This window comes from Coloeus monedula (genome assembly GCF_965178545.1).
Source record: "Coloeus monedula genome assembly, chromosome: 10".
NCBI lineage: Eukaryota > Metazoa > Chordata > Aves > Passeriformes > Corvidae > Coloeus > Coloeus monedula.
In genome coordinates this window covers 17,730,514-18,003,965 of record NC_138790.1, presented here as the reverse complement: position 1 = coordinate 18,003,965, position 273,452 = coordinate 17,730,514, and the positions used below count along the sequence as shown (strand labels likewise).

At 58.1% G+C, this 273,452-nt stretch overlaps 19 protein-coding genes across 32 annotated transcripts; 8 read left to right on the top strand and 11 right to left on the bottom strand.

Moving 5' to 3' along the window:
• Positions 1-23,369: 23,369 nt before the first annotated feature.
• Positions 23,370-49,901, top strand: EPHB3 (EPH receptor B3; the record flags this gene model as incomplete). The annotated part of the gene is made up of 16 exons (XM_082288247.1): positions 23,370-23,466; positions 36,732-36,796; positions 37,168-37,840; positions 44,952-45,107; positions 45,258-45,593; positions 46,379-46,503; positions 46,661-46,829; positions 46,918-47,023; positions 47,392-47,489; positions 47,654-47,776; positions 47,875-48,122; positions 48,366-48,581; positions 48,673-48,822; positions 48,917-49,110; positions 49,276-49,431; positions 49,736-49,901. The coding sequence occupies 16 exons, from the start codon at positions 23,370-23,372 to the stop codon at positions 49,842-49,844; spliced, it is 3,021 nt and encodes a 1,006-aa protein (XP_082144373.1). The 3' UTR covers positions 49,845-49,901.
• A 22,616-nt stretch (positions 49,902-72,517) lies between these two features.
• Positions 72,518-74,836, top strand: POLR2H (RNA polymerase II, I and III subunit H). The gene is made up of 5 exons (XM_082287980.1): positions 72,518-72,628; positions 73,002-73,085; positions 73,800-73,893; positions 74,261-74,344; positions 74,463-74,836. Exons 1-5 carry the CDS (start codon positions 72,556-72,558, stop codon positions 74,578-74,580), a joined length of 453 nt encoding a protein of 150 aa, XP_082144106.1. The 5' UTR covers positions 72,518-72,555; the 3' UTR covers positions 74,581-74,836.
• A 581-nt stretch (positions 74,837-75,417) lies between these two features.
• On the bottom strand, positions 75,418-77,233 carry THPO (thrombopoietin; the record flags this gene model as incomplete). The annotated part of the gene is made up of 5 exons (XM_082288039.1): positions 77,152-77,233; positions 76,240-76,367; positions 76,073-76,159; positions 75,704-75,868; positions 75,418-75,600 (listed from the first exon to the last, which is right to left on the bottom strand). Exons 1-5 carry the CDS (start codon positions 77,228-77,230, stop codon positions 75,418-75,420), a joined length of 642 nt encoding a protein of 213 aa, XP_082144165.1. The 5' UTR covers positions 77,231-77,233.
• A 7,495-nt stretch (positions 77,234-84,728) lies between these two features.
• CHRD (chordin) lies at positions 84,729-92,080 on the top strand (the record flags this gene model as incomplete). Its single annotated transcript, XM_082288081.1, has 23 exons — positions 84,729-84,858; positions 85,183-85,286; positions 85,784-85,910; positions 86,294-86,440; positions 86,517-86,634; positions 87,534-87,630; positions 87,734-87,875; positions 87,949-88,089; positions 88,569-88,651; positions 88,740-88,887; positions 88,985-89,091; positions 89,176-89,292; positions 89,380-89,536; positions 89,629-89,870; positions 89,957-90,070; positions 90,304-90,516; positions 90,599-90,692; positions 90,806-90,862; positions 90,953-91,056; positions 91,203-91,305; positions 91,424-91,578; positions 91,744-91,837; positions 91,989-92,080. 23 exons carry the CDS (start codon positions 84,729-84,731, stop codon positions 92,054-92,056), a joined length of 2,862 nt encoding a protein of 953 aa, XP_082144207.1. The 3' UTR covers positions 92,057-92,080.
• Positions 92,081-94,691: 2,611 nt separating this feature from the next.
• Positions 94,692-106,765, top strand: CLCN2 (chloride voltage-gated channel 2; the record flags this gene model as incomplete). The annotated part of the gene is made up of 23 exons (XM_082287691.1): positions 94,692-94,742; positions 99,193-99,337; positions 99,801-99,932; positions 100,047-100,175; positions 100,700-100,833; positions 100,920-100,997; positions 101,106-101,184; positions 101,787-101,912; positions 101,980-102,064; positions 102,173-102,274; positions 102,359-102,443; positions 102,521-102,676; positions 103,115-103,184; positions 103,369-103,479; positions 103,707-103,920; positions 104,018-104,151; positions 104,269-104,420; positions 104,499-104,604; positions 104,673-104,746; positions 105,965-106,003; positions 106,216-106,320; positions 106,393-106,479; positions 106,559-106,765. 23 exons carry the CDS (start codon positions 94,692-94,694, stop codon positions 106,763-106,765), a joined length of 2,601 nt encoding a protein of 866 aa, XP_082143817.1.
• Positions 106,766-107,382: 617 nt separating this feature from the next.
• LOC309576625 (heat shock protein beta-7-like) lies at positions 107,383-109,212 on the bottom strand (the record flags this gene model as incomplete). Its single annotated transcript, XM_082288038.1, has 3 exons — positions 107,383-107,571; positions 108,100-108,251; positions 109,071-109,212. 3 exons carry the CDS (start codon positions 109,210-109,212, stop codon positions 107,383-107,385), a joined length of 483 nt encoding a protein of 160 aa, XP_082144164.1.
• Positions 109,213-110,991: 1,779 nt separating this feature from the next.
• On the bottom strand, positions 110,992-113,506 carry FAM131A (family with sequence similarity 131 member A; the record flags this gene model as incomplete). The annotated part of the gene is made up of 5 exons (XM_082288349.1): positions 113,448-113,506; positions 112,582-112,675; positions 112,139-112,321; positions 111,812-111,940; positions 110,992-111,437 (listed from the first exon to the last, which is right to left on the bottom strand). The coding sequence occupies exons 2-5, from the start codon at positions 112,649-112,651 to the stop codon at positions 110,992-110,994; spliced, it is 828 nt and encodes a 275-aa protein (XP_082144475.1). The 5' UTR covers positions 112,652-112,675; positions 113,448-113,506.
• Positions 113,507-117,036: 3,530 nt separating this feature from the next.
• Positions 117,037-135,486, bottom strand: EIF4G1 (eukaryotic translation initiation factor 4 gamma 1). 6 transcript variants are annotated; one of them, XM_082288416.1, is made up of 34 exons: positions 135,409-135,486; positions 134,247-134,307; positions 132,867-132,975; positions 132,683-132,769; positions 131,731-131,751; positions 131,014-131,187; positions 130,573-130,672; positions 128,716-128,828; positions 127,553-127,645; positions 127,405-127,471; positions 126,161-127,042; positions 125,078-125,166; positions 124,688-124,874; positions 124,182-124,315; positions 123,793-123,930; positions 123,429-123,602; positions 123,152-123,349; positions 122,747-122,893; positions 122,416-122,652; positions 122,230-122,334; positions 121,666-121,819; positions 121,461-121,558; positions 121,261-121,363; positions 121,039-121,141; positions 120,115-120,371; positions 119,907-120,022; positions 119,560-119,732; positions 119,299-119,424; positions 119,126-119,207; positions 118,801-118,899; positions 118,552-118,686; positions 118,382-118,463; positions 118,165-118,305; positions 117,037-118,049 (listed from the first exon to the last, which is right to left on the bottom strand). In XM_082288416.1, exons 3-34 carry the CDS (start codon positions 132,939-132,941, stop codon positions 117,868-117,870), a joined length of 4,872 nt encoding a protein of 1,623 aa, XP_082144542.1. In that variant the 5' UTR covers positions 132,942-132,975; positions 134,247-134,307; positions 135,409-135,486; the 3' UTR covers positions 117,037-117,867. The 6 variants fall into 6 exon arrangements, with proteins under 6 accessions (XP_082144542.1, XP_082144543.1, XP_082144544.1 ...); XM_082288417.1 differs by having other exon boundaries at positions 121,039-121,129; XM_082288418.1 differs by having other exon boundaries at positions 123,793-123,912.
• A 1,372-nt stretch (positions 135,487-136,858) lies between these two features.
• Positions 136,859-144,038, bottom strand: PSMD2 (proteasome 26S subunit ubiquitin receptor, non-ATPase 2). Its single transcript, XM_082287686.1, has 21 exons — positions 143,865-144,038; positions 143,082-143,138; positions 142,555-142,719; positions 142,186-142,307; positions 141,587-141,811; positions 141,325-141,483; positions 140,907-141,051; positions 140,658-140,718; positions 140,248-140,394; positions 139,971-140,077; positions 139,453-139,580; positions 139,289-139,376; positions 138,854-139,016; positions 138,637-138,738; positions 138,405-138,550; positions 138,106-138,189; positions 137,805-137,973; positions 137,613-137,707; positions 137,343-137,469; positions 137,137-137,255; positions 136,859-137,055 (listed from the first exon to the last, which is right to left on the bottom strand). The coding sequence occupies exons 1-21, from the start codon at positions 143,997-143,999 to the stop codon at positions 136,873-136,875; spliced, it is 2,727 nt and encodes a 908-aa protein (XP_082143812.1). The 5' UTR covers positions 144,000-144,038; the 3' UTR covers positions 136,859-136,872.
• Positions 144,039-145,588: 1,550 nt separating this feature from the next.
• Positions 145,589-153,297, top strand: ECE2 (endothelin converting enzyme 2; the record flags this gene model as incomplete). Of its 2 annotated transcripts, none has more annotated exons than XM_082288255.1 (19): positions 145,589-145,630; positions 147,313-147,399; positions 147,772-147,916; positions 148,104-148,319; positions 148,394-148,518; positions 148,663-148,809; positions 148,886-148,951; positions 149,124-149,312; positions 149,726-149,868; positions 149,984-150,098; positions 150,351-150,461; positions 150,653-150,751; positions 150,839-150,916; positions 151,083-151,186; positions 151,494-151,604; positions 151,911-151,978; positions 152,629-152,819; positions 152,901-152,996; positions 153,121-153,297. In XM_082288255.1, 19 exons carry the CDS (start codon positions 145,589-145,591, stop codon positions 153,295-153,297), a joined length of 2,310 nt encoding a protein of 769 aa, XP_082144381.1. The 2 variants fall into 2 exon arrangements, with proteins under 2 accessions (XP_082144381.1, XP_082144380.1); XM_082288254.1 differs by having other exon boundaries at positions 147,310-147,399.
• Positions 153,298-154,392: 1,095 nt separating this feature from the next.
• LOC309576442 (mitochondrial ubiquitin ligase activator of nfkb 1-A-like) lies at positions 154,393-157,659 on the top strand (the record flags this gene model as incomplete). Of its 3 annotated transcripts, XM_082287742.1 has the most annotated exons (5): positions 154,393-154,444; positions 154,892-155,029; positions 155,252-155,339; positions 155,417-155,537; positions 156,290-157,659. In XM_082287742.1, 4 exons carry the CDS (start codon positions 154,916-154,918, stop codon positions 156,981-156,983), a joined length of 1,017 nt encoding a protein of 338 aa, XP_082143868.1. In that variant the 3' UTR covers positions 156,984-157,659. The 3 variants fall into 3 exon arrangements, with proteins under 3 accessions (XP_082143868.1, XP_082143867.1, XP_082143869.1); XM_082287741.1 differs by lacking the exon at positions 154,393-154,444 and having other exon boundaries at positions 154,877-155,029; XM_082287743.1 differs by lacking the exon at positions 154,393-154,444 and having other exon boundaries at positions 154,902-155,029; positions 155,464-155,537.
• Positions 157,660-162,811: 5,152 nt separating this feature from the next.
• Positions 162,812-167,093, top strand: CAMK2N2 (calcium/calmodulin dependent protein kinase II inhibitor 2). The gene is made up of 2 exons (XM_082287970.1): positions 162,812-163,037; positions 165,487-167,093. Exons 1-2 carry the CDS (start codon positions 162,869-162,871, stop codon positions 165,555-165,557), a joined length of 240 nt encoding a protein of 79 aa, XP_082144096.1. The 5' UTR covers positions 162,812-162,868; the 3' UTR covers positions 165,558-167,093.
• Positions 167,094-167,835: 742 nt separating this feature from the next.
• Positions 167,836-171,830, bottom strand: EEF1AKMT4 (EEF1A lysine methyltransferase 4; the record flags this gene model as incomplete). The annotated part of the gene is made up of 3 exons (XM_082288092.1): positions 167,836-168,138; positions 170,533-170,816; positions 171,659-171,830. The coding sequence occupies 3 exons, from the start codon at positions 171,828-171,830 to the stop codon at positions 167,836-167,838; spliced, it is 759 nt and encodes a 252-aa protein (XP_082144218.1).
• Positions 171,831-171,942: 112 nt separating this feature from the next.
• Positions 171,943-174,938, top strand: ALG3 (ALG3 alpha-1,3- mannosyltransferase). The gene is made up of 9 exons (XM_082288338.1): positions 171,943-172,096; positions 172,530-172,629; positions 172,717-172,864; positions 173,010-173,170; positions 173,308-173,428; positions 173,679-173,884; positions 174,112-174,188; positions 174,376-174,520; positions 174,622-174,938. The coding sequence occupies exons 1-9, from the start codon at positions 171,946-171,948 to the stop codon at positions 174,809-174,811; spliced, it is 1,299 nt and encodes a 432-aa protein (XP_082144464.1). The 5' UTR covers positions 171,943-171,945; the 3' UTR covers positions 174,812-174,938.
• A 491-nt stretch (positions 174,939-175,429) lies between these two features.
• Positions 175,430-183,815, bottom strand: VWA5B2 (von Willebrand factor A domain containing 5B2; the record flags this gene model as incomplete). Its single annotated transcript, XM_082287839.1, has 21 exons — positions 175,430-176,038; positions 176,335-176,443; positions 176,668-176,737; positions 176,937-177,014; positions 177,266-177,385; positions 177,462-177,599; positions 177,670-178,014; positions 178,100-178,325; positions 179,425-179,714; positions 179,791-179,950; positions 180,029-180,214; positions 180,289-180,403; positions 180,705-180,907; positions 181,032-181,142; positions 181,225-181,401; positions 181,535-181,659; positions 181,773-181,904; positions 182,309-182,463; positions 182,568-182,793; positions 183,118-183,279; positions 183,677-183,815. The coding sequence occupies 21 exons, from the start codon at positions 183,813-183,815 to the stop codon at positions 175,430-175,432; spliced, it is 3,876 nt and encodes a 1,291-aa protein (XP_082143965.1).
• Positions 183,816-193,460: 9,645 nt separating this feature from the next.
• On the bottom strand, positions 193,461-197,583 carry LOC309576654 (PHD finger protein 13-like). Its single transcript, XM_082288090.1, has 5 exons — positions 197,395-197,583; positions 195,720-195,812; positions 194,824-195,424; positions 194,468-194,506; positions 193,461-194,356 (listed from the first exon to the last, which is right to left on the bottom strand). Exons 1-5 carry the CDS (start codon positions 197,494-197,496, stop codon positions 194,130-194,132), a joined length of 1,062 nt encoding a protein of 353 aa, XP_082144216.1. The 5' UTR covers positions 197,497-197,583; the 3' UTR covers positions 193,461-194,129.
• A 2,193-nt stretch (positions 197,584-199,776) lies between these two features.
• ABCF3 (ATP binding cassette subfamily F member 3) lies at positions 199,777-210,584 on the bottom strand. Of its 2 annotated transcripts, none has more exons than XM_082287947.1 (21): positions 210,493-210,584; positions 210,149-210,296; positions 209,995-210,074; positions 209,611-209,666; positions 207,806-207,924; positions 207,568-207,690; positions 207,029-207,295; positions 206,744-206,824; positions 206,146-206,205; positions 205,768-205,824; positions 205,541-205,563; positions 204,910-204,965; positions 204,576-204,776; positions 204,347-204,423; positions 204,060-204,104; positions 203,597-203,729; positions 202,912-203,000; positions 202,620-202,711; positions 201,937-202,069; positions 201,497-201,584; positions 199,777-200,680 (listed from the first exon to the last, which is right to left on the bottom strand). In XM_082287947.1, the coding sequence occupies exons 1-21, from the start codon at positions 210,563-210,565 to the stop codon at positions 200,522-200,524; spliced, it is 2,160 nt and encodes a 719-aa protein (XP_082144073.1). In that variant the 5' UTR covers positions 210,566-210,584; the 3' UTR covers positions 199,777-200,521. The 2 variants fall into 2 exon arrangements, with proteins under 2 accessions (XP_082144073.1, XP_082144074.1); XM_082287948.1 differs by having other exon boundaries at positions 207,806-207,903.
• An 879-nt stretch (positions 210,585-211,463) lies between these two features.
• Positions 211,464-239,260, bottom strand: AP2M1 (adaptor related protein complex 2 subunit mu 1). Of its 2 annotated transcripts, none has more exons than XM_082288263.1 (11): positions 239,195-239,260; positions 228,687-228,799; positions 223,037-223,302; positions 221,552-221,634; positions 217,297-217,432; positions 217,059-217,200; positions 214,629-214,748; positions 213,974-214,109; positions 213,149-213,246; positions 212,891-213,002; positions 211,464-212,580 (listed from the first exon to the last, which is right to left on the bottom strand). In XM_082288263.1, the coding sequence occupies exons 2-11, from the start codon at positions 228,758-228,760 to the stop codon at positions 212,446-212,448; spliced, it is 1,302 nt and encodes a 433-aa protein (XP_082144389.1). In that variant the 5' UTR covers positions 228,761-228,799; positions 239,195-239,260; the 3' UTR covers positions 211,464-212,445. The 2 variants fall into 2 exon arrangements, with proteins under 2 accessions (XP_082144389.1, XP_082144390.1); XM_082288264.1 differs by lacking the exon at positions 239,195-239,260 and adding an exon at positions 238,239-238,260.
• Positions 239,261-240,872: 1,612 nt separating this feature from the next.
• Positions 240,873-273,242, bottom strand: DVL3 (dishevelled segment polarity protein 3). 4 transcript variants are annotated; one of them, XM_082287777.1, is made up of 17 exons: positions 273,051-273,242; positions 251,992-252,061; positions 248,448-248,569; positions 247,949-248,055; positions 247,236-247,371; positions 246,887-246,980; positions 246,438-246,507; positions 246,006-246,145; positions 245,732-245,808; positions 245,156-245,223; positions 244,746-244,796; positions 244,475-244,624; positions 243,586-243,717; positions 243,189-243,356; positions 242,367-242,579; positions 241,682-242,080; positions 240,873-241,225 (listed from the first exon to the last, which is right to left on the bottom strand). In XM_082287777.1, exons 1-17 carry the CDS (start codon positions 273,215-273,217, stop codon positions 241,194-241,196), a joined length of 2,196 nt encoding a protein of 731 aa, XP_082143903.1. In that variant the 5' UTR covers positions 273,218-273,242; the 3' UTR covers positions 240,873-241,193. The 4 variants fall into 4 exon arrangements, with proteins under 4 accessions (XP_082143903.1, XP_082143904.1, XP_082143906.1 ...); XM_082287778.1 differs by lacking the exon at positions 244,746-244,796; XM_082287780.1 differs by lacking the exons at positions 251,992-252,061; positions 273,051-273,242 and adding an exon at positions 251,576-251,667.
• Positions 273,243-273,452: the final 210 nt, after the last annotated feature.

Sequence of the window (273,452 nt, the reverse complement as noted above, 5' to 3'; positions counted from 1 at the left end):
ACGCGGCACTCTCCGTACGGCTGGGACGAGACAGAGTCTGGCGCGTTAATTTGCACTCGGCAGTTCCTGTGCTAATAAGGGCTTGATGAGCTGCCTCCTCATACCCTCATCACTGGCCCCTCTGAGCAATGCTTGACTGGGCCCTAGGGCACTTGGGGCACTTTGTCTATTCAAAATGCCTTTTTTGTTGTTGCCTTTCCGTTGCTTTTGAGCAGTGCCATGTCCGGAGCTGCCCTGGAGCCACTGGACCAAATCTCCAGAGGATTTCAGCAGGTCCCTGCTTCATCCCAGGGCAGCTGAGCCAGTACAGGCAGAAGCATGCTCCAAAATTCAGCTGCAAGGAGAAAAACCCACCCATGGCCACAAATTGCTGCCAGATATTTCTCCATGCCGGTGCAACAGCCGCCCTCGCTGCCGCGCCGCTCAGCATCACCCCACGATACTGCTGCCGCAACGGGGTCTCCGTGCTTGAAAGAGGTTTCCAAATATAACCAGGCCCTTGCCTCCCCCTGCAACTTTCTGGGAAAATCCCTTTCTGCCTAAAATTATCCAGATGTGCTTTACAGCTCGAGGGGAGTTTGTGGGAAAAATACGAGGTTCGCTGGATGAGATGTTTCCTGAAGTGTGGGGCTGGGAGCTGGTTCCACTTTGGAGCAGACCCGCGCCGCTCACGCGCCGCCGCTGCCAGAGCTTGGCTTAGTTAGTTAAACCAGATTGAGTTTATCTCTGAATAAGAACTAGGGAATGAAAGCGCTTTTTCTTTTTTCTAATCTTTTTTTAATTCATACTCCGTGTTGGGGAAAGGCAGAAGATTTACTAAGCAGATTGGTGCTTCCTAGCACTCTGGCTCTGGTGTCCTTCTGGTAGGTGTCCTTTGTGGTTTATCTAGTTTATCAGCACTGTGGGCTCCTACTGATATCCTGCACCCCAAAGGGCATCCCAAGGAGCTGACATCAGGGATCCATCCAGGGGCCAAATTGGGGGCCAAATTGTGCAAAGCAACCCAGGGGCTGTGTCCTTCAACTGATGAATGAATTTTCAGTGACGATGAAGCAGCGGTGGGTGCAGACCCTGGGGTAGGGGCTTCACATAAATCGTAGCAATTTGCTGGCTCTGCCACTCTAAATCCTGTCTAATTATACCAAGTGCAGCATCTGACATTAATTTGTTACAGTGTGTGCGTATAGAGCACCAGACATTTTGGGGACGGATTTAAGAGCAGCCCTCAGATCTTTGCCCTTGCAATCCACTGCCAGTCACAAACGACTGCATTTGGCCTCCTAGTTACCTGCCTACAGTGGAAAATTGATGATTTTGAAGTCTAAAATATTATTATTATTTACATCTACAATCATATTACAGATGCAAAACTCAAGGCTGTATTCAAGCATCTTTGGGGGAAATAAAATAAAAAATAAAAAGAATTATTGGCCCTCTTTGCTCCTAGCTGCCCTTTTCAGTCTCTGAGCTGCAAAATAAGATTGACAGTGACTTCGAGACACCAGCAGCAAAGCACAGCCCGGGTCACAAGCCTGCAGAGCACTCTGGAGGGGAGGATGCCTGGGAACCAGGCTGAGGAGTAGCTGGTGTGGACTGAGCCATGCGATGTCAGGTTTTTAACCAGCTTGCTGGAGCTCTTTGAGGATATTACTGCTTCGCTAGATAAGAGAAATTCAAGGGATGTGCTATACTTAGAGTTTCAAAACACTCTTGGCATCAGTGCAGATCAAAGCCGAATGGTACAGGCAGCATCCCGGAATAGAAGGTGAAAGAGGAAAAAGATTTGGAATTTACTGGGAGGAAAAAAAAAATACGCTGAAACCAACAGCACGAGGCTGCTGAGCTAAAAATAGCAAAGAAGGTATTAGCAGTGGCTCCACACTCCAACTGACACACAGCTCTGCTACCCAGCTTGGGGAGAAACCTTCCATCCAAGCAGGAGGTGCTCAAGGAAAGCACACCAGTCCCTGGAGAGCCCATTGCCCCAGTCTGGCTCCCAGCTGAACCCAGTGGGGACCAGTAAGGTTTGGGCAACCCCCAGGAGGGCGTGCTCTGTGTCAGCCTGTCCCCTCCAGCAGCCCATCATGTTCCTGCCATGTCAGGTTATCTGTGCCCCACCAGCAGCTCTTTCCAATCTCATAAACTGGAACAGTGCTGCTTTGTCAGCTCCCACGCTGGTGGCCAGCCACGGCCAGGGGCTTTTATACAATCCTGCTCTGCCCTGGGATGTGGTGCTGCCACCACCGCAGCAGGGCTGGGGTGTTCATGCCCTCCCCACGATGGCACACACCAAGTGCTTCTTCAGCCCTTCCTCTTCCTCACTGCCTCTTGGTGCTCGTGGAAGCAGTGACAAGTCTGCCGCCTGCCACCCAGGCTGGCTAGAGGAGCCCAGGGAGGGCAAGGTGACAATCACCACATCCTTGTGTGGTACCCCTGGTCAGGACTGTGCCTTTAGACAAGCTTTCACTACAATGTCCAGCCAGCAAGGAGGAATCGCGTTCTTCAAACCTGCTCTTGAAGCACCACAGTTGTATCACAAACCTGCAGCAGAGCCCGGAGTACGGGGGGAACCCCTCTAAAGCATCAGCTGCTGGGTGACAGGGTTCAGCTGAGGGAGATCACAGCCAGGGAAAGTCCCACGGAGGGACACCTGTGAGTGATAGTTGGGTGGAGCTCCTATAAAGAGCTCACATGCCCTTGGCTGTGTGATGGGGGTTCCTTGTGGAACAGCATGATTTGGACTTGAAATGAAGGAGGGGTTTCTCTCATGTGCGCTCTTCCTGTCCATCTTCTGCTTGTGGGTTCAAAGGTGAAAGTCATTCTTCCCTCCCTGGGAGGGAGGAGTATTTCTGAAGCACCTCAAGCCATGGAGCACCTCCTCTAGGTTAGCGCAACTGAGCTAATTGCAGCCCTGCAAGGGGCAGGCAGGCAGGCCCTGCCACACAGGACACCCCAACTCCAGCTGTGCTGAAAGGGACAAGTCTGCTAGAGCAGAGGCACCAGGGGCTGCTGCCACATTCCCCATGGATCCTGGCAGCCCCTTTGGTGGCTGGGAAAGGACTTAATCCTGTACCCCTGCAGCGATGCAAACACCTCCCCAAAAAGGGCTGGACCCCAGGGTGATGGTGTATACTATTTCTGAGAACAGGCATCCTTCCTCCCAGAGCACCCCTGAGCCAAACCTCATCCCAGGGGTGACAATTCACCCTGCCACATGCCTGGCACTGGGGCCTGGAGCACAGGGACTGCTCCCTGGGCTAGGGGTGGGTGCTGGAGCAGTGCTGGGAGCCAGCTGTCCTGGCCCCACCGCGCGCCGCCGGGTTTCCTCTCGGCCGTGCCAGGCTCCTGCCAGCTGAGTTTGAGGTGAGGCATTAACACTGGTATCTCTGTTAATATTGCTATAAAGCAATAAAGGTAACTTGATTGCGGAAAGGCAAGGAGACCAGTGGGTTTGGAGCCGTTCCACAGAGCTGCTATTAGAAAGCTCGAAATGAGAGTTATTAAATTACTGCCAGGTACTGCAGGTTTTTCCTAACAGGGAGACTTCGGCTTGGCTCGGAAACTTAAGCTCTGGCTTGTTCAGGTTAATTAAAAGAGAGCTGGACATCTTCCAGGGCCTTGCTTCTCATTTGTGATGGCCACCCCCTCCTCTCCAAGGCCTGGGCAGAGTGTGCCATGAGCACCCATGAGCATTACCCCACTGAGGGTGCTGAGGGGGAATTGGGCATCAGCACTGGGCAGGGCAGGGTTGACAGGCCAGGGAAGCCAGGCTGGATGTCCTGGAGGATGGTGACCTGAGTGTCACTTGCTGTCCCCCAGTGCCTTTGTGCCATCTGTCCTGGGATGCTGTTTCTGGACCCATGGAGCATGGCAGGTACTGGGGCTGTGATCCCTGCCCTTTTCCCCAGCTAGGGGCCTCAGGAACCAAACACGGGTAGCAGCCAGAGGTGTTTGTGATGTTCTGCATTTGCCCATTGCCCCTGGTCCCCAGCAAATTCCTGATTCCTTTATAGGGAAACAAGGGGCAAGTACAGTACAGCGAGAGAATGGCTGGTGGGAGGCAGGGGGCAGGCAGGCGAACAATGCCCACGCTGTCCCTCTTCCTACCCTTTTTATTGCGTTGCTCTTGGCATCTGACATGTTCTCACTGCTGCACAACTGGCACTTAGGGATTTATGTGGCCTCTCATCACAGAGAGCAGGAAACACAGTGCAAACAGGGAAGAGAGGGCAATTTGGGCTGGGTTTGGAGAGGATTGCCTTCTCTGACCGGGAGCAATTTTCCTTTCACCTATGTTTAGTCATCCCCACTGCTGCTTTGACTCCTGCCTCAGCCTCTGCAGGTATTTTCCTGCTCCCTCATGGGGTGATGGAAAGTTTTCGGCAGCCCCCTCTCCTTGCCCTGGAGCAGATCACCTGCAGAGTAGCCTTTGTGGGGCTGGGGGTGCAGGCAGGTGGCTGTTCTGCCTGGCCCCCTCTGGCTGGGAACTACAGACAGAGGGGCTGGGGACTCAGGGCTGCACTGACCCTCCCTCCTCCTGCCTGTCTTTGATCCCCTGGTGCCGGGAAGAGAGAAGAGGGTTTACCCAGCAGTAACCCCGGCCCAAAGAGCTCCCATTGTGCTCTTCCAGCATGGCTCTCTCCTGCTCTGCCTGACCTCCAAGCAGTGGAGGACAAAGCCTGTGGCACACCTGAATGGGTCTGAGGTGGGGCCCCCTGGTTTGTCCTGCTGTCCCTGGGGAAATGAAAAGCAGCCAGGGACGTGTGGTGCAAGGAAGGTGCATCCCACTGCCAATCAAGCACTCCAGGGAGGAGGTATGGAGGGGCTCCCAAGTCAGGCTGCCATGGTGGGGAAGGATCCTGTCTCCATCCCCTCCCCAAAGACAGCTTTGGGAGAGCAGGGGAGACTCCCAACCCTGTGACTCCTCCACCCACCCCAAAATTTCCAGGTGGCAGAGGGGTGCCTGACTTTGGGATCAATACCATGGAAGGGCTGGGGCCAGTTGCCCTGTGTCTGAGCACTCCCAAGTCCCCAGCAGGACAGTGCGAGGGGGCGGGTGACGAGGGGTGCTGTAACTGCCCGCTCTCCCCCGGCAACACCCGCCCCGCTCCTGCCCTGGCCAGGCTGCCGGAGGTGCGGATAAATGCCGCTCACAGCTCCCTTAGTGATTCAACCCCCCAAAACACTTTTTGGACTCATTTTCCCAGAGAGAGTTTAATGGGGTTTGTCGTGCCAAAACCCCAAGCTATGCCTCACTTTCATCCCCTAATGCAAGCCATATATCAAGAGACACTAACAGAGCAGGGAGGGTTTCTGACAAGGGGATCCTGGGAACAATCAGCCAATACCCCCCTCCCCAGCCTGCGCCCCCCTGTTTTGTGCATTCCTGGTAATGTAAATAGAGAGGCGAGCGCTCGCAGCCCTCCTCGGACCCGAGGAGCCCGTCTGGGGACGGCGCCAGCAGCTCTGCTGTCAGTCTGCTCTCGGGGGCTTTGGCTGGTACTGTTTGAAGTGTCTCAAGTATCAGCGTCAGCGTTGTGTCCCTGGGGAGAGCGTCCCCGGGGCCAGCAGTGCCCCCGCACTTCCCTGATGCATACACTCAGCAGTTAGGAGGCGGGAAGATCCAGCTCAGCCTAAATAGTCCCTTTTCTCCCCTGAAAAACTACCCCTCCTGCCAAAATATCCTTCCTCCTTGCAAACCATGAGATGAGGATAGAGGATGCAGCCCTGGCACTGACAGCATCCTGAGGGGCCCTTGGGGCCCTGAGCCCCGTTGGGATAGCAGCTGCTGGGTCTGCCTCCTTCCATGAGCACCCTGGGGTGCCTCCATCCCCTGGCTCTCATGAGGGGAGAGATGCAGCTTCCTTGCTTCAGCACAGTGGAGGTGGCTGATGCAGCAGGTCAGGGCTCTCACACCCTATTTAGCACAGCATTGGGTCCTGGGGAGCAGGTGGTGGTCTGACACTGGGCACCATCTCCAGGGTGCCCATTGTGGTGTTTTATGAGGCATGGGAAAATCCAGAAGACTAACTTTTCTGAATTTAAACACCCATGTGTTTGCTTGCTGTGCATGTCAACAGTGTGGGATTAAGCTCTCCTGAAGGACGTTGGTCGCATATGGCACTGTGTCACCTCAGAGGGGACCTGCATGCCAGCCTGGACATGCAGTTTTGTTTCCACAAACTTCACTCACCATCCCAGCAGAAACCCAAAGCTTCTTCAGGCAGGGCCAGGAAACCCAACCTGGGTTGAAGGCACACTTCATCCTTCTAAGGGAAAAAAAAATTCAAGCCAAAAAGCCTCCCCTGGGAGAGCTTCCAAAACAAATCTCAAGCCTTGGCTCACCACACAAAAGCAGGAAACCTCCTGAAGGTTTTCCTTCAGCTTGTCTGGATGAGATTCCCCAACAGCATTGCAGCCAGGGCAAGGGACATGGGACCCCAGATGCCACCAGTGCCAGTCCCTGACCCTCAGGGCAGGAGGAGGAGACACAGCTGGGACCATCAGGGTGCTGAGGAGGCTCATGTGCTGGGAGCAGGATGGGCTCTGGCTGTGATGTCCTCACAAAATCCCAGGCCATCAGGAGAAATCCCTGAGCTGAGCCCTTGGGACAGGCTATGAAGCTGAGGGCCTTGGTGAGCACAGGCAGCCCATGGGACCGTGTGTGCCTGGGAGAAGCTCTAAGGAGAGAAGGAGATGGGATGACGACAATAGAGTGGGCTCACAATGAGGAGGAGAGACTCCAGCAGGGATAGGGACCCCTCAGGGCCACCTTCCTGTTCCCCAGCCTGCCAGGCAATGGCAACAGAGACTCAATGGAATGGAGCTGCTCCTCTCCATTGTCCATGTGTCCCCAGCAAGGCTGCAAGGAGGTCTCCCAAAGCAGGGAAGGGGTGTGATACCTCTGAGCTCCCTCCTGACTCTGTTGGGTGTCAGCAATTCAGCTTCCTCCTGACTCTATTGGGTGTCAGCAATTCAACCAAAGCTGGGGAGAGCAGGAGGAGGGCTGCAAGGTCCTCATGCAGTAATTGCTTAGGAAACATAGGAGAGCTTGTGCCTGGCTGCAGTGGAAGCACTCGTGGGGCAGGAATGGCACTCTACCAACTCACGGCTGAACCAAAGCCATTCTGAGAAAATGCCACTCAGCTCCATGCCAGTGAGGGGTGTCTCCATATGGACACCTCATCTCTGTGGGAGCATTCTCCAGGGACCAGCCACCAGATCAGAGTGGCACTGATCTGACTGTCCCTGGCTTTGCCCTGTGCCATGCACCCGCAGGGAATCCTGTGATGGGACCGGCGATGCTGGGTGGCCCTGGGGGACCCCAGGGAGCGCACGGGGGGAGGGGATCTGCAAGGGGTTTATTTGCCAGGACCAGCCCTTGGCGGCCCTGAGCTTTACGAGGCAGCCGATGCGGCTGCTTCCTTGCGAGCTGCAGCAATAAAGCTTGCCGGGGGGTCAGAGGTGATACCGACTGCTCTTAAGTGGCCAAAACCGGTGGTCTGCGATGGAAACTGAACTTCTAGAGCCATAATCAGAACCAGAGGGGTTAAATTCCAATGGCTAAATACCAAGGACTTAGCCTAAACATCTCTCCCATCTTGCTCAGTCTGTCCCAAAAAGGATCCTGCAGTGTGTGGTTGGTTGGGCAAGGTCAGGCTGCTGGCGCTCGAGGTGTGTGTGCCACATCTCCCTGCTGCCTTGGGATCACACATTGCCAGGGCTGCCGAATTTCCTCCATCTTGGTGCGCTGTTGCACTGGGTAAACACCTCTGCAGCGCTTGGGAAATTCGGAGCGACCTGCAAATGGATGCAGAGTTAAGGATTTGCTGGTTTCAGAGCTCTCCAAAGCGCCAGGGTGAGGCTGATGCTGGAAACCTGAGCCCTGTAATTGTATTGTTCTGCCCGAGTGATATCTGAAGGGCTGGCTGGTTTGTTTGCGTGTTTGTTTGTAGTGCAACTATCAAAGGAGGTCTCGTCGATGATGAATGCTGCTTCTAAAAAAGGGCCTGCCCCGGAGCCAGCACCAGCCCTTCTCCGGGTCGAGCCACTACACGTCCCCATAAGCATAACCCGTCCTACCAGTGGCGGCTCCAGAGGCATACCAGCATTCCCGCAGTAGTGGGGGATTGCCTGCCATGCCTGAAAACAGGTTCCAACATCACTGAGCACTTCCAGGAGAACCCTGAGAAGGGCTCTCCGCAGGGGCCAAGCAACGGGTGAGAAAGGATATGACCAAAATGCGGCCATGAAGAGACAGAGGGAGTGGGGAAGTTGACAGAAGCAGGGCTGAGCGGATGCATCATTGTATTTCCTCAGTTGTGGAAAGCTGGCAGACACTTCCCTGCCCCCTAGAAAAAGACACCAAAGAAATGCAAACATGACCATACATCCCAAGGTCTGTGTGCCAGCTAGAGCACAGTCCTCGGAGGAGACCTGACTGGACCTCTCATGGGCTGATTTTCCTGTTGGCCAACCCAGTGGGGAGGAGGGAAAGCCCTCGGCAGCATCCACTGCACAAAGCCACCCCCCACCCCAGCACGTGTCCAGGAATCGAGGCACCTCCACCTCACCAGGTCCTGGTTTCTACCTCCAGGCTGTGTGAACAGCCACTACTCCCTGTGGCAGGAGGTTAGCAGAGGGCCAGGCAGGCTGCTGAGCGTTAGCATCAGTGTGGTTTATTACACTCATTAATGATGTGGAGAAGGCAGCGTGTTAAGCAAAAACGTGACATATTTAGGTTAGTTAAGGCTGAAGGACTTTGCTGCTGTGGGAAAGGATTGCACGAAGATATATGACATTCACCATGGGCCTGTGCGAGATGATGCATCTTGGATAGACTAATCAAGATAATTCACATATATTGTCCTAAATTAATTATAGCCACTAAGTACAAGCCCAACATGTCAATGCAGACAGCTCAATTAACAGCTCTTATTCAATATATGCTGATGGTCAAAAGAGCAAAGAAAAGATTACAATGGGCAGAGAGCATGGAGCAAAGCACTGGAAATATTGCAGTACCCCTGCCTAAATAAACGGCTTTGCCAGCACGTGAGGGAAGAGAGGGTGAGGGTGATGGGCACAGGGCAGTGTGGAGAGAGGCTAAAAGGGAACAAGGGACCTTCTTTAGCCCTCTCTTCCTGATAACCTCTTAAAAACAGAATAGATCAAGTATATGAAGCAGATTTTTAAATAGCAAGGGAGAGGGGTGGGAAGAAAAGAGCTATTTTAGAAAGCAAGTGGTGTTTGGGTGGAGCAGGAGCAGAGGTTCCCGTTCGTGCAGAGCAGTGACCCCAGGGCTCAGTGCCCGTGTGCTGGCCAGGGTGTGACTGTGCAAGGAGAAAAGGTGGAAAGAGGAGAAAGATGAGTCCAACTCTGTGTACAGTGGGTGAGACAAGGACTGAGTGCTGCATCCTGGCTTGATAAAGGATATGGAAAAGTTGGACAGGGCTCAGGAATATGGGAAACTGCCTTTGAGTGGGAGGTTCAGGCAGGCCCCCGCCTATTTTTCTATCACAGCGGAGGTTAGGATGTGACCCCACTGCAGCCAGCACATGCTGAAGGGAAGGGATTTCTTTCAGTCAAAACCATGGAATGAAACCCAGTGACCAGGACTGGAGCAGGCCTTGTGCCATGGCAGGAACTCGCCATGGCTGGGAGACCTCTCTGTCACCCATTCCATGCAGCTGAGGGGCTTCCGGCAGCCTCACTTCAGTCAGGCTCCCTTTCCCTGGATTCTCAAGAGGGAACACTGACACCAGGTGCCCTGTGCCCTGAGGCAAAAGGTTTCATGCCTGAGCTCAGCAGTGGCTGTGGGAAATCTTTGGGCTGATTTCCCTCCTGCGAGACTCCAGCCAGCATCATGCAATCTCTTTTCATTCCTATTTCATGAGATGTGAATAATTAATGAGAAACACAATGCGGGGAGGATAAGATGAATATATATATGTATACATATACTCACACACTTGCCTATATGGTGTTAGAAATAATCAAGGCTCAAATATATAAGGAATGTTGTGGTACAGCAGCCATGAAAATGTGGGGTAAAGAGCAGGAGCACAACAGAGAGTCATAAAAGGCAGACAGAGGGGGTTGAGGGGTGTATAGGATGGGATACAGGTGCTGTCTCCTGTGGCAGCAGGGACCTCCAGCCTTCCCAGCTGGCCCAGGAGCTCGTCACAGGCAGACGTGTCTCCCCCAGCTCTTCCCCAGAGTTGTGCAGGGATGAGTGATGCCAAAGGGAGGGCGATGCCAAGGGCTACTCCTGCATTGCCCTGGGGAAGGGGTGAGATCCTGGTGGGTGCCTGTGCTGCAGTGGGAGACAAAGCCCAAGGAAGGCTGAGAAGCAGCATCTCTGGGAGCTGGGGTTTTGCATCCCTGACCAAACCACCCTCCACAGCCTCTCAGCAGCCATCCAAGCTCATGCAGCCATTGCTGTGTCTGTGTGCAGTTGAGCCTCTCGCCATCCACGGCCACCAAACAGGCAACTGAATTCTATGTGTGAAACCCAGAGACTCTCCCTTCAACTGCACAGAAAATCCCATCACCTGCTGCATCTGGCTCCCAGCCGCCGGCCAGGTCTGACTGGTGCTAATTGGCAGTCATTAATTAGCCTCCCAGCAGGCTCTCACCCTGTGGACTTGCCGACAGAGCCCATTGCAACCTGCTGATGCAAGGAGAGAGCTGGTGTCCCCCTGTCCCATAGGGACTGCTGGAGCCTGCCCTGAGGAGGGGAGAATCCCCCAGCCTTGCCCCAGTCTGGGGGATGGGGACAGGGAAAGGAATGGCTCCTGCTGCCTGCCTGCAACCCCAGCTCTCTGGGGTTAGGCACCAGAGTCATGGAAAACCAGCTGCCTTCCATGAAGCTGTTCTGAGCTAACCTGGAATGATCCTGTGGTGCAGCCCCTTGGCTGCTATTCCAGCTCAGAGCTGAGCCATGGCAGAATGGAGGTGGGGCAAGGGGCAGACACAGGGGACGGGGAGAACTCAGAAGTTGGATGATGATGTAGCCGTGGGTGATGGTTCCTGAACTCAGTCATCAGCATGGTCACACCTTGAGTGGCTCAGGACATGGAGCGCTTGGGAGACCCCTAGAGCCCTGGCCCATGTTGCATGAAATAGATTTGTAGGGGTTCTGCATCCCAGGAGGAGTTGGCCCTCATGGCCCACCCTGACCCAAGGACTTGACCCCTTGTAACAGGAGGGTCTATGCTGGCAGGGTGTGTGGGGTCCCCACACGGGGACACACAGGGATGTATGGCCACACACTCACTGTCACCTGCACCCCAGCCAGGCCCTGTGTCCTGGTGGCACTTGGAACAATGAACATGGGGACTTCATAGCCCTCTCAACTGCATATTCCGCAGGCAAAGCATGTGGGGCCATGCCTCAGCCCCAGCCATGAGCTGGCTTCATGGTAGGACACAGACTGCGTTTGCTCCTCCTGACAGCCTGAGAGCTGGGTGTTTCACTCTTTGCCCCTGCCCTGGATTTCCAGCTTTTGAATTTGCTTCACCCCAAAAATACCCTATTATAAATAAACCCCCAGCAGTCCTCCTCTGCACAATGTCCTGCCCAGTGCCAGTTCCCTTTTCCACTTGCACGTGCTCCCACCACAGCAGGGACCACAGGTCATCATCAGCAGGACAAGGTTTGTCACCCCTTGGGTTTGCCCTGGCCTGGCTGTACCTGCACCGGGGTTGGGGACAGGCTGGGGCGCACGACAGCCAGTCCGGCCCATCCTGCCTTTTTTCCACAGTCGGTGGCTCCCATTTCCCAGGTCTAATTTATCACCTCACTTTTTATAAATGGGTCATTTCCCATCCCCAGCCCAAGAGACAATTGCGATGGGCTCTGGCACTGCGCCACGAGCTCCTTTCAACTTCATAGTGAGTTCATCAAAGGCCCGAGACACCATTTCCCCAAACAGTAAAAGTGTCAGGGAAAGAGGCGTGTTGGGAAGCCTCGGTGACAGCCAAGTGCTTAATTAGTGGTAATGCAGAGTTTACAGCCCCCCTTACCACCTCCCCCCGGCCCCTTGTTTCTGGGAAGGGTGTGAAGGGTTAGACAGGTCTCTCTGCTGCTCGGTGACCCGTGATGTCCTCCAGTGATGTGGCAGAGGGGATGGGGATGTCCCAGCCTGGCTGCTGGGACAAGGAGGAAGACAGGGAGAGATCTGCCCATGTGGCACTCACTCAAGAGCATCCCCATCCCCTAGGTCCCACTTGTCCCACCCATCCCAGCACCCATGGGTGCCCTGGCATCCACAGGCATTCTCTTCTCCATGGCTGCTGAGTGATTGGGGAATATGTGGGAAAGACCCACTGCAGGGTCAGCAGTGGAACTGCTGTTTCCCACCCATCCATCCTCATCCCAGTCACAATCTCCTGTGATGCCTTGCAGTCCCACGAGACCCAGTGGCAGACCACTGGGCTGGTGCAGGGGCTGCATACGACTGTCACATCCCTTTCATTCCTCTCTTTCCTTTCTTTCTTTTTTCCCAGAAACCACCTTCCTGCCTGTCACACTCCCTGCCTCTCTCTGGGCTGTTTTTAATGTATCCTTTTGGCAACAGAGCAGCCGGAGCTGAGCATGGTGACTTTGGCGCTCAGAGGCAGAGCATAAGTATTAACAGAGCTGATGGCATTACAATGTTGGCACTCACTCTCTCACAGCTTCCCTAATAAAGCCTAACATCAGCCAGGACTTTTAGCCACAATGGTGCATTTAGCAGGGACTTGTCTCTGACTCCCACAGCCACCAGATCCATCTGAGGGTCAGATTTTCCATCAGAAGTTGCCAAATACAGGTAAGGATCAGAAAGAAAATCAAGAGATTTGGTGATATGAGGCTTTATCCTTTCTGTACGCAGGTGGCCAAGGCTCCCAGGAGAGTGGGTCACCATGGGGAGTGGATCACCTGGGGCGTACTGTTGTCACTGCAAAGCCAGAGGTAGAGGGAGCAAGCAGAGAGGGCTCTATGGTCACTTGGTCAGCGAAGTACCATGTCCTGCACTAGGATGAAGCTGATCCCAGCCAAAGCAGCACCTCTGTGCCGTGGTTTCCCACCTGTGAAGGTGCCATATTACCCTCTGAGGACATGCATGTGGCCAACAGGAACAAACAAGGTGATGGGCTATACCACAGCACTGCTTGCTCTCCAGGTTCTTCGTTCCCTAAGGCTGGAGCAGTGCTGTGCTGATACAAAGCAGATATAAAGCTGATTCTCATTAGGGAAGAGCACCAGGTTTCATGGTGGGGCCCTGCTCACACCCAGCACAGCTGTGGTGCCAGCAGCTCTGCCCACTCCCCAGGCATGTTCCCCATGCTGGGTGACAGTGGCATCTTCCTGCCACCACCGCGCGGCACAGAGGCAGGGCTGGCCCAGACCCACGCTGGGATGTGATGAGATCTGTGATGGACCTCATCCCCACATGCAGGACTGTGCCACCCTCTGCACAGAACATTCCTGCCTGGATGAGCCCACAAAGGGACCTGACAGTTCCCTGGCACATCCCACCAGGCCACGGTTCCCTGCTTCGCCTCCCTGGCCTCGAGTTCCTGAGTGCAGGGCTCTCCCCCCGCCACCCTCCTCGGCACGGCTGGGGCCTTGCAGCTACAACCAGGAAACTATAAAACTTTACAGAGTGCGGCTGGAGAGAAACAGGAATTGCTGCAGTGACTGCCAGAAGGGCCAGCATTAGATTCACAAGATTTTCCAGGGCTTGGACTCGCCAGGAAGGGATTTATCCACCTAGGAGGAGCTGTAAAAACTAAAATTAAATTCTTCATCTTGGAAAGGGAGGGGGGAGAGAATGAAGAAACTGCTTGACCTCCCCCCAGATTCTCTGCTGGAGGCCAGGAACCTGGGGGAATGTGGGGCACCCATGGCTGCACCTGCACAGCCCCTGGCTGAGGGGGAACCTGGCACTTCGGGGGTCCCTGACCCAAACATTGCAAGTGGGTGCTGCTTGTCCCAGGGGCTATGCTCAGCACCCCTCCAGTCTGACCATCCTTTAGGGCATAATCTGGAGGTCTATGTGGGTGCCACGGGGGAGGGCTGAAGTCAGTGTCCTCTCCCTGGTCCTTGTCCCCATTCCCCATTAGTCCACCCCCCCGTGCTGCCATACCTGCTGCAGGTGAAGATGGTGCTGGGGATGATGTGGGGGCAGTTTGGGACTCCAGCAAGGAGTAAGCAGGGGTGTGCACCTGGCATCCCAGCAGCTTTATTGCAGTGGTTTTCCGTGGTGTTCTGGGGTTAGTAAGCAGTTAGAAGGAAAAAAAACATACTGCCCTGTGGATTATAGGGTTGTGCCACAGCATAGTGGGTAGCCATTGCAGCGGACAAAGCAGTACCTGGTTGGGTCAGAAACTGCTGCTTTCTGTTGTGGTGCAGCTGATTTGGGGACCACACCTGACCCCCAGCTCTGGGCCATCTGAATTGTGGCAACCTTCCCCAATCTGCACTGTGGCCAAGCAGTCCAGGTCTGACCCCCCCAAAGGACAGCAGATCCCCTCCTGTGCCAGGACCACCAGCTCTCAGCCTGGGGGCATTTTTGGACTCAGCATAGTCCCAGGTGCACCCTTTCTGCCCATCAGCTTTCACTGACTTCTCCTCCACGCTGGTGTGGGGTGGGCAGGTCCTCCCACACCACCCTTCTCCTCCCCATCCCACCAGGCTCACACAGAGATGGTGGGCAGGGGCACACCAGGGTCACCCAGCCACAGGCCTGCTGAACCAGCCCTGTCACCCACAGGCTGCTGGAGCAACACATCTCACATTCCTCTACACCTCCTCACCGGGTTTTCCCCAGTATAATGGTGCACGCTAATGTTTTTAGGAAAAGCCCACACTGCTGCAGGCTTTGGGGGTCATTTCCCATGTCAGGGGAACCAGGATGGCCAGTACAGCATCCTGGTCAGTGTGCTGTAGAGATGGCTGTGCTGTGACAGGCTCTTTTTAGGAATTTCGCACTCTTAGGGCAATAAATCTTATGTCACTGATCTCTTTACAACTAGCTGAATCCTTGGAGCCTCACTGCTGAGCAGCATGGGAAAGCATCCCAACACAGGGAGAAGTCAGGCTGCTCCTCCAGACATGTGGAGGCAAAGATCAAACAAGGCTCACTTGGAAACCTCAGCAGAATTGTGCCAGAGGACACAAAGGATGTCCGGGTCATGCCAAAGCTGCAGCTCTGCCATTGCTGGCTCCCAGGGTGAGCCAGGCTGTGCTGGGGCCCCAGCAGGTCCATCTGCCTGGCTGGTGGAGTGAAGCATGGCATGCCAGCAATTTGTTTTGTACTCAACCTTTCAGGCTGGAAAGCCAAGGGAAACCTGAAGACGTGAAGTTTATGTGCAAAATCCCATCAGCTGAGTGCCTGGCTGTTCACAGTGCCACGTCGCTGGCGTCCTGCCCCGCCGGGACACCCAGGTGCTGTTTCGCGAATGGGCTTTGAGGCAATTTTCCTTTTATTCTGATTTTTTTGCCTGCAATAGATTTTACACCAAAAGCATGGAAGCACTGCTGAGAAAGTATGTATCAGGGAATGCTCTTTTGTTGCTTATTCTGGTTTTCTTTCTATTTTCCGCTTGTCACTGCCAGTGCAGGCTCTTAAAATAACTGGCTACTTTAAACCATGCTCCTTTGTTCCCTGGCTGAGCACCGCTGGCTGCCAGCTGGAGAGGGAGGGAGGTGAAGTGTCAGGGCCCTGCAGAGAGTTTTAAAGGAGGTTTGCGGTGATGGCTCCAGTGTGTTACACCCCGAGTGCTCCAAGCTGCTCTCTCCCTTGCTACCAGCAGGGCCCTGTGTTGTGGGATTTCCCAGGGAAGCACTGAGTTTGCAGGTTCTCAGCTGGCCGCCTCTCTGCCATTACCCAAACTTCATCCAGGCTTCAAGAGAGCAGCTGTGGGTCTGCAACCCAGCTTTGCAGCCTGCAGGCATCCCCTGCGGACTCCTCACAGTCCCGCCCAGCTTCAGACCCCTGCCCTCAGGACTGCCCCTTTCCCACCCCCGCACCGTTTTCTTTGCAGCAAATTGTTTAAACCATGAAAGCTCCGAGCGCTGGAGGGAAGAGGTGGGATGGAGGCCACACAGCTCCCTTGACCCCAGTTAGTGTGGGAAAGGGCTACGGCAAAACTGGTTAGGAACTGGCAGCCAGCCCCAGGGGAAGCAACAGCTAAGCCTGGGCTTATCCCTCCCTAGCCAAGCGCCAGGGCAGCGGATGCAAATTCCGGGCAGGCCAGGAGTTGCCTGGCACCTCTCCCAGGGTGTTTGCACCTTCATCCTCGGGCACTCTAGGAATGTGGTGTGACGGGGAGAGGGGATTCCTGCAGCCGGGGGGGGGGAACTGGGGTGGGGGTGCGGCCAGCCAGGGCGCTGCCAGCAGGCCAGGCTTCACCACCTGCAGGCACCGGGCCTGGGCAGAGCCCGGCTTGGAAGTGCTACGTCGGAGGCTTGTGCCATGCCTGGGCATGTCCCCACTTTGTTTATTCCTTCAACTTGTTATTTTATTTGACTATTTATTCCTGGCTGCCTTTTTCTCACGGTGGCTGTGTTTATTTAGCACGCCAGGCCTGGAGCCCGCCAGGCTCGTGCTGCTGCCGAGCACAGCCATAACCCGGGCACAGCAAATGCCACGACAGCAACCCCGTGATGAGGTTTCTCCCAAGGGCCTGGTGGGGTGTTTGCAGTGGGTGGAACAGTGTTTCGAGGGGACAGTGGGCAGTGGACCAGAGGGTGGTCACGCGTGCTTGGTGCTGTTGTTGCTGTCGGCACGCAGCCACACCAAAGCGCTCCAGCACCTGCGTGCCTGCCCACCAACACAACCCCGTGGGGCTGTGGCAGCTGCGCCAAGCAGAGAAACTCTGGACTGGAAGGAGGCAGGTTTGGAAAGTGTAAGGGGCCTGGCCTGCAAAGTGATGCCATCCCCTTGCCATCAATGATGCTCCTTGGTGACCCTGTCCCCACCAGCCTCCCAAGGTCCCAGGTGGTCCCAGAGCCCAAATCCCAGTGTGATGCAGAGATGCTAGCAAGCCATTTTGCTCCTCCCTCCATTCCCAGCCCCTGTGTGGCATCTCCCATGGTGACAGCCCCCAAGGACCCAAATCACTGGGTCCTCTTGATGCTGAGGATGCGGCTGCGGCTGGGGGCCGGGGAGCCATGGCAACCCGGCAAGGATGGGGGTTGCCATGGCAATGAGAGGCGCAGCATCCGGAGCTGGCTTTGGGCAAGGGATGCTCCAGGTGGGATGGGAAACAGGACCAGGGTACTGCCCCAAGGCTGGGGAATGCCAAAGCCTCAGTTTAGAGTCCAGGAAAGCTGCCCTGCTCTGAGAGCTGCTTCTGGCCCACAGTGCCTGGTGGGGGTGGGCAGATGGAGGCTGCTGGGGTTCAGGCTCTGTGCTTGGCCCTGCTGTGGCCTCACTGTGACCACTGCCACCATCACCTCTGGCTGTTCCCAGGCAGCCCCAGCAGGACGTGGTGCTCGTTCCTGCACAGTCCAGAGGAGCAACCATCTCTGCAGGGCATGCAAGGACAGGAGAGGCCTCTTGGATTTTTGCAGCCAGGAGGTCTGCCAGCATCTCTTATTATGAGCGTGAACCCCAAATATCTTGTCACTCCATTTGGGGGTCACTACCCCTCACCTGGGAATGTCTCTATGCAGCCAGGCTGTGGCACAAAGCAGGTTACAGCCCCTAAATTTCTGGGTTTGGACATTATCTGTTTCCTGTGACTAAGGTGGACACCCAGCTGACCCCATCTCAGGGCTGAGCATGCAAAGGGCCTCTGCACTGGCATTTCAGCTGCAGCCCCCTAAAATGTCCCTAATTGCCTGGTCAGCAAAGGCGCCTGAGAGAGCAGTGGGCTGGGTGAGGGTGCTGCATCACCAATCCATGACCCTGCGTTGCCCCCCCAGTCCCATGGCCACCCGCTCACCAGCGTGTCCCCATCCTGCCGGCCCCATCCTGCCGCAGGGCTGGGAGGCAGCAAGGGGAAGGGGGCGATGGGAGGAGAAAATGGACCTCCCAGCTGGGAAGCATGCGGGAGAGTGACATTTGCCAGACACTGATGCTGCTTTTGATAAAGAGCAGGGGGCAGTTTGCTGCCCACAGGCACCCATGTTTCCCACACCTCCCAGCAGCTGGGGGACAAACCTCATCCCCCAGCCCTGGAGCCTTTGCCTCCCACAGAGCCAGAGCCATGCGAGGCTGGATACCTTCCTTTCCCTTTCAGCCCCAATGGACTGCAGAGCAAGGGGGGAAAGGCACAAATCCTGATTTTTATTCCTTTTTTGTGTGGCATTTGTCAGCACCTGATGACACAGGGCTGATGCAGAAGTGGACAGTGTCACCTGGACAGCATCGGCGTGGTTGCAACACGCACCCTGCAGCAGACGCACAGGGCCTGCTCTGCAAACACACAAGCTTCATCAGATTTTCCCAAGGGCACATCCCCAGTGCAGGAATGAGCCCAGAAGCCAGGATGACAGCCACTCTTCCTTCTCATGCTGCCTCCCAGGGCTCCAGCACCTGGCAGGCCCTTTACCCCTGCAGAAATAGAGGCTGAGCTCTGCTGCAAGTGCACGCCAGCAAAAGGGGCTGGCGGCCGCTGGCAGCCACTTCCAGTGATTCCACCCTGGAGCTTGTGGCTGGGCTTTAGATCTGCTAAGCCTGCTTCAAACTTTGCACTGGGAGAAGTGATTTGTCTGCAAATGTTATGTGGTTAAAATAAATGCAGAGAATTTTAATCCTGGGAATTTGGAAAGTAGGAGATTTAAAATAACAAAACCCTTTCATATGGCACTTAATCCGAAATTAGCTGGGTTTTAAGTTTTACGGCAGCAGCCGATCATTCCTCGGCCACCTCCCGCTCGGTGTGGGAAGGGGGGGCTCCCCAGATTCCGGAGCAGGGGGCAGTGGGGGGTGCAGGATGGGCTCTCCCGGCCCTGCCGTGCCTCGCCGTGCCAGGGCGGTGCCGGAGTAGTGACGGCACTCTTTTTTTGTTGACGTGGAATGGATCTCCCACAGCTACTTAAGGTTTTAATTGCCCTGTGATTAAAGTTTTCATTACTAAGCAATTAGCACCTGAAATTTTAAGTGCTGAAGTGTTTAACTGCATCCTGAAGCTGCCAGAGGTGAGGGGTGGTGGATGTGGGTGGGACGGGAGAAGGTTTTGAAGTGGGGACCATGAGCAGTGGGAGGTGGCTTCCTTGCTGGGGCCCAGCCGGGCTGGCACGGGTGCTGCCGGCCGCCCCGACCCGCTGGCAGCGCCAAACTCCTGGCAGCACAGGGAGGAGCTCCCGGAGGGGCAAGCGCCCAGGAAGCCTGAGAAGGAGACAGGCTGGAGCCGGCGCTGGTCTGGCGGGGAGCACACCGGCTGGGCGAGCTGGCACCCGGCAGCGCTCCCTGCCCTGGGAACGGGGCCCCACGGGGCTCCCCTTGCACTGGGGATGGCACAGGGGACCCCCCAGCAGCTGCATGGCTGACCCAGGTGCCTGCTCAGATGTCGCCCCTCCGAGTGCAGCCCTTTGGACAGAGGACTTGGAGATGTCACTTGATGCCGTGATAGCCCCACTACAATGGTATCCACCCCAGCAACAAGGGGAAATCCCCACACAGCTTCCCACATCCCCAGCACAGCTGCGCTCCAGGTGAGCAGACAACGGAGGCCTCTTGCAGGGCTTTTTCTTGCATCCATCCAGTTCCACCCTTCAAACACATGTCCCCATACCTACCTTGTGGCGATGCGCTCCTGGGACTGGCTGCCTGGTGAGGAATGTACTCCCTTCTTGTTTGTTTTTAGACTCTTGCTGGGTAATTTCATTTGATGCCCCTTAGATCTTCTGAGAAAATAGGAATAATTGTTCACTAATCACCTTTCCTTATGAAATTGCAGCTGAGGTTGCCGCATGCAGAGGAGGTGAGGGGCGGTGGCTGGCGCGGCGGGCAGGGTGCGTGGGTGCACCCGTGTGCGGGGCCGTGGCCTGACACACACCGTGCGTGTGCCTGTGTGACACGGACCCGTCACCGGAGCACATCAGGGCTGTCTTTGGAAATGGGGAGTGAAAGTCACACTTGCTCCAGCAGGATGGAGTCTCTGGGTGAGAAATTTCTTATGGAAAGAGGGCTGGGCTGGGAGGTTTGTCCTCTGAACCTTCCATGGCCGTTGCTGCTTTTCGAGGTTTTCCTTTCATCTCTGCCACTCCCTGTCTGCACGGGAATGCCTCCCAGGGACACCGTGGGCACCGCAGCTTTGCCGTGCAGGCTGGAGGCTGTTATAAGGCAGAGCATCACTAACTCAGGTCAGTGCCGCAGACAAGCTCCCCTGCCTATCCCACAGCCCCACGTTTCATCTCTCAGCCCATCCCTGTCCACGTCTTGCCAACACAGTGCTCGTCGCAGCCCTATTCGGCTCCAGCCGTCACCCCAAGGTGCCAGGGAGGGGATCAGGGCTGGGTGCATGTGCAGGGACATTGCGTGGCTGGGAGCAGTCCGTATTTATACAGACATGCATATCTCCCAGCCGCGCCGTCACCCCGTCCCTCGGGGGCCACAGCAGCGCCGTCCTCAGCACCGAGTCCGTGCCCAAGCAGGCGGGTTGGCACTAAAGATGCAGCCCCTGCCAGCAAATACCACGCAGTTACCACAGTTATTTGGTATTGTGCAGGCTTCGGAGCCCTGCCAGCGCTGCTCCCCAGGCTGCCCACCAGCTGCAACACACAGGCAGCGACCGGGGCTCCCTGCCCAGCGAGCTGCCCTGAAATCCTCAGCCCCCCAGCCGGGGCCGCGGCGCTGCAGCCGCCGGCACCAGGGAGCCTGAGGCTCCAGGGAGAGGCCGGCTGGCAGCACCAGCCCAGTGGGAGCGAGTGCGGGCTCATTAATTACAGCGCGAGGGGAGCGACGCGATTGTACGGAGCATCCTCCCCCGGCCCGCGCACCCCCGCTGCCTGCTCCAATTTCTCATCCTATTCTGAAATAAATTCCTTTCGGGCTGAAATTTGCCAGGCATGGCTTGGCTCCAAGGGGAATTCTTGGAGAAAGTTTAAGTAAAATTGGTTCAGCCATTTTTGAGTTATTCAAGTGTGAATAAGCAATTTCCCCATGTGCTCCGTTCAGAAATTTTGTGCTTGGGTAACTCAGACCTCTGGAATTGCAGAATAAACGAGGTTTCTGCATCTCGGTAAGCTGGCAGGGAGGGGATTTCCCGGGAGTGACTTCACAGGGAGACAGCAAATCTTCCCACCCTGAGCCTGGTCTTTGGTTAAGATTCTCAGCATCTCCATCAGCCCCCAGCCCTCTCCTTCCTCACTGATGCTGCACTGTACCCCCATGCCAGCTTTGTCACTCGCTTCTCTGCTGCTCCTCTCCTTGAGTGACAGCATGTCCAAACCAACACTTTCTGCTTCTTTGCTCAAACTTTGGCATTTTCCACGAGTGCAATTCCCTTACTGCTGCTTTGCTCCCCAACCACTTCCTTTTACCTGGAGAGTGAAATGCCCCACTTGCTGCATCTCCTGTCCCTCACAAGGATTTATCACAGCCATATGTCATATGTCCTGTCTTAAATTAGCACACTGGCTCTCTTGGGCATGACTTTTCCTTCAGGAACCATGCCCAGTGGTGCTGGGGCACCGTGGCAGCCCTCAGGGCACAGCATTCTGGCGAGACTCCTCACAGTTCCCGGAGGATGCCATCATTCCTGCAGTAGGAATCGGTCATCTCCAAATTTTCAGCTGCCCAGGCAGAGCTCAGGTCTATGGCAACCTCTCTGGCCAGGACTTGGGAAGCCAAATCCTTCCAGGACACGGAAGGAAAATGCCCGTCCACGGCCCTGGTGGGAGTGTACAGCAGAAGGCAGAGGAGATACAGATGTGCTCTGTGTCTGTCCTCACAGAGGAGAGGTCAACCATAGCGAGCCCTGATAACCTCCCAAATTCCTGCTCCTGCCAGCAGCCGTGGGGAAGGTGGCCAGGAATGTGGTCCTGTGGCCACCCCGCTGTGCCGGTGCAGGGCCAGGGCTGGGCCTGCATGGCAAGGGAGTTTCTGGGGCAGGTTTCTGGGCCAGGAGCGCTGTGGGGAGTTGCCGCTTGCAGATGGCAGGTGTCTGCAGGGACAGCCCAGATGGCTCTGCCAGGGGGACAAGGCTGCCCACGGTGAAGCAGCCAGCCATGCACACCACTGGCCCTGGACCTGCTGGAGTTCCAGCCACTCCCAGGGACCAGGGGCATCAACATTCCGCAACATCAGGGACTTGGGGGATTTTGCTAAGCCCAAGTGAAGCCTCCCCAGGCATCTGAGGGGCAGATGCAGCACAGAGGGCCAGGACAGGTCGCAGCATGTGTCCCACGGGTATGTGTCTGTCCTGAGGATGTGGAAGTGCCAGCTCCAACCACCAGGACAGTGTGTGTGGATACACCATCCCAAGGGAGCAGACTCTGTCCCAGAGAGGGTCCCAAGACCTTTCCATAGCAAAGTCAGGACAGAGGGGAAAGAAGACTGAGACACCCACAGGTTTGGAAGCTGTGGCTGCATGCACAGTAACCAACACCTTCTCCCACGAGGAATGTGGTGGGGAAGACACCTTGTGGGTAGAGGTGGGGGTCCTGGCAGAGGTGACTTCAAGTGCTCTCTGTATGGTTTCAGCTTGGCCAGGATCACAGAACTCATCCCTGTCACCGCGGTGGGAATCATGATGTGGTGGGGAGGCTTGTGGTACGATGAGATGGGATGGGTGAGGTAGGATGGGATGTACGGGATGGGCTGGGGAAGAATGGGGTGAGATGGGTTGGCAAAGGGTGGGATGCATAAGAGATGGAATGGGACTGTAGAGAACAGGACAGCAATGGGTGGCACGGGTAAACCAGGCTGCCAGTAGTGTGGAACAGAGGGCCCCACGGTCCCGTCATCACACACACTGCCAGGCTCCGCACTCACCCGCACCCGGCGGGGCGGGGGACAGGGCAGCGCGGGCCGGGGGTCTGCGGGGCAGGCCGGGCGCGCGGCCCCTTTAAGAGCCCAGTTCCGCCGGCGGCCGCTGGGTGGGGCGCGCTCCCCGCCCTGCGCCTCCCGCGCCAGGGGGCGGGGCCACGGGGGGCGCGCCGAGCAGCGCCCGCCCCCTCCGATTCATCTTTCCGCGGAGGCTCCGCCCCCCGCTCCGGCGCCGCCCAATCGGCGCCGCGCTCGCCGTCGCCAGGGGCGCCGGGTTGCCAGGGGCGGGGTGATTGGCGGGCGGGCCCCGCCCCGCTCGGCTCAGCAGCGGCGGCGGCGGCGGCGGCGCCAGAGCGCGAGCGTGGCGCGGCGGTGAGAGGAACCGCGCGTGGCGCCGAGCTCGGGACTGCCCGGCGGGGCCGCCCGCACCGCCCCCGCCATGGCCGCGGCTCGCCCGGGGGCCCCCCCGCCGCCGCCGCCGCTGCTCCCCCTCCTGCTGCTCCTGCTGCTCCCCGGTGGCCGCCGCGCTCTGGAGGGTGAGTACCGGGCGGGCGTGCCCGTCCGCCGCGCCGGGGCCCGGGCGACCGCGCACGGGTGCACGCCTCCTCCGGGATGTCCCAGGCCCGTTGTGGCTCAGCTCGACTCGTCGTCGCGCCGCGGATGCCCGGTTGTCCCTGCGGAGAGCTCGTCGCCGCAGCCCCGCTCCTAGCGCTTAGCCGCCCTCAGTAGGTTTCAGAGTCAACGCCCCGTGGAACGGAGCCCGGCGCGGCAGAGCCGCGGCATCCGCGGCCGGCGGCTGCTGGCAGGGAGCGGCGCCTCTTTGGATACTCGGTTCACGTTTCGAGGCTTTTCGCCACGACCGAGAGGGCTGGAAAATTAATATTTCTTTCAGTGGAAGCTCGCGGCGTGCCAGAACTGGTGGGGCCGCGGAAGGAGTGTCTGTGTGCCGTGTCCGGCTCCATCCCTTCCCCGGTAGGGCTCGCCGCGCCCGCTGCCTTAACCCCCGAGGCTCCAGCGTGGGACCTCCGGGGCGAGTGGCCACGCGTGCCGCATCTACCCCCGACCGGGTATGCGCTCCGCGGCTCTTCCACCTTCGAGTTCCGATGGAGTTGGGAATAGAATGGGGAGTAATTCTCTCCCCCTTGGAGAGTGGACGCAGGTCCGCGGGGCAGCGCCGTTGCACCCCCAGCTTTCAGCGAGGAAAGAGGCTTTTGGCCCCGCTGGGGTACCGGGGATTCCCGGGCGGGCAAGGCGGGTCGCACCGGAGAGAAGGAGGAGAAGAGGGCCCGGACGGGTTTTTGTCTCGGCACAGATTGTGCGGGGCTCCGGCCGGAGTGCCAGGGGCGGCGGCGTTCCGGTGTCCGGTAACCGAACCCGCTGCCGGAGCGGCGGGAGGGGGCTGGGAAGGGAGGGACGGAAGGGAAGGGAGATCCCCCGGTCGGAGAGGAGCTGTGGGTGCCCCCGCCCGGGGGCTGCTCGGAGAGGGTGTCGTGCTCGGGCTCCCGCTGCCGTCGCCCCGCGTTGCGAGGTTCGGGCCGCGGCGCCGGGGGTGGCCGTGGGCAGGAGCCCACCCCGCTGCGGTGGATGGGGGACGTCTTTCCTCCGGCTTTGGGCTTTGTAGAAAGTTTGGGGGGTGGTTGTTGTCCGCGTTCCTTTTCATTCTCCCTCCGTGCGATTTTTGTTTTTTCTTTAAAAGGGAAAAAAAATTAAAATTCCTCGTCCTTTGTACGCTGTAGGAAGCAGAGCTGTGGGCCTGCCGGGTCCGTGAGCTCCCGGCTAAGCGGGGACCCCGCGGCAGGAGGGGAAGGGAGAAGCGAGCAGCACTCAGCTCTCGCGGGATGGAGGTTCCCGAGCGCCCGCCCGGGGATCCCTGCCTTCTGGAGAGGTGCCGGAGGATGAAGTTGTAGGCAGGGAGCCCGGCGAGGCCCCACGCTTGCGGGTAGCCCCTCACAACCTGCTTCCCATCAGCGGTTTGGGAATTTGGGAAGGATAGCTGGCGTGGGGGCTGGCAGCACCGATGTGCATCACCTGGGGACGGTCCCCCCAGTCCCTGGGGAGACAGGGAGCCCCAGCCTCTCCCCCGCTGCCGTCCAGGGATGGAGCAGTGCAAAGAGTCTGATGGAGAGAAAATAAACAGCCCCTGCTGAGGAGTCACTGGGTTTTTTCAGCTTCCCGAATGTGTGGAGGGGTCAGTGGCTGAACACACCATCTGAGAGGTCAGGGCCCAGCTGGGTGCCAGCCCGATGGAACCACTTCGGGGCTGGCTGGCGGCTGCCCAGCAGTTTTTGGGCTGGCCCCGATTCCCCTGGGATTCTTTCTCTCTCTGTCTCTTCCTTTTTTTTTTTTTTTTTTTTAATTTCTTTTTTCCCCCTTTGCTCTTGTTCAAGCTGGATGGAAAGTTGCAGCTGGCCTGGAGAGGCTTCTGCCTTGCCCAGCTTAGGGAAGCCGCTGCTCGCATCAGGGTCAGCAAGCTCCCACTCTTCTGCTGCGTTGGGCATTTCTGTCCATGCTCAACGCTGCTTCCTGACGGGGACCAGCGCGTTCCAGTGGTTACTGTAAATCTCGTGTGCACGTTTGTTTGGATATTTTAGTGCTGATCATAAATCTGGCGTGGCCATAAATCTGTACGCACGTCCTGCAGACAACAGCAGTGAGCAGTCCCCAGACCCCGGCCACTTTACCGTCCCCTCCGAGGTGCACTGGGCTGGGCTTACAGCTGGTGCCGGGCTGGAAGGGCAGGGGGCTTTGGGGCTGGATGGCGCTCCCCGTTCCCAAGGGGATGGTGGGGAGTAGGGTTTCTTTACAAGGCCCCACGGGGGTGGAGGAGAAAAGCCGCGCTCGGCAGCAGCTCAGTGAGGGCTTTGTGCTGCCGAGGAGAAAATGGTTTCTCTCCAGATCCTGTAAGTGCGCTGGGTTTGTTTGAAGTCACAATGTGTTTTTCTTCTCCGGTTCAGCAGTCCCCGGGCCGGCTGCAGAAGGAATGCTCTATCCGGGGGCAACAGCGGATCCTTTCTCCAGCACAGGGGTTTGAGCCGAGGAGTTTGTCCCGGCGGGGCTGTGGGAGCAGAGGCCCTGTGGGGAGCGGACGTGGTGGAACAGCATGGGGAATGTGCTGCGTTCCAGGCCCTTGCCCACCATCCAGGGGTAAAACCCCAGGCTTCAAAACACCCTGGCTCAAGGGAGCATGGACAGCCACAGACTGGATCTGCCTGTCGCCCTGGGGGTGCGGGTGGACTGGGACAGGGACTTGCTCTCTCTAGGAGCCACTCTCCCAGGCCATTCCTGCCCTGAGCAGCCACTCTGGATTCAGGACTCCATTTAAACTTGGGGTTTCCCGCATGCTTCCCCATAAACTCCCATGAAGAAGCATTGCAGTTTGCTGCACGTAGTCCTGAGCAGACTTGGGCTCTAGTGAAATAGCCAAACCCCCCAACGCAGCAAGATTTCTAGGGGGGATTTTCTTCATCTGGTCTCTGCCCAGTGGCACCTTGCAGACCCCAGCAGGGTGTTACACAGATTGACCACGCTTCTCTCTGCACCGGCAAACCCCTGCTTAATTGACCCCTGTGCTGGAACTGCCAGGTATTTTCTTGGCAGAGAGATTTGCTTTCTGTTTAATTACTTTTCACAGAAATGGCATGTTTCTTGGCGGGGCAATGGGAGAAGTTGGCCCTGCTGTTTTATGGATGCTTGGGGTAGGGCTGTGAGGGAAAGGGGATCGTGGGGCTCCGCAACACTCACTGGATTCATTAAATCTCCCATTCCTCACTAAAAGCTGCACTTGAGGAAGCCTTCCCGTCCGTGCTCCCGAGGAGGGGAGAAGGGCTTTCCTTTGTGTGAAGTGAAGCATGCGGAGAGCCAAGGAGAGGGAAAACTTGGAGTGTCGGGGTCCATTTGCAGCCCCATGTTTCTGCCTCAGTGTACAGCGAGGCTGTGGCTGCCGGGCCATGCCTGCCCAGCCCTTGCGATTGGGAATAGCGGCCTCTGGTTTTTAAGGAATGAACCGAAACTCCTTGTTTTGTTATGATGACTTACTGCAAGAGATATTTGGGGAAACCAGTTTGTTGCATTTTCTTTCCGTGAGCCGTTTGCTGCTGCTGCTGGAGCAGGGGAGCTTGGTGTTTAATTAAAACAGCCCCAGCAATCTGAATCACAGACTTGCATGTTTTTAAAATTGTAGCTGTTCCTGTTGTGCTGAGTCAAACTGGTTTGTCGGGATTAAGCGTCTCTGCCTGGGAGCCGCGCTGGGGGAAGGGTGCTGGGGCGGCCCCGGGGTCGGAATCCCCACTCTCAGCTGGTGCAGACCACAGGGTGGGTGTCAGCCTCTCCCGGAGGAGAACCCTGGGAAAGGGGGACTATACCCAAGGGCTGCGGTGGAGCTGGTGGTTGCCATTGCCACAAGCTTCTCAGTGGTTGAAACCATAATGAGGTGCTGTTGTTTCTGTGTCCAGCATGTTCCCGTGAAGCGTTTGGGGGATGGTGGGGATGGGGGTGCCCCTCCAAGGCCAGGAATCTCCTTGCAGAGCCTCATGCCCCAGGGGATGAGCTGCCATCTTGAAGGCCAGGCAGCCTGTTGCAGTGACACTCCCACCAGCCTGGGACCGTCGCATTTGAAGTCATGTTTTGGTTTTTTTATTGCATTTTTGTTGTTGTTGTTGTTGCTCCAAACCCAGCCCTGTGCTCTGGCTGGGCGGTGCTGGCAGTGGGGCATGGGCCGTTCCCTCACAGAGCTGAGCCCCAAGTGGGAGCCATTTTGTAGGGAGGGCATGTGGGCATCCTGCCTGTGGAGGGACAGGCTTGGCACAGTTGGTGAAACCTCATCCTCCTATGCTTGGGGACCATTATCACCCGCCCTCAGCATGGCCATGGAGGAGTCATGGAGCCAAGCTTGGGAGTGGGGCAACGTCCCCTTTCTGCAGGGCTACGTCCCTTTCCCACAGTGCCGCCGTTCCCAGAGGGGCTGCGTCCCTCCCCTGGTGCCCACTTTCCCCTCGGCGCAGCCCAGTCCTCCAGCCTGTGCTCCCTGAGTCAGGAGGTAGCGAGCCCAATGCTGGCTTCGCATGGCCACCCCGCTGAAGAGGAACGGGAGCCATTTTGGGAAGAGGCTGGAGCACAGCAGCATGGCTGAGCACCGGGCCCATCGGCTGCTCTCCATGCATGTGCCAGCGTGTGTTGGCTGAGGGTCCCAGGCTGGGACAGGGGGGAGGATTTTGCTGGGGGGGTTCTCTTTATTTTATTTTTGCCCATTGCTAAGCCCTGCTGTGCTGCGGGGCCTGGCGTTTCTCATGCATGTGGCAGGAGCTGTTGACAAACACCTGTTTCCCAGCCCCCTCCCCAGGAATGCCCCGGGGGCCCTGCGGGGGCTGCAGTGCCGGAGGAGTGGGCGGCAGGGATGTCCCCTCCCAGGGGAGCCCTCCACCAGGACTCTCCTGCCCAGCAGCAGCTGCAGGGGGATTTGAGCCTCCCTATTCCTCTCTGAGGTGTGGCTGTTGCACAGGGCTGCCAAAATCCATCCCTGTCCCGGGGAAGGGACGCTGCTGTCCCCATGTCCCCTGCACCCACTCCTGCATCTCTTGGGTGCTCAGTGCCTGCCCAGCAAGGGCTGGGTCGCGGGGGGACCCCGCAGGGAGGGGGGGGCATGCACACACGGCGTGCTATCCAAGGCCTTTTTTTATTAATGAGAAAAATGTGCAGGGCTTGAACGATCGCCAGGAACAGATTTATTCTAGTTCCCCAGAAATTAAACCGAAATGAAGGAGCGAGTCAGCCCGGCCCGGCACCCCCTCCTGACTCTGTGCTTGTTTTAACTTTGGAAGAATCTGACTTTGGGGGTGGGGGAGGTGGAGGAGAGAGGGGGGGCAATATTTGGGTTTAAGCAGTTCCAGATGGGCTTGGTGCTCTTGGAGAGCTGTGGAAGAGAGCAGAGAGCAGCGCGGAGATTTGGGTAACTGCCCCAGGCAGTAGAGAGGAGGGAGATCTTGGCAGAAACTCCCACTCTGTGCTGCCGGGATGGGATGGAGCTTGGCAGCCAAGCTACCCGTCTGTGGGGCGAGCCTTTGGATGTGCACCGAGTAACCTTTTTTGGGGAAGGGGTGGGGCTTTTTTTTTTCTTTTAAATGTCATTACTCCTTCTCTGGGCACTTTCCAAAAGTACAACCTGGAAAAAAATGGAGCTGGAGGGGGAGAGGGGCCTTTTGGATCTCAGCCTGACGCAAACGGTTGCCCTGCGGAGGCAGGTCTGCAGTACCGACCGCCTTTTCTTCCTTCCCCTGGGGACTTTGGGGCTCTTCATCTGGCCCCACCAGCCCAGCTCAGCTTGGTGGCCCCGTGGGGACATCTGTCCCATGAAACCATGGCCACAGGGCAATGGGGTCACAGAGAGAGGTGGCAGGAGCATCCCCATCACAACATGTCCTGGAAACAAGGGTGTCTTTGCAGGCTGATTTGCTGCCTATGTCCTAGTCAATGGCATTTGTGGCTCGAACAGGTCTGGCATCTCCTGATCGGATGAGTTATTTCTGTGGCAGCAGAGGACGGCTGCGTGGCCATTCCTGCTGGGGACGGCGACCTATAAATCTGTCCTGCCTGCTGGCCATAGAGCTCCTGCCTGCCTGGCACAGCTGGTTGCATTGTCCCTTTGGCAGAGAGCTGAAGCGGGCAGCCCCTTCCCCTGGGCCAGGCAGGGACATTCCTGTCCCAAGTGGGCAGTCTGGTAGCAAGCAAGGATGAGAGGATGTCTGTGGGATCTGTCCATTCCCCTTTGCACACAGCCTGGCACAGCGAAAGCATCTTGTCCTCCTGGACAAGCTGAAGCAGCAAGTACCAGGGCACATCCACCATGTGGGCAGGGATGGCAGCTCTTCCTTGGCCAGGCTGACCCTGGAGTAGCACACTGGGCTCTGACATCCGAAATCCCTATGGTATTAATAGAACAGTAATTGCAGTGCAGGGCTGGGCTTGGGCAGCTGGCTCCCATCCTCTCCCAGCATTGGTACGGCCTTTCTGCAGGACCAGGGCCTGGCAGCAGGACCTGGCAGGCTTTGGGCAGTGGGCTGCACGTGTCCTTGGCATGCAGCTGGAAGGCAGAAGCTGCTGTCCCAGGCAATAGTCCCAGGCTCCCAGTGCTGTGCTTTGGAAGGGGGTGCTCACAGTGTGATGCTGGTGGGTGCTGGAGCCCAGCTTGGTGTGGCCCTGCTTGTAAAACAGCAGAAACCTGCCCTTCCCGCCTTGATCCAGTTTGTGACCAGGCGGAAAGGAGCACCCATCCCTCCCTGCATCCCAGCCGCTGCCACTTGAGCTGCCTTTTGCAGAGCTGGCACCTGTCCTCTCTCACATGCTTCAGTCTGTCTTGCAGCCATCAGGAAACAGCTCCTGGTGAGGAGCACGTGGCCGGAAAACCCTCTTCAGCTGGTTAGCGGATGGTGGGTCGGCAACAGGGCAGAGCTGGATGGAGGGAGCATTCCTGTCCCCCTCCGCCCCACATGCCAGGCAGCTCCCAGTCATCTGGGATCTGGACCTTGCCAATGCAGAAGGTGCAGGACATTGGGATCGGGTGGGGAAGACTATGAGAGAGATGCAGTAGGCCAGTGGCTCAGAGCCACAGGACTGTCTCCTGGCTTGAGGTTAATACCCCAGTGTAGGTGTGGGATTGGGAAATGAAGGATGCATCCTTGGAATTGGAGTTTTGGGCCCTGCTGTGAGCTTACCATGGTTCTGGCAGAGCCAGAACTGGCAGTGGTGAATGATGCTGGGACTGGCAGTGCTACCCACCCCTGGCTGGGCTCTCTGGGCAGGCACTGCCCGGCTTGGTGTGTGCATGCGCCCTGTGTGCGCAGAGGGGCCTTAATCTCAGTTGGGGCCTCTGGGCCCTGCCATAATGCAGAAATAATGAGTCTATTATTAAGTGCCCACAGTACTTCTCCACTCCGGTGGCTCGCCTCCAGCAGCAGGCAGAACCTGCCCCGCTTGAAGTGGATGTGTCATCATTTGCCTCAGCAAATCCGATCTCCTTTGATGATGGGCCAAACGCCCTTGGCATGAAGGGCCACAGCTGTGATACAGGCCCCTTTTTTTTCTTTCTTCCCCTCCTCTCTTCCCTTTGTTCCCAGTTCATTGACAAGTCACCGGCTTGCTTCGGACCTGGGACAGGTGGACATTGGTGGGCATGGGCAGTCAGAACCCCCGTGCTGCCCGGGCGAGGGATGGGGTGGGGGCCAGCTCCCACGGCAGCCTCGCGTCTCCCCCCTTGGCGCTGGGGAGCAGCAGGCGCCCTGCTCGGCATAAGGACAGGTTCCCAGCGTGGGCGGTGATAGGGAGTGCTCCAGCCCTTCCCTTGGGCTGAACCGCACTGCCTGGCCTGCCCAGCCTGACAGTCGGGGAGGGCAAGGGTGGAACCAGCACAGCCCCCTGGCCTTGCACTGGGTGCTAGGGTAGACCGGTGTGCAGGGGGTCCCCAGAAGAGATGGGATTCCTGGGGGAGGATGAGTGCATGTGAGCTGTGCAGCATGCTGGCAGTGCTGCCAGCCCCATCTCTGCAGAGGGAACTAGCAGACAGTGCCTGCCAGAACCTTCCCCAGGCTCCCAAACCCCATGCCTGGCACGTCCACCATGGGTACCCCCTGACCACCGAGGATGCCTTCTGGTGCCCTGCCTGCTGCCTCCCACCCTGGCTGCAGCCTTCCTCCCTGCTCTCCTGGCTCTTGACCGCATCAGCACGAGCCTCTCCTCCCTGCAGTGCAGCTCCGGCACAAGGGGCTGCCAAGTGCTGAAACCTCCCAGCACGCCACCTCCTGTGCTCCAAATCTGCTGTCTGTGGTGTGCTCCATCCACGGAGCACGTGGGCTGAGCGGGACGGGAGAGCTTTCTAAGTGCAGGCAGCATGTGGAGTCCCCTAGCCTTGGAGCAGGGACATCCCCTGCCGGGGAGGAGGATGGCTACAGGGTTTAGCTGGGGTCGGAGGGGAAGAACCCTCCTGGAGGAGGAGGAGGGATCTGGGTGAGCTGCATGCTTCAAGAAAACGTGTTGCGGGGTCTCCCAGACCTGACGAGCTCACAGGGTGCTCCCGTGGCTCAGCTTTTGTGTACGGAATGCTTGTCAGCGGGAAAAGTGCAACCTCAGGTTCTCTCCCACAGGCAGCTCTTTGTTCCCAGATAAAGGACCTTACACCAAAGGCCCTTTGTGCCGCTGCTCAGAACAGTGCTGGGATTAATTGTACCGATAGGTGCTTGAATGGAGAGCACGCAAGGCCACTCGCTCCTGGCGTAATTATCTTCAAAACCGAGAAGGAAATTAAAATATGCAGAGAGATGCCCCTTTTGGTGGCTTTTTGACTAGCAGGCAGTCTCCAAGATTTAAAGTGAATCTCTAAACAAGCTGGCATTCCTTCCAGAGAAGAAAAGCATGGCAGTGAGGGGAAGAGGCATCTGGCACTACCGTTAGCAGCCACCATGGTGGAAGCCAAGCCATGTCCTGGGGCAAATGGCCTGGCCATTGATGGCATCTGCAGGAGTTCAGCGTGGGGCAAGTGGCCACATAAGGCCAGTCTGGGCCACTTGTCCCACGCTGAGCTCCTGCAGACATGGTGCCATGGTGTGCATAGCTCCCAGAGAGCATGGGTACGTTGCAGAACAGGTTCCTCTGTTTGCAGTGAGGCTGCGTGGGTGTCTTTACTAACTTTTCTCCCTTGCCTTCTTCCAGGATGCTGTGGACTTGCATGAGCTGCCTTCTCCTCATCGGGGCAAAGAGCTGGCATTCTACATTGCTAGCGTATCCTGATAAAAGCCATCAGTCCACGTATTCAAAGGAGAGAGCGTTTAAAGTGGAGCTTATTGGTGGAGACGATTGAGTCTTCCCCAGTGGCTTCATCTTGAAAGAATTTTGATATTTCCCCCCCCTTTTCTGGCTCAGCCATCACTGCTGCGCGCGTCTGCCGCTCAACAGCGCGAGACGGGCTCTCTGGGCCTCTTAAGGGGGGAGTTCAAACGTTTTCGCTGGCCTCAGACCATGCATGCTGCATTCCTGAGCCTCAGCACCGGGAGAAAGAGGTCCCTGGCTCCAGATGGGTCCTTGCCAGGGCTTCAAACACCTAGTGAGCTGCTGGGGACTCTGTGGAGGTGATGGGAGGGCTGCTGGTAGGGGACCCCTCGTCTTTGCAGCTCGGGATGTGCTTGGGAGGGGACTTGCAGGGCAGGCAAGAGGCAGCCAGAATGATGCTCACAGCCCTGTCCAAGGAGTAAGAATCTTTCCCTGTCCCGGGATCCCACTCTGCCATGGAACTCCTGCTTCGATGTGGAGTCAACCATGGCCAGCTGCACTTGCTGAGCATAGCAAGGCTCCTGCTCCATCTCTTGCTTTTGCCCAGCTGAAGGTAAGGAGAGGACAACTCCCCTGCGCTGCAGAGAGTGATAAAGCAAGCCTTAGGGTGACTTCCCCAAGCTGGTGAAATTGGGAGCCAATTTCCCGTTGACTAATGGGACCAGGCTCTTGCTGTGGTGTGCGGGATTGAAGTGGCTTTGACTCACTGTTCAGCCAGCCCTGACGCCGTTCACGTCCCTCCACAGTACCTGCAAACCTGAACCGCGCCAGGAAATCACTGGTGACACCTCTCAGGCCACCTCTGGCACCATGGGCCGGAGGGAGAGAGCAGCTGGTTGGTCCTGAACCACTGAAGCCCAGTGTTTTTGGGAGAGAGGACCAGGTTCAGGGCCAGGCCACGGTGAGAGCTCTGTGGCACCTTTAAGAGCTGAGAGCAGTTTCTGCAGCTCAGCTCAGCATGTGCCACCAGACCCTGGATCACGCAGCACAGAAGCCCACAGGGCCTTCCACCCACCGCCTTCACAGTGGCAGGCCACAAGGGTCTGGGAGGCTCCACTGACCCCACCTGGGTCACTCCTATGGCTGCAGGAAACCCCCACTGCCCTCTGTGATCAGCCTGTTTCCTTTAGCTGAGTTGCTCAGTGATTTTTTTTTTGTTATTATTATTTCCCCTCCCCGCTCTCTCTGTGTGGTTTACGTGGCTCTCACGCCAGCAGCCAGCTTGGCTCTGTCAGTTTTTTCTCTCCTCTGCTGGTCAGATGGCAGATGCTGCCAAATTAGGATGCAGGCAGCGAGCCTCCTGTCCAAGCTGAGGTTCTGCCCACGGCTGACACTCGAGGGGAAGGATGCTGCCGGAGGGGACGACTGCTATGGCAAGCGCTTCCTACATGGGACCTGCTGCTGGGCAGGAGAGTTCCCGCATACCTTGGACAGGTTTGGGAAGCAAACACCCACCATGGTCTGGTCAGTCCAAGCTATTCTGTGGCTTGCCACAGCATCCTTATGTCGCTCTACTTGCGGGCACACCCTGCCACCTAGTTCCCCATCTCCCCAGCCTGACTCACCGCCACAGCCGCTCATCCATCAGCAGCCCCAGCCCTGAGCAAGCCGGGCATCCCTTCCCCGCTCGTCCTGCAGAAACAATCCCCAGCTGGCTGTGCCAGCAGCAGGGCCTTGCACTGGCTGGACCCACACAGAGTATCCACACCGGGGGCTGGCAGCCCCGCACTGTGAGCGCTGAGCACACACTTGGCTCTGCTCACCGCCAGCACGGCATGTCTGGGCCCTCACGGCACCGCTGTGCCCTTATTAGGGCAGCCAGTGCGGGGCCTGTCCCTCTGAGAGGTGTGGGCAGCCCCCTTCTGGAACCTGCTCCCCCATCATCTGGCACTGCCCACCCGCCCTGGCAGCCACCCCACGCAGGGGTCTGGGAAGCGCAGCAGCATCTCCAGTGGTCTTGTGGCCATGCAGAGCCATGCTTGGAATCCTGCTGGCATTCAGTAACTGATGGTGTGGGAAATGGGAAGGGAGACAGATGACGGCTTGGTATGTCCCCTGGGCACGTAGTGCCATGGGACCAAGCAGAGGCTGCCTTATGGGTGCACAGACTCATTCTGCCCATCCTGTGTCCCACCTTCCTGCATTACCTGCTTGGCAGAGGGCTTCTTCCTTCTGTCCCTCTGTTTTTGCCAGATGCCCCTAGTTTGTTTTCTTGAGAAACAGCAAATAACCACTGCCCAGTAACCATCTCTGCACTGGTGTCTGTTGTAGATGGTGCCGCTCTGCACCTCTCCCGATAGGGAGCTGGCACCATTAAAGGTCTTCCTCCTTCTATCCCCAGTGCCATGTCCACTGCTAGTGCCACCAGCCCGCAATGGGACTGTGTTTGTGTTTGCTCCAGGTGAACAGCCTGGGTGAGAAGCAGGCTCGCTGGCCCAGCTGGGAACCTGGCAAACCACGAGGCCGGTCAGCGAGCCCACGTGTCCCCGAACGTGCTTGTTTATCTGTGCTGCAGTGGCACCCACAGCCTGTGCTCCCAGCCTGTCTGTGGGTGCTGGCTTGGGAGCTGCTGGCAGGTCTCCCTGGGCTCAGACACGGGAAGAAGGTGTTTACCTCCGTTTGGGCTTCATCCGAAGCCCTGCCATGCGTGAATGCTTCCTTCCTCCTCCACACTTCCTCCCTGGCTGGGTCAGCCTGGGGTTTTTCTGGGGTGGGAGGAAAGAAGCTGAAACTGCCTCTTGCTGTGGGGCTGAGCCATGGTGCTGGTACAACTGAGCTGCCCTGGGATGTCCTTGTGCCCCAGCTGGCGTGAATGAGCTGTTCCCAGCCTGCTGCTGGGTCTAGGAGAGCCATGGCTCCCTGCCCTTCATCTCAAGCCTGGGTGGGCTGAGAAGTGGACGGATGGATGGGCAGCCCGTGGGGAGCTGCACGGGGTTTGGGATGAGGCCATACTTGCAGCTGGGGAGGGGGATGCCCTCATCCGGGAGGTGTTCTGGCGCTGGTCCTGCATCCTGCTCGGTGCAGGCAGCAAAACCCCCCTGAGCACGCCAGGGCCTCCAGGCATTTGCATCCCCCTTCCGCAAAACCCCCCCTAGGCAGAAGATCCAGAGGACCCCGGGGTGCCGGCTCCCCTCCAAACAGCCTAAGGGCGATCCCTGGAGTGGGGCTCACAGGGCCAGCAGCTCACAGAGGGGCCATTGGCCCCTGAGCATGTCAGTGTGTTCTCATCCTTGCGTTTCACTCCCGGTTTTTGCGCGTGGTGCTCGTGCGGAGCCACGCGGCTCTGCCCGGGATTAGCGACAGCTGCCTGCAATTGCAGCTCTTCCCAGACAAGCGTCTCGCTCCCCCAAGGCTGGGGCTGGGGCTGTTTGGGGAATGCTGCCGGGGTGGTTTGTCTTGTAGTCTGCTCCAGGAATGTTGGCCAGACGGTCAAATTCTTCTCCCCTCTTGTAAAATGAGTGATGTGGGGCGTCTCTGGGAGAGCAGCCTGCCAGTCCCTCCTCCTCTGGATAAACCTGCCTGGCCCGCACCGCCCTGTCATGGGAACGGGCCCTTTCAACCCCAGCCACAGTAAATACGCACCCTGCCAATGCAGAGGGGGAGGGTGCGGACAGGGGCGCCTGGTCTTCCTCCTTTGGCACCCCCTGCACTGGCTGGGGGGCACCTTTGGCCGTGCTAGTGGCTGGGGATGGCAGCCTGTCCCCATCTCCCCCTGGCCACCTGGCTGGCTCCTCGTCCTGCCGCTTGCCTGTTCCAGCACAGCTCTCTGGGGACGCCTCGCTCTTCCTGTTCTCTTGACAGGAGAAGAGAAATCTGGAGTCTGTCTGTGCCGCTCCCTCCTCCTCCCACCATGTCTCACCCCCCAAGTTGCTGTTTTCCACAGAAATGTCAGGCTCAGCTCTCCTCTCCCCCACTCCTCCTGGTTTTTTCCCCTCTAATCTTGGCCTTCATCTCCAATTACTTCTTTCTCTCCTTCCTTTCTCTCCAGAGACCCTGATGGACACGAAGTGGGTGACCTCTGAGTTGGCATGGACAACTCATCCAGAGACAGGGGTAAGTTTGGAACCAGAACAGGTCCTGACCTCCAAAGGGCAGAGCTGGCCCTGGCCCCATGGGAATCATGGTTTCTCACCAGTGCCTTTGTGAAGCTGGCTACATCTTTTCTCCTTCCCTCCTGTGCTTATCCTCACCTGATGAAACCATCTCCTCTTGACTCGGTGCCAGCAGAGCGGGAGTGCCATGGTCCCTGGCCTGGGTTGCTCTTAGTCACCTTGATGACCAGGAGGGTTGTGACGGGTGGAGGTGCAGCTGCTGCTCTTCCCTGTTGACTGTTGCCTGTTCCCCCCCACCCTATGCCATTCACGATGTGTCCATGGCACTGACGTCCCTGGCTGGGGATCTAACCCTTTCCTTCTCAATCTCAGTGGGAAGAAGTCAGTGGTTATGACGAGGCCATGAACCCCATCCGCACGTACCAGGTCTGCAACGTACGGGAGGCCAACCAGAACAACTGGCTTCGTACCAAATTCATCCAGCGCCAGGATGTCCAGCGCGTCTATGTGGAGCTGAAGTTCACTGTGCGGGACTGCAACAGCATCCCCAACATCCCTGGCTCTTGCAAAGAGACCTTCAACCTCTTCTATTATGAGTCAGATACGGATTCTGCCTCCGCAAACAGTCCTTTCTGGATGGAGAACCCCTATATCAAAGTGGATACAATTGCCCCAGACGAGAGCTTCTCCAAGCTTGAGTCTGGCCGCGTGAACACCAAGGTGCGCAGCTTTGGCCCTCTCTCCAAGAATGGTTTCTACCTCGCCTTCCAAGACCTGGGAGCCTGCATGTCCCTCATCTCCGTCCGGGCTTTCTACAAGAAATGTTCCAACACCATTGCTGGCTTTGCTATCTTCCCGGAGACTTTAACAGGGGCTGAGCCCACTTCCCTGGTCATCGCACCAGGCACCTGCATCCCCAATGCAGTGGAGGTGTCTGTGCCCCTAAAGCTGTACTGCAACGGTGACGGCGAGTGGATGGTACCCGTGGGAGCGTGTACGTGTGCTGCTGGATATGAGCCCACCATGAAGGATACCCAGTGCCAAGGTACGTGCATGGCAGAGTGATCATGGCTTTTGTCCCCATGGGTGCATTGCTGTGAAGGAGGTGGTTTTGTGTTGAGCTCGATCTGGTTTTGGAGGCTTTTCCCTGATGAGGGAGCAGGGTGATATCTTAGAGGACTGGTCTGCAGTTTGACTCCGAAGCCTTAAAGCCTTTGCTTTCTGGACTTGTGCAGTGTCTGCTGGGACACACTGGTGAGCAACCACCATTGCATCCTCTGCAGGATGCATCCCCTTGCACGGAACTGCAGCTGAAGGCATGGCCCTCAGCAGGGATCCAGCACATTTAAGCCCTAGAGCATTACCAAAATCTCTCTCTCACCGCTGCTGCCGTATCCAGCACATTCCCTCTCCCTCCTGCAGTGCGCATGGCTGGGGCAAGTGATTGTTCTTGGCAAGTGTGATTTCACGCTGCTTGTGCGGAGGCACTCGGAAGCACTGGTGGTGAGCAGGGCTCTGCTGTGGGAGAAGCCATGCTGATGCATGCTCCCCCTGCCAACACTGAAAGCTTGCAGCAGGGATGGTAGGGAGCAGCACGAAGGCAGGGGATCTGAAGCTCCCTGTTCTTGCTGGAAGGGAAGGAAACATATTCTGCGCATGGAGATATTGGGGATGGAGAGCCACCCTAGCAGCAGGATAGCTCTGTGTGAGTCCTGCAGCTCTCCCACGATAGCTTTGGTGTTGCTGTTTAACCCCAGTTCGGGTGTGCTGATAAGAAAAAATCTGTCTGGATGGATGTTGCGGTCCCTTGGGGTGATTTCTTGGGAGCTGGCTTGGAGCTTCTTGGGACCCTGCCCTGGGGTGGCTGGGGTTTAGGGCAGAAAGGTTGCTGTTCCCCTTGGCTGCAGGCATTGCACAGGGAGTGGGATGCTGGCTGGGCCCCCAGTGCTGGATGCCTTGTGCTCACCGATGACGGGATGCTTGGCGCCGGCCCTTTGCTCTTGGCAGGGGCCATGTGATTTGGGACGGGCTGTGACGGGGGCTTGGGCCAGGCTGGCCTCCCTGTTGGCTTTGGGAGTTGACAGCCATGCTGCTGTGGCTAATTAGGGAGAGCTCAGTCTCCACGGGGCCACAGCTCTGCCGGAGATCCAGAACCTCCAGCACCATCAGTGCCAGCACAGCCCTTACTTCAGTGCCACAGCCCCCTGCGTCAGTCTTGTAAGCAGCCAATCTGGCTCCCTCTGAGCAGATGGACACCAGTGCCAGGCATCCATCCACACTTCAAACTGCACTGAGGTCCGTGCTCCTGGGAAGCTGCTTTCCTTCTTGCTTGGACTGGGAGATCTTAGACCATACACAGTGTTGATTCTTTCCCAGCAGAGAGTGGGGTTTGGGCACAAGGTGATGCAGCTTCCAGCCAGCACTGGGGCTGTGCTCAGGGGGTAGCATCCCAAGGCAGGACTGAGAGCTCCTCAGATTACACTCAGGAACCTGGGGCAAGGTCCTGTCTCCACATCCGCCGAGCTGGACAGACCCCCATGTGGCAGCTTTCCCAGCGCCTTTGATTTCCCACCAAGCCCCAGCTTCTGCTGCAGCAGGCAGGGAAGCCATGCTGGGCCGTGGGCACGTCTCCATCCGGCAGCCTGCCTTCTCGCTGGGCAGAAGCGGCGGTGTCCTCACGTTTCTCTGGGAAAGTTGCGCTGCGCTTGTAGGATCAGATTTTCCGCCATATGATCGTGTGTTTTAAGTGGAAACAGCTGAAGAAGGGCTGGGAGAAGCTGGAGCTTCAGCTCCTTTTCTCCTCTCGGCTGGATGTTCCCTTACTCCATTTCGAGAGTCCAGCAGCACCGAGAAGTCTCCCAGCCCCTGTGTCATGGGCAGCAGTGTGGATGCAGCCCCCCAGAGCTGGGGTTTCATCACTCCTGCCCCAGGGAGCCCCCGGAGGCTTCACCGCGTGGGCGAGCAGCGCTCCAGAGTGCCAGATGGCATTTTAATAAATAACAATACCCAGTTACTGCTTAGATGGGATAAGCCCTGTTGTAAATCTCCCCCTTTCCCCAGACTTTCAGTGGCCTTTGAAGATCTCCTCCTCCTCTTTATCTCCATCCAGAGCCAAGATTAGAGCTCGCATTCAGACCTGTTACAATGCAGCTTGTATCCCGGTCCCTCGGGAGCGGAGGGCTCATCCTGCCCGACTGAAGACAGTTTCTTTGGCATGCTTTGTAAGGCGATACGCCAGGCTGGTACCTGGCGCTCTACTCCTGAGTTGCCACAGCATTGATTTGGCATCTCATTCTCAGCCTCATTATCTTTATTTAATTAGCACGCGGCCCTTCTGGGGGTTGTGCCGCTTCCCACACACTCCCTGCCATGCAGAGCTGCAGAGGCAGCTCTTGGAGGACAAGGAGAAGCTGCTGGCCAGGCAGGGGGGCAAAGGCTCCCACATGCCTCCACGGGCTGGGGTGCACTGCATTCCCACCCCAAGCCCTGCAGCCCCTGGGGTTCAGCCTTCCCCCCAGCCCCACCCCTTCTCCTTTTGCTTAGGAGGCACCCAAAGTGTTCAGGGGATTTGGTATCAAGGAGCTCCCCAGAAATGCTCTTGGGCATGTGCTCCATGATGGATTTGTTGGGATTTGCACCCCTTGTATTGCCAGCTTCACATAAAGACAGAGAGGCTGCTGTGCCAGGGTGAGCAGTGAGCCCCCTCCTTGCATGTCCTTCTGCATGGGGAAGCCCTGCAGGAGGGCTACAGTGCCCCCAGAGCCTGCACCCCACTTGGGAGGGGGGACTGAGTCTGTGTGGTGCAGTCCGTAGATACCCAAACCATAGGAGCAGCGGAGGTGACAGTGTCCAGCATGACACCACACCTTCCTGAGACCCATTTTTGAGTCTTTTTGGTCGTTCTTTTCTCATGGCCCCAGGCACTGAACATTTGGGCACAATCAGTAGGTGAGTGCAGGTCAGGCTGGGACCAAAATCAGAATTTTTGCAAAAATAAATTTCCCTTGCAATCAGTGACTAATGAAAACATCACCCTGAATTAAAGAAAAAAAAAATTGCCAAGCAAGCATTGCACTTGCCAACTGTTTGCAGCTTTGCATTGCAACATGGGCTTGCTGCATGAAACCCAGGAAGTGAAACTGCCTGGGATTAATTGCCCGGGCTTCCAGATCAAAGGCAGCAGCAGGGAAGGCAGGGAGAGCTGCCGGTTTACAGCCAGGCAGTTCCACAATGGGTTACTTGTAACACAGTCGAGGAAATCTGCCCCTGCTGTCCTGCCTGTGACCCGCTGTGGCTCAAGAGGCAGCTTTGCTTATTGAAATTTTTTTCTTCTTTTCTTAAAAAAAAAAGAAAAAAATTGTTTTCCTGACTGTTCCTTGGATGCCACTTCAAACCCCCAAGGGCTCTTTCCCTTCTCTCCCTTCAGATTTACTCCATTCACTTTTGGACTGCACTAGTGTGAAATATTTTCACCCAAAGGGTGATTATTTTACTTTTTTTAAAATAACTGCCTTTTAAGAGAGACTTAAAAACAGAGTTACCGCCTCAGCTGTAGCCAGGCTGTTGCTTCCACAGCTCTGCTCCATCTGTAGCCACTTACGACAGCGGGAAGGGAGCGAGCTGTGCAGGTTCATAAAGCACAGATCGTCCCGAGCAAACCTGACTCTTGCCTCTAAAGAAATTACAGGGTTGATGGGCAAAGGGATATGATCAGTTTAATTTATCTAGGCTCAGGCGAGGCGTTCTACTTCAGTCCTACAGGGAGAGAAATAGCTGGAAGGATGCTGGAATATTGTAGTGTGAATGGGAAAGCAGTCAAAACATGAAACGTGGTAGTTTGGAGCTGGTATTTCCCAATGTGTCACGGCTATCCCTGCCTTCCCCAAGGGAGGGGACCCCAAAGTTTTGGAGATGCACACGTGGTTTGTTGCTGCTTGCCTGCATCCCGTGCAATAATGGAGGCTGCCTACGGGATGAGTCACTGCTCTCTGCTGCTGCCAGAAGGGTTTTATTTCGGTGTTTTTTTCAGCTCCCTTCCTTGAACTTTATTCACCAGGGTGGGAATTGTATTTGGGAATAGTACCCTCCTCTTCCCCCAGCTCTGTGTTGCAGCTCTTCGACACAGGATCAGGCCCTGGAGGTGGGCAGCTGATGGAAATCCTGGAGGGGCTGCCAGAAGCAGCCGGATGGCCGGGTTTGCCACGCCGGGTGTGCAGTGCCCCATAGAGGGTGCAGGGGCAGCTTTACAGCAGGGCTCTTTTACTGTCCTCCTCCTTCCCACACCCCACACAAATCCCCTCTGTGGCTGATCCCTGCTGTCAGGCCAGGCTGCCTCTCCCTCCCATCAAACCAGCGGCTCCTCTTCAGACCGGGGAGCTCTGCTTCGGTTCCCTGACCTGTTATCCTGTGGCTGTCACTGACTGTCATGTTCTCCCCAGAGGTGACCGCAGCACAGCACCAGGAGATGTGATCTGTGTGCAGAGGTTCAGAGTTGTTATTTTATTTGAGGACACTTCAGCAGGAAAATTGCTTATGCAAAGCTCTCGGTAGGAAGAAGGAAGCCTGGCTTCCCAGCTCCGGCTGGATGGAGTCACGTTCCCACTCCAGAGCTCCCAGGCTCGTTCCGCAGCGTGCCGGCCAAGACAGTGGTTGTTGTACAGGCAGTTTCTTGCAGAGAAGAGATGACACAGCGGCTTATCCACCAGGGGCCTGGGATCAGCTTTCAGCTCGGTTACAGCCTTCAAATGTGGCGGCTGAGAGCTGTCACACTGCCACCAAGGTCTTTATGCTCTGATTTATTAAGCAGAGTTGGAAACTTAAAACACTGGAGTGCATGTGGGCCTCGGTCCCTCTGCTGCTCTTCCCCTTCTTAACAAGGCTGGTTCATGGCTCATCCCCCTCCTGCCAAGGTGGTATGAGGATGCAAAGAAATGGCCTTCATCCCTTTTGCCTGCACTGGGCACTACTTAGGGGTGGCAGGCAGCTGCCGAAGGACAGCTCTGCCTGTCCCTTCTTCCTTTGTCTGGGAGGCCACTATCACCTGTAACCCACTGGGCACCGGCTGGCCCTCTGTGTGCGGCAGGCCAAGTGCCCTCATCCCTCCTGCATCCTTTGCAAGCACCTGGCTGTCCTTGGCTGCCATGCCTTGCTTGGGCGGTCAGCTTAACACAAGCTTCACTCTCCCCCCAACAAGCCTGCTCAGGGGGTTTTGACCCTGATGGATCTGGGCTCCTCTCCATAACCAAAGCATGTTTGGCAGCTTTCTGAGCCCAGAGCATTCCTGTCCAAGAGGTTTCAGTCATCTCTCATTCCTCAACAATCTGGTTCCTTATGTGTGAATCTGCATCCACCCAGTTTGAACCGCCTGGGACTCCAGACGGGGTGGGTCTGCCTGTGCCGAGGCTGCTCTGTGACCTCTGGGCCTCTGCTGTCCACATAAAGACACATTTTCTGGTGGCCTGGGTGTCCCAGGCTGGGGAGACAGAAGCCCTCCTGCTGGCCTCCCAAGGAACAAATCTGCGCACTCCTTTGCCTTCCAGCCTGCACAGTTGGGACAGGCAAAGCTTTCATTTCCAAAGGGAAGGCCCAGAGGCTGGGTGAACTCAGGTCAAGGAGCTGGAGTCAGTTGAGCCACGTAGTTGGTCCTGTTTTGACCAAAGAAGAGCCTCCTTGCCGGAAGGCTTGCACCCTGGGAGCAGGAAGCAGCTCCTGACACCCGTCCGGGCAGTGGGGCTGGAGAGCAGGCAGTCATCTCTGTGAGGGGCTGCTCTCACATCCCCCTGGCCTGCACTGGAGCAGGGCTTCTCTCTTGGGGTTGTTGCTCCCCGGTGCCTGGACAAACCAGGGGCCCAGGACAGCACCTGGAGCTGTGTGTGGGTCCCTGCAGGGCTGGCCCTGCAGCATGTGACTCACAGCACTCCACACCCCGTGTGGAGCTGCAACCAGCCGGAAAACTTCCACAGAGAGTGTCGGGAGATGCCTCATAGCAGGAAACTTCCACTTGCCACAGCCTGGTGAAGCACCAGGAAACCTCCCCCTGTTTTCAGGATGATGTGTGACAGGCGTGGGAGGTGGGAGGGTTACGTGCCCTCGGAGCTTCCCTAACGCAGTGGAGCGAGGAGGACGTGCCCTCCTTCGGGGCCATCAGTGCTGATGCTGCCCCAGCTGTGGCAAACAGGGTGATGCTGAAGCAGAGCTGGCACCAGTGGGTCTCTCACCTCATCCAGCTGCAAACAGAGCACAGACTCCGCTTCCTTGGGCAGCACTGTGATAAACTGGGCTGTTCTGAGGTGTGGGTCAGGTTCCCGAGGCTGCTCTGCTCCTCAGCTCAAGTGCTGTTAATCCTTTCACGTGCCCCTCATTACAAATAAACACCTTGCGGTGCCAATTGGGCCATATCCCAGGACTTGTGGCTCCTTGAAGGACCCTGATCGGAAGCGGAGGAGGGAGGTGGCAGTGATGCTGAAGCAGCTCTTCAGCCAAGGACCTGCAGGAATGTTTTCATCTCTCTCAGCACTCCACTTGAGCCGACCTCGTGAGGTGCCGCTGCCCCGGGACTGAGAAGTGGCTGAAGTGCCTGAGGCGGAAGGTTTGGGGCTGAGTGGCTGATTTTGGGTGGTAGAGGCCTCTCGCAGGGGCTGCTGCGGACAGGGCTGAGGAATTCTTTCCTTCCCAGCCTTATTTCCCCAGAGGATGGACCCAGCACTGTGAAGGTTGCCAGGCCTGGAAAGCAGCTTGGCCTTCCTCCATGGAAGGGAGCATGGTAAAACCCTTGGAAAAGGCAGTGAAGAAACAAAACTGACAAATGGACCTCCTGGATGGACCTGCCCTGGCCTGCCATACTGCTGGTGGTGACCAACTCTTCCCACCTCCAGTTACCTTAGGCCTGCTGCTGGAGCACAGCATTTCCTGGCAGAGCTGTGCCTGGGCCGGCTGGTGCTTCCAGCTGCCCACTCTTCCCACCCTCCCCAGCCTGGAGCACTGCATCCCTGGGCACGGGTGATGGTGTTGGAAAGGCTCGTAGAAGGCCTGAGGTCTTCAAGTCACTGATGTAAGATTTGGCAGGGCAGCAAGGAAGGGTCTGCCCACCTGTGGTGGGAGCAGTGAGTGTTTCTTGGGTTCACTTTATAACTCAGGTCTGATTTTCTTTCCTCTAGCGTGCGGCCCGGGAACCTTCAAGTCTAAGCAGGGGGAAGGTCCCTGCTCTCCCTGCCCTCCCAATAGCCGGACTACCTCTGGAGCAGCAATGGTCTGCACTTGTCGAAACGGCTTCTTCCGGGCAGACACGGACCCCGCAGACAGCGCCTGCACCAGTGAGTCCTCCTCGGGGCAAGGAGGGGAGGCAAGGGAAGCTGTGGAGGTGATGGGGATGTGTGTCTGGGAGGGGGGTGTGTGCTGTGCCCATGCCAGCGGTGAGCTGGACATGAAGACACCCCATCGCTGCCCCTCGCATTTCCCTGCAGGTGTCCCCTCAGCCCCTCGCAATGTCATCTCCAACGTGAATGAGACGTCGCTGGTGCTGGAGTGGAGCGAGCCACAGGACACGGGCGGGCGGGATGACCTGCTCTACAACGTCATCTGCAAGAAGTGCAGCGTGGAGCGGCGTCTGTGCACCCGCTGCGACGACAACGTGGAGTTCGTGCCGCGCCAGCTCGGCCTCACCGAGCGACGCATCTACATCAGCAACCTGATGGCCCACACCCAGTACACCTTTGAGATCCAGGCCGTGAATGGCATCTCCAACAAGAGTCCCTACCCTCCCCATTTCGCCTCTGTCAACATCACCACCAACCAGGCAGGTCAGTGGAGCCACCAGGGAGCAGGGGCTGTGTCTCGTCCTCAGAGCAGAGTGGAGCAGAGATTTCCTTCTGACAGCCTGGGAGGCTGCAGTCCTTTGTGGTGCCGCCTAACCGGCTCTCTGGACCTGCATCTAATCCCCTGGGTAAACTGTCCTCTCTGTTTAAAGCATGTTCCTAGAGGAGATGAGATCAGAATGCTTGCAAGTGGAGAAGAGTAGGGCTGGCAAATGCTCCAGAGAGCTCTGGATCTCCTAGACCTACCCCAGAGATGCTGTGCCTGCTGCAAAGGGAGGAGGAAGGAAATGAGATTTCTCTCCTGTGTGCCTGGGAAGGCTCAGCACCAGCCCAAGCCTTCACAGGCAGCCAAATGCTCTGCTGTTCCCTCCTTCCTCCCGCTCTGGCCCCGCTCCAGCGTGCTGGTAATCTCCAGCCACTGCACTCTGATCTGATTTCACGGGTCTTGCTGCTGGGGTGGAGCACAGAGCTCCTGGCGAGTGGAGGAGGGGACAGAGCCCCAGTTTGGGCTGGCAGGGCCCTTCCCCAGACCAGTTTGCAGCTAGGCATGGGGTGAAGCATTACCTCAGTGCTATTTCTGAGGCTGCTCTTGGTGTTGAGATCACACCTCCTTATGGAGACTTGGGGGAGGCCAGTCTCAAAGCTTTTCCATGCCTTTCCACCAAGATTATCCAAGCATGTCCCAGGCAGAGAATCCCCTACAGTATGTGGGATGGTGGAGGGGGAAACGTGGCACAGGTGGCTCATTCCTCTCCTGCCCTCCTTCCTAGCCCCATCTGCCGTGCCGACGATGCACCTGCACAGCAGCACCGGGAACAGCATGACGCTGTCATGGACTCCCCCAGAGAGACCCAACGGCATCATTCTGGACTATGAGATCAAGTACTCAGAGAAGGTAAAACAGGAGCAGCCTTTTCCCTCCTCCAGCCCTTGTAGTTGGCCATCAGCACCATGGCAAAGGGGATCCCTGCAGACATGATGCCTGGGGGATGTGGGAGCCAGCAAATGGAGGGTGGCTTCACAGAGGTGACACCCACATGTCTCCCCTACAGCAAGGCCAGAGCGATGGCATTGCCAACACAGTCACCAGCCAGAAGAACTCAGTGCGGCTGGACGGGCTGAAGGCCAATGCTCGGTACATGGTGCAGGTCCGGGCACGCACCGTGGCGGGGTATGGCCGCTACAGCCTCCCCACGGAGTTTCAGACAACTGCGGAGGGCGGTAGGTACCGGCACCGGGCCACCTCCATCGCCCAGCCCTCCCATGCGTGCCCCATTCCCAGCCTGACTGCTGCTTGTCCCTCCATCAGGTTCCACCAGCAAGACTTTCCAGGAGCTGCCTCTGATTGTGGGTTCAGCCACTGCAGGGCTGGTGTTTGTCATCGTGGTGGTGGTGATTGCTATCGTCTGCTTCAGGTACTGGCTTCTCAGGGAAGAGGGTTTCAAAGCTGGGTTTGGGGGTTGCTCACGTCTGCCACAGAGCTTTCCCCCTCCCCAGAGTGGGCAGAGCTCTGCAGCTCCAGTCAGAGAGTGAAGGACTGGACTGGCCACACGTGGGTCCCAGAGCAGGGGTCCCGTGGGAGGATTGTGCCTCTGCTTCCCCAGGACGAGCTGGGCTCTGCCCAGGCTCCTGCCATGCGCTCAGCACAACTAGGCCATCTCCTCCCATCGCACCTCGGGTGGAGGGATGGCTCTGCACACAGGCTGCCAGAGGGAAGGCTCTCTGGCATAGGCTGGCCATGCTGGGATTTGGAAGTTGGCAGTGAATGTCTTTGCCCCATCAGGAAAGGGATGGTTACTGAACACCTCCTCTCGTCTCCTTTGGGCAGGAAGCAACGCAACAACACCGACCCCGAGTACACAGAGAAGCTGCAGCAATATGGTGAGTGTGAGCCCAGCAAATGGACTCTGCTTGTCCTCTCCAAACTCCTACCCTGTGCAAAGGGGCAGCCTTTGCTAACAAGGGGTGGGCTGACAGCCAGCCAAGTGGCTTGGCATCTGTCACCCATGGTGTGTCCCTACTGCTGATGACTTCTGCCCTTGCAGTTACCCCTGGGATGAAGGTGTACATTGACCCCTTCACTTACGAGGACCCCAACGAAGCTGTCCGGGAATTCGCCAAGGAGATTGACATCTCGTGTGTGAAAATAGAGGAGGTCATTGGAGCAGGCAAGTCCTGGGGTTGGGCACAGCAGGTGCTGAGACTGCTGCCTCTCACCCTGTCCTGTGGCTCACCACGCTGCTCCCCTCTCTCCTTCCCACCACAGGGGAGTTTGGTGAGGTGTGCCGTGGGCGCCTGAAGCTGCCTGGCCGCCGCGAGATCTTCGTGGCCATCAAGACACTGAAGGTGGGCTACACAGAGCGGCAGCGGCGGGACTTCCTGAGTGAAGCCAGCATCATGGGCCAGTTCGACCACCCCAACATCATCCACCTGGAGGGTGTGGTGACCAAGAGCCGCCCAGTCATGATCATCACAGAATTCATGGAGAACTGTGCGCTTGACTCCTTCCTCCGGGTGAGCATCCATCTCCTCCTGCCCTGGGTTGGGGGCTGCAGTGCATGGGGAGGCAGCAGCTCTGAGCCCTTCCCCATCCCTCTACATGGTCATGCTGGTGTCCCCAGGGTTAAGCTCTTCACAGACATAATGAGTGGAAGAAGAGGGGTGGCTCTAGGGAGGAGGAAGGTGATGGTAGCACGTTGGGATCCTTCCTCAATCTGTTCAGGGTGTTGCAAACCCCTCTGGTCTCTCCTCTGGTAGTTGAATGATGGGCAGTTCACAGTCATCCAGCTGGTGGGAATGATGCGAGGCATTGCCGCTGGCATGAAGTACCTTTCGGAGATGAACTATGTGCATCGGGATCTGGCTGCCCGCAACATCCTGGTCAACAGCAACTTGGTCTGCAAAGTGTCTGACTTCGGGCTCTCTCGCTTTCTGGAGGACGACCCGGCTGACCCCACCTACACCAGCTCCCTGGTATGGGACACTCAGGAGGGATCCACCAATTTGGGGCTGGGGGGAGACACCTCAAGTATGCATTAAATCATGGAGCTGTGTATCCTTGCAGGGGGGCAAGATCCCAATCAGATGGACGGCTCCTGAGGCCATTGCCTACCGCAAATTCACTTCAGCCAGCGACGTGTGGAGCTACGGCATCGTCATGTGGGAAGTGATGTCCTACGGGGAGCGACCTTACTGGGACATGTCCAACCAGGATGTAAGTGCTCTCTGGGAAGTAGGGAACTGGGAGCTGTAGGCTGCCTGTGGGAGCCCAGGTGGCTCACAACCTGCCTCTGCATATCTCTCTGCAGGTGATCAATGCTGTGGAGCAGGATTACCGCCTGCCACCCCCCATGGACTGCCCCACTGCACTGCACCAGCTGATGCTGGACTGCTGGGTGCGGGACCGCAACCTAAGGCCCAAATTTGCACAGATCGTCAACACGCTGGACAAGCTCATCCGCAATGCTGCCAGCCTGAAGGTCATCGCCAGCGTCCAGTCTGGGTCAGTGACATCCTTGTTTCCAGCCAGGATTTACCTCAATTCCAGGGAACACTGGAGTGGTTGGGAATAGAGCTGGGGGAGGGCAGGGATAAGAAATCTCCTCTGCTTCCAGTTACACCTCTCCATCCCCTGCTCCCTGTGACCTGTGGCTCTCTTGCCCTTTAGCATCTCCCAGCCTCTCCTGGACCGCACTGTCCCAGATTACACCACCTTCACCACCGTGGGAGACTGGCTGGATGCCATCAAAATGGGACGGTACAAGGAGAACTTTGTCAATGCTGGGTTTGCCTCCTTTGACCTGGTGGCACAGATGACTGCGGAGTAAGTCCCTGCTTGGAGGGGAGGAGGGAGCAGACTGGGACTGGGGCTGCTGTACACTGTCCCTTGCCTGTCTGACAGCCGCCTCCTCCCACCTGGGTGCATGGTGGTCTGAATTAAGGACTGAGATTCAGCATCCAGTCCCAAGGGAGTTCAGGTTTAGGATTCAGCATCCAGTCCCCTTTGGTGTTAGAGGGAGCACTGGAGCTTGGGAGAGGGCTGTAATGATGGATAGGTTCCTTGCCCCAGTGGGGCAGGGCCACTTGTTTATGTTGCTGAGGGCTGAGTCTTCACCTTTTCCTTGCAGGGACCTGCTGAGGATAGGGGTGACGCTAGCAGGGCACCAGAAGAAGATCCTGAGCAGCATTCAGGACATGAGGCTGCAGATGAACCAGACGCTCCCAGTGCAGGTTTGACCACAGGGGACTCTGCATTGGAACGGACCAAGGGAACCTGCCAACCAGGTTCAGTTTGCGGTGCAGCCCAGCTTCCTGTTTTCCCCTCCACATGGCGCTCCTCTGCCTCGGACGGTCGCCTGGGACGGGATGGGACGGGACGCCCTTCCCTGGATCGAAGGCACTCATGCTGAGAGGGAGCCCAGCTTTTTGTCCCGTGTCCTGGAACGGCGAGGCAGCAACACATCTTCATATTGAAGATGGATTATGGGACAGAGATGGCACATCCCACTTCTCACCCTGTCTTGGTGCTCATCGGTTTGAAGAGTTGTTCTGCTTCTTGGATTTCTTTTCACCCTGTTTTCTCCCCCGTCCTCACTTCCCTCACCTCCCCGAGGCCACAGACTGTTGACCCGTCCGCTGAGTCCGTCAGACACGTCCGAAGCCTTCCCTAACTCTTGTTCCCCACGTGGAAGCAGCCGGAGGAGGCCGAGCTGGCGACAGGGCTGGGGCCACCAGCCCCAGACAATCACTCCTCTTCTCCAGCCCTGGCAAGCCCTCCGCCCAAGGGTCTGCACTGGAACGTGTCCGAAGGGAAGGCTTCGCTCCCTTTCTTGGCTTTGCACGCCAGAACCCGAACCCAATTTACTATGCAGGGAGTTAGGCAAAAAAAAAAAAAAGAAAAAAGGAAAAAAAAAAGAGATATATTAAAAAAAAGATAAGAGGGAGCAGAAAGGGGAGGGAGGGGGACCAGGTGCCTGGCTCCTCATCTCTTACCCTCTTGGTTCTCCTGGCCGGCTCTGGACTGCAGAGCGAGGCCATCAGCACGTTTGCACAGGGACCCTCCGCCCCCGGACCGATGGCAGCCGCGCTCCCCCCGAGGGGCCGGAGAGCGGGGCTGGGGCGGGGGCTGCGCCGGGGGCCACGGCTCCCCCAGCCTCCTCTTTTATGCAGAAGGAGCAGGTGCCGCCGGCGCGGCTGCCCGCTCCTGACACACGCTGTGATTGCTGCCAAAAGACTCACTCACCTTTCCCTGAGGATTCACTGCAGCCCGGTTCCTCCGAGCCGAGGGAGAGACTCCCAGCGTGCCTGAGTGTGCGTGAGTGTGTGCATGCGTGCGTGGGTGTGTGCTGGCCGCAGGACTGTGGGAGGTAATGGGCAGAATAAAGGCAATAAGAATTTTACTCGAGTTTCCTTTGCTCGATCGCGCTCTCATTGGATGGGCCCGGCTGCCTGCAGCTTCGCTGCCCACCAGGGTCATCCTTCTTCTCCTCCTGGCTGACCCCAAACTGGCTGTGTGCCCCTTTCTGCTCCCCCCTTCTCTTGCTGTCACGTTTTCAGGTTGTCCCACAGGGACCAGGCAGTGATGTTTTACCAACCCTGTGGTGCTGGGAGACCCAGCACAATCCCCATGCAGCACTTAGCGTGGAGGTTCTGAGTCCCAGGTCAGAGCCAGTCAGGAAACTCTATCTAATGTACTATACTCAGCATTTTTTTCCCCCATACCCTCCTCAATTCAATCTGGAGCTGTGGGAACCAAACAAGGAGTATGAAAGCCACACAGGGAACAGCCATGCTCGCTGCCAATCCCAGTGCCAGAGGGTTCCCACAGCTACAGGGCTTCTCCATAGGGCGCTGCTTGCCCCCTGCTCCCTCTGGGCAGTCTGGCCCCCAGCAGGAGGGTTGCAGCAGCCCCTGGCACCCCTGAATTACTGACCTCACTCCTCTACAAAATGGTTCTTGAGCAGGGAGGAGCGCACCAGGGTGAGCAGACCAGCTGCAGGTGGCAAGGTAACCCCTGGGACAGCAGATCCAGGGGGCCCGTGCCCTCAGTCTAGGGAAGATTTGCCCACAGTAGCCAAGTGGAACTCCAGTTGCTCATCCTGGGTTTCTCAGGTGCCCCTCAGCTGCAGTACACCTTGCTAACTGCCTTTTGGGGTGCTTTGCTGACAGTCCAGAGGAGCAAGTGGAGTCTCCCCAGAATGATGGGGTGCACCCCTATGCTCCACAGTGCTTGGCCCCGATCCCCTCCCTCCCAGGCTGACAGGGCAGGTGCTGTTTTTCCCCTTTCCTTGGAACAGGCCTGCTCTTGGGTTTCTCATTAACCCCGTCCTCCCCCACAGGGTAAACAAGTCCAGGAGGGCAGGTGGCAGCAGGTCCTGCAGCAGGGAATGGTCTCCCCACATCCCACTGTCTCCTCTGCAAGATGTATCTGGGATGTTAACTGACAGGGACACCACAGCCCCGTTTTCCTGGGGTTTCCCATCCTGGCTTGCTCCCTACCCTGGCTGCTCCCCAGCCCTGCTGTGGTGGGACCCCAAACAGCAGCGCTGGGCAGAGCTCACCCCTCTCCCAGATCAGGAGAAACCTGGCATTGGGAGGCTTTTAAGAGCAAGTGGCTAAAGAGATGTCAGAGCCTATTTGGGGCTTGCTAACCCCCCCAGCCCCCCCATGCAGAAGCACAATGGGGCACAGGGGCTGTCACTGCCTCCCTTGCCCCCCAGCCCCTGCTGCATCCACCAGCTCTGGTGCATCTCAAACATCCCTATCTCAGCCCTCCATCCTGGCCTGGCTTTGCTTTGAGGAGGAGTTCCTCTCATTTTAAACAACAAACCCCGTCTCCCACCCTTCTCTATGCACACCCTGCTCCCATGGGGCAGGACACAGCATCCCTGCAGCCAGCCCTGGGTCTCACCCCAGCCTCAGGGGTGCACCCAGGGGTGCACCCAGCAGCTGTTCACATCCTGTACCTGCCTCCTCCCTTTCCATACAGATCTGGGGGAAAGCTGTGTTCCATGGTCAAAGAAAAGCAACAGTGAAAAACAGCAGCCAGGGAAATCAATGCGAGCGTGCGTTTGTAAAAATATTTTTTAACGGAAAGACTTTTTTTCAATTAAATTATTTAAGGAATTTTATGGAGGTCTGTGGTACCTGCGTGGTTCTTGGGGGGCTCTGGGTGGCAGGGAGCCCTGTGCTGGGCAGGTGAGGGTGTGTTTGGGCACTGTGTGTGTAAAAGTGGGTCCATGGCAGTGAGCAGGAGGCACTTGACCCCACTGGGTGCAAGCCCAGTCCAATTTCCCCCCAAAAGATGCTCCCTGCCTCCTCCTGGCACAGCCAGGGATGAGGACGTTTTGTGGAGCTGAGGGGACCAGATGATGTTCCCAGGGCTGCCAGCCCTCGGGTGCCACTGCAGGAAGATCCTGGGGCCATGGGGATGGGAGCAGCGTGGGGTGGCCAGGCTGGGTGGGGGAAGGCAAGCCCTGCCTGCACCCCTGCCTGTGCTCTGCCTGCGTCCTGCGCTTCCCCCCTCCCAGCCCGTGCAAAAGAGCCTTTTGTGCTGCTGGGTTTTTTCCCCCCTTTTAATTCCTAACCAGGAGATTAAGGGAAGACAAAGGCTACGATTGTTCCCGCTCTGCAGAGAGCTGGAAAGTTCGGGGAGGGGGGATCGTCCCTTTCCAGACAGACCCAGAGGAGGGGGACATGCGCCCCAGGTGGAGGGGCCGGGATGGGGGGAACACCCTGGGAGCGGTGGTGGGGGGTCCCAGGGGCACAGCTGGGGTTAGAGCACACTGGGTGCTAAGGGGGAATCCTGCTGGGGTGGCCCGAGGGCTCAGGGCTCCAGCGGGAGGCTGGGAGGCTCTCTGCAGCGGAGGAGGAGGAGGAAGGCTGAGGAGGATGGGTTGGCCGGCTCGCCGGCTGCTTGGCGTTTTCCCTGCTAACTCTTGGCTGACACCTCAACAACTTGGCAGGGAGAGGATCCCGCAGCCCTGTCAGCCGCCTGGGGCCGGCGCAGCTGGAAGGGATCACGGTTCGGCATGGCCCGGCACAGCTTGGCACAGCACGTCTGTGACCCGGCAGGCCAGCACGAGGCACGGGGCAGTGAGGGCACAAGTCTGCACAACCTCCACCGTGCCTTGTCCCCACTGCCACCCTGTGCCCGAGGAAATGGCCGAGCACAGCCGTGCTGGGGGCCACATCCTGAACCCACTCAGCCAAGGATGGGCCGGACGCCGGCCAGGCGGGTCATTGCCTCATGGCTGGAGCCAAGGACACACCATGGCCCGGGAAGGGGCTGTCCCCACAGCACAAGGGACAGGACCCAGCACATTTTCCCATGCTCACAAGAAGCCACGAAACACCCACGAACCCCCCAGTTCTGCTCCTTCTGTTTCCCGTTAAGATTATTTATTGGTAATTTTTAAGACCACTTACAGACTCTGTTCACGTGCCAGGACCCTACGCGGCTTTTTCCCAGGGCTTTTTTTTAATTTTTATTTTTAAAAAAAGGAATTGTTTTAATCATTTTCTTTCCATTCCTTCCTTCCAGTCTCCTTTGGTTGCTAGCAGAGGACTCGCACATGGTGCAGCATCCCATCCTCGTCTGCTGCTGCCGCAGCCTGTTCCTCCTGCCCACTGCTGCTGGGGCTGCAGCCTCATCCCCTCATCAGGGCTAAGTGTCCCCACAAGGGGGACATGGGGGGACACGACCCCCAGAAGCTGCCAGCCATCCTGGCATGTTCTGGAAAAGGGGACCTGAGGGCCGGGGGGCTGCCTTGGGGAGCAGGAGGCGTCTCTCTTGCAGATGCCTGGGAGCTGACATCGTCTTTGGCAGCACAGCCAGCGAGCAAATGAACCCCCATCAATCACCCACCGCCTGTCTGCCGTGTTTGGGGAGCAGAATCTGACCCAACACAGGACCAGGAGGCAAAAAGCAGCTTTGGGTTATTAAACAAGACTGGGGCAGTGCCTTGACCCAGTGCGGTCTGGGAAAGGTTGGCTGTTAGGGAGAAATCAGATGGAAAGCAATGGTGGCCATGCTGGTAAGGGCTGGGGCTGGTGCCAGCGGCTGCATTGCTCCCACCACGTGCTGCCCTGGCTGGAAATGTTGGCTCCTTTGGGAATGAGGGGAGCAAAGGACTGCTGTATGGCTGGAAGCGAGAGGTAGAGATGCCCCCGTCCCTGCTACCTTGCCTTGCCCTGGTTTTGCTGGCCAACACCCCTGCCCAGTCCTGGAGTATCACGGATACTGATGCCTGCACCCCACATGGCAGCATCACCCATGCCACTGCCCACCCCAGCCCTTCCTGCCACCTAAATCTGGCATCTTCAGATGAGCAGACCCCTTCGCCCTGTCCCACTCCCCCAACAGCCACAGCCCAGCTGCAGCTGAGCCCCCTTGCTGCCGCTCTCCCGCTTTGATCTCCCGTGGAGCCGGGACCGGTATCGCCGTCGGGGCCGGGGGCCGCCCCGGGTGTCAGACTGGTTCAGCCACACATTTCTGGCTAATGAGAAATTTCCTCTCCCCGGCGCTCGGCCAGGTTTTTTTTAGCTCCGGTATCGCTACCCCACCTCTGCCTCCGCCACGGCAGGCTGAGTCACGGGGGGCCCCGGGCCACCTCCCGCACGCTGGCTTCGCCCACCGGCACGGTGCTTGCCAGGCCCTAGCAGCACCCCCTCCCCGTGCCTTCCCCCGAGGATGGCATGACCGGGAGCCTGGCAAAACCGAAACTCCGATGACCCATCCTATTGCAAGAGCCAAACACTCCGGAGTGATGCCCTGAACCCGGGCGCTGCTCTGAAGCCGGGGTGGATGGGCTGAGCCGGGGGAGGGGGTCGGTGCAGCAGCGGGTGGGGAGTTGGGCTGCCACACCCTGCTGTGCCCCACCGTCCCAGCTGCCCTGGTCCGTGCTCGGGAGAACCACAGCTCGGGGCAGCTGGGGAAGTTCAAAGGGAAGAGGAAAAGCAGCGGCCCCCGCTGTGTGTGAGGGTTTGGGCTTGGATCCCCACTCCCCATGTCACAGCCTGAAGTCATTTCGTGCCATTAACGGGTTTTCTTGCTCTGAGCTCGCTAATGAGCCTGCGTGGGAAGAAGCAGGGACCGAGGGCCTCCAAACTGGGGCAGCAGAGGGAGCGAGTGGCTCCTAGCAGAGCATACTGGGGGGAGAGGCCACCGTCACCCACGCTTTACTCCCTGCATTGAGTCCTGCTGCTTTTGGTGCTCCCCAGCCAGCCCCACTGACCCCCAGCACATCCCTGCCACCCCAGCAGCCCCACACTGGTGCCTGGAAAGAAGAGTGTCTCATGCCACCACCTTACAGGGTGGCTCAGCTTCTGCCACCTCCCTGGTGTAGTTTCCCCCCATTCCGCTGTCCCCATCGTCACCCAGGCGGGGAACCAGGACTGCGCCCCGGGAGGATGAAGCTGAAACCATGACCCATCCCCAGGGCAGTGAGTCAGGCTGTGCCAGGTGATTTCTGCTGGAAAGCACCTTCCAGCACCAACCCCATTCTTCTCCCTATCCCTGTTCCTGTCCCTGTGCCTAACCCCATCCACATCCCACAACGGCACAGAAGGACCCCACAGGAGGCACTGACAGAGAGGAGGGAGGCAAAAAGCCCCATGGAGATGGTGGATGTTTATGTGCACAGCCCAGCATGCAGGGAGCGGAGCAGGAGGATGAGCCAAGCCTGGGCAGGGAGCATTGGAGCAGGAGTGCCGAGGTGTGTGAGCCAGCGTCATCAGACCTGTGCAAACAAACCCGCAGGACTGCAGGGATGGGGCAGAGCCACGCACAGGGATGGGGAGGGCACGGCCCGGCCCTGTCCCATGACACCCTCGGCTCTGGGGCTCATGGGGTCAAGGACCCAAGTGACGGAGCCGTGGCACAGCACACCTGGGGGCTGGTATGAGGCAGGAGCCAACCCTGACACGGCAATGGCAGCCGTGCTGTGGTCCCAGCCGTTGTCCTGCTGCCCCTTGGGCCCAGGTGGCAGGCAGGGGACAGGGTGCACTGGCACCAGGGGGGTGGGTTCCCATTCTCACGCTCCCAGCAGGTGGGCAGTGGGTGATGGACGAGGCATGTTCCGGCCTCCGCGCCGAGATAATCCTGTCCCTGCCGGCTCGCAGTCGGCATTTATCTCGCGCCAGGGCTGACGTCACCTTCCAAGACCCCGGCCAAGGAGGCCTCACTGCTCTTCCTGGCTTTTCCCAGGGACAAGGGGCTTTGGGCCCCTCGCCCCGGGCTGTGAGCAGGTGGATTTATGACCACAGCCATGCTCCGGCATCCAGGGGACAGGAGAGGCAACGAGACCTTTATAGCTTTAATACACCTTTCTGACAGTGAAGTTTAAATGGCCTCGTAAACCCCCTTGTCACCCACCCCCAGCAGAAGGCAGCAGTTTATTAGGGCTGTAATTCTTCTCCTGGCATTCCATCAGTGTCCTTTTAATCTGCACTTGGGGGTTTTTTATTTCTGCTTAATACCAGCAGCTGTAAATGCTGTTAGGGATCGTCTTGTGGAGGGACCCTCCGGGGGGAGACTGGGCACCAGGGCACAGAAGTGATGGAACAGGAGGAGCTGGAGACTGGGACAGCCCAGTTCCAGCTGAGGGATCAAAGTGGTGAAGAGGAGCCAAATTTTCCTGCTCCAAGCACATGCCTCCTCTGCAAAGCAGGCCCAGGCAGGATGCATCCATGATGCAAGGAAAGCCTTTCCCGGGAACTTTGGGATTTCAGCAGCAGAGCCGGCCGGGAGCTAATCCTTTGTGCCAGGCTTTCCATTTTCATCTCATTAACTCCCGCTCTCTGTGCCGCTGCCCTCTCGGTTTTTCTGGCAGAGAGATAAGTCTCCGTGCTCGGTGCGGTGAATCCTCCGCGCCTGCTCGCCCAACACTCCCAGTCGCGCTGACGCTGGCAGGCAGCTTCCATCCAATTACAGCGGGGTGAAGCTCATTTTAATTGCATAGAGCAACTGGGATTACGCAGACTTTATCTCCTAATTCCCTCTTTATCTCTTAACTTCACACTCACTGCTTGCATTGAAGGCAGGACAGCTTGCGCCAGGGTTTGCAATTTCTGAAGTACCCTTTCCCCTGCACCAACCCCTCACCCAGATGGGGTTGGCCCCAAAATGCCCCTAAATGCTGATGTTGGGGAACCCTCTGTGTCCTGTGGAGCTATAGCCTCCAGATATCTCCGCAGCACTTGGGGGGTCAAGCCCACCTGCTGGGGGATGGCACCCATTACACCCGCTGTTTGGGAGGAGGGCTCATCCTCGAGCTGGTGTCACACGTCACCTGGAGGCAGAGGCTCTCTAGGAGCAGCTGGGATGGGCACAGAATGAGTAAAGGGCTTTTCCTCTTTACAGCCCATGATAGAAGCACCACTGCTGAGGCTGCTGCAGGGCTCAGGGGGTCCCTGTGAGGGAGGGACAGGTGCATGCCACCAGAAATGCACACTGAGGACAGCAAGCATCTCAGCACAGCTCTAGGGACTCTTGAGGACCCTTTATCTGCTCTGTGCACTTAACCAGGATGAAAGCCCTGCTGCAGGGCTCTGGGGGCTTGTCAGTGGAGTCAAAAGGTGTTTTTTAATCTCTCCAGGTATGAATAGCACCCATGGGTGCCCAACTCCCCCTACAAAGGGCAGCTCCCGCTCTTCCTCTCTGCAGCAGGAGCAGACAGAACCATGGTACTCTGCTCTTCCCACCTCTATTTATTCACCCCCTGAGACATCCCTGGGTACCCCCAGCCACCCTGACTTGGGCATCCAGCAACACCCTCTTGGCGTGTGGACATGTCCACCCTGACCCAGAGCGAGCTCTTGAGATAGTGAGATAGCCAGAGGCTGCCCCGGATGGGGCACTTGGCAGGGCTGGCTCCGATAACAAGCCAGCAGCTGGTCCCCTCTCCCTGCAACATTTCCCTGTTGGTTTCATGTCCCTTGGCTTCACGGAGCACCAGGTGCCAGGCTCACCCTGCTGCAGGTGGGTAAACTGAGGCAGCAGGGCAGGGGTCAGGTGCCTGCCTGGCTTAGCAAGCTCTGCATCAGAACAGCCGGGTGTTAATTAGATACCATTAGCACACGCTAATTAACGTAATTCCAATGACCCACAATTCTGGAGCGTGAGAGCTGCTCCTCGCCCTGTGCCATTGCCGTGCAGAGCTGTGCCCCTGCCATGGCTAGTGGCAGCTCCAACCGGGCAGCCACTGATGCCAGTGCCAGTGTCACGCTACTGACACCCTCCCAGGGCTCCTTCCTGCAGGCTGGCACGCTCCTGGCACCCCCTCCCCAGGCACTGCCGACGCAAGCCAGACCCAGCAGATCAGGCATTTCGGCTGCTGGCAGAGCCACACTAAACCTGTCAGTTTTGACTGCAGGAGTGCCCCAAATAACCACCTCCTTGGCGTCCCGTTGGCTGCCCCCCTCATGGATGGGGGGCTGAGCATACTGGGGGGGCAGGGGCTTTGGCGCGGGGGCTGTGGCAGCGAAAGGGTGACTCTTAATCCGGCGGCAGCTGCGGGGCCCAGGCTTGCTTGTTCAAGGGATATGGCAGCTCGGTCAACAATCCCTGGCCCGTTTCGGGGGGATTAGCAGCCCCCCGGGGAGGGAAGGGGCCCACATGAATATTGGGCGGGTGGGAACACAGCCCAGTGGAAACAAAGCCAGACAAGAAGGCAGTGGGGAGCAGGCACCCGCCATCCCAAGGTGTCCCCAAGGTGGGGGACAGGGGTTTGGGGACTGTCCCTGTCCCCATCCTACTTTCACACCGCAGAGTGCTGACAGGAGGGAGCTCTGGTTATCATCCCACACCACCCCAGCATGATAACCCTGCGCCAGCATCCAGCCACCCCTCTGACCCCCCGTCCATCCTCATGTCCCACCATCCCAAACCCCAGAGGGAGGTGACATGGGAAGTGACCAAACACTGGCACTTGGGAGCTCCTGGCAAACAAGGGCAAGAGTGTAAACCAGTCCTTGTTTGCCACGGGCTGGCCAGCTGGGCATAATCCAGGCTGGAGGAAGCCATGGGGTATAAGGTCAGCCAGGAGGGGAGTTGGGCTGTTGGGGAACCACTAGGGGTGGTGGGAACCTCCCACACACCCAGGGGTAGTCTCAGCCCACTAAAACACCTGTGGATTCAAACTGGGAGGCTCCAGCTCCTGCCCAAGCAGCAGCTAGGACCCATGAGAGAGGAGGACAGTTTGCCTTGGTGACATCCAACCCTGTGTTTCCCACATGCTCAGCACCCCTCCATTCCCTCTGCGTCCTGCTGTGCCCCATGCTTGGTCCTGGAGTGGGGACCCTTTGCCCAGTGTTTGGGGTTACTGATCTGCAAGCTCTGTGGGAGCAGCCCTGCAGCCCTCAGTGTTTGCTGAGGTGAGCCCCAGGACCGTGTCTGCCCTGGGCTTACCTCCCTGGGGAGCAGAAGCCCTCTCCAGGGCAGCTCCCTTGGGGACTGAGAGTCCCCAGGGTGAGTGCAGGTCCCTTGGGGCTACAAAGGCAGGCGAGACTGGGGCGTGCCCCCAGGGAGAGGTCTCCTGGGGGGTGGTCCTTGGGGAATAAGCTCCCACCCATGGGGACATGTGCTGGGTGCACATATGGGTACAGGTACACATGTAGCTGGGTGCTCCCTGGGGGCCCCTCACCCCGTTCCCCACGGGTGCTGGGCAGGGGCCGCTTTTCTGCTCCGTTAGCCACGGCTGTGCCGGCACATAATGACATGGTAATTGTGAGCAGAGGCCCGGCCACACGCACTGCCCGGCTCGCTGGCCGGCCCTCCCAAACCTGGGGTAGCCACTGCCCGGGGGGTGTCCGCACCTGCCCATGGGACCCCATGTCCGGCTCCATCCGGGACTTGCCCCGGTGGCAATGTGGGGGGGAAACACCCCAGCAGGCTGTGGTCACCTCCTCGCCTGGAAGCTGGGAAACCTGTTCTTCCCCGTGGTGTTTACACGGGTAAGAGGGGTCCTCTGCCGCTGCACATCGCATTTTCTGCTTGGTCACTTCCATCTGTGTCCCCGCATAATGATTTTTTCTGCTACATTAATTTAACACACTGCAGCGAGCTGAGGCGCTGGGACCCCAGGCTGCTTAATTGTGTCAAAGGAAAGGCTCCTGCTCCCGCTTTCATTGGCAGCCAGGGCTGCTGCGGGGTGGGTGTCCCCGCGGGGGGGTGGGAAGGGGTCTCAGGGTGGTCGTGGGGACTGGAGGGAGGCGGCCGTGTCAGAGGGATTGGCGTGAACCCCCCAGTCCTGGGGCAGGCAGCAAGTCCTGGCTCAGGCTGTCTGTTGGAGGCTCTGAGGTGAGGGTGTGGGATCCTGGGGACCCTAAACTTCCAAAGAACCTGGCTCCATGGGGTATCTGACATCATCCCTTCGGATGCTGCGGCAGGATGGCAGCGGCACATCCCAGTGCCCAGTGCTCTGCTTGGGGCCGGCAGTCCCCGCCCGGGGCTGGCGGGAGCCAGAGGGTTAAGTGATGTTTGTGTTGGCTGAATGAGGCGGGAGCCGAACAAGCCCCCACAAATGGAGGTGAAGGGCTGCCCAGACGGGATGTGACAACCCGATTTCAGGGCTGTCAGCCCCAGCATGGTGGGCATTGAGCGGGGACATTCCTCCCCGGCACTCCCTGCTCCCCTGGCTCCAGCACCGAGACACCGACAAAGGCAACGGGCAGCCCCTGCCCACCTCGCCCCACCATCTGGGGTGCCACGGGGTATCCACGGGGCACTGCGGAGCTCGAGGAACCCCCAGCCAGAGGAGGATGCTGGGAGCCCCCCTCGCCCTCCCCGCTGGCGGCCCCGCCATAAGTGGCCTTTGGTATTTGCAAACATTGTGGCGAGGGGCTGGGAAGGTCTCGGCCCACCCCAGCGGGCGCCTTTGTGCTGTGCGGACCCCCGGGGGCTCATTTCCATCCCGCCCGGGCGCTCGCCTCGCTCCTTTCAGTGCCGACAGGCCTCGCTCCCTGCTCCACCAGCGTGCCCGAGCCTGCAGCTGCAGTGCCAAGCGCACAGCTGTGCCCCAGCCCCGCACTGTCCCCATCCCGGGGGTTCATGCCCCCATCCCGGTGTGCTGAGCTGTTGTGTGTGCCACTACCCCAGGCGGTAGCTGCTGAGCTGCTCTGTCCTTGTCCCACTGAGGGTCTGCGCGCACCCGCACAGGGGTGTGTCCACCTGTGCACGGGCTGCCACCATCAGGTGTGTGTGTGTGCTTCCCACCTGCACACCCGCACCCACCGGTGCACCCCTGCCCACCCACCTGTGGCCAGCTCCCAGCTATGTGTGCCCACTCTGCCGTTTTCAAACCCCCATGCACACCCCCTACCCGCAAGGTCCCCCAAATCCCCCCACCCCAGCTGAGCAGAGTGCCCGCAGCAGGCAGGCAGCTCCATCCAGCCCAGCAGAGCCAGACCCCACGGCACAGGGATACCACGAGAAGCTCTGGGCTCCCCACAGCTCCCAGCATCCTCCCTGCACACCCAGTTGAGGGGTCACCCCATCGCCACCACAGCCACAACCCCCAAGAGATGCCAGGGACCCAGCCCAGTGCAGCTGGTTCTCCGGCAGTGCCCGTTTGCTGGAACCGGTGTTTTATGGCCCTACTCAACACCTGCGGATCAATGCCAATCCGCATTTTATTTGGTTCTGGAGTCATAAAGGTGAATTGACCCAGCTGCGCCTCTGCAACTGCTCTCCCCTGCTGCCAGGTGCAGGGTGGAAGAGAAGGGCAGGGACAGGGGACCCCGGGACACAGTGCCCATCCCTCACCGTGCCCGGGAGTGCCCAAGGGAGATGGGGTTGCTCTTTTCTCGCGCTTTTTGTGGCCGGAAAATCTCCTCGGGGGCCCCCGGTGGTGACCTCTTCCTGGGCGCAGCTCTAAGCCCTTTGTAATGGGATTTTGTGGCAGAACCGGCAAATTAGGGGCGAAGTGAATGTGTTAAGCTGCTGGTTTCTTTCTGGCGGTTCCCCCTCCCCAGCCCACGCCGGCCGGAGTTCGAACAAAGGCGACGAGCTCTGCTTTTATCTTGTGTCCTTAGAAGTCAGAGCTGTACAGGGCTGTGCTTCCCCCTCCGGAACAGGCAGGCTGGGACAGAGATGGAGACATGGACGGCCAGAGCTCGGGACTCTGGCAAAGAAGCATGGGAGGAACATGCTGCAAGCGAGTTGTGCCAAAACATTGGCTACAGGGATAAATTTAGGGAAGGAGGACAAAAGAACTCATCTCCAGGTCAGGGAGATACGGCAGCAAGGGGTCCCTGTGGCATGGGACCCCTCAGCATCCAAGACAGGGAACAGCAGTGGGAGGGCAGCTAGGATGGGGAAATGTATGGGTCTGACCTGGCATGAAGACGGTCCCTGGGCCATGCTGGGGTTCTGCAGCCACAGGACCCACCTCTGCTTCAAAGTTAATATTGTTACCGAGCAAAGGCTTCATTAACTGACAAATACAAGCCATAAATACTTCTTAAAATCCCACATCACTGATGGGATTGGCAGCCAGCGTGTCCCCTTTTGCTTCTTGTCCCCCAACTATCCAGGGTCCCTTTGCCATCCCTGGAGAGGGCAGGGAGTTCTGGCTGCCTCTCGAAAGAGAAGAATGGGCACCTCCCAGCCTGGGGCATCTCCCCCAGGCACAGCCATCCCCACCAAGAGGTGTCCCTTCAAGGGTGCCCCACCATCTCTTCTACTTAGGGTGAGGGCTGATCCCGTGGGACCTGCCCCGCCGCCTTGGGTATCTCTCAGCACCCTGAGGCAGGAACAAAGTACCGCGGGGCTGGGTGGGAAAGATGTTGCTTTGGCACCCCTGAAGCCCCCAAATGCGGGCAGGGAGCAGGCAGGGGACAGTGTGCTGCCCCCAGGGCCCCCATAAGGGCCTGATTTATTGCTGTCTCCTGAAGGATGCCATTAAGACAGCGTCCGGAGCTGGGAGCACAGCTGCCGGAGCAGATCAGCGGCTGATTAATGTTGGGCAACTTGTTATATTGTCAGATAATTATCCCCAAACTGTATGACTTTTCTGCTAAGTGGCAGTGCTTAATTGCGTTTTTAATTACACTGCCATCACCGCAACCCCTCCGTGGGATGCAGGGATGCTGAGAGCCAGGCAGGAGCGGGGTAGGGGGCCTGGGACCCTTTGCAGAGGGCATGGCAGGGGCATTCCGCTCCCACAGAAGCCTCCTGGTGTGGGGGACACAGCTGTGGCATCCCCAAGCCATGTGTGCTCCAGACAGCAAGGTTTTGGAGTGATCCTTCTTGGCACTCCCCAAGGTGGGGGGCACACAGGGTGCAGAAAAATGGGGAGTAAGACAGGGTGCCCCCCTTGCCTTCCATGAGCTTGAGGGCTCACCATCCCCTGCAGCACCCCCATCCCCATCCGGCTGGGGGCAGCTCAGGGTCCGGCTTCCCCTCGCAGGCAGGGACGGGTCAGGGGTCAATACATTTAAAATTCCTCCTCGATCTCAGACTCCAGAGAGCGGCCAGCGGGCAGCGGCTGCATGGGGAGCACCCGCCGGCACCCCAGGCAGGCACAACACACACGGGCAGAAGCGAGTGGCTGTGTCTGTGTGTGTGAGCTTGTGTGTGCTTACAAGTGTGCATTTTTGGGGGGTGCATGTGCACAGGGACCACCTGTGTATGGGCATGGGTGTGGCTGTACAGCGTGTGCATGTGTGCATGTGGATTTGGGGGTGTGCATGCACGTGCACGAGTGCCCTTGCGTGCACACCCACACATCTCTGATGTGCATATCTGGATGTGCTGGTGTGCCTCGGTGTCCATGTGCTGCTGTGTGCACACGTGGAGGTCTGTGCACACCTGGGAGCTTGTCTGTGCGTGTCTGAGTGCTGGGAGGTGGAGGAGGTGCCTGTGTCTGTCTGTGCGTGGGACATCAGTGCTGTGTGTAGTCATGTGTGTGTCTGTGTGTGTCTGTGTCTGAGTGTCTTTGTGTGAGTGTCTGTGTGAGTGTCTGTGTGTGTGTGTCTGTGTCTGTCTGTGAGAGTGTGTCTGTGTGTGTCTGTGTGTGTCTCTGTGTGTGGGAGTGTGTGTGCAAAGGTCCACCTGTGGCTGCACACCTGGGTGTGCAATACCCCTGTGCCCCCATCCAGCCGGCTCTGCCAGTTGGGGTGGCTGCAGTGGTCCTAGCTCTGTCCCCCACCCCAGCCATGCTGGACCTCCCAGGGAGACTCCCCAGCTGACCCTGTGAGTGCCACAGGAACAGGACCCTCAGGGCTTCAGGTGCAGGAGGCACCTGCAGGTCACAGCAACTCCTCTCCCTCGCCCATCCTTCCCTGGGACAGTGATGCTCCCAGTGCTGCAAGGGGAGCAGCCTGGAGAGCGCCAGACCCCTCTGCTCTGTCCCCCAGGGCCAAGGGCCAGCTGGGGCTGTTCCTGCTGGGGTACAAGGTGCTGCTGCTGGGCAGCCCCCACTCCACATCCCTCCTCACCAGCCGGACACTGGACAGTGCCGGGAGGAAATCCAGGGGTTATCAGGCAGCCGGCTGCAGCCCTTGCTGTGGCCTCTGGCCTGAAATTTCCTGGCATGGCCATCACAACAGCATTTATCCTGGGCTGTGCCTTCCTCACCAAGGTGGGGCCCAGCCAAGCTTCCCCCTTGACACCTTGGGAGTGAGGGGATGTGGTGGATCAGACCCCCCAGATCCCTGTCATACCAGTGGAGAGGAAGAAAAATGGATTTTGATGGGGAAGGAGCCAGTCCTGAGCCCTGCCTTGGTGCTCTTCTGTGCCCCCCACTCACACAGGGTAGACAGACTGGGGCACGAATTGGGCTTGGGGGGGTAATAAACCCCCTGAAAGGCATCCTGGCCCCAGCAGCCCCCCTGCAAGCCCCTCTTATCTTCATGGCAGCCAGATGGGGTCTCACCAGAGAGAGGCTGAAATTTCTAAGAAAAAAATGTAAATAAAGGTCCCTGTCCCGCCTGTCCCCCTTATCTCAGGAATCCTGAGCGCGCTGGGCCCTTCTCCCAGCCATATTTCATCCCAGCCATCCCTGCTGGCCGTGAACCAAAGCGGCAATGATGGGGATGTGTAAGAGACTTAAAGATCACAACTGCCTTAAACATTGTCAAGGCTGCAGAATGGAGGAAAGCTGTGTCTCAGGGCCCACCAGGACCCCAGGACCATGGAAGCCACAAAACACGCTGGGCAGGGGTCACTTCCCCACCCCACAGGGCTGGGGGTTCATAGGATGGTCAGGAAGGTTTGGTACTTCAGACCTCAACACATACTGCCCAGCCATGGGGGTTCCAGGATGGGAAAGCTTTTGGGTCCCCACTGCCCACCTGGTGTCCCCAAGCAGCAGGGTCGGGGCTCGGCCGCTTCCCCTCCCTGCTCCCAGATCAGCTGCTAATGATGTCTCCTGACTCTGCTCGAAAAGAACGTAAATTATTCAGCTTCTCATCAGGGCAATTAAATTAGCTCGTCATTGCAGGCCATGAATATTTCAGGGGGGCAGGGACTGGGGAGCTGGGGAGGCCGGGGGTGACAGGGCTGGGGCTGAGCCCCATTCCTTGGCCAGGAGATGCAGTGAGTGTGTCCATTCTCAGACCATGGGGGACAGAGAGGGCGTGGAGTAGAGGTCGGGGGTCTCCGGGCAGGAGGCTTGGCGTCTGGTGCCCAGATGTCTGGGTCCCAGGTGGGCAGTCTGTCCTGTTGCCCTGTCTGTCTGGGTTACTTTCCCTCTGCTGACAGAGGCCAGGTGCCAGCAGCAACCCCTGCCCCACTCCCAGAGCACCTCCTGCATCCCACATTGCCCCCCTTTTTTGGGAGGACACCTGGGGGTTGGTGGCACTGCAAGGGGCTGCCTCCACCCTAGAGATCCCAAATCCCCCCTGCCTTCCGCTTGCCCCAGGCTGTGCCAACTCCTGCCCGCTACCCTCCCCAGAGCCTGCGGGTTCTCCGTCAGGATTTCTCTTTCCTTTCTTCCTCGCACTGAACAATTAATAATTTATCCCATAATAAAAGAGGAAACAGTTAATGAGATGAAAACAAGCCAGAAACATCTGCTGGGGCTGCTTTCATCGCCTCCCCGGGCCGCCTGCGCAGGAAGCGGGGGCGGGAGGGGGACGGGGCCGCCGGGGGGGCCACGGCAGCAGGAGGCTGTCCCCGCACCCAGCCTTCCTTGCCACGGCCCCCTCCTCCTCAGGGACCCCCAGGCCAGGCACTCTCTCCCCACTGCACCATCAAAACCTGGCTGAGAGCTGCCAGGCTCGGGTCACGAACAGCACTGGGGGTCCTGCCATGGCGGTGTCACCCTAAAAAGGGCAGTGAAGCCTGTTGGTCTGATGCTGCCCAGTGACCCAGAGATGTGCCTGGCTGCTGAAGGGGACAGGGTTGTCCCCTCCATTCCCTCTGTCCCCAGCCCCCATGCCCAGATGTTGTTCATTACCGGTGATCTGATCTCCAGTGAGTGGGGCTGCCCCCAGGACCTGATACTATCGGGGTAGCAATGCAACCCCAAACCCTCCTGGGGTGCCAGGGGGAACACATGGGGATGGGGCAGGGCACCCTGCCAGCAAAGGGGACTGCAGGAATGACCCCATGACTCAGTGCTTTGCTGAGATTTATGGAGTCCAAGGAGGAAGCTTATTTTGGGACCACTTATTTCGGAACTGTGGCTTCATGGCATGTGAGGAGAGGTGTGAGGGGACATGGCTGGGATGCATGGGGATGCGGGGGAAAGGGAAGGCAGGGAGAGGGGACTCTCAGAGCCGGAAGGGGACAGGCAGGGAAAGGGAAGGGGAAGGTAGCAGTGCCCAGAGGCTGCTGATGTGCGGCCAAGACCCAGACTGGAAGAAAGAGCCAGCCCCAACCAGCCCTACCATCAGCTTGGTCGTGGGAGGGGACTGTGAGGACCCCATGGAGGCACCCTGGGCTGCAGGGATGAGGCTGGGGTGTGGGTTTGGGCAGGAGCAGTGGGCCTTGGGCAGGATGCTGCCGCCCGCCTCTGTTTCCAATTTAGCTGATCCTCACCCCGATCCCTGCATCTCCCTAATCTGTTTGTCTTCCAAAGCCGTTAAGTTAATTCCAAGCCCAGCGAAATCCCACAGCTTTTATCCCAGCCCACCCTCCAGCTCGGTGGGTCTGGCAGGGGCATGGCAGGCAGCTGCCAGACACTGCCAGTGTCCAGCATGGAGCCCCTTCCATCATGAAGGAACAGGAACTCGCTCCTGCAGGCTCCCAGACGAGGCTCCAGCAGCCCCCAGGTCCCTCCTGGGGCTGGGTGCCGCTAAGGGCCATCACGGGGACAGGCGGGTGTGATGACAGCTGGGGAGATGGCCTGTCCCTCTGCCAGCCTGGACAGGCACCCGGCCCTGCTCTGAGAGGTGCCGCGGAAAAACTGACATCAGCATCAGCTCGGAGGAATTCGGCCTCCCTGGCCCATCCCAGCTGGGACAGGGACGGAGACAGGGGCCTCTGCCATGCTCCACAGCAGACTTGAGCAGGGTGAAGTAGGAGGGGGGTGGTATAAGTCCCCTTCTTTGTTGTACCCCTTCCCGGGGGCCAGGAGCAGCCAGAGGGTCTGTGAGTATCCCTGGGGTACCGTCACTGGCTCTGCTTCCTGTAAGCATGGCCCCCTTTAAGCTCTGACTGCAGAGAACAGCCAGCTCATGACACTGGTGTCACCCCCTGCACCAGTCAGGGGCAGTGGTTGGGGTTGAATTCCTCAGAAGCCCTTTTTTCACTCAGGACCTCAGTGAGGAGAAAGAAAGTTCTAATCTCTTCCCAGATCCGTTGGGGCTTCTGGTATGGTTGTAGCCTGGTCACCCCCTGGTCCCTTCTGTCCCCCACCCCGCAGGATGTGCCTGATGGTGATTAGGAAGTTGTGGAGAGATGGTGACACCCCCCAGTTGCCTCCATGCTGGAGACCCCGACATCCTGCTCCCCTCCCCCAGTCACGCTCCATCATCTCCTCATTCCCAGCCCGGGTAATTGGTGGCCTGGTGACAGACAGGCTCATTAACAGCTTAATTTCGGCTTCATCTCTTCCTGCCCGACCCCCAGCCCAGGTGGGGACTGGCCCAGCAGGGTGCAGGGATAGGCACCCGGAGGCCACATTGCTGCACCCCATGGGGGCACCCGCCGAGCTGGTGGGAGAGCACGGGAGTGCACAACACGGGCTGGCAGCACTGCTCTGGGCAGCCCACATGGCCTTGGCTCCCTGACACCAGGGTGCATTCCTGGGCGTGGGGACAGTGCCACCCTGCTCCTTGCCCCACTGGGATGGGCAGGGATGCCACCATGGCAGGTGCCAGCAGGTGCCGGCCGTTGCCCACCTTCCCGGCCTCACCCTGCCCTTGTTTGCTTCCGTAACGGTGGCGGCCTTTCGGTTCCTTTGTGCCAGTGGATAACAGGGATCGCCGCTGCCTCTGAAGTACCGGCCACCAGCCCCACACCCCAAACTGGGCAGCCGGATATGGGCATGGGAGCAAGGGGTCCAGGCCAGGGCACAGGCAGGTGTGAAAGCAGACTGCAAGCAGCAGTATGGGCACAGGGTGCAGGCAGGTTTTTCCTAACCCCACTGCTCTTCTGCCTTGCCTTCAGGTCCATATTGCAGCCCAGGAGCCCATCCCCAGCACCCCGACACCAGGGCAGTGCCCAAAACCCTGTTCCTGTCCCCCTCCCAGCAAAAGCAGCTGGCGGCAGCCCACGATGGCTGATGTGGGGCCCCCAAAGGCCGCCCCACCGGATGGAGGCCTGGCTGCCTTTCAAAGGCGCTTGTGTTGTATAATTTATCAGCAGGAGATAACAGACAAGCGGCTAACGAAGGAGGGGGGCTGTACCCTTGCTTTGGGGAGCCTGGCACCACAGGCACTGGTGCTGCCAGGATCCATCACACTGGGGCACGGACAGCTCCCTGACTGGGGTGTAGGTTCCATTTTGGTTTGGGGGTGCCCCAAGCAGGGGCAGAGATGGTCCCACTCTGTGCCCTGCTTTGGAGCTGCTGCCTGCCCTGTGCAGAGACCCCAGGGGCTCCTGCACAACCAGAGCAAGGGGAGCTTGGGTCCAGTATTTGAGGAGTTCTTCACCCCAGGGACACATGGACTTCCCAGCATGGGGGAAGGGCAGCAGGCATGGGGGGCACGGGGTAGGGAAGGGCTAGTCCCACGGGCACAGGGGCAGCAGCTGGCACCGGATCTGAGGAGAGTTTGTTTAATCCCAGATAAGGAGGCGACGCCAGGCACCTGGCTGGCAAACGGGCACTCCCTGGGCAACGGCAGCGAAGGCAGTGCTGCCCCCCCAGCACCCACCAGCACCTGCGCCAGGACCGTCTGTTCAGCCCCGGCTGCACAGGGCTGGCGTTAGCCGAGTGCAAGTCCCTCTGGCCACCCACACTTCTGTGGCACAGCATGGCATGGCATGGCACAGCACATGGCACAGGGTCAGCAAAGCAGCCGGCACACGGCACAGCCAGGGCAGATGGGCATGGAGCGCAGGGAAAAGCAGGGTACCCCATCCTCTGCCAACCCTGGCCAGATTTACACCAGGGCCAGCAACCCCCCCGGCCAATCCTGCCCCAAGGGTTGCGTGGGCAAGGGGCCAAGTGGGCTTAGGGACAAGGACGGGTCTTGGCACCATGGTCCTGCTACACAGCCAGTGCCCAGGAGGTTCAGGACTGCGCCAGTCTCCTGCTGCCACCCTGATCCTGTGGCATCTGTGGGGCATCTGGAAATCCACCCTGCCTTCCCCATCTGGCCCTGCAGGTGGCTGCATGCCCATGACCCTGCCCAGGGTCGGGGCACAGGTGTGCCCTGTCCCGCAAGGGCAGGGAGGCAGATGGCAGTGCCGGCTGGCAGGGTCGCTGGGCAGCAGCACTCCTGGGGGCTGCCTTGCCGGCTGGTGAGCACAGCCCCAGCTGCCTGGTGGCCTGTACCGAGTGTGCCAGGTCTCAGCAGGGGCAGACAAGGACAGCCAGGTGGGATTAGCCCTTTGTGTCACCCCGCAGTGGCCCTGAGAGCATCCAAGAAGGAGGCACAGCTGTGCCACGGCCCTCCAGCCTCAATCACATCAGGATCCCAAGGGGTACCTCTGAGTACAGGGGGGCTGGCACATGGACCCCTCCCCGAAAAACAGCCCTGGCCCCCACACTACCCTACCCTGACCGGCTGGTCCCCGCCAGGCAGGTCACGTCCCTCCAGGACGGCGCCCTGAGGATTCTGGAAAGGGCAACTGGTCATACTGGTGAGCCTGGCTGTGGTAGGACTCCCTCCGCTCCGGCACACCCTGGGGGTGTCCTGCCATGTTCGGTGTGTTGCTGCCACCCCCTGGCAAACTGCACAGCCCCGGTTGTCCCCCACAGCCCCTCACGCAGGGGTGTCCAGGTCCCCAACAGCCCAGTCCTGCACCCCAAACAAGCGGGCAGCGGCACGCGGTGTGCAGGATGCCAGGAGGGCACAGCAGCTCTGAGGAGGGGTCTACACCCCGCACCTTGCGCCTCAGGGGTGCCTGTCTATGGCCACATTCTTGCAGGGAGGAGGTTTCTGGCCCTCCCCGAGCCAGGGTGGACAGAGTGGGGAGGGGGCTGCAGGGCTTGGGGGCGTCACCCCTCCATGCGATGATTAGAAGGAGCCGAGGTTCCGTCCCAGCGCATTAAGACTGTCCCCGCTGAGTGCCACCGCCGCGGGGTGACCCTGCCGTGAACCGCCCACGCCCCCCCGACGGGCCACCAGCCCCCTCGCACCAGCACCCCCCTTCATATGCCAGTGTCCCCGCTGCGTGTCACCACACTGCTCCGTTCCGCTGCCTGCGCCTCAGGCATGCGTGAGGATGCGCTGGCACCGCGCCACGGAGGGGATGTGCCATGGAGAGGTCACACCTGTGTGGGTCTGGGTACCACAGCATCTTGTGACAGGCCTCCCGGTGCGGATGCTGGGACACCTCGGGTCTGGCTACCATCCCGGACCACGACCTGGAGATGTCTGGCTCCCGGGGACATGGGCTATGTCCCCACGCAGCCACCTCGTTGCAGGCGTAAGGGCCACGCACGGGGAGCCATATCCCACAGATGTCCGCGCTCACGACCTCGTGGTCCCCAGGGAGATGGTGGCATGTCACGCACACACAGCGCCGTGCCACCCGCGGCCCCCAGTCCCCATCACCCCGGGACACCTGCCCGCTCCACCAGCTCTCTCTGTGCCACGCTGCCCAAAGGAGGTGCAGGATCCCCACTGCCAAGTCTCTCCTGAGGCAGGGATGAATTGGTTCAGGCAGGCTGGTGGTGGCATTTGGGGAACGGCGGGAACAGGGCTGAACTCTTGAACCCGCACCGGCAGCTCCCCACCAAATGCCAGGCATGGAGCACCCCGCGGCGCCCAACGCGCGAGCAGCTCCCGGCCGTGCCAGACCGCCCTGCTCCCCTCACGGTTCATCGGCAGGACACGGGGGACGGTGTCACACGTCCCTCCCCGCCATGGCTGGTGAGCGAGGAGGAAGAAGCCGGTGGGGGCTGCAGCCCCGTGCTCCATCGCTGTCTGAGTCCGCCCAGCTCATCACACCGATGTCCAGCTGCGATCGGGGGGTTCGGGTGAAGCCCCTCTGTCCCATGCGGCGAGGGTGGGACGCGGGCTGCGAGAGCCCCGCGGGACATGCCGGGCCCCTCCCGGGACATCCCGGACCCCTCCCGGGACATCCCGGGCCCCTCCCGGGACATCCCGGGCCCCTCCCGGGCCAGCCTGTTCCTGCCGCGTGGGGGCGCTGCCGTGCCCGCTCCGTGCCGGGGGCGGGGCCGCGGCGCGCGGGTCCATCCGCGGCCTCGCAGCGCCCCCTGCCGGCCCCGCGCGGGGGGCACGAGGGCCGCGCGCGCTCCCGCCCGCCCCGGCGGTCCCGGCGGGGAATGGCCCCGCCCGCTCCGGAGCCGCTCGCGCCGCGCCGGTGCGGTTACGTCATCAGTGTGCGCCGGGTGGGAGCGGCGCCGGGAGCGGGAGTGGAGCTGCCGCCATGGCTGGGATCCTTTTCGAGGATATCTTCGACGTGAAGGACATCGACCCAGAAGGCAAGAAGTTCGACCGCGGTGAGTTGGGCCCCGGCCCGCTTCTCCCAGTCCCCCGTCCGCCTCTGCCGCCGGCGCTGGCCCCTGTGCCCCATCACCGCGCTGGCCTCTCCGCGTGTTGCCAGCCCCCGGAGCGCCCTGTTTCCACGGGGCTTCCCCAGCTCGGCTGCTGGTCCCCCCACGCCCCCGCGGGCCCGGTGCGTTGCATTCCCCGCCCCACCGTGTTCTCCTCCCTGCCTGTGCGCACCTCCGTCAGTTGTCAGGCTCTGGCATCCATTTCCAAACCCATCCGAAAACGGCTCGGGTGCCAGCCTGGGCTGTGAAGGGGACCCTGTTCCCACCCAGCCCTTGGGGATCTTATCTGTCCTGGTCCCTGACTCTGCTGCTCTCCCAGTGTCGCGCCTGCACTGCGAGAGCGAGTCCTTCAAGATGGATCTCATCCTGGACGTGAACATCCAGATCTACCCCGTGGACCTCGGTGAGCTATTGGGCTGCTAGCATAGGGCGGGTCAGCCGCTGTCAGCTGGGGTGGGCAAAGTCCGAGAGCATGGAGCCAGGAATTGCTGTGATCAAGGAATAAGCTGCCTCAGGCTTCCCTGGGCCCCTGTGCTGTCCCCAGGTCACAGTAAGTTCAGGGCACTCTCAGTGTACTGAGGCTGAGGTGCGTTCTGCTTCATCTCCCTGTGTGTATGTGGGCTCACCTCTGTTCCTTTCCCCACAGATGATGTCTGGGGAAGCTGCCTCAGCTGGTGGTAACCAGGCTTTAAGAGAGTTCTCATGAAATTAACTTCTGCAGCTAAATACACTAAATGTGTGGAAAAGAGAATATTTCCCTTGATGAAACACAGAAGGGCTGAAACGGATACTGCAGGGGCTCATGTACCTGCCTGGGGTCCAGCCAAGTCCTCTGGGACTCACCCAGTGACTATCTTGTTATGTCCCCTGAAAACACCAACAGTGGTGTCCTCGTGGTTCTGGTTTCCTCCATGACATGGGGAACAAGGAGACACAGGATCCAGCGTGACCTTTCACACGTTCCCCACAGTCCTGCTGGAGGACTGGCAGCAGGGACAGAGCTTGTTCAGCACCCCCTGCCAGGGTGGCCCTTTGCCACCACCCTGAGTTCTAGCTGTGTCTGCTGCTGCTCTGGTTGTGCTCTCACCTTCTCACTGCTCCTCTGGCCTCCTCACAGGGGACAAATTCCGCCTGGTCATTGCCAGCACCTTGTATGAGGACGGCACCCTAGATGATGGCGAGTACAACCCCACAGACGACCGGCCATCCAGGTACGGGGCCCAGCTGGGACCCACGGGGGCGTGGACAAGGGAAAAGGTGAAGTGCTGAGGTTAAATGTCTCAGGTTGGACACTAAGAGGAATCTTCACAGAGAGGGTGATTAAATATTGGAATGGGCTGCCCAGGGAGATGGTGGAGTCACTATCCCTGGAATTGTTTAAGGAAGGACTGGATGTGGCACTTGTGCCATGGTCTAGTTGACAAGGTGATATTCAGTCATAGGTTGGACTCGATGATCTAAGAGGTCTTTTCCAATCTAATTGACTCTGTGACTGTGAGGTGCCTTCTCCCAGAGGACACTGAGCTGGGGGAATGGCCAGGTTTGATTCCTTGCTGACCTCAGACTGTGCTGTTGCAGGGCAGACCAGTTTGAGTACGTGATGTATGGCAAGGTGTACCGGATCGAGGGGGACGAGACCTCCACGGAGGCGGCCACACGCCTGTGAGTGCCTGTCGAGAGTGGGGGAACACAGTGCCCTGGGGTGGGGGGGGCACTGGGATCTCGGCTTGGGTCTCCCATGGGATTCCCTGCTTTCACTGCTCCTCTCCTCCCACCTCAGGTCTGCCTACGTGTCCTACGGGGGCCTGCTCATGCGGCTGCAGGGAGACGCAAACAACCTGCACGGCTTTGAGGTGGACTCTCGCGTTTACCTGCTGATGAAGAAGTTGGCCTTCTAGCATACCTCCATGGGCTGCCCAGCCTCTTCAGAGCTGGGGAGGAGGGAGCAGTCCCCCTCCTCATCCCAGTGTCTTCTGACTCCTGCTGGGATCCGCATCTCTGTTTGCAAGGAGAGAGGTGCCTGACATTTGAGTGGACGCCATGCTGGGTGCTCTGGTCTCGCCTGATGGCATCTCCTCACCTCCGCCTGCCTGTGCTCAACAGCCCTGGCTCTGTCCAGGAGCAACCGGACTGGGACAGCTGCCTGCCTGCCTCTGGGGACTGTTCCCTCAGGAACCATCCTGAGGCAGGCTGCCTTGGTTTTGATTAAACTGGGATGTTTTCTACACCTGGCTCTGCTTGCTGAGAGACGAGGCTGGCAGGGAGTGGATACACCTGCGCAGGGAGAAAGGGGGGACCCTGCCACTTCCCAAAGGATGGGGAGTCCAAGCCTGCGGCAGGTGGGTACAGAGAGGAGGAGCGGCGGGGCCGTGCCAGGCAATCCTGCAGCACTGGCAGCTGCCGCAGGAGGGAGCGGGCACCGGGCAGAACTGGGAGCATGTCCCAGAGGAGCCGGCTCCTGGCCCGGGCACAAGGACACACACAACCGTTTAGAAAAATAGCTCTTTAATCGAAAAGCATTCACAGTAGAGGTTCCTGCCTGGGTGGGAGCAGGGCCTGTGCCCACTGGCACGTGAGTGTCACTGTTTCCCTCCATGGGCTGCGCAGTCGACGGAGAATTGAGGAATCGGTGCTGACCCTTTCCCTGTGGGCATCTTCCTGGGCACCCAGAGCATGGCTTAGTGTCCTGCAGGATTGCTCCAGCATCGCATTGGGGTTGAACCCTGTGTGCAGCCTCACCGGGCCTCGTATGGAGGGTCTTTGCTGTCCCCCTGTCCTTGCTTGCACAAGACCTTGGCCAGGTCTTCGAAGAAGAAGAGCAGCTTGCCCTGTACCAGCTGCCGGTAGGTGAGGAAGATGCTGGTGACGTGGGTCTGCTCCATGGAGTGTGGGGAGCAGCTCGGCTCCCAGTGTCCTCCCTGAGGGGTGAGAGTGGGACAGAGGGGTGACAAACTGTTGCACCCAACCCAGCCCAGCTGGCACCTGTGCCAGGGTGGCCTGGCTCATCTGGGGACGTCTTACCTCCCAGCTGAAGGTCTGCAGGAGCAGGAAGAAGGAGTTGGCATGTCGGTAAAGCTGGCTCAGCTGCTTGGCCCCGCACTCCTCGCTCACCTGGCCCTGGGCCCCCGCCACAGCACCCACCAGCAGGGCCAGATCACACAGGATCTCCCGCCGCTTGGTCTCATTCTGGGGGAGCAGACAGTGATCCCCAGGGCCTCGTTGCTTCCTTTGCCCACCTTGGGGCTGGATGGGGTCCTCTACCCTCCCTGTGCCACCAGATTTGCCCACAAGCATCTTGTTCAGCATTTCTGGTGCTTGTGCCAACCCAAGGTTCCTTCTCCAGTCCTGCTGGCACACCAGTGCCAGCACCCTCCTCCCAGCCCCTCTCACCAATTTGGATTTCCACTGCTGGAAAGTGAAGTCCACCAAGGGCAGCACTGCAGGACAGCTAAGCACAGGCAGGGCCTGGCACTGGCCCTAGTGAGGAGATGTCAAGGTGAGGTGCCAGGAACTGTGCATGTCCCTGGCCTTGGGTTTTGTGGGGACTGTATCCTCACCACTCTGGTTTCCATGTCCTTGGCCTCCATGATGTACTTCTGGATAAGCCTGTTGTCACAGACCAGCCGTGTTGGGCTGGCACGGTCCTCTTTGACGTGCAGGAGGAAAGATGTGAGGAGGAGCAGTCCTGGAGGAGATGGGGTTGCCTTATGCACTGTGCCACCCTCCCTGGGCAGTGCCAGCCCAGAGCCATGCCTCCAGTGGCAAGTCCCCTCCCCAGCCCGTGGTGGGGGTGCAGGGGGAGGTGTGAGTGGCTGAGGAGGGCCTGGTACTGCTCTCCATTCAGCCAGCGGGGGGTGCCCGGTGCTCACGGGGGAGAGCCGGGGTTTCCGTGCCAGCGGTGTATGCCAAGGGGCTGCACGGCCACGTCTGCCAGGTTTTTCGGCCACACTTCAGGCAAGGAAGCAGGGCTGTACTCCCTGTGCAGACCAGGGCCAGCCCTCTGGATCCCTTCCAAGAGCAGCTCCAGGCGTCATGTGCACTTCGGGGAATCCCGGCCTGCAGTGTCCCACAGGGAACATCTGCTCCTTGCTGCTGCCCTGGCTGAGTGCTCCCCTGCTGGCACTGCCTTCCCCAGTGCGGCTGGCACATCGCTCTGCCCAGCAACTGCCCATCCTGCCAGCTTCTCTAAAGGCCCTCTTTGCATCCTCCCGCCTGCCTCGCTGCCTGCCCTGGCACTACACCTGTCCCCAAAAGCCCTCTGCACAGCCTGTTTCCCTAGGATGGGCATGGAGAGGTGCTTGGTTGCCCTGGCATGCTGGCAGTGGCCAGGTCCAACCACCCCAGAGCCACCCTTGGGGTTTGATGCCCATCTGTGGGATTCATCGTGCAGGGGACGCTCTGGCTGTGGGGCCACGGTATCCACTGTCCCTTCCTGCGCACCCAGTCTCCCCTTGTAGCCACACACTCACTGTTCAGCTCCATGCTCGGCTGGGGGCTTCGGCCCTGCATCTTCCATCTTGGGGCCAGCGGCTGCTCCCTGGCTCCCATCCCCCTTCCATGGAGGGCAGCGGTGGCGCGGGCTCCCCGCGAGCCGCCCAGGCGGGCCGGAGGCCGGAGTGGCCCCGGCACAGCACGGCGCAGCTCTGCGGCTCCGGCCTGGCCGCCCAGCCGAGGCAGCACGATTTCCTGTTGTGTCGCCGCTGACCTTCAAGCAAAATCGCAGTGGGGGCCCCGGGCCCGGGGGACGGCTTCCTGCCTCCGGCCGCTTCCTCCCTTGGCTCGGCGCACGGGAAGGGCGTCCCTGGGCTCACCTGCCCCCAGGCCTGAGCACTCAGCAGCCAGCGCCGCGGTGTTCAGTGACTCAGCCGTGCCTGCCCAGGGGGAGAGGGTAGCCCTGCAGAAAGGATGGCATCAGTGACCCTGCACTGGACAGCCCCGGCAACGTGAGCCCTAATGGGGTCGTGTGGCAGCCAGGTATGAAAGCCACCAAAAACCCTCTCACAGAGGTGGGCCATAATCCTGGTGACCCTCTCCCAGAGTTTAACTTCATCCCTGGTGACTTTTACCCAGTTAGACCCCATCCCTGGTGACCCTCACCCAGAGGCATCCGTCACCCAGAGGTGACTTGGGGTGCTGGAGATCCCCGGGATGGCTGTGGTGCATGGGATCCCTCTGAGCTGGGGAGGGTGATGGATCACAGGGGTCACGGCTGGTGCATGGTTCCAGGGCGGTGTCTCCGGGGTATTGGTTGGGGGTGGGGTGGGTGAGGCACCCCCAGATGCCCCCTCGCTGGGTAGGATAAGCCCCGGGGACCTGTTCAGCACCATGCCCTGGCACGGCTATTGCATTCCCTGGCAAAGTCAGGCCTCGCTGGGCACTCTGGCGGGGGGTGCACACCCCCAAACCCATGTGTATGTGTGCGTGTTCCCATATTGCACACGTGTACACACCCACCACGTGCACCCTCAGACCTCCGTGTACACATGTGCACTTCCCTGGCACGCCTCGGGGCATGTGCTCAGAGAACCCCCCCACCCCGGCAGCCCCCCACAGCTTCCCTTTGGGGACACCCCCCTCCCAGCCCACATCCTCTCGGCTCCCGGTCTCCCTGCAGCCCGTGCGTTTCCTTCTCACACCCCGGCTCTCGCACACTCTCGCACGTTCCCACCCCCGTCCCTGTGGACAGCAGTTCCCGGCAGCGCCTGGCCGGGTGACAACAGCTAAAGTAAACACCCCAGCCCCGCTCCACCTGCCCCATGCCCTGCTCAGCCCACAACAGCCCACCTTGCAGGGTGCCTGGATGGGGCGTCTAGAGGGTACCACGACTCCAGGGATGAGACTGGCAGCCCGGCTCGCCTGGGCACGGCTGGCAGCAACGGGACCCGTGAGCACCGGGGTCAAACACCTCCAGGCTTCCCACACACGGCCGTGGTCCGTCTGCGGACGTGACAAGCTGCAGTCATGCCCGCAATCACGCCCATCAGCACCCTCAGCCCGTCTGCCAGCGCTGGCCTCGGGCCCTCCACCGTGCCCATGTCAGTCCCTGCCATGCCCCCGCCATGTCCATTCCCTGTCCCTCCCTGGGTGCAAAGTCATTGACAGTGCCAGGCTGGAGAGATGCGGTGCCCTGCATTCCTTCTTGATTAGGCAAACAAACCCATCAGGGGAAACTGGAGAACAACTGGAAACTGGAGGTCTAATGGACCCCCATGGGCATCCTAAGGTGCCCACAATAGTCACTTTACTGTAAAATATTCCTTTTCAGCAACGCCAGAAGCTGGCAGGCAGCATGAGCCTGTGTCCGTGGGCAGACTGGTATTCCTCTGCTGGAAAGAGCAATGCCAGCATTTGCTGCCGTGCCAGAGGGGCAGAGGAGGATGTGGGGGAGAGCCCCTGCTGCTGGCCCCAGCCCGATCCCACGGATGTTGTGTGCTGTAGCGGGAGAGAATGTGGGGGCAGTGAGTGAGGCACAGGGACCACAGAGGGACACGGGGGCTCCGGCCAGGCAGCCAGGGCTCTGGCAGGGGACAGGAAGCCAGGCGGGGGCCGCGGGGCTGCACAGCTGGCCGGATCCCGGTGCCAAGATTCCCACCTCTCCTTACAGGGTGCAAAGTGCTGGGAATCCTGCTGCAGGGACAGCCGTTCGCACCCACTTTGCCAAGGTGCTGAAGACAGCAGGAGGTGCCAGGAGTCAGGGAAGGGGGGGAAGAGGAGGAAGACGCAGGGGTGGGAGGGAGACTGTGGTTCGGTGGCACAGCTGCTGTCGCCGAAGGCCACCCAGATGTGCTCGCTGGGCACCCCCAGGATATCAGTGATAGCATGGGAAGCAAACCTGGCCTTCCAGGGGCAGGGAGGGGGGTCTCAGCCCTCTTTGAAGCCCCCATAAAAGAGTCCGGCATAAAGGAAAGAGAAAGTCAAAGGAACAAAGAGAGCGGCTAATCCCGGCGTGAGCAAACAGCCCCGTTTGCTCAGGGCACAGCTGGCTCCGGGGCCAGGGAAAGGAGCACAGCGGGGCTCTGCGAGTGCCAGGCAGCGGGGGACCCTCTACCCGGGCTGCCCTTCCCCGAGCACGGGCAGTCCCCGGGAGCAGGGTCCCTCCTGGACCCTCCGGGCTTTTTTGCTACATATGCAAATTGCCAATAAACATCCGTGGGCAAATCCTACTCGCCGCGCAACCTGGTCCTTGCACTGCTCCCAGACAGCCGTCCCAGGAGAACACCCACGCTGCCGGGTAAACGGACTTGCAAGGGGCACCTTGGTCGGAGTGCAGCAGCTTGGGAGTGAAGGATGCCAGGGTTTTACCTTTCCCAATTTTCAGCAAGCCACATGCTGCCCAGCACCCCAGCACAAAGCCCTCGGTGCTGCCCAGAGGATGTCCATGGGCAAGCCCTCCTTGCCTTGGGCAAGGGCGCCTTATGCCAGTGGCTCTGCTGGCATCTGGGGCGATTCCACCTCCTCTCCCATCCCGCTTCTCAGCCAAGCTTCCCGCTCCAGTGGGGGGCACGGAGTGCGCTGGGAGGGCACCTCGTCCCTCCGCCTCCATCCCACAGAGAGGCGAAGGGGTTAATGCCAGGCAGCCGAGCCGCAGGTGGGCGCAAGAATGAAATTCCTTCTCGCTGTCCTGCGAAGTCTGGGCACAAATATTTGCCTGCATGTCCGGTGGGGAGGGGGGAGACCACCATCGCTTCTGGGAGCTTGCTAATCCCCATGCCAAACAAGGCCCCCACATGCCCCACGTGCCCCCCCCCCCCCCCCCCCCCCGCCTTTCTCCTGCTGGGATCACCCTGCAAAGCCTTTGAGGAGGGAACATTTGGGGTCAGGGGATACCAGCACCTCTGGGTGCTCCTATGAGCAGGGAGCTCTATGGGGTTGACAGGCCACTGGGAACAGGCATCTTGTTCAGGGACACTGCCAGGATCAGCTTGGCATGGCAGATGAGACTGTTTTGGGGTCTCCATTCCGCTCCCCAAACCATGGCCACCACAGCGGGATGGGATGAAGGCGAGAGTCCCAGCCATCCCCGCCATGTCAGCAATGCACCCTCCATAATAAATTCCATGTGTTCACAGACAGAAAAGAGACTTTCCCCTGCTCCATTCCCCCCCCCAAACTGTATCCCCCATCTGTACCTGCCACCCCCAAAACTCCCTCCATCTCCAGACCCCCCTGGCCTTCGTCTGGGATGGCCCAGCCCTGCAAGTCACCTACCAGTTGTGCAAATATTGCCGGAACGGCTGTAATCCCTGTGTCCAACATGAATTATGAGATATTTCCACCCATTACGACAGCCCCCCCCCCCCGCCCCGCCGCGTGTGTGTGAGGCCGGGGGGATTAGACACGGCACAAGCCACACTCGGCACAAAGCTTTGGGGAGGCTGACGGCTCTCTGTGTCCCACAACAGGGCGGGGAAGTCGAGGGGGGCTCTTTTTGGAGAGGGGGGGTACCCCACATGCCTTCCCGTCTCCAGGCTCATGCCTGGAGGGTGTGTTGGGATGCCCAGGAGGCAGTGGGAGGCTGTGGGAAGGGGGGCCCAGGGCACGTAGTTGCACCACGACCCCATCCCGGGAGAGCAGAGGCTCCTTCCTGTCGCCCTGAGCCCGGCTCATGTTCAAAGCCGCAAGCAGGCAGCAGCTAATGAGGGCAGACAATGGGAGCTGCGTGGGGCAGAGCTCGGGTGAGGGCCTGCTGAGACACCCCCACGCCAGGCATGGCACAGCCCTGGCACCACGCTCCTCTGGAATCCTCCATGGGACCCTCACCGCTGGGCAGGGCACATGCCCACAAAGCCCCTGCAGAACTACACGCTGTTCAGTAGGGCACCTTTGGAGCATCCCACCTGCACTTTGCTGGGACAGGAGACATCCCATGGGACCACCACCTCCCCACCGGGGACAAGCCAGTGCCCACCCTGGGAAGAGGTGGTGGAGGGGTGAAGATGCAGGCTTGAGGCTGCCCATGGCCAGCGGTCTCCATCGCGGTGCAGCTCCAGCTGCCCACAGCTGGCAGCCCCGTTGGGGACGTGCCGGCGCCAGGCCCAGCTCTGGAGCCTCAGAGGTGCCTCTGTGCAGGGCGCTGCTCCTCACACATATATATGTGCGGGCGCTGGGAAGCAGCTGGCGGGACCGGGACCCTTTCCCAGCACCACCCTTGGCCGGCACCATCCCCTCTCCAAAGGCACAGGGACCCCCGAGGCTCTGTCAAGCCACGTATGCCTTTTGATGAGGGCACTCCTCGGCATTTCCAGGGGCAGCCCAGGCTGTGGATGAGGGAAGCCCAGGCACGGCCGGGGCATCAATTTCCTCCTTGCCCACTGCAGTGGCTATGCCCGCCTCCGCGGGCAGGGATGCTCAGCACCCTCCTGACATGATAGCGCACGCCAGCATACCACCCCGGTCCCAGCCTGGCAGTGCCGGGACGCCCCTGCAGCCCCCCTCTCCCTCACGCTGCCGCCCAGTGCCTCGGATTCCCTCGTGCCGAGGGCTGCAGCCAGGCGGGTTCCCCGTCTGTCTTTCCTTTCCCCGGGAAAGGGGAGGGAGCTTCCCTCATCGCTTCCCCGTGTCCCGCAGACGAGCCAGGAGACTGTGACGAGTTCTGGGTGCACAGAGCCAGCACCGGATTCCTGGCATCGGCGGGACAGCTGGGAGCCATCGCCCGCCTCCTCCCTGCTCAGCCCCGCTCACGTCCCGCCGTCCCCAGGGCCGCTGCTGTGCTGCAGCGGGCACCGTGCAGCGACGCTGGCACAGCCACAAAGACCCCAACCCTTCCCTGCCCTCCACGTCGCTGGATCCCCGGCCAGCGAGGACGTCGGGAGACAGGAGAGGGGACAGGTCAGTGACACCGCTGGGGACAACGGGGAGGGCACAGGACCAAGGGGTGCCGTGCTGTCAGGCATGGTCGCTGCTTGCAGAACGCACTCGCAGGCAGCAGGGTGTCCGGGACAGCCGTGCCCGGGGGGATGCCCGAGGTCCTGGCAGTGTCCCAGCCCTGGCCATGCCAGCGGGCTGTCCTACCGGGGTAAGCCCGGCTGCTCCTCCCTGCCTTTTGCCAGCTCCTGCCACGGACCAGGTCCCTTGCAAGGCCAAGCCCCCCTGCAGCACTGCCCGCCCCGGGAGAGGTGTCGCTCTGCGCGGAGATGTGTCCCAAACTAGGGCAGGGAATGGGATGGGGCAGCCATGGACAAGCCGGGGATGGGCAACCCCATGCTGGCACTGGGGCAAGGGGCGGTGGGCTGCAGCCCCCCCAGCTGCTCGCTGGGCTGCGGGGAGGCCCAGGAGGAGCCTTCTGGGGAGGCAGGGGCCTGTTGTGCTCCAGCTGTGCCGTGTTTCCCTAGCTACACCGCGCAGCTGGCCGGGTGTTTGCACCGCCCGGAGTTGATTTTGGCAGCCCCACGCTTCCCCCTCCTCCCCTCCCCACCCGCCTTCCCCCTGCCGGGCGCCCGCCTGCCACGCACCCACCACCCGCAGCCTCTCCCTGCCACCCTCGGCGGGGATGGCAACAGGGACGTGGGTGACACAAGCTGCCCCTACTCCTCATAGGCTTCCCCTCCCCTGAGTTCATGCCTCAGTTTCCCCAGATGGATGATGCTTTCCCCAAAGTTTTCCATGGTGCTTACTCACTGCCAACCTCTGCCACCCTTACCAGCCCAGGTGTGGGTGAAGAGTGGGACTGGTGCTGGGTGCTGCTCTCGAAGAACCCCCCCCCCCCCCCCAGATGCCCCTTCCCTCCCTGGGCAAGGGAACCCAGGCACCCGGGCTCATGTTCCCCTGCAGCCACTGTCACTGGTGGGCAGGACCCAGGGTCCCACTCTGGAGCCTTGCTCTGCCCAGGGTGGGCAGCAGCTGGAGAAATCTAGGAATGTGGAAGGCATGAGCTGGAGGGGGTTGGTTGTGCCTTTGCAGTGTGGATTGGGGGAGGGGGCTGGCTGTTTTGGGAGCCCATGCTCAGGGGTGCTGAGTGGAAGGAGGAAGGGCTGGCTGCAGGGGAACAGTGGATGGCCAGTGCATTGCAGTGTCCTGTGTCCTGGGGTGCCAAGTGGCCTGGGAGTGGACTGAGTGGATGGAGTAGTCCCCAGGATGTCTCATGCCTGGGGAGTGGAGGACAATGAGCCCTGAAAGGGCTCATGACTGAAGGTGGACTGTGTGGATGTGGAGATGCCAGGATGCTCTGTGCCCAGGAGGTGCCCCATGCCGGGAAGAGTACACGGACTGAGGAGACCGGCGTTTGAACGGGTGTGCCCTGCAAACGCCGTATTCCCGAGGGGGGTTATGTGGATGAGAGACTCCGATGGGGCTCATGGCCTTGAAGAGGGGCATGTGAATGGTGGCATGCCTGGGATGTCCAGTGCTCAGGAACACCCCGAGCTCTGTGGAAGGGGTGTGGATGGTGGTGGTGGTATCTCCATATAGCGCCCTATATCTCAGAGGATGTTGTGTGAATTGGGAGGGGATGACCCCAGGATGCCCAAAACCTGAGAGTGCCGGATGCCCTGAGGGAGGGTTATATCCTAGAATCATATAATAGACTGGGCTGGGTTGGAAAGGACCTTAAAGATCATCTGGTTCCAACCACCATCCCTCAGGTTCCCCTGGGGCTGGCATGTGAGTAGGGATGCTCTGTACTCGGGGGTACCACATGCCCGGGGAGAGGGGGAGCAACGAATGGGGGGGGGGGGGATCCCCAGGACATCCCGAGGGCGGGGGTACCCCCTGCCTGGCGGGGCAGCCGCGTCCCCCGGGTGCCGCAGGACGGGACAGGACAGGACGGCCCGTGCCAGGCGGGGGCGGCGGGGCCGGGGCCCGGGGGGATGTGGGGGGGTCGGAGCGCGGCGGGGGGCGCATACCCCCCCGGCTGGCCGCTGCCTGCGCCTCATTAGCGGGGCCTTTGTTTGCACAGGGCTCGCAGCTCCCGCTTGCCCATGCCGCCGCCTATAAAGCGGAGCCGGAGCCGGCAGCCGGGCAGAGGCGGCGGCAGCGCCCGGCAGCGCCCGGCCCCCCCTCCCCGCCGCCGCCTCCGGTCCCGGTCCGCCCGCCCCGGCCGGCCGGCACCATGCGCGCCGCTGCGCTGTTGCTGCTCGCCCTGCTCCCGCTCCGGCCCCTGCCCGGCCGCGCCGCCCGCCCCAAGCTCGCCCTGCCCATCCGGCCCGACACGGATCCGCTGCCCCCCGGCGGGGCGGCAGGTAGGAGCCCCCTGCCCTACACCCCTCCTTCCCCCTCTCCGCGCACCCCCGGTCCTGTACAAGCCGCTGCCGCACCCCCCCGTCACGCATCCCGCGTCGGGCACCCCCTCCCTGCCACCCGCACCCCCGTCGTGCATCGCATGCCTGCACCCCCCCGTTCTCTGGCACCCCGCGTTCCGCCCCGGGCCCCCCGGCTGGCCCGAACCGGCACCGGCAGCGCAGCGGGCGGCGGGGCGGTGCCGGCCGGTCCGGGGCTGCGGCAGGGGGGTGCCCGCGGCCCGGAGATGACCGGGACGGCGGTGAGTGGTAGTGGGGTCTCCGCAGGCTGCGCCTTCGGGGGGCATTTCTATGCCCTGGAGGAGACGTGGCACCCGGACCTGGGGGAGCCCTTCGGGGTGATGCGCTGCGTTATCTGTCACTGTGAGCCGGTGAGTGCCCCCACACACCCCTTTCCCTGGGAGACCCCCCGGGACCCGGCTCTGCTGGGGAGGGGGCTGGCAGGGAGGGAGTTCGACCCCTCTGTTCAGTGCACTCCTCTCCTTCCCATGGAAGAGGGAAGCGGGATCCCTTCAGCCAGCCGGACACCTGGATGTCCTCCCCCGCGGCAGGGGGAAGGGAAGGGGGGTTTAAAGGATCAGGCTTCATTCTTCCTCCCCCTCCTCGGGGATGGCCTCCGGCCCCCTCCCTCCTTCCCTCCGAGCAGTTCCCTGAGGCCGGGGCTGGCGGGGCCACGCACAGCTGGTCAGGAGCCTGGGGGCCGTGGGGAGGGGGCCCGGGTTTGGCTGCCGTACAGGCATCTGGGGACTGTGCAAGGTGCCCAGGGGCTCCAGATGGAAAAAGATGGGGGAAGCCAGGCTGTGCCGGGAGGGCGTGACTGGAAACACCTTGGCACGGCTCTCCTGGGGTCTTCTTGGCCCCTCCACAGCAGAGGAACCACCGGGGGAAGCCCGTGGGGAAAGTGAACTGCAAGAACATGAAGCAGGACTGCCCCGTGCCTGCCTGTCCCCGGGCCACGCTGCTGCCTGGGCACTGCTGCCACACCTGCCCCAAAGGTGAGGAGAGTGGGTGCTTCCTTGCAGGGAGCCCCCCCAGCCCCCCAGCATCCCCCACTGGCCTGGGAAAGGGGGCATTGCACACCCCTTTGAGAAGGGTTAGTCAATGTGTTATGAAACTCACCAGTGCCCAAAATCTGATGGGCAGGGGGAAGCCCTGATGGGAACAGCCTGGCAGGAATGCAGGGAAGGCGCACAGGGCTAAATGCCCTGCCTGTCCATGTGCCTGTGCACAGCTCACCCCAGCTAAGAGCCCCATAGTGATTCACAGGGCACATCTCAGTCTGTCTCAAGAGGGGGGATTTACTATTTTCCCCCATTCCGAGCTCTTGGGCACAAGCAGCCTGGTGTGATGGTGTCCTCCTGTGTCCACCCCATGCCACCCTTACCAGGCCCCCCAGAGAAGAGCCCTGCACCCCGCTTTGACACCTTCGAGTACTTCCAGGACAAGGAGGATGACTTAGACAAGCCCTACAATGACCGCTCCTACCTCAGCTCTGAGGGCCTGGCTCGCGATGATGCCCGCACAGGTGAGCCACCTGCCCAGGCAGCAGCAGTGTGGGGCACCCCCCATGCTCCCCCTCATCAGCAGCATCCTCTCCCCAGAGTTTGTGGCCTTGCTGACGAGTGGCCCAGAGCCATGGCGCCCCACGTCCAGCGCAGTGGCCAAGGCTCGCTTCACCCTGCTGCGCTCTTCCCTGCTCTTCTCCATCAGCTACGAGCGGTGAGTCCTGCCTGCTGCTGCCTGTCCAGCCTGGCACAGCAGGCAGCTCTCTGGAAAAAAGGGGGGAATTTAACAGTGTTTGTGCCCTTCTGTTCCCTTCTGACATCCCCCCCAAGGTGCCAGAGCCTTGCACTGACAGAGTGAGAGATTTGGGGAAGGGGGGGCAATGTGCTGGGCTCCAGCCTAGGTCAGCAGCCAGAATTTCGGCACACCCACGGTGTCGGCTCAGCCTCACCCATTTGCCTCCAGGTCTGGACTGGGAACAAACGGGAACGGTTCCAGGGCTCCCGTGGGTGCAGCTGGCAGAACTACTGTGCCACCCTGCAGGCTCTGCCGGTGGGCAGTGCCTTGGCACTGCTGCCAGGGTTCCCCATCCTTGCCGTGCCCTTCCCGGATGCCCGCCAGCAGCAGAGCCTCTCCTCTCCCTCCCTCCTTCCCGCTCCAGTTTCTTCTGCTCTTCCTCGCTTCCAGGCCCCTTTGCATAGTAAAGTGGTGACTAATTTCCAGCTCTGACAGGGGGAGCCAAGCGGAGCCGAAAATGCTCCTTATTTACAGCCTGAACAGTCAGCTCCCAGCGGGTCCTGCCATGGTGCCTTTCCCGGCAGAGACCCCCATCCTGCTTTGTGCCGGTTAGACACCGCTCCAGGACAGGGGAGCCCAGAGAACCCGTGCCAAGCTGGCATTTGGCAGGACAGCAGTGTTGGGCTAGTCCTGGAATGGGTGGGCAGAGTCTGGCGCTTGGCACCCCAGGGGAACGTCATCCTTCTCCTGCCCACCCCAAACCCCCGGTGACTCCCCTGTGCCCTCCCCGACACACCCCTGTGCCTGATGCTGAGGGTGGTGCCGGGGGAGGGGGAGGGCAGGCACGTGGCCCTTGCTCACCCCGCGGATGCCCGCAGGCTGGGGCGGCCGAGCCGGGTGCGTTTCAGTGACCCCGAGGGTAACGTGCTGTTTGAACACCCCGTGCAGAAGAGCGCTGCCCCTGAGGACGGCATGGTGAGAGGGGCTGGGAGGGCAGGGGGCACGGTGCTCCTTCCCACCCTGCCGGGTGTGCGGTGCCCCCCAGCCACCGCCCAGCCCTTCCATCCATCAACCACAGCTCTGCGGGATGTGGAGGACGGTGTCCAAAGCCAATGTCCAGCTCCTGCGGGGGGAACAACTCCGTGTATCCCTCATCACCCGGGCACAGCCGTCTGGAGAGGTCCACGGGCACATCCTCAAGCACCGGGCACTCTTCGCAGGTAAGTCCAGCTCTGGCAGGCACACCCAGTGGGTGCCCACCAGAATGTCCCTCATGCCCCTGTCCCTGCACAGAGACGTTCGGTGCCATCCTGACCTCGTTGGACCCCTTGCACTTGGGTGCTGGGGGCATGGCCATGCTGACACTGAGCGACACGGAGAACAACCTGCACTTCATCCTCATGGCCCGGGGACTGCTGGAGCCTGGAGCAAGGGGTGAGAGCAGGCAGGGAAGGGGAGGGAGGCACTGCCCAGATGGGGCTACATAGAGCTGAGGGGGTGCATGGGTCAGCATCTGTGGGGTCAGGATGGGTGCCTGGGCTGGGTGTGAGGCTCAGGGTGAGTATAGGGGGTGGGGGTGGGGTGGGGTGAAGGGTGAGGTGTGCATACGTTGTATGTTGGGTGATTTGGGGTGCGCATGGTGGGGAGCAGACGGTGTGCACCTGTGTGGGGTGACTGGGGGTGCTGCAGAGCATATGGGATGTGAGGGTTGTTGTGCAAGAAGGACAGGTTTGTGATGTGGGTGTGCACGAATTCAGGGGGTGCTGGAGGGAATGGTGAGGGTCTAGGCAAACAGGGGCAGGCAGCTGGCAAAAAAGTGCCAGGGGGTTGGAGACAGTAGGCATAGAGGGGTGGGTTTCACAGTGGTTGCAGACCCCTGGTCCAGTGGGTCTACTCCCCTCTGTCATGTCCAGAATCCCCCTGGGTCCCACTGAGGGTCCGCATCCTGCACCAGGGCCAGACATTACGGGAGGTCCACGCCAACATCACTGTGGAGGTAAAGCCTTCTGTTCCCCCACGTGCCCCAGCAGCCACGGTGCCCAGAGCACCAAGGTTGATCCATGGCACTCTACCCCCGCTGTCAGGACCCCGACTTCGCAGAGGTGCTGAGTGACCTGTCTGCTCAGGAGCTGCAGTTGCTGGTGCAGGGGCAGCTCCGCATTGCGGCTGAGACGGAGGGCCGGCACGCACGGCAGCTGGCTGGCACCATCACCACCCGCCGCAGCTGTGACAGTGAGCGCAGGGCAGGCACCCTGGGGTGCAGGGGGGTTGCTGTGCTCACCTCCATGCCAATCTCACCCACCCCTGTGCCTCTCTCCTCGGGCTGAAGCCATCCAAAGTGTGCTGTGCGGAGCGGATGCTTTGCTGCCGACCAAAACTGGGGCTGTGGGCTCAGCCAAACTGGCACTGCATGAGAATGGCACCCTGGAGTACCAGGTAAGTGGTGGACACCCATTTCCCTCTTGCGGGTCCCAGGGGTATCTGCCACCCTGGCACTGCCCCTTGGCACTCTACCCACAGGTGCAGGTAGTGGGCACTGCCAGCGAGGTTGTGGGCATCACACTGGAGACCAAGCCCCGGCGGAAAAGCAAGAGGAACATCCTGTTTGACATAACACCCAGCTACAAGGATGGGCTGGTGAGCACTAACCGATGCTGGGAGGGGTGGCATAGGGACTTTGGGTGAGTCCCTGTCCCAACCTGCATGATGTCCCACCAGTGGCAGGCCTGGGGTGCCTGGCAGAGCCCCAGTGCCCGCGATGCCCACATGCTTCTACAAAATGAGCTCTTCCTCAATGTGGCCACCAAGGATTGGGCGGAGGGTGAGCTGCGGGGCCAAATCATCTCCCTGCCCTACAGTGGGCTGCTCGCCCGCTACACAGGTACCAGGGACTTGTGGGGTGGTAATGGGGGGCAGTGGGGCAGCCCTCCCACACACCACCCACCCCCTCCCATGGTCCCTGTCTGTGTGCAGAGATGCCCGTGGCGTTGGCAGGGCAGCTGGTGTCCCCCCCAGTGCACAGTGGCGCTGGTGGGCACGCCTGGCTCTCGCTGGATGAGCACTGCCACCTGCACTATGAGATCTCGGTGGCGGGGCTGGGACGGCCGAGCGACGGCACTGTCAGTGCCCACATCCATGGGGTGGCCGAGCTGGGGGAGATGGGCACCCGCCCCCACCAGCACAAGCGCCTGCTCAAGGGTTTCTACAGCACTGAGGTAAGGTGGGCACCTGGTCAGGGCACACCGCAGTAGGGGCTGGGCCAGACCTTATCCCCACCCTGGTGCCCCTCTTGCCACGACAGGCTCAGGGGGTGGTGAAGGACCTGGACGCCGACCTGCTGCAGCACCTGGCCCAGGGCACTGCTTTCCTGCAAGTCAGCACCAAAGCACACCCCAATGGGGAGATGCGGGGACGGGTAGGTCCTCATCGGGGCAGGACACCCCTACCCATCCCCACTGCTGCCTGGGACTGGGTGGCACTGCCTGGAGCAGGGTGGAAGGGTGCAGGATCACTCTGTTACAAGGTCCCAGCAGTACAGCAGTACACATCAGTGTTCTGTGGTCATGGGAGGTCCCTTCACCAGCCCTGACCATGGAGGCCAGCGAGGCACCAGCATGGGAAGTGACCTCCTGCTCACTGCCCCTCCAGGTGCACATTCCCAACCAGTGCCATGCAGGAGGGACCCGCCTGGCCCCGGGGGAATCCCTGGGGCAGGCTGAGGTCTCCGAGAGCACCAAGACCAGGGACCTGGAGCAGCTGAAGAAAGACCCCAACTCCTGCTTCTTTGAGGGTCAGCACCGGGCACATGGCACCCGCTGGGCACCTGACTACGACAAGAAATGCTCCATCTGCAGCTGCCAGGTACGAGCCGGGGATTGTGCTGGAGGGGCAGCACCCATCAGTAATGCTCCTCCGCAATGAACCCCATCCCTGCTGTCCCCAGAAGCGCACAGTGATCTGCGACCCCATCTTGTGCCAGCCCCTCAACTGTACCCACCAGGTGCACCCAGAAGAGCTGTGCTGCCCCATCTGTGAAGGTACCTGGGGGATGGCCTGGGGGGTTCCTTGTGAAAACAAGGTGGGGGTCCCTCTCGGAGACTTGGCTGCTGGCACCATGTGCATCCCCTCATGGCCTTCCTCTTCCTTGTAGAGAAGAAGACAGAGCAGGAAGAGCTGAAGCTGGAGCGGGCACGGGACAGTAGCGAGGGTAAAGTCCTTGTGGGCATGGGCTGAGGGGGCAGCTCTGCAAAGGCTGACTCACAAGGGCTGTGACTTCCTCTTCTTCTTCCTCTCCTAGGCTGCTACTTTGATGGCGACAAGACATGGCGAGGCTCCGGCACTCGCTGGCACCCTGTCGTGCCCCCCTTTGGCCTCATCAAATGTGCCATTTGTACCTGCAAGGTGGGTGCAGGTTCCCGACTTGCCCCCCAACCTGGTCTGGCACCTGTGGGTGATCTCAGTTACCAGGCACCGTGCCTGAGGCTCAAACCAGGGCATAGGGCGCTGACTGCCCTGTGCCTCCCATGAGCCCTGTGCCCTTCCTGCAGGGCACCACAGGTGAAGTGCATTGTGAGAAGGTGCAGTGCCCGCGGCTCACCTGTGCCAACCCTGTGCGCGCCAGCCCCTCTGACTGCTGCAAGCAGTGCCCAGGTACCTGCACCCCTCTCCTGCCCTCCATTCTCCCTGTGTAGCTCCCGTGTGCCCTCACTGGCAAGGCCACAGGCTGCCCTGCCACAGGCGGGCATCCTTCCAGTGTCCTTTCCTGCAGCCCCAGAGAAGAGCGCCCTGGAGCTGGCTGACTCCATGCAGGCGGATGCGCCGCGGGCGTGCCGCTTCGGGCGCCGCTGGTACCTCAACAACGAGAGCTGGCACCCCTCTGTGCCGCCCTTTGGAGAAATGAAGTGTATCCTGTGCTGGTGTGTGGTGAGTGTGCCAGACTGGGGCGGCACCAGGGGAAGGGAAGGTGCCCCTATGCCAGTCCCCAGGGCTTTGAGAATGGGTGGGAGAGCAGCACCCCAGACACCCACTGCACCCTGAGGAGCTGCTGCACCCCAGCCCTGGTGCTCAGCCCCTCTCTCTGCTCTCCAGTCGGGGGAGACGCACTGCCAGCGCCAGGAGTGCCCCCCATCTGCCTGCGCTAGCCCTGCCACGAGGGACAACCCCTGCTGTGCCAAGTGCCGTGGTGAGTGCAGTGCTCACACATTGGCACCACTGCCCAAACACTCTGTGGCAGCCCCCACACCTCCCAGTCTCCTTGGTGCTGAGCACAACCACCCCAAGTGCCCTCCTGGCACCCACTGTGCCCATCTCTCAGCCCTGCTTTCTCCCCCCAGCCCTGGATGCCCCCTCAGATGCACGGGAGAAGGTCCATGATGCCAAGGTGGAGTCACGGAGCCACTGAGCAGTCACTGCTGCCCGGAGCAGGGCAAGCACTCAGCGCTGCATGGAGGGGCCCCACTACCTATTGCCCCTGCCCGTGCAGGGCGGGGGGCACAGAGGAGCACAGTGGGGTGCACATGGCCAGGCCCCCAGCCTGGGCACCCCATCTCAGCACAACTGCAATGCCAGGACTGCCCTACCCGCTCATGCCAGTGGGCAGTGGCCGGGCGCATGGAGGTTGGGGCACCTGCTGCCCTGCCCCTCAAGCCCTCCTGGCCAGCGGGCATCATGCCCATGTTGTACATAGTGTAAAGTCCCTCTGTCCCCTGTTTGCTGCACCCACGCTGTCTCGGCCAGGTTTCTCACATAATTTATGGTGGCAGTGGATGGGGGTCAAGATGTATTTATTAAAACCAGAGCTATTGCCCACCCGGCTCCTGTCTCTTCCTAGCAGCAGCAGGCACAGGGCCGTGCCCCTGCATCCCATGCTGGGCGCCAGGGGAACTTGCAGGCCCTGGCATTGCTGTGGTTGGGGATGTATATTAGGGGATATGGGGTATGGAAGCCAATGCCAGCATGAGGATATCCCTATGGGCTGTGGGGTGGCACTGGAGAGGACCAGAGCAGTGTACAGTGCCCACAGCTGGAGCCATGATGCCAACCTCTGCCCACGGTGGAGGTTGCCAACACAGTTGTAGATGGTGCCCGCTGGCACAAGGACACAAGGATTCTGTTCCCCACACCTCCATGGTGGCATGAAGAGCCCAGCCTGGGGCCCCAAGCCAGCTGCCACCCTTGGAGGCCCTGTCCTGCAGCATCCACAGCCAGCCGCGTGCCCAGGGCTGGGCACAGACACCCCAGCAACCCCAGTCATCCCAGTACAGCTGCACTGGACTAAGGCCTTGTGGGGCCCATGGGAGACCCAATGTTGCCACCTGCCCTTCAGTCCCTAATGTGGAGGACTGAGGGATCTCTGGGGCCACTCATACTGTGCTGGTATACACTGGGATGACTGGGACAGTCAGAGCTATACTGGCTTGTATTGGAACAGTGCCTGAGCTGTAGGGAAATTAACACTAGGCTCTACTGGGACAGCAGTAAGGCATAGTGGCAAAACCTCAACACTCTAGGGGGACAATGTTAGCCTACTGGGGCCACACCCAAGGTGACACTAGGCTAGACTGGAGTAGTGGTAGAGCAATAGAAGAATGACACTGGGGCACACTGGGCTGGGACAAAGCCCTGTGCGCTAGGCTGGGTGTCCTGCCCTGAGTACACCCACAGGCACACAGGCGCCTGTGCCAGGAGGGTGGCATCACCTGTGGTGGCCTTGCAGTGTGCTGGTGGCCCACAGCCAGGCACGCTGGTGGCAGTGGGCAGAGCATGTGTCCTGGCACAGGGCTTCCCCGCCGGATGAACATCCCTGCTGCCACGGGGCAGTGCCAGGAGCTGACGAGCAAGGAGGGAGCTCCGTGCCTGGGGATACAATGAGCGGGCAACCCATTTTGTCACCTCCCTGCCTCAAACCGGTTCATGTCGGGCAATGAACCCTCCCAGACTGGCACAGGACATAACCCAGCCCCCAGCCCAGCAATTGTCACCCACCCTTGGGGGTGCCGACGTCAAACCAGAGGGTGGCACCTGGGCAGTGAGAACTAGCCCATTCCCGATCCCGCAGCACCAGTCCAGCAGTGCCACAGCTCTGCCTTTCCCTGCATCCAGTTCTTGCCACAAAGGTGCCATCCTGTGCCCCGGGAAGGAGGGTGAGAGTGGCCCTGCCAGCTGCCCCGGTTGCCCCTGAGCCCGTGGCGGCGGTGAGACAGAGGTCCCGGCAGCCAGCCTGCCATGCCGGAGCACCTTGCCCAAGGATTGCCACGCTCTTCCCGTGTGCCTCTCTGGAGAGGACTGAGCCTCTCCTGTCCAGCGAGCTCAGCAACGAAGAGTGGAGCCCATCTCTCTCCCTGGGGGCTGACAATCCTGGGACACTGAGCAGCATCACGGTAAGGATGAGCTCCCCGTCAGCTTTGGGGTGGTGAGTCCCCAGAGTGCCAAGGTGCCCTGCCCCCCTTGGGCATTGACAGGTGCCCTCGTGCCCTTCATGGCAACACAGACCGCAGGCACTCTGCCCCCACCGATCTGTCACCCAGCCAGGCATGGCCATTAGCCTGGGGATGATCGTCTGGAGAGCCTCAGCCCAGTCCTCCCACATCTCACCGGGGAGAACCCACGGGGAAGCAGCGCCCAGCCCCACGCCAGCCCCTTGTACCTGTGGGAAGAGGGAGCAACGTGTCCCAGGGGAAAGTTGGCCCGTGGTCACCCTATGCCAGCTTTTACCCTCACCTGCACCCACTGGTTGCCCACGGGTGCCATCCTGGGCAAAAGCCACTGTGGACGGAGTACAGCCATGGGACAGAGTTCCCGGCCGGACTCCCCTCGACCCAGCCGGGCGCTGGGTGCCCGGCGCTGCCGGTGCCGGTACCGGGAGCCGCCGGTGCCGGGCGCTGCCGGCGGAGGCGGAGCGCGGCCGATCCCTCCCCCGGGCAGTGCCCCGGGCCCGCCCCGCGCGGTCCGGGAGGAGCTGCGGCCGCCGCGGGCACCGGCAGCGGCACCGGCACCGGGACGGCGCGGAGCGGAGCGGCGGCAGCAGCGGCGGCACCATGGCCTCCGAGAGCGAGGCGCAGCGGGCGCTGCAGTATGAGCAGACCTTGGTGAGTACCGGGGGCACCGGGCGGACACCGGGGTAGCCCAGGATGCGACAGGGCGCGATGGAGCACCCGGGGGTTTTGGGGGTCTGGAGGTGCTGCCCTGCTGAGGGCGGCAGAACTCCGCGGTGCCCTGTTTGGGGTGCTGTATCCTGTTTGGGGTGTCACTCCCAGTCCCCCCGGCTGTGGAGGAGCCCAGCTGAGCCCACACTCCCAGGGCAGGACTTCTGCACACACCTCACCGCCCCCTGCCAAAAACCCTCCTCACTGGGAAGGGATGCCCACCCTGTGGGGGTCCCAGAGGCGCCAGCCGGGCACGCTCCTCTCCCCCGCACGGCATGTCCCCGGCCCTCTGCCCCCGAGATAACGTATCTCCCCCACCCGCAACCTTAGCCCCATGTTTACAACTCCTTTTCCTCCGAGGCCTCCCCACTGGCACCAGTGTGTCCCGTTGTCCTGGGGTGTCCTCCTTCCCCGCTGTGTCCCCAGTGACTCCACTGCTCTCCACTGCCCACGGCCCCCAGACATCACGGGCAAAGGTGCTTTTCCCTGGCCTCTACTTGGGACGGTGCCCAAGGCGGACGGTACTTTGCCCTGGCAAAGGCATGCGGACAGACAGGGCCAGGGAGGTGTGCAGGGAAGCAGGGACTGTGTGGCCACAGAGCTGTCGTGCCCACGGCTGCCCAAGAGAGTCTGAGCAGGTTGCTGTGTGCGGGGCGGGCCCTGCTGAGCCTTACCCACCCAGCATGGACGCACGGGGTAGCGTCGGGGCACTGCTGCTCTGTATACCCTCTGCATTGCCTTCCCCAGCACCCAAACCCTTCTTCTGGCGGTACCCCTCAGTGCTCACCCCAAGCTGCCCCTACCCCGCCGCTGTCAGGTGGCTGCAGGACACCAGCTGGCCATGGGAACCGCGGCTGTGCCGTCATCTCCACGACCTTATTGACCCCACGGTTCTTCCCGGCAGGGCTGAGTCAGGGAGCAGTCGGGGGCAGGAACAGGGGCGAGCTGTGGCGGTGCCTCTCCCCGCCGCCGGCTCTGGACGGCCCCCCTGGGCAGCCTGGTCACGGTGGCTGAGCAGAGAGGCCACCCCAGCCGGGCACCACGGGGCGGAGGAGCCTGCGGGCAGCGCGTGAGGGGAGAGGCACGCTGGGCTGGCATCAGGACAGCCGTGCTCGGCATCAGCAGACTTTGCCCTCCTTTTCTTTGGGCAGGGTAGCACCCATGGCCTGAGTGCTCCATGGTGCCCATCCCCATGGCCTCTGGGCTCAGTGAGGCTCATGAAAGCACCTGGGGCTCGTGGGTGAGGCTGGGTGCGGGCTCCCGTCCCATAGCCTCACACCTGAGTTGTGGGAGCTGCCTGGGCACGTGCTGGGCAGGAGGAGTGCCCAGCCCTCCCCAGTGCATCTGAGCCACCACCTGCTCCTGCCAGCACCTGCCAGGAGGGTCAGGATCCAGCTGGAGCCTGGCATGGGCTGGTCTGAGCTGGACAGCCTGGAGACAGCTCCTGCCTGTGCCCACAGCCAAGCCATCACAGCCAGGCTGCAGGGTTGTGCCCAGCCATGCCCAAAGGTCTCTGTCCCTACCACATGCCCTTCCCCTCCCCATATTTCACCAGCCCTGGGATGCCATGGGTCTTAGGGCCCCAGACCTAAAGGTCTCCCCAGGCATCCCACCCTGGGGTCCCCATGCTGGGCAGGTGTCTGTGGGAACCCCTGGCATGCTGAGGGTGCCAGGGTGCACATCAGCCCCAATGTCCCCCACATGCCAGGCTGTCATGGCAGGGAGCAAAAGGCCCCGTGGGGGGGATTAAGCTTGACAAACTGCCCTTGTTCATTGCAGAGCCTCTCAGGGTGATTAGAGCCCGGCTAAGACGGGTAGCGTGACACACACCCCCTGGCCTCTGCCTGCCCACTGCCAGCCCAGAGGACCCCCCACTCCCTTGCCTTTAAATATCTCCCCTAGGGGAAATTTGGGGAGAAAGGTTGGCCGGCATCAGCCATGAGGAGGTGGGCACCACTGCCAAGCAAGCTCAGTGCTATGGGACAGGCTGGCACGGGGACACGGCAGCACCAGATGCCAGTGCCCGCCCCAGGCGCAGCATCGCCCGGGCACAGCAGGCACCATGGGCTGGCAGTGCCCAAGGGGCTGTGGCACAGCCGGTGCCTGCAGTGCAGGAGCCCAGGACCAACACAGCGGCCTTGGCCCGTGCCCGTGTCCCCGAGTGCCCCCCGCCAGCCCCCCCTGTGCCCGCTCCCTGCCCGCCCGGCACTGTGATTGTTCAGCTGCTTCACGGCAGAGGCCGGAGTCCCGGGGCTGTTTGTGTTTCAAAAGGCCTTTGTGGAAAAATAACCGAAGCGGAGGAGGAGGAGGAGGAGGAAGGAGAGAGCCCACCACTGGCCCTCACAGCCATGCCAGGGCTGTGGGCACAGTAGCTGTGGCTGCTCAGCATTGGGCACCCATGGGGGTCCCACGTCCTTCCTGTGGGGCTGTGGCATGGGGTGGGCATGGGGTGGCAGGTGGCAGTGGGGTGGCACAGCCCCTTTGCTCGTACCCCTGTTGTTGCAAGTGGGGTCAGCTGCAAAGTGAAGCAGAGGGGGGGCAAATCCCACCACCCCCAACCAGGCTGGAACCTCTGGCACTGGGCATCCCACCGTGTGCCCCAACACCTGGCGGGGCAGTGTGGCAGCCCCTGGCACAGCCCCAAGAGGTAGACACAGAGGTGGTTTGGGGAGCACTCAGCCTGGGGCTGCTCTTATCTTGGTTTGGGCTGGCCATGGGTCAGCAGTGGGGCCAGGCAGGCAAGTGCTTGGCAGGGTGACAGCACTCCTGGGGTGACGGCTCATTTCATCTTCCAGAGCAAACAAGCTTTTTTCAAAGGGAGCCTTTGAAAGCAAGACCCCGTGCGGGGCCGGGGTCCTCCTCTGTCAGCCAATGCTGGATTTGGCCCCTCAAGGTGGTCATGCCCTTCCCCCCAGCTCTTTTCCACAGGGCAAGGAGCCACTGAGCCCATGCTGAGCAGGAGTTTGGGGGAAAATCCGTGCCAGGATAGGGTCAGCAGTGGAAATTAGTTCACCCTCCTCTCCCTGCTTACATCCCCATCCTCCCTCCCGCTGCTGGGCACAACCTGGGTATTAGACAGCAGAGAATCCACCCGGCGCCGCTCTGGCTGCTTTCTGCTCTCTACCAAAGGGACCTGGGCAGGAGCGCTGCCCCGTGAGAAGTGCACCTTCACGCCGTCCCCACGGGGAGTTGTCATGTGCCAGCAGGCCAGGGGGCTGCGAACAGGACCCAGGCATCCAGGGTGGGCACTGCTGCCAGCAGCCAGGGCTGGGCTGCCCACGTGCCCAGCGCGGTGCCCACCCGTGGCGTTGCCCCTCGGCCGGGTGCCGGCACGGGCCGTGCTGGAGAGGAGGGCGGCTGCGCCCCGGCTGGGCAGCCACGCGCTGCGCTGGCACGGCACGGCGGGTGGGCACGGCATCAGCATGGGGCTCACGTTGTCCCGACGTGGGAGCCTGGCAGGGCCCCCACGGCCCTGAAGCCTCCCTTTGTGCCGGGCCAACCTCTGGCGCTTGGCATTCAGGTCGTGCGGGGGGAGTGAGACGGAAACCAAGCAACCGAATCCTTGGCAGTGCCCGCCAGCGCGGGACAAATGCCCCCGGCTCAGTGGGGAAGACAGGCACAAAGAGCTCCTGGCCAGCACAAGGGGCACTGCCAGGGCCACCCCCTGCCAGGGCCAGGCCACGTGCCGCAGCCAGGCAGGAGGCACCCGAGGAAAGGGGGTGATTCCTATGTGGGCACAGAGCCACTCGCACCCCTTTGATCCCTAACCCCCTCGTCACAGCCCAGGGACCGCCCTGTGCCTGATGTTGTGCCCCCTCCTCCTGGAACTGGGGGTACATCCTGTCCCTCTCTGTCCTCCTGCCTCTCTGCTGCCAGCTGAGACCAGCCAGCTCGTGTCACCTGTGGCCTGCCAAGGCGGCTTTTGGGGGGGTATCCCAGCCCTCATTGCTCTTAGCAATGTCGGGGTGTGGTGCCTGCAGAGTGCCGGCACAACCCCAATACCAGCCCTCAGAGAGTCTCCTGGCCAAGCTGGCCACGGTCCTATCACTGGAGGCCCTTCCCCACCCTCCACCAGCACAGTCCGGTGCCTGGGGCACCTGGGCAGGGCCGGAGACTGGTACTGACGTTTCAGCTGCCTGCTTTGGGCACGTGAGCAAAACAATCACTATCGATCCACACTCACCTTATCTGCCTGGCTCCTTCCCACGCCCCGAGGGCAGCCGGGCACTCCCACAGGCACCTCCACCCGTTTGCTTTGGGATCCCATGCCTGTTCCCTCACCTGGCAGGCCATGCCAGCATGCCCACTGCTCCCCTGACTCAGTTTCCCCACTCGGGTGCAGGAGCTGGGGTACCAGCTGCCCTAACACCCCTGCCTACTCCTTTTCCCCCAGATGTATGGGCGTTACACGCAGGACTTGGGCACCTTTGCCAAGGATGAGGCGGCCCGGCTGCGGCTGCAGGAGGGGGACACCCCCCGACCCCGCCGCCCCTCCGAGCTGCTGGAGTACACCCAGGGCCGCTGTGCCCCCTGTCGTGGTAAGGGTCACCGGGATATGGACATGGGTGGGCACAGCCCCACGGTGGCACAGTCTGGACACGGCTGCCCACCCCACCACGGCGGTGTGGGTAGAGTTTCTCTGGCTGTCATGGGACACTGGCGCCGAGGACAATGCCACCTGCCCGCCGGGCAGCAGGGACACAATGGCCCGAAATAGCCAGGCACGCTGCAGGGCCTGGGGGCCCCCAGCCCCTCTAGCTGGGGCCATGCCAGGGAGGCTGTGCTGGTGGGAGGTGCATGCCCGGCAGTGCCGTGTGCGACTGTGCACAGTCAGCTGGCTGTGACAGCTGGACACAGAGGTGCTCCTGCACCAGACGGTACCAGCGGTGCTGGGTCAGTGCTGCTGGTTGTGAGCATTTATGTTGCTGTCAGCCTGGCTCTGCCACCTCAGTGTGCCCATCCCTGGGGCACCCAGCCCTGAACCCGCCCTTGTGTCCACAGTCTGCGCCTTGCAGTGCCAGAGGTTCCTCATCTCCAAGGTGGGTGAGGACTGGGTCTTCCTCATACTGCTGGGGCTGGTCATGGCACTGGTCAGCTGGGCCATGGATTTCGCCATTGCCACGTGTCTTCAAGGTAAGCAGGTACCAGTGGGTTCCTGGGACCGTGGCAGGGCTGGGAGTGGCCATGCCATAGGGCCACGCCATGTGCCTTGCCACCCACTGCCCATCTGACCGGCTCTTCCCACAGCTCAGAAGTGGATGTACGGCGGCCTGGACACCAACGTGCTGCTGCAGTACATGGCTTGGGTCACCTACCCCACTGTGCTCATCACCTTCTCAGCTGGCTTCACCCAGATCCTTGCCCCCCAGGCCGTGGGTAGGGCATCAGGGGGGTGCCTGCACCCTAAACAGGGTGTCCACTCCCTGGGGCTGTGCCTTGGGAGCTGCCTGGGTGTCTTCCTGGAGGTCCTGGGGGTCTTTCTAGGGACATGGGCTGGTCTTCAGAGGATCTCCTGGGGACTAGGATTTGGATGTCATCCTGAGCTGTGGGGTTGGGGGTCTTCTAAGGCCTATGAGAGAGGTCTTCAGAGAGTATCCTGTGAGTTAAGGGGTGGATGTCCTCCCGGGCTATGAGGCTAGCAGGCTTGGGGGTCTTCCTAGGGCTAAGAGCTGATCTTCAGAGGGTCTCCTGGGGGCTATGAGATTGGAGTCCCTGTGGGGCTATGGCTTGAGCTGTGCCTACATAATCATGGGGCTGTTCCTGATTACTGTGGGAAGTGGTGTCTCTGGGATCTCCCTGTGGCAGTGGGGTGTGGCAGAGCATCAAGGATTACCCCCCAGAACCATGGGGCAGTGTCCCCCCTTCATGACTGTTGGTCAAGGCCGTCCCCATGTCACCAGGCTCAGGGATCCCCGAGATGAAGACCATCCTGCGGGGTGTCGTGCTGAAGGAGTACCTCACCCTCAAGACCTTTGTGGCCAAGGTGATCGGACTGACATGTGCCCTGGGCAGCGGCATGCCCCTGGGCAAGGAGGTGAGGGCAGTGCCTGGGGCAGGGTGAGCAGGGGCCAGGGAGTGAGGCTGAGGGCAATATCCTCAGTCCCCCTGTTGTCCTCTCAGGGTCCCTTCGTCCACATTGCCAGCATGTGTGCAGCCCTGCTCAGCCGCTTCCTCTCCCTCTTTGGGGGCTTCTATGAGGTGAGCAAGGCAGGCTGGCCCCAGGAGGATCAACCTGTGCCCACCAGCAGGTTTGGCAGTGCCTGGGATTGGGGGGACAGTGTCCACTCACTCCTGTCTTCCTCACAGAATGAGGCAAGAAACATTGAAATGCTGGCAGCTGCCTGCGCCGTCGGTGTTGGCTGCTGCTTCGCCGCCCCCATCGGAGGTAGGGTCACCCGGGCCCCCCCCCACACCCCCTGCACCTCCCACTCAGGCAGCAGGGTCCACCTGGCGAGGCAAGCAGGACCCCCAGGACAGCTGGCCTGGGAGAGGGCAGTGCTGCTCAGCAGGGAGGAGTAAGGGAGGAGCGGGCACCATCATCCCAGATGCGTAACATCTGCTCTTGTCCTCTCCCCTGCCGCCCTGCGCTCCAGGGAGCTCCCCACTCCAGTCCCGCTGAGCCCTGCCCGTAGGTTGGTGATGTGTCTGACTCTTTCCTTGCCCTTTGCCTGCTGCCCCATTTGTCTGTCTGTCCATCTGTGTGCACCTCACTCCATCCCAGTGCCACCCTTCATGTCGCTGCCCACATGCCTGTGCTACCCTCTCGCTCATGCAGACTTGTGCTTGGCCCACTGTGCCGTGTCCACTGCGCCCAGCTGGGACCAGCCACGTGCTTTGCCAGGGAAGCCCTCGAACTGCCCCATAGTGTGTCCATGGGGCCCCCCCATGGGCTGTGCACGAGTGTGGACTCAGGGTGGGAAGCATGCTAGGCACCGGGGCCCTGCCTAGGTTTCTCCACCTCCCTTGTGCACTTCCCCCCAATGCCAGGCGTCCTCTTCAGCATCGAGGTCACCTCCACTTTCTTTGCCGTCCGCAACTACTGGCGTGGCTTCTTCGCTGCCACCTTCAGCGCCTTCATCTTCCGTGTCCTTGCCGTCTGGAACAAGGATGAAGGTACCTCAGGCAGGGTGAGGGCACAGGGGTCGCCTGCCCAGCCCTACTGACCCCCACCATCCCCCAGAGACAATCACGGCACTGTTCAAAACCCGCTTCCGCCTCGACTTCCCCTTCGACCTGCAGGAGCTGCCTGCCTTTGCCGTCATCGGGTGAGTGCGGCCATCCCAGCACCCATCCTATGGCCCCAGGGGTGGCAGCGGCAGCGCTGGTGGTGCTGGTGGTGGCAGCAGGACACCTCTCCCCTTGGCTCTGCCCAGGATCGCCAGCGGCTTCGGGGGTGCACTCTTCGTCTACCTCAACCGCAAGATCGTGCAGTTCATGCGCCGCCAGAAGACCATCAACCGCTTCCTCATGAAGAAGTAGGTGCCCAGCAGTCCCCAGCAGCAGGATGGTGGAGCTGGGGCTACACCAAAATCACCCCCTGCCCTGTGCCACCCTGCCAGGCGCCTGCTCTTCCCTGCCCTGGTGACGCTGATCATCTCCACGCTGACCTTCCCGCCCGGCTTTGGACAGTTCATGGCTGGCCAGGTACCTGCCATGGGGTGACACACAGGTCCCCACCCCAGGGCCACCACAAGCCCCAGCTGACCCCTGCCCATCACCAGCTCACCCAGAAGGACACCCTGGTGACACTCTTTGACAACCAGACGTGGGCCAAGCAGGGGCTCAGTGATGAATTCGAATACTTGGGCATTCTGGAGGCCTGGCACCATCCCCGCTCCAACATCTTCATCACACTTGTTGTCTTCATCCTCATGAAGGTGGGTGCCTACTGTCCCTGTCATCCCCAAGGTACCACCAGGAGCTTATGGAGAGGATTTCCTGGATGCCACCAGGGAGATGCCAGATTGTTGCCAGAAAGGTGGCACCAGAAGGCATTGGGTGGCTGCTTCGAGAGTCCACCAAGGTGTTTGCTGGGTGGTGCTGGCATGCCATCAAAGAGATCTTGGCTAGGAGCCACCAAGGTGCCACCAGGGAGGTGCTGGCTGCTTGCTCCTAGGTGCCACCAGGGAGGTGCTGGCCAGATGCCACCAAGTACCACCATGGAGGAGCTGGCAGGGTGCCCCTGGGAGGAGCCCATGCCCCATGGCAGGGTGTGGTGCCCACGTGCTGCTCTACAGCACCTAGATGAGGGTCACAGCAGGGACAGGAGGCAGGGCTGGGTCTGGGGGGGCAACTAATGGGTGTCTGCCCTGCAGTTCTGGATGTCAGCCTTGGCCACTACCATCCCAGTGCCATGTGGAGCCTTCATGCCCGTCTTCGTCATTGGTGAGTCCCTGTACCCTGTGTGGGCACAGTGGGAGGAGGAAGCCACCTTGCAGCCCACACTGGGCACCTGTGGGTGCCTCCAGGTGTCCCTTTCCCTGGCAGCATCAGGCAGAGGAGAGGGCGTGAGGCTGGGCTGGGTGCCAGGAGAGCCCTGTGCCCGATCCCAGCCCGTCTCTTTGGGCAGGGGCAGCCTTTGGGCGCCTGGTGGGGGAGAGCATGGCAGCCTGGTTCCCTGACGGCATCCACACAGATAACAACATCTATCGCATCGTGCCGGGGGGCTACGCCGTGGTGGGTAAGCACTGAGCTGGAATGAGGACACCGTGGTGGGCATGATTTGGAGATACTGCCCCACAGCTGAGGTGATGATCCCCAGAACTGGGAGTGATGCTACCACTGGGGATGGTCCCAAGGGCTCCGGATGTGGTGGATGCCTTAGATGGGGGAACCCAGGGTGGGGACATAGCCTGGTGGGCAATAGCTGACAGCCCCCCTCCCTGTGTCTCCTGGGGGTGGCCGCAGGGGCGGCCGCACTGTCGGGTGCTGTCACCCACACGGTGTCCACGGCCGTCATCGTCTTCGAGCTGACGGGGCAGATCTCACACATCCTGCCTGTCATGATCGCTGTCATCCTGGCCAATGCTGTGGCCCAGAGCCTCCAGCCCTCCCTCTACGACAGCATCATCCGCATCAAGAAGCTTCCCTATCTCCCTGAGCTGGGCTGGGGCCACCACGAGTGAGTTTGTGTCCCTTGCCCCAACCCAAAACCCCTCACTAAGCACAAGGGGAGGGGATGGCATCACTCTGAGGCCACTGCTCCCCTTCCTGGGCAGGAAGTACAACGTGCGGGTGGAGGACATCATGGTGCGGGATATCCGCTATGTCACCCTCAGCTGCAAGTACCGGGACCTGCAGCAGGTCCTGCACAGCACCAAGATGAAGAACCTGCCACTGGTGGAGTCAGCTGGTGAGACACAGAAGGGGCTCTGCCGGCATCCACAGCAGCCGTGGAGTGTGCCAGGATGGGGGGTGGGTGGCAGAGGGAATATCAGGAGCCAATGTGGCCCCTTGCTGTGTCTGGCAGAGTCCATGATCCTACTGGGTTCCATCGAGCGGACTCAGGTGGGGGCCCTGCTCAGCAACCAGCTCAGTCCCCACCGCCGACTCCTGACCTTGCGGCAGAAGGTGCTGTCCGAGGATGGGCACCGGCTCTCCGATTCCAGCATCCGCTTCCAGGTGAGGGATGCAGCTATCCTGGGGGATGCCCGGTCAAGGTGCCCCCCACCATCACCCTACCACCCTATACCCCCACAGATCAACACAGAGACCTCCTCGGGCTCCCCTGCCCGCCCCGCACTCCGCAAGCCCCTGAAGCCGGCGCTGAAGCGGGTGCCAAGCAGCCCGGCTGACAGCCCCCCAGGTGAGTCTGCATGTGGCCCTCCTGGCCCCCCTCTGTCCCCCACACTGACACCGCCTCTCCACCCGCAGCTGGCACCACTGACCACACTGGCATCGCCCTCAAGAGCCTCTTCTGTGCCAACACCTCTGCAGAGCCCACTGAGGTGAGAGCCTGGCCCTGCACATCCCTTCCCATCCCTGCCTGGCCTTGCCTGGCCCTGCCCAGCCCTGCCTTGCCTTGCCTGGTCCCTCCCAGCCCTGCCCAGCTCTGCCCTTTCTTATCACATCCCTTTCCATCCCTTTCCATCATTTTCTATCCCATCCCACCCCATCCCGTTCCTACCCATGCCATGCCATGCCATGCCATCCAATCCCATCCCATCCCATCAGATCCCGTCCCATCCCATCCCATCCCATCCCATCCCATCCCATCCCACCCCATCCCATCCTATCCCATCCCACCCCATCCCATCCTATCCCATCCCATCCCATCCCATCCCATCCCATCCCATCCCATCCCATCCCATCCCATCCCATCCCATCCCATCCCATCCCCTAACCTCCGTCTCTCCCATGGGCCAGGCCCAGGCCGCAGCCTATCCCAAGGCCAAACGCGTCCGCCTTTCCATTGTGGTAAGCTGCAGCCAATCGCAGCCTGGGCACAGCTCCTCCCAGCCAATCAGAGCCTGGCAGGAGTTCTCTCAACCAATCAGAGGCCTGGCAAGATTGTGCTTGGCCAATCACGTTGGGCCTATGTCCGTGCAGTTCATTTTGGATGATTACGATTCCATCCAGCCGATCCTGGTGTGCACCGCCCCTGTCCCAAACCTTCCCAGGAACTGGGACACGGAGCCTCCCAGCAATCACAGCCACGGGATCTGCCCCACTTTGCTCAGCCAATCATGGCACACCTTGCATTCTCTCCACCAATCACAAGCTTGGCTTGTCCAACTTTGGCCAATCAGGGTGTGACCAATGTCCTGTCAACCAATCATGTTACTTGACCTGCCCATGTGCTGCCTGTACCCTGCCTGCACCCCGCCCATGTCCTGCCTGCACGTGCTGCCTACACCCTTGCCATTCCCTGCCTGTACCCTGCCCGCACCCTGCCTGCATGTGCTGCCTACACCCTTGCCATTCCCTGCCCGCACCCTGCCTGCATGTGCTGCCTACACCCTTGCCATTCCCTGCCCGCACCCTGCCTGCACCCTGCCTGCATGTGCTGCCTACACCCTTGCCATTCCCTGCCTGTACCCTGCCTGCATGTGCTGCCTATGCCCTTGCCGTTCCCTGCCTGTACCCTGCCTGTGTCCTGCGTGCAGCCGGCGTGCGGATGCACCGCCTGCCTCCCTCAGGGCTGCTCCAACACACCTCTCTTGCAGGAGGAGATGGTTCTGGGTGACAAGATGACCCCAGCAGAGGTGAGGGGTTGGGCAGAGACAGGCAGGACCCTCCTTCTCAGAGGGATCCCAGACATCCCAAAGGGGTGCCAGAGCATGAGGTGGGCATGGGGAGGTAGAGGGGGGATAACACAGATTTCTCCATAAGACTGGGTGTAGGGAGGATGGGGGGGCTCTTGCTGGCACCTGTGGGGAGGCCATACCCCTCACCCTGCCCAATGGTACCTCCCCAGATACTGGAGTGGGAAGAACAGCAGCTGGACCAGTTGGTGGACTTCAGCAGTGCCAAGATTGACCCCGCACCCTTCCAGCTGGTGGAGCACACCTCGCTGCACAAGGTGCGCCCACACCCCACCCCAGACCCCCACCTGCAACCCTCAGACCCCCAACTCAGCCCCCTCTTCCTGCAGACCCACACCATCTTCTCTCTGTTGGGCCTGGACCACGCATTCGTCACCAGCATTGGGCGGCTGGTGGGCATGGTGTCCCTCAAGGAGGTGAGCAGGGGGCGGGGAGCCTGGAGGGGCACAGAGTGGCACCTGGAGCTGTTTGCCCATGGGTTTGGGGTCCCTGCAGCTGCGCAAGGCCATCGAGGGCTCACTGACAGGCAAGGGGGTGAAGGTGCGCCCGCCGCTCGCCAGCTTCCGTGACAGCACTGCCAGCACCACCGAGGCCGACACCACCGCCCTGCACCAGCTCTGGGACCGCCACCAGCACCACCACATGCCCCGCGAGGCTGGTCCTGGGGGCGACGATGATGATGACACCCCCAAGGGCCAGTGAGACCCTTGAGATCCACTCCCCCATGTCCCCAGAAGCCACAAGGGCCCCCTGGCAGGTGCCGGGGGATGCCCACCCTGAGCCCACTGATGCCAGGCTCAGCACAGGAATGGGCACCCTCAATCCAGTGCCGCTGCCCCCTCCCTGTTCCAGGGACCAACCGAATGCCCTCCAGCCAGCCCCTGCTCCCCAACTACCTGCCAGCTCTTGGGGCTTCCCACTTCACTACCTCTGTACCCCCCCAGTCCCTGGTGCCCCCCAGAATGGCCACTGCCCTCTCACCCTCCATGGGCACCACAATGTCCCTGCTCAGGGTGGCATAGGGGGAGAGAGGGGCATCAGGTTGGGGTGTCCACGGGGACATGGGTGGGCACTGCCCCCTGTGCTCAGCACCTCATGGCTGGGAACAGGGGGTCCTGCTGCCTCTCTGCCGTGCACATCTCCCCATGTAAATACAGAGATTTTTATATTAATTTAATAAAAGGACTTTATAAACAGAGCTGGAGCACTGAGGGGCTGGAGGTGGAGAGGGACACAGGCTGTGGGCACCATCTGAGCTTCACCGCAGTGCTGGGGTTGGCATCACTCAGGGCAAGGAGCCTTTTGTCACCCAGTGTCACTCACAGCGTGGCCTCACTGCGGTACAGCAGCTGTGGGGGCTGCCCAGGGCCGGCACTGGCGCGGCGCCGGGCAGTGATGACCAACGTGCCAGTCTCGGTGAGGGTGCAGCTCACCGACAGTGGGTCTGTATCCTCAGGCAGCTGGCACTTGTGGGTGAAGGTGTCACAGACGGTGCCATCCTCAGCCACCTGCGGGGAGGCAGCACCGGTGCAGTGGGACACAATGGGGCATGGTGGGTACACAGCACATTCCCAGTTACCCCAGTGCTTCTAATGGGGCAACTCCCAGTCACCCTGGCTCCAGCAGGGAGTTCAACAGGGAAGATCCCAGTGACTCAGGGGCAATTCCTAGTTACCCCATTGCCAGCAGGAAGCAGGCCCCAGCTGCCTAAGTCTTGTCTTGTGGGGTAAATTCCAGCTACTCCAGTGCCAGCAGGGACCGTTCCCAATTGCCACCTCCAGCAGAGAATGCAATGGAGCAGGAATTCCCAGTTGTCGCATTCTCAGTGAGGACAGTTCCCAGTTACCCCAGTACAGGAGAGGTGCAGTAGGGCAGGAGTTACCTGTTGTCCCATCGCTGGGGCACAGCTCCCATTTACCCCAGTGTCAGCAACAGCTGTTCCCAGTTACCACCCCGTCCCCGCCACCCACAGGAGGGGGTGTCATGGGACAGGACCCCCATGGCCGGGGGGAATGCTGCCCCCTCAGGTGCCTCACCTTTTCTGCCTGGATGGCGACATGGCAGTTGGAGGTGGTCACCACAATGTCAGGGGGCTCAAACTGGCTGACGTCGGCCACCACTTGGTAGGTGTCACCCTGGGCACGCACCCAGGTGCCCAGGCTGCAGGGGTACATGGCACCTGGGGACTCTGTGGGCATTGGAGGGCTGCTGGGCATGGGGCCACAATGCCCAGGGTCTGGGGCACTGCAGGGTGTGGGAGAGTCTGGTGACACTGGGGGAGGGAGGGCTGGGGGTAGCAGGTGGCAGTGGGAGTTTGGGGATATTGAAGGTGCTGGGGGATTGCAGGGGGAACTGGGGGTCCCAGGCGTATGGGGGTACTGGAGGCCTGGAGGGGTACTGCGTGGTCTGGAGGCACCTGAGGGCACTGGGAGATTCCAGGGGCACTGGACAACGTGAGGACAGCAGGGGAATTGAACAGGAGGGTGAAGACACTGGGGATGACCAGGAAAGCCTGGGGGAGTGGGCTGGGGGAGATGGGGACACTGGAGTTACTGGGGGTGTACAAGAAAGGGGGGGTCTAGCAGGTGACATCAAAGGGTGTGGGGCACAGGGGAGCTGAGGACATAAGGGCAGCCTGGATGGCCTGGGTTGGGGAGGAAAAGCTGTGGGGGGGTTCTGAGGACAAAAGGAGGATCAAAAAGGTCTGGAGAAGGGGGAGGAGGCAGCACAGTGGTCCTGGGGACAGCAGGGTCACTGGGGTTATTGGGGACTTACAGGGGGAACACAAAAGCACTTGGGGAGTAAGAGCTGCAAGACAGTCCAAAGAGCCATAGGGCACCTGGGGGGCAGTCAGGGTTTCCCCCGAACCCCCCCAACCTGTGCTGAGAGGAGGGTCCCAGGCTGTCGCCAGGCACAGGTCTGCTAGTAAACCCTTGGGGAGACCATCCCCAGGGTAGCAGGGCTCCCCGAGGGTAGCAGAGCCCCCCCCACCCTCCATGCCCTGTACCTGGGTACCCAAACGCCTCATGTGCCCGTGCCCCAAAGGGTCCATGCCGCCGGTCGCCCTCGAAGCGGGGTTTGCCGTGCCCCTGCCCGTAGGCGCTGAGGAGCTCAGCACGGTACGTGGAGGCTGAGCTGCGCGCTGCCATGGCGCCTGCTGCCCGCGCCCCCCGGGGCCCTGCCGTGGGGAGGGTCCAGCCGCCCGCCAGCCACCACCGCCAGATGCCCATAATTAGGCACCCTGTCCGTAGGAATGCGAGATAAGGGACGAGGCCTCCGTCACCCCGTGGGGCCGCGGAGGGGGATGCATCCCTGCCACCGCTGGCCTGCCACCTCCTTGCCCCCCACCTGCAAGAAGAGGCGGCCGGCGCAGCGCTCGCACAATTTACTTTATTCAAGACCTGGCAGGACGGAGGAGGGGGTGCCACGGTGTGGGCACCCCACGGATACTCCATAGGTACCGCCACAGCGGGGCGGGGGGCTCAGGCAGCTCCCACAGATATGCACATGCGTGCACATGCCCATGCGCTCCCAGGTGTGCACATGCACACACACACAGAGCAAAGCCCCCACCCATCCACGGGCACCCCGCATCCCCAGCCCAGCCCAGTACCGTGGGGAGCATCCGCTGCCCCCGGGAGGGAGGGAGCCATCAGCATGGTGTCGGGCCTGCTGGCCCCGGCAGCCCCTCGGTGATGCAGGGACAGGAGGGGCCAGCCCCACACCGGGCACCCCGTGGCAGGGAGGGAGAACAGGAGCTGTGCCCGGCGGGGGGTTGATGGGGGTGCTGGGGGTGCAGGGGAGCAGGGGTGCAGAGGGTGCTAGGGGGCACCCCGGGGTGCGGGGACAGGGGACAGTGGCTGGGCTGGGTGAGGAGCAGCATGCAGGGGGAGAGTGGCCCCACGAGAACACGTGCCATGCAGGAAGGGGCGTACAAGCATTGGCAAAAACTGGCATTCCTCCCCCAAACGACGTGCCTGGAACCCCTCACATGGGCTTGGGGGGTCCCCGAGGGGGGGTGCCACCCCCAGCCAGGACAGGGGGGGCTGGTCGCCCTTCATGTAGGCACTTGGTTCCCTGCTAGGGGTGAGTGACTTGTCGACAGGGACATCAGTCCTGCTTCCTACCCCCTCTCTCCACCCTGCATTGCCTCATAGCAGACTTGGAGCCCCTGGCTGGGCTGAGCCCCATGCTGCAGGGCTGGCTTGGGGCTGCTCTCTTGGTGGCCCAAAGCCCCCAGCCTGGCGGCCTGTGCCCACCTGGCCCTGCAGTCTTCCCGTGCCAGCCCCATGCATGTACAAAAGGGTAGGAAGTCCCAGCACCACAGCACACCCACAGCACCCCTGGCACCCCCACAGCTCCCCTCCAGCAGCTCCATGCTCCAAGGCAGCAGTTCACAGTTTTAAACACGGTCCAATAAAAGTTGGCCAGGGAGAGAGGAGAAAAGCCCTTCCCACACCCAAAACCCCCACCACCACCCTGGCTCGGGGTGGTAGAGGCACCACGGGATACTTGGAGAGTTTCAGCCATGCCATTGTGGGGGAGGGAACTGTGCCCAAAAGGGGAGCCCAGGGTGGTTTGGGGGAGAACATGCGAACAACCAGCCCCACTTATTTAGTCTTGTCAGTTTTTGGGGGCACATCTGGGCATCAGGGCAGGGGACAGACCCCCCCCAAGCCCTTCCCTGCACCCCTTCCCTGCTCTCATGCAAAAATCCAGGAGGGCAACGATGTGGCCAAGCAGGGCCAGGGCATGGTGGGGGCACACTGGCTGGGGGGGCTGCAGTGGCCCCCTGAACCCCTCCTGCGCCCGGATAGCGAGGGGGAGCAGTGGCAGGGCCTGTCCCTCACCCAGCGTGGGGTCTGGCCAGAGGGCTTCGGCAGGGGACCTGGACCCCCACCAGGAGAGGCAGGGCACTCCAGGAGGCATCAGGGCTCTTCAGCCTCCTCCTCCTCCTCCAGCGATGCCACCCCGGAGGAGGCGACGTCAGAGATTTTCCGGCGGAGTGGGAAGTCCTTGCTCAGCACCACCTCGTCCTCCGTGGGCGAGAGACAGGCTTCGGCGTAGGACACGGAGTAGAGGGAGTCCTGGCACCGGAGCCGTGTCAGGCCCCGCAAGGCACTTTGGCTGGCTGGGGGCGGCAGCTTGGGCAGCAGCAGGTCCTCACCCCCCAAGGAGCCCAGCAGTTTGGCAGTGAGTTCGGAGGGCGACACCATCTCCAGGCTGCAGAGGCTGGAGCAGAGAGTCTCAGGGGAGAGGGTGTGCGAGGAGTCGCTCTCGGGCTCGCAGGAGCCGTGCCGCACGCCCAGCTGGCACAGGTGGCCCTGCAGCAGGTCTCGCAGCAGCGCGCTGGCGGGCATCGTGCCTGTCAGCTCTGTGGGAAACCAGGATGTCTGGGTCAGTCCAGGGCTGAGGGCACCAGGGATGTCAGCTGCCCCCTGCCCTGTGCCCTGCAGGTTGGGAGCAGTCCCATGCCTGCTTTGCACACAAATTGCTGCATGCAGGGCACTGGTAACCATCAAAGGAAAAGCAAAACACTCTCTGGCACCACAGAGGTGTTGCATTTAAGGGTTTCCCCATCCCTGGCTCGGGCACTGTTTGCCACGGTGCCAGGCAGGGCCACTGCCTGTATGGGGCTGGCCAGGCTGGGCAATGTGCTGGCCAACGGGCATCCCATTCCTTTACCCCTCAGTAGTGGGACACCCACACCAGCAGTGGCACAACTTGCCCACTCCCCACAGCACCTACCGGTGGGCTGGGAGCTCTCTGTGGAGGGCATGAAGTCCTCATCGTAGGACTCGTCATTGGAGTCGTCCCCATCCACTGAGGACCAGGCTCGCAGCTTGGCCTCAGCGATGGCAAACTGCTCCGCCACACCTGGCACAGGACAGGCACGGGTCAAACGCATGCAGGGAGGTGCCCCCAAAATCCCACTGCCCTGGCACCTCTCTGCCCATAGTGCCATGGTATGGATGGATGAATGGACAGATGGATGCATGGGGACAGCCCATCCCACCACCACTGCCCTGAGCCGCAGTGGGGACCATGCCCACCAGTTGTGCCCATGGTGCCTACCAGCAGCGAATCGCGCCTCCTGCTCGCCCTCGCTCAGGTGGCAGTAGGAGCTGAAGGCGCTCTCCAGGGCAGAAGGTGACTCCACTGGCTTACACCAGCCCTTCCACTCGATGAGGTGGGCAACACGGCCCTGTGCCATGGCCGTCGGCTTCGTCACGTGCTCCTTCACCACCTGCGAGATGCCTATGGGATGTGCCCCAACGTCAGCATGTGCCAGGGCACCCCAAGTCCCCAACACAGGGCCCATAACCCTGAGATCCAGCACTCCCTGCCTCCAGTCCACAGGACCTGGCACCCCCATGCCCTCCTCTTGGATGCCACCAGTGACCCCTTGGGCTCCCCCCCAACTCCAGACAGGTGACCTCCAGGCCCGCCCCAGAGGCCCAGACTCCTCAGCTCAGGAGAGCCCCCTTTCCCAGATGAGCCCCTGGGTGAGCAGTTACCGTGCAGCGAGGAGCGGGCCAGGGCAGCGATCTCCTGGATGGTCAGCGCGCGCCGTGACTTGGGCAGCATCTCGACAGTGTCCTCAACATTGACCTGCCAGAGTGGGCAGTGTGGTCACAGCCTGGGTACCATTCCCCTTCTGGGAGCCCCATGCTCCAGGAGGGGGCTTGTCCTGCTTGGTGCCCACCCCGGGGACCATTACAGGCATCCGTGTGTGCAGAGGGATGGTCACAGCAGGGCACCTGTGCCTGTGTGCACACTCCCACAGTGTCAGCACACCCGTACGCTGACACCGTGCACACACCTGCACATGCCTCCTCAGGTAACCACATCTACACACACACAGGCACTCAGACACGCAAACTGACCATAAGCACACACCTGCACACTCACACCTGAACTCACTGTACATACACGTGCACCTGCACGCTTGTGTGCACTCACGTGTGTACGGGCCCCGTGCTACTTGGTGTCGCACACACGTGTGTGCCCTCCCCAGCTCGGGCACGCACACATGCACGTGCAAGACCACCACAGCCTGGCTCCCCAGCACCCACTCCCTGGCAGCACACACCATGCCAGGACACCCTGTTGTATGTCCCCATTGCTATCCCAGCCATGCCAGGCCCAGAGCCCATGGCCACGGGGGAAGCAATGTGGGATTTGGAGGCGCGCAACAAATTGCATTGCCATGGCAACAAGGCACCGTGGACTGATTTCTCCCAGGATACAGCCCGGCTCATGGCTGACGTCAGAGCAGCCCTGAGCCACTGCGAGCTGGCAGGGCCATGGCCAGAACGGGTGCCCCGCCATGGGGTACCGGCACACGGACACCTCAGCCGGGCACGGCCAGGCTCAGTGGTACCTGGAGGAAGTCCTGGCTGTCGAAGGAGGCCTGGCGCACCAGCCGGGGCAGCGGGCGGGCAACACTCAGGGGTGACAGTGCCTTCACCTCCTTCCACTCCACACACAGCGTTGTGTCCACGGCCACTGCAGGAAGAGCCGAGGCCAACCTCAGCACCTCCGCTTCTCCAGCAGCCCTCTCAGTCCCCCAGCCACTGACCCCATGGTAGCGGCTTCTTGTCCAGTCTGAGACCAGACACAACTCGTTGCTGCAGCACTGGTGACTCACGCCCGGGCAACTCTTCTGCCTGTGTCAGCGGTAACGCACGTCCCCCAGCCTGGCACTGGGGACCAGGCGCCCATCCCAGCTTGGCAGCTGCTGTGGGAGGGGTGGGGGCAGCTGGACCAGGCCAGACTGGGCCAGGTGCTGGGTGTGTGGAGGGAGGCAGCACTGGGCCATGCTTGCAGGGGGCTGCTGCTCCTCCGCTATGTCCAAAATCCCCCTCTCCGAGGAGGAGGTCAGGAGGGAAAGGAGCAAGAAGGGATAGGGTCAATAAAAGCACCTACACCCATCCTTCACCACAACAGCTTGACCTCCTGGCACTGACACTTCAAACAGATGGATGCCCACACCCTCAGGCACTGACTCCCAAGCACTGGGGATCTCCTATCAATGCAGTTCCCAGGAAAGGTCAGTCCCAAAGGGGCCAAGACAGGGGATCCCTCAGGAGCCTCATTTCCCCTGCACCAAGGTGGGCACGGCTGATGTAAACCAGCTGTGAGGTGGGATACAGGGGAGCTCATAAGTGCTGCCTCCCACCCATATCTAAGGGTACACCCTGCCTCCTTGGGAAATTGCAGAGAGGATCGCCCCCACTCCCAGCTGTGGGCAGGGGCACCCTGTGGTGACATCCTAGCAACAACACCCCCAGGGCCCCTCCGGCACGTCTGCAACACTCTCAACACTGTCCTAGCCCCCACCAACCCAGCCTCCAGAACACCTTCGGATCACAGCCCCCATCCCTCCTGCAGCACCCCCAGGACATCTGCAGCACCCCCGCTGCACCCCACACACTGCAGCAAACCCCTACCTCCTATAGTCCCCTGAACAACTCCACCTCTCTCATAGCTAACCCATAACCTCTCGACTCTGACCGGCACAACACTCCCTTCCCAGCCCCCTTGCACCCCCATCCCCCAGCTGCCCCCGAGCTGCAGGCCAACTGCTCCAATCCCCCCAGCCTCTACACGTCCGCACCCCCCCCATATTTCCCTGCACTCCCTGGGCCACCCAGCTGCTCCAGAGCAGCACCCCCAGCTCCCAAACGCCCACCCATCTATAGCCCCCATTACCCTACACGTAGCCAAGTCCTCCAGAGCCCTCAAGCTCTCTGTATACACAACACACTTAGATACCCCAATTCTCTCTGAGTACCCCCCCACCTCCGTGACTCCCTACACCCCGCAGCCCTCACAGCCTCCCAAATCCCCATACACCACCAGTCCATCCCCCGGATCCCCCTCAGCTCCCTGCTCTCCACCTTCCCCTATCCCCCAGCGTCCATAGCCCCCCACACCCCTATCGTATCACCTCCAACCCCTCGGCCGCCCCCAGCAGCCCCTGCACGGTCCCCTCCCCATACTTAAGTTCCCCTAACACCCTCCGTACCCTAGGACCCCCTATTCCCCCAAGCCCCCGGTCCCATGCCGGTGTCGCTCACCCACCGATGGTGGTTTTGGAGCCGATGCAGCCCATGCTCCCGGGGGGGCCCCGGTGCGGGCACTACCGCCGGCTCCGCGCCGCCCACATCGCCCCCCGGCCGCATGGGCGGCCCCGGACAGCGCCCGCGCCCCGCCGGAGCCGCTGCCGAGCCGGGCCGGGCCGCGGTACCGAAGCCCCGAGCGGAACCGGAGCCCCGAGCGGTGCCTGCGCCGGGCCGGGAGCAGCACGTCCAGAGACGTCACTGCTGGGGGAGGAAGAGGAGGGAGAGGGGGAGGCGGGAAGAAGAGGAGGAAGAAAAGGAGGAGAATGTGCGGGAGGAAGGCTGAGAAAGAGGAGGCAGAGGGGATGAAGGATGAGGGAGAGGGAGGAAGGGGAGAACGGGGGAAAGGGAGGCCGGGAGGAAGAGGAGGAAGGGGAGGTGAGGAGAGAGGTGAAGGGGGGATGAAGGCAGCCGGGGAGGATGAAGGAAGAGGGGGGCTGAAGGAAGAGGAAGAGGGGGACGGAGGAAGAGGAGGGGGCGCGGAGAGGAGGAGGATGGACGGAGGAAGAGGAGGGGGCTGAGGAGGAGGGGAAGAAGGCCGGGCACCGCGGAGAGCGCCGTGCCAGCACCGCGGACAGCGCCGCCCCGCCCGGCCCCGGTGCACCCCCGGGGGGGGGGGGGGGGCGAACAAGGGCTGGGACCCTGCAGAAACAGGGCACCCCTCAGCCCCAGGCGTGCCTGCACCTACCCTCCCCCGAGGGTGTGGTGGTGCAGCACACAGCCACTGGCACAGCCTCCCACCGCCGTGGAACTGGGCTGGGGACAAGTGGGTGCAGGCTTTGGCACATCACGTCTGACAGCAAGGGCCCTTGCAGGAGTTGCAGGCCAGCGCTGACGGGTCAGCCTGTGTTCATTCTGAAACCTACTGATGGTAATTAATGCTGTGGTACCTTTTCCCTGGCACAGGAGGGCACTGCTGGGGTGCCACCCTCTCTCTCCCATGGCAAGCAGGTTACCCAAACAGCTCAAAGGGCCTCCCTCTCTCGTTACTCACTCATTCCCAGTCATGGAGGGAGTTCCTGCTCAGTCCCCAGCCCCAGGCCTTTCCCTGCCAACTGCTTCCCAGCATTAGTGATGCCAGGGCTGCAGCTCAGACAGATCAGCCTCTAATCTGGGGAACAGCCTCTGGTTAATTATTCTGTACCCTCTGGGCCATGGCCAGGGTGACTCAGCAAGAGGCAGCCCAAGGCATCAAAGACTGGCCTCCAGCCCCACGGGGGACCAGCCTCTGTTGCCAACAGGGATACCCCACAAGGGAACCCCAGCAGCGACCAGCTGTGCCCCATCTCCACTCCAACTGCAAGACAAGGCAGGAGGGGGCTGATAGAAAAATGCCCTCCCACACTGAAAGGCGTAGAGGGAACCTGGCACACATCTCCCATCTCCTGCCCCGAGGAGACCATGCAGGTTCCACCACTCGTGCCTGTGGGAAAAGGGGCATATGGGGACATCAGGGCTCTCCTCCACAGCCAGGCTGCTGGCAGGGCTGTCTTGTCCACCACCAGAGACCCTGTGCCAGGCAGTGCCAGCCAGAGGAGTCCAGGGGGCCTGGCTCCAGGCACATCCAACCCCCTTGCCACCCTTCCAGCCCTGGAGTTGGGGTACGTACCTGCCTTGCAGTGACAGGGGAGGCTGGTCCTTGCCCATGCTCAAGGCTGGCACCCCCACACCAGCCCAGGCACAAAGGACATGGAGGGAGGGGGCGGCAACAGCGGCACACGGGGCATTATTTAGCAATGTTCTTTTATTTCCAGTTTTAAGGTGAAAAGATGCCTTTAAATCTTCAATTAAATACTCCATAAAGAAAAAAAAAAAAAGGCAAAAAAAAAAATTATTTACAAATTCACGTGACCAGTAATTGAATCCTTGTTTTAATAATTACACATGCGGCTCGTCACATCCGGCGCTCTATAAATACAGGGGACGCGGATGAGGGGGCCGCCCTGTCGCTTGCCCAATTGTGGCCTTAAACGTTTGGGAGGAGGATGGGGGCTTTTGGGGTGTTGGAGGGGACTCAGCCTGGCCCAGAGAGAAGGGGCCACCCCCCCCCTCCTCCCCGGCACCCTCCCCAGGTGTCAGAGCAGGAGCTGGGGGGGGAATGATTTATATTTAAAATTTAAAAACCATAGAGGGGAGGGGGTCCAGGCAGTGATGGAGGAATAGAGAGAGGACAGGGGAGGGGGAGAAATCACGCTCCTGTCCCCAAACCAAATTTAATAAGTTTATATATATATAATCTCTCTATATTTCATCAAGAAGGGGGGAGGAGAAAGAGGAGGAGGGAGAGGAGGGGAGAGCTATGTCCCCATCCCATCCCCCCCTCTCCATGACATGAATCCGGGGGTGCTCAGCCCCACTCCCAGAGACCTGGTGTGCCTGCGCTGGGAGGGGGGCGAGGAAGGTCCCCAAGGGGACCCATGGCAGCCACCGCCTCAGTCAGCATCTGTTTATTATCATCATGACAAACTCATACAGGCCTTACAAACAGAACCAGGACAGAGGAAGAAGAGAGAGGAGAGCTGAAAAAAAGAGAGAGGGGGGCTGCAATGGGCACAGCAGGTCACTCAGCCCTGGCATTAGCAAGTCCATGGGGGCCAGGGGTGGGAAGGGTTGGAGTCACTCCCCAGGGTGCCCCACTCTCTCTCCCCCCTTCCTCTGCCTCCTCCTCCTCACAGCTGCTCAGTTGTTGTCAGACTCGTCCTCAGCTTCCCGGAGCCAGGTGAAAAAGGCTGTCACTGATTTGAGCGCCACCCCTTTGCCCTGCTGCTCGGCTGGGTCCTTGCTGGACTCCCACTTGTAGAAAGCCTCCTCCTTGATGACATCCTCATCGTAGAGGGCATCAAAGAACATCCGCAGCAGGTCTGGGGTGGGGGGACAAAGGGGAACCTCTGCAATTCTCCAGCCACCAGCCACCCTGCTGGGGTGGGGACACACTTGCCACCCCCTCCTCAACCCACCCGCACCCATGATACTCACTGGGAGGCTGCTCCAACTTCACCACCAAGGCTTGCAGAGCGTAGAGTGCCTGGAGCTCCTTCTGCTCATCCCGCAGGTACTTCTGGAGCAGCTTGGCTTGGTTGCGGATGACCATGGCGTCCACGCGGTACGGGTTCTCAACTGCAGGGGACGGGGCGTGAGAGGGGCAGCGTGGGCAGGGGAACCCCCACTGCTCCCACCTCACCCTGGTACTCACAGACAATGGCCAAGTGGCACACAGACGTCATCAGGGCCCTGATAAATGTGTTGGATGAGACCTGCTGCTCGCTCAGGTTGGCCTGGAGGGGGGAGGGCAAAGGACTGTGAGGTGGAGAGGAAGCCAGGAGGGAGCCTCCAGACATTCAGGTGCTGTGTCCCCACCCTCACCTCAATCCAGTCATATATTCTTTGGTTGTTCGGGTTCTCCTTCAGCAGTTTGTCCATTTGCTTGTACAGCTCCTCTGAGGTCAGCTCCTTGCGGCTTGGCATGTCAGAGCTGTCCCCCATCGTGTACTCCAATTTCTGGGGAAGCAGGCAGAGAGAGCTGTTCAAGGCAGCACAGGGGAGCACCACTCTCACATTGCCCAAGGTCCACCCATGGCCCACCTCTGCCCCTCGCTGCCACCAAGCCCCCACCTGCTCTGTGACAAATTTGTTGACATCCTGGTCCTCAGGCAAGAATTCCTTCCAGCTCAGGCCTCCATCCCGCCACAGCTTTCCTGCTGTCTTCTGGCCCTGTGGGACAGACAGTAGTCATCAGCACACCATGCCCTCCATCTCCAGGGAGCAAGATACTGTGGCTTGGCCATGTCACCCCCATGACCCAGACAATGAAAGGGATGTCCCTCACCAGCCTCTCTGGTGGCAGGGGGGTTCAATCCCCACATGGCCACCTGGCCCCCAAGCAGGATGCCAGTCCTTGAGAGAGTAGCCAGTAGCCACACAAGCCCCATGCACTTACCATGCCCTTGCACAACAAGCCCAGCACCTCAACCAGCAGCGTGGTGGCCTTCCCAATGGGCACCAGGGGCTTCGTGATCTCCCTGTGGGGCACAAGAGACCTGGGTGAGCTACCTGCCCCCATGAAGGGGGCAGGTAGCATGTGCCAGCCCTGCTGAGGAGCACAGCCCTCACCTGAACAGCTCCTCCATGGGGATGCCTTCCTCTTGCAGGATGGGGGTGATGAGCTCAGCCAGGTACAGCCAGATGTGTGGGATGTCAATCTCCATGTCCTCTGCACTCTCCAAGATCTCCCGCAGCCTGAAGAGCAGAGGGAGCTGTTGGGATCCAGCAGGCCCCAGGCACTTGGCTAGGAGGGACCTCAGGACACATCTCAGTGCTGAGTCCTACTCAAGGCAGGGCTAAATTCAAAGCCAGGCTGCCCTGGCCCCTCACCCTTTGTAGTACTGCTCCTTGGAGAGCGTGCCTGCCTTCACCAGCTGGCAGAGCAGGGCTCCCATGTGCTCGCGGGAGATGGTGCTCCTCTCCAGCGTGGACTCAATGCCATTTTGCACAAAAATGTAGAGCAAGGAGGGGCTGCCCAGCTCCTGCACACACTGCAGGGCCTCCTGCAGGGAAAAGGGGGGTCAGTATTGCCCTACAGCCAGCTCTGGCTCCCCCTTCCACATCCAGGCACCACCAGAACCCTGCCCAACAGTGCTACCACACAGTGAGGGAAGCATATGGCATGTTAGGGGAACACGTATGGTGTGTTAGGGTGCTTGGCCACCCCCTCCTCTCACCTTCATGTCATTGATGTGCAAGTATTCCTCTATGATTGCCTTGGATTTCTTCTCCAGTTCCTCTTCTGACAGCGTGGGCTTGGTGGATGTTGCAGGAGGTGTTGGCTCTTGTTTAACTGCAAGAAAAGAGCAAGGATCAGGCACCACCTGGGACAGGCAGAGCCGCAGGCGCAGCCACATCCTGGGATATTGCTCCTCCCCAGCTCACTGGTCTCTCGGCTCCGGTCCCGCTCCTCCGTCATGCTTGCAGCCTTGCGCACGGCCTCGGGGCCGCCCTGCTTCTCCCGTTCTCGGCTCCTGTCCTCTGTCTCTTTGCTGAAGCTCCTCTTGGTGAGGGCAGACCTGTTCCTGTCTGCCCGCTCCCCCTGGTCGGGACGCTCCAGACGGTCGCTGCCCTTCTCCGAACGCAACTCCCGGTCCCCTCTGTCCCCAGCCTTCTCTGACCTGTCACGGCTGGAGCTGCTCCTGGGTGGGAGAAAGATACACACAGCGTGAAGAGCCCATCACCACCCTCCCTGACCCCAGACTGCAGAGCTCTGGAAGGTAAGGCTGTGCCACTCCAATCCCCACCTCTTTTAGGACTTGACCATTCTTGGGGAAAAATTTTCTCCCTATTTCTCCCCAGTTCCAACTCACACCCTTTTCCTTTCACTCTGCTGCTTGGCATGGCTGAGCAGTACCTGCCTTTGTCCTGCTCACACCTTTCTTCTGATGCAGTGTGGCAAAGCTGCCCTTTGTTTTCTGTGGCGTACTGGCACGCAAAGCACGGTCCCCAGACAGTGCTCACCCCACAGTTTTCTCCTGAACAAATCCAAACTCCAGCTCTCTTTGGGGACCTCACACTCCAGCCTCTAAGGGACTCCCTTTGGCCCATCAATGTCCATCCAAGGACCCCCAGTCCAGAGCACCCAGGGGTGGTCACCCAAGTGCCAAACAGTAGGGAGGACACCCAGGGTGAGGTCAACCTTCCTTGCCACAAGGACTCACCACTGACTCCCTCAAGACCCCATCTTGCCACAGGGCAAGCCGAGATACCATAACTTGCCTACACACTTATCAACCACAAGCCTGAATCGGGGGTTCTCCCCCATCCCCAACACACCCATCCAGCAAGGCAGGGCTGGCCCCTCACCTCTGCACCACACGGCGGGACTCTGGGCTCTCGGCAGGCATTGACTGCTGGAGCGCTGAGAAGCGGTTCAAGGTGCTCGTGGCTGGTCGCCCTGAATCAGATGCTGGGCGTGAAAAGAGGGAAGTCTCAGAGTTCGGCACCTTCCTGGTACAGGAACTGCCGGGGGAAGGATCACCCCTCCCACTCTGTCCCACAGCACCCAGCCAGTCCCACACGGCCTACCTGAATCTGCGGGCTTTGCGCCAGACCCCCCACTGCTGCCCTTGCCCCAGCTCAGCCGCCCACCCGGTGCAAAGAGCTGGTTATTGGAGTCGATGGATCCGGGCTGCAGGTGGAGAGAGACAGTCAGACCTGACCCCACATCGAGCCAGGATCTAGGCCAGGCAGCTGGCTCGGCTGCCACACCACACCCCCAGCCTCACCTTGGTGATCTTCGTTAGCCGGCTGGTGTCGATGGGCCGGTTGCCCTTGCTGATGGGCACTGTGTTCCAGCCATCATCTGCGACCAGGCTACTGCGCCCTGAGCACAAGAGGGACAGTCATAAGGTGCAGACCAGCCTTGAGCGGCGTCCAGCAGGAGCAACCCACCCCAGGCAAACTCAAGTGCCCCCAAGCCCAGGCACTCACCACTGGAGGATGGCCCAGGGGGTCCTCTCCTCTTGTCCTTTGACATGAGCTGCTGCACTTTGATGTGTTCCCGATGCTCCTCCATCTCTGCTTCCTTGTGGATCTGATCTATGGTTTTGGGGCCCTGGTCTCCTCGCCGCGGCACCCAGCTATTCTGCAGAGGGCAAAGAAGGCGGGAAGAGGGCACTGAGATGGCTGGAAGATGGAGGAAAAGGCATTTCCCCTTCCCAGCCATCCCACTCTCAGAGTCTCAGGTTGATCTCCTGCCTCAGCCATCATCACTTTCCATGTGGTGTGGCAGCTTTTGGCACAAAAAGGCTCAGTTTCTGGAGCCTCCCTGCATTAAATAGCCGCCAATTACTGTGTGCCCACTACCACTACCATGATAACCAATGGCTGGGGCTAGCATGGTGTCTCTGGGGCTGGCCACAGCTCACGTACCCATCTCTCCCCTAGATGGGACACATGGATTGCTGGCACTCAGAGGACACAGGCCAGCAGCTCCAAGGGACCAAGCAGGGGATGGAGGACAGCCCCCACACAATTGCATTCCATGAACTTTACCCGTCTTAGATCAATAACATCCTGCAGCATGAAACGGATTCGGGATGATGTCTTTTTCTCTTTGATGATCTTCTCCATCTGATTGAAGTACTGGTCCATCCTAGGCTATAGAGGGACAGAGCCATGATCATATTCCTTCCAAAGGCAAGGCAAGGGAAGGGCAAGGCAGGACAGGGCAAGGAGTACCTTGGCTTTCTCAAAGTCCAAGTCCTTGCCAATAGTCGTAAGCAGGCGGCAAAGGCACTCAAGAGACTCCTCATCGTGGTTTTTGAGCAGCTTCACCACACAGTCATGCATGATGGCCTCCGTCAACATCTTCAGTTTGAAGAGCTCTCCAATGAACTTGATGTTGCCCAGGGATCGTCGTCGAGCCTTGTCCCGCGCCTCCTCCAGCTCATCCTTCATACGCGCCTTCTCCTCGGGCTGCAGGAAAAGCCCAGCAAGCCAGTTCAGTGTCCAGAGCCAGCCCAAGGACACCCATGCCAGCCCTCAGGCACAGACTCCCAGCCCAACTCACGGCACTGGCATCATCCATCTCCTTCTGCCGCTTCTCAAAGATCTCATCGTCGTCCTTGTCCTTCTCAAACTCCTTCTGGCAGCGGTTGAGCAGCAGCTTGCGGAAGTTCACAGTCACTGTGGGCTTGTCTGTTGTGGGCACTTTAAGCTGCAGGGAGAGGTACAAGCCACAGAAGAAGCATGAGTTGTGTCTCCCCCAAGAGTAGGGCAACTAAGTTGGCACTACTCAAATCAGGGAAAAACCACCCTACAACTTTGCGATGCCCTGCTGAGACCCTGAACTCGGTCCTCCATCCACACACCTGTTTCCCCATTCCACATGGAAGGGCCTGCACACTACTAAGCTCAGCTGAGATGGCCAAAAACCCTTGCCCACTCAGTAGGAGACCGCCCAGCTTCTGCTCACCCCCATAAGGCAACGGCACATGTTAGCATAGGCAACAGAGAAGTTTGGCTCCGAGATGGCCTTCTCGAAGACGAGGTCGATGACACCCTTGAGCCGCTCCTCCGTGTCGATGGACAACTCCATCACCTGCTTCATCAGTTGCTGGAACATCTGGGGCGTCAGCTTGTTGAGGATGCTGCGGACGCGGCGGAGCAGTTCCTGCAACGGCAGTGGGGTCAGCAAGAGCTGGGCGTCTTTCCCCCAGGCCCTCCAACCGCCTGCCCACCCCAGCGCCCACCTGTGTCTTGATATTCTCAGGATCCTCCTCCTCGGAAGCACGTTTGCTGCTGGGTTTCCAGGCCTTCTCGGCCTTGTTCAGCTTGACATCCTCATTGAGGGACACAGTAGCAATGATTTTGCGGGGCTCCTTCCTCTGACTCTGCTGGGAGCGGCGGGGACCCAACCCTGAGGGCTGACACATGGAGAAGAAACTCAGCTCTCTGCTCTGGGATCACCTGGGCTGGCTCCCAGAAGTCTCCAGTCTGCCTACTCAGATCCTCAACTCCATCACGGACATCAGTGGCCCAGACACAGCGGCTCGAAAGCTTGATCATCACGGAGAGGCAGAGCAGGATGGCAGCAGTGAAGCGAGGGATACTCACCAGGCCCCGGTTGCCCATGACAGGCCGGCCAAGGTTGGCGAAGGAAGGGGTGAAGTCAGGGCTGCAGTTCATGCCACTGAAACGGATGGGGTCAAGTGCCCGCAGTGGGGTCTTGTTGGCCTGCGAAGGTACACACGGCTGAGGATGCCCGGGGGCAGAGGAGCGGGATGGATCCATCCCCCAGCCTCAACGCCGGGACAAAGAACTGGAAAAAAGGCCCCAGAGGTGCCCCCACACCCACCAAACTGAGGCTCGGGGTCATTGCAGATGCTGCAACAGGACCCTGAGCACAAAAGTAAGTCCCTGCCCTGCTTTGACAAGGCACAAAGAAGAGCCAGACCCCCACCTGACCACCACCCAAATTCCCCAATTTCCAGGGCCGCACCGACCTTGTCCAGCACCACATCTGTGATCTGGGGCAGCCCCTCAGGTTTCTGCATGCTGGCAAAGATGAACTGGAAGCCCAGCAGGAACTCCCGATCATATCGCTTCTTCTCCTCAGGGTTCAGCGGTTTCCATTGCTCTGCAGTGGAGGGCAAGAGGGAGACTCTGATATGGCCTGTCCCACATCCTCCACCACCCTGAGCTGTGGTAGGTCTGAGTCCACACAGAGACCAGCGACGTGGGATATAGACAACCACAGAACTGCCCCCGCCTGGTACACCATGAGCACAATAATCCTGCATGCTTAGAAAGCCTGATGCCACCAGCTCCCTGCCTCCTTCCAGGACCCTCGTGCTAGGAACTCTGTTCCCCACCCCATGCCAAGCTTGAGGACAAGATGGGAGAAGAATGTGAAATTTAGGACAGCAGGACCATGCCACCCACACGTTCCCCACTGCTGGGTCCAGAGGTGGTGGCTGCCAGCAGAGGACTGTGCCAAGGCACAGCTCACCTTCCTTGTAGCCATATTTCTGGCCAGCAGCCTTGCCCTTCTCCGGGGCCAACTTGTCCTCCTTCTCCTCCCACGTCTCTTCTGACTCTTCCTGTGGACGGGCAGGAGCCGCGTCCTCTGCTTCACTGGCAGGGGCAGACATGGGGGGCTTGTTCTCCACCTCCGAGGCACTATCACCGGTCTGAGACTGCATTGGGAGGGACAGGGACAGCAGTCATCCACAAGAATCTGGTTCTGTCCCCTCCACCCCACTCCTCAGTGTCCACCCCACCTCAGATCCTCATTACCATCACAGAGCATCAGTGGCCCAGACACGATGGCACAAAGCAGAGTTCATCACAGCAGGAGGTGGGACACAGGGTGATCCCCAGACACCCCTGGGACACTCACCTCTTTAAAGGCATCCAGCAAATCCCCTACTGCCTCCTTCTTGTTCAGCTCCTTCATCCTTCGCTTCTTCTTTGGCACCGACATGGCGACTAGGAGGAGAGGCAGGGAGGTGAAAGACAGGAACCCTCCCAGTCCCCCAGGTACTCTGACACCAGCTACAGGGTCACCAGTGAGGCCCCAGTAACACCAGGCGAGCTTCAAGATGGAGCCACAGGGATGTGGTCCTGCCACCCCATCACAGCCCCCATCCCCAAACACACCCCGATTTACCCTGTGCTTCATCAAAGCCTCCCATCCACACCACTGCCCTAGTGCAGTGCTCCCCATCCTCCTCAGAGGATCCCTGCAGACACACACACTGCTCTGCAGGACAGCCCTTACAGGGACACTCCCATACAAACCTCTGTCCCTATACACTCTCCCCTCCCTGGCACCCCTATACACCAGCACAAACAGATGTGCTTCCCAGAAGCGTATCTGCCCTCAGGTTCCCCTCCTATAGCACCCCTGTATCCCTGCCCAAGGCACTCCACACAAACATATCCTGTGAACCCATCTTCCCCATCACTCCTATGTAACCCCAACACTCCTGTGTAAGGTGCTTAAAGAAAAAACGAGAAACCCCAGCACATCCCCAGAGCACCCCACTTTCCTCAAGCACCCCCATGTACTTGCATAGCCCTACACAGCATGCCCCACAGCTTCCCTGCCAATCCTCCACCTCCCAGTGTCCTCAGTGACTGGTGACAATCCTCAGACACAACCCTGATACACCCACCCTGCAGCTCTGCATAAGGCACCACAGAAAACATACTTCCATTCCCCAGGACACACCCCACACACCCCACTCTATACCCACCCCATACACCTCCACATAGAGGTACTCCCCAGATATCTCCCTCATCCCACCATCCACAGGCACCTTGTGCCTCTCAGCATCCCATACCCACGCATCCTATTGTCCCTAACTCCGTCCCCCTCTCCAGCACATTCCCTGTACCTCATGCCTAGCACCACACCCATGTGATGTCCCCCATTACCCAACACCCACCCTGGGGCACCCTGAAGCCCAGCATGCCCAACCTTGTGCGGTCGCCTCCGAGGTCTGCGAAGGGGCAGGGGCTGGGCTCAAGCTTCTCTCCTGGGTCTCACCAGGGCCTTCACTCTCTTCCTCCTCCTCCTCTGCAGGCGGGGAGGCAGGGGTGCCAGGCTGGGCTGGCTCCTCAGGCTCTGAGATGGGGCTGACATCTGACTCGGGCTGCTCGTCGCTCGGCTCCACTTTGCTGGTGCCCTCCACCCCATTGGGTAGGGGCAGCTCTTCAGGCTGGGCAATGGGGGAGTCCAGGGCGGGTGCAGGCACCGGCTCAGAGGCCAGCACTGGCTGGCACAGGGGCACCTCAGGGACCGGCTCAGGCATCTCCTCCAAGACCCCGTTGGCCTCAGCAGTGGGCTCGGGGCAGGGCTCTTCCCGGGGCGGTGTGGGGCTGGGGGAGGCGGGTTTGGCAGGCGCTTCAGGGGCCTGTGGTACAACGGGCGGTGGCAACGGCGCGGCCGGCACCAGGGGCACGGCTGGCATCGGGGGAACAACGGGCACCGGCAGCACCTCAGGGGGCACAGACTCCTGTGGGGTGGGCTCTGGGAGGGGAATAGCAACCTCCTCCTCCTCTTCCTCCTCCTCCTCCGCAGCCACCGTGTCCATGCCAGGCGCGGGCACAAGGGGCAGCTCCACAGCCCCTGGCACTGTAGTGATGGCGCTTAACGTCTTTTGCGGGTCAGGTGGCGCCTCGCCCTGCTCCGCTTTCATGTCCGTGTCCACGGGAGGCTCCATTGGCACCAGCGTCACAGGCGAGAGCACCACAGGCTCCACCTCAGGGATCAGGGGAGGGGGAGGCGACGGGGATGCCGACTTGCTAGGCTCCAGGGAGACGGGCTTGCTCACCACCAGCGCGGGCTTCGGGCGGTCATCTGCAAGGTGGACGGCATTAACAAATGATCCCCTGCTCATCCCACATTCCTCCCCAGATCCCTCTATCTTCAGAAGAGATAGGGACAGATGTGCCAAGCCACATCACAAATGGCTGATGAGGACAACAGGGGTCCTCCAGTGCCCAAGAGACAGCTGAGGTGAGTACACAGCCCACATAAACTCTCCTGGATCCAACAGGGGACACAGGTTCCCAGGTATGCAGGGATGGCCTCTGATCCCACAAGCCTCAGGAGAACCAAGGAACAGTGGGGCTGGCATTTCACACCCAGCAGTGCCAACACCAGGGATCCTTCCTGCAGCCATGCCAGCTGGCACACCCAGCCCTGGCATGGGCACTTACCAGGCCGGACAATAACTGCTACATGGGGGGTCTCTCCGTTGGCCTGGGGCTCCAAACCGCTTCCAGCCTGAGGGGGGCAAAGAGGGAGTTGAACATGGCCACATGCACTTCTCTCTGCCCCAGCTAGGGAGCCAGAGGGTCCACTTACCTGTGGAGGGGTGGGGGTGGATGAGGTCCTTGCTCCAGACATAATTTCTTCTGTAATGTCTTTGCCACCTTGGTTGGGGTCTCGTATTCGGATCTGCCCAAGAATCAGAGCAGAGTGGGGAAGCTGTTGGCAGGGCGTTGGACACAGCACATGGGCCACCCCCTTTTCCTCAGCCCAACATCCCCAGGGCACCCTTCCCCGAAGAGAAAAGGGAGGTTCATTCACTGCAGTGACCGTCCTGGCCACACAGTCTGGGGACCAGTGGGTGCCACATCCCCTCACCACAGGGCACAGTGTCCCACAGACACTGGCCTGTTCCAGTGCCTTTCAAGCCATCGCAACAGGCAGCTGGAGCCAGCAGGTCTCCAGGCCAACATCCATCTTCAGAAGTCAGGGGATCCCAAGGCACCACTGTGCTGGCACAGCGGCTGCAGGGACCCCCCTCTCATTCAGGGGACAGTACAGGGAACTAGCCTCAGCACACAGAAACCACAGTGAGCTCTGTGCCACCCCCGGCACAATCCATACACCCACAGCCTCACTGGCCCCATGCCTGCCATGGGTGCAGCACAAGCTACAGCGTACAGGGCACCGTGCTGTGGGGTGACTGGGGGGTACATGTGAGTCTGGCTAGGACTACAGTGCAGTGCACAGTGCAGCCAGGAGTCTTGCTCTCTTCACCTTCTGAACACAACCTGCCCCCAGAACACCAAGTGCAGAGCTCAACCCATTTCTGATGAGGAAATCCCACCACCCCAATTCCCAGTCACAACCCCTGCCCCCCAGCATGGGGCCATGCTAGCAGCCACCCGGCTCCCAGCTATAAATAGGCCCCATGCGAGGCCTCCGAGCACCGGCATCTCCGGGAGCAGACAGCAGTTGGCAGCCGCGGCACCCCCGCCCTCCCAAGAGCCGTGACTCAGCACAACGCTGCCCGCCGGGACGGCCAAGGTCGCCAGCACCCACCGTGCTCCCCAGTTCCCTTGCTAAGCTCCTCAGCCTATGGGGACACAGTCTTGTGCCACCCCTTTTCCCTGGCATGCAGCACCGCATCCCATCCCACACACCACCGGCACCTGGGGCTGACACCATTCCCCTCCTGCACATGAACACGCCCTCCTGCATACGAGTACCCCCATGCCTGGAGGCAGATGGCTCCTTACCGTCTTCCGTTCTCGTTTTGTGGGGATCGGTGGCTGCTGGCTCACAATGACCTGGGCAGTGGGGACCCCCGCTGAGAACTGCTGCACCCCCTGCGCCGGGTAATACGCACCCGCTGAAGGAGAGGAGAGAGAGTCAGACCAGCCAACCCAGATCCTCCAAGCCCGTCCTGAAGGCTCCCTGATCTCCCAAACACAGGGGTCTGTCAGGAGCCTGAAGAGCCCTTGCTGCTCTGCAGCGAACCCCCATCGCATCCGGCCTGGATTGTCCTAACCCGCCTGACAGGCCTGACCGAATTCCTTCCCTGTGAAGCAGAGAGCGTCCCCGCGCCACCCCCACGCCCAGCCAGGCCCCCGCAGGCATCCACCATGCCCACCGGCTCCACGCCACCAAGAGCCCTGCCTGGACACTCGGCCATGTCAGGCACAGGCATCCTGGCTCTGCAGGTGGCCGCCTTCCTGCCTGCACCCTTATCTCCCCAGGGCCAGCACCAGCCCGAGGGCGGCACCAGGCAGCCTCCATTCACACCCAGGCTGAGGGGCTTGGGCTCCCCGTGCAGCCTGAGCCCCTGGCAAGCCCAGCCCAGAGGAAGGAGCTGTGCTGAGGGCCAGAGGCAGAGCTGGACCCCATCCAGGGCTGGCCCAGCCCTCAAGAGGTGCTCCACTCCTCCCAGGGCACCCGTGAGCATCACCCCAGAGCAGTGCCACAGGGAAATGGGTGTGTGGGGACAGGCACAGCTGGGTCCTGGCCCCCTCTGGCTCCAGCACCTTCCCCGCTGCACTGACACTGGAAGTCAACCAAGAGGCTCTGGTGACTGCCTCATCCCTGAGTCAGGGACCCTCCCTCTGCTCAGGGGACACACAGGGACGCTGAATGGGCATCACACGCTGGGATGGGCCATGCATGGGGGGAAGGAAGGAGACCGTGAGCTGCCTAGCCCTGGGGACCAAACAGGAGACACAATCTGATTCATTTGTCACGGGGCACACCATGCCAGCTCACCCACCCAGTCCTGTGGGCAAGAGGCAAGCTGCTGCCAGCTTCCCTGGGGAGAGCCACAGCAGCCCCAAAGCAGAGGTGGGGGCACACCCATGCTGGAACCTCAAAAAGATACCCAGAGCATGTCCCAAGACTCTGCACGAAGGTGCAGCAGTGTCCTGGCCCAAGCACAGGAGACAGCCACTGCCAGGGGCCACCTCCCTCCTCTGAGGGGCTGGCTGGGCCCCGAGACAAGAGGGAGGGAGGCCGGGCACGTACCTGGCTCAGGAGAAGCCCATCTCTGCCCTGGTTATGCTTTGCTGCTGTGCCGGGGCCAGGCCGGAGGCCTCGGCTCACATTTCTGTGTCTGCCGGGCCTCCCGGGACCAATCAAGCCTAAATATAGTCACAGCCCGGGTGGCCACATGCGAGCAGGGGGAAGGAGGAGGGGCTGCTCACACCACGCTCCCCAAACACCAGGAGGGGGCAGGCATGGAGCACCCCCACTCAGCTCCTGGGGAGCAGGAGCTGAGGGGGGTCAGCAAGCACTGAACTGCTCACCACCCTGACAGCAAGTGAGGGGAAGCAGGGGATAAAGTCTGCCCCAGCCCTCCGCCAGGAGAGTTAAATATTAAACGGCCCGAATTTGGAAAAGGACGGGGGTGAATGGACCGGTGCAAATGGACCAGTGGGACACGATGTGCTGCTGGGCAACAGGCAACTGTCCCCCAAAATAACCTGCAATGGAGTCATAGAGTCAGCCACAGTGAGCTGTGCTCAGCTTGGTGGGATGCACAGAGGCCAGAAGCAGGGGAGCAAAAAAATGGGGAAGTGCTGGGACTGAAAGAGCACCGGGGATCAGAGCAACTCCTCTGTCTGTACCGTAAGTCCCGAATTCTGTGGGGCTGGCTCCAGGGTAAAAACTAGGGGCGCCAGGTTGGACCGGGTACTGTTGGGTCGGGACAACGTAGGTGGAGCGACCCTGCAATAGCAGAGAAGAAGAAAAGTCAGTTATGTCCCCTGCAGGGCACAGACATACCCCCAAAACGCTGATGTAACCCTAGGCCTGCCTGTGAATTAGCTGTACACTAGGGTAGGGAGCAGGACACCAGGTGCCTCAGGAAACTGCTGGGGAGGGGAGGGGACCAGTACCTCTTGCTGCCTCTCTACAGAACCAGCAGCACCCTGCTCAAATCAGTGGGTGCTCAGAGAGTCTCAGGACCCCTTCTGCACTCCCAAAACAGACCTGGGCTTCAAGCCCAGACAATACCTCCCACCGGTGCCCATCCCAACCCCCTCTCACAGAAGCCAAAGTTCCCTCACCTGTCCGGGAATGTAATAGGCTCCTTGGGAAGGTGTGTAGGATATCTGGGAGGGTATCATCATCACCTGGGAAGCAGCCGGATACACATGGGCAGGAGGGCCGGGCCGAGCCGTCGTGTTACTCTGCACACGGGATGCACTCGCGGGAGGCTGTGCCCTGTTCTGGTAGAAATGCTTGGGGAGAGATAGGGCACAGCGTCAGCAGCAGCTCCAGCACCTTCATCCGCCACCACCCCACGGGGGGGAGACACCACCCCCACCCCCCCACCCCCCCCGCACGATGCAGCCCCACCTCGGCAGCTCCCAAGGCCACCCCCCACCCTGGCATCTTCCTGTCCCCACGCACCTGCGGGGCCGCCTGGGTCCACCCGACCCAGCTCATGCCCGGCGCGGCCCCGTCCCAGCCCTCCCAGGGCCGGCAGCTCCAGCGCCTGGGGCCGGCCGCGGCCGCTCGCAGCTCGGCGGCGGCGGGTCCCGGCGTGCTTCGCACCGGCTCCCGGCACTCGCGGTGGATGCTGGGACCTGTAGTCCCGCCATGCCGGAGCCGGACAGCATGCGGAGCTCCCTATTCCCACCCCGGCCAATGCCATTCATCCCAACCCAGACCTAGCTCGTTTGCTGGGCAAGAGCATCCCCGGGAGCAGCAGCTCCAGCCCACGAACGAGTGGGCAAAGAAGGGTCCGCGCACGCGCCCCCAGGGCAAGGAGAAAGTGTTACCTGAAGAGACCTGAATCCTCCCTGTTAGCAAGCGCACGCATACAGAGGGAAAAGGGGAAAGAGAGAGACAGGAGTTACTGGCACTGGGACAGGGATAGCAGAGAAAGGGACAAGAGGCCAGGGAGCCCTTTGCCCTGTGCCCACATCCCAGATCCACTGAGGTCCCCTGCAGGGACCTCCCAAGGGGCAGGGATGGGTCTGATGAGCTCCCAGACAGCACAGCCAAGGATGTCACCAGATCTGTCCCCAGCAGCTCCTCTACACAAGAGGGCTGATGGAGGTCCAGAGCCTTGCACGCCACTGCAGGGCCTTAGAAGACCAAGCAAAGTAGGGAGGAAGAGGAAGATGAGGAAGGGCACAGGCAGAAGCAACAGCCTGGGCCAAAGTTAGCACAGGCACAGCCACATGCTACAGGCTTCATGCAAGGAGGGAACCGGGGAGACACTGCAGAGAAACCTACCCAAAGTCGAGCAGGCATCCCACATTTTCCCCAGACCAGCCTGTCCCCAAGCTCTGGGGTCCCCACATGCTCCCCAGCCCCTTCATGCCCAAGGTGGGTGTTTCTGTGCAGTGTCAGGGCAGGGTGTTCAGCATGCGGGGCAGGGAAAGCGGGTTAGTACCTGCTGGTGAATAGCCCGAGGCCCTGCTGGAAACTGAGAGAGGAGGAGAGGGAGGTTTGGGGCAGGGGAGGAAGGAGAGAAGAGCAGTCACTCGGTGGGCATCCTCGCTGGAGGCGCCTGCCCCCCCACCCCAGGGCCAGGAGGTCCTCAGGTGGCAGTCGTGGTCTGGATCACGGGCTCATTCCCCCTTCACAGGCACACGTCAGCTCTGAGGGGCACCACATTGCTCCTCACACCCCTGAGCTCCATGGTGGTGTGGGCTACTTGGCTAGGAGGCAGAAAGTTGCTGGATACCCCTTATCACCCTCCCCAGCTCTAGGCAAAATCCTTACCTGGCGCGGCTGAGAAGGCGTATTCATTTGTGAGGTCGGTGCCGGGTTAAAAACCACAGGTGCCGTCTGACCAGGTGGGAACGTCGGCTGAAAGACAGCAGGGAGGGAGAGAGATGGCAATGCTGCCCCTGGCACCAGCTGGGGAAGCAAAGCTGGGTCCCCCAACCCGGCAGAGGACGGTTACCTGCGGCAGTCCGGGAGAAGGGGCAGGGTGCGGGGCAGTCGGGGCTCCTCCTGTGGGCTGTGGAGCTTTGTTCATTTCATGGGGTTGTGCATAAGGATCCCCTTGCTATCTGCAGGAACAGGGACAGTGGGCATAAGCTGGAGATAGCAGCACCCCAGGCATCTGTCCCCTGTCCACGTCAGCCCTGAAATCTGCAAATCTCCAGCCCTATAGCCCACCAGTGTAAAGCCAGGCATCAGCCATGCCCCACAGACAACATCCCACCAAGGCATGGACCCCCAAGCCACCCCTTCCTGCCCCACTGGGTCACGAGAAAGATGGGGTAGGCAATGCCAAGTCACCCAGCCTGGGCATGTCCTCACACCCTTCAGAGCAGAGCCCCACATCATGCCTCAAACCCAGTCATGCCCACCAGCAAGACTGACCCACCCAAGATGACCCCACAAAGCCCGTCTGGGCTCTACGCAAAAGTGGACACCAGTGCCCGTGATCTGCCGCCAGCACCTAGGCCATCACTAATTCCGGGGGGCTGGGTGGGCCGGCGGCACCCCGGCGTCAGCCATGCCCAGCTCCACCCCGGCTGACCTACTAAGCGCTTCCCCCGGCCGGCCAAACCTGTTCCTGCCGGTGGTGCCGGGTCCCCAGCATACACCACAAACGCCTACCAGGGAAGGCAGGGAGCAGCTCCCACGTAGCCCCACTCTGCCGACATTCCTGCCCACGGGAGCCCACAGCCCCCTGCTACCACCAGCACCCAGGTAGTCCGGATACCCTCCCAGCTGTCCCAGGAAGGACTTGGCAGCCAGTGCCGCTCTCTCCGCCCCAGTGCAAAGGCCACCGGGGCAGGAAGGAGAGGCGGTACCCCGTACCCTGCCGGGGGTCCCCTGCACCCCATGGTACCCAGCGAGCCCTTTCCCGGCCAGACACCGGAGGGACCAGCCCTGGTGCCTCCTGTAATCTGATGCCCGGACGCGTCAGCACTGTCGGCCCCCGGCCCCGCTGCGGGCACTGCCAGGCACGTCCCACCAACACTGGGAAATGAGGCACCCCAATCCCCCCAGGACTGCACCTTGGTATGGGGCTGCCACCCCATCACAGGGATCCCCCGAGCCACAACCCCAGTGGACATGGGCCCTGCCAAGGTTCCAGGAGGTGGCAGGGGCCAGTCTGCACCCCTCAGTGCTCCCCCCGGGCTCCTTCTCACGGGAGACCCGAGCGCCTGGCACAGACAGCCCGTACCTGAGCCAGCTTAGCTAGGCCTTGAGGCCAGCCACCCCAAAACAGAGGGGGAGGATTGTCTCACAGGGGACAGGGACACCCGGGGACAGCCAGACGTGGTCTCCTCCACCAGACACAACCGGGAGCGAGCAGGATACTCACCCCCCCGCGGGAAAAACCTGGGCCGGCTGAGCGGGCCTGCAGAGACCGTTCATCCGACTGACTGGGAGAGAGAAGGGAGGGGGTTGAGAGAGAGAGAGAGAGAGAGAGATCAGGCCGGGCCCCGCGGGGGGAGCCCGGCCCGGCCCCGGCTCGCACTGACCCGGCTAGCCCAGCAGTGCCGGGGAATGCGGGTTCCGTCCCGGGGGGACAACGGGGAACCACCGTGGCTGTTTGTAATCAGTGTCGCTGCCGCCTCCCCTGCGCCGGGAGCGGCCGGGCCGCGGCCTGTGCTGGGCCCGCCGACGGGGCGGGGGGTCCTTGCCCGGGAGGGGTGGGTCCGGGAAGGCCCAGCTCGGTCCGAATGAGGGGCCGGGGGAGAGGAGCAGCAGTTCGGGGCGGCGGGAACGCACGGAGGAGTGAGGGACAAGACGAGGATCAGCGGCGGCGGGGCTGGGACAGGCCGCGGCGGTGGCCCAAGAGCGGCCGGCCCCGCCAGGCCCAAGCGCGGCCTCGCCCCCAGGCCGAGGCGGCGGCCCAACCGGCGGCTGCGGCCGGCTCCGTCCCGGGGCGGCGGCACCACCATCGCGGCGGCGGGAGGGCGCGGTGCGGTGCCCGGTGCGGCATCCGGCGGCCCCGCTCCCCCCCGCGGCGGCTGCGGCCTCTGCCAAGGACACGTGTCACTGCCGGCCGCAGCCACGGCCCCGCGGGCACCGGCGGCGGCACGGGAGGACGGGGGCGACGGGGCGGGGGCGGCAGGGCTCGCAACACATGCGGCGGCGGCGCCGGGCCTAGGCGGGCGCGGCGCCGGGAGCACGTGTGCGGCGGTGGTGGCGGCGGCCGGTGGTGGCGACGGCGGCGGGGCGCACCGGCCGGCACGTGGGCGCGGACCGACGCCACCGCCGCGGGATCACCGGGACGTGGGGACCATCGGCACGAGCGGGGCCCGGCGCAGCAGCGAAGCGAAGCACGGGACAGGGCGTGGGAAGGGGGTGGCGGCGGCGGCGGGGCGGCACCCACGTGGTGGCGGCGGCGGCGGCGCGACAGGGCCCGACGGAGCGAAGCCCCGGGAAGGGGGGCGAATAGGGCGGCACGCGCGGCCCCGGTACCGGCGCCCCCCCCCACCCCCCGCGGGGCGCGCGCCCGCCCCGCCCCCGCCCGTTACCTTCAGTCTCCTTCAGCGCGCGCGGCCCGACGCAGCCGCAGCGCAGCGCAGCACGACCATTTCCGGAGCCGCGCCGCGCGCAGGGGGCGGGGCCGCGGGGCCGCGCGCCAGCCGCCGCCGCGGGGGAGGGGCGCACGGGGGCGGGGCCGCCACGCCCGGAGCCGCGCCGGGCCCCGCCCCCGCCCCGCGCGTTGTGCCGACGCCGCGCCCGCCCCTCCGCTGCGGTCACGTGGTGGGGCGGGGCGAGCCCCGCGCGTCCCGGAGGAGGCCGGGGTCCGCATGGCTGCGCCTTCTCCCGACGGCCGCGCCCGCCGTCTCGTCCCTCCGCCGCGCACCCCGTGCACGGTCATGTGGCGACTGGGCGCACCTGGCACCGGCACCGTTGGGGACACGCAGTCGCCACGCGCCTGACACCACCCGGGACCCACAGCCACCCAGGGATCGGTACCCGCGGTACTCGCACCCATTCGGTGCTTGGCATCACCAGGACCCGGCCTCACCCAGGACCTCCCCCCACCCAGAACTTGACATTGCCCCGGCCTGCATCCACTCGTGCTCCATCCAGCCTCGGCCACATCCGTGGCCGCACCCCCGTGTACCAGCACCTTTCTCGGGACCAGCATCCACCCGGGGTCTGCTCTCACGCGGGACTTGCACCCATCCAGCACCCACCCCTCTCCCACGGCCAGGAGCTGCACCTGCCCAGAACCCACCCAGCACCTCCCACCCACAGGGGACATGGTCCTCACCTTGTACCCTGCAGGATGCAGCACCTTATCCCTACCCTGCACGCATCCCACTCCCCTTGGGACTCAGCACCACACACTCACTCCACTGTCCATCCAGCACCGCACTCCCACTCAGACACAGCCTCCCCCTGCCCGCCCAGCTCGGGCACAGCAGGGTCCAGACATGGTCAAGTTTGGAAACAGGACAGGGCTTTCCTCTTTGCTAAAAATACTTCCCATGTGGCTTCCATCTCCCCCTCCCCAGCTGCTTTTAACCCCAGTGCCCGCTCTGGAGCAGCACCAAATGATGGCAGAGCCCAGTGCATCTGGAAGGGCAGTTGAAAGCTCAGAGTTGCCAGCCAAGACCCCCCACAAGGGCAGTCCCAGTCAGGTACAGGCCCTCCAGGCTAAAGGGGAGTTGCACACTCCAGGCACATGTGGCTGTGCCAGGCACACACACACAGGGCACAGTTAGATGCTGAAGTTTACGAGTACCCATGGCACTGCACGACTCTTATGTTCACGCCCTGCATCTTGGGGTCTGCACTGTGCCCAGCTTCCATGGGCCACAGGCACACCCAAAGGGATGAGAGCCCAGCCCACACTTCCAGCACAAGGAGAGCAGCATTAGAGTCTCCACATAGTTTATTTCCTTGACTCTCAGTAACAAAAACAAACTAGGTTTTTTCCCTCCCCTCCCAAACCACCTACCCAACCCCCCCAGCTTCCCCTTGGCTCAAACATCATAGTTGGGGTTCTTGCGTAGGATAACAAACCCCTCTAGGATGGGTGTCACAGGCACGTGCTCCTCTGTGGCCAGCTCTGCCCGCTCTCCATGTGCCAGCAGCACCGGTGTTGTGTGAGTCTGGAAGCCAGTGATGGTTTTGGGCTTGCCTGCCTGGCCCACCACATCCACAGCCTGTGAGAGAAGAGCAAGGTCAATGCCAGGGTCACACAGGGACACGAGAGCACCCCCTCTCCAGCCCTGGCTGCCCCTTACCTGTCCTACCCGAACCGACACAGGCAGAGGCCGCAGCTCCTCGTCGAAGGTGACCAGCATGCGGGGCTGCATGGCAGCAACAAGGCCGTAGAGAACGTAGTGGGACTTGCCCAGGATAACTGGAGGGGAGACAGAAGTAAAGAGGCTGAGCTATGCCCACCCTGTGGGGCAGAGAGGACTGGGGGGACAGAGCCCACACAACTCACTGTTGCGCACATCCAGGAAGGACACGAGGACAGTCAGCAGCCCAGCCACAGCCACCTGGCTCATGAGCTGGCGATCACTGTGGTATGGGCATAGGGTAAGTGTCCCCTTGCCCAGATGAGTCAAGCCCTAGTGTGGCAGAGAAAGCACATGAAAGAATGATGGAGTAACTCCTGGGACTCCCAGCCCTGCCCTCAGGAGGGTGACATCCCCAGGACAGGGACCCCAAGCTTCCCCTTCCACACACAAGCAGTGAGCATGGTAATCATCACCTGGGCCAACCGCACCATGAAGAGGTTGTTGGGGTCCTTGGCGTGGTACTGGGCCAGCTGCCGCAGCATCGCTGCCAGCCGGGCGTTGTTGGTACCTGGGGACAAGGAGGTGCAGGCAAGAGTAGTGCACAAGGCACGGGTCTCCCACCTTCTCCCCCAACAAACCCCAAACCAAGCTGTCCCCAGGCTTACCACTGCCCACCATGCCCATGGCAAAGATGGAGTTGTAGGAGACCTCGGGGTCAGCGTCGTGGGAGAACTTGCTGAGGGTATCAAGGATGTTGAGCCGGGGATTGGAGACTGAGATAAGAGCCAGGGCCAGGGGCACAGCACGGCGGAGGGTGGGCTCCCCATACCGCAGCTGCACAGAGGGGAGGTGGGTGTTAGACCCAGATCACCAAGCGCAGCAAGCTCTACTGAGATGTGAGGCAATAAACAGTTTCTGCTCCGAGGTCCCTTCCCAGCTCTGTGCTGTCCCCCTGGTGACACTCACCAGGTGGCCGAACGTGCGCAGGCCCATCTCCGCGCCAATCTCCTCACCCATGGCAATGAGCGCGATCCCCAACACCGCTACGCCCTGCAGGAACACAGGCACTGAGCATTAGGCAGGGAGCACCCAGCCCAATTACCAAGTTCTTAAATCTCTGTGCCCACCCCAAGCCTAGGGGGACAGGGTGAGCAGGGGATCCTGCGGAGAGCTGTTTTCCTTCAGCTCTGACACCACAATGACCTTAGGGAGCCCTCCAAAGCAAGTTCCTGCTCCAGGAACACACATCCTAGCCATTTCCCCACCTGATGAGCCCCCATGTCAGCTGAGCTCTCCTTCTTCTCCTTCTCTTTCTTGTCCTTTTTGTCCTTGTCCTCCTCTTTCTCCTTGGAGTCAAAATGCTCACTGCAGATGTGCAGGAGCTGTTGCACCTTCAAGACATTCCCTGAGCCTGGAGGGAAAGTGGAGGACTAGGATCAGCAGGCAGAGAGCCCTGGACCTGCTCCTGCCTCCCCCGACCCCAACCAGCCAACTCACCTGCGTAGGCACAGATATCCACCAGTGTGTTGGCAAAGCTGCGGAATGGCTCTGACACCACCTCCAGCGCTGCCAAGATGGCCTCAATTGCCTCTCCCTTCCCTGTCAAGGAAAGCACGGTGGTTATGGTGGTGTCATGGTGGTTAAAGGACAGTGGTAGAGGGGTGCTCCCACCCTATCCCCCAACCCATGAGCCACTGGCACTGCCCAGCCTTACCCAAGTGGTTCAAGCCCAGGCCAAGTGGCAGCCACCGGGCGTACGTGTCCTTCAGTTCCGTCTCTGATTTCTCCATGATGGTCTGGAGGATGGTTGAGGTGACATCCCCATTGCAGGAGCCCACTGATATCATCCCACAGGCCAGGGCGGTCACACCAGCCACCTGGTGAAGGGGGAAGGAGCCGTGTCATACACAGGGACAGCTCAGAGTAAGCTGGCCAACAGCACTAGGTACCCTTGGTCTCCACTTCCTGTGCAAATCTGGGCTACTGGGAGACCTGATGGTTTCCTACACTCCTAAATCAGCTGCAATCCCATTGTGGCAGCAGCTCACATAAGGAAAATAGGGTCATGCTCTTCTGGCACAGCATCTGTATTCCAGGGGCACTGGATGGGGAAGCAGGAATCACAGGCAAACCCTGCCTCACCGCCTACCTCCATGCTGGACTTGGAGTCTCCCATCACAGGTAGCAACAAAGTCAGGACATCCTCACGGTTGGAGCCTGCATATGCCAGTCCCAGCCTGCAGAGAGTCCAGAGGGGTGTGAGGGAGGAGCTGCACCCCATGCAGCACAGGCAGGCTGAGGCCAGGCCCTTACCCAAAAATGGCTCCAATCCTCATGGTGTTGCTGTTGTGGAGGACATAGTCAGACAGGAGGGCCAGGGCAGGATCACACTCATTTTTCACCCCTGAGTTGACGATGCCACAGGCCAGGAGGGCTCCAGACTGCAAGACAGAAGCACCATCACACACTAGCCACCAACACACAAAGCTCCCTGCCAGCCAATGACTGATGTCACCTCACGCATCACACCCACTCCCCAAGATGAGCAAGTTGGTACAAGGTGGGCAACACCACTCTGGATCCAGCTGAGCAGTCCAAAGCTCGTAGCTCTGTGACAACAGGAGCCCCCAAGGTGCTTCAGGCAGTCCCCAAGAGATCCACACCTTGCTGTGAGATGCTCAAAAGCCTGGAGCATAGAGCATCCAACCCTCCTCTGTGCAGGAGCTGAGCTGCACAGGGGACCAAAGCAAAGACCAATCTCTAGCCAGCTGCACACCCAGCTCACAGCAGGACTGCCCCACACAGACACAGAGCCAGGATCTGTCACTGACCTTGATGTAATCCTCAGAAGAGTACAGGTACTTGTCAATCTGCGTGAGCCCCCCGTCCACGTCCCACAGCAGGATCGTGCCCAGCGAGGCTGCAGCACTCAGCATCCCTGTGGTCCCAAGGGAGAAAGGCCCACATCAGGCCTGAACTGATGTGCCCTGCCTGGGGCTTGTGGTAGCCAGGGACATGGGCCAGCTCAGCCACCCTCACCACAAAAGGGACAGGGTGGTAACCCCAAGACCAGAGGCACCTCCAGCCCTGCCCAGCCAGCTTACTCACCATGGTCCTTGTTCTTGTACAACCATTTATTGCCATCATCTGTCAGCAGCTTGTCCTGTCCAAAGGCAGCGTTCACAAAACCATTCACAAAGGAGGAGGCCAAATTCATCCGGGCTGAGTCCACTTGGGAACCACTTCCCCCAAACCCTGTGGAAAAACATCATAGTGAGGAAAGCAGCAACAGAAGCCCTGCCAGCCCTCCACTATGCAGCCATCCCACACCACAGGGGAACAAGGACCTGTCCCACCACCAACAGAAAGGAGAAGCCCAAATTCACAGGTCAGAGACCATGAACAGGCCATCTGCCCACCTCAGGATACACATCTGACCACACAGGCTCAGAGGTGCTTGGCAGCCTCAGGAACTCCCCACAGGCAGGGACGATAAAAGCCACAACACAAGCCCTTACGGTTATTTTCCAGGTGGGTTTTGTAAATATCGTCCGGCACTTTGGGCTCCATGATGTCCAGCTGCAAAACAAGAGAGGAGGGGGTTACCTCCTGGCCAGCACATCCTACAATGGCAATCTCTCCAGGAGGTGTCTGGCCCAGATCATAGGGATGAAGGATTTCTTCTCAAATCTTGCCACAGAGCCTGGCAGACAGGGCAGCCACAGCTGGAGATAGCCCAGGGTGCTTTTCCCAGCTGGGACACTCACCTCTCTGGCTAGGGCCAGGAAATTGCTGTTGAGCTGGACATTGGACATGATCTCTGTTAGGTCCTCATACTCCTCCACATCCTCATTCAGCTCCAGGAAGACCCCATGGCGGCCCAGCATAAAGGCCATCTGCTTCTGGACAACCCTGTGCAGAGGGGGGAGGGGCTTCCTGAGTGCCTAGAACCCAGCAAGCCCCACCACGAACACAGGCTCACCAAGCAGTGTGCCGACCTGCCCTGCCCAAGGCATATAGAGATGACCCACTCCTGCCCATCCTCATTTCAGGGACAAGAGTCTCAATCCAAACCCCCAGACATCTCCAGCAGTGACAGATCCAACCCGTTTCTGCCCAGATGGGGAAACCTTGCCCCAACAGGATGAGCAAAGGCTCCAGAGGGCAGGGAACATCTCTGCTTACACATCTTTGCAGGAAGTGAAGATGTCCTCCACCAGCTCCACATCATTGAGCATCAGAGCCAGGCGCAGGGCTTCAGGGTAGCGATTGAATTTGCGGAAGATGCCCAGGGCACAGCGCAAGAGAGCCGAGTTCTCGGGCTCCGGGACATAGCTTACACAGCTTTAAGGAGGAGACAGACATGAGGGTGAAATCCACATCAGGCAACCCTGGCCCAACAGGGATCAGGTCCTGTCCAACACCTCAACCTGCCAAGCCCCCTCACCTGGTCAGGTAGAGGCACACTTTGGAGTAGGCATTGTCATCGATGTACTTCTCCAGCATATCCATCTGCTCTATCTCCATGAGCAGGTCACAGGCCTCATGCTCTGCGTTGTGGGCCATGTTGTAGGGGACGATCTCCTTGACCAGAGTGAGAAGTGTGTCCCTCTGAGCCTTGTCAGCTTCATCGATCTCCTGCCACTCCTTGGCCACCTCTCCTGCCAAGTGCCTGCAGGAACAAAGGGGCATCACTGCTACAAAAACCAGTTTCACTGAGCCATGAGAACGCGGAGCAGCTGCTCCCAGTTAGCCAGGGTTGTGCTGTTTATGGAAGCTCTACATTCTGCAGAGCTTATGAGGGACAAGCCCAGAGGAGGAACAGGGTTAAGAGCAGAGATTTCAGAGGCCATGGCAGCAAGACCTCTGCAGCTAGAAACCACTGCGAATAGAGCATGAAGTGACACATGTGCAGGTGTGACAGGGGCAGCTGAACACCTGACCAGCTAGTCAAGACACATTCCAGACTGGCCAGAGCCAAAGCGCTCCAGGAAAATTCCCCTGACCCCTTATCCTTCCCCAAGCTCTGGTCCCACTCAGGCTTACCTGACATATTCATGCCCCCAAGATGCCAGCTCCTCTTGGGAGCCCACCAGTCGGTACTTCAGACACTCACGCTCCCCACTCATGGTCATGGCCAGGACAGAAATGATGTCTGCTGCAAAGCGCTGCAGGAAGAGTGCAGAGCTCCAGACACAGGCCAGGAACAGGGAAGCAGGGGCAACCAGGGACACAACACCCTCCCTGTGCCCACAAACCACCACAGGTGGCAAAGGTACCATCCTGGCAAGTTACAATCCTCTGGAGCAAGTCACAGAGACTGCTGTTAGATCCCAGGGTCCAGAGGGCTCTGGGATCGCCTGCCCCAGCACTGTCCCCTCAGTCATATGGGATGGTAGGGCCAAGAGTTTCTACCTTGTTCTCTCCTGGAGCCATGTTCTCATAGATCTCTTTCAGCTTGCCATAATGGGGCCGTAGGAACTTGAGGGGTTTGGGAACGGAGGTCATGGAGGTGGTGGAAGAGCGGATCTGCCTCCGCAGCTCCTCCAGGGCTGGGCGGTAAAGTGACGTGTCTTTCTCCTGCAGAGGGAAGCTGGCTGTCAGGGGCTGGTTCCTGAGCCACCACCTCATCAGCTCTACCCAAACACAGCCACGGCTCTTAGCAGAGCAGCCCCCCACCCTGGGCTGCCTCCTTCAGCCCAAAACCTGGAGAAGGAGGGCACAGCAGGGCAGAAAGCCTCTTACACACCAGGGACACAGAGGTCTCTTGGGCACAAGTCAGACTGGCAGCAAGGTTGGGGGACAGATCACAACAGACAAGGAGGGGCCCCACACCACTCAAGGTAAAATCCCCCCATCTCCACTGCACTAGGAACAAGTGCAGCCAGAGAGAGTCAAATCCTGGCCAGGACTCCTTGCTGAGGGGCACAGCACAGACTTACCCCCAGGCGCTCCACCAGCATCTCCAGCTCATCCTGCAGCTGCTTGTCCTCCTCGGACTGCCAAAATGCACAGGAGAAAGCAGAGTTAAGGGTGCAGAGCACAGTGAATCTCAGTGTGACAGAGGCAGGGATGTCACCCCAAGCCGCAGGGGTACCAGGACAGTGACACACTCATTGCTCAGGGCATCATCCTGTCCCAGTGCTGCCAGGGTGGAGCAGTGCTCATGTTACTGGGGATACCCTCCCAAAGAAACCATCCATTCCTGGGGTGTGAGATGCACCTCCCCCATTACACTGTGTTGTATGAAAACAACCCATTAGAGAGCAGCACGTCAGATCATGGCCCAGCGAAGGGACACCCCAGTGACAGCAGCCCCTTCACCCACAGGCTGTGTCCCCCAGCCCATGGGGAGCCCAGAGCCAAGGTCACCCCCATGCTGGGCAAAGCGGGGACCCCTCCATAGTGCCCACCGTCACACGCACACCCTGGTTACATCACAGCTTCCCTCACCAACACTCCTCTGAGACCCCCAGGCCCCCGCCCAGAAATGGGAACCCTCAATTGCGTCACGCGGGCACCCCATGACGTCCCGGCGCCGTCACGCGTCCCCGTTGGAGGGAGTCCCCGGAGGAACGCTGGCCGCCCCCGCGACGTGGGATGACGTCCCGTTCCCGGAGGGATGCCGGCCAACCCCGTGACGCGGGATGACGTCCTGCCCCGCCGGTGACGCGGGCCCGAATGGGCCGTGACTCAGCTGCGGCCCGCGGCGCGGCGGCACTCACCAGCTCCTGCTCCTTTTCGGGCCCGGCGGGCGGGTCCCGGCGGTCCCGGCCCCAAGGCGGCGTGGGCTTCTCGTCGCCGCCTGCCCCGGGGCCGCCCTGCACCCGGCTCTGCCCGCCGCCACCGCCCGCGTCCATGTCCGCCCGGCCGCGCTTCCGCCGCACCGCGCCTGCGCAACGCCGTGACGGCACCGCCGCGCGCCGGGGGCGGGGCCAGGGGCGGGGCGGCCGCACGTGCGGGGGCATCGGCACCGGCACCGACTGTGACAGTGACACCGGCACCGGCACGGGCACCAGCACCGACACGGGCACCGACACTGACACCGGCACCTACACTGACGCCGGCATCGGCACTGGCACCAGCACTGACACTGACACCGACACCGACACCGACACCGGTACCGGCACTGACACTGACGCACCAGTATTGACAGCGGCACCGGCACTGACGCTGATACCGGCAACGGCACTGGCAGCTGGAGAGCCGGGGCTCCGCCGCCCTGGCATGGGCCACGCTGCCACCCGACCTGGGCAAGTGAAGTAGTATTGCTGGCAGGCTTGCCGTGGCCCCCATATGTCACAGACACCCGTGGGCACCCTGGTGCCCCACTACCTGTGTGCACACACACCCCTCCTGCTCACACGTGCCATGCTGTGTGCCTGGCTCCACAGCTTGGGCAGGTGGCGCTGCCTCACCCAGTCCCGCCAGGCACCCCGGGGGGCACTTTCACCCCCTGTGCAGCAGCACCCCGGGCACCGAGCGGGTGACCTGCAGTGACGGCCTGTCCCGGACAGGTGGTCACACAGGGTTGGGAACTGTCAAGGCAAGGTGTGAGGTTGTGCACAGCCACGGCTTTCCCCTCGCTCACCACCAAGGCTCTGACCATGGCTGTGCACCCCTGTGTGCGTGTGCTGTGGCATGGGCCTGAGGGTGACATCGGGGTGCCATCCTCTAGGTACCGGGGATGGGGTGTCAGTGTGCGTGTGTGCATCCACCTGTGCGGGTGCCGGTGCACTGGGATGTGTGCCCGGGTACCGGAGCAGGGGGTGCCGCTGCGGCTGTGCACCATTACTACCCGCTGCCGGTGCCAGTGACCAGTACTGTGCGGCGCTGGGGTGCCCCTCTGAGTGCTGAAGACAGGAGCCGGTCCTTGTGTCCCTGTGTCCGTGTGCCGGTGCCCGTTGCGGGCAGCCGCGTGTGAGCCCGAGTTCTGCTGCCCGTGCTGGTGTGGGCGCCGGTCCGAGTGCCAGTGTCGTGAGGGCGGCTGCGGGTGCCTTTGCGGCTCACCGCCCCGGTGCTTTTGCGGCTCTCTGGGGGTGCGAGTGGCGGTGCCGGTGCAGATACCAGTGCGGGTGCCGGTGCGAAGCTCCTCCCGTGCGCACGGCGATCACCTTGGTGGCGGGGCCAGGCCGAGTGGAGCGGAGCGGGGCGACCGGGCTGGGCACCGGGGTCTCCGCTCCAGCCCCTCCCGGGCCGCCGGCCTCCGTCGCCCCCGCCCGGTGCTTGCGGTCCGCGCGCCGCCGATCTCAGCTCCTGCGGCTCCATCCCTCCGGCGCGGCCCCATCTCTGCCCGGCCCCATCCCTGCCCGGCCCCGGTGCCGGTCTTGGCGGCAGCGCGGCGCCCGGTGCGGGCCATGGCGGCGGCGGAGGCAGGCGGCGCTGCGGCGGCGGCGGGGGCCCGGCGCGGCCCGGGCGGGGAGCGGAGCTAGGCGGGAGGCGGCCCGGGATGGCCAGGATGAACGTGGCCCTACAGGAGCTTGGACACGCCGTGAGTGCCCGGGGCAGCGGCGCGGCAGGGAGGGGGGCAAGAGGAGGGGAGGACGGAGGGCACCAGCGAGGGGCTTGGCGAGGGGGACAGGAGGGGGTCGGAGCACAGGAGAGCCCGGGGGCTGGAGAGCTCAAGGAGATGGAAGGGCTGCGGGGGCTTCGGAAACCAGAGGGAGGGAGGGCGGGGGGGACTGGTGGATTACAGGGGGCGGCGAGAGCCTATGGGATTCAAGGGCTGTGTGGTGCCGGGGCTGAGGGAACTGAGTGGCTAGAGGGTCGTTCTCCCCCATGGTGGAGGAAGAAGGACGACCCCCCCCCCCCGCAAATCCCTGCCTAGGATCGGACAGAGGGAACTGGGGTGGTTCAGCACGGCCCCACAAACCCCGCTCCACCGAGGCATGAAGCGTACCCAGGGTACAGTAATGCAGCTCATAGGGTGACCCTCAAGACAGCACCTCTGGAAGGGGCAGGGGGCTCTGTCCCCACAGATCTCAGCTCTACAGAGGAGGTAGGAAGAGCCCCAGAAACAGGCTCCCGCCTTGAGGATGCGCAGAGAAGATGCTGGAGAGGGGGTGCTGGCTACTGCCAGGATGAGGACCACCCAAAAGGGGAAAGGAGGATGTTGAGGGGAGCTGGGGTGGTGGGGGGGCCTGGCTGGCCAAGCTCCTACAGGATGCTGAGCAATCCCTCCTAATGCCAGCATCCTCCAGGAGCCCAACTCGGTGGGGGGCTCCTGCCAACTGTCAATCCCACCCTCCTGCTGCAGCCCTTGGCGATGCCCCCTCCCCATCCCAGCAGTGTGGCAGAGCTGGGCATGAGGCACTCTCTCTGCTTTCCCCCCTGCCCATCATCCGTCTCGCCCCATCTCCTTCCTGGTCCACGACAGCAGCCCTGCAGGCAGCCCTGGGCATTCACTTTAGTCTGCAGCACGGACTGGAGGGTGAGCTGCAACCCACCCAGGCGTTAACTCTGAAGCCTAAGGATAGCTCACAACCGGCAGCATTGCTGATTCTCTTCCACCAAAACCTCTAGCATTTTCTTCTAGCTTATCCCCCCCCCTCCAATGCTGCTGGCTCAACTCCACCACCTCCCTCTTGGCTGAATCCTCAGCAGCCCTCACGGCTGGATCTGTGCAAGCTGCCTTGCGAGGCCAGGAGTAAGGGGGACCCTGCCCTGATGGCTGGTACGCACTGTAGTGCCCCTTCTCCCCTCGCACACTCTGTCCTGCGTCCTGGTCACCCGCGGAGCCAGGATGGGGCTGGAAGCACTTCCAGATGTTTCAGACCTGTGCACATCTGCATGGAAAGTTCCAGTCAGGAGAGGAGGGGTGAGACAGCAGTACTAGGAAACGGTTGCTTGGTGACGGGGACCATGTCTCCGTGGCGATGTGTCACCTGTCGGCAGGGCTGATCCCACAGCTGCCATGGCTACGCAGAGAGATGCTCCGGTGACAGCCCCTGAGACCCTCATTAGCAGCTCTCCCTGTGCTCCCCAGGGCCACACAGGGCTGGGGACAACCTCTGGGGGAAGCCCAAGCACACTGAGAGGGGTCAGGGGCTGCCTCAGCCCCACTGTGTACTCACTGAGCAGGCACCGGTCCCTGCCATAAGAGCCAGAGGGTGTGGCAGGGCGGGGAACAGCTACCCCCACGCCCCTGTTCCAGCCCGCTCCCTCCCGTAGCAGATGCCCAACTACAAGCGCGCCACGCTGCAGGACGAGGAGGGGCCGGAGCCAGCGGGAGATGGCAGCGCCTCTCCCGACAGCGTGGAGGTGAGGTCTGCCCCGGCTCCTCCATCCTTCCCCTCTCCATCCTCCCTAGCCCCCCTCCTCACCCTCTGGGGCCTGCCTGCAACCAGGTAGGCAGTGGGAGCAGGGTTGGGAGCCAAGCCAGACCTGGCTGTCCCCAGGGATGTACTGGGAGTCAGCCAAAATGCGGCACAGCGTGTGCCTGGACGATCGTCCTTGTGGCTCGGGCGGGGATGCCAGCACCCACCACCGGCTTGCCAGGGCTGGTGGGGAGAGAGGCCCTGGTCCCCATCTCCTCATGCAGCCACGCGTGCACTGGGCGGCGGCGGGGAGGGAAGGGGGGGGCAGTGATGTTCGCCCCCCCATGGTGCGATGGCAGGTCCTGCTCCTGCCCAGGTGGGGTTTCGGAAGGGGCCGGGGACGCTGCTGAGCCGCCTGGCCTCGCGCAGCCAGCTGGAGCTGGTGCTCTGCGCCGTCGCCGTCTCCCTGGCCCTGCTGCTCAGCGTCGCCGTCGTCACTCTGGCCATTCAGTACCGCAGAGGTAGGGAGCCTTGGCAGTGGTGTCCCCACACCCTGGAGGACACGGGAGGATGAGGAGTGCTGGGTCAGCCCAGGGTGCCTGCTCCAGGTGCTCTGCCCATCCTGGGGTACAGACAGGGCTTGGCCCCGCTCCGTGCCTCAGTTTCCCCAGTACACTCGCCCAGCCCCAGGCATGCCTTCCCTGCCAGATCCCTCTCACAGCACGTGCCTGACGGATGCCTGTGTCCGGGTGGCCAGCAAGATCCTGGAGGCCCTGGATACAGAGATGGACCCATGCCAGGACTTCTACCAGTACTCGTGCGGGGGCTGGATTAAGAGGAACCCGCTGCCCAACGGGCGCTCCAAGTGGAGCACCTTCAACAGCATCTGGGACCAGAATCAGGCCATCATGAAGCATCTCCTAGGTGGGCACCAAGGGGTCACAAACACGGAGGGGGTGACCCCTGTGTCACTGGGGCTGACCCACAGCCTCTCGCAGAAAACGCCACCTTCAACTCCAGCAGCGAGGCAGAGCGGAAGACCCAGCGGTACTACCTGTCCTGCCTCAAGGAGCAGAGGATAGAGGAGCTGGGCTCCCAGCCCCTTATGGAGCTCATCGACAAGGTGGGCAGACATCCACACGTGAGCCAAACTGTCAGGGCTCAGCCCAGCACACCTCCTGCTCAGCTCTTCATGTAACCGGGGAGGGAACAGCCCTCGGGGTTGCATCCCATCCCTCCTTGAGGTGCCGGCTCTGTCTGCTGGCAGATTGGGGGATGGAACATCACTGGCTCCTGGAACCAAACCAGCTTCATGGAGGTGCTCAAGAGCGTGTCAGGCACATACCGGGCAACCCCCTTCTTCACGGTGTACGTGGGTGCAGACTCCAAGAGCTCCAACAGCAACATCATCCAGGTTGGCACCTGGGCACCCAGGGGTGGCAGACACCGGGGGACACCGGAATATCTATGCTGCCTCTCTCTCCCCTCAGGTGGACCAGTCGGGGCTTTTCCTCCCATCCCGGGATTACTATCTGAACAAGACTGCAAACGAGAAGGTGAGGCTGGGTGCTGGGCATGCTGCCAACAGTAATCAGGGGAAATCCACTGGGATGGGATTCGAGCAGCACTGGGACGAACCTGGCATCTCCATCCTGCCTATTGGGTGCCCACCCCAGGGAGGTGGGATGAGCTGTGGTCAGCACTGAGGCAAGGCTTGGGGTCCCACAGGTTCTGGCAGCATACCTGGACTACATGGTGGAGCTGGGCACGCTGCTGGGGGGCACCCCGGAGCCCACCCGCCTCCAGATGCAGCAGGTGCTGGACTTCGAAACCCAGCTGGCCAACATCACCGTGCCCCAGGCTGAGCGGCGGGATGACGAGAAGATCTACCACAAGATGAGCATCGCCGAGCTGCAGGTGGGCATGGCCCAGAGCAGCCTGGGGACACCCTTCTGGGATATATGGGGAGATGTCCAGAGGGCACCGAGAGGTCTGTGCCTATTGCTGTCCCCACTCTGGGACACTCTGGGCAGCCCCATCTGCTGCGGGACATGCACTGGGTGTTGAAGAGTAGTGCCCATCCCCCCAGTTGTTACCATTTGGGGGAACCTGCCGCCTCGCATTGTGGGGTCCAGGGGTCCCCTCCTTGTCCTGCAGCATTAAGAGCAGCAGGAGGGGTGCTTGGGTGCAGAGAAGGATCTGGAGTGGTGAGGGACTTTGGGTCCTTCCCAGAAAACACAGTTCCTGCCCCAGGAGATCCCCTCCATGCTGAGCAGGATGCAGCAGAGCCATGCCAAGCCCCTGGTGCCACATCCCTGTGTCTCCTCCAGCTGCTGGCCCCTGCCATTGACTGGCTGGATTACCTGTCCTACGCCCTGGCCCCACTGGAGCTGGCAGACACGGAGCCTGTGGTGGTGTATGGGGACACTTACCTCCAGCAGGTCTCTGACCTCATCAATGACACTGACAGGAGGTGAGGCTCCTTCATATCCCTGGCAGTGGCCCCCATGGCAGGGGTACCTTTTGGGCTCATCAGTGTCTTGGAGTCATAGACCATGGTGAGCTGCAGCATCTCTCTGCCCCCGCAGCATCCTGAACAACTACCTGATCTGGAACCTGGTGCAGAAGACGGCCTCCAGCCTGGACCAGCGCTTCGAAACAGCCCAGGAGAGGCTGCTGGAGACACTCTATGGCACCAGGAAGGTAATGGAGGGCCCTGGGATCAGAATCCTTTGCCCTCAGCCTGGAAGCAGCCAGGACCTCTTCTGTCCTTCAGATGCCCTTGGGATGCTAAAACCTGGATGCTTCGGCGGGAACCCAGGGATCATCTTTTGGGATGGGGGTTTTGCTGCTGCGCATGTCCCCTCTGATGAGGAGGCAGAGCCAGGCTGGGTGAAGGCAGGGGAGCAGGGGAGTGGGCTGGGGGTCTCACTGACCCTCATCTCACTCCCACAGTCCTGCACGCCCCGCTGGCAAACCTGCATCTCCAACACGGATGACACACTGGGCTTTGCACTGGGCTCCCTCTTCGTCAAAGCCACCTTTGACCGGGACAGCAAGGCCATCGTGAGACTGCTTCTGTCCCCATCCCCTCCCCATCACCATCCGCGGGAATCCCGTTCCACCCAAGCCCCAGGGCTGGAAGGCGGGGAGCTGGGAAATGGGACCCCCAGCCCTGGGGAGGTTATATCCTGTCCACCCTGTCCCCACCAAGGCATTGTTGGGGGTAGGGCATCTTCATTCCCTCCCCTCCCCAGGCTGAGGAGATGATCAGCGAGATCCGTGCAGCCTTTGAGGTGTCCCTGGACCAGCTGGACTGGATGGACGAGAAGACCAGGCAGGCTGCAAAGGAGAAGGTGACCCCAGGGAGGGAAGTGAATGGGAAACCTCACCCTATCCAGATAAGCCTCCCCATCTCACTGCTGGGGCCTCTCCCCATGCAGGCGGATGCCATCTACGACATGATTGGCTTCCCTGACTTCATTCTGGACAACAAGGAGCTGGACGATGTCTACGATGGGGTAGGGGGCACCTGGCTTTTGGGGAGAGGCTTGGTCATGCCAAGCTCTGGGGGGGCCCCATGGTAGAGCAATGTCCCTATTTGGGACATTATGCAAAGCCACCCCAGTACTGAGTTCATCCTGGCCAGGGTGTGGACCTGTCCTCATCCTTCCTCTTCCTCACCAGTACGAGGTCTCTGAGGACTCCTTCTTCCAAAATATGCTCAACTTCTACAACTTCTCTGCCAAAGTGATGGCTGACCAGCTCCGGAAACCCCCCAACCGCGACCAGTAAGGGGTGGGCTCGGGGCAGGGAGAAGGATGTGGTCCTGGGTGCCTGGATGGCACTGGTTCAGTGGGGAGGAGGTCACCCTTGTGGGGTAGCACAGCACTGTAGGTCACCTGTAGTAGCACAGGTCACCTGTGGTAGCTGTAGCTTGTCCCCAGGACAGGGTCCCTTGGTAACAGGATGGGGGCAAAAGTGTCAGCCCTGGGCAGGGCCCTGTGGTGGGCAATGGCACAGGAAGGTGCTGGGGTTGGGGTGAGAGGGGACGCATCCCTGCCTGTCCCCTCTCCCTGTCCCATCTCCCTGCCCCAGGTGGAGCATGACCCCACAGACTGTCAATGCCTATTACCTGCCCACCAAGAACGGGATCGTCTTTCCTGCTGGGATCCTCCAGGCTCCCTTCTATGCCCGCAACCACCCCAAGTGAGTCTGGCATGGGGGGCACCTCCTGGAGGCATGGGTTGGATCAGGGCCAGCATGCCACAGAGCCTCCCACAGTCACAAAGAAAAGCCCTGGAGAGCTTGAGTGTCCCTCAAGGCTTTACATCCTGCAGTCAACACCACCTGCAAAGTCCTCTTAGGGCCACCAATGTCCCCAACAGGACTGACTCCCAGCTGGGTCCCAGCTGGAGCAGAGTTTCATTGGGTGCCCACACACAGATGGGGTGGGCTGCAACAGTATCATTAACACATCCTGTACTTACCTGGTTCTTTCCCATGGCCCCACAGAGCCCTTAATTTTGGTGGCATCGGCGTGGTGATGGGGCATGAGCTGACGCATGCATTTGATGACCAAGGTGAGAGCCTACAAGCAGCGTCAGCCCCGACCCCTGTCACCTTCCTGTCCCCCCCCAGTCCCTGCCCTTGGCGTGGGGAAGGGGTGCCCTGGGTGCACAGGGGTCCCGCTTTGCCATCCATTGCATCATGTGTGCTCGTGCCCCCCTGGCCACCCCCCTTCTATTGTCCTGTCTCCCCAGGTGGCACCTGCCGATACCTCCCCCCGGCTTCTCTGTGCAGCTTTCGCTCCATCCGCTTGGTGAGGACACAGTGTCTGCAGCCCCAGCCCCCTTCTCATCCTCCTCCCTCCAGGGCATGGGATGGGTCCCTCTCACATCCACTCTGCTTTGCGCCTTCACCACAGCCCTGGAGCCAACATGGGGTCAATGAGTGAATTGGGGGTCAGAGATCTGGGTTGGGATAGTGGGAATGCAGTGGGGGATGGCTGGGGACCCAAGTACATGGCAGAGCCCCAGGCAGAGCCTGCCCACAGCAGGGGCTGGGGGACACCTTTCCCCCTGGGCGTGGACCCAAGGTGCCAGGTCCCCCGGCATCCCCCGGTGCCATTCCCCCACCACACCCCACTCTGCTTCGGGAACCCCTGCAGCAGAGGGGCTGCAGGGGGACGGCTTCCCCTGGTCCCACCCCAACCCACAGCTCGGTCCTGCAGGACGGGAGTACGACAAAGAGGGAAACCTGCGGCCATGGTGGCAGAACTCCTCCCTGGAGGCCTTCAAGAACCGGACGGCGTGCATGACAGAGCAGTACGGCCACTACACCGTCCACAGCGAGAAGGTCAACGGGCGGCAGACACTGGGCGAGAACATCGCCGACAACGGCGGGCTCAAGGCAGCCTACAACGTGAGTGCCGCCATCCGGAGGGGACACGGACCCCCGTGCCTGTCTGTCCCCCCCCGGCGCTTCAGGCCAGCTCTCCCACAGGCTTACAAGTCCTGGCTGCAGAAGAACGGGGAGGAGAAGCGCCTGCCAGCCCTGGGGCTCACCAACCACCAGCTCTTCTTCGTGGGCTTTGCGCAGGTAGGGCGGAGGGAGAATATGGGCTTCCCGTCCCTCCCTGGCTCCTCGGAGCCACCCCACAGCTCCCCATCCTGCACCGGGGGGTGCTCTGTCCCCATCCCTGAGGCTGCTCCCGCTCCGTCAGGTGTGGTGCTCCGTCCGGACGCCCGAGAGCTCACACGAAGGGCTGGTGACCGACCCCCACAGCCCCGACAAGTACCGTGTCATCGGCACCCTCAGCAACTCCCGGGACTTTGTCGAACACTTCGGCTGCCCCCTGGGCTCCCCCATGAACCCCGGCAAGCACTGTGAAGTGTGGTAGGAAGGGGGAGGGTGCTGGGGACAGAGGGGATGATGCTCTGCTGTGCCCCCCCTCCTCAGACCTCAGTGGCTGCCGGAGCTGGCCACGGGCAGAGAGAAGTCCCGCTCCTGTGCTCACTCTGCACACCCCACTTCTGCACCCTCCCCGGCACACACGGCCCCACACCAGGCACCCACCGCAGCCCCATCCACAGCCTGGGGCTGAACACGGCCGGCAGAGAGGCTGTAGCACCCCCAAAACGCAGCTCTGCCCCCCAACCCTGATGTGCTTGAGTCGGGCACAGCTCAGTGTCCCCTGCGCTGCGCCCCCCGCCTCAGGCGGGCAGGTCAAAGGGGCCCCAGGGAAAGCACCAGAGCCAAGATCCCCCTGCTCCTGCCCCCCAACCTGCCGGAGATGGAGGCTGGGGGCCACCCGGCTCCGCTCTTCCCTTGTCCTCTCCCAGTCCAGCTTGGCTTCCCCATCCACTTCTGCTGGGACCAGCGGGCGGCAGCGGGGACTCTGGTGCCTTCAGCTGTGGGTGGCTGTCGCCGAGTTTATTTAACGATTAAAAGCAGTTTCCACTTACTCCAGCAGCTCCGGGTCCTTCGCGGTGTCGGGGCGGGGGGAGAGGTGGGATCTGGAGCGGTGGGGGGGTGACTCCAAGGCTGGGGACGCGGGGGAGGTGAGACATCCCGAGGGAGGGGAGCGGGGGATGATATGTCTGGATGGACATTCCCTGAATGAGGGAAGCAGAGGTGTGGCGAGGAACCGCAAGGCTGGTGGGGACGAGCCAGAGCCGCGGGAGTCCCCGGTAAAGCCCAGCCCGGCAACCTGCCCCAAGCCTCCACTCCGAGCCCCCGGGACCCGCCCCGGCCGGTCCCGCCCCGCACAGCGCGGCCCCAGCCCTACCCCGGGGTCTCCCGAACTCCCCGGTACCGGGACCCCGCGGGACTCCGCAGCATCGGACCGGGGCGCTTGCAAGGGCTGCTGGGAGTTGTGGTCCTACCCGTGAGCGGCGGAAGACATGACGGGAGCTGTAGTTCGGCGTGAGGGATGCTGGGAGGGGTAGTTCGGTCACGGAAGGCCCGCCGCCCCGCCACGAGGGCTGGACTACATTTCCCAGCAGGAAGCGCGGCAGGGCGAGGGTCCGGGCCTGGGCGCCTCGGGGGTACGGGGGCAGCGGGGCCGGGCGCGGCGGCGGGGCCGGGCCGGGATCGAGCCGGAGGCTGGGCCGGGAGAGATCGGTGGGCCGGACCTGGGTGGGAGCCTGGGCCAGGCCCCGGGCTGGGTCACGGGTGCTGGGCCTCGGCCCGATCCCGGATGCGGGACTGGGCCCCTGCTGGGCAGGGGGTGCGGGGTCGAGCCGGGTACCGCGCACCTGGGGTGCTGGAGGTGAACTACCCCCGCCGGTGCCGTGGGCAGGCTTGGCCCTGGGGCAGCAGAGCCTGGGGACAGGGCCGGAGGAACATCCCTGCCTTGGGGTCCGGGGCAATGAGACAGCCCCACCTTGGGGACAGGGATGCAGGGACACCCCTCTTTTCGGAACAAGGGCAGTGGGATGTCCCCATCATGTGTGACACGGCCCCATTCCCCACACAACATGCTCACTTTGCAGGCATTGCCGCCCAAACCTGGCACCATGGATAAACCCATCACTCCGGGGGAGCTGCTGTGTCTGGGCTCCAGCCTTGCCTTCTCTGGCCTCTTCTACTACTTGTACAGGAGGAAAGCCAGAGTCGTGGCACGCATACAGGTAGCCCTGTCTCTCTTTCCTGCCCACTGTACCTTCCCCACTGCCCTCCCCACTTTGCTTTGGGTGCACACACTGATGCCTGCAGCCTGCTCCATCCTCTGGTGACTTCATGACATGCAGGACTGAGCAGGCCACATCCTGCCAGAGATCTCCACAGAGCCATTCTTGGCCCACTTGCTACCTGTCCCTGTCCGTGCTCACAATCAGTCCATGCTCTTCCAGGAGGCCCCAAAGCTCCAGGTCGATGACGATTTGCCAGCCCTCGTGTCTGCAGCTGAGGGGAGGTGCCTGCCTTATGTTGCCCTGGAAGGTAAGGACACCCTGTGGCCTTGCACGAGGGACAAGGGTCAGGATCTCTTTTGGCCATGCCACATCCCTTGTCCTTAGGCATAGTGCTGCCAGCCCAGGCTGCACTGACCAGCCACTACCATGAGGGGCTGCAGGGCGTGATCCAGAAACTGCTGCTGAAGGAGCATCGGCTGATCTGGAACAGCTTGGCCCAAAGCTGGTGAGTGATGGGAAGGGACCACAGGAGTGGGCTTGCAGCAGTGAGTCCAGACCCCCATCCTCTGGGGCCATGTGAGAGGCAGAAAATAACTTGGTTAAAGACTTTAGTCCCTATGCTTAGCTCAGCGATGAGAGCTCAGAGCTTCTCTGCGTTGTGGCCAGCAGGAACAGGGCAGCGATCATGCCCCTGTACTTGGCACTGGTGAGGCCACACCTTGAGTCCTGTGTCCAGTTCTGGGCCCTCAGCTCAGGTAGGACGTTGAGCAAGTCCAGAGAAGGGCAACAGAGGTGGTGGAGGGGTGGAGCACATGTCTGATGAGGAGCAGCTGAGGGAGCTGGGGATGTTTAGCCTGGAGGAGATGCTGGGGCGGCCTTACTGCTCTCTGCAACCCCCTGAGAGGAGGTTGTAGCCAGGTGGTGATCGACCTCTTCTCCAAGGCAACCAGTGACAGGACAAGAGGAAATGGCCTCAAGCTGTTCCAGAGAGGTTTAGGTTAGGGATTAGGAAGAACTTCTTCACAGAAAGGACAATTAGACATTGGAATGAGCTGTCCAGAGAGTGGGAGGCTCCACCACCAGGGAATTGGTGGAGATTACATCCTTGGAGGTGTTTAAGGAAAGACTGGACATGGCATTTAAGTGCCATAGTTTAGTTGCTAAGCTGGTATTCAGCTGTAGGTTGGACGTGATGATCTTAGAGGTCAACCTAACTGATTTTGTGATTCTCCACACCCCAACCCTCTCCACTTGCAGGAGCGAGAGCGAGCGGGTGCTCTCAGAGCAGATCTACACCGTCCCCTTCCTGCTGGCCTCACCAGGCCCTGAGGCAGTGACACAGGTGAGTGTGGAGAGCCCACTCCAAGCCGTCTGCCTGCCCCTGGAGATGGTGTACGAGCGGTTTCAGCAGCCAACCCACGGCTTCCGTGACCTGCTGGGCCAGTACCTGCTCGGGGAGAAGCCCAAGGGCATCCTGGAGACGGAGGAGATGCTGCGTGTCGGGGCTGGGCTGACGGGCATCGGGGAGCTGTCCCTGCACCCCGACGGCTCCCTGCACCTCCAGCCACCGGCCCGGGGAGGCGAGTTTTTCCTGTGCCTGGGGGACTGGCAGACGGTGCTGTCGGAGCTGGAGTCGGCGGGCGGGCTCTGGAAGGGGGCAGCGTTGCTGTGCGCGGCCGCGGGGCTGGCCGTCCTCCTGCACGCCCTGTGCCGCGCCTACCGCCGCTCCCGCCCCAGGCGGCAGCAGGACAAGGAGCTGGATGGGGAGGAGGCCGGGGACCGGGCACCCGAGGACTCCTGCGTGGTCTGCCTGTCACGGCCCCGCGAGTGCGTCCTCCTGGGCTGCGGCCACATCTGCTGCTGCTTCCGCTGCTTCCAGGCCTTGCCTACCCGCCTCTGCCCCATCTGCCGGGGGCCCATTGACCGCGTGGTGCCCCTCTACCAGGCCTAAGAGCACCTGGGGGTGCCCAGGGAGGGGCAGCACGAACTCAGCCGAGCCTGGAGCCTGCAGAAATCTCAGCTGTCTCCTCATGTGCAGCTGTGCAATTGCTATTGGGAGGGAGGGGTCTTGGTGTGCCCTTCAGTCTGTTTTAGGGAGGGGGGGAGTTACAGCCTCCTCATCCTCCCTTTGTCTGCCAGGAAAATCTACACAATGCCTGAGCTAAGGAGCTGAGACCCCAACCCCACACTGGGGCACTACTTTGGCTGCCAGCTGTTGGACTGGTGTCCCTTTTTGAGCCATGACTTCCCAAAAGCCACGCAGGACTTCTCCCTTGTGGTTTTTTTTCCAGTGTGTGGTTTTATGGGGAGGATTATGAGGGCAAGGCCAGGGCTGGTGGGACACAGCAGGCACAGTGAAATGGCAGAGACCCAAACCTCAGTGGCATACCTTGGTGCCACCGTTTGTCCTGCCACCCCAATCCATGTTCCTACAGCCACTGCCCAGGCCACACTGGGGACACCCAGGGGCTGGCAGTGAGGAATCCCTTTGCCAGCTGCTCTATCACCAAGAGGGATTTACGTCCCTCTGTCACTCTCTGCAAGGAGAACAGCTTTAGGGTGCCCCAGAGCCTGCCCTCGTGTCCAGCCCCACTGCACAGCTTTCCTGCTCACCTCCCGGACAGGATCAGGTGTGGGAATGACTTGCAGTGATGTGGAGTGATAAAGCCAAGGAGCCGAGCTCGGCCTCGCCTCTTCCTTCGCGCCGTTAAGCTGGGGGCTGGGTAGGTGCTGGGAGCCAAGGCTCTCCCCTTGGAGGGGTGGGCACCACTGCCTCCCCTCCTTCCTCATCCAGGGAGCTGGCCCAGGTTCACAATGGAGCCCAGGTGCATCTCCTCCAGATGCAGCCCTGGATGGGGGGTGGCAGGACACACAGGACCGTTGCCAAGGTGATTGTGCTCCTCGGGTCTCCATGGTAACTCTCCCCTGGACTGCTCCCCATCACTGCCTGGCTGCAGTTGCCCAGGCAACCCACGGGCTCTCCTGGCTCCTGCAGCTTTGGGGCACCCAGGGTTTGGGGGTGGGGGACAGTGCTGGCAGGCCACTGTCAGCCAGGCAAGCAGTGTTGGGATTGGAGGGAGATGATGTGCCCCCTCCCCAGGTCAGTGGCCACCATTGCTGCCAGGCTGGGGGCTTGCTTGGGCCAAGGGTACCTTTGCAGGGTTGCCCCCAGGACTCACAGCCAGACATGAGGCCCCAGAGGACCCAATAAGGCCTCCTGTGACCCACATGCATTTTTGGGGTGGGGATGTGTGGGGGGAGTTCTCTGCCTCCAGCCCAGTTTTTCTCAGCCCAGCCTCTTCCCTGGGCTGCAGAGTGAGCAGTGGGGGCCAGATCCCCCCCCCACCCCCCCGGCACCGGGCATCCCCCCCGCAGCAGGAGGGATTTCGGGAAGGAGATAAATACCAGATGGGAGAGGGCCGGGCTGCCAGGAACACACTCCCTGCATGCCAAGAGCTGCTGGCGCGAGTGGGCGCGTGGGCTGGGGAGGGCGGGGGGTGCCCCTGCTCCCGGAGACTGCTCACCTCATTCCCCAGGGCCCACCAGCCAGCCAAGGATGGGACAATTAGAGAGGGGCCTGCACCCCCCCACTCCCCTTTGCCCCCAAAGGTGCCCAGGGCAGGGAGCACATCCCTTGTGCTGATGGCACAGAGGGAGGCTGCCACCCTCCCGTGCCGGGGCATAGCCTTGCCCGGGTCCCTGCCGCTCCCAGGAGGCCACCAGCCCGGCAGCGGCCTGGGTGCAGACCCTGCTGCCAGTCCTGCCTGGCACGGCTCCGGGCAGCAGCATGACTCACCCACTCAGCTCATCACCGGCTAGAGCTTGCCGTGCCAAACCCGCGGCACGGGCTGGCACAGGGGCTGCCCGGCGGTGCTGCAGTGCCCGCATCCCCAGACAAACCCGCTGTGTGCCTCCCGTGGGTATTTGGTCGGGAGCAGGACAGTGGGGAGCTCACAGTGCCTGGGCTGAGTGCTGCCCAGCCTCTCTCCCCATCACACAGGCCATGCATCCTGGCAGCTTCCCCCTCTCACCCACAGGGTGCCCGTGTGCCAGCCCGTGCCCATGGCCTCCGCCTGCTCCCCCCAGGGCTGCCAGCCCGCTCCGCCTGCCTCCCTGTCTGTTGTCATGGTGACCAGATATGTGGTGACAGGCGAGGATGGAGCCTCACACCCCAGCAGGGCTGTTTGCCCAGCAGGGTTGGCTACCCCCACCCTCCTGCTCTTCCCCTGTCACCCTCGGGTCTCGGCAGGGGACCCTCAGTGAAGCCCCTGCCCCAGGCAGTGTGCTGGGGGTGTTCCATCTGCTCAGATGCCAGGATCGCAGCTGTATCCCAGGCAGCTCATGTGAGGAATGGGGACAGTGCCATCCTCCTTCCACCTCCCCTGACAGGGCACCCCCTTCTCAAAGCCAGGCTGTGCACAGACTCATCTCAGTAATGACAACCTGTCTTTCTTCCCTGGGAAAGGCTCCATCCCTCCAGGGATAGACTCATCTTCCCACAGCAACAGCTGCAGGAACAGCAGAAGATGAGGAGCATGCCACTCTTGCACACTTGCCCTGGGCTCACCCACAGGACAGCTGCCAAGCAGGATGCCTGTCCCCCAATATCTCTGCACTACGGTGACAATGTTCACCACAACCATCGTCTCACAAGGCCATCCCCATTGCCTGGACCCAGCCCAGTGCATGTCTCTGCTCCCAAAAACATCTGGACCGTGGCACAGGCAGCACACAAAGCGGCATCCCCACCTGGGCTTTGGCTGCTGGGAGCCAGCAGCAACAGCCAGGGATGGGCACATCCCCAGCCTTACCAGTGACATAGTCCCTGGGATGGGGACTCGGGGAGAGCATCAGTGCCAACAGCAGGCGCTCAGTGAGGCCCCCCCAGGCTGTGGCTGCCACTGCTGTGAAACAGAAGTGCCATTTCACGTTTCTTGGCAGGGCTGGAAGCAACACAGATGGAGGTACCCGCACTGGCCTCCTGGCATGCCTTGGCAGCCCCCAGCCCTGTGGCACCAGCCCCAGATGATAGCACCGCCTCCCAGACCTGCAACAGAGAAAGCCCTGCATCCTGTGGCTGATGCCTCCTGCCTCCTTTCAGCTCCCTGACGTCGTCACTGTCTGCCAGGCTACTGACCCCATTCCTGCCAGGCGTTGGAGTGGATGGGAGCACCTGCTGGTCCCCAGCTCCAGCTGCCCGGTGTCTCTGCAGAGCATGGGCAGGACGTGCCCCACCACAAGCCGTTTGCACATGCACAGGGTGATTCTCCACCATAAAACCACTTAAACCATCAGTGAGTGCAGGAAAACCCCTCACCTCCATCACAGCACCTGGACTAAGCATCCGAATTCCCACCAAGGGTACAGGGCTCAGGAGCAGTATCCAGGTGTGGAGCTAGGGCGTGACAGGTACTGATGAGGTCCCAGAGCATCAGCACAACCTCTACTGCCAGCCCCACTGCAGCTGGGAGTCTGATGCTGTGCCTCCTACCCAGCCCCATATCCACCGGGGGGTGGGGCACACCTGACCCCCAGCCCTTTCATCATCCCCAAGGTGTCCCAGCTCAGGGGCTGCTGCCCAGGTTTAAGTAGCTAGGGCAGGAAGAACCACCTGCTTCCCACTCCCACAGCCCTTTCTTTCCAGTGGAGTTGGCTTTGTGTTGGACAAAAGGCTGCAAAGGAAGCAAGAAAGGAGATTACGTGGCTGCTAAAAGACGGATAAGGAAGGTGGGCTGAGAGCCAGGGGAAGGAGGATACTTGTCTGGCTCACCAGGGGAGATGCTACATGAAATGGCCGGGGGGGGTCTCTTATGCACCCCACTGCCGACCCACTCATATTCAGGTCCTTGGTACCTTCCCCTGCTACTCAGGGATGTGTGACAAGCAGCACCCTTGGGGAGCCAGAGACTAGAGCTGTCCCAAGGAGATGCAGAGCCCAGAGACACAGCGTTGCCCTGTCCCATCCACAGCCCAGCTGTGCTGGCGCAAATCCAGCCCACCTCCTGCCCGGAATGGGCAGATGGTAATTCCCACACCCCAAATCCCAGGCAGCCCCACAGAGCTCCCCCCACCCCATATCCAAGTCAAGTAGCTCCCCTGGGTGTGAGTCACTGTACAGATACAGGTGTGGGATAAGCAGGGCCATTCCCAGGGTGACCCCTTTCCAGCCTCTCCCCAGCAGCCTGCCAGGCTGGGAACCCTCCTGGAGTGCTGCACCGGTGCCACTCACATCCCACACAGCCCATCTGCTGCTCTTCCCGCTCACCCCCGGCCCCGCGCGTGCCACGGTCTGCCTGTCCCTGCCCACGGGCAGTGGCACGTGGGCTCAGCAACGGGAAAAGCAGGCCACATCTCAGCGTGGGCCTCTTGCCTATTTTCCCAGGCACCTTTCACAGGAGCAGAAGCTTTCACATGAAAAAGTTCAAGCTGGTTCCCCAGCAAAGGCATGAATAAAGGCATTGCCTTGCTAGGAGAGCAGGCACCACTGTCCCGACCTGGCTCTGGCAGGGGACAGCAGTGACCAATACTCTGCAGATCCAGAGGTACACAAAGGTAAAACCATGGCTGAGCCTTCCCAAAATAGAAGAACCTGCCTGCCCTCATGGGCCAGCCCAGCTGATGCTCTTCTGCAGCACATTTCAGCAGGATGTCTGACTATGGAGATGCTGGAATAGCAAGATGGACCACAGAGCTGTCTGTAAAACCCCACTCTCACTCCCTTAAGATATTCTCATAGGGCTGAGGGCTGTGATCTGACACTGCAACCTGAGCTTAAATAGCCCCCAGCCGCCCGGAATGGGGGAGGTCCAGGGTGAAGCTGCTCAGAACCACCAATGCGAATTAATGCAATCACTGCCCCGGCAGTGAACAATGTAGGAGGAAAGATTCAGCGTGGGTCTGGGGTAGAGGTGTGTAGATACAAATGTGGCTCTGGAGGTCACCCCTTGCTGCCCCATAGCAGGTCCCCACAGGGGATAGCCCTTCCCCTTTGCCACAGACAGTCCCCAGAGAAGGGTCAGTGGAACAAGGGGCGTCCCAGGGCACAGCCCCCACGTGGCCATACTTACAGACACCTGCAGGATCACACCTGTGCAGCCCTGCATTCCTGCAAAGATATGGAATGGGAGGATACGTACAAACACGTGCACATATGGGGGCAAGAGGACTGGCAGGGATTGAGGCAGGACTGGTGTGGCTCCAAGGGGGAATCCCAACACTGAGGGGGGCTGCAATAGTGGGTGCCTGGATGGGTGTTGGGCAAGAGACACAAGCGAGGGGCTGAGGAAGACCCAGGGTGGGAGCTGGCCTGGAATTCTGAGGGGTTGAGCTTTCTAGGCTCTGGCGTGCTTGGGGACGGGAGCAGGGTGTTGGGGGTCTGTTTGGCATCATCTTTGCATGCCAGGGGAGGGCCCAGCTGTGTCCGGTGGTCCTCAGCTGTCTGACCCGGGGGCGCCCACCTGTGACAAGGATTCCCCTTTGCATAGGGGCACCCCGTGGTTGGGGGCACCCCCGAGTCGAGGCGACCGCCTCGGCAAGGCTGTGCCGGGGGGAGCACGCTGCTCTGGGGCCGGGGCAGGGGCTGGGGCGGCGGTGTGGTAGGGTCCCCATCCCAAGCGGGCGGTCACCGGGCACCGGCTGTGGGGGTCCCCCGTCTCTGTCCTGTCCGGGCCGGGCCGGGCCGCGGCGCTCCGGAGCCGCCCCCCGCCGGGGGGGTCCCCGCTCCCCCCGGATGCATGACTTCATCCTTCCGCCCGGGTTTCCTCCCCGCCGCCGCCGCCGCCGCCGCAGACCGGCTCCCGGCTCGGCGCGGCGCGGCTCGGCCCGCTCGGCCCCGCCATGTCGCAGGTGCTGCCCTACGGCGAGGACAAGGTGGGCCGCTACGGCGCCGAGCCCGAGGCGGGGGAGCTGCCCTTCAGCTGCCGCCTGCAGGACACCAACGCCTTCTTCGGGGGCAACCAGGGCAAGCGGCCCCCCAAGCTGGGACAGATCGGCCGCGCCAAGAGAGGTACCGCCGACCCCCGCCTCTGCCCCCCACCCCCGCACCAGCCCCGCGGCATGCCCGGGATCCCCGCATCTGCCCTTCAGCATCCCCGCGTTTGTCCCGGGACCCTCGGATCTGCCCTGCAGCATCCCCGGCATCCCTGACACTGGCTCCTGCATCCCCGGCGCTGTCCCACGGCATCCTCGGAACCCCCACATCTGTCCTGAAACATCCCCGGCACTGCCTCCTGCATCCCTGATGCTGCCCCACGGCACCCCCGGGACCCCCGCATCTGTCCTTGCATTCCCGGCTCTGCCCTGGAATCCCCGGCTCTGCCCTGGAATTCCCGGCTCTGCCCTGCAGTATCCCTTGCTCTGCCCTGCAGCGTCCCCGGATCTACCCTGCAGCATCTCTGGCACTGCCCCCGGCACCCCCGGCACTGGCCCTTGCATCCCCAGCGCCATCCCATAGCATCCCCAGGACCCACGACTCTGCCCTTGCTTCCCCGGCATTCCCGGCACTGGGCAATGCATCCCTGGCACCCTCAACATCGCCCCACGACATCCCCAGGCTCCCGATTCTGCCTTTGTATTCCCAGTTCTGCCCCATGGCAACCCCTGTCTCTGTCCCACAGCATTCCTGTGACTCCCGGCTCTGCCTTGCATCCCCACCACTGTCCCCTGCCACCCCTGGCACTGCCCCACAGCATCTCCAGCGTTACTACCCCATTATCCCCAGCACTGCCCCCAGCGTCCCCAGAATCTCCATCTCTGCCCTACATCAGCTCCAGCACTGTCCCCCGGCAACCCCGAGCCTCCCCAGCTCTGTGACTGACACCCGCCCCCAAAACCACACGCGCCCCCATCCCCTGCTCCAGACACAGCACTGTTCCCCCCGTGCTGCCCTGCAACAGCCCCCCCTCATCCCGGGACTACCCCTGGGATTACCCTGCAGTATCCCTGGGGCTGCCCTTGGAACTATCCCCCAGCAGCTCCGTGAGTGCCCCTGGGACCCCTCGGAACTGCTCCTCAGCACCCCTGGGACTGCCCCCTCTCATTCTGTATAAACAAGCCTTTATCCCAGGATCCCCAGGAACAGCCCCCCTGGCTCCCTAAACCTCTCCTTTCACATTTCTGCCTGCCGCAGAGACCCCCAGCAGCCTGTGGCCATGCTGATCAGCAAATCCCCCTGCACCACTTAACTGTCCCCCCAGGACTCCATGAACCTGTGTCCTGCCCCCCCCCCCCTTACTTTACAGCCTGCCGCAGAGACCCCAGTCAGCATCTCCCCTGCTTCCATCAGGACCCAAATAACTGCCCCCCTCTCCTGCCTGCACCCTGATCTGTCACCAGTGATCCTCCCCAATGCCTTGGGGACCCTCAAAAATGGCCTCTGCTTTTCCTGCAGCCCCCATCCCACCTGCTTGGGGGTCCTCTATAGGCAAACACCCCTCCTTGAGCTGCAGGGACAAGGGTGGGGGGGAAGAGCTCCCCCCCAGCACAAATACACCCCAGCTCCTCAGGGGGTGAGCTGCTGCCTGCTCCACTGCCCCCTTTTGCAGTGGTGGAGGCTGGGTCTAGCAGCACCCCCCGGGGTGATGGGGGGGTGGTTCTCCCTCGGTGCTGTTGGGGGGTCCATCTGCTCCCCCAGTGATTCTGGTGATGGGGGGATGTGTGTGTGTGTGGGTGGTTAATACACCCCCAGAGCATTGATGGGGGATTACTGACCACCCCGGTAGTGATATTGGGGTGGGGGTCTGCCCTCCACCCCCCAGAGTGATGTCGATGGGGGGTACCTGCCCAGCCGGTCATGGCGTGGCGTGGGGGGAAGATGTGTGTGCAGCTCCCTGGCGATGCTAATGGGGGTCTGTCCAGCCTCCCACCGCTGCTGCTGCTGGTGGGGAGGGGGCTCCCCGGTGGGTGATGCTGAGGGGGGTCTCTCTGGAAGGTGACAGTGACGGGGGGCTGTCCAGCCCCCCACGGTGATGCTGACGGGGGTTCGTGCAGCCCGCCATGTTGGTGGGGGGCTGTCCGGCTCCCCCAGCGGTGATGCCGATGGTGAGGGTGGGTGTCCTGCGCAGCGGGTGATGCTGATGGGGGTCTGGCTGCCACCCCCGCCGAGCAGGCGGTGCCCCCCCCCCGCTGGGTCATTACCCATTCCAGTCCTGTTGCTCTCATCAGCGCCTGCCGCAGAGAGGAGGGGGGGGTCCTTCCTGGTCTATTCCTGCCCCCCCCTTCCCTAATCACCCATCCAGAGGCAGCCGGCTGGCTGCGGAGGGGATGCTGCCCCTACCCAAGCCGGGCAGGGGGGCGATCCCCCACCCTTCATCCCGATTACACCCACCTGAACCCCCTTTGCCCCTCTGCCCAGCACCTGGGGGGCACACCTGGAGCCCGAACGGGGTGAGAGCCGGGGTAGAGGGGCAGAGGCTGTCGCGTCCCCTCGCCCACGCGCCCCCCGCCTGTCCCCGCAGTGGTGATCGAGGATGACCGGATAGACGAGGTGCTCAAGGGCATGACGGAGAAGTCGCCGCCGGGGGTGTAAGCCGGGACCCGCCGCCAGGACCCGCCGGCCGAGCCCCGCTCCAGCCCGCCGCCCCGCATGCTGGCTGGACCGCCGACGAGGAGGGGGAGGCCATGCCCGCTGCCCCCCTCCCCGGCCCGGGGGGGGGCTCTGCAGCCACCACCACCCCCCCCCGAGCCATGCACTTTACCCCTCCGCCTCCCCCGGGGCCGGGACAACCCGCCGAGCCCCCCACCCTGGGCGAAGACCCCCCTCCCCGGGGAAGGGGTCCAGCCCCCTGCTCCGCGGCGCGTCCCCCCCATCCTCCTTGGCGGAGGGTCCCCGAATTCCGGGGCGACCCGGCCCCATGAGCAGGGGGGGAGCGCTGCTGTCCAGAGACATTTTTTGCTCCATCGTTTTTTGCATGAGCTTGGTGGCCCGGGCGGCCGGCCCGGGGGCCGAGGGTCAGCCCCACCACTCCGGCACGCTTCTTTTTAAACAGAAACTCCTCATATTTGTATTTTTATATCCGAATCTTTGTTAAAAACGATCTGCTGACGTTGAGATGTCGAAGTAACTGCATCGAGAAAACAAACGAAAACAACCAACCAACCAACAAAAAAAGGTTCATATTTTTTCCATAAGAAAAAAAAGACAAAAAAAGAAGAAAAAAACGAGGGGAAAAATTAAAGGGGGGGCGAAAGTTATGGAGGGAGCATGAAGAAAGCCACAGGAGGAGGGAGGGGAGCAGGGACCCCTGGCCCGACCCCCCGCTGGCAGGCAGCAGGAGCACCGGAGGGTTTGGCAGCATCACCGGCCGCTGCAGTTCCCTCCCGGCAGCACCGGGGCAGAGCCCACCGGGGCCAGCTGCGGGTGCCAGGGGGCCACTTCCCCTCACTTGAGGGTGGTGGGGCCGGGGGAGAGTGGGGAGGGCAGGGACCGGCCTGAGTCGTTGTTTTTAATTTTGTACTTTAATTTAATTTTATTTTTTAAGAAGCTTCTCGGGGGGTTCTGATGTGCATGAGAAACTTGTCATCTTTTTCAATAACCTACGAGTGGCATTTATGGAGACAACGACGCAAAAAAAAAAAAAAAAAAAAAAAAAACACAACAAAAAAAACCAAACAAAAAATTGAGAAAAAAAAAGAAAAAAAAAGATACTTGTGTCATGATGTTCTACGAATGATCCATTGTAAATTTAAATGCCATTTTTCACTGTACTGGTGAACAAAATGCAATGAATAAAATACATTCATGTACCCAGGTGAAGCCAGCAGCCGCCTGCTCCTTTCTGTCCCTTCCTCGTGCCAGCTGGTTTTTGGGGTGCCTGTGGGATGGGGTGGCTTGGCCAGGGTGGGGCTGAACCCAGAGCCCTTCGCTGGCTACTGGTGCAGGGGGAGCCTGCTGGCTGACCCACTTACGCCTTTCGCCTGAAATAGCAGCCCAGCAGCTCGTGCCTCTGTGGTGTCACCGCCATCCCACCCGGGAGGGTCCCCTTTGCCCACCCCAGGGGGAGTTGGTGCCCAAAGAGCCCCTGCGGACACTGCCAGTGGCACCCATGCACCTGCCACACCAGCACACACGCAGCCAGTCCCGCCCGCACACGGTGGCCCACCCGTCACCCACCCTGGCACACGTGTGTCACTACACTGCTGGCCGCAGGCACAGGGGGACACGGGCCAGGCGTGTGCAGCACACCGGGATTGTCACCACAGGCAGGAGTGGGGATGGATGGAGACAGAGGCAGATGTGCTGCCCTTCCTGCCCTGTAGCCCCCCCTGCCCCATGCTGGCACATCCCAGCCCGAATCCCTCACTACCTGGGTGGGGGTGACAAGGACACGGTGCCCTTGCACACCCCCATGGCCGGGGAGGCTGGGGCAGGGGTCCTGGTACAGGATGGGGTTGGGGGGGGGGTGGAGCAATGGGCACTCCCAGTCCTGCCCACCGTAGCCAGTGCCAGCACCCCCATTCTGCCCTCAGCCTGGCTGCCTGTGCCAACGGGAAGGGATGGGGGGCAGGGAGCCACTCCCCGCAAGATGGATGGGTGAAATTAAACCCGATTTGGTTTCATTACTGGCTGCAAAGCCTGGCGTCCTGGGTGCTCTCCAGCTTAGCAAGGAAAGGCCAGGGAGGGGGCACAGAATCACCGGAGCATCCCGCTGCCTCCCGGAGGAGGCCAAGTGTCCCCCTCTTTCCTCCCATTACTCACATCACTGGGCAGCTCACAGGGGGATGCACTGGTTCCCTGTCTGCCACCTGTGAGGATGGTGCATCTTAAGGCTTTATTGGGTGGGGGGAGGTCGGGAAAGCCCCCTGGGTCACAGCTGGATGGCAAGGAGATAGTCCTCATCGTCGTCGGGGGGGGCGGGGGGCAGTGGCGGGGCGGGGGGCGGGGGGGGCTGGTGCAGCCGGCGCCCCAAGGCCACGTCACAGGGGTCCAGGGGCTGCCCCTTGCGCATGACGTAGAGGAAGTAGTGGAAGGCACCGGCGCCCCCGTCCCCACAGGCAGCGTGGCGCAGGGACCAGCCGAAGGCCTCCTGGGCATAGTGGGGCTTGCGGAAGTGGGGCTGGGCGAAGGTGATGGAGATGAAGCAGCCCCCTGGGCGCAGCACCCGGCTCACCTGTGTCGGGAGAACCCCCAGGATGGGGTGGGAGAACACAGTGAGGTTCACTACTTTGGCTCCGTTCCCAGGGACCCCATCACCATCTGCCAAAGACGCCTCCCAGCCTTTCCCATCACACCCCCAAATCTCTTGTCCTAACCTTGACCCCCTAAGAGACACCCCCGTTCTGACCTGTCCCCAGGCCACCCACAGCCCGGGGCAATCAGGAACAGGGGTCTCCCTGCACCCCAAAACTCTTCACTCCCACCCACAGCAGACAGCATGGAAATCCAACCCTGGCATGGGGAAATGCTTTACCCTTCTGAGCACAGACCCCCCCCCAAGCACAGCATGGGACACCCATCCTACCCACCCTTCCCCAGACCACCCAGGAGTACCCCCCCACCAACACCCAGAATCAGAGGGGGAAGCGGGGGGTGTTTGATGGGAAAGGATTCAACCCTTTTAATCACCATTTTCTCCCTGCTGGAATTAAGCCCCGCTAACAGGATGGAAAAGAACATCAATTTTCTTGCTTGGCTTTATCCAATGTCAAAAGGCTTTTACGGCCAGTGCCCGCGTGCTCAGCATGCAAAGGCAGTGCCCAGGGTGGGCGGGCGTCCAGCCCCCTCCCCGGCACCCTGCCCCAGGCGGGGACACCCCCAGACCCCCCCGGGCAAGGGCAGAGAGTCACCGCTGCAGGGGACAGGGCTGGGGGCCAAGTGGGGGGGTTTCCCAAGCTCTGGTTTAATCCTGCTGGGAAGCTCCAGCTGGGGAGCTCTGGCTGGGGCCAGTGGAGGGGACAGGCAGCCTGTGTGTCCTCCCGTGCTGCGGCGGAGGCTTTTGAACCAAACCTTACTGGTTGTGGCCAGGAAAAGGGGAAGGCAGGTCCCTGCATCCCTCTCTGGGCACCTAGATCAGTATCCCTCCTGCTAAGCACTTGAAAATCTGCCCTGCGAAGACCCCACAGCTTCTCAACCTATGGGCGGGGAGGGGGGTCCCCGGAGCTGGGGGCAGGCAGGGATCTCCGGCTGGAACTGAGCAAGGCATCCCGCATGTCCGCATCCCATCCCTCGTTAATAGAGCGATAATGGCCGTTGCTTAGAGACAAGCGCAGGAAACCTTCCCATCCGTCAGCTGGAGCAGGGGGGGCCAAGGGGGGCCGCTTCCCGCTCCAGCACCCGCCACACCCGCTGTCCCCAGTTCGCTGGGACAGGGTGTCCCTGGGGTGTCCCCACAGGCAGGGTGGACTTTCAGGTCCTTACATCCCCCCAGGGAGAGCAGGACAGAGACTGTGAACCTCCCCATGAAGGGGGATGGGGGTGGGAAGGGAAGTACCACGGCCAGACCCCTCTGAAGGGACCCCCAAAGCAGTGAGCAAGTGGGAACACCCAGCGAGTCCCCCTGGGGATGAGGACAGCAGGGACAGGCTGCGGGTGGAAGCTGGTACCCAGAGATGCTGGGGGAGGGCAGGGACTGAGCAGAGGATTAAAAAGGGAAAAAAAAAAAAAGGGAAAATTAAATCCCTGCCGTTTGGCAAAATGACAAGGACAGGCAGCAGCGCTGGCAAGGAGGGCAGGGCACAGATAGCGAGCACAGCCCCACTGCCCTGCCAGGGGTTGCACTCCCTCACAGGCTCAGCGAGGCAAGAGAGGATTGGGAGGGCTGTCAACAGCCACGAGCACCCTTCCAGCACCCCGTGCCTGCACCCCAGGGTGCCAGGGAGGTGCAGCAATTAATTATCCTGGCAGTTATTCCCGCGGGGTGGGAGAGGCTGCCAGGACCCGCACCCCTGCGCCGGGACAGGTTCAATCCGGTCCCGACACCGCCAATTAACGGGGGCCCCGAGGCATTGCCCGTCCCCGTGGCAACGCCATGGCCCTGTCGATGCTGATGGAGTTGCCATGGCAACACCGGACCAGATGATGGGGACCCCAGCTAAGGCGATCGAAGCTGGGGCGGGGGGTGGAGGGGGGCAAGAGCTCTCACAGCCCCATGGTCATCACCTTGCCCTGGGCAGACAGGGCCACCTCAGTGTGCCCCCCTAGGTCCCCTACAGCCACCCACACTAGGATGGGGCCCATTTTTCCTGCCAACGCTTCATATTTAGGATGCAAATAAAGAGAGGGGTCCCCAGCAGGACCCAGGGACACATCCTGCTCCATCCACCTCCCCGGGAAGGAAATGATGGGGTGTAAGAGGGGGCAGTCTCCCACCCCCAGGAGTGCTGGGAGCCCCCCAGGTGCCCTCCTGCAGCACAGCTGAGGGGGTAGCACTAGCTGGGAGGACAGAAGAAACGGCTGGGGCACCCAGGGAAGCAAGCTGGTGAGGAGGCACTCTGCACCTTCCCCCACCCCAAATGGGGATGGGATCCACCCTCTGCACCCCTACTCAGGTCCCCCCACCCCGTACCTCTGCCAGCACCCGACGCATTGCAGTGGCTGCCTGGGGCGAGACGTCCCAGGGGTCGGTTTCCTCCACCATGAGCACATCGAGGGTGCCCTTCTCCAGCACCACGTCAAAGGAGGCGTCGGGGAAGGCGAGGGCGCGGATGTCCATGACAGCCCAGCGCAGGCCAGGGCAGCCGGCGTAGCGGGCACGCATGGCCGCGATGCAGGCGGGGGAGAAGTCGATGCTGGTGACGTCGGTGTAGCCCAGCTCGTGCAGGTCGTGGCTCAGGGCGCTGTTGCCACAGCCTGTGTGGGGCACAGCTCACACAGGGCTCGGGGTGCCTGTGGGGGTGCTGGCACCCCAGTTCTGTTCCTCTGGACCAGGGGAGGGTGGGGGTGGGTTGGGGCTGCTGGAGAGGGGCAGGTGATTGCTTTGATGCCAGTTAGTGAGTCTTGGGGTAGTTATTAATTACCCCTGTCCTGCAAGGTGAGTGCTTTGGGCTCCTATCCTGGGGCAGCCCAGCACACCTGATCCCCTCACCTTGGGGGGGGATGTGTGGGGAGGCTGGAGGCAGGAAAGAGTCAGGGGACGTCCCCAGTCCTCTCTCCCGCAGTGCTGTGGGACAGGAGCCAGCCGTGGTTCCCAAGAGCCTGCTGGATAATTCCAGTGGGAAATTACGGAACTTCGGTGGGGGGCTTAACCGGGAGTGATGGAGAGAGGGATAGAAGAACTGGTGTCTCAGCAAGACATGGGGAGAGCCCCCCTCCCATGCCCACCCCATGGAGCCACACCGCTGGGGCTCGGCCGCTCACTGGCGGGGCCCAGTGGGATCCCGGGGAGGGGGGCGGATTTGGGGGCTATTAAGCACAGCTGGCAGCGGCTGATCCGCTAACAAGATCGGTGATTACACCCGCTTAATCCCGCGGGCCCGGCGGCGGATCAGACCGCAGGTGGGATTACGGGGCGGTTACACCCGCCCCGCCGGCACTGGGGCCACCCCGCCGGGCCGGGCCATGCCGGGCGCAGCTCCCGGTACCGGCCCGGTGCCACACCGCCCCCTGGCGGCTAGCGCCAGCGCATCCACCGGCGGGACCCCGAGCCCCGCCCGCCCGCCCTCCACCGGGCACGCCCGGCACGGGGCACGTACCGAGGACGAGGATGCGGTCACCGGGGCGTAGCTCGGGTTCCAGCTGCGGGAGAAACCGGGAGAGCCCCCCCAGCCACTCGCGGGTCTGGGCGCCCTCCCGCCGGTACAGCGCGTCCCAGAACCGGCGCCGCCCGTACCGGGGGGGGGCGGCGGGCGCGCGCCGCCGCTCCATGCGCGGGAGCGGGGCGGGAGCACCGGGCGCCACGTGCCACCCGCGCCCCCACGTGCAGCTTCCGGCCCGGGCGGGTGCGCCGCGCTAAGCGCTCCGGGCGGAAACACGGAGCGGAATGGCGGCCGGGCGGGGGGCGGCGGCGCTGCGGCGGGCATGGCGGGAGCGGCGGGCGGCGCTGCTGGAGCCCCGCTACACCCCGCTGGTGGCCGCCTGCCTCTGCCTGGCCGAGGGCGGCGTCAACCTCTGGGTCATCCGCAGGGTCCCCTGTGAGTGGCGGGGCCCGGCCCGGCCCGGCCCGGCGCTGCCCCCGGGGATGGCGGGGCCGGTCCGGGACAGCGCGGGGCGGTCCGGGGGCAGGGACAGCTCGGCCCCGGGGTGGGCGGTGATGGCGGGGCTCGTCCTAGGGCAGCGCGGGGAGCCGGGATGACGCGGGCAGGGGGACAGACCTGCCCCGGCCCCTCGGTGACAGCATCCCCCGGGCAGGGAGATAGGGGCGGGCGGGGGCGCCTGGATGGGGCCAGGGAGGGACACAAGGCTGGGCTGGGGGTCCTGGATGTGGCAGGCGGGGCAGAGCCCGGGCTGACAGCATGGCAGGGTAACACAGGGTCAGGCTGGCGGGTTTGGAGCTGGGGAAGCCCCCACAGCCCCTGCAGCGCCCTCCGGGTCGCACTCGCCCCAGCTGACCCCGCCGTCCCGCAGACACCGAGATCGACTGGAAGGCCTACATGCAGGAGGTGGAGGGTTTCGCCAACGGCACCCTCGACTACACCCAGCTGAAGGGTGACACCGGGCCACTGGTGTGAGTGACAGGGACACCCAGCTCTCCGTGACCAGCGGCTCCCGGAGGGGCCGCAGGGCCCCGGCCCTCACTCCGGTCTCCCCACAGCTACCCCGCCGGCTTCGTTTACATCTTCCTGGGGCTGTACTATGCCACGGGCCGCGGCTCCGACATCCGCCTGGCACAGTACCTTTTCGCTGGCCTCTACCTCCTCAACCTGCTCCTCGTCTTCCGCATCTACTGCCGAACCAACAAGGTACCCTGAGGCCAGCCTGCTCTGCTGAGCCCTCACCCTGGTGAAACGGGAATAGGGTCAGGGCTGAGGTTTGGAGGAGCTCAGTGGCAGCACGGAGTCCAGGGCAGGCTGCTGATGGCCCTTCTGTGTCTCTGTTCCCTGCAAGGTCCCTCCATATGTTTTCTTCTTCATGTGCTGCGCCTCATACCGCATCCACTCCATCTTTGTCCTGCGGCTCTTTAATGACCCTGTGGCCATGGCCATCCTCTTCCTCGCCATCAACCTCTTCCTGGAGGAGCACTGGTCCTGGGGCTGCCTGCTCTTCAGGTGAGGGGCTGGGAGCTGCTCTCCATGGGGTGCTGGGTGTGTGAGCCAGCTCAGCCCCCGGAGGAGGCTGCGCTCGGCTCAGGGGCTGCCTGGGCTCCCGTGTGGGGTCCGCAGTGGTAATGCAGCTTCCTGCTCAGCCTGGCTGTGTCCGTGAAGATGAACATCCTGCTCTTCGCCCCTGGACTTCTCTTCCTCCTCCTGCAACGGTTTGGCCTCCTGGGCTGTATCCCCAAGCTCTGCATCTGTGCCCTGCTCCAGGTGGGTCTCTGTTTGCACTGGCTGTAGCAGCAGGGAATAATGAGCTTCCCTGCCAGGCTGGAGACAGTGGTACCAGCATCTGTGGCCTCTCCCAGCAAGCTGGGTGTTGATAAATAATCTAATTCACGTGACTTTCATCTTTGGCTGACTGTCCCTGTCACCACACATGACACTGGGGTTCTCAGGAGGTAGCTGAGGTGACAGCAACGTGGTGTAGGGCTCTGTGATGGTGCTGGTGTGTCCCTGGCAGGTGGTTCTGGGCCTGCCCTTCCTGCTTGTGAACCCCGTGGGGTACCTGACCCGCTCCTTTGACCTGGGCCGCCAGTTCCAGTTCAAATGGACAGTGAACTGGCGCTTCCTCCCAGAAGAGGTTTTCCAGAATCGAGTTTTCCATGCTGCTCTGCTCCTGGCTCACCTGGCTGGCCTGGGGCTCTTTGCACTGCACCGGTGGCACAGGTGAGACCTGGGGTTCCCCATGGGTGCTGGTCCCTGCCAATCCCATGTGCAGGATACATATCCATGAGTCCCCTGCCCCTGCAGTCCTGGGATTGCAGGCGTGAGCTGGAGGGCAGTTACTGTTCTGTTTTGGGGAATGCACTGCCCAGGTGTTGTGGCTCACAGGGGAACGTTGGGGTGGGAGAGAATTTCAGCAGCTGAGATCGATGTTTGTGCTTCCCCCTCAGTTCCAAAGAGAACGTCCTGACTCTATTGAAGGATCCTGGCAAAAGGAAACCTACATCCCCTCGCTTGACTGTCAACAATATCCTTTGGCAGGGTGGGCAGCAACCTGAGAGAGAGGGAGAAGGCAGGGCAGGGTGGAGCTTGGTTGGGTTCCAGTGCTGTTGTACCAGCCTGCCCTGGGGAAAGGAGCTGTGCTGGACAGCTGGGGAACTGTTGTGGGGTCACACCTCCAGCCTCCTGCGTTTGCCTCCTTAACGCCAGTGCATGGATTGTCTTCATCCTCTTCTCCTCCAACTTCCTGGGTGTCTGCTGCAGCCGCTCCCTGCACTACCAGTTCTACGTCTGGTATTTCCACACGCTGCCCTACTTACTCTGGTGCACCCCGACCACCAAGCTCGCCCACATGCCCAAGTAGGTGCTGGCAGGGAGGGGGAGCAGCCAACTGCTGGGGGTCTGGGAGTGAGGATGGCTGGTGTGTCCCCCATGCTGACCCCCAGCTTTCCCCCCTACAGGGTGCTGCTGCTGGGTGTGATCGAGCTCTGCTGGAACACCTACCCCTCCACAGTCTGCAGCTCCCTCTCCCTCCACATCTGCCATGGACTCATCCTGCTCCAACTCTGGTACGGCACAGCCCCCACGCCAGTGTCACACACCCCTCCACCGAGCAGGAAGCCCACAGCCCTGTCCAAGAAAGCCCAGTGAGAGTGGGGATGGCTGGCTGGTGGGAACTGGCTGCTGGAACTGCCCCGTCTGCCTGCTTTTTTCCCACTTGACTCCCAGGCTGCCCACAGCAATCCCAAGAGGGCCATGAGCCCTGGAACTGTGCAAAGGGGGCAGGTGTGGCAACCCCCAAAAGGCAGGACTTCCTGAATAAAGGGGGCTTTGTGTGCCCTTCCCCAAAATCCTTGTCCTGTGATGATGTCAGAACAGCTATCCTTGGGTTTGCCCCACCTGAGGGAAGACAGAGCAGCTTCTAGGGCCCTGGCCACTCTCCCTTCCCAGCCATGAGAGAGGGGTGCCCAGGGCCGGGCAGCAGCTTCTGGGGTGAGGTTAAACAGAGGATCTGCAAAACTGCTTTGCCTCACGGTTTCAATTGCTTTGATGGAGCCCGGGAATCCCTCTAGCACAGCTTTTCCTATTCCCCTGTCTGCTCCCTCCCACCAGAGATGACTGGGAAGGAGGTGACCCCCTCCTAGGATTCTGGTGAGCCCTGGCATCCCTGGCATGTCCTAAATGGAGCAGGCAGCTCTCTGCTCTTAACAGAGACACCAGTGCAGGTGGCTTAGAGCCAGGTGTCTTTATTGGCCCCTCAGGCGGCCATCAGACATTGTTGGGGTTGTAGCACAGCATGTTCAGCTTGATGTTCTCGTCCCAGTGACGCAGCAGCAGGAACAAGTGCCTGGCTGCCCCTTTGAGGCAGCCCACGTCCACCCCCTCGGGCAGGCGCTGTGCCTGCAGCCACGTGTCCGCCTTGGCCGCCACCAGCTCCCACTCCTCAAAGAACCCAGCGCAGCGATGCTCCAGCCACGCCAAGGCCACCGCCGTGGCCCAGCTGGCACTCTCCAGATCCTCCAGGCCCACGTCCTGACAGCTCACGCCGGCCTCAGAGGGGGCAGCTGAGTGGGGCCCGGTGTCGGACTCGGAGCCGTGCCCGCTGTCTGCCTGCGCCCACACACCTGCACTGGGCACCTCGGAGCAAGTGCTCCTGGACGGGGGCGAGCTGGGCTGCGGGGCTGTGACGGGCTCCTCACCCTCCTCAACCTTGGGTCCTGCCTCAGGGCTGGTCCTGGCCCCTGGGGATACGGGGCTGAGGCTGGCACGGTGGGAGGCATAGGGGGAGGCCCGGCGCAGGCGGTCCAGGGGGATCTGCACCACTTCAGAGAAGCTCTCGGTGAGCTGGAACGGCCCCCGGGCTTGTTGCAGCTGCACCTGCAAGGAGGGGGGGCAGACAAGTGGGGAGGGCAGGCAGGGATGCAGACCCACCACAGCCCCAAGCACTGGGGGCTGCAGGAGTGACCCTGGGGAACAGCAACAGTCTAATGCCCCCCAAAAAGCCAGCCAAGATCCCCACAGGCATTTAAGGACACAGCAGGGCTGAGCAGGCACCTACTGGGAGCATCTCCCACTGCTTGTGCTGCCGGGCATGACCTGGGTGGCTCAGCTGGCACCTAGCAGGGCAGGTCCCCCCGCTGGGATGGGGATGGGCACAGGGAGCGGGCCCTTACCAGTGGGAGGTAGTCGTGGCTAGCATGGTGGCTGGAGTGCTCGCTTTCCGGGCTGAGGCACTGCGGGCGCAGCACCAGGCTGGGACCTCTGCGCCTGCTCAGGCTAAACCTGTGGGGTGACAGGCAAGGTAACAGGATTGGGAGGAATTCCTGAAAGGCAGCTGGACACCAAACTGCTGCAGGGAAGGGGCTGGAGCACCAAATCCCCCCACTTAGGCTGCAGGGGCTGGCAGGGGACATGGGACCAGCAGCTCCCAAAAAGCGGCACTGTCCCACTCTCCCCAAAAGTTGCCATTTTTTGGTCCCTTGCATCCCCCCATCCCACAATGTCACCTGGAGCCTGCGATGCTCTCTGTGGATTTCTGTGAGCCCATGGAGGTGGTGGAGGGGCTGGATGGAGGCCCTGCAAGGGGGAAGCATTAAGCAGAGTGGGAATATGATGCACCCAGAGGTGTGTCCCACTGCCCAGCATCGGGGGGGAAGCTCAGCCCATGTGCCCAGGGTAGTGAGGGCACAGTGGATGCTCCAGCTGTGGCAGGGCATCGAGGGTACCCCCTCTCCCACCCTCATCCAGCCCGTGGCCCCCTGCAGCCTGGACACACCGTTTGGATAGTTCTGCTTTTCCCAGCCAAAGGTAGGGGAGGAGGTGCTGCCCAGAGACCTGGCAATCTCGTCTCGCTCTGCAAAAGAGCAAAGTCTTGAGGGGTCCCGGGCTCCAGGGACCCTCACAGCTCCCAGCTGCTGTCAGGGGCTGCTGTGCTGTCCTCCACACCACACACCCCCCTCCCCAGTATGGGGCAGATGCCTCGTTCCGGTTATCCACAGCACTCCAGGCAGGACCAGCCCCACACAGCCACCAGCTGAGGGTCCCCAGAGACCCCAGTGCAGATCCCTGGGGAGTATAAGTTGACATTAAGGTCTGAGTCAGTACCTGCAGTGCCAGGGGCCTCATGCTGCTCCTCTACATCCTGCTGCTGACCCTGACCCGCTGAGGAGCTCCGGTGGTGCCAGTTCCCTGCTGCAGCAGCTCGTGTCCGGCTGGCTGAGCCAGCTGCAAGGGATGATGCCACCTCAGCCCTCTGTCCCCTTGCTGCCCCCTCCCCATCCCACCAGCCCCTTGTCCGTACCTATGCCCCACACCTCGGGGGCTGCGGGCAGGGCTGCCTGCGTGGCACCGTCCACGGGCACCAGGCGGGTGTAGAGGGAAGGCACGTTGCAGGCTTTGCTGGTTTGCACGGCTTTCAGGCGGAACCGGCGGGCAAAACCTGCCCGGAGCAAGGTGGTTAGAGCGGGGGGGATGCGGGAGCCGCCGCGGGGGCTCGCACCGGTACCCACCCTGCTCCAGCTTGGCTTCCCGCTGCGCCACGCTCTCATTGTCCCGGACGACGGAGCGCGCTGCCAGCCGGTGCAGTGGCTTGTCCCAGGCTTTGGCCACCCGCCGTGGCGGGTCCTCCCTGCCCGGCCCCTCCCGGGGCTGCAGCAGTGACTCCAGCGAGGCTGTCACTTCCCACGACACCGGCTTGCCGGCTCGCAGCGCGTGGATCACCACCTGGCAGCGCAGGGGCAGGCTGGCATCACCCAGGCTGGGCTGCCCTGGCTCGGGTGCTGGCGAGGCACTGAAGAGGTAGGAGGGCTCCACCAGCATGTCCCAGTCCAGGTGGGTGGGCGAGAGGAGATTATCTGGGCAACGGCAAAGGGTGGGCTCAGCAAGGCAGGGGCACCCGGCTCCATCCCCACCTCCCTCGTCCCCACAGCCAGCACACACTCGACTCCACCGCACTGGGCTGTATTTGCCGTGGCTGGGGTCCCAGCTCATCCAGCCGCCCCTCCAGGGACTGGTTCCTCTTCTGAGACACCTTTTCCAGGGCCTGGCAGAGCTGATGGGCATCCAGCTCCCCGTGTGGTGTGGAAAAGCTGCGCCCAGCCAGGGCAGCACGTGCCAGCACTTTCTTCTGCCGCGCCAGCTCCTCCGTGCTCAGGGCCACCGTCACCTGCGGTGGGGACAAGGCTGTTGGCAAGCCCAGCACGGAGCCCAGACTGCTCTGAGCTGCGATGGGGCACCTGCGCCTCTCCGGCTGCTGGCTGGAGCCTCGGCTGTTGTCAGCCCCAGTGCTCTGCAGGCTGGCACCAGCTGCCTCCCAGGGATGCTCGCCTGGCACCGCAGACATGGGAAGCACCCACACAGGAGTTTGCAAACATCCCTGGGGACTGACTCAGGCTGACGCTGGAGTTGCCAGGGATTTGTGTGTGTGCAGGAAGCAGGGTTAACTAGGATACTCAAGCTGGATGATGTTACAGCAGGATGCATTCCCCAGTGCAGAGTGATGTCCCTGCATTGAGATGCTTCCCCTAAAAGCCATGTCAGGGCAGTGGCACCCATGCCACCTCTCGCCCCGGCAGCAGGGAACTGAGGGGATCATTTACTCTGCAGGGAAATCACTTACGCTTGACATTTCAGCAGCAAAGATCACCAGCTGCGCTGCTGTGCGACAGGAGTGAGTTACCTAAGCCGTGCCATCGGGAAGGAGTGTGTCCTGGTGCTGGGTGACAGCAGGCCTCACCCAGCCTTGGGGCATCGTCACCAGGGCAGCTGCCTTTCCCCATCCCAGCGACCCAGCTGGGTTTTAAACCCAGGTATGAAGCAGCAGGGATGTGGCCCATCACTAATATCGCATCTGGCAGCATTGACCGAGGGCTGAAGGAGCCAGGCAGGGGCCCAGCCAGCCGGCCGTTCCTCTCTGGCTCGACAAATTTGTTACGTGATGCCAGCCCAGCTATTTTCATTTGGTTTCTGCAGCATCAAGGAGTCACTGAGCTGGCTCAGTGTCTGTTAGACACCCAGCTGCCTGCTGGCCAGGGACACTGAGGGACCAGCTGCTTGATCCCCAGCTGTCCTGCTTCAGTAGGGCAAAACCACTCAAGGAACATCCCGATGGCATCCATTGCTGATCCTTGCTTAAAATCCAGGCTACAGCACTCTGTTTCCCAGCCCAGTGGGCAGCTGCCTGGGCACAACAGGGCAGCAAGACCTCAGCTAAGCCACAAACAATCCCCACACCATGAGCTCCTGCACCCCATTGGCATCCTTACCTTGGTGCCAGCTGGGGCAGAGGGCAGCGGGGCAGATTTGGTGGAGGACTCACAGAGGGACAGGCTCTTCTGGCCCTGCTGGGAGGTGACATCAGCACCAGGGGCTGACGAGCCACTTTCGGGGGCCACATCCCGGGAGCCAGTGGACTCGCTGCTGGTGGAGCTGCGGGAGAGCAGCCCCTGGCTGCGGTCGGTGCTGACGGAACAGTGTGTCAGGACATACTGCTCCTGGATGTAGGAGGGCTGGTAAATCCGCTTCCAGATGTCTCCCCCAGAAACAAGATCAATACCTGCCCGGTGAGCACACACCCTGTCAGCCCATGGCTCCCACGACTGCCCCCCATCCCAGCTCTGGACCCCACTCACTCCGCTCTGACACCTCTGTACTTCCAGCAAAAACCTCCAGGGAGGCATCCCCAGCTCCTGGGTTGCTCTGGGGTGGCTGGCGGCTCTCCCTAGGACTGGGCACTTCCTGCTGGGAAAGAGAGGCTGAGCCCCGGGAGCCCTGGTGAGCCCCTTCCTGGCCCTAGGAGAGAGAGGACACCAGAATCAGCCCCCCAGCACTGGGACCACGCCGTCCTCCCCAGGCCAGTGCCGGTCATACCAGTGGGCGCCTGTCACCAAAGCGGGCGATGCTGTAGAGGACACAGTAGCTGACAAGGCGGTCACCGGGGTAGAGGGCTGGCAGCTCAGTGGGCGAGAGCAGAGCCTCCATGCTGTCAGGGACGTACCAGTCTATGGTGATGTCGCTGACGGCCGGCTCGATTGCCTTCTTCAGGGACTTGATCAGCTGGGGTGGGGAGAGGAGGCAGTGTTAGACACAGTGGTGTCCCAGTGCCCCCCATGCCCCTGCCCGGGCATTACCTTGGGCTGCAGCCTCTCGGCCGGACTCAGGAACTCGGCGTGGCCCCGGCTCACCTTGGCCACGGCCTTCAGCAGCCGCCGGCATGCCCGCGGGCCCATGCCAAAGCTGAAGCACCTGCAGGAGAGCCAGGGCATGGAAAGCCATGGCTGGGCTGGGGCTGGGGACTGGCAAACCCAGTGGTGAACCCTTTAGTAGGGATGGGCAGGGGGGTCTGACAGCCAGAGTGCTGCCCTGGCCGCGTGCTGGGCTGGGGCAGCCCAGGCAAAGCAGAGCCAACAGGCTGAGGGATGTGATGGGTGAAGGACACCCTTGGGGCAGGTGCAAGTGAGACTTGAGGCTGCATAAGGAGAAATCGGTGGGTGCAGCACAGGGGGTTTGGAGAACACCGAGACCTGCTGCGGTTCTGGGGCCGTACCTGACAGTGCTGGCCTGCCTGCGCAGCAGCCGGAGGATCCTGCTTGCACTGCCCACTGCCGCACCGGTGAAGAGGAACAGCTGGCGAGGGTAGCCGTGGTGGAGAGGCTGTGCCAGTGCCCAGCCCAGGGCTGCCAGCAGGTTGGTGCCGCCAGGGTCCGCCCGCAGTCCGCCAAGGTGCTCGCAGGCACGCCGCAGCGTCTCCTGGCCACATGCAGAGCCGGACTTGCAGCAGTCCCCAGATCACCAGCCCCCACCCTGAGTCAAGGAGCTGGGAGGAGGACAAAGAAGGGCTAGTAGATACCCAGGATTTGCCTGTGATACTCACATTGCTGCAGAGGCGACTGGATGGGAAGAGCGGCTTGATGTCAGTGCCAAAGCTGGCGATGTTGAGCAGTGTTCCTGATGGGAGGCTCTTCAGAGCCACCAGCAAAGCCTCCTGAGGTGACAGCAGGGACCAGGGACAGCTGTTAAGAACTGGCCACCCAAGGAGCACCCCTGGACCCAAGGCCGCGCCTCACCTTGACCTTGTCAAGGTCAGGACCACTCATGGTGCTGCTGCGGTCAATGAGGAAGAGGATCTCACGGGTGACGCTCTGCAGGTCCCCGGGGACGCCCTCCACAACCGGGCAGAAGTTCAGCATCAGCACGGGGTTGGGGAAGATGTCTTTGTGGAAACGCTTCTGCACGAAAGCCACCTGCGAGCCAGGCGGGTCAGAGGCTTTCTCACACCCCCCGGACCATGCCAAGGTCTTCCTCACCCACATCCCACCATCTCCCCATTTCCTCCTCCCCCTCCTGGCTGGGGCAGCAGTAGCCGTGCCCTGTCACCTGTCTCTCGCCACTGCTGTCCTTCCTGGCAATCCGCGCGTAATCCCGGCGGCTCCGGATGTGCGCCTCGTACTCAGGGTACGTCATGGTGCCATCCTCAATCACCAGGTGGGGGCTGTGGGGCTCTGGGGGGCACAGGAGAGTTTCAAGCTACCCCGTGCCATGAGGGGCTGGGGGATGCTCTGGATGTTTTTGGGGTGATGTCTCAAGCCCCCCCACGGGGACCATCCCCCCTCACCACAAGGGTAGAGGATGATCTCCAGGTCCCTGTCATAGCCGTGGGGCTCAGCCAGGGTGACGCAGGTGGTGGTGGCAGAACTGGCCCAGGGGTCGGCATCAGCTCTCAGGGCATGTGAGGGGCTCTCCAGCCCTGCAGAGAAGGGAAGGCAGCAGGAAATCCCTCACAAACCCCCTCCTCAGCCTCCCACCCACCAGGCCCCAGAGCTAATGGGATTGACTGGGCCAGCAGCCAGGAGCACGTCCCCACCAACCAACCATCTTCCCCTCCTCACCCATCCTCTCCTCAGTGCATCACATCTCCCCAGGGAAGGAGGCTGCTGACCTAGAGCTGCCCAAAGGCACAGGCAGGGTGACTTTGAGGGGTCCCAGCCCCAGGGATGGAATGAGAAAAGGGCTTCCTCACCTGCAGGGAGTGCAAGTGGATACCTGGGGACAGGGCCTCACATCCTCCTAGAAACATGGAGGGACCAGGGAACACCACCCACATTTTGAGGAGGTTTTACACAACCAACTGATAACACCCAAGCTACCCACCTGCCAGCAAGCAGGGGCCCTTGACCAGCAGCTCAAAGGCAAACTCATAAGGAAAAGGATTGTAGGGTCGTCCCCGAAAGACGTCCACGCTCTCCACAGGCGCCACAGTGGGTGACTGGCTCCGGGCACCTGGCCCCCCAAAACAGCTGGTGGGGCTGCAAGGGGAGAGGGGGTGATGGCTCCTGCCCCCTGCCCTGCTCGCTCAGCATTGGCATCACCCCCCTGGGATGGCAGAGACTGAGGAAGCCATGAAAATCACCATAGGGCCAACCTGTCGTCACACAAGCTTGCCGGCTCGCTCTCGGGGTTGGCGGGGACGTGGGGCGTGAGGATGGGGGGCAGGAGGAGGCGCAGGGCCCCGTCTGGCAGCGTGGGCAGCTCCTGCACTGTGTTCAGGGTAACAGCCAGGCTCTCCGAGGGGCACAGTGTGCCAGTGACAATGATGAAGGTGGAGCGCTCCACGTCCTCATCCAAGACGAGGTGGCCTGGACAGGAGAGGGATGAGAGATGGGGGGAGGTCAGCGAGGCATGTGGGGTTGTGGAGGAAGTCATGAGTGGCCCTAATTGCTCCTAAAGGTGACAGTAGAGAATGGGTGTCATGAAGGCCATGCAAATAATGGCAGAGCCCCAGAAGAGGTGGAGGGAGGGGAAAGGAGACATTGAGATCTCCAGCCTCAGAGACCCCCCAGGCACTGGGGTGGCCTGGCAGGGGCTCTCAGCCCCTCATACTCCCTCACACTTCACCCCTACCCGTTCTGAGCCTCCTGGCCAGGAACACCCAACAGCATCACCCCTGCCACAACACTTACCACTGGCACAGCGGCGCAGCCGGCCGGGGCTGGGGCTGCACTGGAGGCAGCAGTCCTGCACCCGGTGCCTGTTCTGGACCTGGAATGTCACCCGCCGGCTGCCCACTGCTGCCTCAAAGCCGGCCACCACCTCTGACTCCTCCAGAGGGTAGATGAAGATGCCTGCAGGCAGAAGAGAGCCTCGAGGCAGATCCCGGCACAGCCATTGCTGTGGCACAGCACAGCCCATGGGAGCCCCGCTGAGAACCTGCCTGACTCGCAGCACGACTGAGATGCACGCGAGTGAGATACAGGAGCAAACCAGAGCCTCCTAACCCAGAGGGAGGATGAAACCCCCTCTTCCTCAGTGATGGGAATCTGCTCAGTCTAACTCTCCTCCTGCCCACAGTGTGTGACAGTGGCCCCACCTCTGCTGGCCTCTGCCTTTGCTCCCCAAACTGAGCAAGGTTTGGGGGCCAGGACACGGGTGGGCTGGAGACAGGATGCTCTCCAGCACAGGGGTTTTAGGGGGCCATGCAGGCAGCCTGGGTCCCTGCTAGGCCTGATAGCCCTCCCTTACCTTCCACAGGCTCCTTGTGGGGGTTGGTGTACAGGAGGTGAGCAGTGATGCTCAGGGAGTACCCGTTGGCACAAGCCTTCACCGTGGAGCTCTTCAGGGGCAGAGCCTCCCAGGACGAGAGGGTGTAGAGGCCTGGCATGGTCCCTCAGTGGGCAGCTGTGAGCAGAGGGAAGGCAGGCACTGTATGCTCAGGGATGGGGGTCTGCTGGAAGGGGCGTCTGCCCACAAGCCATTTCCATCTGCCCAGCCTACAAGGGGAAGCAGGTCTCCAGCCCTCCCACAAGCCATGCTGCTCTTCAGCATCCACAGAACACAAGGACCTGGACCCAGGTCTCTCCTTGGATCCCCGCCCATCTGCAAACCAGGTCTGGAGGCACAGGAGCCCACAGAGAGGGCAAAAAAACTCCTGTGAGCAGTGGTTACAGGCAAGCTACAAGCCCTGGCAGACAAGCAGGGTCTCCTGGACAGAATGGATAATGGCCAACCACATGTAGCCCATCTCTCAGCCACCCCAGAGCAGCTCCAGAGCCTCCCCAGGCCATCTCCTGCACTGGCTGGGAGAGAAGCATCTTCTGCTCCCATCTCCATTCATCCACAAAGGTTACCAGGGTAATTTGTTTAGAAAAAAAAGCCAACCAGAAGGGTGAAAAGCCCACAGTGTAACTAGGACAAAGCAGCGAGCAGTGTTTGCTGGGGGTTTAATAATTAACAACAAGGTCAGTGCTGCACGGAAGAACAGCACCGAGGAGAATGCACTGCAGGGTGGAGCCCGACAAGTGGATGATCATCACCTTCTTTGCCCAGAAATTGATGTGTCTGGGGTCCCACCCTTTGGCAGGAAGAGAGGTGGCTGGGGATTCCTTCCCACCAGGGCACCAACCCACTCCACACCTCTCTTCCCCTTGGGAAAAACATCCAGGAGCAGCATCAGAAATAATTGTCTGGAGTCAAGGCATCTCTCCAACATCAGCCCACCCTGTGCCATCAAATATTTGTGTAAAATATTCGTGTCAGCCTTAGCCCCAGCTGTATGGATCTGGGGAGAGTGTGCATGGGGTCTGCACCACTCTGCATCCCCTGCCTGCCCCAAGCACCCACGACCCAGCAGCAGCGAGGCCCCGCCCCACGCCGTGTGCTGGTGCTCCAGCACACGATGTGCCTGGGGCAAGGACAAGGCCAGGTACAAGTGAGCCATCTGGTGTCCCCATCCAGTGGCCTTCATCCTGGGAACAACTCATAAGAGCATCAGTAATGGGAGGCTTGGGGTGCCCTCGGCATGTGGTCATGAGTGCCTCTCACAGAGCATCTTTGAAAGCAGAGCAGGACTCCATCCTTGGAGGCAGCACTGGGACCAAACTCCCAGCTGGCACAAAGCAGGGGGCCTTGGAGAAGTGCAGAAGTGCATTAGCAATGTGGCTGCATCCCAGGAAAATCAGTCCATTACAGCAGAGGAGAGCCATTTACCTGCTCAAGTGGCATTGCAGGGTTATGCTGACAGATCCTGGCCACCCAACCACGCCCCATCATCAACAACCCTCCAGCCTCTGTGCAGGATGCTGCACACACTGCTGAGCCCCCCAGACTGTGTTCCCAGCACATGAGGTGGCACAAGGTCCCTGCACTGTCTGCTGTTCCTCCACACTTGCTGTTCCACAGTTGGGAACATCAACAGCTGGTTCCTGCCCTGACCATAGCACCCAGACGGGATCTGGAGACCAGGACACCTCCAACCCAGCCACACTGAGCCATTAAAGACATATTTCTCCCCAAAGCTGTTTAATTTGTTCCCAAGGCACCCAGTTTAATGCTCAGCAACGTGCCCGCTATTTGCCGTGCTGCCTGTCGGCCGGGTCGCTGCCAGCTTGTTTACCAGGGACTTACTGGAGAAGCTGTCCCGGCTGCTTTTTATCACTTCTCTTTACATTTACCCTCACAGAGTAAACAGGCTCCATCTGGCCCTGCCACGCTTCGTGCTGGCTGCTCTAAGCCCCATGGTAATGAATAAAACCAGAGCTGATGGTCCTCACCCCAGTATCTTCATCCTCTTTCCCTAGGGCAGCAACTTGTCCCTAGATACCAGCGTGGCATCACCAACAGGTCCCCAGCCCTCTCCCCATCCCCAGCATGATTTCCAGTGCCTTCACAGCCCTCTCTTCTTCCTCCCCTCCACCTACTGCCTGCAGGAGCTGGTTTAACCAGCAACAACCCCAGTATAAAAGGGCTACAGCAGGCTGGGGGCAGCTCTCTTTGCTGGCAGCTAAAAACCGTCTGTGAAAGCGAGAAGGAGCTGACTCTTCCCCAGGTCAGAATAAATCAATGCTTCTCTTCTCGCCTGTGGGCAGGCTGAGTTTTCCAGCAAGGCTGCTACAGGAAGGCAGGTGCCTGAGCCCAGTGGACCCTGCTTAGCTGCCTGGGGAGTTGTCAGAGTTTCACCTGCTGCAGCAACAGCCGCCCAAGCTGGGGTTCAGCACAGTCCAGGGGAAGGAAGAGGCCAAACCCAGCATGGGCAAACCCAGCGGAAATTTCCATTGGTGACAGATACACAGGCAGGTTCAAGAGAAAGGATGGAAGGAGAGGAGCCCAAGCCTCTGCAAGAGTGCCTGGAGTGAAGAGCCATTGCTGACCCTCCTGCTTCCCTTGCCTCCCCTCCCTGTGAGACATCCCATGGGGCACAAGGGCAGGAGAGCAGGATCCATCCCAACTCCTGGAGCACAGAGAAGGCTATGGAGTCAGGAGGTGATGGTGCTGTTGCCCTACACCCATGGGACACACCACTGCAGAGAGCCCAAAGAGGAGCGAGGGGGAAAGGAATTGCTAGATGGGGCAAAGGACTATCTCCAGCCTGTGGTGCCTCCTGCTTTGTCTGCTGGGGGGTGGGAACAGAGAGCAGAGTCCACTGCACACACAAGCTGGGACTCACACCCTGACTCCAACACTGCATCCAGGACCACCACCTCCAGGACCTGAGCTGCTGCTCTCGCCTCCCCAGAGCCATTAAAACCCTTGGAAAAAAACATCCTTGTGCCAGGGAACAGGAGTTACTTGCCCTCAATGCACCCTAACACAGGCACCTCCCAAAAGAAAAGTCTCAGCCCCATGGATTTCCCCTGACAAGGGCAAATCCTGGCAGGGCAGCCCCACAGAAGGGTCCCAGTGTCCCCCACCACGGGACAGCTGTGGCGTGGGCCAGGGACTGGTTGCTGATGACCTGGAGCATGTTCCCAGCAGTTACTGGAGCCAGCCCTGTCCGGTCCCTGCCAGATGGTGATTTCAGCACTTTTGTGGCCCTGCTGTCTCATCTCCACCTCTCACCCCTCCTATGACCCAGAGCTGCCCCGACAGCGGATGCACAACCCTGGGACACCGAGGAATTGCGGGACACCCTCAGGGTCCCAGGCCACCATGGTCCCTGCTCTGCCTGCCCCTGGCCCTTACCTGGAGGAGGACGATGAGGATGACACAGAGGCTGCAGGCTCCTTTCAGCACCCGCTGGGTCCCTGCCTTCTGCAGAGCTCTCTTCCCTGGGGTTGGGTTTCCCTGCCCCTCTGTCTGGGTGGTTGCGGTACCCGGGGGATGAGCGGTCCTTCCCCGCCTCTCCTGCTGCAGGCTCCCTCTCTGGCACTGGCTCCTTCACCGCCCTCGCTCCATCCCTCACTCCCTGTGCCAGCAGCAGAGCTGCTCCAAGCCCAGCCTCATTAAAGAGACACACTCCCTAGTACCGGCACCCCGGGGGGGGGGCAGGGGAATGCTCTCATGGGGAAGGCTGGGGGTCTCAGGGGACAGTCAACACCCCCAGAGAGTGACAGGCACCAGTCAAGAGCAGAGTCCACAGCTGTGGGCTGCTCTGCACCCACAGAATAGTCCAGGCAAACTAGGGTACTGGTGAGACCCTTGGTGATGCTGCAGCAAGGAAAACCATGGGGTTTGTCTGACTGGGACATGTAACCACCGCCTTGTTTGTGTGCCCCCCAAACAAATAATGAGGCAAAATAGCCCCCATCAGCCAGCTGAACTCTCCAGTACAAATAATGTGGGCCACAAGTGTCACGTCCAGCTTCACTAGGAAAGGTCTCAGCTGCCCTGAGACCACCACAAAATGACTAGGAGCAGCAGGTAGATGCTGAATATCCACCCCAAACCCAGATGTCCTGGGGTTCCACTGGGCTGTCCTCATCAGCCTCCATATGCTGCAGTGAAATCATAGCCCTGAGGAGCTGGAAAGGGGGGATTGAGGGACAGCCCAGCTTTTGGGTGACAAGTGTGACAACACGGTCCCCTGGGGAAGGCGGAGACAGTCAGGAAATCCCAGCAAAGTCAGGACATGTCTGCTGGCAGGGAGATCTCACAGCCAGGGCACACTGGGAATCCCTCAGCCACTGACAGCCCCACATTCCCAAGCAGGGCCAGAGAAATCCATCAGATTTGGGCTAATCCCTGCCCGGCCTTTCCCAGGCAGCTCCCTGTGCTATAGATAGGACTGTGCTGCTGCAGCTCTTTTTATAGAGCACACCGAGAGGAGTCCCCCCCACCTCCTGCACGGCAGAACCCACCGTCACAGCCATACTGAACCTGGAGCCACTCCAGACACAAACTGGGGCAGAAAAATCCAGCAGCACCACGAGGGGAGCAGTCCCCAGTCCTCAGCAGGTATTTTTAGATCTCACCTCTGAGCTGACCCATATGGCACTACAGCTTCAGCTCCTTGACACAGGTTTCACAGGTGACAGCAACAGAGAGAAATCTTGGTGGAAAAGGCCCTTTGCTGCACACTTAGCATGAGGCACACTTCTCCTTCCTGACCCCTCACCCTGAGCTTTAGTCAACAATTATCGGGCCAAGAGGCACTCTGTGCATCCCTAGGGCCCTTGCTAGAGCACTCTGAGCTGTTCCCTCCCCCATGTGAGATGCCCCATAGTATTTCACTTCCCCTCCCTGCGCAGAGAGGAGAGCTGCAGTGTGCAGCTGCTCCCCTTCTCCCTCCTTCACGACCACAGGAGAAGGATGCTAACCCATGTGTTATCCCCCTGTGACAGCTGCCAGCTCTGGGAGCTGCTGGAGACCCCGCACACCACAACATATCCACACAGCCTGCGATGTCCATGGGACTCCCGCTCCCATCGTCACAGCAAGCGCCGCAGCCACTCCAGCCCAGCCCCAGAAAAAAACCCACAAGCTTTGATTTTTCTCTGAGATACCATTTCTAGGCCAAGCTGAGGCAAAAGAAAAGCATCCAAATGCGAGCGCTGGTTCAGTGCCACCAGCCGGGGTGATGGAGCTTGGCCAGCCACAGCATCAGACATCGGCCCAGACGTGAGAGCAGGTGAGTAACAGCAGCATGTGCAGCGCTGGGGACTCAGCTGAGCCTCCCCCAGCACACTGGCAACCTTCAGCAGGAGACACAGAAGGGCTCCATCCCAATCTGCTCCCAGCAGCATCAGGTATTTGTGTCCCTGCTCTATACTGTCATAGTTTCCCTACAGCAGCTCATCACAGACACAAATAGATCTGGAGAGCCCGGCACTGCTTTTCAGCAGAGTGCTGAGCAAGCCTTAGCATGGGTTAAACCCTGCAAACAGAGGCCCAGCTCAGCCTAGTGCTCAGCATCCTCACACCTCAGTAACGCCTCACCAGCAACTGCAACACAACCCAAGGGACCAATCAGGATCTGAGCATTTATCCCCAAATCACCTGTTCCTTGAGCTGAATTATCACCCATTGATAGGGCTTGCTGGAAGGGGTACAGACCACAGAGCTTTTACAGATGCTCTCAGGTCCCGAGTCGCTGACAAGTCCTGTGAATTTAGCGTGAGTTTAGTTATTTTGGGAAATAACCCAAAACCCAGGCTGGCAGCAACTGCACTCAACACAGCTGCAGCTCCTCAGACCCTGCTGAAGATTGCACAGGCAGAGGGTTTGCCCTTCGGGGAGAGAGGCAGGGGTGTCCTGTTTAGCTGCTCCTTAATAAACAAGAACTAAACCGAATCCTGAGGATGGGTAGCCATAGAGGAGAAAGCAAAAAGTTTTCTGGTCAAAATCAGGCACGCTTTGGCTTAACCTGTGTAATATTGTTCTGCCCAGCTGTAGGGAGTTACAGAGGGCCTAGAGGGAGGAAACGAAACAACACATGAGCAGGGTTAGAGACGGCTGGTGGAGACATCTGGGATCCTTGGGGAGAGGCGCTGGGAATGCCGCCAGCACTTCAGCCTGCCTGACTGAAATCTTCCCAGGATGCTGGCAGAGGTAGATGGGGGGCTGGAAGCCCCTGTGCGGCTGGCTCTAACACAGACTCAGGCCACACACTGGTGGCTGCTGGATTTGCTTTCGGCAGGAGAAAACAACGGGGGCTCTCAGCCGTGGGGGATCTCGCAGCAGCGTCCCCGCCGGGGCTCGCTCGATGGCGCCAGGCTCGCTGGAGAAACGAAACCGCATGGATTTGAGGAACCCGAAACTCTCGTGCCGGTGACGCGTGTCTCCGCTTCCTCCACGGCGGCCGAGCCCTCTGCCAGGCTCGGCGGTGCGGCTCTCGGCGGTGCTGTGCTATCCCTGCGCCGGGACCCTCCTCACACGGCAGCACAGCCGCGCAGCGGGCGCTCCAGGGTGGGTATCGCTGCTCCAGCTTCTTGCTCTCGCCCTTCTCCCGAGGGTCTGCTCGCGGTGGGACGTGGCGGTTCAGATCAGCTTGGGCCACCGGAGCTCGGCAGGGTCCCGTCAGGTCAGCTTGTCCCTTCACAGTGGCGCCCGAGAGGCTCAGCCCCCTGCCCACGGGCGGGGATGGGGTACGCGGGGGCCGGGCTCGGACCCCTGCCCACGGGCGGGGATGGGGTACGCGGGGGCCGGGCTCGGACCCCTGCCCACGGGCGGGGATGGGGTACGCGGGGGCCGGGTTCGGACCCCTGCCCACGGGCGGGGATGGGGTACGCGGGGGCCGGGTTCGGACCCCTGCCCACGGGCGAGGCTGCAGGGCTTGTCCCCATCCCGGCGTAAAACGTTCGGGGGTGCCGGCGGCGGCGAGATGCGGGGGAAGGCAGAGGGATGCCGGAGCGGAGAGGGCACGCCCGGACAGATCCCGCGGCGCCAGTGGCCGAGCGGCTGCTTCCCTCTAGCGGGGACCGGGGGCTTGGCCGACGGCTGCGCCCAGCCCAGCCCAGCCCCACACGTCCCTCCCGCGCCCCTCGGGCCGCCGCCCTGCAGCACGTGGTGAAGGCGGGACGCGCTTCCGGAGCGGCGGCGGCGGAGCGGTGAGAGCGGCGGCACCGGGCGGGGCGGCCGGGGCAGCTCCGCACCGCGGTCCCGGAGCACGCGTGAGATCCCCGGGGGGCTGCTGGGGGTTCTCCCCCCTCACGCCTGTCCGGCACCCCCGCTGGCCGAGCGGATGTGCCCGCGGGAAACCCGCCTGGTCCCCGGGCAAAAGCGGCTCCTGCGGGCACCGCTGCCGCGTCCCGGCGGAGGTGGCTCCGGGGGCCGCTGTGCCCCCGCCCTATCCTCGGGGCGGCCCGGGCTGGGCTGCGGGGAAGGGGGGTGAGAACGAGCACCTCAGCTGGGCCAGCTGCCATTCCACGTGACACGTGAGCCGAGGGAAGGTGTGGGAGTAGCAGCTCTGGCAGGAACACAGTGCCCTGGAGCAGGCGCAGGGAGGGCCCAGGAAAGGGAAGCGTTTTGAAGATCTGCATTAAACTTTATTCCACGTCCACAGTGTAAGATCCTCTGACTTGTAGCAATGGGGAGACCCAGGAAGGAGTCTGCTGGCACATCATCCCCCCGACCCGCCACAACTGCCTCCAAAACTGCCCCCGCTGCGCCCCCGCCTTCCACCTCAGCCACCCGGGCCAGGGCCACAGCTGCAGGGAGCCGATCCCGAAGCACTCCGGCTGCCAATGCTACCACCCCCACGCAGGGGCGGGGGACAAAGGCAGACTCTGCTCAGCCAAGATCCACAGCATCCCGCAGAGCCCAGGGAGATGCTGGGGACAAGAGCAGTGCACCCGCCAGGAGTTCTACAACCCAGAAGAAGGCACCTGATGCCAAGGGAGCCGCTGGTCCTGCCAGAACTGACCTGTGCCCACAGAAGAAGCAGCCTGGGGCTGACCCGAGCAAGGCCTGTGACTGGTTCCTGCCCCCTGTAAAGAGCCAGGACATCCCAAGGGTGGAGAAGGAGACCCGGGGCCAGCGGGAAAACCCCAAGTGGTACGAGTGGCGGGAGAACCGCATCACTGCCTCCGTGGCCCCCAAAATTGCCAACAGCAAGTTTGCCAACAGCAAGACAGACAAGGTGCCCCAGTCATACCTAAAAGAGGTGGTGGGCTCTGGCTCCAGGGTGCAGACCCCAGCCATGTCCTGGGGGATCCGCAATGAGAAGGTGGCTGTGGAAGCCTACAAACAGAAATTACAGAAGGGGGGCAAGCCAGTGCAAGTGGAAGACTGTGGCCTTTTCATTCACCCGGAGAAGAAGTGGCTTGCTGCCAGCCCTGATGGGATCATCAAGGACGCAGCCACAGGGAAGGACCTGGGGCTGCTGGAGGTGAAGTGTCCCTACAAGCACAGGAACAGGACAGTGCGAGAGGCCTGCAAGGACAAGGACTTCTGCCTGGAGGTGGATGGGGATTCCTATGCCCTGAAGAAGAATCATCCCTACTTCACTCAGGTCCAATGCCAGCTGGGAACCACTGGCTTCCAGCACGCTGACTTTGTGGTGCACACCAACAAGGAGACAGCTGTGGTCCCCGTGGAGTTTGACAGGGCGTTCTGGAGGAATACGGTGCCCAAGCTGGAGAAGTTTTACACGGAGGCGGTGATTCCCCACCTGGAGCAGAAGGCAGGCAGCTCTGTCTGGGCCACGGAGGAATAGACCACTGCCTGCCTACCTCAACTGGATACTGCTTGGCTGCATAACTCCAGCTTTGTCCCCTAGCAGAGAAATTACACCCAGGTTAGTTGCTGTTCCTGGACCATTCACAGCCTTGGGACTGAAACGTTGTACCAGCAGGACCCTGCTTGGTAAGGGTCCCCACAAACAGTGCCTTCTTGCTGCCCCAGCCAGCTCAGCACTCAGCCCCCAGAGCCTTCTGGTCCTGTCACCCTCACTGCATCTCCCACCTGTCCCAACAGCATCCCTGATGGAAGCTGGCACACCTCTGGATCTGCAGATGAAGCCAATGATATCTCTGTGTTGGAATTAGAGGCTTATTTTGTGGAGAAAACTGGAACCTTTGGCACCTCAGTTGTTGTCGGGACTAATTTTTAACTGCACTCCGGAGTGGAGACAGAGACAAGAAAAGTTTGTCAGAGGCCAAGAGCAAAACTTGTCTTTTGAGCCTAACAGTGATGTGCCTTAAGCATCAGAGCAAGGGCACATGGACACCCTTCCTCCCTGAGCCATCGGACCCGCTGCTTCTGCGGAATAACCCACGACATTCCCCGTGAGATGCCTGCAGGTTCTGGAGCATGATTCTCACTGAAGAGATTGTCCCCCAGGCCATGCACCTCCTGAGGACCTACCCATGGAGCATCCCTGTAAACTGCAGCAGCATGGGGAGGTGGTCGTTGCCAAATTAAATATAGATGCACTGGTCTGCTTGTTTCCTGTTGTTTTTGCAGCTTGGGATTTATCTGGGGGAGTAACAGGGCTGAAAGGTGTCCCTACACCAGGTCCCTTCCCAGCCACAGCACAAGAGAAGCACTTGCCTCCCAGAGGGACATGAGAACCAAGGCCACTGACCTATGCCAAAGCCACCACTGTTATGGCAAAAGTATTTATTATATACATAAGACTCCAGTCACACTCCACAGGGCAAGGACCAGAATTCGCTATAATACAAATTAACTATAATACAAAGTAACTATAATACAAATTAACTATAATACAAAGTAACTATAAAAACATAAAGCACTTTTGGGGCCCAGGCTTTCCACAGGAGGAAAGAGGCACAGGGACGAGCCTGGGGGCTGCTGTGTGACAGGGGGCTGTCCCACACCCTGCCCCCAGCTGTGGTCCCACAGTAACCAGATGTGCAAGTAGGAAAGAACCCAGTTAAGAATTATAGTCATGGGGACTGGCAGGTGGGGGCTGAGCTGAGTGTCACCAGGACAGGAGCGGGGCCTGCATACCCCAGGGAAAGTGCAGAAGGCACATGGGCAGGGCTCTTTGGAGGGGCTGTGAGGAGGAGGTGGGATCCAACAGTTAGTGCATGTGGGGCCCCAGGAGATCACAAACACTAACACACCACCCACAGGGATGCGCATCTAGACCACCCTTCTATCCCCCACACACTTCTGGGATAACCGAGCTCTGTGGCCAATATGATCCTCAGGGAGGAACCACAGGGCAGCTTTCAAGGGCCAGAGGTGTGAGGGGGACAGTCTGGCCCTGTGTCCCAGCCCCTCCCCTGCCAGTGCATTGATTGTCTAAGTCTTCAGGTTAGAAAGGGACCCCCAGCCCTCCTGCTCTGCAGGAGCTTCAGTCAACGAGGCGCTTGCGGGGCACTGTCCGAGCTCGGTTCGAGCGGCGAATCTCCTGCTTGGCATCCCGGCACCGCTGGCAGATGAAAATGTCAGGCACATTGGATTTGCGGATCTTGGCACAAGAGAGGTGGATCCAGGTAGCGCATTCGTTACATTCGATCATGGGCCTCCCTGCGAAGGGCTTCATGCAGAAGCAGGTGATCAGATCCCAGGCATCATCGTCTGCTCGGGGAGAGAGAGACACCGGTCAGACACCACCTTATCAGCTGCAGGTCTGGCTGTAGCCAGACCAGCCAGTTCCACTGGTGTTAAATGGGACAGCCCTCCACTCACCTTCTGCTTTGGTGTTGGGAACTTCTGTGAATTCAACTGCTAAAGTTGCAAGAGGGGGAAAAAGAGAGAAAAAAAAATAAAGACCAGAAGAGTAAGGCAGCCCTACACCCCACTTCAGACCTGTTTCAGGTCTGCACCACTTGCTCTGCAGAACAGAGCTGCCAAAGGGCAGGTCAGCTCCCTGCCCTCTGCTCTTCAGTCCCCCAGGTCCCAAAAGTATTCCTCTTGCTGGGAGAGGCTTGGGCTATCGACAGACCCTCCTTGTGGCCAGCAAGGATGGCTCCAGCTGAGGGAGGGACAACGTTTGGCACTGGCTGCAGCACAACAGGGCCCTTTGCAATCCCCCAGACACTTACCACTGAGCTGGGAGGTCTCTCTGCTTGTATCTTCCCCTGTGCTTTGGTCCAAAGTATTACAGGGACTAGGGCTTTTCCTCCCTCCAGAGAAAGGGTCGTGCTCCTTAAGCTGAGGATCATCTGCTGGCTTCTCAGTTCCCTGCGCTCCGTACCTCAAGTCCTTCTCCTCCGTCATCGGCTCCTCCAGGAGGGAGTTGGGCTGGGGGTCCCCAGGCGGGTCCAATAGCTCCTCTTTCACAGGAGACAGCTGTCCTGCCAGTGCAGCCAGCTGCTTCACCCCATCCTGCTCTGCCCCAAAGTCCTTCCAAGCACTCAGCGGTACCCTCTTCTTCACCTCCTGCTCCAAAATGCGTTTCTTTGCTGGTGGTTTCTTCCGTTTGATTTGCTGGGGCCGGACGTTGTAGAAGGCAGTGGAAAAGGCAGGGCTGTTCATTAGCAGGCCATTGTCCACAGCCCCCCTGGCCACAGCATTCCTGCTCTTCCTATTGTCCATTGGGATGTGGCCATCGGAGGAGTGAGATGAGGTCGAGCTATCGCTGTCCTGAGTGCTCCCCGTGCTGTTCTGGGGGCTCATGCTGCCTCCATGGGTCCAGGGCACATACTAGTGGCAAGAGGGGAAGATGAAGGATTAGCATGAGAGACCAGAGCACAGATATTCAGGGTAAGGAGAGAATGACTCTCCTGCAGTGTCTACCCAAACTTCAAGGCCAGGCTGGATGGGCCCTGAGCAACCTGATCTAGTGGGTGGCACCCATGCCCATGGTAGGGGAATTGAAACTAGATGATCTTTAAGGTACCTTCCAACCCTCTTTAAGATTAGGAGCTGGGTCTGCACATATCAGGGAGACCAGGAGAACCAGTGTCTTTGCAGAGGAAAACTGTGCAAGCCCGCTTACCTCTTCAGGGTACGGGATGTAGCCTGCATAGGCCAGAACGAAGGTGCAGAACTGGTTGAAATCCTCCACAGTTCTCCGCCGCTTCTGAAGTGGCTGCAACAAACACCACGAGTGGATTAAACTCCCAGGATATCCCAACCAAGCCGATATCACAGCCGGCTCTGGCGGCAGCCCTGGACCACCCGGCAGTTTTACAAGCATGGAATATCGAGGTCACCCAAACATCCATCCTTCCCGTAACTCTTCTTCATCATCTGCCGAGGCAAATGCAGCCCTTCCCTTTAAACCCAGATGCCAGGCGGGGTGGTGGTGGGGCTGGGCGGAGGGGGGAGGGAGGGCCGGACACACGCGACGACACCGTGACGACATGCCGGGACACCCAGAGCCCGGCAGCCGCCGGCGGAGCCTGGATGAGAGGCTCGGGGCCCCGGTGCCGGCATGTCCGCCCACGGGCCGTGACTCCAGGCTGGGGGATGCTCCCGGGGCAGCGCCCGGCGCGCTCGGGGCTCAGTCCCGCGGGGGGAGCGGCGGCAGGGCCGGGCGCCGTCGGCAGCACCAGCGCCCCCCGGGGCAGCCCCGCACCCCGCGGCCGATCGGGGGGGAGCCGGGGCCGGGCCGCGGCGCTCCCCCCGCGGCGGCGGCCGGGGATGGGAGGGGGTGTCGGGGCCGCCCCCCCGCGCCGCCCGTCCCCGCGCCGGGCACCTGATGGCTCCCAAGATGGCGCCGCGCTGCCGGTCCTGCCCCGGCCGACCGGCCGGGGGGGACCCCGCCCCCCAAAACGACACCCCCGCGCCCGCCGCAACCGCGCCGGCACGGGACCCCCCGCTCCCCCCGAACCGGCGCGCAGCACCCCCGCTCCCCTTCACACACACACACGAGCACTCCGGCACCCCCGCAGCCCCCAGCCCACCCGACCGCCCTGCCGCCCCCCTATGGGGACCCCGACTGCCGCCACCGCCCCCCCGGGGCAGCATCCCCCGCCCGTGCCCACAGCCGCCCCCAGAGGACTCCTCTCCCACGCACAGCCCCCGCGGGCACACACGGAGCCGCCCCCCCCCCCCCGCGCACATACAGACACTCACACACACACAGAGCCCCCCCCAGCCCTCCCCCTCCAGCACAACCATCCCCCCCCGCACCGAGCGCCGGCCCACGAGGCCCTCCGCGACACACGACCCCCCCCCAGCACACACGGAGGGACCCACAACCCCCCCCTCGCACACACATGGCCACACAGAGGGGACCCCCTTCCCGTACAGCCACACCGGGGGACCCCCCCGTACACACACAGAGCCACACCGAGGGCACCCCCCCTCCGTACACACACACACAGAGGGCACCCTCCCCCCCCGTACACACACACAGCCACAGAGAGAGGACCCCCCCCCCCCGGACACACACGCACCCAGGGGACCCCCTCCCCCTTTCACACACGCACAGAGGGGACCCCCCCCCGCACACACATACACAGAAGGGACTCCCCCCCGCACACACACAGGGGACCCCCCCCGCACACACACAGGGCCACACGAGCCCACCCCCCTCCGCGCACACACAGACGACCCCCCCCCCCCCGCTCCCGACGGCACCCCCGCACCCCGCGGCGGCCCCGCACCCCCGATGCCCAGCACGGAGCCGCCCCGCACCACGATCCGCTCCCCACCGCCCCGCTCACCTCCTCGGGCGCCGGGGACGCGGGGCTGGGCACGGGGCTGCTCCCCGCCGAGCACGGCCCGCCGCGGGGGCAGGGCTCCGCCGGCTGCCCGCCGGCGCTCATGCCGGTGCCGGTGGCGGTGCCGGTAGCAGTCCCGGTGCCGGTAGCAGTCCCGGTGCGGTGCGGTGCGGTGCCCGCCGCCGGTGGGAGCGAGGCTCGAGCGCCGCCCCGGCCGCAGGGGCGGGACCACCTGGTGGCGGGGAAGGCGGGGGCGGGGCCTCGAGGCGATCGTCCCGGTGCGGGGGGGTGCCGGTGAGTGTCCGCCCCTCCCGGTGCCGAACACGGGAGCGCAGCCGGGCTGGACTCGCCCGGACCCGCCGCCAACGGCAACGCGGAGGCACCGCCCACCGCCCGCGCGGGGTCGCGGCTCAGGGAATGTTGGGGCTCGGGGGGAACACCGCGTTCGAACGGTCCCCGCGCGCCGGGGCGGGGCGGCACCCACCGCACCGGGCTGCTCCGTCCGACCCGGCCTGGAACAACTCCGCGGCTGGGGCATCCCCAGACGCTCTGGCCAGCCTGTGCCTCTGCCTCCCCACACTCCCGGGGAAGAATTTCATCCTAGTATCCAATGTAAGTGTCCCCTCTTTCAGTGAAAGCCATCCCCCCCCTTCTCTTATCCCTGTCCGACTGTAAAAAGTCACTCTTCCTCTTTTTTAAATATGTCAGCAGCAAAAGCCACCCCAGAAGTCACATTTTCTCGTTATTGGATGAGGATGGGCACCCCACAACCAGGTACATAGACAAGGCAAAGATGTTTAATGCTTTCTTCACTTCAGCTTTCAACACCAGTGATGGGCTCTAGGGGTGCCTGAGATGGAGGACCACGGCTCCCAGTCAATCCCAAACTTGTTCCAGCTGAATCCCTTTATGGGGATGGTGTATGAGGCCTTATGGAATTCATCCAAGAGTACTCAAAGAGCTGGTGGATGTCATCATGAGACCTCTCTCAATGATTTTTGAATGCCACAGGAATCTGGAGTTGACTGAAAACTGGCAAACACTTTTCCAGTTTTCTGAAAGGGCAAGAGGGATGATCTCGGGCACTATAGGCCTGTCAGTCACATTTCAGTGCCTGGTAAAATTATGGAGAAGATTATTCTAAGAGTTATGGAAAAATACCTGAAGGACAAGGCAGGCATCAGTCACAACCAGCACAAGTTCATGAGGGGAAAGTCCTGCTTGAGAAACTTAATTTCCTTTAAGGACAAGGTGACTCAAGTAGCTGATCAAGGGAAGCCTTGATAAAAAATTTGGAGTTCAGTAAAGCTTTCAATACTGTCTCTCCCAGGATTCTTCTGGACAGAATACCCAGCACACAGATAGATAAATATGTCATGAAATGGGTGAGCTACTGGCTCATGGCTCAGGTTATAGTGAATGGGGTAACATCAGACTGACAACTGGTCACCAGTGGGGCTCTGCAGAGCTCAATTTTAAGGCCAATGCTCTTCAAATCTTCATAAACAACTCAGATGCAGGACTTGAAGATACACCGAGTTTACCAACGAATCTGAAGCAAGACAGCTGCATCAGCAGATCCCCCCAACCAGGCAGCCCATAGTAGACCCCATACACAGGCTGTCTTTTGCTGGTCCTGTCCTTGATTTTTACCCACAGGCTCTCAACCCGTTTATGGCTGTTACTCAGAGGCAGCTCTTCACTATCTGTCCCTTCCTTAGGAGAGTCCAACACCCCTGCCCCTCCGTTCCATCCTCTCTTCTGAAATCTTGTAGCCCTCCATTGCGGTGTTCCAGTTGTGTGATATGTCTTGCTGTTTCTTTCATAGCAATTACGTCACAGTTTTTTAATTGCACCATGGTTTCCAACTCCTCTTGTCACCCATGCTGCATGCTTTGGTGTGGAGACACTTCAGCTGGGCTATGGGCCTCTTCACCGTTTGGGAGGAGCCCTGCCAAATAATTCCTTTGAGACGATTTATGGGTATTACTCTGTCGCTTCCTAAGGTGTTGGTGTTTCCTGGTTCCTCTCAGACACCCAGAAATACATCCCCTTACCCTGCTCAATATAATTTAAAGCTCTGCCCCCTTCCTTCTGCCCACCCTGTTTCCCCCCCAAACCACAACCGGATCCAGTACCCTCCAGAGCTGACATCCAACCCCAGCCTCACAGCAGCTCCATGCCCCCAAAGGTGGCCTGTGGCCCCTCACTAGCCAGTGGGACACTGGCACACTCCATCCAGGAGGTCCCAGCCTCACCTGAACCACAGAGCTGCCATTTAATTCAGAGAATCATCTGGAAAGCATCTCCCCCTCACCAGCCTTGCGTTTGGGGCAACACTCCCCCCAAAATCAAGGCCCACAGCCCCCCAAGGAAAGGAGAGCATTGCACCCACTGCGTCCTGCATTTATTTACACCACAACCTCTGTGTGGGTGGGTAGGGAGGGATGCCGGGCAGCCCACCCCCGGGCCAGTTCAAAGGCAAGGCAGGCAGCGAGGCGGTACCGGCAGCAGCACAGGGAAAGGAGCAGGGAGCACACCCAGGAGAGCTGGGCTCTGGCTCCCTCGGCACTATAGACGTAAGCAAGCCCCAGCACCAGGGGGCTGGGGAAGAGGCGGGGGTCACTTTTAGCAGCAAAGGCCTCATTTCCCTCAAAGGCAGCAGGGAGGACAGTGGCATGTGATGGAGCTGGACTAGTGCTCAGGCAGTTAAACAAAAAAACAAAGAAAGAAAAAGGCAGAGGGTGAAGCAAAGAAACACATAGAACAGCTCTTCTGCCCTGCAGAGCACGGAGTTAAACCGAGGGTCGGGATGCTCTGCCTTCCCTCCTCTCGGCACAGCAGCAGCTCCAGGCACAGCCTTCCCAGTGTGGCCAGTGCCGGGCACAGCCCTGGCCAGTGGCAGAGCCCCTGGCGTGCCCCTGGCCACGCACACCAGACTCCTGCTCCGGTGCTGTCCTTCCACCCGGCCCCGGGAGGGGAGAGCAGTTCAGGTGGCAGTTTGATGGCATGGCTGACGGTCCATGTGGGCAGCAGCATCCTCGGCACTGTGCCAGGCACAGTTGGGATGGATGCCGAGGTGGCCGAGCTTTGCCTTCCAGCCCCTGGTGCAGTCCGGCTCCCACCTCCCTTATAGGAAACCCTCCTTCCGGAACTGCTCCTTCAGGATGTCTCTGTACTGGTCAAAGCCACCCTCGATGCGTGTCACAGTGGCGTTCTCACACACCCACAGCTCCTGGCACACCAGGCGGATGAAGCGCTCATCATGGGACACCAGGATTATACCACCCTGTCAACACATAAGGGGGAAAATTCGCAACTTAGTGGAGCACAACCCAGGGCCCCGGGCTGGTGGCATGGAGATCTTGTACCTCTGTCCAGCCTGTGCCCACCACTTCAGGTTTCCATCTGCTCCAGGGACAACTTAACAGTATTTTACTGGCAGGGAGCTCATCCCAGCCTTTCCTTCCTTCAGGGGGACAGACAGATGACCTATGGAGGAGCCATGTGCAGCAGTAACACATTTAGTCTCCACTCTCAGAAGGCAAGTGCAAGGTTTGTTACTGGCTCTCCAGGTCTCCAACAACTTCAAGGATGGAGAATCCACACAAAGTCAGTAACAGGGAAAAGGTGTCTGGGTAAGGCCATGAGCAACCTCAGCTAAGCTTTTCTTTCACAGGAAAACTGCCCCAACCTGAGCAACAACCAGTGAGATCCAGGTTGATCACAGTGGTATCTGGAGGCTGAGTCTTTGGAGATCAGGCATAAAACGTGCCTAAGGAAGATCTGAGCAGCACCAAGGCAGGGCTGGGAGCTGCACGCAGCACGCGAGAAGTCACAGTGTAGGTGACTAGTGAGGATGGGACAAGGTACTCTCTGGGCTACTACTGCCTCTCGCAGCCACTCCTAGCCAAAGCCCGCAAGTAAACAATCCACCAGGATGGATGGCTAAGGCAGAAATGTGACTCATTTCCCAAATTCTGTCCTAGACTTGAAATCACTCCTGGTATTTCACCATCCACCTCTGGCTGAGGTACCAAGTAAATTGAGCTGGAGGCTGCAGGAAGCGTTAGAAAAACAGAAGATGTTGTTGGGAGAACCTTACCCGGAACTTATTCAGTGCCTTTGCCAGTGCCTCAATGGTCTCCATGTCCAGATGATTTGTTGGCTCATCCAGGATGTAGAAGTTTGGACTGGAAGAGAAGACAGTTCTGAGGATGCACTGAAACAGGCTCAGGCTGGGTCTGCACTCAGCTGCTTTAGCTGCTTAGAGCCACAGCCACTGGAATGTGCCTGGCCCTAGGATCGGTACTGCCCAGCCCCAGGGACACCTTTTATCCCTGGGAGCCCAAAGCAGTGGAAGAAAACCACCTGCCTCCTTTCACACAGTCTCCCCAGGGTGACAACCTCCCTCTCCATAAAAACCCCCAAGGACAAGGCTTCTGTGGGGTAGCAGGAAGTCCCTGGATGCCTGCCTTCCTCCCTGTGAAGCAAGCTCCAGGGATGAAGCCATGCAAAAATTAACAGTGTTTGAGAGAAAATTACCAGGGCATGGTCATCTGGGCAAAGGCCACACGACTCTTCTGACCTCCGGACAGGCTGGCCACAGGACGCACGGCCAGCTCTCCAGAGACACCGTAGCTCCCCAGCTGATGCCGGTACTCCTCCTCTGTCTTCCCTGCAGGATCATGTCACAACACAGCTATGGCACACCTGGTGTGACACAGGGCCGCAGCTGGGTAGCCTGTGCCAGGCCAGCAAACGGGATGAGCTCAGCAGCACTTCCAGGCAATTCCCTCCCAAGCAGGGGGTTTGCAGGGAAAACCTGACTGACACAATCAGGACAAGGGCTGCAGGGCTGGTGACTGACACCAAGTGATGCTACTCCCAAATCCCTGTCACTGGGTTAAGTAATGGAGAAGAGAACTAGAGGTTTTGGCAACTGGGAAAGGGGGATCCAGTGCTCATCCTATGAGTAGGAAAGCAGCTCATTCACCCCCAAAACTTGGCACCAGCCTGAGACGTGCAGACTGCCAGCTATTCCTGCTTCTCATGGCTGGTGACCTGAACTCGGCTGGACGAGGGGAGTTATCCCAGTGCTGGCTGTGACCCTTAAGCACTGACAGGACAGAGCTTTCTGCCCAGGACCATGGACAAATCAATGCTCCTCCATGCACAGCAAAGGAGACCTCAACAGCCCAGATCTTCTGGGATCAACAAAAACTCACCTGGGAACTTTCTTGCCAGTAACTCTACAGCACTGATGTTCAAGTCTAGTTGATCCACATGGTGCTGGCTGAAATAACCGATCTTTAGGTTTCTGCAGAGTGAGAAGAGGGATTGGGAGCTGGTACCAGGTGCTACAACCACAGCATTGATAGCTGCAGTGCCATAAGGGGACATGTGTGTGAGTGTGCTGGACCCATCCTGGTCACTCAAGCAGCCACAGCTCCAAAGCACAGCCCGGGAGCCCCCAGCTGCACCATTCCTCCCAGTCCCTCAGCCCTTCTATCCAGGTACCTGTGAGCATGTCTGATCCCTCTGACTGGTGCCAGCTCCCCCATTAAGATCTTCAGCATGGTTGACTTGCCAGCGCCATTTTCCCCAACCTAGAGAAGCAGCAGCAGCATTGGAGAATGTGAAATCAATGAAGGCACTTCGGAGAGGGGGGCAGTGATCAGGGAATTTCAGTTTTTGCAGATGATGAGGGGGACCAGGACAGAGCATAAACGGTGACTTCAGCTACCAGGAAGCTGCATTTCTATCACTGACAAGTAGCACTGGCAGCAGTGCCAGATGTTCCCTCCCCAACCCTCAAGCCTAAGGAATACCTGGTCCCAACCTCATTTGCAAGCGTACAGTGTCTGCTGCCCCATCCAATGAAGCAGGGCCCCCACGACATGCTGCTGTCACCTAACAGGAGCCACATATGGACCCAGTCTCTTCTCAGAGGCATCCAGTGAAAAGATGAAATCAAAAATTCTAACTGGTATTAGGAAAAATGTTCCAATGCTCCTCAAAATTAGGATGGTCAAATGCTGTGATAGGACCCAGTGGAATGGAAGAAATAGTCCTCCCTGGGAATATCCAGAATTCAACTGGACAAGGACATGAGCAACCTGACCTATAACCAAAGCTATCCCTGCTTTGAACAGGGTCCGCCCAAGGTCCCTCGCAGCCTCCATTATTCTGCAATCCCACATACCACACAGATGCGGGACTCCAGGTCAGCAGAGACAGAGAGGGAACGAAAGATGTAATGACTTGGCTCATAATAGAAGTCTACTTCATCCAGCTGCAGGATTGGGGGGGAGAACTTCTCAAAGCCATCGGGGAACCTGAGAAGGCAAGAAGAGGTGAGAGATGGCCAGGAACTTCAGAGACTCCCAACCCCCCAGAACAACCTCTGTAACCCCCCAGATGACAAGGAGGGCTCCATACCATGCACGGCCTCAGGGAAGGACGGTCACGAGAAGGCAACAAAGACCTGCAGCCTTGGCCCCAAGAGGGAACCCAGCCTGAACAAGGGGACCTCTCTGGGTTCCCTGTCAAGAGTGAAGCTGGCCCACACAAAGGGGTGGTTGTCCCAGATAGGACAGGACTCTGGAGAAGCTCACGTCAGAAACAGAGCCAGGTACCCTCCAAACAATGGCTCAAGGGACACTTACCTGATGATCACCTCAGATTCCTTGTCCACAGGTTTCAGCACTGGCCTGCAAGAAAAGGAGACATATAACCAAGGTGCTCTGCACCTTGGGTCTGCTCCCACACCAGAAGCCCAGGTAGAGTCTTTAGCTCTGTGACACCTCATTCTAACCAAAGCCTCTGGACCAGAGACAGGCACCCAAAAAGCCCAAATCACAATTGTATCTGCTAGGTACCCTGGGAACTTCCATTTCTTCCCATGAGCGCTGCCCCTTTCCCACCTCCAGCAAGGAGCAGGACAGGCACTCACAGCTTCTCCAACAGCTTGAGCTTGCTCTGCACTTGGGATGCCCGGTTGGCATTGTAGCGAAAGCGGTCAATGAAAACCTGCAAGAGAGAAAAGTGTCAGAGAGCCCCAAGTCCCCTTCAGCACCAGCCACTCTGCTCCACTGCCAAACCTACAGCAACACAACCACTAAAGCAGAGGGAAAGGGACAAGGCTGGAAGAATGCCCCAGCTCCACTGGCTTCTCCCAGTACCTGGATGTGCTCACGGTACTGCTGCTGGGCTTCATACTCTCGCTGCTGGTTCTTCAGCCGCTCCTCCTTGATCTTCATGAAGTTCTCAAAGTCCCCACGGTACATGTCCAGCCGCTGCGAGTGCAGGTGGATGATGTCTGTGGCCACTGCATTCAGGAAGTTCCTGTCATGGGACACCACGAGGATGGTCGACTGCCAGGTCTGGAGGAGACAGCAAGAGGGAGGCCTGAGCACCATCAAGCCAGAGTACAGGGGTTGGTCCCACCACCCAGGGAGGTGAGGACATCTCCATCCCCCACCTTTCTTTGTATCAAGGTCTCCTGCCTCCCCCTACCTGCAGGTAGGTCTCCAGCCACAAAATTGCCCTCACATCCAGCATGTTCGTTGGCTCTGAGGGAAGGGAAAAAGGCACTGAGGTCAGGAGGGATGGGGATGGCTGGATGGTATATTTTTCCTATAGGAAGCCTAGTGATCTGCACTGGGGAGGAGGAGAGCCTGAGAACCTTTACCCGCAGCTCAGGGGACTCCTGTGTAGGGTGTGATGAGGTGGGGCTGAGGCTCAGGCAGGGATGCTCCCCCCACTCCGTATTGGTACTCAGAGCCTGGTGCCCCACAGCAGCATCTCACCCAGATTCCCTACCCAAGGTGGGCATGCCCTGCAGTGAAGGGACTTCCCCCAGCACAGACTGGCAGCCAGGGTGCATCCTGGGAACTGGCAAGGGAAAGGGAACAAAACTTGGGGCAGGATGACATGCAGACCTCCTGGTTGGGGCACAGGGCAAGGCTCTGCTGAGCACAGTGAGAGCTGTTCCCCAGGCAGACTTCCCCGTGCCACTGCTGCCAGGCCAGCCTGTCACACAGGGCTATTTTGAGCAGGCAGATAAAGGCCATGGCATGTTCCCAACCCCAGGAAGGGCACAGGCAGGCCCAGCAGTGTCAGAGGGGCACTCACAGTATCAACTTACCATCCAGAAGAAGGAGATCTGGCCTAGGGAAAACAAGACATGGGTATCAGGAGCAGAAAGAGCACAGGGTCGGTGCAGTGTCTCACCGCACACACAGAGCTGCAGTGCCTCCAGTGCCCCCCACCCCGAGAGCCTTGCTTGAGAGGACCCCCAGGCAGCACCCCTGCACCTCGCAGCATGGACAGCAAGGGGGCTTAACCCCATAGCATGAAGGCCTGGACACCAACCTGGCAAACAGGGCTCTGGCTAAGGCCAACCTCATTCTCCAGCCTCCAGAAAACTCTCTGAGGAGAGAAGATGCAGAGAGGGGTTACTGTTCAACACAGAACCACTCTGTTTGCCTGTCTGCAGGATCCCTTCTCCCCCATGGCTCTTTTGGCTCTGCTGTCACCCAGAGGCAGCTTGTCACTGCAGAGATTTCAGGCACAACACAAGATCTGTGGTCCAGCAGGAAGGTGGTTTGGCACTCCCAGGGCAGGAGACCACATTGGATAGGCAGGAACAGACCCCTGCTCTTCCTTACAGCCACAGCAGTGCCAGGGGGCTCACTTGGAACATCTCCCCAGCCCCGTCACTGCCTCAGCGCCCAAAGTTTGGAAACTTACTTGGTTGTCTGCTGTTGCATCTTTGCATTAAAGCCCAGCCCAGCAAGAATGACGGATGCCCTGGGGAAAAGGGGAGAGAACTGGAATCCAGCTACAGCATCCAAAGAGCACAGAACGAGACCTCAGACCCACGGACACCAAGGGAACTCTGCTACATATTTTAAAGCTATTCTGGTGCAGGAAAACTTCCCTGCACACCCAAGAGAAGCACTTGGCTGGAAAATGCAGCCCAGCAGGGCACAGCATCCACATTAAGTCCCAGGAGATTTGCAAGGAGTTTTCATCTCTTTGGCCGTGAAGAATCACACCACCACCACCATCCCAAAACCGTTCCCCAGGCACCAGGAACCTAAGGAGGTCGGAGAGGAGCAGCAGCAACAATACAAGCCATTTGGGGCAAAAAAAAGTCCCTCCAGCTTCAGTGGAAAACTCAACTATTCCTAAACCAGCAGAGCTGTGACAGAGAAGAGACAAAACAGCAGGGAAAACCCCATCCCCACACATTGGATCCCAGGGCCACAGCATCACCCTTCCATATCCCAAACCACTGCTCAGCTCTGACCATGCCAACACAGTGGTGCTCACAGGGTGGTCTCACCTTGCTGGGGCCTTGTCTGCCTCAATCTCCTCCAGCTTAGCATAGATCTCTGATAGTCTGGCACCTTCTGTCCCTTCTCCCCTGGGGCAGAAAAAAGAGGAGTGTGAGGGACTCACTAAGTCAGGGTTTGAGTGCTGGGGGAGGCTGATCTCCCCAGGTAGGACTAAAGTGGGCAAGATGCAGCCCAGCCCTGCCAGAGCCTTTCTTTGGAAGGGAGAAACCTCAGAACAAGACCTCGTGGTCAAGCGGCCACAGAAGGGCTGGAAATCCAGGGGACCACCTCACCTGCCAGCACTGATCTTGGCTGTCAGGTCCCTCTCCTCCCGCAGCAGGCTCTCCCTAGTGGTGTCACACTCCAGCACACTCTGCAGCGCCGGTGTCTCATCCCCTGCCACCTCCTGCTCCACGTGCAGGATGCTGATGTGCGAGGGGATGCGCAGGCTCTGGCTGGCAATCATCTTCAGCAGTGTGGTCTTCCCCAGCCCGTTCCTGCCCACCAGCCCATAGCGCCGTCCAAAAGCCAGGTTTAGGTCTGCTCCTGTCAGCAGGACACTGAAGCAAGGGAACAGGCAGGTCCCTGGTCAGAGTGTCCCATGGAGAGGGGATAACCGGCAGCCACCTGCCCCTGGTGTATTTCAGGCTGTGCTGGAGCCAAGCAACCACCACAGGCTTCTCCTGCCCAAAGCTGATGGGGTCAGTGCCCACCTTGCTTCCTGATCTTTGCCACACCCTCTGTAATTTTTCAGCTGCTCTCTAATCCAGTCTCAAACACCCATGGTTCAAAATCCCAGCCAGGGTCTGTCCCACGCCCCCAGCGCACTCACCGCTCACCGAAGGACACATCGAAGTTCTCGATGCGCACATCATACGACTTGTTCTTGCCTGAGGACTCCATGCGAGTCTCCTTCTTGCTGGAAGCTTGGCTGGCAGACGCCTCCTCAAGGACTCTGCGGACAGGCAGAACACAGAGAGGGGACTCAACAGGAAAGCTCTGGTACAGTCAGATCCCAGCCATGCTTAGCAGAGCGGGATGGGGGTGTTCAAAGTGCCCTCCATGCTCACAGAGGGCCAGATGACTTCAGGGAATCCCGCTCCAGCCTCTTGTCCTGCTTGGCTTTCAGCTTGGCTTCTGCCTTCTCCAGTTTCTTGGCATTCACCATCTGGGACACAGAACAGAGAGTCTGAAGAAGAGAGAGCATCTTCAGCAAAACCCCCAAAAGCCCAGCTCTGGGAGAAGAAAGATCAATCAACCTCTCAAGCCTGGAAGAAAGGGAGGGAGGAAGGACAGGGAAACTGGGACAGATTCAAGAGCATTTTGAGGAGGCAAATCAGGCCAGGAAGCTACCTCAGGAATGAAGTCCTAAATCAATAGCTCATACACAAGTTCTGCCTCAGCAAGGCAGAGGTTTTGGCTGACCCTATCGTACAGTCAGTTTCTGTAGTTCTAGGGACCTGGATCAGCCAAGTCACTTCAATACCAGCAACCTACTATCCCAGTGCCTCTTCTGGCATACCCTGTACCCACCCCTGAAGTGCACCATGAGGTATTTCCCTTCCAACGCGTTAAACGTTAGCCAGTTTGGAACAAACTCTTCTTGAGCAGTGAATCAGAGACAAAGAGCATTTAATTAACCCTGAAGGCAAGAAGGCGCCAAGAGTTTTAACCTGGCTTCTGGTCTTGGCCAGGCTTTCAGCCCACTCCAGCTTATTCCTGCATCGAGTCAAATATTTGTGGCTGACCAAGAACACTCCTAGATATTTCTAGGCAACTCTGCAGGCACCAGAGCACGTTACAGACCTGCATGCCAGACTGAAGAGCATCTTGTTACTAGAGCTGTGACCCCACACCTACAGACAAATTGAGTCACTCTGTAAACCAAACAGAGTTCTGAATCTCCCAGTAAGACGTCCTCCCAAGCTTGACAGGCCTCCCAAGGCCGCCTCTGAATTGTCTCCAATTTTTCTGAAGATCCTTTTTAGAGTTGCAGACACGAGAGCTGGAAAGTGAACCCAGTCACAACAACTCCGGTGCCAAAACCAGCCACAGCTGCCAGTTTTTGCTTAAGATTCCCATTCAGACACGTGGGATTGTGTTAGGTCTCAGCTTCCACATGAAGGGTTCTCATCCTCAACACATTAGCCCATGTAAAGGGAGCTCTGTGAGGGACCAGCCTGGCAAAGACATTGCCCACACTGTACAGCTACTGCCGTCCTTGCTTGGTGGATGTACAACTGCACCTCACCCGTGCTCAGACTGTGGCACATCCAACACAGATGGCAAACCAGGCTGTTCCTGAGCAGCTACACATTCCATCAATACAGATGTCCCGATCTTCTCAGGTCATGGAGTGAAACTACTTCCAAACTTCTCTGCTCCTGATCTTACTTCCCAAACCACAACAACCTACATCTGTCTCTAGAGCTGGGCTTACAACCTCCCCACAGCAGCTCTCCACTAACTTCCCACCTGTAACATCCCCACATTCTGCTATTACCCCAGACTTTACCCCTCATTGAATATTCAAGATGTCATCCAGGGACATCCTATTTTCTCAGTCAAAGGCCTTGCTGTAGGAGCCAAAGGTCCTCACAAAAGTCAGAGTTCACTAAGGAATTACAGCAAAACAGATCTTGTCAAATTAATAAGCTGCTAACTCATGTGGAGCCTCTTCACCAGACCAAGGTCAAGAGCTTCCCAAACGACAGAGAGCCTGACAAGGAGGAGCAGTACCCCTGCAGCTGTACTCCTAACCAGGATGCTGCCTGCCTCAGCTGCTCTCCAAAGGTGAGGTGACTGGAGCGGGGCAGGGTACCTGCAGCCCCACGTGCCAGCTGCTCCCACAAGGAAGGGCACAGCCCTCACTCACCGAGGTTTGGCCTCTCTTCAGCAACAGCCCAGGCAGCAGGTCCGCGCTGGTGTCACCTGCAAGAAGACGGTGGGGTTGGCAAGCACGTGTGGCAGGGAGGCTCCGCAAAGCCCTACCTTAATGACCATCCATGCCCAGACATGACTGATCCCTCTCCCGACAGGATGAGGGACCAAAGGGCATCTCTCCACCTCCACGTTCACTCCAGCTTACCCTGCGGGTGCTGCTGCCCACAGCTCAGCAGCAGAATGAGAAAGAGATGTGTGCCTGCGAGGGAGAGCCCGAGGCTCCCCTCCCCAAGGTCAGGTGAGCACACACAACGCCTCGAGCCCTTCCGAGCTCCAGCACCCCGATGGGAGGACGTGAGCCGTGGGCATCACTCACCGTATCCATCAGTGATCTGGGAAAGCTGGATGGGGGCATCCAGCAACACCTGGCTGCAGCGCTGGGCTTGGCCATCGTCCCTGCGGAGAGGAGGCAGAGGGTGAAGTGCGTGAATGGGGTGAGGGGGTGCGACGGGGACGCCGGGTGCCCTTACAGCTGCAGGGTGTTGAAGAGGCGCTGGCAGATCTCCCTGATGGCGCCGTCGTCCTTGGTGTCCTGCGACACCTCCCGCAGCAGTTCGCCCACCGCCTCCTCCAGCTCGTCCACCGACTCGAAGTCCGCCCCGCTGCCGTGCAGGATCCCTGTGGGCACACGGCGCCGGCGCTGCACACCCCGCCGCTGTCGCGACAGGTGGCACCCTCCCGCTCCCCCCACCCCAGCCTTCCCCGGCCGCCTGTCGCGATTCGGGCGCTGCCGCCTGTCGCCACAGCGGGAAGGTGTCGCGACATGCTGCGCGGCGGGAGGCCGAGCCACAGCGGGCAGGCCGGAGCCGCTCACCCGTCACGTAAGCGAAGAGCTCGCCGTCCAAGTCGGGGAACTCGGAGCGGAGGATGTCGGCGCAGGACGCCATGGCGGGGCGGGCCCGCCCCGCGGAGCCGCCGCCGCCGCTCGGAGCCGGAAGGGACGGCGGGCGCTGCCGGGAAGGAGGCGAGCGGCCGCCATGGCGCGGGGGCCGCCGGGACATGTAGTCCAGGCCCGACTGCGCCTGTGCATTACGGGGCCGGGAGTGGCGATCCCGGCGCCACGGGCCGGGACAGCGGCACCGAGAGCGATCGGAGCGGCCGGGACGGGCCCAGAGCCCGCTCAGCCCCTGCCTGTCTGTCTCCCAGGGAAAGAGGCTTTGGGAGGATTTGGGGTTTTTATCCTCCCTCTTTTAGAAACAGTTTCTGCTTTTAAACCACAGTCAAGAAAGACACTGCAGGTTGGGGTTTGGCTTTGAATTTTTTCTTCCACCCATGGGGAATGACCACTTGGACACCCTCATCTGCTCACAGACTGAAGGCAGAGGGGCTGAGCCAAGGACCAGGTCCAGCTGCTCAGCAGTTGCTGGTTCCTTCAGCTATCCCGCACAGCGCCCACCTTGGCCCCCACCACCAAAAACCAAGTTAAAAGGGGAAATGGCTTTTGAGAATTTTTTCAGGTGTGCACAAGGAAAGATCACCAAGATTCTCTTAAGCCTGGCTGGGGCACAGGAACCTGACTTACACAGGGCTGGACACACTCCACCAAGAGTTCAGTTCATCCCAGCTGCAGCCCCAAGGAAAGCCCAGAGCATCCTCCTTTCCCCAGGGAGCTGCAGCATTGGCACAGCTGGAAACAAAAGCATCACTTGTCCTTTTCACCTACTAGCCCCCAAGCAGCCCAGGGCTGGGGAAGCAGCGCAAGCAAGCCCCAAGACATTGTGGCACAGGGCCAGGGCACAGCCCATGCTCTTGCAACACCAGTCCCAAACAGCAGCACAGACAGCCTTCTCCATTCTACATACTTTATTAGATTCAGAGCTGGACAAATCACAAAGTGTACAAAATGGAGACCACACTACCAGAAGCAGGATTGTGGGTTGCAGCAGCATTCCTACGGCCCAGAAGCATTTGGTAGAAGTGTGGAGAGGGCAGGCTGGGTCAGGGGGCTCTTACTGCCAACTGCATTTGAGATTCCCCGAGGACAGACCCTGTTCACATCCTGACAGAGCTCAGCCGACCCACACTCCCTGGGACAGTGGGGCTATGTCTCCAATTTGTTTGGAAAGGACAGACTGGCTCAAGCCAGCAGTGGGAAGGGGTAAATGCTCAAAGGACCTGAAATGCTGTGCCACCCACATACACACCAGCAAGAGCCTAAACCCTCATCCTTTTTGGTCACAAACCTTCCCACGGCAGGACTCTATACTGACAACTTTGCAAGAAATAAGGTGGTGGTGAGATCTGGTGAGCCCACCATCTCCTGTGGTGGGAGCCCAACAAACTCACCACCCCAGACATCTCAGACTGGCCAGCAACATCTACCACAACAGCAATAGCTAGTACAGAAGCCAGGGTAACTTCAACTCAGATTTGTCCAGTCTATGTTTAGGTCTATTCTACGAGTACATATGCACAAGAACTTCAAAAATACTAGGATATGATGCAAGTAGTGAGACACCAACAGAAGAGGAGTTTAATGGTGGACGTTCCCTAGAAAGATCACGAGAGGATGGGAGTTAGACTAGCCCTTGCCCACCCTGGGACGGGGAGCAGGAGGCTGACTGCACCCCTGTGCACAACTGGGTTCTGAACTTCATCTGCAGCGTGGGTGGTAACTGAACACAGGCAGGCGAGTCCGCTCCCGGGGTGAGCCACAGGGTCTTTCAATCTGCATCGAGGGGCCAGGCAGACATCTCTGAATGTAGCTGAAGACTGAGGAGAGGCAGAGCATGGCTTGGAGAAGAGGGAGCCTGCCAGCCTGCTGGGGCTAGCATCTGGTCTCGTAGATCCCACTCCGGCCGATGTACCTCACCCATTTTATCACATCATGGTCACTGTAGTTCAGCTTTGGCTCAAAGACTTTCAGGTAGCGCACCTTCAGCCCAGAGGGTGCAAATGGGACCTATTGAGAAAAGGAAAGGCAACAGAGAGCATTGGAATGGGTGTAAGATGCTCTCTGTACACAAATGCCAGAGGACCCCCAGGCAATGCATCTAGAAACGGACATCAAGAGCCACTGTTCCCTACTCCCTGCATGCAAGGCATCAGACTCCTGTGGCTTTAAGGACAATTTTGTTCCATTGGCTTTGCCATCTGGCTGACCTCACCTGTCAGCTTGTGACAGGGAATGCTCAAACCTGTGTAACTCCCAAGAGGGACTGACAAAGCTTCTCTAAGGTTGGCTGCATCCTGAAAGGCAGACAGGCACTCACCTCAAAGTTCATGGAGATGGGAGGCCGAGCCCACTTCTTCTTGTCATTGGTGGGCAGCAGTTCAATCTCCGCGCTGATCTGGGATTCCTTCATTCCAGCCATACGTTTTATCCTATCGGAGAAAGCCCAGAAGTGACAGGGTGCCAGAGTTTATTCTCCTCTTCACTACATAATCTCAGGGCAGGCAGGAGCACTAAACAGACCCTGCCTCCCCAAGGCCTGCCCCTGCAGCACCCCAGCCCCAACACGCTCACTTACTTCCAGACAATGGCATTCTCACTGGCCTTGTACTTCGCCTTCCCTTTCATGCAGATGACTTGCACTCCACTGGTATTGAGGGGTGTTGGGATCCGGACCTGGAAGGCACAGTCTGGTGAGCAGGGGCAAGGACATTGCAGCCTGGGCACTCTGGGCAGTCTCAGATGGTCTGTCCTGGACCCCTTGGGCCTTCTCTTCTCTCTCTCCCCCAGCTCAAGGCCCAGAGAACATCGGCTATCACAAGGCATCTTAGGCTAGCTCTCCCTTTTCTTGCTTTGAAGTACAGGTTCAAACACAGTTCCATAACCCACAACAGGGCAGAGATCTCCATGCTGCAGGAAACCTGGCTAATGCTGGGAAGATCACCTCAGGAAGGATGCCAGGGTGGCCATGGCATTGCAGCAGGCTCTGGACAGCCCAGCCTTGCAGCAGTAAGCCTTCTAAGATGGGGACTAAGCTGCAAAGCCATCCCTAGCCTGTCTCACACAGCTCACAGCCTGCTGCCTGTCTGACATACCATCAGATCGTGCAGACAGAAGAACATGAAATTTTCACAGTGGCTGAGAAATTAAGCGAACAGTTGATGCAGGGATGGAACGAGGCCCCTGCCAAGACGGCTGCGCAAATGAAAACAGCTTCCACCTCCCTATTCTACAGCAGCTCCCTCCCACAGCACAGCAGCACCACACATCTGAGGGGTACTCGGTTCACTCTCTCAGCCCTGTTCAAGCCTGAAGACTCATCTGTGAGGACTCCACTGCAGGGGACATAAACTAGAGGCGTGATTTCAAGGCACAAGATACCACAGGTTTCTTTTCCTCTTACCTCTATCTTCTGGGCCAGCAAGGAAGGTTTGAAATTTGATTTGATCACCACCTTGACTTCCAGCTTGGTCCGACCCACCTCCCGCACCAGTGGGATCACACGGAAGGGAAGGATAATGTCCTTAGTGGTTCGGTATCTGCAGGGGTAGAAGCTACAGTGAACTCTGAGGAGGAGTTAACTCCCTTATGGCCTCCAACTGCATCACCCTCCTAAAGAGACAGCCTCTGAATATGGCAAACATCTTAGAAAGATCAGCCAGAAAGGGAAACATCCCAGAAGGAAACAGCAGTTAAGATCTATGCTGCTGTAGGGCAGCAATGGTTTCTTGAGTCTCAAGTTTTATGGGTGGTTCCTGCCAACAGCCCTGTTCAAGGACACCAGTTTTAATCACTAAAAACAACACATACGGCAAGCTCAAAAGTGAGAAAACCCACATCCAAAGCCATGTTTGTGGCAAAAAAACCTAACTACACAGCTGGGCTTCCACACTTGTAACAGACAGATTTGTGGCACACCCTACAGATTCCACTCTGAAAAGGTGGTGGTAAGTGTGTATTTAAGTGCTCAAGGGCCGCAAGTCAGCCTGGGAGCAGCAACACTACTGTAGCAGCAAGCAGATGCCAACACCAGCCTGTTCACCCCCCACCAACAGTACCTCATGAGCTCAAATTCTCCATCTGGTGGAATGAAGCTGATGCTCCTCTCAGAATCAAACTTGCTGAGCCTCACACACTGGTGGAAAGTGCAGTCATCAATGGCAATTGACTGTTTGCCACTAAAAACACAAAACACAGTTAAAGAAGCACAAGCTGCAGCTCTGGTATCTTGGTGCAGTCAAAGTCTGTCCAGGCAGAAACTACTCTACAGAGCATGTTGCCATCGCAGGTGTCCAGGAAATGGGGAGGCAGGGAGAGATTTAGGGGATAGCAGCCTCTTGGCTCAGACTTTCCTTGTTTCACCACCACAAAAATCGTATTTCAGGAAGCTTGTTTGAAAGAATTTTCTCCCTCCTCTCCCCAAAGAGGAGAGATCTTAAAAGAGCACCCCCTTCTGTCATAGCCAGCAACACAATGCTTGGGGTCTGCCTGCCAGCAGCACTCAGTACTGCAAAGGCAACTCTGCCAACCCAAGTCTTCTCACAGCACAGTTCAAAGGAGAGAAAACACTTTCCCGTCCACAAAGCTATCCCACTGCCACACAGCCAGGAAATGCCAGATTCAGAGTCTTCCTGTTCAGAAATCTCTTCACAGCTGTTCATTTCCACACTACCAGCAGGTGGTCTAATTCTGAACCGAATTGCCAAACCACAATATTGTGACGTACAAGTCTGTATCTCTCCTTAAAATCTACAGAGCTACCACCTGCCCATGTAGGCACACCAGCCTAACCTGCCAGCACTGAACTTGTGCCAGGCACTTAATCCTGAGAATACAGGACCCAGGCCAGCCAAAACCCCTCAGCTACTGAGAGGAACCAGAATTCAGGAGCAACAGAAGAGACAGCAGTGTAGAGAAGGTGCAGCAGTGTATCAGTGGTATCTAGGTTGCCCCAACTGCTGGAAGCAATAGTACAATCATGCCAAGATAGTGTGAGCACTACAGCAGGTTCAGCTGTCCTAGAACCACCATTACCTACACAAAGGGGAAGCAGACTGACCGCAGGCTGACTGGCTGTCTAGCTACACAACCACCAGTGGTGTGGTTTCTGCTTCAAAAGGAGTTAGTCTTTCCTAATCTGTTGCCCAGATGACAACCAATGTTAGCCAACTAATTCCTGTTTCTTCGGAAAACAGTTGGGAAAACCCTCTGCCGAGCACTTCTCCAGGTCTCAGGCAGCATTACTCAGGGTTGGCCTTGCCACATTCTAGATCCCAAAAAGCAACTGGCAGCAGCTGTCCACTTTGGTCACCTTATAAGTAAATGCTTCTGGAGAGTAACATCTCCAAGCTGGAGATACCCACTGGATAATCACAGCTGGAGAGAACCACCTACCAAGAATCCCTGTTCATCTTACTTCTGTAACTCAAAAAACCAGCATTATTTACTGGCAATTGGCACAGGAGGCAGTTGGCACAGGAGCTTTGGGACAGTGTACTGACTCTTCAGCCTGCGTAGTTGATATTTTCACTAGAGTAAATCCTCACTGGGCCCATCAGCCACCTCAGGCTCATCCATTTTACTAGCTCAATTCAAGTACAGGAAAGATGGCTTAAAGGTGACAGTGAAGTGATAGCTCTTGGCTTGGTTCTGAGAGAAAAGGCAAATAGCTCAGCTCCATTTACAGGAACCATCATGGAAAGTGTCTGAGATCCAAGTTACATGCACAAGTCACACGAAGCAAGAGACAGGAGGAGAGCAGAATGCACACACAGCTGAAGCAGATTATCTACCTTCCCAATTCACTGGGGGTCAGCAAAAAAAAAAACAAAAACAACCAAGAGAAATACAGATGAGTTGCAAATGGTTAGTGAGACGAAAGTGGCAGTCCCTTTTCTTTTATCTCTTCACCCCAAGCAGGAAAGCTGGAGAAGGTGTAAGAGCTGTTTTCAGCTTCAATGTGGGTACTGACTGAGGTGCAGCTGGGAGGGAGGGTAGCTGGACTCTCAGAAAGGATGTGCCTGCAACTCACACTGCCACTGATCACCTGTAATCAGCAGGAGGGGCTTCCCCAGTTTCTGTCAGCTGTTCTACTTTGTGAGAACAGTCCAGGTAAAGCAGGCAGAGGCATTCTTTCACTATTTCTTGGGAGCACTGCTACTGCTTTTATGATTAACAGCCTCTGCACTGAGGAGAACTGCTAGAAATACAGATTCTGGGAAAATCCATCTTGGGGAAGTGTTTCCAGGTGCAAGAACTCTACACTTAAAACTGTGAATCTTAATACTTAAAGAGCTGTAGAGGCCCTGTATTGAGGGGCCCTCAGACTGGTAGCTTGCATGACAACTGATCTACCCAAAGTTAGCAGTACCATCTGAAGGGAAGAAAAAAATGCAGTTTTTCGTCTGTCAGATCAGAAAAACTATTGAGGGCTGCCTTTTCATAGCAGTCCCTGGTGGCAAGTGGTCACCAGGTCCAAGACCTCTTACCTTTTCCCCGTTTCATCCGCAGTCCCTTTGCCCTGTTTTTCAATGACGATCTTGTCATTCATGCCAAACTTGCACTCTGGCATTCCACTCAGATAACTCTTCATCACCACTCTGCCAGAGACATGGGCACTCAAAACCTGACCTGGTAAGAGAAGATCACAGTTCAGAACACTTTCAAGAGTCACCACTCAGAAACTCTGAGCGAGAGAAGGATGCCAGCTCAACACCTCCTACTTACCCTGTGGGGACATTAAGAGATTCACACTCTCCAGCACATCAAGAAAGAGTTCATTGCGACGGTATTTGATTCCTTCACGTCTCCATCCAATCTGTCCAGTCACCTGGCTGGTGATCTGGGACTGCTCCTCCTTAGTCTGAAGGGAAGAAATAACATCTTAGACATAAATCAATTCCTCTAAATAAATTCAAAGACTAAGAAACCTTGATCTAAATCTAAGAGCAAACACTTGCCATTTATTACACATACATGCATTTGCCACTTAGATACAGGTGCTGTCACACCTTGCATGATTTGGTCATTCCCTCCTCAGAACAAATTCTATGCCTAACCAAGAACTGGCCATAGCAACAGCAGGGAAAGTTCCTCTGCTTTGTTAGCAAGTCCATTAGGCTACATCTTAGTGCAGAGAGGCAGGGATTCTACCAATGGCATTCAAATCATGTCTCAGACTGTCACATCAATCCACATTAAGCAGAGAAGCTTAACATGTATTGATGTAGCAGTTCACACCCTTACCCAACATGAAACCCCAGGGCCAGAAGAGAGCTAATCTCCAATGCCTGTTTCTTAGTAACTGCAGTCATTAGAGTTACATACCATCACTAACCTAATATGCATCTGACAGCACCCAAGCTCTAAGCCTCCAAAAGGCACCAAGGGTTGTGTTGAGAGGCACAGAGAGGTTTCCTACCTGATGCTACAGGTGGGGTCCAGTCACACGGAGAAAGTCAAGAAGTAGGTGTATAGTAGCAAGTGCAGTGTAGACAGGGTTAACAGGCAAGCAGGTCAATAGCAAGAAAAGGAAGGAAGGGAGAAAGAGGCAGATTAGGCTTAAGGCTACCTGAGGACAAGAAAAAAGCAGGTCAGCTCTTTGTTAATTAGGTAGCTAATTAGCACAAACAAGATGAGGGGTTTTGACCTTTAGCTCCCTGCAGGAAACCCAGCACTCCAAGCAGTGAAATGGATTTTCAGGCTTGGCCCATTATGGACAATCCAAATACAAGGCGGAGTAGAGCTGGAGGCAGTCAAAATACCACTCCCAATAATGTTTCTATGCAGAGCAAACTCATGCTGGTGCTCCTAATGCAAATCCTGGATGTTTACCACGTCACAGATACCCACACTATGGGAAATACCAAGCACTTTGGGTGCTGTATAAAGCGATATCCTTGTTAATTCTGCTCTTCCACCACGACAACTGCACAACACACAAGTGGGTACTCCCACAGCAGCCTTGCAGTGGGCCCACAGGGTGGCAGTACACGATATCAGGTTCACACATGCTCTTGCCACAGACATGGTCACTTCCTGAGCAAGCACAGCCATTGTCACATCATCTCAGGGACAGTTTTGTATTCCCCTGAGAAGTGCCTAGGTAAGTGCTCCATACAGTATGCAAAGTACCTCTCTTGTCTATCCCACAAAAAAAACCACTGCCACATCTGCCTTGTTCAATGCCTTGTTCAGGCTTTAGAGGAACACGCAGATTTATTACCCAGAGCTCTGGCTTCCAAAGGGACACTGATCATGTGATGACATTCCCATCTCCTGCAACAGCACCAGCACCATGAACCTACACTTACTCTGCAAAGTGACTGGATAGATCTGGAAGCAACTGCTGAAGTTGAGACCACCCAGCAGCATGAGTATTCCCTAAGGAAGGCACTGAAGGCACCTGGGTCTGGAATTTCTCAGGAGCGGGGGCTTCCCAGAGCTGGACAAGTCAGCTAAAATGGCCCAAGAATACCCACCTTGTGCTGAGCTGCCAGCATGCTGACTAGGCTGAAGACAGCCAGCTACCAGCAGGTTTTCTCGGATCTTCCAGCTGGTGGTGGCCCTCTGCCCACTTTAAAAAGTAACACCAGCATTCTAGCACTAAAGATCATCTATGGCTTGGGGAAACATTGTAACTAAGGGTTGACCAACTCACACGCCCAAAATCACTTGGAGGGGAAGAAAATTACAGTGTACATCTAGTTAATGAAGTCCGGACAAATGCAGATAGAATCTTAAGAGTGAGAACAGTACATGCAGCACAGCTACCTCAAGCTGTAAAAGCAAGGTTTAGCCTCTGCTGGAGGAAGATATCCAAGCCAATGGCTTCATCAGTTCTGCTACAAGACATGAGCACACAGCCTGCAGTCCTGCCATTTCAGTAGTGGGTTACTTAAAGTGCAGGGACTAGAAGTAAAACTACATTGCATACTAACACCTTTTAAAACCTGTGTGGCACATCAATCCATTCCCAGAGCACACAGCTATTTCCTTGGCAAGCAGTGCAGCAGTTTCAGACACGCTTTCAAAGAGAATAAAGCAGATCTTGTATTACAAGATCACCTGCCTGGAAAGACCACTGTAGCCATATAGGGAGGGCATTCAGAGCACAGCAGCTCAGTACGCCTCAGACTGAGAACAAAGAAAAAAAGTCGAGTTTGGAAAGTCTGCCATAAGTGGATTTTGCTCCTTAAATTCCACAGGACACTAGCCCAAGGAAAGCATCAGCAGGAACTAACCAAAGATAGGGAACACAGATGATAAGACCATTCAGACCCAGATTTTGGTCCTGGGTACCTGTGTGACCTGCCTCTAAGTCAATGAGGAGCTGAAGGTTAGAAATACCAGAGTAGAGAGCAGACAAGGAAACATGGCAGGTACTGTTTCAAGTGGTGCCCTTGCCATCCTGCACCTGCAATGGATTACTTCTGCTTTTTGAACTGGGCTCACAAAGTTCCAATACTGAGCAGAAGAACTGCTTACTTGTGTAAAGCTGACAGCAAACTCCTCTTTGTAAAGAAAGGATTAAACCTGTTGTTGAATTAAGCATGATGCTGTGACAGTGGTTTGCACACGAACAGCATGAGAGTTTGTTAAAAACAACAGAAGCAAGAAAAGAGCAAGGGAAGGAAATGAGGGCGGTGGTTAGTTTTGAGTTTTTCTAGGAACAGGAGCTGACTCAGCTATCTTCAGTGCTGACTGCCCAAACTGTCAGACTGCAGAAGGCCAGAGATTTACGCTGGGACTCGTGATGGGGACTGAGACCGGATGCACTCACATCTGGCCCTATTGCGAAACAGTGTGCCGTTCTAGCGGGAAATACCTTGCTCAGGGGCAGCTTCTCTCTCACCTCCTCTTGAGATGCAGTTAGTCTTGCTACTAGATTAAAAGTTTAAAAAGGAATTCTCAGGAAATCAGTGCTGATGAACTGAGTTGAAACAGAGCCTCCAGAGACTCTGACCTCTGCTAACCTAAACAAGAATGGTCACCATGCAGGCTCTTGTTTAGCCCTTTGCTTCTGTTTCTACCTGAGGCTGAAGCTTTACTCTGCCACAGACTGCTTCAGAATGGACTCTCAGCTTTTTTTTTCATTGCTATGCAGGGGAGAGGACTGAGTTTTAGGCTAAGTCCTCATCACTAACTTGCACAGTTGTGTCAGATGTATAAGGTGGACAATATTCCTTGGGAACATGAGAAACAGACTGAGTTTCCCTTGAATTCAGAGGTTGAGCATTATCTTATGAGACAGGACGCCTAGTTTTGAGGACTGTACCTGGAGTAGGATTAGAACTAGTTTAAACACATTCCCCAAACCAGTCCAACTAACCATCTTTTTCCCAATACGTCCTTTATCTTCTAACTCCACATAAACTTTGTTGTAAGGGTTAATACTATGCTAAAAGCACAGCAGAGATTCTCATCTCTAACACAAGAAAGCTCAGGCTGTACTGACACTGACCTGCAAGGATGTTACAGGCAGAAACAGAGCAACATGAGCTTCCTGACTAACAGCAAGATTCACAGGGCTGAAGAATACTTCATTATAAGGTAGGCATGAAATCCTGACAGCTCAAAGCACTGAAGGCTGGTGGAGAACAGACCTGCTCAGTGAGATTCACACAGAAAAGAGCTACTTCTGGTTCAGCAGGTAGATTTGTTTATCCTCTCGGAAGCCGACACAGAGCAGAGGCCAAAGCCAACAGTCATTTACATGCAAGGGACTTAACCCAGCTCTGGGCTCTTCCTCTTGCATCTTATTGTGTGCCAGGGAACATGAGGCAACACAGCACAGGGACACCTAAAACAAGGTGCCACTTGACCTGATATACACCCCTGCCAGGGTGTTCTCAATCTACTCAGGCACCCTCCCTCCACACAGGTCAAATGGTTACCTAGTAATTAAGACCATACTCTCTCAAACAGGCTTAGAGAAAATTAACCAGCAGAGCAGTGCTGTACCCCAAATTCCTCTGATTACCTGACTCTTGATGCCTTGCTGAGTGATGAAAGTCTTCAGGGCCCCTGTTTCAGAGTTCTGAGGATAGCCAAAGTCCAGGATTTCTACAGAAGGGTAAAAGGTTAGTTCAGAGTTTCAAGGTATAAACACATCAACTATGCTAACCATTCCTATAAGGAGAGAGGCAACTAGTGCACAGATACTGCTTACATACTGAATTTCTGGATAAGTTGCTGTAGCATTCCTTATCAAGAGAAAAGAATCATTCTTGCTACACTGAGTTCCCAGAGCAATACTCTGGAGTTGAGGGGTGGTGGAAAACTGTCCAAGTGATGAATTTGCCAGTTTTTAAACAAAACCATACCTCAGGACTAAATATCAACTAACCTAGCCATGTGCACAGGGCACACTGAGGAGTTCTTCCAAAAACATCCATGGGACAATAGAGGGTTTATCCAACACCACAGCAATTTTATCTTTGCAGGTTTTTTTTTTTTTAAGTTTTGTTCTTATGAAGATATAATAAAACCCAAAACCTAAAACAACAGCTGAGTAGTGGCACTGAAGGATGAGTGTGAGAGGGAAACAGATCTTAACTACACACAGTGCACTTAACACCTACTCCCCTCAAAGAGGAAGGCAACAATCCACAAGAGATTCAGAGGGGAAAGAAGACCACTAACATGATACTGAGCAACACCACACTGGGAGGTTTGATCTCACTGTGCCTGCTAGGAGACAGCATTGACTGACCAAAGCAGACAACAGGCAGTCTCTTGGTCTGCCCTGAGGGAACAGGGAAAACATCAGTCACTGTGACCCTTGGCTAAGAATCCCAGGACACACACGTGTGGTGCCTTGTCTGGAAAACACATTGAAACAGAACTAATACAAAAATGCTCATGATACGTGAAACAGGGGCAGCTCAAGGGCAACCTCCACAAGCAGGCTGATATCACAAGCAGCTGAAGGGACACTATTATTAATCTGTGGTGAAATTGGGAGCTGTATCAGTGGGGGAGGTAGGGCTGGGACAGAGAACATTGTGTTTTATTGATTTCCTTCTGTTCAGAATAGAGCCCAAAAGACAACTTACTAGGGGCAATCAACTTCAGCCCAGGATGATTGCTGCCATACACTGCTAGAGCCACCTGAGCACTAGCTGGCCTTAGAGGTGCTACTGACAGTCCTCTTTATACATCTCGGGGTAAGGAAAGCCTGACATCTACACAGGATCCCCATAGAAGCTGAGCTCCAGTACAAGCTGTCTCAGTTATACAAGTGCACAGCTCCCAATACTTCAGGGAAGTGGATCAGCAGAAGGCTATGGGCTTGAGGTACCATCCACATTTGCAGTACAGGTGGCATTAGAAAGCCAAACAAGTAATTTTGAACTCTGCCACACATGTTAAAAATACTTCAAGGATTATTACTACATCATACTAAACTAAGGATTTCAGAATGACCAAGTGCAATATGCCATAGTAGGTAAGAGAAACATCTCACCATCCAGCAGCTCATAGATAAGCACGAAGTTGTTCTTTATGTTCTCCTCACTGATCTTCCCAAAGTAGGCAGTCATCACGTCACACATCTTGTAGAGAAACTCGAACACCATGGCAGCGTTGACATTCTGCTTGGTGACAGCAGCCAGCCAGATGTTGGAGCGCTTGACATGGAAGAAACTTGTGCGGGCGATGTTGGTGACAGGCGAGCGCACCTGCTGCCGTGCGTGGATGACATTGACGCGGAAGGCGTCCACGGCATTGCGCCTACGAAAGCACCACCAAAGACAAATCAGCACAGCAAACGTGAAACCAGCCGGCTGCACAGTTCTGCTTATGCCATTACAGTCAGACACTGACCTACACATACCAAGCTCACCTAGGAAGGGTGCCTGGGGATGTCTCTAAGAGGGACAAGTGAAGGCTTTGAGCAGAGTTAGACACTAAATTCTGTACAAGCTCAAGGAGAGAGAGTGCTACCAGTCTTTAGGGAGCTTTGGACTACAATCTAACTGTAGCCAGAAGGAGAAGCAAACCTCCATCTGGAGTAAGATGGCAAAGAAACTTTCCCTTCAATTAACTTTGACAGCACTCCCAATTGACTGCCATAGCTGGAAACAAACACATTAGCAAGTTATGGCTGGAAGAGTCCAGTTTTGACCAAACACCTAATTACTGTCTATTCTGCAAGCCCAGGCCTTCATAGTCTTGCCCCAAAGCAAGCTGTAGTCTCTCAAGATACATGTCAATGGCAGTTGCTCCCAGACATAAAAGCAAGGAAGAAACAGCAAAACTTGCCTGGGTCACTCAAGAGACATCAGTGCCCAGGAACACTCCAGAAGGGAGCTTTAGTTCTCAGATCCACCTCACCTCCACACCCCACACACCTTGGAGGGCAGGCTAAAAGCAGCAGGAGGATCAGGACCACCGCTGGCTTTCCAGTTACACGTCACCTCAAGACTGCTCTGCTTCAGAACAGATGTCTTGCATCCGGACTCAGAGTCCCCATAGTGCAGTGTGCCAGCAGTACTGCATGGTCCAGGGCTACTTACAGTCAAGAGTTCTGCCCAGTGCTGAAAAAGTGCTGTGCAAGCTGCCCACAGGTGCTGCCATCTTTGATCCAAACTGTCTATACACTAGGAACAGGGAAAAAAACCCTCCTTGCTAAACAGGGATTATGAATGACATTCTGGATGCCAGCTCTTCTTGCACACTGGTCTCCTTATCACGTAACTACAAGTCAGAGTAAACTTTCCAAATTAAGTCCACCAATCCTGAGAATACAGGAAGGAAGCCCAAGTGCTTTATATGACAAGACCAAAACTTAAAGCAACAGTCTACACACAAAGCCAAGGCTCATTTAGTCGTGCTTTATTACTCATACTCTCAGACACTCTGTAGAACAGGGGGTCTGACTGCAGCATCAAGGCCATGGTACTGATTATGCAGAAACATGTTTGAGAGCAGACAGTAATATCATCCTTGCAAGCAAGGATACAGGCATACAAATGCTTGTAAGCACTGAGGGTTGTCAACAATCCAACACACAGTTCCAAGTTAGAAAACAAAGGATATTCAAAGGAACATATGCTACCACAGCAGGTGTTTGCTCCTTGAAGGTCTGGGGATGTATGTAGAAGTTTCATCAGTAAACATGCTCCCCCATAAGCAAAATTCTGGCTTTGAATACTTCTCAGGTTTTATTGCTCCAGAAGGTTTGCAAGTTGGAGTCAAATTACTATTTCATTTCTACTTTAGTTTTTCCATAAGAAAATAATTTAATCTACTATAAAATAACAATATCTAAAAGCCCCAATCCTCCCCTCCAGTAAGCCTTGCAAGGAAAATTCAGCTTGTTCTGGAGCATTAGCCCTCCCAGCCTCAAGTTCTAACCCCCTAGAAGTAGCACCAGAACCAGTCACCAGACTGGTGCACACTAGAGGAGAAGCCTCAGGTCAGGGAGGCTTTGCTAGCACACCAGGTGCCCACTGTGCAGTGCCAGTCGTGGCCTACCACGCGTCTCTTACCTATTGCTACAGCAGCCAATGAGATGGGATGGACAGAAATGGCGCCAGCGGAGAAAGGAGGAGTGACAGCAACAAGAGAAAGGGTTAGAAACACACACACAAGGCACAATGAATCCAAAGAGATAAGAAGAGACCAAACAGCACCCCCTCCCCCTGCTCCTTGGCACAGAAGGCCAAGGTGGTATTGGATGGACAGTAACAAGCTACAGCAGCAATGAAGCCCTCGCAAGGTACAACACTGACATGCCACAGTCAGGCTGTCAGCATGGACAGACTTGTGTTTGGCTGAATTTTAGGGCTAACTGGGCATTTAGTCCAGCTGAGCTGCACCTGTATCACATCAGTGATACCCAGTCTGCTCTGCTAATAAAGGTAGCAGGCCTTGGGGTGGAAAAACCCTGAAGCCTCAATCAGAGGCATCACCTGGGGACTGCAGAGTATCAGGTATCTTCTTCCCAGTCTGCCTCAGGACAGGGCTACAAGTCTGGGTGGGAATTTCTATGATAGTACTTCTCATTTGAAGGTGTTTGGGTCGATGCTTTCTGGTTTGGTCCAGCCAACAGGAAATACAGCAAGTTTGATAGAGCTGGAGCACATCTGGAGAGATAGGGCACATCCTGCAGATTCAGACACTGCTCTATCCAGCTTGCACTTTTTCCTTAAGGATCAAGAGCCATGAAGCTGACATGAGGTATTAGAAGCTCAGAAACCAAACACCTATTACATTTAAAGTGCATGCAGTTTGTCATGTAAGCTGCTCAGTTTCAAATAGCTTAAGTTTTATTACATATCTGCATACTTAAATGCAGGTAGGTTCCCCAACAACTAAGTCACTGAAGAACAAGGCACTCAAGAATTACAGCAGAGCCCTTCATGGTATCCTGAATTAAATGCATGGTGTTTTGCCTTTTTTTTTTTTTTTTTAATAAGACTGCTTATACATGCAGCTAGCTGCTGTATGGACAGATGCGCTACATGCACCAAAGCCATTCTAAGTTGCAAGCAAAGAATGTTCAAGTTTTGTAGTACTTCTGCCTTTAACAAAGTCAAAAGAAGGATATCATCATTGTTTGTCACTTTGGTCATTACATCTGAACTAGTATGTATCCTTAAACTCTGCAAGGGGAGGTGTTCTCATAACCACAGATGATCTTTAATATCTCCCAAGTCAGAAACTGAGGCTTCAGAATGACAAAGGCAATGGCCAAGACCAAGGAGTCTTATGGGTCAACCGCTCATGAAGACAGGGAGCAGTTATGCTCATTTCCTATTCAACTACTTCCCAACAAGAAGGGTGGGTTCAGGCCTCAGCACTTCAGAATTACTGCTTAGGAACTAAGAACTGTGTAGTATGCTAGAAGTCTACTAACTCAGTTGTTTGGTTAGAGACAGAACTCCTACAGAGTTGAGTACAAGCTATAGTATCATGGCTATTCCTTTCCCTACCTCCCACTGAGGGTTATGATATTAAAAGCTTTTAAGCAGACCAGACATTAATGCTAATGTTCGGACTAGGAAATTGAAAGATTCTCAGTTTTTTGATTACACCACAAAATAACACACAGCCACTTTGTAACAACTTTTTCTGCAATTGCCCTTCCCTTCACTCTGTTTAAAAAAATTCAAAACCTGCACTGAAGGCCTGTTTGAGAAGAAATCCAGCACCTTGGGGAGCAAGCTCGGTTAACAGCCAACACCAGCTCCACCTAAGTCACAAGACTGACACTTTCACAAGAACTGAACGGATGATTTCACTCAAGGGAACACCGACTCCTCCAGTCGTAGAGAAAACACTGGAATATTTTTGGCACTCTGCCAAGTGAAAAAGTTAAGATAGGATCAAGCAGGAAATCCCATTTTCTAGCTTTGTCTGGCCAGCCAGCAGGAAGTACTTTATCACGTACTGAACATAAGGCGTTCACTTTGTAAGAGAAATGAGCCAAGATAAAAAGCAATAGAATATCACATTAAAAATACCTACTTTGCTCCCCAGTTTGCATCTCCACAGCCATAATGCCATTTAAATTAAAAGGCCTTCTTGAATAAACACCAGTTTGAGAACAATCTTGTAAGTGTTTCAAGTTTGCAAACAACAAAAAAATATTTTTCCCAGAAACTTCAGTGAAAGTGTCCCTAGTCCCCACTTGAAACATTCTTGGAAGCTACCCATAATCCAGACCAGCTTAGGTCAGTCACTGTGATACCAGCTTCACAAAGTCAGTCCTGTCGTAAGAACTGCCGTGAAGAGTTTCAGCTAACAAATACTGAAGACTGATGAGAGTTTGTACAGTAGAAAAGAGGCAAAACATCATAACCACTGGCTTTCTGCTTGAGAAATACAATGCTTCCTTGGCTCAGCTGTGTGTGGAAGTCCTGGAATAACTCAGTCAACCTTAGAACAGGTACTTTGCCTTAGCTGACCTAGAACAAGCGAAGAGACTTAAAAGCTCATTAGGTGAAGCCTCATTACAGACACTGTGTTGACTACTCCCTCGATGGAACAGTACAAGCCTTGACTAGCTACTAGTTCTACCTCAACTTTTAACCTCCACTAGACAATCCATAACCAGAAGGGACATACTCTTCAGACCAGAGCAGTCTGAAAGCAGACTGGCTTGACAGTTTTTTGTAATTTATGGCAACGAGTTATTTCACAGCACATCCTACCACTAGTCATTGTGAAGACCTGGTACAAACTACTTTTTCCTAAACTGGCCTGAAGGCTCTCTCTCACTGACCTTTGAATTAACATCTACCACAGCTCTGCTTCTGTTAGCTCTGTCTTAACTCTGCCAACTTAATTACTAACTTCCACCTAATGCCTGATACTAATGGAAAACCCACTAGGAAGAGCACCATTGTGCACAAACCCCTTAAATTTAAGGTTTTCAGCCCAAGCAGCACCATCACTTATGGTTCTCTACAGCACTATCCACTGCCTACAAGACACTGTATTTTTAGTAAGATACCTTCTGGGAAGTAGCAGCCTAAGGATTGCACAGATCCAGTCTAAGTGAGCATCATAACACTTGGGGGAAGTGCAATAAGACACCTACAACCTACTGAAGGTTTTCAGGGCTTCCCACAACTTTAGTTACCCAATGGATATAAGCTTTTCACACACAAGGCTGCCATACAAAGCTGGGGGACAGAAAGCCAGCTATAGGAGTACAGCCATGGCTGTTATGAGACTGCTTGCAGATAAAACTTTCCAAGACCACAGTCTCCTGAATGCCTGTACTTGATGTTAGACATCAGTGCCTGAAACTAATTGAGCCCTGGCTGTAGTGTGTGGCAGACAGTTCTCACATTACTGCTCCTGTAAACTTTAGTGATTACAGTGAGGTAGGCTCCCACACTGGCAGTCCATGTTGCTGAAGCATTTGGAATAATGGCCAGATCTCTACCATCCAAAAGAAAGTCCCAGGTTTGGCTGCAGGCCATCCTTCACTGTAGGTGACCAGGGCTTAAATTTCTTTTTTCTAAGCTAAGCCTAGAGCAGCAAGTTGAGTTGCAGTCTTACATGCATGCACAGCTAATGCAGAACAAAGCAGCTCTGGGTTGTTTACCACAACCAAAATGAGACAAAAATGCAAAGACCAGGGATGCAACAGAAGCACTCACCCGATGTCATCCCGGTAGACGCGAGAGATTAAAACCTCTCCTTTGTGATTATAGATGAACAAGCCTCCGATCATGATGGAACTTTAGTTTTCACTTCCCATGTTGCTTAACACCTGAAGCAAGAAAGAGCATATATTAGTACGCCACACAGAAACAATTTGTAGCCAGGACTAAAGCTTAAAACTGGCACTGAAATAGAAGCTGTCTTACTTCTCATTCCAAAAACCAGCATGGATAGATCTGTCCTCAAGGACAACTATCCAAAACATACCCCTTGAATGTAAGAAAAAACACAAGCCTGGAACTACAAGCAAATCAAAGACCCCTTACTTCTACTATAAAGTGTCTATCTCCCTAATGACTGAGATACAAATCAGATGCAATTCATAACTCTTTCTGCATGCAGTTCACACAAATATCTGAGATGTCACCAAGCCTATCACCACATGACAGGGGGTTCCTAGCAGCAAGTACATCTCTGTTTGTTACCACTTTTACATAGTTTTTACACATCAGTGTAAGAGTCTTTGCTAATCCCTAGCAGCCATATTGAGCCACACTTCAGAATTCAAACTGAGAGTCATTTGGCCATGAGGTACCACTGGAGCGGGAGGTCACAATCATGACTCACTCGAACTGGGAAATAGTCCCTCAGAAGTTACCCTCCTAAACTGCTAATCTTCTCTTTCTTCAAAGGAAGACTGATTTGGAGAGAGTTACAAGGCTGGTAGACATTATTGTTACAGAAGACTTTTTAAAATGTACAGCTACTTCACCAGATCCCATTCCTGGAGCCTTATGCACTCCCATTCACTTAGGTCAAAGTCAAAATACCCACAGCAGCAACTGCTTGGTTGGCTTAGTCCCAGGAAGAGAACTGCAACTGTGACAGGGCAGGCCTTGGGTGATCACACAGGTACTGCTTAGCTTGGGCACTGCAGAGCATTAGATAACAACCATCTCCACACTGCTGTTTGGGTGGGTTAGCCTACACCCACTGGTATGGGCTGGGTGAAATGGATAGGGAGAGGCCGACCTAGAGACAGATGCTGACAGTGAACTGATACGTGTCTGCTCAGGAATGCTGCAATGACAAAGTCAAAGTGACCCAGCCTTGGATCACCTCAAAGGTCAGGAAAAAAAGAGAATACAAAACCAATACACACATCAGAGGGCCTAGAGGACTTCTGGATTATCAAGAGTAATGTATCCTCTAGAAGTTACATCCAATAAACTACAGTAGCTGCCCATTTGAAGGAACTACTGCAGACGCGAGTTCTGTACTAAACCAAGGTTTATAGTGCAGTCACTAATTTTAATTTCAGCGAGACAAAAAAGGAATTTTAAATTTCCTAAGCCTTTATAGCAAAATTTTTAGCTACATCTAGTGAGTCCTCAAAGAATAACACTACTCATACTTCTCTGCTATAGGTCTTCAGCTTCCAGACGGCTGCTTCTGCTTATTAAAAGGGAAAAAAAGAGCCAAAAAGTTAATGATTAAGTCAAAATAGAAAGAGACAAGCAGTTTTCCCAACGCTCAGTAGTGAGCTTTCTAGCTTTTATTCCCACATTCTGCTGGTCAAGTATCTCTGGCTACTATCGTGCTGCCTTCTGCCACTTGTCAGTGGCTTCCTGTGGCACTGTCACCAACATTTTTTCATGTCTGAGACTCCATCTAGCACAGAAGAGCTTTTCAAATATGGTTTTCTTCCATTCCCAACTGTGACACTTTATAACTTCGGGACACAAGTATTTAATTTACTTCCAGGATAAGTCTCTGTAACCAAACCTATTAAGACAGAGGCAGCACATGGTCCAAGATTCCCATGTAGTTCGAGTGGGAAAAGCCTTTGTGGCTGCTCACTGTCTCATGACCAAGGCTACAAACTGTAGTGGCAGCAATATCAGCATCCCCACAGCAGAAGACAATCCCACTGGTCAACTGAACAAACCCAATTGCTCAGATTTAAGAAGTGGCTGTACCACAGACTCACAACTACTTACACAAAGCACACATAGTCCCAACAGGCTTGAAAAGGCCACGTAGAGGTAATGTGCAGAGCTGGAACCCAAAACATGGAGAATTGAACACAGCTGCCCAACAAGACAGGCAGATGCTGAAACATTTGCAAGGTCATTCACACAGGCCAAACAATGAAAAAAATGAGAAACATTATGACAGTGAAAGCAACTTGTTACCCACTCTAGAAAATGCTTTCCTATCTACTAGTTTTTTCATTCCAGATAAGAAACAAGTGCTGGTTTCCACATTCAGATATGGACTATTGCAATCAAAGGTGAAGAAGAGCTCCTGCGTTCTCTTTAAGACTTCCATTGTATAGAGCAGCTTCCTGGAAGCTTATGCAACTGGGCAAAGCTGGATCATAAGAATCCTACAAACACTTTCCAGAAGAATCCTAGAAAGCACATCCTTAAAAAAAAATAATCTCCCCTCTTGGGTTTTAATGCTGCTTAAGTTATTTGTTTCACTATTTTTAGTATGAAGGAAATGTCTGCTGTGATGAGCAACAGGATCAGACATGCAGCATATACAAGACAAAGCCTCTTGCCAGCATGACAAGCCAATCACTTTTTGAAAAAGCCTTGATTTGAATATTTACTAGATAACTATAAAGCACATAGAAGATTGCTGATCAAGCTTTGCATTGGAAATTAAAAGCCTTCTCTTAGGAAGATCTACAAACTTTAAATGTTGACTGAAATAATTATGCCATGCTTTCTCATATGTTGGGTTAGAACATATTCTGTAACAGCTTTGCTGAAGTTACAGGCAAAAAAATCAGCATTTTTAATTGCATCACAGTACCAAGCAGCAGAGTCAACTGCTTCCTCATCTTACACGTTAGTAAAAGCATGTTAGATAGAGAGTAGATAGTCCATGATGCAAATACTTTCAGTCTTTAAAAAATTCTTCATCAATGCAGTGAAATGCTAGGCTTCTTCCTTATATAAAATAAACCAGGAGATGAGCTCAAGCTTCAGACTTCCCATGCAAAGTTAGCTCCTGGTTCCACCTTCATTGGCATGTTTAAGAGCTGTATTGGTTCATATTGCAGAGCTATTGCTCAGTGTCTTGTCTCAAGTGTTGCCAACAAAGGGACGGTCAAGTAACAGAACAGGTCAAAAAACCACAAAAACAACTCTCGAGGAGTTTATTGATTTAAGAGCTCTCGATGGATCTCTTAAAAAATATTTGCCCAGCCTCCTCTCATCAGCAACATCCCAGGGCAAAAACAAACAAACAAACCACACTGCAATTTTTTATAACAGCTGTACGAAACACCCTCCTTTCTGCCTTAAGCCTCCTTTTTCTTCTTCTCCAAGCTTTGTCTAGCAGCCTCCAGTTCAAGTACAGGGAGAAGCAATTAAGAACTAGCCCGCATACTCTATCTCCAGGCCACTCAGAATTTTTCAAATCTCCACTCCATCACACCTTTTCCAGAATTAGATGTTCCCACCTTATTCAGTTGCTCTTCAAATGAAAATTGCTTTATGCTTTCATCATTCTCAGCGCCTTCCTCTAAACACTTTGCTTCTGGAAGTGAGCATAAAACTGCACAAGTTGTTCAAAATGTAAGCAAAGCACAATACAGACAATGTGATAATCATACATAGCCCACTTTGATCTTTTCCTAGTGATTCTCAATATTTCACTTACATTTTCAAACTATCACTCAGCAAGAAGCTATTTCATCATCTGTCCTAACTCCAGGATCACACTGAAAACACATGCAGTATAAACCCCTTGCTGCATGCACTCCCATCTAATGGCATCAGAGAACAAGGAATTCTCAACTACACAAGGTATTTAACACAATTATAAGCAGATCTCCCTTGTCTGATAAACTTCAGCCTCTTGAAGAGTTCCAAGCATCACAAGCACAGACAGCACAATGGCATCTACACAACTTACAGCAAGTTCAGTTCGGTGCAGGGCTGCTCTCTGCCCGCCTTCACCAAGCTTGCCCACGATGGGAATTCAGGGAACATGGACAACATTCCAGTCTTTTGCTCAAAGCTTGCATTAAATCCCTTCAAGACACAAGATCAGAGTGACTACACTCCCTCTCCACAACAGAATTACTTCCATCAGCTCATGGAAGCATGTCCACACAGCTGGAAACTCAAGAGGTGGAATAAGTAGCCCAGACATCTATGAACAGAGAGGAAAGCTATACAAAGGGCAGAATGCAAAAGAAAGTTGCTTAAAGCTCAGCAAGAAGAATGGCTCTTTAAGATGACAATGGCTATCCTTGAAGTGCCCGCAGTGAAAATAAGCCTGCTTTGTTTTGATCTTCCTTTGTGTTTCAAGTTCCACAGATACTCCTTTCAACGATTTCAAGGTTACATTGTAACTAGAATGAGGATTTTAGTGGTACAGTTTAGACATAGTACAATCTTCCACATATTTTACAATAATTAATAGTTTTCTTTACAGATCAGCTTTGGAAATGAAAGATCCTAGTGCTTGCAGTGGTTAAGAACTGCAGGGAAGAGGGCTGAAATTAATTTCAGGCTGACATTCAGTGACTCATGGCTGCTGGAATCAGAAGGCCTCAGAATAAAAAATCCAGCACAGGAGATGGGTACATCTGCTCCCTGTGCATTAGCAACATGACTCAGAAAGCATTGCTCAAGCAGCTTTCAATGACTCATTCTGCTCCTCTCCACAGTCAGCCTTTTCTAGGGAGCTTGCTCTACACTGGTTCTGAGTTTCCTCAGCCTAATATCTCTCACTGTCAGACACAGTTTAAGAGCAAAGCCCACCACTTCTTCAACTGTTTACCACCAAGTGCCTGGAAACCAAGATGACTCTAGCTGAAACCTTTAGGTTAATGATGCATCAACTGCATTTTCAGAGCTTGGCAGCTCCTCTCCTTCTGTTTCACTAGCTTGAACATATGGCAACCTGCTCCACACTGGTAGCTACAGCCCTGTTTTCTACTTACAGTATGGATGGATTTATTCTAGTTAAGGTACAGGGATGATCCACATGCATGTTGAATTCACACCAGTTGGTGAGTAATCACCTTAATTTAGGAGTAACAGCCCTCTCCCAATACACTCTGCATTCTTCAAGCAGCTACTGGGGTAGATGTAACATCTGAATGCAGCTCCTACAAATACTTAAGGCCAGTAGGCTTCCTACCCTCCTGCCAAGTGCTCGCATTGCCATATACTTCCATTTCAACCCATAAATAGAAAAGGAGCATGAAGGGCATCACAGACAGACCACATACTTATATACATGCTTATAAACCCACCAGGAGTTAAAATGACATGGAAATTACTTTTCAGAATGCCTTTTTACTCAAGTGAAGATGAGAGCATTAAAATACACTTTTAGAATAACTGTGGCAAAGTTACAGCATTAAGACAGCCAGCTACAAAAAAAAAAAAAAAAAAGTACATGTATAAAAACAAAGGCTGGGATGAAGATTTTAATGCATTTCAGCAGTTACATAACAGAAAAGCAGCAGGATTAGCCGGGCCTACAACAACTGACACGTTAATGTGCACTTTCCTAGGAATCACGCGTACTTGCCTCAAACGTCTCAGTGCTCCCACTGTGCAGGGGATGTGCATTAAGCACCCCTCTCTCAAACCACCACAACATGCTGGATGAAGCCCCAGAAGTCAGTCTGCAGCAGGTAAGCTGCAGACCATAACCAAGGGAGTGCAGAGAAAGATAAAGACACGATAAAGCACAGTATCTGAAAACCTACTTTTGCTCACTGATTCTATCATAGATGGAAAATGCTCTGTTTAGTAGGTCTGACCTAAAAACAGGTGGTTCTCCAAAAGTCAGACTTGTCCTTTCAGGCCTACATTGTACCACCCACTTGGAATGCATGGGTGAAGTCAGGAGCACAAGCTCAGGCAGCAGGATCACGTTGCTGGACTGTCAGTTTCACATATTGTGGGATGCAACAAGTGGCTGGACTGGGAGCTACCTAGTGAGATGATGCACTAAACCTGCATTTATCAAGTGGAGATACAGCAGCTCCCTCGTGCAGCATGTGACAGCCCAGCATTCCTCTTCCATTTCCTCTTCATCAATTCTGATTTAGAATAGCTGTTGAAAAATGAACAACATGCAGCATGGAGCTTTCTTAGACTAAACAAGGCACACTAAGGAACCAACTAACCAGCACAGTTTGTTCCCTCTGCAGGTGTTTGTTTGTATCTGCAGCAACTCTTTCAGAACCATCACAGCACACAGTACCAATGCTGTAGTTTCTGTCCAGTGCACTACCCTCCCATGGTCTCTCTACTAGAGAAGCCACAGTATCACACCAGCAGTAAGACACAACTGCAGTATCAGTCATCTGAATTCTAGCCTAAATCCCAGATACACAGATATTCAAATGAGTGATTTTCTCCAATACCTTTGTTCCATAACCTGAGGTCTTTCACATGACACCACACAGGCCATTAACCCTTCCCTGCACCAGGAGAGACAGCTCCAGCTTCAACCTACACCACAAACTTTGGAACAGAGTTCTCTACCTTTTGCAACTGCATCTGCACAAGTAAAAACAAACAAACAAACAAACAAGCTGATCTGGTCAAATTTGTTGCTTAGGAAAAACAGTGACTTTTTAGTCAGTTTTCTGCAGTGGTAAAAGGAACACGGCTGCAGTAACTCCAGTTTCACATCCAAGGCAAGAGATACTTGTTCTAGCTCTAAAAGAATGAGGAACTGTCTAGAAGAAACGTGTCACTAGCAATGTAATGTGCCTACAGCCTAATGGTACCAAAGTCGCCATAAATTTTGGGTGTATATTGGTATTTCTGCCTCAAGAAAGCACAAATGCACTTCTCTGGATCCTTCCATGCCAGCTTCTCTAAGTCCAGCATAGGCAGAAGCTGAGGAACTCTTGAGCCAGCCTGTTTGCTCTCATGGCATCTGCTCAGCAAACCCTCTGTGTCCTCTCTTCAGAGGTGCAGTGGTGACACAGCAGCTCAAGAATAACTGCTCAGGAGCAATGTGACTGCAGCAGTTCTTAGGCTGCCCCTAACAACATAACTACAGTTTCACATTATCACCCACCCCAGCAGCGCCAGGATTTGATGAGCACCAGTAGCATCACCAATGAGCACACTTGTCCATTCATTTTAGGGGGCAACTTATGGGATCAGCTGTTATTTTCCCAAGCCAGTTGTGCGGGTGATATTCTTACCACAGAGATACCTGTCCTGGCACTACAGGTGGGGAAAATAAGCCTTCAACCAACCACTGACAGAGCAAGCCACTGAGGCTGGATGAGCAGAGCTCAGGGACTGCTGCTCACTTGAAGAGCCCTTTTGGCCACAGCTCCAGTGTGAGACAGGCCATGAGCTTCATCGAGTTTCCTGTACCATCAAGTACAGGGTAAAAATAAACACAAGTTGATCAGTAGTGAGCCCAAGACCCAGCTACTTGGACTTTGTCACTCCCATTAAGGGGCTGGAAGTATCCCACAGCACAGACATCACTTAGCTTGAATGCAAACAGGAATGCTGATTTCTGTAATCTACAGAGCACATCCAGGAAAGAGCAATCACAAGTCAGTTCATAAGCTGGTGTAAAAAACCAACCCCTTTAGTAGCCTATTAAAAGACAGTTTGGGTTCTGACTTAACAGTAAGTAAGACTTCTGTGCATTAATGAGCTTATCTAACTAAGCAGTTCAAGGTACAATAGCTGCTGAGTTCTCATCCAGGAAGAAACCAGGAGAGGTATTGAAGCTCTTGAGGGCAAATCACCAGCTGTAACCATTTCTGCATTCCAGAAATCAGTATGATCTTGGACAAGTGACAGTAGTTGAAGCAAGAGGGGGATTAGTCAGACTGCTCTGGCAAACTGGAGCTGAAGGGAAAACCCATCCTTCCAGGATAGCCCTAGCCATTATCAACCCAGAAGACTTAAGGCTCAAAACAATGCCATCACCCCACCAGCTAATCTAAGCACCTAAGCTTTGCTTAGAGGGCTGCATTAGCCACTTTCCAGGAGGCCGTGGGCTGCACTTGGTTTTAAACAAGAGTATCTGCAATCACTTCATCCTGGGGAAGACAGGCTGCATAATTTACTTAAGGGGCATACCCTGAGCTAAAGAGCTCCTGAGATAAACCCATCAGTTTCAGAGAAACTGTTCCTATTTTAAACCAAATCCCATAAATCCCCATAACCAGTGGGCAGAAAGAGAAGCACGTTCTCTTACCAGGCTCTCCTACAGCCCACTTCTGCGTGCCATACTGCATGCAGCCAGTCTGAAGAGTAACAAGAGATAAATACTGGGAAACACAAGAAGCTCCCTTACTCCAGCAAAATATCACAGGTACAGCATTTAACACACCTCTCCACCATATTTTGAGCCCAACCTTATGTGAACAGCCCCAATGCCTTCTTCTATTTCTACCAGTTCTACCAAGGCATTTCTAAAGTCAGTTTGAACTACTTGCTTTTTACTCTTGAGCTAGAAACCCGAACAGCGATTTGCTTCCTATGCGTCTTCTACCAGAAGAGATTAGAGGCACAGAGTGGAGTTTGAGTAAGAGCTTGTATTCTGCACACCACTAATGGTCTAGGTGCCCTGATGTGTCAGCTTTTCTCTCTCTACTCTTACTGGAGAGCAGATAACTGCATTTCACATTCTGTGCCTCTGCCTGCAAGCTTTTAGCTGAGCTGCCAACCTCCTGCCAAGATCAAAATAATACATGACTTGCCAGTAACTTTTGACTCAGTAGGTCACTCACTAAAGGAGAGAAGCAGACTCTGCCTTAGAATCCAGTTATATTTTGGCACCACAGGCTGTACGTCCATCCATCCTTCAGTTAGGCCCAAGAACAGCCTTTAAATACTCTAATAGTCTTCAGTAGAATAAGCTTAGAAAAACAGTGCAAGACATTGTGCTGCAAAAGACAGTCTTGGCTTTACCTCTTCTTGATGCAGGGATGAGGAAGGCAAAGTTTAACTAGGGTCACAGGAAGTTTCTTTATAAAGCCTGTTTTGTTTAATGACTGTTCCTGCTCCATCAAAAAAAAAAAAAAAAAAGAGATCGTATCAAACTAGAATGCATTTCCAGTTCCTCATGTTTCAAAGAATGTAACCCTTCACAGCCTCAAGATTCAACTCTCCAAAAGCCAGGACTATGCTCTTTCGGGAGGAGGAGGCAGCCGGCCATGATACCCTTCAAAGACACCCCACCGCTCTCCCTGGAACATGGCCATTCTGCAGACCAAAGAACACCAGGTATCTTTGTCACTAGATGTCAGTAACATGGCATTTCCTACAGAAGAGCAGTGATGCCTGCCTTCTGACAGGAAAAATATGTAAGTAGACAGTTTGGCAGCATCTCTTCAGATTTGAGATTGTCCCCCCAAGCAAAACTCACAGGGACACACACAGCTTTTACTATAGGAAAAAATAGTAGCTACAGCTCTGACAGCATTCAAGCAAATGTTGCCCAACCAAACACCACATAAGCCCATATACAGTTAGAAGCCTGCAATACCTAGACTTCCAAGCCACAGAACCATCCAGACTCACCTATCTGGGCAAGTTCCAGGCTCAGATTTTGGCAGCCTGAGGCTAAAACTTGATAGCAGCTTTGTCATACTAAAGCAAGCAGAAAACAGATCATGGATTCACACAGCTTATGGAGAAAACACTAGATCAAAAGCAAGTCACTTCCCAGTGGGGAGAGAAATCAACTGCACTGAGCGATAAACACAGGCTGTGCTTTCCGCAGTTTTACTGAATCCAAAAACCTAGTCCTGGGAAGAATGGATGCGGAAATGCATCCAGAAGAGCCGCTGGATAGGAGCCTGCTCTAAGCCTCAGAATAAGCAGTTCAGCATCAGCAGCGCTGCGTTCTGCCTCAGCAGGTTTTCCAGGGAGGAAGCAGAGTGCAAGCCATGACCCAGCTACCTCACGTTTGGATCAGTAGTACAGGCAAATAATTCTCGGAGAAGTTCCAGCGCGATCCGACTGCAAAAAACCTTTGCTCAGGCTGACCTGACGCATCGGTGCCGGCCTTCCTGTACCACACACAACCCGAGCCCGTCCCCACCCTCCCCCGGTGCAGCACCGCAGGGCTGCCACACAAGTATTCCAAGCAGAGAGCTAATTAACAGCTGCTAATAAACCCCCTGAACCCCAAGCAATGTACGAGCGAATGATGGGGTCGCCCAGCACCCCTCAGAGGAAACTGAGAAAAAGCCCTCCCGGGCGGCCCCGCTTCTCTCCCTCCCTCCCGGCTCCGGGGGCACTCCCGCGCCCCTCCCAAGGGCAGCCGGCGGGACACCTCGCCCTGCAGCCGGCTCCTCGCCCCCGGGCCTGCAGACCCCAACCCCCAACCAGCGCACAGGGAGCCGCCACCCCGAGCAGCTCAGCCACCGCCCGGGCGCGGCCGCAGAGCAAGCCCGGCCGCAGGAAGCCGCCCGGAGGAAGGACGAGGGCCACGCAGCCCGGCGGGAAGCGGAGCGCGGCCCGGGGCGCCTCACCTGCCGCTGCCACCGCCGCTGCCGCTCGCCGCCCCGCGCCCAAGATGGCGGCACCGCCCCCCCGCGCCCCGCGCCCCCCCGCGCACTGCAGAGACGCCGCGCGCGCGCCCCGCCCGCGCCCCGCCACTGCGCATGCGCCACCGCGGAGGGGCGGGGCGCGCGGCGAGCGCGGAAATTACATTTCCGCGCGGGGCATATTGGGAGTTGTAGTCTGTGGCGGGGCGAGGACAGCGGCACGCAGCGAGAGGCTGGGCCTGGGGTGCGCCCGGGCAGGAGGCCGCGCTCGCCATGCAAAGTCCTGAGGTCGCCTCATCCACAGGGCTGCTCGCTCCCGCTGGCCTCGCGCACAGGCATCCCGCTTCCCCCCTGCGCCAAAGGCCGCTGGAAACGGGGACCCAGGAAACCCTGAGAGCCCCCGCCCAGGCTCCGCTCCGGAGAGACTCAGCCCGCATCCGCCCTCGGCAGCCCGCGGAATGACAGCTGGCACACTGGCACAGCGTGCGCTCATCCTGCTGGGATCTCGCTTTAGAGCGAAAGGCAGGAGGACGCAGGAGGCTGGGGGAAAATAATAAACGAACGACACAAGGCAGGAGTCCAATAAAACTATGTTTATAAATAAAAACAAGGAGATTGGTGTTGTTTTTATAAAACCCAGCGGGTAGGGCAGGTCAAGGGGTGAGCAGTGGCCAAGGAGGCTGCTGGGGACAGTCTGACTCCAGCGGGAAGAGGGGAAGGAGAAGCTTCAGGGAGTCAGGGAGATGAACTGATGGCATGTGAGAGCTGGCAGAGGGGCTGCAGGGGCAGTGCAGACTCCCAAGGAGCAAAATACATTTCAACTCCATCGTATAAAAACCGTGAACACAAGAAAGACCAAAGGAAGCAATGCTATGGAGGAAGCCACGGCGTGGCAGGAGAGGGCGCCGGGGCGCCAGCACCAACAGCAGCAGGGTCGAGCTTGTCCATACCGTACCATGCTTGGCCCTGGGCATGGGGAAAGGGCTGCCCCAGTCCCAGGCACGTCTCCGAGTACCCAGAAGTGGAAGAAAGGCAGGGAGCACTGGAGCAAACAGACTCAACTGTCCCAGCACGTCTGTGGGCACTGAGCCCAGAGGCCATGGTTCAGGCTGCAGTCTCGTCCCTGGAGGGCTTGTGTGGCCCCCAGGCACCATTCACAGCCCAGAGGGAGCCGGGCTGTCCCAGAGGTTTGTCCTCCCAGCAGCCAGGCCAGCAGCACCAGGCAGAGGAGGACACAGACTTAGGCCCTTCAGAGGACAAATACAAGGGAACCTCCACGTTTCTCCAACGCATGAAAGTGAACCAGTTGTGTCCCACCCTCGCCTTCTAACTCCGTCCAGGCCCTTGAAGGTATCACATAGCTGAGCAGCAGCGCGACAGCAGGAGGGAGAAGGCCACAGCTGCCACCACCAGCCCCAGGCATGGGACAGACCCTACAAACAGGACAGGCAGCAGCACATTGCAGGCAGGAGGGCAAAGAGCAGGATGGAAGGAGCAAAGCTCTGCCCTTAAATCCCCCCAAAGTACCCCAGGGTAGGTGTAGGGCACTGAGTCACGCAAGAGACTGCGCACAGGCACTCACTACCACTCTGGGCTGGATGCAGAGGTACTGCCCCAGCCCCAAGGCCTGGCCAAGGTGAAGGAGGGTCCTGCCATGGGGCAGTGTCAGGCTCGGACCTAGCCCAATATGTGGGCAAGAGAAGGGAGGAAAGAGGGAAGTGGCAGCATCTCTCCACTCCCTGGAGGCACTGAAGCCCTGGAACATTCATGCATTAGCCAAAAGGCAACTACAACGGGATTTAAAATACATATATAAGGCTGGTCCCTGCTCCCCCTCTCAGGGCTGTGGGAAGGGCAGGGCATCTTCCGCGAGGGGGAGGAAAGAAGCCATCTTCAGCGCCATGCGTGCCCAGCGCCCCTGGAGCTCCGTGTCCTGCTGTCGGGCCACGCCACGCTCCAGCTCTCCCCCCCACGGGCGGCAGGCTCAGAGAAAGTCAAACACCCCGTAATTCTTTGCTGCTTGATAGAAGAAACACAAAAGGGTGAAAAGAAAGAAGAGATGTTTAGGGTGGAAGGACTGAGGCAGCAGTGACACACGGGCAAGCAGCACAGGGTGCTGGGACGGATGCGGATTAATGGGGTTAGAAAGAGGATGGCAGGAGGGAATTACCATCAGCAATACACAAGTCTGGTGGCGGGATGGGCTGACAGCACCCAGCAGGCCTGCCAGGCCTGTCCACCCAGCTCGAGGAGGGATTAGAATCAAGGTTTAGTTCCATTTATTATTTTTTTTCCCTTTTTTTCTTTTCGTTATCAAGACAAAAAAAAAAAGAAACAAAAAAAACCCCCCAAAAAACAAGGGGTGAAGCCAGGGCTGGTCCTAGGAAACAAACAACAGGGATAGAAGGGGGAAGGAGGGACAGCAGACAGACAGGGGATGGGCGCTTCACATTACATCCACAAAGAACTCACTGGGGTTGCCCATGGCCATTCGGAAGGACTGTCTACTGGCTGTCAGTTCGGGGGGCACAGAGGCCAGGTCACGGCCCGGCGGCGCCCCGGGGGGCCCCATGGCTGACGGCGGTGGAGGCATCAGCAACATGGGGGGGCTGAAGAGAGGGGGGAGGCCGGGAGGCCCGTACGACTGCTGGCTGTGGTGGCTGCGGATGCTGTGAGCCAGGGAGTGCTGGCTGCGCTGGCTGTGCTGGCTGGCTGGCACCGAGCGCTCACTGGCTGCACGCTCGCGCCGCATGCTGCTCCTCGTGGTGTGGTCCGACTCGCTCCCACTGCCGCCCGACTTCGACTCCCCAGTCTTCTCTCTCTCCTTCCTCCTCTCGCTGCCACTGCGATTGGAACCGCTGCTCCGGCTCCCTGCAAAGCACACGAGGCAAGGTTAGGTGCCAGCTCGGACAAGTCAGGAAGAATGGAGGCTCCTCCAGCCAAGGGAGGATTGCAGCACGCTCTGGCACAGCCAGGTGCCAGCACAGTCTGTGCTCTCAGTCTCCTTTCAGAAGCAAGTTCCATGACCCTTCCAACATGGCTTTTGCCCTGGCTTCCCCCACATAGGGCTTTGCCCAAGCAGCCTTTTCCTGCTGCTTCCCTGTGCTGAACAGGACACCTGCCCACCTGCAGGCATATTTTAGTCCTTTTCACTCACCTTCACTGTGCTGGCTGCCTGCACTGCCCCCTCCATAGCTGTAGCCTGGGTCAGGGAAGCCGGGATGGGGGTTGTATGGATGAGGCGGTGGATACTGATATGGGAAGGCCATAGGCCAGGGTGCAGCTCCTGGGTGGGGGAGTGGAGCCAAAGTGTCCTGATCAGAGGCACCGCTGGAGCCATCATGATCATGAAGAGACAGATTAGCCATGTCTGCAAGAAAACAGAGAACAGGGGTTAATCCAAGCAGAAAAACAACCACGTGTGGTGAAGCAGCTTTCCGTCCAGTCTTGCTGATGGGATATGCAAGGAGACACAAGAAGTTGGCACTCTCTCTGCTAGTCAATGCCACCATTTGTGCTTCCTGGCTGAACAACTGCCAGGCTGTGGGAGTCCAAACTGCCGCTCTAATACAGAGACCAGCTTGGTGGAAAAGGACCACATCAGGGCTACAGCTCACCCTGCCAATTCATTCCCCCATCCCTCTTATCTGACCAGAACCCAGTTGCCTGAGCACCAACCCCTTGCCAGCACTGAAATTCAGAGGCTGGAGACACTCAGTAAATACTAAGACTCTGCTATGACTGCCCAGGAGAAAAGATCACATAGTAGGTGACTCTGTCAATGCTGCTTCCAACTTCACTACCTCAGCAGCAGGACAAGGAAGCTGGGATATTCTTTGTTGCTCCCTTAACAGGGTCTGTAGAACAAGGGGCCCAGCCTGATGGCAATGGCTGTAGGTGTGTCCCTATGGTGTCAACAGGGCTCTGCAGGACCACTACCCCTCCATCCACTCCCTCCCACCCACGCCAAGAGCCATACTTCCACAGAGGTCCCCGAAGATGTAATAGCACTGCTCCGAGAAGGTGATCTTGTTCACAGTGTGTCGGATGTAGCCAGCCTTCAGCAGATTGCTGGCATATTTGCGGGACTCACGGCGGTCTGTAAAGCCCTCCACATGGTGATAGAGCCAATCTACCACATCCGAACCTGCCACCAAATACAGAGTTAAATTTGGCAAGAGAGAGAAAGACGGTGGCCCTTGAGGCAAGTGAGCCACACTGGAGAAAAGATGAAGTGGGCCAAAAGGTTCAATTTGTGACTCTTGGCTAGTCAACAGTTTGTTTATGGTGACAAAGATGCTCCCTTTGACATCTGCTTAAAATGGGCCACCCACTCCCCAGTCCCTGCCTCTGCTGCAGGCAGCACAGTCTCTTACCAATGAAGGCATTGGGGATGGTGATCTTCAGCCACATGCGGTCACGCACCTCGAGGCCTGACTCTGGGGAGGCCATGGCTTTCACAATGGTCGCCATGTCACTGTGGATGGACAGGTGAAAGTCATCGAGGCCTGTGGTGTGGATGAAGGAAGGGAGGCAGAGGTGAGAGAGGGCAGAAGATTCAAGAGGGCCAATGGAAGCATCACACACAGGAGGAATGGGCCAGGGAACAATACATCACAGACAGCCTCAGGGTACATGCTGTGTAACCCTCCTTCCAGCCTTCCCATGTCATCCTCCACATGTCAGCCATCTCCTCTCGGGCAAAGCCCGGGCAAGAGTCACATACTTTAAACAAACTCCTGGCTTGTTGCCTCACCCAAGCTCTCCAGACCCTTGCTTCAGGGGTCTATATACCAAATCACCCCAAACCTTCAGAAAGCAACCGAGAGCCCTGTGCTCAGCAGGACCCTGCCCCACCACAAGGCTCTTTGCACCCAGCTGCCTCCTCCATCCTGCTCTATCTGCTGTCTGGAAGGAGCTCTCAATTGCTCCAGGTACATGCTGAATACACCTGGCCCCACATTCTCAGCCACTAACCCCTGACTGGTCTGAGCCTTTCCTCTGCACCTGCCACAGCTCCTCATTGCACCCAGGCTCCTCTACTCTCCTCACACAGAAGGCTGAAAAACATGATATTAATTCTCCCAGGCAGAACTCCCACTGATCCAAGTGCCAGCCTGGCGAGAGCTGCCTCCCTCCCAATCCCTTGGCAGGGCAGATCTGGCCCACCCCAGCTGTCCCCAGGCAGATGTATTGCTCCCTTCACAGCACAGTGAAGGTGAGGAGGCCGTGCAGCGGGTGCAGCACGGAGGCACAAGAACTTACGTTCAGTCTCTGGGATGGAGCTGGTGATGGAGGAGCTGGTGGAAGTGATTGTGCTCATGGATGGACTCATACCGTACGCTGGGTAGGTGCCAGTCATCGCTGCCGTGTGAGACACCCAGGCTGCCGGGTCGATGGGCCGGATGGGCTCACCTGCATTGAAGAAAGAGTCAGTCAGCAGCTGTAAGAAACTATCACCTCATCAAAAAAACCTCTGGGGAGGGACAGGGACTCAGCATAGCCCATTCCATCCCCAGGATTTGCCGGGACTCACCCGGATCGGAGCATGGAGAGTCTGGCCCAGCCCAGATCCGCTGGGGAGCAACTGGGAGAGAAAGAAGAGAGGGAGGGTCAGCAGGAGAGGTGCAGAGGGAGAGATCCCCCTATCGCTTAAGGGGGGTTTCTCTTTCCTCTGGCGCCCCGAGCAAGTGACCTCCCTGCCCCAGTGAAACGCGTCCCCAGCGTGATGTGGGAAGAAGGGCTGGGCTTATGGGCATTTTGGCCTGGGAATAGGGCATAGCAGCCTCCTAAAAGGAGAGCTGAAACTCTATCAAACCCCAATTCAGTGCCCCATGGAGTCACACACACAGGGGAGGAACAAGACAACAACCAAGTAAGTGCTTAAGGCAGGGCTCTCACATGAGCTGGGCACCAGCGCTAAGGGTGGGTCAGCTATCCACTTACTCCTGGGTAACGAGAAGCAGCCCCGCGGACTGGGGTCCCAGCACTTGGCCACTGTCAGGGTGATGGGCCTGCAACAAAAAGGTGAGACTTAGAACCAGAGCACAGTAGCACAAACCCCTGCATGATGGATGGATGCTGTGTGCCAGCTCTCTCCTGGGAGACAGGGAGAAGCTGCCAGTAAAGTGACCTTGCTTCCCTCCAGCTATGGGTTTCCCTAGCGACATGAACAAAATGATGTGACCCTGCTGAGGGTTGCTAATGACCCAAATAGAATCAGAGAATCACAGCACAGTTTGTTTTAAAGGACCTTTGAAAGTTATCTAGTCCAACTGCCCTGCAATGAGCAGCGACACGGCATCCCTACAAAAAAATGGGCACAGACCTCAATTCCCCCAATTCCTTTGGCGGCAATTCTTGCTTTGGGCATGAAAACCCAGGAATCAAAGCAACACCAAAACCCTAAGTTCTGAGCTTCTGCAGAGGCACTGGCAGAGGTGGCTGGAAGACACAACTCACACACCCCAAGCACACACTGTGCAGATGTCCCTGGATGGAAGGAACAATCCAGGTACTCACCCCGGCTTGTGCACAATCTCCCTCAGCACCCGCACAGCATCATCGTTGCTCATGTTCTCAAAGTTGATGTCATTTACCTGCAAACAACACAAAGAGGTGAGTCCCAGAGATGTGACCAGAGGCTGAGCTCCCCACTCAGCTCAGCAGTGACTCAGCTTCCCTCTTCCAAGCACAGCTTCCTGGGTTTAGCCTGCCAAAGTTCTCAAGGAGGCTTCTGGGTCTTTTCTTGCTGCTTTCCTGGGCCCAAAGATGGAGATATGTGGGTGTGAAGTACCTGCAAGAGCATGTCTCCTGGCTCAATCCTGCCATCAGCTGCCACAGCGCCGCCCTTCATGATAGAGCCAATGTAAATGCCTCCATCCCCACGCTCATTGCTCTGTCCCACAATAGAAATGCCCAGAAAGTTGTATTTCTCTGCAGGGATGGAAAGAGAAAGAAGTAAGTCACCCCAAAGCAGCAGACACAAGCAGCCCTAACCTCAGAAAAACCACATACTAATGATGGTGATCTGCACCCCTGTCCCAGAGAGATGTCCTGGGACACACAAACTCTTGAGAAACTGTTGCTACAAGAGAAGCCAATCTTCTACAGAATCCATCTCCTCACTCCTCCCCCATGTGTTCTCCTTGCCCCCTCCCCAGTTCCCTCTCCGCGACCCAGTCTCGCTCTGGAAGAACTGCAGGCTCCATGCACACCTCCCACTCACCCATATTCAGCGTGACCGTGATGATGTTCAGGGACATGGTGGAGTCTGTGATGCTGCTGAAGGACGATGACTGCAACGTAAGTGAAACATGAGATGTCCTCCTGTGCCTCAGTAACATTCCCAGCCCTAGCTTCCTCCACTCGTCCTTTCCTTCCTGCCCCTCCTTGTGGCACCACAGCCACCACCCACAACTCCAGTCTTATGCTGCGAGCTTTGCAGAGCCAGAGAACATCAGCCATGACCCTTATGACCTCTCTACAGCCAGGACAAGACCTGTGGTCCCAGCTCTTGAGGCTACATTGGCTTGGAAAAGGTTCACACCACTTTTTGAAGTCTCAGCACTTGGACACCTGTCTGAAGCTGTGCCCACAGCAAAAACAGCTGAATGCCTGAGAGCCCACCCTGACCGGCACTGCCCTCCCCAGGATACCCAGCCCCTCCCTGGGTACCCGCTCAATGCGTGGAGCCTTCTGTTTCCGCCGGCGTCGCTTGTGCCTCCTCATAAGACGGGAAGCACTGCTTTGCTCTGTTGAACTGCTAAACCTGCAGGCAAAAGCAAGAGTCAGCTCTTCTGCTGCCACGGTGGTGGCTCTGGCAGCAAGAGAGCCACGGAAATGGCACAGGGAATAGAGGACTGCAGGGGAGAACATGCACATGGGGGAAAGACAATGGCAGAGGGGGCTGCTAGGTGAGACAGAAGCAGATCTGAGCACAGGATTACTGTGCCCTGCAAAGGCATCTCTCTGTTCTGGGAGTCAGGGGGAAGTTAGTGTTTCCCCAAGATGCAAGCTCTCCTACCTGCTGGTAGAGTCATCTTCATCTGAGTCGAAGAAGCTGGTGGTTTCCAGCTCACTGCTCATGAGTGTGGAGGAGCTCTCGTACCCACCCAGGTCTCGGCGCCGCTCTCCCTTCACTGTCCCATTCACCCTGGGTGCTGTGAAAAGACAAGACTCAGTGGGCTTGAGACAAACCCTTCCCCTATGCAGGGCTCATGGCAACCTCCTCAGAACAAATCTGGCCATCAGTCAATCCCATCTAGTGCCAGCTAACTCCCAGTCTACCCTGGGATCAGATCCATCTTCTATGAGATACCTCTTCTACCACTACAGGGTGGGGAAGAGGCTGATGGGCCAGCAGGAACAATGCTGCTAAACTTGTGGAAGACTTGCAACAGTCTCCTTGGTAGAGCAAGAAGCAGCATGAGTGGCAAAGCTAAAGCACATTCTACTTCTCAGCTAAGAAGACAGAGGCACAAGTGTCTCCTGCTCTTGAGGCTTCTACAGGAGATATCTCCTTTGACCCCAAAGAGTCCAACACCAAGCTCTGATGTAACACAGGTGTTAGCTCCTGCCTCCAGTGTGAGGCTATGGCCCTTCTAAAAGCCATAGAATAGGCCTTCTAAGCTGGGAAGGTTCTGCAGAGCAGAGAAAGCTGCCCCAAGTCTGGAGCTAGTGCTGCCACCATGCCCCAGCCATGCCCTGCAGAGTTCTCACCATGTTACTGACACTCACCATGCTCAGGCCCATCTGTCCGACGAGGTCGTTCCCTTTGCGACGACACCACCGAGTCTGTCTCTGTCTCATTGTCCAAGTTTTCCCGACTCCCCCCAGTGTTAGGGCTGTGATGAGATAAAACCAACAAATATGTGCAACAGGGAACAACTTGACAAGGCTCTCTCTACCTCTGTCCTGACCAACACAAGGTTCCAGCCATCAGCTGTCTCCTTCTTGAGGGACAGGAACAACCACAGCGCATCTACGAGTGCAGGGCAAAGGACTGGGGATGGTGTGCTGGCTCTTTCCCTGCACTATTTTCAGCATGCCCATGTTTGTTGAGTAATGCAGCTCCACTTCAAATCTGCTCCCAGCCCCACTCTCCTCCCCTCTTGCTGGCTGTCATCCCCAAAAATTTGGATAAGAGTGTCCCAGCCTGGTCTGGGATACTGGTCTGGATTACAGCAAACCCACCGTGTGTCTCTTAGAAACCAGAACAGATGTCCACGTAACTTACTGGAAAGAGGGGGGCCTGGAGTCTCCAATTCCTCCTGTGCGCTCCATGGACGGTGGCAGCTCTGTCTGGTTGTCGGCACAGACCGAGCCAGCATCTGAATGGGAACCCTCTGCAGACACCAGCTGGAGGGACGAGAGACAGAAAAGGAAACTGAGAAAACATTTATAAGAGTGGCCAAAGGAGCTGGCCAAAAGCCTCCCTGGCCCAGGATCTCATCTTTGGCAGTTGACAACAGCAGATGCCCAAGAGCAGGTATGGAATGGGCCAAGCATGTAGCAACATTCCCCCTCAAGGCCTTCCCAGACACTAGCTATTTGTGGCTCAGGAATTCCCAACTCAGCAGTGAAGCCCGGGTGGGTGACAGCCGTGCTTGGACACTGACATCCCCTGCACACCCACATCACACACTCAGGTAGCCTTTAGCACACATCCTGCAGCAGGGACTGAATTCCCCGAGTTGTCACACTGGAAAAGGCAGTTAAAGTCATTCCTCTCCGCAGTTCTAGCAGTCTCTACACTTCTACCATCAAGCTGTGGGACCCAGCAGGACTTTTACCTTCTCAGCCCTTGGAAGCTGGGGGTAACAGAGCTCAGGGCCAAGGCTGGCTTTGAAATACACTCTTGAAACAGGCTCTTTCTCAGGCTTCCATAGGTAGTTTGCAAACTTTCAGGCTGTGTTCAGCTTATTGGCTTGAGCACAACCTTCGGCCAATCTCTGGGATGCTCAACAGATTCCCCAGTGCAGAAATTCAAGAAAGGGTTAAACCCCAGAGACTCTTTATACCAGACATTCTGTGGGGCAGCCCAGGCACACCAACATCTGTGATTCTGGCTCTATAATAAACCACCAATTTCAGGGCTCAGGGAATGAGCTGGAGCCTCTCCCAGGAGCTATGGGCTCGCCAGTGGAATGAAACAGAGGACAGCCCAAATGAGCTATTCCCCAATACTGCTCCCTGTCCAGGTTTGCACTCTCCCTTACTTTCAAGCTGTAATGTACTGGGCTAATCCCAGTAGAGCCAAGCAAGAAAGCAACAAAAAGCCTCTTCCTAGACAGAAGCATTCAGGGACCTCCACAGCAGAGGTGACAGGGCCCAGAAAGGATCTAACAGAGGTTAGGGATGCCCACTGTTGCTCAGGACAGAAGAAACATGAAACATAGGCTGGAAAGAAGCTGATAGCTGCTGTGCAAACCATAATACCCAGTGTAAATGCAGAGGCAGCACTACTGCTTGCTGGTGAGGGAACCACACTGCATGGAGCCAGAAGCAGATGCCAACTCATATGCTGGAGGCACAGCCCATTTATACAGGTCTTGAGTGCTTCCCCGCATCACTGATGAAAGAGCTGTGCCCTGCCCACCTTCAGGAGCTGGGGAAGCCCTGGTAAGGGGGAAATGGACCCCACAGATCAGAGTAGAAGATAAGTGACATGTACTGCCAGAGACATTGGTAACAGAGACAGGGATGCAGCTGGGGCAAGGAAGACAGAGCAGCCTTGAAAAAGCCGGAGCCAAGGCAGCAGACAGGGCAGAGAGCAGCCTCAGGTGTCGAAAGCTGCAGAGCCCGTCCCACAAGCCCCAGGACAAGCCCAACGGCTCCTGCTCTCACAACTGTCTAACCAGCTCTTGTCTCATGCTCAGGTCAGCTTCTATCCCTGCAGCAAGCCCCACACACATGCCTGCCTCTGCTCCTGGCACCTTCCTGGTGACTTGTCTTCCCAGGACACATCCCCCTCCCTGAGGGCCACATCCCTGCTCTGGCAGCCACTGCCCAGGAGCACAGGGTAGAAGAGATGCTGGAAGTGGCCAGCATTGCCTAGGGAAAAATCATGTAACACTCTATGCTTGAAAATCTCAAGGCAACATCAAGCAAATAGATTTGGGCCGAGGGAACTAGCCATAGGCAGCTGTCAATCAGCAGTGAGGAGAGCTGAGGGGGTGTTTCCAAGCAGGCAGGATTGATGCTATCTTCCTCTAACACTCCCAAGACTGGGACTTCCTTCCAGGAAGGTTTTGATACCCATCCTGCACTTTTCCTGCCTCTTACACTGCCAGGAAATACTCACTTGGATTCAAGCCCCCGTCTTTCCCTGACGCTAAAATTAGTACTGAATTCCTAAAATAGCCACATCCCAGCCTGTCTGTCAGAAGCAGCAATGTGCTCCCCTCTCAGCCCCCAAACCACCCACGGACTAGGAGCCTCTCAGCAGAGGTAGAAAAAGGGATCATCAGGTGCACAAAGGCCTCTGGGACGGCCATTACCCTTCATGCACAAGAGCTGGTAGTGATGCTCACTCTGGGCACAAGTTCCCTGCAAGGATCCAGCCCAGCAGAGCAACAGCACGGTGGTCACACCAGACAGACCCACATCAGATCTGTGCCACTCACATCGAACAACCAGAGAGCCCCTACAAGGAGAGCCAGCAGCTGCATGGATGCACGGATCACAAGGAAAAGCACACAGGTGAAAAAGAGCGCTGGAATGGGTTTAGAGACTCTGGGACTCCCCATAGGGCAGGTGAAAGCAAAAAGCAGCTGGAAAGGGCGAGGTGGGAAGACATCTTGGGGCAGATGCAGCAGCAACGGGATGGATGCAGAGGAATGTATGATGGCCAAGAGCCGGACACAGGCTGTTTTCCGAAGAGCCTGGGATAACCGCTAGAGGGAGGACGGCAAGCGTCCGGCCCCGGCTCTTTGTGCGGGAGCCCAGCACAGCCTTTCCTCCCGGCTCCAGACTGCACCCAGCTCCCCTGGCTGGAATCTCAGGGGCAGCCGTGTCAGCAGTGGGACACCTGCCCACCCCCATCACTGTTTGGTGTAGGGATAGAAGCAGAATTAGGTCTGACCTAGCCTGATTTGCTGAGGATTTTTACTGTTTTAGAGTCTGTTTAGGGGCCTCTGGAAAAAGGCACTTGAATATTTGCTCTGCTCTTGGTGTAGATCCACACCCCCATCAGCACAAACTGCAGCTCAGAAGAGGGAAAACTGGATGATGGGCTGTGGAGACTTTCCCCCCACTAACGGAGGGTCCCTGTGAGGACAGAGGGAAGCATGCAGGCAGGGAGCAGAGCATGTGCATGGCATGGTACTGAGGGAAAAGCTTGTCCTGCAGCTGCCCAGGCAGTACCTTTAGTCTTCAGGGCAGTCAAATCCAGTCCGCTTCACCAGCACTAAAGTCACTTAAGCCCTTTGCGCCAGTCACTGGAGCGGGACTTTCCTTGGAAAGCTGACCCTGCCATAGGGGCACAGGGGTTATGCTGTGGACAGGCCACGACCACGATCTCTGCCAGGCATCAGTTACCGTGAGCTCTTCATACAGGTATCCACCACATCTTCCCCGGTACAGGGGACCCAGCATCACAGAGCCCCCTCTCCAGCTGAGGGACTGGAGTGTGGGGATCCAGCTCATCAGCTTTGTGAGCAGCCAGCACACCAATGGTACGGAGCAGTCCCTGTGCCTTACTTGGCACTACACAACCGAACGGTGTTTTTCAGAGAGGGTACAAACAGGCTGAGAGATACCGAAGCAAGGGGCTTGCTTACCCACGACACCACCCGGCCGTTGAAGCAGGGAAGCTTGGCATTGTCATCCGAGATCTCTTCTTTCACCACCCTGCAGAGGGGAGAGGAGGCAGTCAGAGCTGGGTTCAGGACTTCAAAGGAAAAGGAGACTTTCCCAGATGGGTACTTGCACACAACAACAGGCAACCCAGGCTTGGGGATGGAGCAGGAGAGGACTAGCAGCTCTCTCCTGCTGCCAGGTCACAGGTTGCTTTGCCCACAGCCATGACTGGCAGCCTGGAGAGAAGCCAAAGGCAGAACAGCCTTTCTATGTGCATGCATCTGTTTCATCCCCCAGTTCACATTCTAATCAGTAAAATCAAAATTCAGTTGTATATAATAGAATCATAGAATCATTTAAGTTGGAAAAGACCTTTAAGATCATTAAGTCCAACCATTACCCCAGCACTGCCAAGGCCACCACCAAACCATGTCCCCAAGTGCCACATCTACATGACTTTTAAATACCTCCAGGGATGGTGACTCCACCACTCCCCTGGGCAGCCTGTTCCAGTGCTTGACAACCCTTTTGGTGAAGAAATGTTCCTAATGTTCTATCTAAACCTCCCCTGGCACAACCTAAGGCTGTTTCCTCTTGTTCTGTTGCTTCCTATTTGGGAGAAGAGACCAATCCCCACCTGGCTCCAACCTCCTTTCAGGGAGTTGTAAAGAGTGAGAAGGTCCCCTGAGTCTCCTTTTCTCCAGGCTAGACACCACAAGCTCCTCACAGGACTTGTGCTCCAGACCCTTCCCCAGTTCTGTTGCCCTTTCCTGGACATGCTCCAGCATCTCAGTGTCTGTCTTGTAGTGAGGGGCCCAAAACTGAACACAGGCTTTGAGGTGTGACCTCACCAGTCCCAAGTACAGGGGACAGTCACTGCCCTGGTCCTGATGGCCACACTATTGCTGACACAAGGCAGGATGCCACTGACTTTCTTGGCCACCTGAGCACATGTGGACTCATGGTCAGCCACTGTCAACCAGCATCCCCAGGTCCTTCCCCACCACGCAGCTTTCCAGGCTGCCTTCCCCCAGCCCGCAGAGCTGTGTGGGGTTGTTGTGACCCAGGCTGTGCAGGACCCAGCACTTGGCTTTGTCAAGCCTCATACAGCTGGCCTTGACCCGTTGATCCAGACTGTCCAGATCTCTCTGCAGAGCCTTCCTACCCTCCAGCACATCAACACTTCTACCTAACTTAGTCATCTGTGAACTGAGTGTGCCCTCGATCCCCATGACCAGATCATTGATAAAGATATTAAACAGGACTGGCCCCAGTACTGAGCCCTGGGGAACAGCACTGTGAGCAGCCCATGGATGTAGCTCCACTCCCCACAACTCCCTGGGCCAACCCCCCCAGTTTTCTACCCAGGGAACTGTGCACTTGTCGAAGCCAGGAGCAGCCAGTTTCTCCTGGAGAATACCGTGGGAAGTAGTGTCAAAGGCTTTACTGAAGTCCAGGTAGATAACATCCACAGCCTTTCCTTCATCCACTAATCGTGCCACCTTGTCACAGGAGATCAGGTTGGTCAAGCAGGACCTGCCTTTCCTAAACCCATGCTAGGTGGGTCTCATTGCCTGGCTGTTCTGTACATGTCCCATGATGGCACTCTAGATAATCTGCCCCATGACCTTCCCCGGCTCTGAGGTCAGGCTGACAGGCCTGTAGTTCCCTGGTTTCTCTTCCTCACCCTTCTTGTAGAAGGGCATCGTATTTGCCAACTTCCAATCACCTGGGACTTCCCTGGTTGACCAGGACTGCTGGTAAATGACAGAGTGACTCAGTGAGCACTTCCATCAGCTCCCTCAGTATCCTTGGGTGGATCCCATCTGACCCCATAGACTTTTGTATGTCTAAGTGGCATTGCAGGTTTCTGACCATTTACTCTTGGATTACATGGGCTTCATTCTGCTCCCTGTCCCTGTCTACCAGCTCAGGGGGCTGGACATCCTGAGAACAGCTGATCTTGCTATTAAACACAGAGGCAAAGAAGACATTAAGTACCCCAGCCATTTCCTCATCCTTTGTCACTATTTCCCCCCACAGCCAATAAAGGATGGACATTCTCCTTAGCCCTCCTTTTGTTGCTGATATTATTTGTAAAAACATTTTAATTGTCTTTTACAGGAGTAGCCAGGTAAGTTCTAGTTGGGCTTTGGCCCTTCTAGCTCTCCCTGCATGCCCTCACAAGATCCTTGTAGCACTCCTGAGTTGCCTCCCCCTTTTTCCAAAGGTAAAATACTCTTTTTTTCTCCTGATTTGAGCCAAAGCTCCCTGCTCAGCCAGGCCAGTCTTCTTCCCCACTGGCTTGTCTTTCAGCACATAGGGACAGCCTGCTCCTGCATCTTTTGGTTTTCCTTCTTGAAGAATGTCCAGCCTTCCTGGGCTGCTTTGCCCTTCAGAACTGCCTCTCAAGTGACTCTATCAACCAAGTCCCTAATCAGGCCAAAGTCTGCCCTCTGCAAGTCCGAGGTGGCAGTTCTGCTGACCCCCCTCCTTACTTCTCTGAGAATCAAAAACTCTTATCATGTTGTGATTGGTGTGCACAAGGTGGCCTCCAGCCATCACATCATCCACCAGTTCTTCTCTGTTCACTAACAACAGGTCCAGTGGGTGCCTTCCCCAGCTGGCTCCCTCACCTGCTGTATCAGGAAGTTCTTCCACACACTCCAGCAACCTCCCAGACTGTTTCTGCTGTACTGTATTTCCAGCAGACATATTTCCACCATTTTGCTTAATTCTAAAGAAATACATAATTTAAGCCTCTTTATAATGATCTGAAAGAATCACAAACTATGCCAGAGATTTCTAATAGATGAAAGTGAAATACATTAAACATGCTGCCTACCAAATGATACTATTACTTTTTAATTACGTACATAATATTTCAACATCACTTCAAGCTTTGCAGTTGTGCCATAATGTCATGTCCCTGCATTACACAAACAGCTACATTATTATCAGCCTTCACAGTGAAACACTAACTTTGTTTTTTCCCAAGAGTTAAAAAAAAAAAAAAAAATCAGTTTTCCTTGGAGAATAAGTTTATTTTTTTTTATTTTAAATATCACTGGACCCCTAAATACTTTTTCCACAGAGAATCTGCAATCAAAACAACTTGTGAATTCAGAAGATTCAGTTACTATCTTTGATAAATCAAATACCAAAATAGGCTTTAACAAGCTCATTTCCTTTTCTACTTAATGACAACATTTTAAGCACTCTTATTTAATACAAAGATATATTAAAATTAGTTTGTGATACTATGTTCCCCCTTCTAAGCTATATCTAAGGTAGCTTGACACATACTGAGCTTAAAATACATAGTAACTAAGTAGTGATTAAATTATAGAGGGAAGGGGGGAATCCAACATAAAAAGAACAAAGTAAAGAATGTGAAACCAAGAGAAATTATGTATTAAAAGTAAGTAGATTATAAGTATCTAACACTACTCAGAAGTGGAATCCTATCAACAGCTCTGAAGGGTCCCCAAGCCAGTCCCCAACTCACGGAGAATCGAAGAGGATGCAAAGGTGGGACACGGAGCTGTGACCCATTGGCCCAGAGTGCTATCAAGTCGCAGCACACTGGAGTTTGGAAAAACAGGTACTCTGGGCTCCTGGCTGTGCTCCCTGGTGTGCCAACAGCTGCCCCAACCGTCCCCAAAAACAGGACGCAAGGCTTGCCAACACTCACAAGGCATCAGCAAAAGGCAAATGAACTGGAAGCCTAAACCCGAGGAGCAGGCTCACTCCACCCTGCCAGCCCCACTGGTTGCGCTGGTGTCACACACGCTCTACAAAGGGCTGTCCCACAGGGTGAAAGGCAGCACGTCGACAGCCCTTTGCTGGCAGCTGGCACTCACCATCCCTGACAAAACTGGAGAGCCAGCAAAGGGACTGCACAAAGGCTACCCATCCCCAGAAGGCACAGATGAGGAGGTCACGGTTTGAGCAGTCTAATCCACTCCCAGGATGTGTGTTAATTCCTCTTGCACAGATGGAGAAGCAGGAAAAGCAGGAAAGGAGCAGTGATGATGGATTAAAACCCTGCTAGCTTAATGCTTCTTCAGCATGTTCTGTGCCAGCCTCTGCCCAAAGCCCCTGCAGCCCAGATGAATGCCAAACACAGGCAGTCCCCCTGGGACCCACCCTCTTTGGTGCCCACACCAGCCCTTTCCAATGCAGGCAAGTTGTCGTCTTCTCACTTCCAAGTGCGCACACACACAAACCCTGCCCTGGCTGCACTAGCAACCATTCATACTGTCGCCAGCAGCCTGGACTGCATCCAATTCCTAGAGAGAACTTCAGGCAGAGCCAATGTTCAGTGCTACATGCTGCCTGATCAGGGACACAGAGCCCTGCCTGTGGGTGAAAGGACAGGGTGATACATTTGCTCGGTCAAGGTGACCAACCTCTCAGCACAAGTCAACTATTCCACTTTCAGTGGGGACAGAAGAAACCAACCCCAAGACCCGCCCATTCAGCCTCAGCTGCAATGCCTGATGAAGAACAAGCTCCCTCTGTCCTGAGAGCTGGTCCCTCCTCACTCTTATTACCCTGTGGCTGCCCCAGACATCCCAGGGGTCAGCTCCACCCCGGAGCAGTTTTCTCCCTCCTTCCCCAGCCACACGTTATTTATCACTATTTATCACCCAGATGCCAGAGCACAATGGATTATATATTTAGACTCTACAGAGCAAAAACTGAGAGTGCTGGAGTCAGGCACATGCCGAGCAGGAGTATCTCTGCAGCGCTGCTCACATCTGTCACCCCTCACACCATCCCAGCTATTCGTGCCCTGCATTCCTTTCCAGCCTCAGCCTGAACTGCAGCCTTCCTCCTCCACTCCTGTCCAGCCTCAGCCCGAGCTGCAGCCTTCCTCCTCCCACCTCTCACCACTCTTCCAGTCACACTTCTCGCACGGACACGACCGCAGGTTCACACGTCAGAAGCCACCGAGCGAGCAGCCTCTGGGGGAGCTGTGAGCAGTGCCACGTTTCTGCTCCGTGCTTGCACGGGGAGGCAGCCATGAGATGAAACTGCCCCTCGGATGTGCTGGCAGGGAAAACCATCCCGTGAATGTGCTGGGAACAGCCCCCACCTGATGGGGTCTGAACCCGGGAATCCTGAAAGTGCAGACCCAGGAGGAGTTGAGGCTCTCTCGGTTCTCACCAAGCCTTTCCTTTTGGCTGGAGCCACCAGAGCCCACGGAAAACATCTACAAGGCTGATTTCAGAGGGACTGCTTTGAGTTTATTGTCAGGTTTTGAATGTTCCCATGTCCTCCTGGGGGCTGGGCACAACACAGCTAAGAATGGTTGCCAGGAAAAAACCCTTCTATGTGGAGGCAATCCGAGCCTTGCCCAGGCAAGTGCAAGTCCAGGACCCTCGGTGTAGCTGCCCTGCCCAGAGAATCTCCCTGCAGCCGGCCACTCACCAGCCCCCTTCCCATCCTGGGGCCAGCAGACATGTTGAGGCCAAGCTGCAGCTCAGCGCCTGGCCCGCAGGCCCAGCGCTCCCCAGCACTCATCTGCCTTGAATTTTCCAACAAAGAGACCTGCGGGAGGGAGGAAGGAGGGAGGGTTACAGGGGAGGCAGGCCGAGTGGGCGGATGATTCCACCGCCATCCCCAGTGACACGGGGCCAAGCCGGGGGAAGGAGGAGGAGGAAGAGGAGGAGGGGACGAGGCTCTGGCTGAGCAGGAGCCCGGCTGGGGTGTGTGGAGGGGGCTGCCAGGGCTGACACAAGCAGCACATCTGCTCCCATGCAGCTGGGGGAGGGGAAGGGACAACCCCGGCAGCAGGGAGGGAAGCAAAGGAAACCCAGCTCCATCCCTGGCTCCATCCTTACCCTCCCACCAGCTCCTCCTCTGGAGCCGGCAGACCCTCTCCCCACAGCCTGGGGCCTGGGAAGATGCCACGCTCCCAGTTTCCCTCCCGCTGCCTTGCCGGCAGGAGCAACTGGCAGCATGGAACACTGGATGCAGAGGCGGGTGAGGGACAGGCAGGCAGACGCTGCCTTCTCCAGGGAGTTCCAGCCCAGCTCAGGAAATTAGAGGGTATTTTATATCACAGAGTCATATCCTAGGAATGAAGGGAAGGTGGGGAACAAGAGAGTGTGCACAGGAGAGAAAGGCGGCCATAAACCCCAAGCTGCGGAGACGGCTGTGCCGTGTCAGACCCCGGCTGCGCACACATCACCAGCGCAGCTGCTGTGCTCCAGCCTCCTCGTTTCCCCTCGGTGGCCTCCAGCCTGGCTGAGGCTGCAGACACAAGCGAGTTTCTAGCTTCAGCCAGCTCTGGTCTCTCCTGAGCAGCAACCACTAGCCACAGCAAGGTCCCTGCAAAGAACTCAGATGGAGTAATACAAGCCCAGTGAAAGAAGAAATCCAAGAGGCACAGACAAAGGCTTCCACAGGATTTGAACCCCAGATTTGGAGGGAGGCTGGAGCTCAGCAGCAATTACTGCTTGTCTCTGGCAGTCCCCCAACTTGCCTATCTAAGGGCTTGCAGCGGGGAAAATACTCAAAGAGAAGAAATCACAGATGTGGTGGCAAACACAAAAGCTGAATCTGGCATCAGAGGGGTCAGTACCAAGAAGGGAGGTAGGGATGGGGACCTCTCAAGCATGTTGGACAGCTTGATGGCCAGGATGAAAAGTAGGGGATGTGCAAAGATTGAGAAGACAACTGAGCAGTGACAATTTCACACTAAAAAGATACAAAGTTAGTAGAGCAGATGAAAAAAAATAAGATCTCCTCTGTTTAGTTCAATTATTAAGAGGAAAGACCTTTACAGAACAGCAACATTCTTTCCAATAGTGCAAAGCCCAGAAATTCAATTATAAACTATCTTCTGTTACAACATTCCAGAAGTGCACAATTAGGTTGGTCATTCCTGTAACCTTAACAGCCCCCATCTCCTACAGCTCACAAAGGAAGAAAAAAACCCCAACCAAGCAAAAAAACATCAGGAGACACTTCTATCCAATAGCACAAGCTTCAGGGATTTACACACTAGAAATGTGATCTCATTTTCAAGACCTGTAGTACAGTCCCCTTAGGGCAGGGATGTCTTGCTTCCAAATGATTGTATAGATTAATAATGCTGCATAGCAAAAGGAAGCACCTTCATGTTTTACTACCCAAATATGAGCAGCTCCTGGCTCTAGAGCAAAATCCTCATCTCTTCTGCAAGATAATGCTGAAGCCACAGGGATGAGCTCTGGAGCCATTTCACCAGAAGAGAAAACTGGACAAAGCAATTCTCTAGGAAAGCTGGGATTTCAGATGGGAAATACATGCCTGTTAGACTAAGCCCAGACATGATACATGTGCTTCCCACGGGGATATAATTCACCCAAGGGCTACAGGCCCAACCAAAGAATACACATGGCAGGGATCATACGTGTATTGGCGAGACCTTGGGCTTTGCAGGCAAACAGGATGCATCAAACAGGATTAGAGGATTTGAGCTGTCTGTCTCTGTAAGCCGAGGCAGTCTTTGGGTCTCCCTCACAGTATTTTCACCTCCTGTGCAAAGAGGAGGAGTACAAACTGCATGACACTGGGATGAGAAGGGCTCTCTGAGCATAAATAGACTGTCACTCTCCCATTTGATTTCCCTTCCAAGCCCCAAGACAGGGTATTCTGCACTGCTCCTCTATGTTGCAGCATGGGGTAAAAAGGGAGACACAGATCTGTAAATCTGGTTTAGTTCTGTCAAACCTTCCTCCCCAGAGGAGCTGCTGTCCTCCTGTCTGTCCCTGTACCCCGTGTGAACATGAGCTCCTTTGCAGCACTGTCTTTACCTGGTGTGCTTTTTAAGAATCAAGAAGCACAAATCAGCTGTTAGCAGCTGTCTTACTACTACAGCAATAACACACCTCTGCATTTGAGCTGGAAAGGCCACCCCTGCCCTCCTAACAAGTCCAGGGAGCATCACAAGGACTCCTCAAAGGTCATTCCATTTCAAGCTACTACCTGCACTCCTCATGAGCAGGCTCTTTTGTTTTCAGAGAATGGTTTGGGTTGAAAATGACCTTAAAGACCATTTAGTCCCAATCCCCCTGCTATGGGCCCACAGCCTCCCTCAACCATGCTCATTTCTGCTGCCCCACAGCCTCCCCACGCACCACCCCCACCTTGCTGTGCTTGCTCCCCATGGTCAGTCAGGTAAGGGCTGAACAGACATCCAAGATGCCAACTGTTTTCCCTGAGAACCCCTCATCAACAAATCTGCAATCACTCCACTGGACAAACACCAGGACAAGCAGAGCCCCTAAGTCTGGGTGATGCTTGGCTCCAGCTGGACCTGTGCTCAGTCCTACAGGCATCACTCGGTGGGAGATGACAAAGATCAAACCTCCTGTTCGCCTAGCCCACAGACTGGAAAAGGAATGGCATTTAGGAAGGAGCCACTCAGCCTCAGAGGCCTGCCCAGGAGCAGCACTTATCAAAGCAAAGCTACAGACTGATTTCACGGGGAGCCCAGAGCCCTGGCGGCCCCTCCCGCCTTGATCCCAGAGTGACCATCTGGCTGCAGCCCTGCTCTGCAAACAAGCCCGACAGGCCTGTCCTCCACCGACCGACCGGCAGCAGGAAGCTGCACGGAGACTGCAGGAGGCACCTCTGCGCTAATTAATCCTGCCCTGCCCAAGCGATGCTTCCAAACTCCGGAAGGACATTTACAGACATCATCAAAGGAAGCATTCTGCAGGCCCCCGAAGGTTCAGTGACACTTTCAGTCTCTTTGAATTGGAAATCAGGACAAACGGGAACTTCCAGCAGAAGCCCAGTCAGGCTCTTCACCCTGCTAGCTCAATTTCAGCTCCTCAATAACTAAAAGCTTCCACAGCCCAACACAAAGATACAAGACAAGTGCAGGGACTCAATGTGAGAAAAAAAAAGATTTGAGGTTAAACATCTGCAGAAATGACCTTCAGGGAATGGAAACAATTCCACAGGTACAATAACAGTGGCCAAAAGCTGGGCTTGTATTCAGGATGGGAGAGGAAAACAGGCCCAAAGAGGCCTCAGCCAGAGACGTGTATGAGACAGGGTAAAATCCTGATGTGGTTGCTGTGGTTCACACTAATGTTGTGAGACAGCAAGCACACCGGAGGAAGGAGGCTTGGTCTGCTGTGACACTTCGCTCCATCTGGACACAGACAGCAGGAAGAGCCCACAAGGCAGAGCTGCAAAACAGCAGCTCCTGCCAACAGAGAGAAAAGGAGAGAGGTGAAAAAAGTGCAGAGGTGGACAAAGGGTTTTTCTGGCTACTGCTGGTAAAAAAACGCAAAGGACACAACACCAGCTTATCAAGAAGCTTGTGAATGAGGTGTTTGGGCCCCACAGGGAGCTCCTTGCAAGTCCCCATGAGTGAGAAGTCACTCCCCCACTTCCAGGCTGGCTAGAAGAGCAACAGCCTCCTCTGCAATGTCCAGGGGCCTCACACTGGTTAAGACAACTGTGAGGAGCTGTAAAGAGCCCCAAGGGCTGCTGGGGGGACAGTGTGATGTTTGCACATACACCACAACCAAGGGAGAAGGCCATGATGCCTGTGAAGGCTCTGCATGCACCATGAGGAATGCAGGACCAGGCCTTCCTTTACTGGCCCTCAGCTGAGGGACACCAAGTCAGTCCTGCTTTTTCTAACAGCAAGCGAGGTTCCTGCCAAGAAAGCGCTGCTGCTGTGGAATGTGCTGGGCCAGCAGTACAGCTCATTCCTGGAAAAGCATCAACTCAGCGGGAGAGCAAGGAGAGGAGAAGAGGGGGAAATTGGGAAGAGGGGGAGGGTGGGAAACAAAGTCTGAAAGCCTGGACTTCCACACCTGGGGAAGTACAGAGCGGTCTGCTCACCAGCACCCCCTCGTCACGGGCTGCCAGCACAGCAGCCCTGCCCAGCACCAGCCCTATGCTCTAGGACCTTTCTGCCAGCCAGATACCTCCAGAGCAGGTCTGCAACCACACAGACCAAGGCAGATGTCTGTGGGGAAGAGAAGCAAGGTTCATTTCCTCCCATCGTGTCAATAATTAATTTAATTTAATGACAGATCTCCACAAGGAGATGACAAAGCAGCCTCCACATGCATCTTGTCCTCAAGACACTGACCAGTTCACATTGCTCTCTCCTTGCATAAACAATTTTGCAAGAGTCTCCCCAGGAAACTGGCTTAACCTCCTACCCGATGGGAAGGGGTCTTGAAGCATGACAGGCTGTAGATAGCTGCACCTACTCTGCACATCCAGCTGGGCTGCCATCAGCAACAGCTTTGCTAACTGGGTGGGTCTGCAAGACATAGAGAGAACCCCCATAAAACCAACAGGCAGTTAATAAAGCTCACAACTAAGTTTCACCACAAAACATTTGCCAAAGACAATGAAAAGGACTCACGCAAAGAAGAGTCTTTCAGTGTTACAACAGCTGCATGGTGCCAAAGACAGAACTCTGTCCCTGATCCCAAGCTATTGCAGTACTCTGAAAAATGGGTAAACAGTGATACTACATCCCTCTGGTCCTAAAATGCAGGAGGCAGAAGAAAACATGAGGGGTCTGAACACTCATAAGAAGCATTTCTGACCATTGCTAGGCCAGGGACACACATTCTTTTTCTTCCTCATCTGCTTTTGATGGTGTCATGCAGGGGATGGTACAAAAAATTCCCTGTATAAAAAACCAGCAAATAGAGCACATTTTAGTAGCCTTTTATATACTTCATCAATTTCATTAACACCAGTCTTATTCACCAAACTCCATTCAAGACATAGGGCCAAACCCTTGAATACACCAAGTAACCTATCAAGCATCCTTTACCAGGCCAGCCAGGCTTGCCCTCCAGTCAGCAAATACTGTTCAACTGCTGGAAGAAAGAGACAAGAAAGGTGCTCCAGTCCTAACCAAACCAAGCATGTGCTGGCACACAACTTACTCGACCAGAGGTCCAGAAAGCAGATGAAAGCCATACAGGAGGACCCAATACATCACTGTAAATTAAAAATCTTCATAGTTCCCATGAGGTCTTACCAGGACTCACCTCTACACCAGGAATCATCTTCCTTTTCAACAAAAGGGTAAGTTTCCCCTCAGCTTAGAAGAGGACAGTGTCTTGGATCACTATAGCACCAGATCCAACTGCTGCTTTTCTTTGACACTGTGAACTCCCAGGCCTGACTACAAACCCTTCTACATGGGACAGCTGAGTCACATCCAGCTCCAACACCATGCACACTAGCAGAGATGTTACACACCTCTGTGTTAATTTGGAACTGCCCCAAGGAAACCTGGAGCTCACCCTAAACTGATGCAGATGCTGATATCCTCAAAGTCCCCTGACACTTTCAGGATGCCTAGACAAGGAATAGTCTTAAAGAGTTTTCCCAAGTTTAAACTTTTGGCCCCAGCTGAAACAACACATTTTTAATCTAGAAGAAAAATCGACCTCACAGGACCCCCTTCAGGACCCAAAGGTGCATTTACCAGCTCGAGGTCTAAGGTAGATTTGCCATAAGGGAGTCAGCTCCACACCCAGAACGATGAAAATCTACCCCTCTCAGAGCCACAAAAACCAGTAAGAAAACTCAAATGAACACAGTACAATAGCAAGACTTCATGCATTGAGGCCCTGTATGGACTTTCAGTATGGCCCAGCCCCAGCTGGGCCCACAGGCAAGTCTCTGTGTGAATGGCACTAAGATACTGGTTGAGCTAGGCAGGGCTGAATGAACTGGGACAGCTGGTTAGCTGTATGCAAACACAAGTATGGAGTTTGCATATCCATGACAGCTTCTGGAAAAAGCTTCAGTTTGAGAAGCTGCTGCGCCCTGGGGCCAACCAGGCAACAGCCATCGGCACTGCAGGAACTTTCTCCCTGCCCTGATGGCATCAGGCCACCCCAAAGTTGTCACCCGCTGCTGACACTGCTCTGGCTGTCAACAACAGCAGCACAGCACAATGCAGTGTAGAGGGGACAACCTATTTGCTTGCAGATCACGAGACACGAAAAGACCACGAGTAGGTGGGTCAGAGTAATGCTGAGGGAAAGAGTTGAAGCCCAGGTGAGGGCAGGTTACTGTGCCAACATCAGCTTCCCTGCTATAATAATCCATGCAGAGCCAAAGCTCCTGAAACACAGACCCCTGTGGCACACTCTTGGCGTCCCCAGAACCAGCCAGCAGCCACCAGCAAACAAGGAAAAGCCCACAAACTCTGTTACCCAGACCTAGAATTCCCAGCCTATCACAGAGACAGCTGCCAGCAATCAGAGGGGCCACATAGCAAATAAATTCCTCTCCAAAGCCTAGGAGCAGGTCAAAAACCAGCAGAGGAAAGACCTTCCCACACAGCAGCCAGTGACAGCTCTCCCAGAAACAGAGCTTTGCTCCAAGTCATGTGAGGAAGCCTTTCCCACTTCAGGTTCTGTCTACAGCCAGGACCAGAAGGACAGACTCCCACTGCAGCAACTCAGTCACTGCTCACACTGCATGCTCTTTTCCTCCAGCTCTAACATCATAGCAAATTTTAGCCAACAAGACACAAGGACAGATACCCCAGTGAGGGGATAATCACCACAAAGGATTTAGTGGAATAGGGTACCCAAATGCTGCTTCTGCTGCCTTCCATAGCGAGCTGTGACCGGAAAAACAACACCTCTGGCATGTCACCTTTAATAAATAACTGATACAACAGTCCCAACCCTCCGCTGCGATACTGAATTACATGGCACAGGAAGGTCAGCACCAGGCATCTCTGCCTGCCAAAGCTTCCAGAGTTCCAGCCCATTCCTGGATGGGTTAAATGTTAGTGCTACAGTAGTAACAACACATCAATGGAAACAAGTGAAACCAAGAGCTTTGGGGCTCAGGGAAACACTAATGCTTCAACTCTGCAAGTTAATGCAGACCTCGGAGACAGTGATACTCACAGCCCAAAAGCTCACACTCTCTCCTAAGGCCACCATGGCATTACACAGATAAGCACATGGACAAAGCAGACAAAGTCACAGAGATTAGACTAATTCCCCTATTTGTACCTTATTGAAATGCCTTCCAAAAAGCCTTTACAAAAGGCTTTGGTCCAAAAATTTCCAACGGCAGCCACCAGCAGGATTAAGTTTTACTTAACTTGCCAGCTGCTGCCTAACAAGCCAGCACCAGTGGGACAAACAGTAACACAGCCACGTGGTGCCACATCTCCCTTCTGGAAAACAACCATCCATCCAGCACAGGTCAGAAGGGCAGGCTCTGAATAACAAACAAGGGATGGAGAGAGGAGGAAATCAATAGGAAACACCAAAAACACACAGCCCTGACTGCTGCCTCATCAGATGTGCAGCATGATGCAAAGCTGGTGCAACATGAAGGCAATTTCCAGCGGACTCAGTCTCTGCTGTGTTCTGCAAGCCCAGATCCTCTTCATGGGCTTTTACACAGATCAAATATCTTAAACCACAACATTGTTCTATCTATTTGGATGCAGTCAAGGGTGGAGGAGTAGCAATTCATTACAGCAGGTACCCTCAGCTCAGAACAGTTCAGCAACTGCCATGCAGACATGGAAGAGGCTTCCCACCCCTTTAAGTACACTGAGCTCAAAAAGGACTTCAGGAATTTCAACTATGCTCCCTACACCTCTACACATACAGCTCTCAAGTCTAGATGAAGGGCCTGATGCCCACCCCTGACAGAGGATCGAAGCCAAACCCATCTGTGCAGCAGAAAAGCTCAGGGGAAACCAGATTTTCTTTGCTTATATTCACAGGCCCTTCTTTCCTGAGCATCCCTACATGCGTTGTGATGGGTAGCTGCCTCCACCTTCGAGAGTTCAGGCCTGCAGGGAGACCAGGAGGGAAAATCACAGGAGAAAGAGGCCAGGAGCATGATGGAGAAGAGGGACTTACTGAAAGCTCAGTCCTCCAAGCACATCAACCTTGGGCTCATGGACCATCTACCTCCACTCCTGCACACCAGCACCTTCCTTCTCAGAGCCCATTATGAAACGCTGCCTCCCCAGCAACATCCTGCTCTCACTGCAGCCACATAGGAAAGAGCATCACTGCTTACACTACCACCCAGAAGACCCAGTACCCACCCTGCGGGTGAGCCAATGTCTGGGATTTGGGAACGGCCAAAATCTAGATGAAATTCTGGAGTTCACTTTAGAAAAAAGATGTATTTCAGCAAGAACCAGAAAACTGAGCAGTGGGGCCACCACTATCATCCCATAACAACAAAAAACACTCAGGTCGTGACCCAAATTATGGTGGTTTATGAGCCATTTTTTATGGCATTTTGCCTTGACCTCCAAGACTGAGCCATGCTGGAGCACAGCTGTACCACATTCAGGGCACACGGATTTACTTTGCAGCAATTTCTGAGACATCGAGGTAGGTTTTTGTTCTGTGCTGGAATTTGGAGGACCAGAGTCCTCCACATGATTTCAAAACACTGAACTGCACTAAAACAGCTGCATTCTCATGGCTGAGTAAAGGTTTCTTGACCTTTTTTCTTTTTTTCAGAAATCACAAAAGAGGCTTAAAATTAAGAAACATTCCCATCAAACACATAACTGAAAACAATGCCTCTCCAAGAAAAATGCTGGCTTCAACATAACGCCATATTTTGGGAGAAAATACATTCAGTCAAAAAAAAAATTCTGACCAGCTCTGGCTGCAAACTAGTTCAATAGCTGTTGTAAAGCTTCATTGTTTGCATAGTACAGACAAGGCCTTAGGGAAATTGGTCTGCAGCCTGATTTGGCTAACTTGGCTTTCCGAACGCCACCCCTGGGCAAAGAAACCAGGCTGTGACTGCCATCCAATGTGGCCTTCAGAGCACAGCTCCAACCACAACTGAGAAAGCTGGACACCTACAGAGTCAGTAATAGCTGGGTCTGAACAGCAGGACACACACGGCCAGGCGCAGACAATACAATCCAGGGAAGCAGGGAACACTGTTAACTAACCATCTCCATCTTCACCTCAGCCCTGGCACTGCTGTAGCCCCCACCACCACAACACTTGGAAACAGCCTCCAGCTGCAGCTCCAGCCAGAATCAGCTCCAGTGTCCATGGGCCACCCCTAGCACGGGCAGCATTACAGGAACTCCCCACCACAAATGCAGACGGTGGTTAGCAGCTCTCTGCCAAATCCTCAGCAGTTCAAGAGACAGAGGCACAGGCTGCAGTAACCTACATGCAAAATGTCTGAAATAACTGCTGGTGGGCCCTTGCTAACCAGGGCAGCTCACCTCACAGCAGGCACAGAAACACATCGTCTGGAGCACAACAGATGTGGCCTCTCGTGTAAAGTGCTGCCCTTCACATGGAAAAGACAGGGACTGACCACAAACTTTTGGAAAAAAGTGATGGCCACCTTCCAGTAGGGCCAATGCTGTCACTTAGACCACCACAAAGGACGTGAGCATGCAAGGGAGTTTTGTAGGCCCTTTCACTCACAGACTTTTTGCCAACCTCTCCCAGCAAGAAATTTATGCTGACATGGAAGCAGTCTCCACCAGGGGCATGGGACAGGCAAAGGTCTTCAGCAGACAGCAAAAGTTTCCAATTAAAAATAAATTTTAAAAATTTCCCAAAATCAAAATAAAACAACTCCCCCAACTCATGCTACAAAGAGCTGGCAGGAAAGGCAGGGGCACCATGCCAGTGCTCACCACTGCTTAGACACTGACACTGCTTATTAAGTTTAGGATCCCTTCCCCAGCTCCCAGCATTTCCAGCCAGAAGGACAGTCACTGCTGGCATCAATTTCAAAAAGACCCTGCAATAAAAATAAATCACTCGGCCCTTCAGAGAGCATCAACGCGTTTCCTCGTGCACATGTGCAGAGATGAGGCCGCCAAATACCAATGGCATCTGACCCCTACACTGGGAATTCCAGCAGCACCCGCTTTGTTCTGCCTCCAGAGCGTTGTCCTAATCACTGCCTCGTACCCAGCTTTGGAGAGCAGGTGATAATTAAGCAGGTCTGGATAAGATACTGGGCCAGTGATTAGTTGGATACCAATTTTCACTTCACAGCTGAGACCAAGGAATCACTCACCACAGCTCTGAAACTAAAATTGGAATGGAGACCCGCAAGAGGGAGAAACCAGCAGTGGTAGGAGGAGCAGTACCATCCCACCACTGTACCTCAGACCACTGGTGTCCTCCCAGCAGAATCAGTAGGATGGGGAGGAGTGGTCCCCTTGCAGGAGAATGGGGCCTTTCTGCTCTCCAGTCTAGAAGAGGGGAGGTGGCCGAGTGAAGGTAAGTGAAATGATCACCAAAGTGATTTCTTCACAGGCAAAAGAAATTCAAACTTTCAGGCACACTTTATGGAAAGACAAGGCAGAACTTCAGGCCAGGTGCTAAGGGTTTACCTGGACATACAAACTGCACTCATTAAACTACTTTGAAAAGTTTAGCTTAAACTTTAGCATGCCCCTGTGGGAACACATTTTGATCGATAGAAAATGATCAGTATCAATTAGAAACAAAAAATGAATCAAAAGAAACCACAATTCAGCTGATACAAGAACATTCTCAGAAGTTGTACCAGATGAAAAGACAAATCTGTAGTTCAGCTGAGGCAAACACGCACAATACCTGGCTGGTAAGAAGGCCATGCTGCCCAGGTACATTTCTCATGAGGGACTTGGGTAGGAGACAACACTTTACACATGACTGAAGCTCATGTCCCAGCAAACTACAAACTACAGACCATCAGCATGCTTGTGCCCTTCCCAACTGCACAGGTGGCCAGAAGAATTTACAGTCCTGTTCTTGCAGCACCTCTAAGGAACTGAGAGCTCTGTCATGCTAAGATCCACACAAATGTTTGCCCAAGAAGTTCCCAGTGTAAAGTGGACAAGACAAGGCACAGCTGGAAAATCCATTTTATGGATTAGGAACAAAAACCCAGAAATTAAGAAGTCTGCTCAAAATCCTATGAAAAACCCGGGAGTGGTCTGATGGAGAACATGGATCTCACAAGTGGTCGCAGCACTGCACTGATCTAAGGTGCTCTCCTGCTGACCAGCACACAGCTCTTACCTGTGAAACACTGAATGAAAAGATCCAAGCTGCAGGAAAAAACCTTCCTTCTCTAATGAGCACAATGTTAGCAGGCCAAGGGTAGTTCCACACTTCATGGTGAGACACATCCACACCAAGTGTCTCAGGTCCAAGAAGAGTCTACCACACCTGTGCACTGCCACACTCACACCATCCAGCAGCTGATCTTCCTGTGCCTCCACTTCTGGGATTAGCAACACACAAAGCCACCAAGGGCACAGATATCTGCACCCTGTTATGTACAGCTGTAGGCCAATGCATCAGGAACAAAACTCTGCAGCCTTCCTGCTGCTCATAACTCCTCTCCCCAGGACCAGGTGCATGAATTCCCATTTCTCCTCCTTCCCACCCAGAAGTGACACCACTCTGGGGTCTTAATTTGGAGCTGAGCACACACTCCTGTCATAGCTTGACAACTCCACAGCCACCCACGGGAGCCTCAGTTCACATTTCCAAGGAGATGTAAACACTGAAGCTGCTCCATCACAACTCAGATTCTCAGAGCAAACAAATATTAACAAGATAAACAAAAGAATGAAAAATCCCACACACCAAGACTGAGGCTGTAATACTGCCTTGGGGATGGGGTGAGCTGAAGGGAATACCAGACTGGAGATCCACAGCCTGGAAAAAAGGAGGAAGAGGGAGAAACAGATTCAGGCTAGGCAACAGAGGTGAGAGGAAACATTGGACATCCTGCTCCAGCTGGCCCTGGAAGGTGAGATGCCTTTGTTCCTAATAATAGATGAGAGAAAAAGTTTGGTTTATGCCACAGGGATCCTGCAGAAGGTCCAAAGCAGAACCATGGGACCCGCAGGCCTCCTCCTCAGTGATCAGCTGCCTTAAGGCCATCCACTCCATCTCTCACTGAGGGGCTTTAACCTGGGTCCTACTCCTGGACACTGCCCAGCTGACAGACACCAACCCAGCACAAGCCAGGCAGAAGGCATCCTGAGGGAATTCCCAGAGAGAAGGGGCTGAGAGGAATATATGCGTGAGAGAGAAATGCTCTTCCCCGTCACACAGCTTCTGAATGCCACCATTGTTAACCTTCTAGTTTTCACTAATTGCCCATGCATTTACAGTCAAGCAGCCAAGGTGCCTCCTGCCCTTCTGTCTCTTGATTCTCCCTGCAGGCCAATGGCTTGCTTTCTCATGGACATCAATTACCAGGGATCATGAAATTTTTCAGCTGGACTTGATGATCTTAAAGGTCTTTTTAAACCAAAATAATTCTATGATTCTATTTTGTGTGCTGCCTGGGGCTTCAGGGCTGCCCAGAGACAAGGCTGCAGCTGGACTGCTCTGGTTGTTCCCACCATGTTCCAGCCAACCACTAGCACGTTCTTCAGCTCTCTGGAAAGGAGCAGAGACAGCTTTCCTGATGAAGCATCCATGGTGACCCTATGAGAGGCTTGCTCTCTCTGTCACACCCCAGGCACATGCTGCTCCAACTGCACAACTTACTGCCCAGGACTCCTCCAAGGAACGGGCTGCCCACACAGAGCCCCCAACCCCCTCTCAGCTGCACGTTCCCTTCCAGAGAGGTTTATGCTTCCCAAACAAATTAGCTGAACTGGTCACAACAAAAATCTCATCCCATGCATTTCTGACACAACTGAACTTGCAGTGTCTTCCTGAGTGATTTTCCCCTCTCCCTGCTATCACCTACACCAACTCCCTATACTGCTTTATTGGTGAGTTTTGTTAATCTATCATCTACCGCCTCTTGTAGAACCTTAAAGAGATAGAGGAGGATGAAAAGGCACAGCACAAAACTTCACTGCCACCAGACCCCTCTTCCCAATGTGAGATGCTGCTATTTATTACTAAACTTTGTTTATAGTTACACACTCTCCCACCCACATGGCAATGTTTCATTCAAGACAAGTTTGAATTCACTTCAAGAACAACATTTCAAAGGATCCCAAAGCATTTGTTTACAAACAGCATGTATGGAGAATTCACTTCTCCCACCAATGAACAAGGTCCCCTCTGAGACAGGGAGAGGCAGCTGTTTCATAGCACCCAACGCTACTCAACAGCTGAGGGACAGGAAATGATCCACAGACAACTGATATTGCTGAGGAAATTGATGGAAAACAAGGGCTGGAGACTTCTACTTGCCAGGACAAAATGGACTAAAGCTCTCCACTGGGTCAGGAGGAATTTAGGGAGGCAAAGCGTCCCAGACTGTGGTCAAAGGAGTCACTCCAAATTTCAAGCCTCATCTGAAAGCTGGCATCTCCCAAACTAACGGGAACCTGGGCACTGGGATAATTTGGCTGAGGAGGGGAGAGCACCCCCTGCTGAGACAGCCACACAGATCTCATCCAAGCCCCAAACAGGCCCAGCCCTGTTCAACATGGGGTACAAGCCAAAATCACAGCCTGAAGAAGTATTTGGTGCAGTGAGAAGACACTGGGAAACCGAAAACACTTTGCAATCCCAGCTCCATACACAAGACCTACTGTAAACACTAAATCTTCAGAGAGGGAAGGATCACGCAACTCCTTCAAATACCGAAGTCCTAGGAATGGTAAAGGGTCACATGTTGTGGAAACCAAGAGGGTCCCAAGATGGAAACAGGGATCCTCAAAAAGGCTAAAGGAGAGTCAGATGTAGGAAATCTGGACAAAACAGTGAGGACAACGGGTCTTACAGGGAGCTGGGTTCACATGGTACTTGCTCCCCAGAACAGTAACCAACTTTACGCAGGTAGGAGACAGCAGGGGCTCCCCAGATGATCAGTGAGTACAACAGCCAAACAAGGAACAGAAAACACCTCCAAAGAACCAACCATGATGGGAGGAACCAAAGGTCATCACAAAAGAAGTGATGGAAACACCAGTGTTGCAAGAGAGATGCCCAGCAGGAGATGGGATATCAGGCAGGGTTGCACCCCTCTTCCATACAGATCCATCCCAGAGATAGAGCATGGGACATCTCACTTTGAGGATGGGACATGTACGTGGGTACGGTGGGTCTTGCACACACCCCTTGCTCAGAGACGGGCAGCACACGGAGAGCTCTCACTCCTTCTCCATGAAGGCAGGGGAGGAGAAACCTGGTCCTCTCTACCCATTCTTCCCAAAAATGAGATGCGGAGGACAAAGCTGCCAAAATGGATGACCCTTCCCAAAATGGATGGTAGGAGAACAAAATCGTCCCCAAATCCATTTCTTGGAAAGTGCTGATGGAGGTGGCACTACCTCCACACCCTTTTGGCAGAGGGAGCAAGGGGCACTCTCACCAGGCAGGTACAGTGGGAGATGCCCAGGCCCTTCTGGTGGAGAATGACAGTCCTGAGTAGGATACAACCTGGGAATGCCACCCTAGACACCCCAATGTGGGCTGCATGGGAGATACCACCTCAGGCGACGTGTTGGCCAAACATCCTGAGCACGGGGAGGGGGTGACCCTCAGATGGGGATGATGGTCTCCTCCAGGGGGTGATGGTCTCCACCAAGGTGCCTCTGGCACCTAAAGGAGGCTCCCTCACCGAAGAGGTAGCATGGGGCAGCTTCCCCAGAGCTGATGAGGGATCTGAGGATGTGGGGCTGTTCCCGGAGGCAACACCCAGGGACAACGAACCCCTGAGAATGTGCACGGGGGGGTATCCCCACCAGCCTCCCCCAGGTAAGGTCCTGGGGGTGCGTGGAGGGTGTGTTCCCCCACACAGAACCCAAACGGGTCAGCATTCCCATCCTCTCCAACGCAAGGCTATGGGGATGGAGGATGGATGCGGGTCCCCCTCCCCGGGCCGGGTACGAGTGGGGCACCTCCCCACCCCGGGGGTCCCGGCCCCGCCGTCCCGGGAGCGCTCCGCGGGCCGAGGGGGCAGCCGGCCCCGGCCCCAGCCCCGTGCGGGGCGGGTGCTCCCCAGCCGCCCCCCACTGCTCCCCGGGTAGGCCCACGGGGCTCGGGCTCCACGCGTGGCCCCGGGGGACCGGGCCCGGGCCCGCGCTCACCCAAAGTCGTCGTCCATGGACTTGAAGTAGAACTTGTAGTTGGGGCGGTTGAGGAGGCCCTTGAAGTCGCCGAGGGTGACGCGCTCGGCCGGGATCGGCAGCTTCACCAGGTACGGCGTCTCCTGCTCGTCCAGGTGGTAAATGATCTTCGTCTCGGCCGCCGCCATGGCGCCCCTGCCCGGCCGCCAGGCCTCCGCCTCCGCCGCCTCCTCCGCCCCGGCCCGGACCCCCAGACCCGGCCCGGCCCCCGCCCGCGCCCCGGCCCGGCTGCGGCCTCCGCACGCCCGGTCCCCCCGCGCCCCTTGTTCTCCGGGTCCCAGCGCCGCCCGGCTGCACGGCGCAGGCTCGGCCTCGGCCGGCCCCGCCCCGCCCGCCGTCCCGGCCCCGCCGGAACCGGAACCG

Excerpts from the sequence above, each read along its gene's own strand:
- POLR2H (XM_082287980.1), top strand. The coding sequence starts at position 72,556 with ATGGCTGGGATCCTTTTCGAGGATATCTTCGACGTGAAGGACATCGAC. Across the intron at positions 73,086-73,799 it reads GATCTACCCCGTGGACCTCG|GGGACAAATTCCGCCTGGTC; the intron begins GTGAGCTATTGG and ends GCCTCCTCACAG. Across the intron at positions 73,894-74,260 it reads ACAGACGACCGGCCATCCAG|GGCAGACCAGTTTGAGTACG; the intron begins GTACGGGGCCCA and ends GTGCTGTTGCAG.
- EIF4G1 (XM_082288416.1), bottom strand. The coding sequence starts at position 132,941 with ATGAACAAAGCTCCACAGCCCACAGGAGGAGCCCCGACTGCCCCGCAC. Across the intron at positions 123,931-124,181 it reads CAGATGTGGTGCTGGACAAG|CCGTGTGTACCTTCGCAGGC; the intron begins GTCGGTGCGGCC and ends GGGCATCCTCAG. Across the intron at positions 118,464-118,551 it reads GAATATATGACTGGATTGAG|GCCAACCTGAGCGAGCAGCA; the intron begins GTGAGGGTGGGG and ends TCCCCCCTCCAG.
- PSMD2 (XM_082287686.1), bottom strand. The coding sequence starts at position 143,999 with ATGGACGCGGGCGGTGGCGGCGGGCAGAGCCGGGTGCAGGGCGGCCCC. Across the intron at positions 140,395-140,657 it reads AACCCACCTGGAAAATAACC|GGTTTGGGGGAAGTGGTTCC; the intron begins GTAAGGGCTTGT and ends GTTTTTCCACAG. Across the intron at positions 137,056-137,136 it reads TGTCGGTTCGGGTAGGACAG|GCTGTGGATGTGGTGGGCCA; the intron begins GTAAGGGGCAGC and ends CTTCTCTCACAG.
- CAMK2N2 (XM_082287970.1), top strand. The coding sequence starts at position 162,869 with ATGTCGCAGGTGCTGCCCTACGGCGAGGACAAGGTGGGCCGCTACGGC. Across the intron at positions 163,038-165,486 it reads GATCGGCCGCGCCAAGAGAG|TGGTGATCGAGGATGACCGG; the intron begins GTACCGCCGACC and ends CTGTCCCCGCAG.
- ALG3 (XM_082288338.1), top strand. The coding sequence starts at position 171,946 with ATGGCGGCCGGGCGGGGGGCGGCGGCGCTGCGGCGGGCATGGCGGGAG. Across the intron at positions 173,171-173,307 it reads TGGGGCTGCCTGCTCTTCAG|CCTGGCTGTGTCCGTGAAGA; the intron begins GTGAGGGGCTGG and ends CTTCCTGCTCAG. Across the intron at positions 173,429-173,678 it reads GCATCTGTGCCCTGCTCCAG|GTGGTTCTGGGCCTGCCCTT; the intron begins GTGGGTCTCTGT and ends TGTCCCTGGCAG.
- LOC309576654 (XM_082288090.1), bottom strand. The coding sequence starts at position 197,496 with ATGAGCGCCGGCGGGCAGCCGGCGGAGCCCTGCCCCCGCGGCGGGCCG. Across the intron at positions 195,813-197,394 it reads CGTCCCCGGCGCCCGAGGAG|CCACTTCAGAAGCGGCGGAG; the intron begins GTGAGCGGGGCG and ends TGTTTGTTGCAG. Across the intron at positions 195,425-195,719 it reads ACATCCCGTACCCTGAAGAG|TATGTGCCCTGGACCCATGG; the intron begins GTAAGCGGGCTT and ends TCTTGCCACTAG.
- ABCF3 (XM_082287947.1), bottom strand. The coding sequence starts at position 210,565 with ATGGCGTCCTGCGCCGACATCCTCCGCTCCGAGTTCCCCGACTTGGAC. Across the intron at positions 210,297-210,492 it reads GCTCTTCGCTTACGTGACGG|GGATCCTGCACGGCAGCGGG; the intron begins GTGAGCGGCTCC and ends GTGTGCCCACAG. Across the intron at positions 205,564-205,767 it reads GCCAGAGCCCTGTTTGCCAG|GCCAGATCTCCTTCTTCTGG; the intron begins GTTGGTGTCCAG and ends TGTTTTCCCTAG.
- AP2M1 (XM_082288263.1), bottom strand. The coding sequence starts at position 228,760 with ATGATCGGAGGCTTGTTCATCTATAATCACAAAGGAGAGGTTTTAATC. Across the intron at positions 223,303-228,686 it reads GTCTACCGGGATGACATCGG|GCGCAATGCCGTGGACGCCT; the intron begins GTGAGTGCTTCT and ends GTGCTTTCGTAG. Across the intron at positions 213,003-213,148 it reads GAGAATGCCATTGTCTGGAA|GATAAAACGTATGGCTGGAA; the intron begins GTAAGTGAGCGT and ends TTTCTCCGATAG.
- DVL3 (XM_082287777.1), bottom strand. The coding sequence starts at position 273,217 with ATGGCGGCGGCCGAGACGAAGATCATTTACCACCTGGACGAGCAGGAG. Across the intron at positions 247,372-247,948 it reads GACAGATGGGCCTGAGCATG|CACCCAGGGTGAATGGGACA; the intron begins GTGAGTGTCAGT and ends GTCTTTTCACAG. Across the intron at positions 246,146-246,437 it reads CACGGTCACGCTGAATATGG|AGAAATACAACTTTCTGGGC; the intron begins GTGAGTGGGAGG and ends CCATCCCTGCAG.